The 235,505-nt window shown below is 54.7% G+C and overlaps 73 protein-coding genes across 73 annotated transcripts; 38 read left to right on the top strand and 35 right to left on the bottom strand.

Moving 5' to 3' along the window:
• Positions 1-1,487: 1,487 nt before the first annotated feature.
• On the bottom strand, positions 1,488-1,799 carry PG997_001871 (uncharacterized protein; the record flags this gene model as incomplete). Its single annotated transcript, XM_066806186.1, has 1 exon — positions 1,488-1,799. The coding sequence occupies one exon, from the start codon at positions 1,797-1,799 to the stop codon at positions 1,488-1,490; it is 312 nt and encodes a 103-aa protein (XP_066673482.1).
• A 1,379-nt stretch (positions 1,800-3,178) lies between these two features.
• Positions 3,179-3,394, bottom strand: PG997_001870 (uncharacterized protein; the record flags this gene model as incomplete). Its single annotated transcript, XM_066806185.1, has 1 exon — positions 3,179-3,394. One exon carries the CDS (start codon positions 3,392-3,394, stop codon positions 3,179-3,181), a length of 216 nt encoding a protein of 71 aa, XP_066673481.1.
• Positions 3,374-3,640, top strand: PG997_001869 (uncharacterized protein; the record flags this gene model as incomplete). Its single annotated transcript, XM_066806184.1, has 1 exon — positions 3,374-3,640. One exon carries the CDS (start codon positions 3,374-3,376, stop codon positions 3,638-3,640), a length of 267 nt encoding a protein of 88 aa, XP_066673480.1.
• A 6,877-nt stretch (positions 3,641-10,517) lies between these two features.
• PG997_001868 (uncharacterized protein) lies at positions 10,518-11,858 on the top strand (the record flags this gene model as incomplete). The annotated part of the gene is made up of 3 exons (XM_066806183.1): positions 10,518-10,794; positions 10,997-11,004; positions 11,052-11,858. 3 exons carry the CDS (start codon positions 10,518-10,520, stop codon positions 11,856-11,858), a joined length of 1,092 nt encoding a protein of 363 aa, XP_066673479.1.
• Positions 11,859-13,439: 1,581 nt separating this feature from the next.
• Positions 13,440-17,056, bottom strand: PG997_001867 (P-loop containing nucleoside triphosphate hydrolase protein; the record flags this gene model as incomplete). The annotated part of the gene is made up of 3 exons (XM_066806182.1): positions 13,440-15,205; positions 15,277-16,801; positions 16,928-17,056. 3 exons carry the CDS (start codon positions 17,054-17,056, stop codon positions 13,440-13,442), a joined length of 3,420 nt encoding a protein of 1,139 aa, XP_066673478.1.
• Positions 17,057-19,706: 2,650 nt separating this feature from the next.
• On the bottom strand, positions 19,707-21,275 carry PG997_001866 (PhoD-like phosphatase-domain-containing protein; the record flags this gene model as incomplete). Its single annotated transcript, XM_066806181.1, has 3 exons — positions 19,707-20,051; positions 20,135-20,758; positions 20,811-21,275. 3 exons carry the CDS (start codon positions 21,273-21,275, stop codon positions 19,707-19,709), a joined length of 1,434 nt encoding a protein of 477 aa, XP_066673477.1.
• A 1,128-nt stretch (positions 21,276-22,403) lies between these two features.
• Positions 22,404-24,155, top strand: PG997_001865 (glycerophosphoinositol permease 1; the record flags this gene model as incomplete). Its single annotated transcript, XM_066806180.1, has 4 exons — positions 22,404-22,878; positions 23,001-23,218; positions 23,276-23,959; positions 24,027-24,155. The coding sequence occupies 4 exons, from the start codon at positions 22,404-22,406 to the stop codon at positions 24,153-24,155; spliced, it is 1,506 nt and encodes a 501-aa protein (XP_066673476.1).
• Positions 24,156-24,315: 160 nt separating this feature from the next.
• Positions 24,316-25,795, bottom strand: PG997_001864 (uncharacterized protein; the record flags this gene model as incomplete). The annotated part of the gene is made up of 2 exons (XM_066806179.1): positions 24,316-25,469; positions 25,534-25,795. The coding sequence occupies 2 exons, from the start codon at positions 25,793-25,795 to the stop codon at positions 24,316-24,318; spliced, it is 1,416 nt and encodes a 471-aa protein (XP_066673475.1).
• An 830-nt stretch (positions 25,796-26,625) lies between these two features.
• PG997_001863 (ATPase) lies at positions 26,626-33,950 on the top strand (the record flags this gene model as incomplete). The annotated part of the gene is made up of 8 exons (XM_066806178.1): positions 26,626-27,874; positions 27,930-28,109; positions 28,190-29,629; positions 29,787-30,123; positions 30,182-30,848; positions 30,903-31,878; positions 31,943-33,716; positions 33,785-33,950. The coding sequence occupies 8 exons, from the start codon at positions 26,626-26,628 to the stop codon at positions 33,948-33,950; spliced, it is 6,789 nt and encodes a 2,262-aa protein (XP_066673474.1).
• Positions 33,951-34,130: 180 nt separating this feature from the next.
• Positions 34,131-34,982, bottom strand: PG997_001862 (uncharacterized protein; the record flags this gene model as incomplete). Its single annotated transcript, XM_066806177.1, has 2 exons — positions 34,131-34,594; positions 34,652-34,982. 2 exons carry the CDS (start codon positions 34,980-34,982, stop codon positions 34,131-34,133), a joined length of 795 nt encoding a protein of 264 aa, XP_066673473.1.
• A 1,023-nt stretch (positions 34,983-36,005) lies between these two features.
• PG997_001861 (uncharacterized protein) lies at positions 36,006-36,344 on the top strand (the record flags this gene model as incomplete). The annotated part of the gene is made up of 1 exon (XM_066806176.1): positions 36,006-36,344. The coding sequence occupies one exon, from the start codon at positions 36,006-36,008 to the stop codon at positions 36,342-36,344; it is 339 nt and encodes a 112-aa protein (XP_066673472.1).
• Positions 36,345-36,802: 458 nt separating this feature from the next.
• PG997_001860 (uncharacterized protein) lies at positions 36,803-37,008 on the bottom strand (the record flags this gene model as incomplete). Its single annotated transcript, XM_066806175.1, is given in 2 exon segments — positions 36,803-36,985; positions 36,997-37,008. The coding sequence occupies 2 exon segments, from the start codon at positions 37,006-37,008 to the stop codon at positions 36,803-36,805; spliced, it is 195 nt and encodes a 64-aa protein (XP_066673471.1).
• A 2,202-nt stretch (positions 37,009-39,210) lies between these two features.
• Positions 39,211-41,025, top strand: PG997_001859 (uncharacterized protein; the record flags this gene model as incomplete). Its single annotated transcript, XM_066806174.1, has 4 exons — positions 39,211-39,450; positions 39,569-40,459; positions 40,520-40,608; positions 40,671-41,025. The coding sequence occupies 4 exons, from the start codon at positions 39,211-39,213 to the stop codon at positions 41,023-41,025; spliced, it is 1,575 nt and encodes a 524-aa protein (XP_066673470.1).
• Positions 41,026-41,644: 619 nt separating this feature from the next.
• Positions 41,645-44,059, bottom strand: PG997_001858 (uncharacterized protein; the record flags this gene model as incomplete). Its single annotated transcript, XM_066806173.1, has 1 exon — positions 41,645-44,059. The coding sequence occupies one exon, from the start codon at positions 44,057-44,059 to the stop codon at positions 41,645-41,647; it is 2,415 nt and encodes an 804-aa protein (XP_066673469.1).
• A 373-nt stretch (positions 44,060-44,432) lies between these two features.
• PG997_001857 (uncharacterized protein) lies at positions 44,433-45,071 on the bottom strand (the record flags this gene model as incomplete). The annotated part of the gene is made up of 2 exons (XM_066806172.1): positions 44,433-44,745; positions 44,812-45,071. The coding sequence occupies 2 exons, from the start codon at positions 45,069-45,071 to the stop codon at positions 44,433-44,435; spliced, it is 573 nt and encodes a 190-aa protein (XP_066673468.1).
• Positions 45,072-45,636: 565 nt separating this feature from the next.
• Positions 45,637-47,148, bottom strand: PG997_001856 (uncharacterized protein; the record flags this gene model as incomplete). The annotated part of the gene is made up of 5 exons (XM_066806171.1): positions 45,637-46,106; positions 46,160-46,281; positions 46,358-46,746; positions 46,888-46,907; positions 46,974-47,148. The coding sequence occupies 5 exons, from the start codon at positions 47,146-47,148 to the stop codon at positions 45,637-45,639; spliced, it is 1,176 nt and encodes a 391-aa protein (XP_066673467.1).
• Positions 47,149-49,668: 2,520 nt separating this feature from the next.
• Positions 49,669-51,145, bottom strand: PG997_001855 (uncharacterized protein; the record flags this gene model as incomplete). Its single annotated transcript, XM_066806170.1, has 2 exons — positions 49,669-49,743; positions 49,883-51,145. The coding sequence occupies 2 exons, from the start codon at positions 51,143-51,145 to the stop codon at positions 49,669-49,671; spliced, it is 1,338 nt and encodes a 445-aa protein (XP_066673466.1).
• A 3,080-nt stretch (positions 51,146-54,225) lies between these two features.
• On the bottom strand, positions 54,226-55,694 carry PG997_001854 (uncharacterized protein; the record flags this gene model as incomplete). The annotated part of the gene is made up of 3 exons (XM_066806169.1): positions 54,226-54,977; positions 55,041-55,521; positions 55,590-55,694. 3 exons carry the CDS (start codon positions 55,692-55,694, stop codon positions 54,226-54,228), a joined length of 1,338 nt encoding a protein of 445 aa, XP_066673465.1.
• Positions 55,695-56,295: 601 nt separating this feature from the next.
• On the bottom strand, positions 56,296-57,440 carry PG997_001853 (amidohydrolase 2; the record flags this gene model as incomplete). The annotated part of the gene is made up of 2 exons (XM_066806168.1): positions 56,296-57,057; positions 57,114-57,440. The coding sequence occupies 2 exons, from the start codon at positions 57,438-57,440 to the stop codon at positions 56,296-56,298; spliced, it is 1,089 nt and encodes a 362-aa protein (XP_066673464.1).
• Positions 57,441-58,075: 635 nt separating this feature from the next.
• Positions 58,076-58,436, bottom strand: PG997_001852 (uncharacterized protein; the record flags this gene model as incomplete). Its single annotated transcript, XM_066806167.1, has 2 exons — positions 58,076-58,208; positions 58,327-58,436. 2 exons carry the CDS (start codon positions 58,434-58,436, stop codon positions 58,076-58,078), a joined length of 243 nt encoding a protein of 80 aa, XP_066673463.1.
• A 1,259-nt stretch (positions 58,437-59,695) lies between these two features.
• Positions 59,696-60,487, top strand: PG997_001851 (uncharacterized protein; the record flags this gene model as incomplete). Its single annotated transcript, XM_066806166.1, has 1 exon — positions 59,696-60,487. The coding sequence occupies one exon, from the start codon at positions 59,696-59,698 to the stop codon at positions 60,485-60,487; it is 792 nt and encodes a 263-aa protein (XP_066673462.1).
• Positions 60,488-61,237: 750 nt separating this feature from the next.
• PG997_001850 (carbohydrate esterase family 3 protein) lies at positions 61,238-62,397 on the bottom strand (the record flags this gene model as incomplete). Its single annotated transcript, XM_066806165.1, has 3 exons — positions 61,238-61,276; positions 61,564-61,824; positions 61,954-62,397. 3 exons carry the CDS (start codon positions 62,395-62,397, stop codon positions 61,238-61,240), a joined length of 744 nt encoding a protein of 247 aa, XP_066673461.1.
• A 1,073-nt stretch (positions 62,398-63,470) lies between these two features.
• Positions 63,471-64,889, bottom strand: PG997_001849 (uncharacterized protein; the record flags this gene model as incomplete). Its single annotated transcript, XM_066806164.1, has 2 exons — positions 63,471-64,634; positions 64,764-64,889. The coding sequence occupies 2 exons, from the start codon at positions 64,887-64,889 to the stop codon at positions 63,471-63,473; spliced, it is 1,290 nt and encodes a 429-aa protein (XP_066673460.1).
• Positions 64,890-66,695: 1,806 nt separating this feature from the next.
• PG997_001848 (uncharacterized protein) lies at positions 66,696-69,383 on the top strand (the record flags this gene model as incomplete). Its single annotated transcript, XM_066806163.1, has 6 exons — positions 66,696-66,964; positions 67,034-67,190; positions 67,274-67,616; positions 67,896-68,016; positions 68,120-69,131; positions 69,231-69,383. The coding sequence occupies 6 exons, from the start codon at positions 66,696-66,698 to the stop codon at positions 69,381-69,383; spliced, it is 2,055 nt and encodes a 684-aa protein (XP_066673459.1).
• Positions 69,384-72,580: 3,197 nt separating this feature from the next.
• On the bottom strand, positions 72,581-74,187 carry PG997_001847 (uncharacterized protein; the record flags this gene model as incomplete). The annotated part of the gene is made up of 4 exons (XM_066806162.1): positions 72,581-72,844; positions 72,950-73,501; positions 73,580-73,742; positions 73,865-74,187. 4 exons carry the CDS (start codon positions 74,185-74,187, stop codon positions 72,581-72,583), a joined length of 1,302 nt encoding a protein of 433 aa, XP_066673458.1.
• Positions 74,188-76,579: 2,392 nt separating this feature from the next.
• PG997_001846 (uncharacterized protein) lies at positions 76,580-78,254 on the top strand (the record flags this gene model as incomplete). The annotated part of the gene is made up of 4 exons (XM_066806161.1): positions 76,580-76,607; positions 77,151-77,519; positions 77,580-77,697; positions 77,759-78,254. 4 exons carry the CDS (start codon positions 76,580-76,582, stop codon positions 78,252-78,254), a joined length of 1,011 nt encoding a protein of 336 aa, XP_066673457.1.
• A 1,057-nt stretch (positions 78,255-79,311) lies between these two features.
• On the bottom strand, positions 79,312-81,789 carry PG997_001845 (E3 ubiquitin-protein ligase hel2; the record flags this gene model as incomplete). Its single annotated transcript, XM_066806160.1, has 1 exon — positions 79,312-81,789. One exon carries the CDS (start codon positions 81,787-81,789, stop codon positions 79,312-79,314), a length of 2,478 nt encoding a protein of 825 aa, XP_066673456.1.
• A 1,626-nt stretch (positions 81,790-83,415) lies between these two features.
• PG997_001844 (uncharacterized protein) lies at positions 83,416-84,573 on the bottom strand (the record flags this gene model as incomplete). The annotated part of the gene is made up of 5 exons (XM_066806159.1): positions 83,416-83,604; positions 83,684-84,082; positions 84,130-84,192; positions 84,341-84,480; positions 84,561-84,573. 5 exons carry the CDS (start codon positions 84,571-84,573, stop codon positions 83,416-83,418), a joined length of 804 nt encoding a protein of 267 aa, XP_066673455.1.
• A 5,307-nt stretch (positions 84,574-89,880) lies between these two features.
• Positions 89,881-93,697, top strand: PG997_001843 (uncharacterized protein; the record flags this gene model as incomplete). Its single annotated transcript, XM_066806158.1, has 4 exons — positions 89,881-90,044; positions 90,161-92,510; positions 92,561-93,258; positions 93,335-93,697. Exons 1-4 carry the CDS (start codon positions 89,922-89,924, stop codon positions 93,695-93,697), a joined length of 3,534 nt encoding a protein of 1,177 aa, XP_066673454.1. The 5' UTR covers positions 89,881-89,921.
• A 1,334-nt stretch (positions 93,698-95,031) lies between these two features.
• Positions 95,032-96,776, bottom strand: PG997_001842 (uncharacterized protein; the record flags this gene model as incomplete). The annotated part of the gene is made up of 3 exons (XM_066806157.1): positions 95,032-95,091; positions 95,157-96,686; positions 96,774-96,776. The coding sequence occupies 3 exons, from the start codon at positions 96,774-96,776 to the stop codon at positions 95,032-95,034; spliced, it is 1,593 nt and encodes a 530-aa protein (XP_066673453.1).
• An 876-nt stretch (positions 96,777-97,652) lies between these two features.
• PG997_001841 (eukaryotic translation initiation factor eIF2A-domain-containing protein) lies at positions 97,653-99,878 on the top strand (the record flags this gene model as incomplete). The annotated part of the gene is made up of 3 exons (XM_066806156.1): positions 97,653-97,988; positions 98,045-99,233; positions 99,295-99,878. 3 exons carry the CDS (start codon positions 97,653-97,655, stop codon positions 99,876-99,878), a joined length of 2,109 nt encoding a protein of 702 aa, XP_066673452.1.
• Positions 99,879-100,342: 464 nt separating this feature from the next.
• PG997_001840 (uncharacterized protein) lies at positions 100,343-101,622 on the top strand (the record flags this gene model as incomplete). Its single annotated transcript, XM_066806155.1, has 3 exons — positions 100,343-100,360; positions 100,746-101,315; positions 101,395-101,622. The coding sequence occupies 3 exons, from the start codon at positions 100,343-100,345 to the stop codon at positions 101,620-101,622; spliced, it is 816 nt and encodes a 271-aa protein (XP_066673451.1).
• A 1,041-nt stretch (positions 101,623-102,663) lies between these two features.
• Positions 102,664-104,410, top strand: PG997_001839 (uncharacterized protein; the record flags this gene model as incomplete). Its single annotated transcript, XM_066806154.1, has 3 exons — positions 102,664-102,697; positions 102,769-103,595; positions 103,709-104,410. The coding sequence occupies 3 exons, from the start codon at positions 102,664-102,666 to the stop codon at positions 104,408-104,410; spliced, it is 1,563 nt and encodes a 520-aa protein (XP_066673450.1).
• A 3,423-nt stretch (positions 104,411-107,833) lies between these two features.
• Positions 107,834-110,136, top strand: PG997_001838 (tbc1 domain family member 12; the record flags this gene model as incomplete). The annotated part of the gene is made up of 2 exons (XM_066806153.1): positions 107,834-109,588; positions 109,654-110,136. The coding sequence occupies 2 exons, from the start codon at positions 107,834-107,836 to the stop codon at positions 110,134-110,136; spliced, it is 2,238 nt and encodes a 745-aa protein (XP_066673449.1).
• A 1,023-nt stretch (positions 110,137-111,159) lies between these two features.
• On the top strand, positions 111,160-111,499 carry PG997_001837 (uncharacterized protein; the record flags this gene model as incomplete). The annotated part of the gene is made up of 2 exons (XM_066806152.1): positions 111,160-111,247; positions 111,279-111,499. The coding sequence occupies 2 exons, from the start codon at positions 111,160-111,162 to the stop codon at positions 111,497-111,499; spliced, it is 309 nt and encodes a 102-aa protein (XP_066673448.1).
• A 512-nt stretch (positions 111,500-112,011) lies between these two features.
• Positions 112,012-112,760, top strand: PG997_001836 (uncharacterized protein; the record flags this gene model as incomplete). The annotated part of the gene is made up of 2 exons (XM_066806151.1): positions 112,012-112,201; positions 112,396-112,760. 2 exons carry the CDS (start codon positions 112,012-112,014, stop codon positions 112,758-112,760), a joined length of 555 nt encoding a protein of 184 aa, XP_066673447.1.
• Positions 112,761-114,577: 1,817 nt separating this feature from the next.
• On the top strand, positions 114,578-114,778 carry PG997_001835 (uncharacterized protein; the record flags this gene model as incomplete). The annotated part of the gene is made up of 1 exon (XM_066806150.1): positions 114,578-114,778. The coding sequence occupies one exon, from the start codon at positions 114,578-114,580 to the stop codon at positions 114,776-114,778; it is 201 nt and encodes a 66-aa protein (XP_066673446.1).
• A 2,403-nt stretch (positions 114,779-117,181) lies between these two features.
• Positions 117,182-117,871, bottom strand: PG997_001834 (uncharacterized protein; the record flags this gene model as incomplete). Its single annotated transcript, XM_066806149.1, has 3 exons — positions 117,182-117,408; positions 117,447-117,731; positions 117,781-117,871. The coding sequence occupies 3 exons, from the start codon at positions 117,869-117,871 to the stop codon at positions 117,182-117,184; spliced, it is 603 nt and encodes a 200-aa protein (XP_066673445.1).
• A 5,080-nt stretch (positions 117,872-122,951) lies between these two features.
• PG997_001833 (uncharacterized protein) lies at positions 122,952-124,404 on the top strand (the record flags this gene model as incomplete). Its single annotated transcript, XM_066806148.1, has 2 exons — positions 122,952-123,488; positions 123,529-124,404. The coding sequence occupies 2 exons, from the start codon at positions 122,952-122,954 to the stop codon at positions 124,402-124,404; spliced, it is 1,413 nt and encodes a 470-aa protein (XP_066673444.1).
• A 2,058-nt stretch (positions 124,405-126,462) lies between these two features.
• Positions 126,463-130,888, bottom strand: PG997_001832 (uncharacterized protein; the record flags this gene model as incomplete). The annotated part of the gene is made up of 5 exons (XM_066806147.1): positions 126,463-128,618; positions 128,675-129,163; positions 129,223-129,405; positions 129,516-130,164; positions 130,220-130,888. The coding sequence occupies 5 exons, from the start codon at positions 130,886-130,888 to the stop codon at positions 126,463-126,465; spliced, it is 4,146 nt and encodes a 1,381-aa protein (XP_066673443.1).
• A 6,470-nt stretch (positions 130,889-137,358) lies between these two features.
• Positions 137,359-138,584, top strand: PG997_001831 (uncharacterized protein; the record flags this gene model as incomplete). The annotated part of the gene is made up of 2 exons (XM_066806146.1): positions 137,359-138,366; positions 138,390-138,584. 2 exons carry the CDS (start codon positions 137,359-137,361, stop codon positions 138,582-138,584), a joined length of 1,203 nt encoding a protein of 400 aa, XP_066673442.1.
• A 2,415-nt stretch (positions 138,585-140,999) lies between these two features.
• On the top strand, positions 141,000-142,019 carry PG997_001830 (uncharacterized protein; the record flags this gene model as incomplete). The annotated part of the gene is made up of 3 exons (XM_066806145.1): positions 141,000-141,231; positions 141,303-141,440; positions 141,529-142,019. 3 exons carry the CDS (start codon positions 141,000-141,002, stop codon positions 142,017-142,019), a joined length of 861 nt encoding a protein of 286 aa, XP_066673441.1.
• Positions 142,020-145,029: 3,010 nt separating this feature from the next.
• Positions 145,030-148,047, top strand: PG997_001829 (OPT oligopeptide transporter protein-domain-containing protein; the record flags this gene model as incomplete). Its single annotated transcript, XM_066806144.1, has 7 exons — positions 145,030-145,110; positions 145,191-145,246; positions 145,324-145,484; positions 145,569-145,907; positions 146,006-146,234; positions 146,320-147,341; positions 147,395-148,047. 7 exons carry the CDS (start codon positions 145,030-145,032, stop codon positions 148,045-148,047), a joined length of 2,541 nt encoding a protein of 846 aa, XP_066673440.1.
• A 1,948-nt stretch (positions 148,048-149,995) lies between these two features.
• Positions 149,996-150,841, top strand: PG997_001828 (Beta-1-2-xylosyltransferase 1; the record flags this gene model as incomplete). Its single annotated transcript, XM_066806143.1, has 4 exons — positions 149,996-150,036; positions 150,211-150,269; positions 150,361-150,563; positions 150,743-150,841. The coding sequence occupies 4 exons, from the start codon at positions 149,996-149,998 to the stop codon at positions 150,839-150,841; spliced, it is 402 nt and encodes a 133-aa protein (XP_066673439.1).
• A 177-nt stretch (positions 150,842-151,018) lies between these two features.
• Positions 151,019-153,243, top strand: PG997_001827 (uncharacterized protein; the record flags this gene model as incomplete). The annotated part of the gene is made up of 2 exons (XM_066806142.1): positions 151,019-152,722; positions 152,785-153,243. The coding sequence occupies 2 exons, from the start codon at positions 151,019-151,021 to the stop codon at positions 153,241-153,243; spliced, it is 2,163 nt and encodes a 720-aa protein (XP_066673438.1).
• A 1,040-nt stretch (positions 153,244-154,283) lies between these two features.
• On the top strand, positions 154,284-154,656 carry PG997_001826 (uncharacterized protein; the record flags this gene model as incomplete). Its single annotated transcript, XM_066806141.1, has 2 exons — positions 154,284-154,449; positions 154,550-154,656. The coding sequence occupies 2 exons, from the start codon at positions 154,284-154,286 to the stop codon at positions 154,654-154,656; spliced, it is 273 nt and encodes a 90-aa protein (XP_066673437.1).
• Positions 154,657-155,498: 842 nt separating this feature from the next.
• Positions 155,499-156,891, bottom strand: PG997_001825 (uncharacterized protein; the record flags this gene model as incomplete). The annotated part of the gene is made up of 2 exons (XM_066806140.1): positions 155,499-156,213; positions 156,263-156,891. 2 exons carry the CDS (start codon positions 156,889-156,891, stop codon positions 155,499-155,501), a joined length of 1,344 nt encoding a protein of 447 aa, XP_066673436.1.
• A 2,454-nt stretch (positions 156,892-159,345) lies between these two features.
• PG997_001824 (uncharacterized protein) lies at positions 159,346-160,428 on the top strand (the record flags this gene model as incomplete). The annotated part of the gene is made up of 1 exon (XM_066806139.1): positions 159,346-160,428. The coding sequence occupies one exon, from the start codon at positions 159,346-159,348 to the stop codon at positions 160,426-160,428; it is 1,083 nt and encodes a 360-aa protein (XP_066673435.1).
• A 648-nt stretch (positions 160,429-161,076) lies between these two features.
• PG997_001823 (glycoside hydrolase superfamily) lies at positions 161,077-163,686 on the top strand (the record flags this gene model as incomplete). The annotated part of the gene is made up of 1 exon (XM_066806138.1): positions 161,077-163,686. The coding sequence occupies one exon, from the start codon at positions 161,077-161,079 to the stop codon at positions 163,684-163,686; it is 2,610 nt and encodes an 869-aa protein (XP_066673434.1).
• Positions 163,687-164,234: 548 nt separating this feature from the next.
• PG997_001822 (uncharacterized protein) lies at positions 164,235-166,191 on the top strand (the record flags this gene model as incomplete). The annotated part of the gene is made up of 2 exons (XM_066806137.1): positions 164,235-164,309; positions 164,413-166,191. The coding sequence occupies 2 exons, from the start codon at positions 164,235-164,237 to the stop codon at positions 166,189-166,191; spliced, it is 1,854 nt and encodes a 617-aa protein (XP_066673433.1).
• Positions 166,192-166,899: 708 nt separating this feature from the next.
• On the top strand, positions 166,900-168,231 carry PG997_001821 (uncharacterized protein; the record flags this gene model as incomplete). Its single annotated transcript, XM_066806136.1, has 1 exon — positions 166,900-168,231. One exon carries the CDS (start codon positions 166,900-166,902, stop codon positions 168,229-168,231), a length of 1,332 nt encoding a protein of 443 aa, XP_066673432.1.
• Positions 168,232-171,170: 2,939 nt separating this feature from the next.
• On the top strand, positions 171,171-172,960 carry PG997_001820 (glycosyltransferase family 31 protein; the record flags this gene model as incomplete). Its single annotated transcript, XM_066806135.1, has 2 exons — positions 171,171-171,368; positions 171,449-172,960. 2 exons carry the CDS (start codon positions 171,171-171,173, stop codon positions 172,958-172,960), a joined length of 1,710 nt encoding a protein of 569 aa, XP_066673431.1.
• A 1,948-nt stretch (positions 172,961-174,908) lies between these two features.
• On the top strand, positions 174,909-175,966 carry PG997_001819 (uncharacterized protein; the record flags this gene model as incomplete). The annotated part of the gene is made up of 3 exons (XM_066806134.1): positions 174,909-175,229; positions 175,293-175,365; positions 175,437-175,966. The coding sequence occupies 3 exons, from the start codon at positions 174,909-174,911 to the stop codon at positions 175,964-175,966; spliced, it is 924 nt and encodes a 307-aa protein (XP_066673430.1).
• Positions 175,967-176,466: 500 nt separating this feature from the next.
• PG997_001818 (uncharacterized protein) lies at positions 176,467-177,111 on the top strand (the record flags this gene model as incomplete). Its single annotated transcript, XM_066806133.1, has 2 exons — positions 176,467-176,560; positions 176,750-177,111. 2 exons carry the CDS (start codon positions 176,467-176,469, stop codon positions 177,109-177,111), a joined length of 456 nt encoding a protein of 151 aa, XP_066673429.1.
• Positions 177,112-178,030: 919 nt separating this feature from the next.
• On the bottom strand, positions 178,031-179,230 carry PG997_001817 (GroES-like protein; the record flags this gene model as incomplete). The annotated part of the gene is made up of 4 exons (XM_066806132.1): positions 178,031-178,591; positions 178,657-178,809; positions 178,844-178,945; positions 179,114-179,230. 4 exons carry the CDS (start codon positions 179,228-179,230, stop codon positions 178,031-178,033), a joined length of 933 nt encoding a protein of 310 aa, XP_066673428.1.
• Positions 179,231-180,464: 1,234 nt separating this feature from the next.
• On the bottom strand, positions 180,465-180,865 carry PG997_001816 (uncharacterized protein; the record flags this gene model as incomplete). Its single annotated transcript, XM_066806131.1, has 2 exons — positions 180,465-180,534; positions 180,585-180,865. 2 exons carry the CDS (start codon positions 180,863-180,865, stop codon positions 180,465-180,467), a joined length of 351 nt encoding a protein of 116 aa, XP_066673427.1.
• A 1,502-nt stretch (positions 180,866-182,367) lies between these two features.
• On the top strand, positions 182,368-184,411 carry PG997_001815 (uncharacterized protein; the record flags this gene model as incomplete). The annotated part of the gene is made up of 5 exons (XM_066806130.1): positions 182,368-182,606; positions 182,665-182,961; positions 183,003-183,263; positions 183,326-184,222; positions 184,282-184,411. The coding sequence occupies 5 exons, from the start codon at positions 182,368-182,370 to the stop codon at positions 184,409-184,411; spliced, it is 1,824 nt and encodes a 607-aa protein (XP_066673426.1).
• A 3,105-nt stretch (positions 184,412-187,516) lies between these two features.
• PG997_001814 (uncharacterized protein) lies at positions 187,517-188,590 on the top strand (the record flags this gene model as incomplete). The annotated part of the gene is made up of 1 exon (XM_066806129.1): positions 187,517-188,590. One exon carries the CDS (start codon positions 187,517-187,519, stop codon positions 188,588-188,590), a length of 1,074 nt encoding a protein of 357 aa, XP_066673425.1.
• A 1,620-nt stretch (positions 188,591-190,210) lies between these two features.
• PG997_001813 (uncharacterized protein) lies at positions 190,211-196,259 on the bottom strand (the record flags this gene model as incomplete). The annotated part of the gene is made up of 18 exons (XM_066806128.1): positions 190,211-190,609; positions 191,042-191,138; positions 191,183-191,368; positions 191,484-191,675; positions 191,743-191,771; positions 191,853-192,062; positions 192,158-193,329; positions 193,377-194,292; positions 194,339-194,440; positions 194,510-194,635; positions 194,703-194,782; positions 194,863-194,922; positions 194,999-195,105; positions 195,156-195,366; positions 195,448-195,485; positions 195,544-195,644; positions 195,726-195,879; positions 196,036-196,259. 18 exons carry the CDS (start codon positions 196,257-196,259, stop codon positions 190,211-190,213), a joined length of 4,404 nt encoding a protein of 1,467 aa, XP_066673424.1.
• Positions 196,260-197,159: 900 nt separating this feature from the next.
• PG997_001812 (uncharacterized protein) lies at positions 197,160-197,948 on the top strand (the record flags this gene model as incomplete). Its single annotated transcript, XM_066806127.1, has 1 exon — positions 197,160-197,948. The coding sequence occupies one exon, from the start codon at positions 197,160-197,162 to the stop codon at positions 197,946-197,948; it is 789 nt and encodes a 262-aa protein (XP_066673423.1).
• A 1,708-nt stretch (positions 197,949-199,656) lies between these two features.
• On the top strand, positions 199,657-200,577 carry PG997_001811 (uncharacterized protein; the record flags this gene model as incomplete). The annotated part of the gene is made up of 1 exon (XM_066806126.1): positions 199,657-200,577. The coding sequence occupies one exon, from the start codon at positions 199,657-199,659 to the stop codon at positions 200,575-200,577; it is 921 nt and encodes a 306-aa protein (XP_066673422.1).
• Positions 200,578-200,796: 219 nt separating this feature from the next.
• On the bottom strand, positions 200,797-203,072 carry PG997_001810 (uncharacterized protein; the record flags this gene model as incomplete). The annotated part of the gene is made up of 7 exons (XM_066806125.1): positions 200,797-200,950; positions 201,148-201,250; positions 201,338-201,806; positions 201,854-202,247; positions 202,314-202,485; positions 202,539-202,618; positions 202,678-203,072. The coding sequence occupies 7 exons, from the start codon at positions 203,070-203,072 to the stop codon at positions 200,797-200,799; spliced, it is 1,767 nt and encodes a 588-aa protein (XP_066673421.1).
• A 978-nt stretch (positions 203,073-204,050) lies between these two features.
• On the top strand, positions 204,051-205,564 carry PG997_001809 (LysM domain-containing protein; the record flags this gene model as incomplete). The annotated part of the gene is made up of 6 exons (XM_066806124.1): positions 204,051-204,251; positions 204,315-204,384; positions 204,452-204,696; positions 204,753-205,202; positions 205,283-205,352; positions 205,425-205,564. 6 exons carry the CDS (start codon positions 204,051-204,053, stop codon positions 205,562-205,564), a joined length of 1,176 nt encoding a protein of 391 aa, XP_066673420.1.
• A 363-nt stretch (positions 205,565-205,927) lies between these two features.
• Positions 205,928-207,714, bottom strand: PG997_001808 (cytochrome P450; the record flags this gene model as incomplete). Its single annotated transcript, XM_066806123.1, is given in 4 exon segments — positions 205,928-206,357; positions 206,375-206,944; positions 207,033-207,517; positions 207,598-207,714. 4 exon segments carry the CDS (start codon positions 207,712-207,714, stop codon positions 205,928-205,930), a joined length of 1,602 nt encoding a protein of 533 aa, XP_066673419.1.
• Positions 207,715-208,683: 969 nt separating this feature from the next.
• On the bottom strand, positions 208,684-209,723 carry PG997_001807 (uncharacterized protein; the record flags this gene model as incomplete). Its single annotated transcript, XM_066806122.1, has 4 exons — positions 208,684-209,081; positions 209,159-209,331; positions 209,484-209,523; positions 209,672-209,723. 4 exons carry the CDS (start codon positions 209,721-209,723, stop codon positions 208,684-208,686), a joined length of 663 nt encoding a protein of 220 aa, XP_066673418.1.
• A 797-nt stretch (positions 209,724-210,520) lies between these two features.
• Positions 210,521-214,768, bottom strand: PG997_001806 (uncharacterized protein; the record flags this gene model as incomplete). The annotated part of the gene is made up of 3 exons (XM_066806121.1): positions 210,521-210,589; positions 210,669-213,833; positions 213,983-214,768. The coding sequence occupies 3 exons, from the start codon at positions 214,766-214,768 to the stop codon at positions 210,521-210,523; spliced, it is 4,020 nt and encodes a 1,339-aa protein (XP_066673417.1).
• Positions 214,769-217,481: 2,713 nt separating this feature from the next.
• On the top strand, positions 217,482-218,964 carry PG997_001805 (uncharacterized protein; the record flags this gene model as incomplete). Its single annotated transcript, XM_066806120.1, has 3 exons — positions 217,482-217,783; positions 217,843-218,334; positions 218,370-218,964. 3 exons carry the CDS (start codon positions 217,482-217,484, stop codon positions 218,962-218,964), a joined length of 1,389 nt encoding a protein of 462 aa, XP_066673416.1.
• A 226-nt stretch (positions 218,965-219,190) lies between these two features.
• Positions 219,191-220,252, bottom strand: PG997_001804 (Rta1 domain-containing protein; the record flags this gene model as incomplete). Its single annotated transcript, XM_066806119.1, has 3 exons — positions 219,191-219,654; positions 219,758-220,009; positions 220,093-220,252. 3 exons carry the CDS (start codon positions 220,250-220,252, stop codon positions 219,191-219,193), a joined length of 876 nt encoding a protein of 291 aa, XP_066673415.1.
• Positions 220,253-220,926: 674 nt separating this feature from the next.
• Positions 220,927-222,636, top strand: PG997_001803 (uncharacterized protein; the record flags this gene model as incomplete). The annotated part of the gene is made up of 4 exons (XM_066806118.1): positions 220,927-220,992; positions 221,109-221,495; positions 221,603-222,473; positions 222,611-222,636. 4 exons carry the CDS (start codon positions 220,927-220,929, stop codon positions 222,634-222,636), a joined length of 1,350 nt encoding a protein of 449 aa, XP_066673414.1.
• A 708-nt stretch (positions 222,637-223,344) lies between these two features.
• On the bottom strand, positions 223,345-224,729 carry PG997_001802 (uncharacterized protein; the record flags this gene model as incomplete). The annotated part of the gene is made up of 2 exons (XM_066806117.1): positions 223,345-223,531; positions 223,711-224,729. 2 exons carry the CDS (start codon positions 224,727-224,729, stop codon positions 223,345-223,347), a joined length of 1,206 nt encoding a protein of 401 aa, XP_066673413.1.
• A 3,788-nt stretch (positions 224,730-228,517) lies between these two features.
• Positions 228,518-229,959, bottom strand: PG997_001801 (uncharacterized protein; the record flags this gene model as incomplete). The annotated part of the gene is made up of 2 exons (XM_066806116.1): positions 228,518-229,309; positions 229,393-229,959. 2 exons carry the CDS (start codon positions 229,957-229,959, stop codon positions 228,518-228,520), a joined length of 1,359 nt encoding a protein of 452 aa, XP_066673412.1.
• A 1,465-nt stretch (positions 229,960-231,424) lies between these two features.
• Positions 231,425-232,403, bottom strand: PG997_001800 (eukaryotic translation initiation factor 3 subunit; the record flags this gene model as incomplete). Its single annotated transcript, XM_066806115.1, has 3 exons — positions 231,425-231,820; positions 231,913-231,964; positions 232,240-232,403. 3 exons carry the CDS (start codon positions 232,401-232,403, stop codon positions 231,425-231,427), a joined length of 612 nt encoding a protein of 203 aa, XP_066673411.1.
• A 673-nt stretch (positions 232,404-233,076) lies between these two features.
• Positions 233,077-234,655, bottom strand: PG997_001799 (putative phosphoglyceromutase; the record flags this gene model as incomplete). The annotated part of the gene is made up of 2 exons (XM_066806114.1): positions 233,077-234,510; positions 234,533-234,655. 2 exons carry the CDS (start codon positions 234,653-234,655, stop codon positions 233,077-233,079), a joined length of 1,557 nt encoding a protein of 518 aa, XP_066673410.1.
• Positions 234,656-235,505: the final 850 nt, after the last annotated feature.

The following is a 235,505-nucleotide window of genomic DNA, read 5'->3' as shown; positions in this document are numbered from 1 at the left end:
ACTTAGCAATGCTCTCATTGAATCCATGATATATTCTATGCAATTTCAACAACCGGTGGTAAACTTGGACAGGGATTAGACGGGTGAGCCTCATACCTTCACCCTTGCACCTACTGGGAAGCACGTCGCAACCAACGACCGCTCTGATACGGGACCTGCCAGTTTGCAAATTACCAAGTCGTATTAACTCGGGTCTAGCTTTACCTCGTATCTTCTGAGTTCTCTTGGAGTTTCCAATAACACCCCCGCGGGATGGACAAGGCTTCATGCAGGGGTGACGTCTGATCTAACCTGAGTACCTGTTGCACACAGTAGGCTATGATACCGTATTTTCGAAGCCGGTAATTTGAAAACGTGGTCCCAGCTTATTCCCGAAAGCCGCATCTTAGGTCCGACTGGAATCTCTTTTTGATCTGACACGGATCTATCTGCTGTTTCTAGACGAAATGAGATGACATGGTCATCTGGCCCCCAGGAATGCTACGCTATAGGCGCTACATATGAGTAAGCAAGATGCCAACTGACAAGGATGACAAGGATCTAAGGTCCACCGCCAAGCTCCCACATACCCGGGATCGCACATGGGTCGTGGTCGAGACCAGGGCCAGGGCCCTTGCTACTTCTCTTGGCAACTAATCCTATGGTCTCTCCCCCATCTGATTTCTGTCATCAGCCGCAATCGCATGCTGCTGACAAGACACTTGAAAGCCTCCCACGCGCCCACGCTTCCCACGGTGTGAGACTGCCAAGAACTATACAAAGGCAGTGCCGTGCGGGCATGCGGCGCTGTCCTATTCGTAAACTCCCATACACCGAACCCTGCCACAGCTAAGTAGCCAATCAGGAATGACAATTGGCCATCTTGGCCATCAAGACGAATTATGTCATGAGCACTAGAGTCTAAAGAATTCTGCTGCCTGACTATAATAAGATCTCTAATTCCCGCGTCGGGGACCCAATCTTATTCATCCCATTATTCTATCTGTCTATCTGCTTACTTGGTTTCGCGCCCGCCCGGAAGATTCACCCCTGCATCATTCTAGACCCTGCCTGAAGAAGCCGCTATCTATCTATCCCCTGCATGGTCCCATCGGCTCATTGTTGGTCTCGGCCTGGGCTCGAAATAACGAGTCGGACACCATATTGCACGTACGTTAACTTGTTGCCTGAATCCATCCCTTTTTGGCGCATGACATAGTCCATGGATCTCACAAGAATGGAAAGTTCGAAGAATGTATTCCGATATATCATGGATTATGTAACAACTTAACTAAAATGACCTAGGACGTAGTGGCTTCGAGGCGCAAAACGCTTCAAATAAACAAATAAACAAAACTAACATGACTAACCTAGCCTATCAGCGAAGAGGACGTGTTCTTATTCCTGGAGGAGTTCCCACGAGCGGTTAGAAATTATCAGACGTTCTCAGAATCTTTGTGGCTTCAGAGGCTACCGGGGCCACCGCCCCAAGGTCTCACGAGACAGACTCACCCCATGATGACTAGATCCCATGCCAAAGCCACCACAATGGCGGCGGCAGTGACCGACTCCAATAGCGCGAGGCTCAGATGCCCGATTTGAGCGACGCCCGCGCTGGTGCTCCTCGTCCCATTCTTACATCCTGTCACAGGCGTTTCCTCGTTGTTGTAGTGCTTGGCGCTGAGGACGGGGATGGTGATGAGGGCGCCCAGGACGCCGGCGAGGGCGAAGACGAGGAAGAGGGAAAATGCAAGGGGGGCAATCGTTTCGGGGAACTTCAACAAGTCGCGGCAGCGGGTGAGGATACTTGAGAACCACATCTTGACTGTGTTGCTTCGTTCGCGAGGAATATATGAGATGGGATGGGATCGGTTCTGTTGGGAAACGTATGTAATGAGCACCCGCTGGCGAGATAGGAGAGCCTTGTAGTTGTGCAAGAGTAGTCAGCAAATACCTTCTAGGAGAGAACGCGACCTGAAATACTTAGATGCCGGCAGGGATGAGGAGAAAGCGATCGTAACATTCTCCTTTGATCTGTTCATGTGACCAGCACCAATACTTTGTTTTCCAATGAACCGCAACCCTTTGAAAGCGACAATATGCTTTGTTCCTCAAAGCCATTGTGTCGCAAGATGGCGCACCTGCCGACAAGGCTCACCAAGAATAGACGGTGGTGCAAACTGTGGCTTTCTTCCTGGATGGCGTAGATTTAACTTACCAAAAGCATGTGGGTGGAAAGGACGCGAATGAGATGCCAGCAAACCTGTAGGTTGGTAGCCAGTCAGCAACACATTTACCCAGTCAAGAACATGAATGACTTTGAGGCTGGACCTGCGTAGCTGTTGATCTTGGTGGAAGAAGGTCTGTTACTCAGTTGACCTTCTGAATGAGCTGTCGACTCACAGCCAAGCTCCGACTCTTTCTGGGATTTACAGCACGCAAGGCCAAAATGTTTCTGGATTACCCAGTCTGCCAGATGTGACGCGAGGTAGAAGCAATTCCTCCATTCCAAGGAACTGGACAGTTGTAACGATCGTTTTCTTCATATATATTAACTGTCGCGTTCCCGGCCGATAAGAATATCTCCCTGATTTATGTGATGACTGACCCAATAGAGCATGCTTGAGAGCGTCCTACCTGCCGGAGTAAGTGTATGAGATCAACCCCTATTGATATTACCATCTATAGATACGAGAACTATGTTGTCGCCGACAGCTCCTTGCTCCTTCCACCCCTTCGCCGACCTCCCCCTGAACTCCGCCTTGATATCTGGCACCTCGCCGCCGACCAATCTGGCAGCACAGGTCCCCAAGTCCTGCCCCTGGTGCTCGTGCACGAACCGTACTGGGAGACCCTGCGCTCCTACATCCACATCCCGCGCTGCTAGCAGGCCCTGTACCTGCAGCCCCGACAGCGCGCCCGCTTGGCGCTGCTGCACAGTTGCCGCGAGGCGCGGGCCGAGCTGCTCCAAGCGTCGTCCTCGTCGTCGACACCCTCTTCCACGTCCACGTCTACATCCCTATCTTCCCCTTCTTCGACAAGGAGCCCCTCCCCTTCTCTGACAACACCCCGACCTTCCTACAACATCGCCAACGCCTCCCAACTCGGCCTCTGCGACCTCGCACACCGATACGCCCTCCCCGTACCACGACATCCCCTCCTCCCTCTCCTCCACCGCGAACCCCCTCATCGAGCACCTCTACCCCCGCTCGACACCACCCGCGACCTCGCCATCAACCGGAGCCGCGACATCCTCCTCGACCTCGAGGCCGGCGCGGCCGTCTGGCGGTGACGGGACCCGCACGGCCTGCCGAAGCTGCTGGGCCGCGCCGCGTATGTGTTTGTGGTTCACGATCATCTGCGCGGCGGCGTGACGGGGCCGCATCCTGGATGGATGCACCGGGTCGTGAGGCATTTTGGGCCGCGGCTGCGGGGGCTGTGGTTCATGGAGCGGCTGGTTTGGAGGGAGGTGGAGCGGGCTTTGCTGCGTATACCATGGCGGAACAGAGACAAACACGGCGGTGGTGGCGGCCGTGACGGGGGCGAGGCGTCGGCCTTGGAAGGGATTGATCCCTGGGACATCTTGGTCGGGGAGGACAGGGAGGTCTCTCGGGATCTGGTGGCGAGCGGACAGGTCCGCATGAGCGACCTGCCGATTTAGCTGGGGTTGACTACACAAGCCGTCGACGGCTGGTCCACTCCAGTGAGAGTTGGCACGATAACCGGGGCCGTATAAGTAGGTACCTATATTGAAAACCTTTTAAACTCGTTATATAGTGATTTTTCTTGTTTCTTATACTTATAATATTCGGATAGTTTAAGCCTCACCGGCTTTATATTTATTACGCCTCTCGTATTTTAATTAATTATCTCTTATTTAATATCTTAAAAACTATATAATATTATCGTAATAAAATAAAGATAAAGGTTTACCTTTTAACGTAATTAACGCGCTACGTTAAATATTTCATTTATATATTTATTAATACCGTAGTATTATTTTTTTATATTATTCCCCTTTTTTTAATTAGTATTTTATATATTATTTAACACTTTCTATTAACGTACTCTATAAGCGAATTAAATACTTTCTAAAACTTTATACCACGAAATAAATATTAACTCTATTATAACGTATATAATTTATTGAAACTAATCGGAATTTTTATTTTTAAATACTTTTATATTATTTTGACAAGTTCGCGCATTATGGCCTGGCTCTCTGTAAATCCTACAGCGGCGTCGGCGCGTCTCGGCCCTCTTAGCACGACCACTGCTCCGGCGCGATTCGTCCTGTAACTGCCTATCGATATCCCTTTAAAACTGTAGGTCTTCTCCAGCTTATATACGAAGTGATCCTCTATCCTGTAGCCGTTTAAGCATTTTATTTACCTTTCGAAGTGAACGTTTTTACCCTTTAAAAAAGCGAGCCGGTATATAACCTGCGTTATACTTTTCGTAATTTAGTTAAGCTTAATAAAAATTAATATAGAAGAGTTACTTTAATGTCACGCGATTTAATTTTTTACGTATTTAATTTATAATTAGGTTTTTATTAAATTATTTAACGTCTTAGATTTTTAAGGTATAAATAAACTAGAAAAGGTCGCCGGAGGCGTCGGCGTACGTAGCTTTATATTTAATTATAAAATAATAAATTCCGAGTCGTACGGTATAAATCCTGCCCCTCGAAAACCTCCCTAGATATTAAAAACGGTAAAAGTCGCCTGGAACGCTTTTAAGAACGCTGGTAAAAAGTCCTCCTTAGAGATGTGAGTAATATGCGCCCGTATAAGACCCTCTATTTCTTTCCCGTACGCCCTTTTTAATGTACGAAAACAGCCGACGTTAAGAGGCTAAAGCTTATACGATAAATAAATAGGTATATAGAGTATAATAATCGAGTTTTTTTTATAATAAAGCTTAAAAGCTGTTAAATAGTAACTTTTATAGCCGTTAAAAACTAATAAGCGATAAACACCTTTCGTACGAGACTTAGTGTGCTCATCGAAGTGTTAAATCCAGTCCTCGCCTTTTTTATTCGTGGTCTAGCCATTTTTAGTAACTGCGATTACCTAATCTTTCGGTAATGGGCTGTTTTCGTACCAGGAGGAGAGGTGGGTTTTCCCGGTAAAGATAATGTACGGAGGGATGGCGTAGCCGTACGATCCGACGCCCTGAATAACGGTAACCTATTCCCGATTCCCTTATTAAACTACTTTAGGCTTCCCGCGTCGATCAGAGGTTATTACGACTATTTCGGACGAGATTTAACCTATAAAAAACCCGGTTTTGTTGAAATTATAAATATCCCTTTTTTAAATTTTATACTTATAAATTATATTCCGTACGAAAATAAACTATACGTAATACGCGTCGGGATTTTCGTAAAGGACTTTTTAATAATTAATTTTTCGATTAAAATGCGTTTAAAGGTTTAATTATCGTCGTACGAAATTCGAAGCCTAATTAACGCCGACGCGTTGCGTGTTACGCGCGTCGAGTAATCGATTTACTATATTTTTTATACTATTTAATCGAGGAGGAAATAATTATAAATTTAGCTATATTATATATTAAATAATTAATTACTTTTTAAAATTAGTAAGCTTTCGAGAATTCGTAGAGATTTCGCGTTTTATAAAGCGACCGAGCCGTCGGTTACAAAAGGTTATATAAAAAACTTTAACGTGGTTTACCACTACGCGACGCATATCACTTAGCGACGCACCTTTTCCACTTTTCGACCTTTTTTATATAAATTAATTTAACCATAACGCTTAAAATTAATTAAAACTACTCGCTATCCGATTCTTCGCTTGATTTTATATCCTTTTTATATGTTCGCGTATTGTGACTTATCTCGCCGCAAACACCACAGCGCTTTCCACCGGTCGCCCTCCGCTTCGACGAACCCCCATTTTCACCTTTATCGGGCGCTGAACGCTTCCCTTTTACTTTTTCGTCCTATAGCTATTAAGATTCCTTAATAGTAAAGGCTCCTCTAAGCTGGACTCGCGATTTTTTAGCTCTCCGGCGCTTAAAAAGTGCCAAATTAGCCTCCTCCAGTATATGCATCCTATCGCGTATAAGGGTTATTTTATAAGCTATTTTAGTTATACTTTTCGCTATCTGGTTTACCGTATTTAAAATCGGCGTCGGAGAGCTTTTTTAATAGGTAAATACCTTTTTTTAATATAAGTAAAGTGTTTAGTTATTTATTAGGGGTTAAACAGCGTCTAAAGGTCGTAAATACTGGCCGTCCCCGGACGGGATAGGTTAAGTATAAACGTTCGGAGACGTATATCCAGCTTACTAATTACCTCGTCGGGATTATAAGGGACTAAACTAGAAGCGTTAAATCTAAATTTAATGTTATTTTCCATAAAAACAGCGAAATGCACGGCCTTAAAGGCGATAAAAAACTCGAGCTTCGTAATATAGTTTATCGAGGCCTTAATAAACAGCTCGATTTCCTTTAAATAAACACGCTTTAAAGCCGAATAAAGTGCTATATCGAATAACTAAAGCAGGTGAAATAAATAAAGAGGTATATTAAGTGTAATAATATTATTATTTTAGTAGTATACTTCGAATTCGGCCGAAATATAGCTTTCGTGGCTGTCGATAATTAAGAGGCGGTGGGAACCTTTCGTCTACGCTTTAGTATATTTATCGAAGTGCTTAATCTAGTCTAAGCCTATTTTATTATTAGTCCAGCCATTGAAAGTCGGTTTAATTACTCAGTCGCCCGGTAAATCGGTTTCGCAGGACCAGTTCGCGAGGTGATATTAATTTTAAACGATTAAGAACGGCGGAATGCATTAGCCTTGCGAATTAATGCATTTAATCGCCGTTACCCATTCCCGATTACTAGGCTGGACCGATTTCGTTTTTCTACGCCGCTCGGCGCGTATTACGACGAGTATTGACCCGATTATACTTATTATAAAGCCGGTCTCGTCGAAATTCTAGATATTTTCGTCGACGATCCCGTATTTCGCCTTTATATTCGCGACTAGCGTAAACTAACCGGAAATAACTTTAAAATCCTCGCAAAGAGCCTTTTAATAATCGTACCGACGATTTATTTTAATCTTTAAGTCCGGGTTACGGTCAATAAAGCGCCTAACCTAGTGTTTACCGACGCGGTCGCCGCCGCGCGACGCGGTAAAGAAATTAGCCATATCTTTTACACCAGCGAGATCGGGAGGCATCCTTCGGATATTTAAATTAATTATATGCTTACGAAATACCTCCTTTTTAATTAAATTTAGTTTACGTCGTTTCGGTCGGATTTCGCGTTTTAAAGTTCGGCCGTAGATTTAATAACGTAAAGTTAATTCGAGTATATTATAAGCTTTTACTACTACTCTTTAGCTTATTTAATTCGGTCCGTTTCGTGTCGCTTAAATTATTAAAACTATCCGATCTTTTTAAAATTAATTAAGCATTATAATTATAAAAGTATTACGCGTTAAAGTTTAATTATATTAAAATTAAATTTAAATACGTCGCTAAGTAATATACGTCGCGTAGTGATAAACCACGTTATACGTTTTAACTATTTTTCGAGTACTTAATCCTAAGTCGTTTTAAAGCGTTTAAAAGGTTAAAAGTATTTATTTCTTTTTTTAAGTACCGATTATAATGTATTATAGTAGAAATAAAGTATAATAGGAGACGGCTTGCCCGCCTTCGGAAATGGCGGCCCTCGCCTGCCATTTTGGGAACCTTCCACGTCGGGAAATTCTCGGCTGTGGAACCTCTTGCTGCTTTTCGCGCGCCCATAAATTGGCCCCATCCGCCATGTACCTTCCAAGTCGCCCATTGTACCTCTGGCTCTCTTTGTTCATTTTCAAAATCTATCAACACACTGCGCAATTCGGTCACGTGCCGCCATCCCAGACCTCGACCTATAACATCGCCCAACACTCGTCCATCAATGCGCTCCCATCATATTTGCAGTGTGCAAGCAGCCCATCGCTATTTTCTAACTATTTTCAACGCATGGGTTTGCTGGCTCCAGCAATTGCACTCTGGCTCACTTGTCGGCCGCTCCTCTCGGTACGTAAACCGTTATTTTCCCCATTGCTGCGCAACATAAAGTCTTACTGTGACCAGCTATTGCCCTGAGTGGCTGGCTGACCCCTGGCACCTACCGAGTCTGGTAATTTGAGGCTTCAAGTCATGCATGTCATGATCTGGCCGTGACTCGTGCCACATTACGACTGTCGACGACCAACACGGAGTGCACCCCCTGACCGACCACCTCCTCGTAACGCCCGAAGTCAGGGTTCTCATCAGGTACTCATCTACGTCGTGGCGAAGATTGGAACCAGCCGGGAGACGTCCAAAAGGTTCATCGGCTGTCCTGAAATCGCAGTATGCATGGCGCAATGAGGGAGTGGAGTGGAAGGCAGCCGTCGTCTAGCCGGGGCATATCCGTTGGGACGATTTCCTATCCTATTCTCAATATCGGCATGGATTCCCTGCGCTAGAGCTATACGACACATCAGCTGATGATCCCGACGGCGTCAATGCCAACGGAACTGCCTCTTTGGGGGACTTCGCGTCGATCCTGGCTCCTCGCCTACAAGAAAGGCTGTGACGTCGAGGAAGGGTTTGCATATACGAGGTGGCGTGCGTCTGGCAATGCCTTCATGTGGCAGGGTCTTGCTATGGTGTGACTTGGACTGCCTGGGACTTGCTCAGGACAGCCTATCGAAGGAAGCCAGCTCTGCCGAGGGTAAATGGGCTGGTAGGATCTACTGGGTACAACCTGGCATCCCTTCGCGTCATTCTCTTCGACCTTGGCAGAGGCAATATCACCTCGAGCGAGAATGAAGCCAGCGTCTTGAGGCAGCGGTCAGCCGGTCAGAGAAGACACCAATCCTTGACTCATTGTGGCATGCGTCTCGTATATCCCCCTCTATCCTGTCAGGGGTAGTGGTAATCTGGTGAACAAATGAGCGTTCTGCGCCAAGTGCCTGCCATTTGGACACGGTTATCCGCTAGTACAGCCTAGAGTCTGCAGCCATTACTACGATGGGCAGGCGGGATCGGCTCTGATTTGCGAAATTCCCGCATTGAGAAACCTCCCAGTCCTGAGCGGAGCTATTGGACTTGGCCGGACGTGACAAACGTCGCGGACAATCACTGGGACAGGCGTGGGTATTTACAGGACGAATCCTAACCACTGGCCTCGGCCTCCCCGATAGTCTCCTGGGAATTGGGATGGTTTAGTGGTGCATTGTTTGTTAGCGATGACGACCTCTTCAGCCCAAAGTTACCTCTTTGGGAAATTCTCGTCTCGGCCTTGCCGTCATACGCATCTGCATGCGACGAGCTGGTCCGTTAGGGCCATGTATGTACGGGGTAGAGTGCACCAGGCCACATATACGTGAGCCAAGGGCCCGACCGCCGTGGATAGAGTGCCTTAAACCTACTGCACCACTCGTGAGCGGGTTCCCCCTAAGATCCTGCTAAATGGGGTTCGCCTTAATATGGGCACTCGTCATACGCCTTAGGCCTATTACTCTTGTGGCAAGGCAGGTCTCATCGGCATGGCAGGCAACCCCTTTTTCGACTTGACTCAAGGCACAGGTCAACAGGCTATAGGAGCCCTGACGGGGCTTCCGATTCGTCCTGGCATCACTCTCCACCCCTTCCACCATGTCAGAGGCAGCGATGAGCCGGCTGGTGAGCCGGCGAGCGGATCAGTGCTTCTGCTTCGCGCTTGCTACTCTGACATGCCTGTCTGTTACAACAAATCCTAAACACCTGCTGCAACGGGCAGATGGGATCCGATCTTGGCTTGGAAAATTTCCGCATTGGGAAAGTTTCGGGTGTGAACAGGATCACGGACTCGACTCGATTAACGAAAGCCAGATATGGTATCCGTGCATCGGTCGCTTGTCGGTCTTGCTGTTATCCGCGCCTGCCTACGATACGCTGAACTACACTCCAAGGTTGCTATGTGCCCGAGGTGGAACATCAGGCCATTCATGCATGTGCCAAGTTTGGACCAGGTCTCAGCGTTGAGAGGGCAGGGGCAGACTGAATGGCGCGTGACCCCTTTCCGCGCCGCTAGAGGCCACCATATTGGCTTACCGAACCCCGGCGTTGCTTCCGGTTTTCTCTAGCCAGAACCCCCCGATAGGGGGTGAGTCCTAGCGTCGATCACCTTCGACTCGATTACTAGGCTCCTAGCCAGCTATTAGGTAGACAATGGTGGAGTGGAGCACTTCTGTGCAAATGGTGGTTCTCTTCGCTGCCAACAGTGCGACGTAGGTGGTTTCCGGACTTGGCATAAGGTAGGATTTGGGGTGCTGCGGGTTGGACAAATATGGTGGCGGTGACAAGTACGGGCGTTTTAGCACGAGGGGGTGTACTCAAGATTGGACTTGAGCTACAGGTGCAACTTGAACTGGAGTGGCCGAGTCATAGATCTGACGCCTACATAAAGCCCGCGGTTCGCTGACGATACGATGTTAATACCATCATTGCCCTTTCCTTCTTCAGCTATCACTTTCAAAATGCCTCCAGCAAAGTTTCAACAAACGGACAGCATCGATTCCATAAAGAAGCGCTACGAGGACAAAGAAGAAAGACGGGTACAGAGGGCACTTGAACGCCAGCGACGCGAACAGCTTCCAGAGTTATGTAATAGCGTCGGCATAGATGGTTCATGTGCTGGCTTTGGAGTCCTTCTCGAAGAAGTTGGGCAGCAAAGCCAAGGATGTGAGCCAATGACCTACAGCTTGGAGACACCGGTATCGGAACTTGAGATTGGCGACAGCATAGATTCAATGGGTCAGCAGCTCTACCCCTAACTTGAGACCAAGGGCACAGAGTCTAGCCCTTTCTACACCAGCCGGGCCAGTTTGGAACCTCTATCTACATATGTTTCCCCTAGAGAGTTGATACCTTTAGAATCTCAGCCGCCGGTCTATAACTTGGCGACAGCTTCTATGGTACGGTTAAGTCCAATAAATGAGGATGGTACAAGCTGCAGTAACACGGGTAAGTACGAGAGATGCGAATAAGGAGCTCTTTACTAATATTGAGAGCGTGAAGCAGAAGTCGAAGACGATCAGAGTGCCGGGAATTGCACCGATAGCGACAGAGAAATACCAGTTCCGCGCCCAGAAAACACCGCCGACGATAGCGCGGACAGTAATGTGGCGTCTATCCTCTCCAAACCCGATAGCACGGCCTCTGCAGTCCTTACTGCTGTTGTCGAGGAGCCAGTCGCTGCCATCCTCAGCGCAGATACCAACCAGGCAGGTAACCTTGATCGCTCATGCCCAGCTTCAGGCCCGAAGGACACACTGGCGCATGCTAGTCAGACGACAGCTGGTCGGGGAAAGCGCAGTCGCGAAGGAGTCGAGGGTGCCAACGGGACCGATGGACCCCGGCCTGCGAAACGGACCAGGCAAGAAGACACCACAACAAGGACTTTACGTTCGTTACCATCTCGTGCTCGATCAGTACCGCGCAATGGCCGATCACCGGGTCCGCGCCAGACACAATCCACTCGGGCTTCCAAACTTCGTCGGGTAGCACCAAGCAGCCCGAAACCCTTCACATCCCACTCGAATCGCCTGTCGCATAAAGGGAATCACCTTGGGCGGAACTCGATTCCACTTCTTAACCCCCTTAACCCCTTACCAGTTCCCAAACTCGGTCTTCGATCTCGCCCGAGTCAACGGTCGCTCCGAACTCTACCCTCAACGGACGGAATGTCCAAGATATTAAAAGCCTTGCCGCAGGCTCAAACCACCATCCTCCACTACGGAAGCTTAGCCACTCGGCAGGCATGTCGACAACGATATGTCACGCTTATGGCCTTAATCCAGAATATCTCCTTCAGCTAACGAACGGCGTGGAAAAATTACTCACCACTCGAACCACCTTATCGGACGGCGAAACAACCAAGGTACTGCTCCAGCTCTTTATCGGATCTATTCGAAATTTGGTCTATGACTCCTGTCAAGGAAGGGCTACTGTACAAGGCAGTGTACAGGGCAGTGCCTCAGTCAAATTAGACTACACCCACAACAAGGGTACCACTATCCAGCCAAGGGGTAAAAGGGAAACTTTATCAAATAATGAAAATACTAACAGTGCGAATAATAGTAACAGTCAAAGTAATGGTGACGAGTCGAACGCCACGGGCTGTTCTATTCTAGAGGAAAACCAACAAGCCAAGCGCCGCCGATAGTCCGATTTAGAAGAGTACCGGCTAAATGCGTAGGTAAAGAAGGGCAAAGACTAGCATTGGATTGCCGAGAAGCTACACCGAAGCGAGGCGGCGGTGTCACAACATTAGACAATTATGTCGCAGAAAACCGGCAGGGGCAAGAAGACTTAGTCGGGTTGATGTTTTACTACAAGTTTTGCTATGTAATAGTTTGGGCTGATCTGTTACAACGCTATAATGAATAGTAATTAGGTGTTGGTTATGATGCACCACTTAGCACTGGGCGCGCACATGCAGCCTTGGCTAGCCTCGTTATCCTGTCCCGACCATTCCTTGCGAGTTCAAAAAAGCAGATCCTGGGGCTTGGATAGTTTGGCAAAATGATAACAATACGGCCTTCCAACTTCTGACGGTCGATGCCCTGGGGTTCGAGGGAGTGACAATTGCTGCAGACGCCGCCGTGGAAGCCGTCGATGGGTATGGCGGGGTGTCGCTAGGGCCGGAGCTAGCGTCCCTCGAGGCGGGGCGGCAGCGATCGCAGCGAGAGCGCATCCAGTCGGAGCTGATCTGGTACGCCAGCAGAAGGAAGCCCTGCATCCGCTGGTCGCTTTGCAAAATCTAGTTGCGAATGCCTTTGAGGTCTCGGAAATGGGCAAGGAACGCGACGCTGATTGCCGGGGCGCTGGGGCGCTGGGGCGCAGGCCGGTGAGGATGAGATGCCTCTCCAGCTCGCGGATAGACGGCTGCGAGCGGTTAGTGTGAGACAAAATGATATCTGGGCGGCGGCCGGGACGGGGAGGGGTGGACGTACCTCTTGGTGGAAGCGCTCGCGGATCGCGGTCAGGATCGAGCCGGCCTATGAACTCCCATGGAGAGTCACAGCCGTGAAGGCCCTTGATCATATTATCAAGATAAAGACGGTAAAGGCCGTCGTCAGCGCACATGCACAGCATCGTCACGCAATATTTATCCGACTCACTAATAATGCAGTTCGCTATAATCAATAGACAACCACTAAGTTATAAGTATAATGAAGGAGTATTGAGGCGGTATATAGTCTGTGGTATCGCCGAGTTCCAAGGTAAGCTTCGTCGATTGATTGAAGCTATTGCTGATAGTTTACGATAGTTTACACTACTTAACGTACAATTCAGACGTGATCCCTAATACAAAAGCGAATATATCGAGCAAAAATCCATATCGTTACCCCTTTCCACCAATACTCTATTAACCACTGTTCGGCAAAACCTAATATCTAGTTCTTGCTACAAGACAGCGTTTTGCGCGTCCTCTTGCGGTCGCCAATTACCTCCTCTACTCTGGCACCAGTAGCCTTGAGAACGTAGGCTTCGATCGGCATCGTCTGGGCTGGGCGGTTCACCCGGCCGATCGCTTGGTCCTCGTCTCTCTGCATAAGGGTGAGGTCAACAAAAATTACGTAAGAGCCTCGAGTCATATCGATGCCACTCCCGCCAAGCCGGGGAGTACAGATGTGTATCACTGGCCTTTCGTTATCCCACGCGCGGAAAGCATCGATCATTTCTAAGCGGTCAGCGTGCGTCACTTGACGATGTACCAGGTTCAGATCGAACTGGTGGGACCGACGGCGCAACAGGTACAAATACACGAGGAATGTATTGGCCGGGACCTCGGCGAATATCAATATATTCTTAGGCACGGCGCGAGCCTTCTGTGGATGCTCTCGGCGGTCCTCGAGGACGTGATCGAGGATGGCATCTAGTTCTTTTATTTTCGTCGAATTGCCGGCGATGTCAAGGATGTGCTTGTAAAAGGGAGAACGTTTCGCTGCCTCGGGGTTCGACGACCGCACAACGAGCATATGTTCGTCCACAGCCTCGGGTCTGACAGGTGGAAGGTCGGGCAGGCGCCCTTCGTCGTACAGCCGTAGCAGTGAAGGAAACACGGCATAAATCCGTTGGTCCCGTAGCCGGGTAAGGCTTGACCGGAGAACTCCTTCACGGGTGGGTTTGTCTTGGGGCCGAGAGCCTTGATCGCGCCACACTCTTATCCTAGCCCCGAGCGTCTCCTCGACGTACTGCTCAAACTCCGCCTCTAACGGTCGGAAGAGAGTGAGGAAGCTCGGGTCTACCGGGCAGTCTTTCGTAATGGGTACCACCCGCTGTAGTTTGCACACCGGCTTGTCTAGGAATGTGCTGTCCAAACGGCGCCGCATTAGGAATGTGCTGTAAATTGGCGCTTGTTGATTATGGTAATGTTTACGTTTTGCGAGGTACTCCTGTCGCGCCTCCGTGTCTGCGCCAGGTGCCATGAGTACGTATGCTGCCTTATGAAGTTTATGGAGCCCTTCAAGCTGGCGAACCGTAGCCTGGTACTGGTTCATCCCGGGCCACGTCTTCAATGCAACATCTTCTAGGTAATGCACTTGCGCCGCCAGATCCATGGGACCTCTCTCATTAGGGGTCCCGGACATCCCTAGCCAAAAAGGCGCATGACCATGCTTCCAAATACTTCGAATAACCTCGATAAGCTTAGGAGGCGCCGACTTCTGCCCCTTGTATTCGTGAACCTCGTCCGCCACGACGAATCCGAGGCAGATCTGAAATACCGAAGCAATAAACTCTTGGGATCTTGGCCGTCTGATCTCAAACTCGAAGAAGTTGAACAATCCTGCCGGGTAGCTACTGTTCACGACAACGATCTGACGCGCTTGTCCCTTGCAAGGCGAAATGCGCAGGTCTGGAGCGGTCCATTTCCTCTGCCCCTGTACCGCACGTTGCTTTTGGTTTTCGGGTTGGTGTCCTTCCATGTCTGCCTGTAGGATGCTTGATTCGGTCTTGGTTAGACGGTAGGTCTCGAGCTTTGCCGAAGATTTGGATTGCGGGAGAGTCACGTGGAGTCGAAACTCGCCCTCTCCGGTCAGATCTCCTAGGGTCTGTTCCAGCTTATCAACCCAGTCTTGGACAATAGACTTGGGGGTGAAAATGGCCTGTGGGCCCACGCTGACGTAGTCAAGGGCCAGTTGTCTAGTCTCCCCCCTCTCTCACACGGGCACCTGATCCCATAGGCGTAAGGATCCGAGCATGGCCGTGTACCGTCCTGGCTCGCGTGACGCTTGGGATGAGTCTTAAAATCTTCCATGGCATCAAGCAGCCGAGATCGGGTCACGATTAGCCCAATGGCGACGAAGGACTTGCCCAAGCCCATCTCATCTGCCAGGACGGCACCGGCTACTTGTCGCAACGGCTGCGTTAGAATCCAATACACCGCGTATAGCTGGTAGGGATGCAGTGATAATCTGGTACCACGGAAGTGATATCTGTGTCCTTCCGCAATGCCAGTGTTTCCGATCTCGTGCCTAAAGAGACGACAGCAGCGCCCCCAGGAGCTCTGGTCGACCTGGTCTATCGCGGCGTGCATAGTGTGGACGTCTTCATCCTCAATCTCTTCCCGTTCATGCTGCTGCTCTTCACCTGGCTGTACTGCATCATCTCCGGTCAGGTCAATAACGCACGAAGCCGAACCGGAACCCGACCCTGCGAGAGGAGGCGGCGATTCGCCAGTCTCGCCATCATGATGTTCCGGTTCCGAGTTCTCGGTTAGGTCGATAACACACAGGGCAGAGCCTTTCTTCGAGCTAGGGCCGGCGGAGGCTTTATCGGACTCACTGTTTAAGTCTTCCTCACTATCGATATCCTCTTGGACATCCTCGAAACTGAACCCCGAGTCGCTATCCAGATCCTCGCTGTCGACATTACGCTGGGCTGGCCGTGAAGCCTTGGGCTTGCGGCGCCGACTTAGCGATGGGCGCTCGGGCGGACTGACCTGGACGGCTAGGCGCATCTTCCAAAGGAGGAAGGCCCGATCTTCTGCCGAAGGCTTGATAGCGGCGGCAGCCTCGACCAGTTCGACGGCCGTGCGCCATTCGTTGGGAGGAGAAAGAAGCTGGTGGCGCAGGCGGTCAATTCGTTGATTAAGCTCTGCCAGCCGTTGTTTGAGATTGCGGGTGGTCTCGGCGCTGGTACGAGTATGCAGTTCCTCCCAGATGCGAGGCGCGTCGTATGCCAGTTGCCGGGCCTTGCGCCGAGCCCAGTCGTTTCCGAACCGCTCTACCGCCTGGGAAAGCTCATCTCGCGCCTGGTCGGTAGTGAGATACTGTCGAACACCGTCGTGCTGGCTTTGCGCCCCATCGTTAACCATGTCCTCTTGCAACTCGGCCCACGTCTCCGAGTCATATTCGTCATCGGATTCGCCAGGTGGAGGGAGGACTGGATCGTGCAGCGGGTGGTTTGGTGGTGCTAGCTGGTCGGGTTTGAGCTTGGATCGGCGAGGTTCGCCTGCGGTGGACAAGAAAGATCGTGTGAGAAGGCGGCTGGCTTGACGCTGATGCCCCCTGTAGCTGGGCCCGTAGGTTCGGATATTGATGCGGCGATCACCACCGTCGGCAGCGGGATCTGAGTCGGGACCCAAAATGTCGATGGCTTGCAGGCCGTCCTTTTTAAACCACAGGCCAGAAGGCGTAGATTGGGGAAGTAGGGGGTCGGCTAGCTGGGAGGAGACGGTCGTAGGCTGAATTCGGCGCCGCTTCGTACCGGGAGTTAGGGGGAAGTCTTGATTGCGCTTGGGTCTCGTGGCAAGCTGTTGGGAGGATTCCGCATGCGAGGCACGCAGCTTGTCGAGAAAATCGAGCAGAATCAATTTCGAAGGGAACTGCTAGATCCCAAGAGTCTCGAAGAGCATGTTCTGTCGTTGCTGGTCCGTGACTGGAAGGAGAGAGAGGCCAGTAATTTCATGCCGGCAAATGGCGTTCTCGACGTCGTCCGGCATTTCGGGCCACACTTCGCGAAACGCCGCCACGACGTGGTCGGGGCCCCATAGTGCCGGGTCGTTCATGGATGCGTATATCGACTGCGAGGCCGGCGCAGCAGACTAGGTGCGGATGAATAGCAGGCAGGATGGAAGATAGTGTTGCCGGACGCGTTTGCAGATAAAAAGAAGTTGGACAATCGGAAGACAGACCGCCAAAATGAAGTCGAACGTTGCGCAATGCAAACGATGGCAGTCTCGAGCTGGTAACGAAGTTAGAGTGAACGAGTGGTGAGGTAGGCTACCTTAGTAGGTAAAAATGTTGCGAAAACAATCAGGCCAAGGCAACAACAATATTATTTAAGGTTGAAAAAAAAAAGAAAAAACACTTACAGTACCGCTCACATTGCACTCACCTATTGTCAGAAGTACATAATAATGGAAGGGTTGTTAGTTAAAGGGATATTGTTGGAGGGGCAGCTGTTAGAGGGGTAGCTGTTGCTAGCTCGGTTACGGATAGCGGGGTTGTAGGTACCGAAACACCCCGGGCGCAAGGTGGCCCCACAAGATCCACCGATACAACAACCAATCTCGAATTATTACCGCTCCGTTTTACAAACTTCGGCGGCTTTCTAGTCAGCAATCGGTACTGCTTCTCCAGGCTGTGAACGCGCCGGCCGTGGTCTTCATTCTGTTCTTCGAGGTCTTATAATTATTTCCATCTTTCACCTTCTGGTGAATCTGGCTCTTCCGCCAGCTGAGAGATACGAGCTGGCCTTGACGATCGTGTTGTGGAGGGGGTTTCTGGAGCCCTTTCTTCGCTAGCTTGTCGGCTATCTCCTTGTCCCAGATCCCAGAGTGCGCAGGACACCAATGGAGTTGGACAGGATGCTGGAGGGTTTCCGCCAGGTTGTCAGCTCCCTGGCCAGGTAGCTAGTTCTTTGCGTCTAACGGAGCGCGATCTGGCTGTCGGTAAAGATGTAGCAGGGGGCGTTCCAAGATCGGGCAATTTACAGGGCTTTCTTCGACGATTAGAAGGCCTGAGCCTAGGTTCCACAAGTAGCATTTGGCTGCTCTCGTGTACGGAGCGAAGGAGCAGAGGCCCGCCGCAGCCCTCGTCGTCCCCCTCGGGCATTCCGTTCACCTTCCCTAGCTGCCTCAGACAGAGACTGCCATCATCTGCCGCCCGTCCGGCCATGCCCTGCGAATGCGTAACGACGACAAGTAGCTATGATGCGGCGTTACCCAGACCGTGCCGCTGCTGCCGTCTTCTGCCGCGACGCCTATTACCTGATAAGTGATATGTACAGGCAATCTTCGAATCCCCCCTCGATACCACGAGGGGGCCAGATAGGGAAACGTCTCGGCACTACATACCATGTACGAACGCCTAATCAACTCGGCATTAGTAACTAGCTGTACATATAGCTTGCTGCTGACAAGAGGCGTATCTTTCTTCTCGGAATGCACTGTGGACACCGTTGGCCTGGATGACCTTGGACTCCACTGGCCTATCGTCTGCAGAGTGCAATCATGAAGAAAGGGGGAAGCGACAAGTGTCGTAGCGCTGTCGCTGATGAGGGCTGGAACGCACTAGACCTATTAAGGCAGGCGTATAACTGTACGCCTGCTCCACTGGCTCACTCTGCGCGCTTTCAGGATCCATGACAAACATAACTCGCAAGTATGCACTGTATTCTCGATGGCAAGGATCGGGCATATGTAGCTGAAATCTGCACGTGCAAGTATTGACGTGAAAGCAAGGTAGTGGTCAAGGAAAGATCGAGCGGTCCCGAGGCGTGCGAGATCGCTGTCTCTTTCGTTTCTGCGGTCGCGCCATGGAAGGTCGGAATATGCAGGAAGCCGCTGACAGCGTTCCAGTGCGCTGGAATGTGACTCATGCGATAACGACATTGACTTGAACAAGTCACCGAATTGGTCGCTTTTGCTCCGGAACATGAACGGCTAGGAGCGCGAGGACGCACCTTCCGGTAGAGTCCCGGTAAATACAGTCGCTAGCGAAACCTGCGTCCTCTCTACACTCTCTTATAGTTCCCGTTTTGAGCCCACTCTGCAGGGGTAGCTGCCGACACCATGTACCCCACCATGCTCGCAAGTACAGAACCAAATTCTGCCATTACTTATCCTTACTTTTATTTTATAAGTTATTAATTTATAATACACTTATTTTATTTACGAAGTGAATTAACTTATATAATAAATTAATTAAAAAGTATATTATAATAATAAAAAATAAGGGTTCGCCTTTTAACGCGATTAACGCGCTACGTTAAATATTTTATTTATATATTTATTAATACCGTAGTATTTTTCTTTTTTATCTTTTTCTTTCTTTCTTTTAATTAACACTTTATATATTATTTAACGCTCTTTGCTGTTCAATAAATATTTAATATCCTATGATTTGGAACTGCAGCCTTTTCAGTGTTGGACACGCCCTTTCCATCATCGTGAAAGGACGTCTGCAGGACTGTAACTATGCGCAGGTAGCGCGGGCCCACGCCTTCAGTGTCGACAAGAAGCGCGGCGACGACCTGACGCGGTTACCGATCGAACGGGCGCGTTTCGACCTCGTCTGGCCTCTGCTATATACAATATCCGGAAGTAAATGAATTAGGATGCCTAGGAATCAAGGATGTATGTGGCCCTAATAGCCATACCCGCTCCTTACGTCCGCTGTCCCAAGTAAGAGACTGTCCCATTGTAACAAATCTCATCACTTCTTCCAAAACCCCCTCGAAGCCGGCTCCGGCTCCGGCTCACGGCCCAACGCCGCCCTCTCGTACACCCACTCGTAATCCCAGACCTTCTCTCCGTCGACAATCAGGTCGAACTGTACCGCCCAGCGCCCCGGCTCCGTCGTGTCAAACGAGATGGACGCGAACTTGGAGTTGCCGCGCCAGTGGTTGTACACCGCCTCGTCTCCGCCCTGGACCGGGACGTGGAACCGGTCAAAGGGCTCGTAGAACTGGTTCAGGGCCGACGTCGAGAACTCGATGAGCGTTTTGCCTTCTTGCCCCGACGGGGGAGGGAACAAGGTCGTGGTGTGTTCGTGGCGGTCCTGTTATGCTTGTTTAGCTTCATGAAACATTCCAAGGCTTGTAGAGTATTAAGGGGGAAGGTAGACGACCGGAGTAAACTTACGCCGCTTAGCAGAACCACTCCATCCGTTTCCCTCATCCACTTGAATATCATTTCCCGCTCGTGCAGATAGCCGGCCCACCGATCACTCTGATCCGGGCTGACCCAAGTCTGGGTCCAGGGCACACTGCTCACGACCACCTTCCACCGCGGCTCGTCCCGGAGCCAGTTTCGGAGATGTTCCAACTGCGCCGGCCCCAGCATGGTCTTTCCCGGACCGTCGGTCATCTCCGCGGGCGACCGGTACCGACGCGTATCGAGCACGAAGAACGCGACGTCGCCGCGCGCGAACGTGTAGTACGTCGCCCCTGCGCCAAACTCGCTGGGTGACGACGGGTTCGCGTGGCCCTGGTAGTGCCAGTACGGCGCCACCGCGTCTCGGTAAAGCCCCGTCTCGTTGCCGGACCAGTCGTTGACGAACTCGTGGTCGTCGTAGACGTGCAGCCAGGGTAGGTCCCGCAGCGCCGGCGTCCAGCTGGGCGATGCGTATGTCTGCCGGTAGAGGTCGGTGTAGTGCTCCCGGGTCCAGCCGAGCGGGTAGGGCAGGTCGATGTAGATGAAGTCACCGAGGAAGAGCATGAACTCGGTGGTGTGATTGCTCAGGTACCGGCCGAGGTACTTGAGGCCCTTGATGCGGAGGGGGTGGTCTAAGGGGGTTGTACGGGTAGAAAGGCTTGACGCAGCTAGTCTGGATCATGGTCCATTTCTTTGGGTGCTCCGCGGCCGTTTTGAAGGTTCCGGAGTGGCTGGCGTTGGTGGAGTAGGTGTATGTGGTTTCGGGCAAAAGTCCGTCCAGCGTCATTGTTCCGGCCCAGTCCGTCTCTTCCGAGAGGTCGCGGACGATTACGGATATCCAGTCCTCGGCAGGCGGTTCGGAGTAGTCGGGTCTCGCGTGCAACTCCACTACCGACGCTTGAGGGGCTCGGACCACGATCCGGGCAGACGTGGTGTCGACGTAGCCCATGCGGGAGAAGGACAACTCATGGCTTGGGTGGAAATACTGACCCCGGTAGACAAAGTCGACTGCAGAGAGTACGCAGAGGACATTAACCAGGGCAGTCAACGAAGAGAGTAGTGGCCGAGTCACGTCGAGCCAGCCCAATAGGGCAATCAAGACGGGGTTGCGGCGCCCCCTTACGTGCATTCCGGCGGGTCAGATGCAGCTGCAGTAGGGCTGATAGGGCGTATGCAGCGGCATTTGCATACACCCGGGGTAGGTACCGGGCGATCGGATACTGTCCAGTGTGAGTTGGAGGGGCCGTAGCACGTAGCAAGGGGCGAAAGGGAGGGTGGCACTTACGAACCGCACGAACAAGACGGACGAGTAGCGCAAGGTAAGTGTAGTTGCTGCGATGACCGCATCCAGCATCGGGATGATAAACATGATGACGGGCAAGCAGGGCTGCGCGGCTGTCTAGAAGGAAGCAGCTGTGACAGGAAGTTGAGTAATTGTCTGGCACAGTTGTTTCCGGAGTTATTCGTTGAATATGGTATTCAATGCCGACATCCGTACCATGGCATGTTCCGCGCAAATGTCCGCCGACACATGTCTTAACCCGAATGCGCACGTGGGCGACTTGGTGGCCGCGGTAACAGTCAACTCAGTTGAAGTCGGAGGCAGTCCGACACCTATGAGAGGCTAACGAGATCGATTCCGGAAAGCGACCGAGTCTCACGGCGACAAATCCAAATGGAAATCAAAACTTGCCAATACTAGCAGAAAAAACCAGAATGAAAAATTGATGAATGAGTTCAATGTAACTATGGGAACTCCGACGCGACGGCCCGATCGTGTCAACGACCACGTGCTTCAAACCACTGGCTTGGATGGCTTCTCGTCGTGATGGCAGGCCCCGCAAACGGTGGGGGGCGCCGTATCCGTTTTCCGACGTCCCCTGTAAATACCCCCGATGCACCCTGATCCCGGGGCTACGTGCCGCGGAAAAAATCAAGATTGCCAATTCATCTTCCCAGACCATCGGTATGCAGAAACGAAAATTTTCCACTCAAATTATGTTCCTGTCTGGCTCCTGGTGGGAATTTCTTGTCATTTGCTCTGCTCGCACGCGTTCGCTTACACGTGGGAGCCAGGGGTCGGTTCCGTCGGAGCAACCCGAAAAAGCAACCGCTCTAGAATAAGGACTATCCGTGTCAGGATCAACCGTGCATGATATAAGGGACAAACACATCCGCTTTCCGAAAGGCTCCCGCGTGAAGCCAATTACGTTGGAAAACATCCATTTCTCACCTCAGCAACTTGCCTCTGGCCAACATGATGACGGGAGCAGAGGAAGCACCCAAGGCGGTTGCTGTCCTGAACAGTTCCGAGACGACCAACTCGTCGTCCTCGGAAGATGTCGTGACTCCGGCTGATGCTGCTGTTACTGCCCCAGCACAACGGCCCGCCGGCAAGATCGACGTCCTGATCCAGGGCGTGGCACTCTTCTCCGATGGCTACAACATCCAGATCATCGGCTACATGAACACGGTGCTGGCCAAGCTGTACCCCAAACAGATGACCGCGGAAGTCAAGACACGGCTGTCTAACTCCATCTTGATCGGCGACGTCTTCGGCATGCTGTTCTTCGGTCTTTGCATCGACCGCTTCGGCCGCCGCGTCGGCATCATCCTGACCACCTTGTTCCTCGTCTTCGGAATCATTCTTGCTACGGCCTCGCATGGCACGACTGTTGAGGGCATGTTCTGGATGATGGTCATTGGTCGGGGTGTGGCTGGTGTGGGTGCGGGTGAGTCCTCCCTTTTCCCTATCGACAGACTCTAGAGTCCGGTCCTTTTGATCCCCACCATGACGCGCTTCAAAGACCACTTTAGAGATCTGAGGTTACTAACTGTGGTACTCATTCTATAGGCGGTGAGTATACTGTATGCACCAGTCAGGCCTTGGAGTGTGCCGACAGTACCCCGGAGATGCGCAAGCGACGCGGCATGCTCGTGGCCGTTTCTACCAACGCCGCCATCATCTCGGGATTTGTTGCATCCAGTATCGTATCCCTCATCGTCATCGCTGCCTACGGCGGCGAACCAAGCGACGGCATCTGGCGCATCTGCTTCGGCATCGGCATCGTCGTAAGCAGCCCCTGCACGGTTCCTCTTTTTGCCTATTTTACTGAGCCCTCCGTTTAGTTGCCTCTATCCATTTTCTTCTTCCGCATGCGTCTGTCCGACTCGGAACAATACCAGAAACACGCTATCCAGCGCAAAGTACCCTACTGGCTTGCCGTAAAGTTCTACTGGAAAGCCCTCCTCGGCTGCTGCTCCGCCTGGTTCCTCTACGACTTCGTCGTCTACCCCTTCAACCTTCTGGCCCCCACGCTCGTGGCGGGCTTCTCCAAGAACCAGTCCATGATCGAGAGCATCGGCTGGAGCGCCCTGATCAACTTCTTCGCGCTGCCCGGCTCGTTTATCGGCGCCCTGCTCATGGACCGCATCGGGCGCCGCCAGACCTATGCCTTGGGTTGGTCCATTGTTTGCGTCTTCGGGTTTGTTATTGGTGGCGCTATGGTCCCGCTGCAGCACGTATTCCCGCTGTTTGTCGTCTTTTACGCACTCTTCCAGACCTTCCTGTCCGTGGGACCGGGTGACTGCAACTTCTTGGTCTCGTCCGAGTCCTTCCCGACGCCTCTTCGCGGTCACTTTCTTGGCTTCGCCGCCGCAGTGGGTAAGGCTGGTGCTGCCATCGGTACCACGGCCCTGAGCGAGGCCCTGGCCTCTTTCGACGATAAGGTTAAGGGCCAGCAGGTCATATTCCTGATCGGCAGTGCCATCTCCGTCGTCGGAACGCTTTGCGTGTGGTTCCTCATCCCGGATGTAAGTTTGGACTTCCCCTGAGAAGCTTCTCCGGCTTAGTTCCACCCAAAAAGGAAAAACGGCAAAGCTGACTGACCCAATTCTGCAGGCTCCTAAGAATCTTGAGGATGAGGATGTTCGCTTCCGGAACTACCTGGAGGAGAATGGTTATGATACTAGCGACATGGGCCTGCAAGCTCCGAAGGTGGAGAACTAAAGGTTTCCACTCCGACGACAAGCGTAGCTGATTCCCAAAGACAGGGCGTTCTATAGAAGTCATTGATTTAGACGGTGTAGTAACTACTATAATCAGAGCTTGCATTGCTTGCTATAATTTCAAATATGACTGATAATCGCGAAGACCCCGTGTGGTGACATCAAGCCTTATCGCCCAAAGCACAATGACCGCAGTATCCACAGACATCCGAGCAAGCCGTAAAGTCCTCCTCCCCGTCATTGGCACCGAAACTGATCCCGCTGTCCGAGTCCGTGTCGGAACCCCCTGGAGATCTACCGGCCTTCTCCCCATGCTCGCTCGCAGCCAGCCATTGAGTCTTGACTTCTTCCAACAACGCATCGCCCGCGTCAGCAAGCTGTTGTCGAACTTGAAGAGTGCCTGGTCTCTCCGCAACGTGACAGATTTCGAGCCTGTGCGCCGGACTGTCCTGGACTAGCTCCCGAATGTGGTGAAGCAGCGCCGCGAGCCGCGCCAAGACCGGGAGTTGCAGCTTCTCCCAGGTGGACACCTCGGCCCGCACGTTGTGGACCCGGATATCGTCGAAGACGCCGTTGGTGTGGTAGGCCAGGACGAAGTTGGGAATCTGCGAGACCCAGAGCCGAGGCATCTCGTCGCTGAGGGTGTCCTGGTTGACCTTGCGCCGGAAGCTGCGGGTTTTGAGGTCAAAGACCTGGCTTTGGTCTACCTTGGCACCGGCGGTTTTGATATTGAGCCCGCCGGTAGAGGTGACTGTCTCGCCTGTGGTGGATCCGAGTGAGGTCAGCAGGTCGTCAAGATTGGCTGGGTCCTTGGCCTTGGCAGTTGCATTCTTCTTGCTCGGGGCATTGGCCGCCGGCAGATATCCATCTGCCTCGAAGCGGACGAAGCAGCGCATGCCACCGAAGCTGTAGCTGAGAAGGCGCTGGTGGGAAGTGGAGGTCTTGACAGACTCATCCCAGGTGGTGTAGTGCTCGGGGAAGGTGTGACCGAAACCTCGAACATCCGGGATCTTCTCCGTAGGCGACTTCTCGCGGCGGATGAAGAACATGGTGTCTCCGATCTCTTCGACGAGAATTCGGAACGGCTTCTGCTCGCCCCGGAGGAAACGGAGGAGGTTGCCCATTGTGCTGCTGCAGGCGACGAGGTCGATTGCTGCGCTGCGACACTGGTTGGGCGCTTCGGTCAACGCGGCGACCACGGCTGGTTCCATGGGATGAGACGGATATCGGGCAGCGTTCCGGTCTCGAAAGTACTCCCCGCTGTCTTCGGGTAGCTTGATGGGCTCTTTGAGTGGGCTCCAGCGAGGTGGCATACCTTTACATATTCTAATCAATACCCCTGATCGGAAGTTGGACTTAGTGAAGGAGGAAACACTTACCCGGCATCAACATGGTCGGAGAGGGGCTGCTTGTCCAATTGTAGGATGCTACTAGCTGGCAGTCCGTGATAGTTGCATGTTGCTCGTGTTCCGCGGCTTTCTCAGCAAGGTCCGCCGATTGCAGCTCTTTGACCAAAGTCCCAAGAGGATGTCCAGGAGCATCTGTGGTGACGGGTCTTAAGTGGCGAGGGGGATATTTGCCGCCACGCGAGCGACCGCCGCCTCTCCAATAGGAGCTACCGCGGGAATGATTGGTGTACATTTCAGATGTTGCTAACGGTTTAAAGAGATGCCATAAGGAGCGAAGATGAGAGGTTGTTCATTTGAGACATATGGGAGGCACAATGGAGTTGATATAGCGAAGACATTAGATGTTGGGTCAAAGGGGGATGGGCTCAGCCAGGTGCTGCCTGGCATTTTCAAAAGAGGCCCACCGCTTTCATCATCGGATGCCGGTGCGCGTCTACCCTGGGTTCAATTTGGGCCTCGAGTTGCACAGAAGCTTCGAGCCGTTTCGTGGCCGAATCTGCCTTGGGTTTATGCGTTGGCCTCATTTCTCGGCCGGCTGATGCGGCCTGGTTGGGAGGCGGTGCTGTCAACTCTGTTGGCGCCCGCATCGGTACCATAAAAAGGTTGGAGTTTGCCTTGCTGCCTTGCCTACCCCGACTCCCGACATGATGGGCCTCCCGCAGCGTGCAGCAGCGCAGGGAAGTTTCATGCACGCGGCAACCTACCATAGCTGCCTTAGAGACCGATAAGCCTCTGTCAAACGGATGGACGACATCGTCGCTCCGACCATGTACAAACGGGTGTCTGTCACTCAAGGTCAGCCATATGCCCAGCAAGACTAGGTAGACGTTGGTGCTCTCTCTCTCTCTCTTACATTCCACAAGTCACTGGAGCAGTCCGCTGCTTACGGTAGCCTTTATTGCATCACCAGAAACTCACTTTTGTCCTAGCTTGCTGCCTATCAATATCCTGCAACGTCTCTTTACTCTATTACCGCCTCGTTCACCCTACTATCGTTGCATTTACTCTGCTGCCAACTCAGGTACCCCAACCGGCCTTGGTCACATACCTCATCTCCAAGTCATGGCTATCATTCAGACTCCCGCCCCGGGACAGGATGCCACCTCAAGCCGAGCTCTCAAACTTGGCCGGTTGTTCAAGGCTGCCATCCTTGGAAAGCGGCCTATCAACAGTGCAAGCGATGCGAAGCTCTTTCTTGAATCCGCCGAGAATGTTGGATCTCCTGACCAGGCCGTCGAGAACATCGTGGCCAGTAGTCACGGACTGGACTGTGTGCGAGCGAGTGTACGCGCCGATGTATCACCCGGATTCATCAAGACCTCCACTCTCAGCTTTGCCCGCTACATTTCAGCTCCCACAGTCAAGGCATTGACAGACGGGCGCCTCCTGTGGCAGACCATCCTTGTCATGATCGACCCTCCTACTATGTGGCAAGGACTGGTCAAGTCCCTTGATGACCTTGATGATGAGCACCTGCTTCCCTTCGCCTGGCTCTTGCACGAGATTGTCTCTTCGACAGACGAAGCCGCATCACCCTTCCTGTCTGACATCAAAGCAGCCATGGCTCGTGGAAAACTGCAGAAGTCAGGTTCGCACGAAGTCAGAGCAATGACATACAAGATACAGAAGGTCATCGACCTGAAGACGGTGCACACGAGTTCCGACTCAAGCTATTCCCCGGGTGGTCGACACGACAATGACTTTGCCGACTATCGAAGCATTTCACTTTGGCCAACCACCGATGAGTTTCTTGCTTCCGCGAAGCCATTCCTTCGCCGAGCTCGAGACATAGACGGAGCAGAGCCTTCAGCACGTGCAAGCATGCACCTCGACAACCAATTCAGACTGCTCAGAGAAGACATGCTAGAGGAGCTCCGCGAGGATTACCAAGTCATCGTGGGTAAGAAGAAGCCTCGTCGTCCGGCACAGATCCTCAGTGATCTCGGTCTTGTCGGCCTAGACGCCGGAGATGAGAAGAGAGGCAAGAAGTGCTCGATCACGGTGGAGTGCCGCCAAGGCCTGGGCCAGTTGAAAAGCATGAACCCAGCACAGTGCAAGCGCTTTCTTGAGGACAACAAGAACTACTTGAAGCATCAGTCGTTCGGTGCCCTGGTCTGTGGCAAGGACATTTACGGGTTCGCCTTCATCGACCGGAACGTTGATCTGCTCTGCATGCAGCCTCCGGTGGTCTGTCTTCAGTTCACCGACAGCAAGGCTCTTGGTCGAGCACTGCTAGCCCTCCGGACACAGCGGTGCTGCCAGTTCGTCCTGGTGGAGACTCCGGTCTTTGCATACGAGCCCGTATTGAAAGGTCTGCAGAACATGACGGACCTCCCCCCTTCATGAGCTACTCCTGGATCTGCCAGAGCCCAACGATCTCGACGCTCCTCTGAGAAGCGTAGCACGGACTAGCCTCATAAACGAGTACAAATATGTTCCGGACGGTGGTATTGATGTGACTATCGGAAATGTGAAGCGACGGGTCGACGCGTCCCAGGTCGAGGCTTTCATGGCTGCTTTGGCGAATCCGGTGGCTCTTATACAGGGTCCCCCAGGCAAGTAATCCCTATACTCTCAAGATGTCAAAACGTCCACTTGAGCAAATGCTAACTTACTGGGCGTGCAGGAACTGGCAAGTCATTGGTTGGCTCGTGGATCGTGAAGTCACTGTATGACAGTTCCAAAGATCGGATTCTGGTCATAAGCTACACCAACCACGCCCTGGACCAATTCCTCGAGGAACTGATGGATGCCAATATCCCGGCGGATCAGATGGTCAGGCTCGGATCCAAGTGCACAGACCGCACACTGGGACTGCTGTTATCGAAGCAAACATCGACCTACAGACGAAAGGCCGATGCTTGGGCTCTCATTGACAAGCTGAAAGAGGAATGGTCGGAGCTTCATACCCAGCTCCAGTCTCGGTTCTCGGCCCTTGTCAACTCTACGGTCTCCTTCACCGCCATCATGGAGCACCTCGAGTTCTCCGACGACGACAGCGACTTCCACCAAGCCTTTACCATCCCGTCCTCTGACCATGATTGGAGACGAGTGGACAAGAAGGGCAAAGGCATCCAGGAAGACTATCTGTTCCGCCGTTGGTTCAATGGTGAAAACCCAGGCATCTTCACCCAAAATGTCCCGCCGAACTGCAATAAAGTATGGAACATGAACCGGAACAAGCGCACCGAGTACTACCACAAATGGTACAAAGCCATCAACATCGAACAGATTGAGACCATCGAGGAGGTAGCCCGGCAAATGGACAGTGTACATGAACGCGTCCAGGAGCAGCTCAAAGAGCGCGATATCGACACACTGCGTTCCAAACGTATCATTGGCTGCACGACGACGGCCGCGGCGATGTACACGAATGTCATCCGCGCCGCTAGCCCCGAAATTGTGATTGTCGAGGAGGCTGGCGAGATCCAAGAGGCACACATCCTGACGGCTTTGGCGCCTTCCGTCAAACAACTGATCCTGATCGGAGACCACAAGCAGCTACGCCCGAAGATCAACAATTACAATCTATCGGTCGAGAAGGGCGATGGCTACAATCTCAACATGTCGATGTTCGAAAGGCTGATTGTGCACGAGCACTCCTTCCAGACCCTCATGAAGCAGCACCGCATGCACCCCAGCATCTCCCTCTTCCCGCGGGCCTTGACATATCCCGGACTGCTTGACGGCCCACAGACGGCAGATCGCCCATCTATCCTGGGCTTGCAAGACAGGGTCGTCTTTTTCAACCATGAGCAACCCGAGACCACCAACAGCTCCGTAGCCGATAAACGGGACCCGACTGTCAAGGCCAGCAAGGAGAACCAGTTTGAGGCCCAGATGGTCGTCGGCATCGTGAGGTACTTGGCACAGCAGGGCTACGGCACCCGGGACATGGTGATACTCACGCCCTATCTCGGACAGCTGCGCCTTCTCCGAGAGGCTCTGAAGAACGAAAATGACCCGGTTCTGAACGATCTTGATTCGGGTGAGCTCCTGCGGGCAGGTCTTATTACACAGGCTGCCTCGAAGGTCGGGAAGAAACAGATTCGACTATCCACCATCGGTGAGTGCAATATCTGACATAACCCTTTGTTTTTCTTTTCCTATTTCCTCGCTCTTCTTTTTCACTCTTTTTCCCCCCTCGGGCCTTACCCCGTTCACGTCACACTACCCCACCGGGTGCAAGACATAGGTGCATGGTATACTGACATCAACTACAGACAACTACCAAGGCGAGGAGTCCGACATCGTCATCGCATCACTGACACGCGGCAATGAGCAAGGTGATATTGGCTTCATGTCGTCCCCAGAGCGGCTCAACGTCCTGATCTCGCGGGCGCGGAATTGCCTCATCATGATGGGCAACATGGACACCTTCACCAAGAGCAAGAAGGGTGCCTCGCTCTGGACTACGTTCTTCGGTCTCCTCAAGGAGAACAACAACCTCTACGATGGAATCCCCGTCAAGTGCGAGCAACATCCCGAGACCAAAGCACTGATCCGCCACCCGGCTGACTACGCCAAGTTTTGTCCCGATGGGGGCTGTGCAGAGTCCTGGTAAGTTGAACATCGACAGAACATACCTAAAGAACACCGACTGACTAACAATTTCAAGTGGAGTGCAACTGAACTGCGGTCAGCATGTTTGCCAGCGTCGTTGCCACCGAGAGCGATCCCACAAGCAAGTCGAATGCACTACAAGGGTTGACCTAGTTTGTGACCGACAACACAAGCGGAAGGTAGCCTGTTCCAAGCGAAAGGACCGCTGCGACAAGTGCATCAAGGAAGACGAAGAGCAGGAGCGGCGGATCAAGCGAGACCTCGAGCTGGAGCGGAAGCGGCTCGAGAGACAGAAAGCGTACGCCCGGGAGCTACAAGAGATCCAGGATGAGCTCGACCACGAGAAGCGCAGGATCAAATACATGGCCGAAGAAGAGGACGAGAAGTCTTCCTTGGCCAAACAGCGAGAAGAGCTCAAGGCGACGAAGGAGTCCAGGACGAAGTACGAGGAGGTGAAGAAAATGCAGAAGGAGAGGGCGGAAGCTGCAGCTGCCAAGAAAGCCGCGGCGTCTTCCAAGGATACATCTCAAGGCAAGCCCAACCCGTCGAGCGGCAGTGGTTCCAGCGTTCCAGGTGTCCCCGAGAACGCGCAGGAGGAGTGGGGACACTTAAAGCAGACCGAAGGAGTCAAAAATGCTCCATTAGATGAGTTGATGAGCATGATTGGGTTGGAAGACTTGAAGACCCAGTTCTTGGAGATCAAGAGCGAAGTTGACACAAAGGTATGCTATATATTACTGCTACACTTTTGAGAGCATTATACTGACAGGCTTTAGGTCCGACAAGGCGTCGACTTCAGCAAGCAACGGTTTGGATCCCAGCTACTCGGCAATCCCGGAACAGGAAAGACCACCGTGGCACAAATCTACGCCCGATTCCTCACATCCTTGGGAGTCCTCCCCGGATCAAAATTCCAAGAGACGACCGGGGCCAAACTTGCCAACATCGGAGTTGGCGGGTGTCAGAAGCTGGTCGACAACATGCTCAACAATGGCGGCGGCGTCTTCTTCATCGACGAGGCCTACCAGCTGACCTCCGGCAACAGCCCGGGCGGTGGGGCGGTGCTTGACTACCTCCTCGCCGAGGTGGAAAACCTCACGGGCAAGATTGTCTTCCTGCTGGCGGGCTACGACAGACAGATGGAGAGCTTCCTCGCCCACAACCCGGGCCTGCCCAGCCGGTTCCCCACGCAGATGAAGTTTGCAGACTACACGGACAAGGAGCTACTGGACATCCTGAAGCTTAAGATTGACAATCACTACAATAAGCAAATGAAATGCGAAGATGGACCGACGGGCCTGTACTGCCGCATCGTAGCCAGGCGGATCGGCCGCGGTCGAGGCAAGGAGGGCTTCGGCAACGCGCGAACGGTGGAGAACGTCCTGGCCCGGATCTCCAGGGCGCAAGCATCGCGACTCCGTAGAGAGCGCCAGAAGAAGAACAAACGAGCTCCGGATGATTTCTTGTTCACCAAGCTCGACCTCATCGGACCGAGACCCGCTGATGCGTTGGCCAAGTCCGAAGGGTGGACGGCGCTGAACAAACTGATCGGACTGGACGCCGTCAAGCAGAATGTCAAGTCTTTGGTCGACAGCGCTACGGAGAACTACGACCGGGAGCTCGCGGAAGAGGCTCTCGTGGAGTACTCGTTGAACAAGGTCTTCCTCGGAAATCCCGGGACGGGCAAGACGACTGTGGGCAAGATCTATGGTCAGATTTTGGTGGATCTCGGGCTGCTATCAAAGGGCGAAGGTAAGGACACATACAAGATTACATTCACGGACTCTGAATATGGGGAAATGCTGACAGTATGTAGTCGTGGTCAAGCAACCGGCGGACTTTATCGACGCAGTAATAGGCGGATCCGAGAAGAAGGCAAAGGGCATCCTAGCCTCCACCGTGGGCAAGGTCTTGCTAATCGACGAAGCCTACGGCCTGTATAGCCATACCGGCTCCAACCAAGACCCCTTTAAGACCGCCGTCATCGACACCATCGTGGCCGAGGTCCAGTTCGTCCCCGGCGACGACCGCTGCGTCTTGCTTCTCGGGTACAAGGAGCAAATGCAGACGATGCTCGAAAGCCCGCACACCAACCCCGGCCTTGCGCGTCGGTTCCCGATCGCCTCCGCCTTCAACTTCGAGGACTTCAACGACCAGCAGCTCCTACAGATCCTGAACCTCAAGCTGAAGCAGCAGAGCTACGACGCCACGGGCGAGGCCAAGAACGTCGCGATGGAGATGCTCAACCGCGCCCGAAACCGTCCCAACTTCGGCAACGCGGGCGAGATCGACATCATCCTCGACGCGACCAAGGCGCGCCACCAGGCCCGGCTCAGCAAGGGCGAAGCGGCCTCGCGGACCGTGCTGGAAGCGCGCGACTTTGACGAGAACTTTGACCGGGCCGAGAGGTCCGAGACCAACGTCAAGAAGCTGTTTGAGGGCACCATCGGCACCGAGGACACGGTGGCACTGCTCGAGGGCTACCAGGAGACCGTCCGGGCGATGAAGGTGCTGGATATGGACCCCAAGGAAAGCATCCCTTTTAATTTCTTGTTCAAGGGCCCGCCGGGCACGGGCAAGACGACGACGGCCCGGAAGATGGGCAAGGTCTTCTACGATATGGGTTTCCTAGCGACGGCCGAGGTAGTGGAGGCTTCGTCCAGCGACCTCGTGGCTCAGTACCTAGGGCAGACGGGGCCCAAGGTGCGAACACTATTCGAGCGCGCGCTCGGAAAGGTCCTGTTTGTGGACGAGGCCTACCGGTTGGCCGAGGGCCATTTCGCGCAGGAGGCGATCGATGAAATCGTCGACTGTGTAACGAAAGAGCGCTATTATAAGAAGATGATCATCATCCTTGCCGGCTACGAAAAAGACATTGACCGGCTCACCTCGGTCAATGAGGGTCTCTCTTCCCGGTTCCCCGAGGCGGTCATGTTCCGGAGCCTCAACCCGAAGGAGTGTATCAAGTTGATGGTCCACGTGCTCGAGTCCAAGACTCGGGACGTGGAAGCCAAGAACAAGCACAAGAGCAAGGGCAAGGCTGTCTCGTTTGACATGAGCCAGCTCGTCACGCCCCGAAAGCAGTTTTCCGCTGTCGTCGAGAAGGTGTTCTTACACCTATCGCACCAATCCGGCTGGGCCAACGCTCGCGACGTCAAGACACTGGCCGAGTCCATCTTCAGCAAGACGATCAAGTCTAGGGAAGGCGCCAAGACCAGGAAGTTCGTCGTCGACGAGGACGCGGTACTGATAGTGCTGCGGTCCATGATCCAGGAACGGGAATCGCGGAGTAATTCCGGAAAGTCCAAGTCGGCCGTTGGTAAGACGCCCCAAGTGGCGCCGGCATCAGACCGCTCCACCGCACCACGAACCGATACCGGAACGAACGCGAATACCAATCCCGACGATGCCCAAAGTTCCAGTGATGAAGACGAAGAGCAGACTCCACCATCAACCCCTGAGCCGAAGTCACCAAAGCGGAGCAACAATGGACCGGGATCCGATGATGTGAAACGCGACGCCGGCGTCAGCGATGCGGTCTGGGAGCAGCTGCAGCGCGATAAGCGAGCTGAACAGCAACGGGAGGACGAGTACCAGCGCCTGCTGGAGGAGAAGAAAAAGCTGCGTCAGACGCCGACCGGGAGAAGATCGTGCGGAGACTGCTGGAGGAGGACCGGAAGCGCAAGGAGGAAGAGGCATCCAAGAAGAAGCTGAAGCTGAAGGGCTTGTGTCCAATGGGTTACGATTGGATTAAGCAGCCCGCAGGGTACAGGTGCGCGGGCGGGTCGCACTTCGTTTCCGAGGATGCTCTGAAGGGGTTTTGAGATATTTGGGGGCCTGAGCAAGTTGGTATGATCAGAGATGTTTTAGGATGATTATGTTTTGCATTGATATTCATGGTACTACTTCGGTGTGCATATTGGCTGGATTTGGTGGTTTACTTCGGAAATGGAAAATTGGTTGCTTTAAGACTGTACTATAGTTTCCTTATTCAAGTGTATCTCTCACTCCACGTTTCCTTGGTCATCCAGACTGATCTCGCCCCTGAGAACCTGGAGTAGAGTCGCCTCCATCTCCGAGCTAGCGGCCTGCTGCACCCCCTGCCTAAAACCCAGGCGCTGAAGCGAAAGCACGACATCTTTGATATCGTATCCCATGGCCACGTAGCGCGCCACTTGTCCCGGGCGGAACTTGTCACGGTATTCCGCCTCCCATGAATCCGGCCAGGTCGTCTCCGCGTCCGCGTTCTTCTTCATGTCGGATGGGCTGGCATAGGGCACCGTGTCGGAGAGTCGGAACGGGGTCGGGAGGCGTTCCACCAGGGCCATCGCGGACGAGGGCACGGTGGGGAGTTGCGCGCGGTTGGCCTGAATCCGTTGGGTGAGGGTCATGACGAAGTGTTGGCAGTTCTGCTCCCAGACCTTGTAGCCCCCATTACGGTCGTAATGGGCCTCCCAGGTGGAGATGCCTGGTACGCCCGTATGCAGTCAGCGAGGAAGAAAGACCGAGCATAAAAGCTCCTTACTTATCCATTGAATAGTGAGATCATTGAAAAACGTAACGCCAATCGGGGTCTTGATGCCCGTTCCCGGGGCCAAGTTATGTAGAGTCTCCCACTGGGCAGCGGGGACCGGATCATAGAAAAGGGTGCCGTCATTGTCGTCCGTGCTGTTCTTGGTGGACACATCGTAGACATAACGTCGGATCTGCAATGCCCAGTGCTGGAAGCGAGGCGCCTTTACTAAAGACGCCATCGACTTTCCCGAAGCCCCGTCACTGCGGGCGATGGGCGTAATCCGGAGATAGATATAATCCCAGGGCCGGACGGCAGCAGCGCTGGTATTTGTGGTGGCCATCGTTGCGGTCTCTAGAGACAATGGGGGAGGAGAATAAGGATACCGGAGAATGATTGTAGGACGCGGGAAGGGAAGAAAAAGAACAAGAAGAAATAAATACCTATCCTGGAGCCCATAAGTCAGCCGGCAGTACAAAGCGGGGAAGGGCTGCCCGAGGCTTGGATTTATTCAAGTCAGCTGAATCTGACAGCCAGAGGAGGCCTTGGGCAGGATTGATGCAAAAGTCGACGCCCGAGGCTGGCAGCCTGCATGGCTTCAAGGGCCAATTGGATTACAGAGCCACCACTGATTGGCGATAAATCGCGAAAAAGAAAGGCGAAGTAAAACGCCACATACATGGTAACCAGAAGGGGTATCATAAAATGTCAGCTGCGCTGGAAACCAGCCTGATCACTGACAGTTGGCTCCTGTAAAATACTTATTGATTCCCCGCATTGTGATCTGGGTTTTATTCAATACTTCATTCAGGCAAATTCTAAGATCCAGCTGATTGAAATCCAGGATGGTTGCGGCGAAAACTCGACTGCTCTCGTCAATATGGCCAATGGTCACCAATATCATGTTATGGGCGGTCTCATGGCCATACTACTGGACATTGAACCATTTCACCATCATCCCTATCAAAAGAATGGCGAGAGCTCAGCATGATGATACCCGGTTCCAGAGAGAAGCAAACCTGTTTCTGCGTGGGAAGAGCCACGAGCTCAAATTCGTGACCCTGGCTGTATGTTTTCGTAAATATGGCGCATCCACTTCCGCATCATATGGCATATTTGACTGATGTGAGAACCCCCACAGAGCACACTTGCAGCCGCAGCGAATGTCGGTGCGCTATCGTGGGACTCGACCGATGGGTCGACATGGGTCGTATTTGCCACATGGTACCTTAGTCTGGTGTTGTCGATCTTGAGCTTGATCACCGCGGGCCAGCATTCCGCGGTGCTGTATACACTGCTTGGACCAGGGAGCGAGATGAGCAGCCAAAATATTCGCCGCCAAACACTTCTCCGGCTAACAGCAACCATGACTACGAGCAAGGGAAGTGACGGCAACAACGAGAACATATTACCAAGTCTCCGGATGATGTACATCTTCCAAACCCCCGTCATGAAGATGGCCTGGTCGGTTGTCATGTTCAACCTCGGCCTCGTCCTTCATGTCACCTCGCCGCTTCGTCAGGACTCACCGGGTGCCCGAGACCCCCGGACGGGGATCTTCGTTCTGGTGGCTGGGGGCGTTGCAACCGTTAACTTCGGCTGCTGTAGCTTTTGGTTATACCGCGCAGCCAAGTATCGAGATGATGACCTGGAGCAGACGAGCTCAAGCGAGGTAGTAACGGAAAGGACGGGGCCGGGGGTATAGCAAGCAAGAAAAGAGGGGGGATATGGAGGAGAAGGGGGATGAAAGAGTAGGGGGGGGGTTGCTTATGTAAACAATATCGACTCCGACTGTGTAATCAACGGCGTCTTGGTCATTGAATAAGTTGTTGCTGATATATGTTGCTGTTGTTGCTACCATGACTACTACAGCGGCATTTTGGTACTACTACTTAACTATACCCTTTCTATAACGAGTGATTGCTTATACCAAATGTACGGTTTAACTATATGGACAATATAGACTAGATATGCCTCTGATAGTGAATACTTACAGTTTACCCTGATCGCGGACTGCCGATTAAATTGAGAAGCCGCTCCTTCGCGCCACCTCTCAGCATTTTCCATATATCATTGCCTTGCAACGAATGTATGCATGCACAAACACAGACACACATCATGGTAGATAGAGAGTGTGAGAGAGAAGCAGACATGTACAAAGGTTCAAAAGTCTGGGGACTTTCGCTGCGTCGATGGCATTGTCGTTGTCGCCGGCTTCTTCTTCTTCGTCTTCTTCCCCTCCTCCTTCTCCTCCTCCTCCTTCTTCTCCTGGTCCGGTCGGGGAGCAGACTCGAAGCAGTGGGCAAAGTCCTGGCTTTTCAACTTCTTCTCCAGCCATACGTGATGCTGGCTTTAACCGTATGGCACATTTCGCTGAAATGCAAGCGCTGAAAACAGGCCTTTTGAACTTCGCTAGGCCACTCTTGATAGAACTTATATGGGCACCGGGGTTTGTCTAATCTTGCCTTTTCATCCCCGTACTCCTCCTCGACGTTTACGCTGCTGATGATGATGTCACAAAAATGTAGACAACACAGAGGAACAGATAGACCAAGTCATCGGGGTCCGTTCTTGCCCTAGCGAGCAATTATCCGGTCTTACGTGCGAATCTTGGGGTTGACGCCGGTTTTCCTGGATACAACGCGGAGGCTGTCGTTGGACGGACCCAGGCAAAACCATGGAGTATAGTGGCAGTGGATAACTAATCTTAACAATGTTCGCGCAGAGATCGCGGACAGATTAAGGATTTGGAAATACGATTATGTCCAAAACTATGTTTACTTCTATTTCATTGGCGGGCATTGAATTACTAAACCTCTCGAGGGCACATTCCGACGCTCCAGGCATCAAATGAACTCACAAATTTTATGCTTCTCTGTGACTCTTGCAGTTGTCCATCCCCTGACAGTACAGCGCTGTCAGGTTGAAAATGAGGCGTTCCAGTTCGGGGAATCGAGGACGCACGGCGGCGAGATTCATCAGCGTCCTCTAGTGCACATTGACCCCGGATCTCAAGAGGGAACATTCCCGGAGGCGGACCAAAATGCTTTCCAGGCTTGCCGATGTGCTGTGACAGTTGGGCTATTGCAACAGTTTGGGGTTCTCAACGTGACCATGAACTGGACTGCCGGCTCTAGCCAGGGGCTTGCTTCCCTGGCAATTAAGAGCGCAAGACTCAGTTGCTCAAAGAAACGCCAGCTTATGTGTCAAAATTGGCTGACCATGTTGACGACCTCGGAGTATGATTTTCTGATATGCCCGTAACCGTCAACATAGACAGAGCAGCTTGGCACTGACTAATTAGACATTCCTTTTCGAAGCGCGCAAGATGTGGTAGTTCATCACGTATCATTTGGCAAGTGGGCAATGATGCTGCTACCTGTTTGCGTGTGAAGTCGGAGTAACGTTGATTCCCAGTTTGGTCCTGCTGCCGCAGCCTAGAAGCAACGGTCACTTTAGGGGGCTCGTTAGGGGTAACATGGGCCCACTCTATTCGGCTAGCGGCATCGCCCGTCTGTTGATGCGAAAACAAAGTGGACATTTGATGACGGCCCATGCTCTCAGCAGGCTGTCATGACTTTTTTAATCGATGTCTCGTTATTGGGAAGACAGCGCTACATCTGCCATTATAAACAACAGATCATTCCAAAGTTGCTGCAATAGAAACGTGGATGTGTTTGTAGGCAGCTTGGTGTTACAGGCATGCCGAGTGTGGTAGTGCAGCAACTTTGATGTGCGACCCTTGAGCTCCCATCAATTGAAAACAAGCGGCAGTTCTTGAGCTGAAAGGTCACCCGAAAGTCATTTTTCTGCCCACTTGCACCAGGGAAGAACTTGATTTGTACGCGTCAATAGTCCTGCCAAGTCCCCTAGCTCGTCCAAAAGAAGATTGAAGACATTGAAGAAATCCAGCTTGGATTTGAATGACAGCTGCCGATTGCCGACCAGATGGAACCGCGATGGTCTGCCACCCAATGAGATTCCTCACAGGACGATGCCGGCGCCAGATCGCCAAGCTTTTCCAAGAAGGAGGTCACCATCGCTTCATTTCAAACTGGACAACTCAGGAGACGAGACAGGATGAGAGTTTCTGTCGCACATGCGACATGCGGGCGCACGCATCTTGATCCAGGCGTGGCTAGGCTCGCTGCACAATGTGGTCTAGCCGCCCGCTAGAGGCTAGAGTTAGGTTCGTCGCAGGTGGGCGTGCAATCAAACTTCCCGCATTCCCACCTGGCCAGACCTTAAAAATGCATAACAATGAAATCAATAGTGCCTGCTGCTGCACAGCGAGGGTGAGAGAGAGGCCTCTTCGCAGTTGTCTGGTCTGTTTGCTGCTATGACGACGACGGCGCACTGCAGGCTTGTGGTCATCGTCATTTCTCGTCCACCACACCCACCCTGCGACTACTACTTCCCGACTTCCATACCATCAGCATTTTCCCCATCGCATCGCGAAAACAGCAGCAAGTAATTGAATTGGTCTGATCTATTTCGTTGTATCTTTTCGATCGGTTCTTCGTGTCGTGCGCGAAAGTGCAATTGACTTCTGAACGGACGCGACGCCCAACATGTCGTACAACCCGTCCGGGGCGGCGAATGGTTATTATAACCAGCAGCAACCTCAGCAGGGCGGCTACTACCAACAACAACCCCAGCAGCCTTATGGCCAACCGCCGCCGCAGCAAGGATACGGAGGTCCGCCACCGCAGCAGCAGGCATATGCCACCGATGGCCATGAGAAGACGACTTTTGACCAGACCTTTAAGGTCGAGAAGCCCAAATACAACGACCTCTGGGCTGGCATCCTGGTCCGTGCTTCCTCGTCCTTTTCAAGTTCTATCACTTCTCATCATCTTGATTCTCATTCTCAACTTCATCTTATGTCGCAAGTAATGTCGTGGATCAATTGCTAACACTGACCCAAAGTTCTTGCTCGTCTGCGCCGGCTTCGTCGTCGTCTCGGCCTTTTCGCTACAGGGCTACAGCGCCGCCAAGCGCTTCAATGGCGGCGGCATCTACGACGGCGCCCAGGCCGTCGGCCTCAACACCAACACCATCGTCCTGTTCCTCTTCGTCCTCTGCGTCGCCCTGGTCTTTAGTTATGCCTACGTCTGGTGCGCCCGCCTCTTCCCCAAGCAGTTCATCTGGATCACGGGCATCCTCAATATCGTCTTCGGTCTCGTGACCGCCATCTACATGCTGGCGCGCCACTACTACTCGGGCGGCATCGTCTTCCTGATCTTTGTGGCGTTCCTCATCTTCGCTTTCATCACGTGGATACCGCGCATCCCGTTCAGTGCGCTCATGCTCAAGACGTCCGTCGACGTCTCCAAGAGCTACGGCCATGTCTACCTCATCAGCTTCCTCGGCGGTCTGCTCGCTACCGCATTGGCCGCCTGGTACAGCATCACCTTCGTCGCCGTCTACGCGAAGTACCAGCCCGGTCAGAATCCGGCCTGCCGTGAAGGTGTTGGTGGATGCAGCTCCGGAAAGGTCACTGGCCTGCTGGTCTTCGTCACCTTCGCCATGTACTGGATCTCCGAGTGGCTCAAGAACACGATCCACACCTCCATCTCGGGCGTCTACGGGTCGTGGTACTTCCATCCCCATGCCCCGCCGTCCGGTGCAACTAGGGGAGCCTTGAAGCGATCCTTGACCTACAGTTTCGGCAGTATCAGTCTTGGCAGCTTGGTCGTGGCCATCATCAACTTCCTTCGCCAGGTTTGCTCCATGGCACAGAGGCAAGAAGCTGCCGATGGTAACATTCTAGGCACCATCATGTTCTGTATCCTGGGTTGCTTCATTGGCCTTCTTGATGTAAGTTACAAAATCTCGTGAATCATTCCTTTGATTATCGTATGCTAACCTTTCGTGTAGTGGGCCGTCCAGTTCCTGAACCGATATGCCTTCTCCTACATCGCACTCTACGGGAAGGCCTACATCCCTGCCGCCAAGGATACCTGGAAGTTCGTATTGTACTCTAACCGCGCCTCGTGAGAATGAAACATGCTGACCTATGTCCGTACAGTATGATCAAGCAGCGTGGCATTGACGCCCTGGTTAACGAGTGCCTGATCGGCCCCGTGCTCAGCATGGGTGCCACGTTTGTCGCTTATGCCTGTGCCCTGATGGCCTATCTGTACATGGTCTTCACTCACCCGGCCTACAACGCGGACGGCACCTACACGCCCGTGGTGGTGGCCATCTCTTTCGTGATCGGTCTGCAGATCTGCAACATCTTCACCACCCCCATCAGCAGCGGCATTGACACCATCTTCGTTGCGGCGGCGTGGCAGCCCGAGGTCCTGTACCGCGAGCACCCCGAGCTGTACCAGGCCATGGTCCAGGTGTACCCGCAAGTTCAGCAGGCTATCCATCCTTAAAATTTCGGCATGGAGCCAGGCTCATGAGGAAACTGAGATGGCGGCAGGGAAAATTGTTATCAACGCGGCGATGATTCAAGTCATCGGTTCGGAGTACCCGTTCCTGTCGCGATTCCCATTCAACATTCGGTCCCTAGAAAAATAGTATAATACGGAATTTAGTTTCAATCACCCATCCTACAATAATAGCTAATCATGTGGGAGTCGTCTTCGTCATTTGGCAAGATTGACTTAAATTAACATGCAAGCAGGTCACGTACCCAACGGGTCAGCACTTTAATCAATAATATATCGCAGTAGTAACATCTTTTGGTTATTGGTTCCAGTGGTTTCCTAAACGCATAAACAGATGAAACAGGTGAAACAAGAGCTCGCTCGATGATGACAGTTGACGAACACCAACTGGCAACAACAGGAAACAAACAAAACAAGAAAACAATGAGCATCAGCGGAACAGCCAACAACAACCAGAAAGTGTGTGCGCCATGCTGAGATGGCCTCACTTGAGCGTGGCGGTTGAAGAGGGAGGTTGAAGAGGGAGAACAGGCAGACAGGGGGAGATTGGAGGAAAGGCCCCATGCCATATGGTAGTCGATGCCGTGCCGGTCAACTGCTGAATTTACCAGCTGGGGAAGTTGTCAATCAAGACGCCACCCAGCCAAAAGCACGCAAGGAGAAGGGAAAAAACAGCGAGGATGATTTGGCCGAAGACGCCCGTCATGCGCCACGTCTTGATGACCCACGCGGCGAGCCACTCGTCGCTGCCGAAGCGCGCGGCCGTCTCCTGGATCCAGGCGCCCTGGGCGGCCAGGTCTGTCTGCTGCAGGGTCTGCGTGGCCTCGAGGACGCCCGTTCTCGCGGCCTGCTGGGCCTCGAGTTGGGCCATGCGCGTTTCCACGTTGCCGACGGGGGGTTGTTCCAGGGCTCCTACTCTTCCCTCTAGGGCGGTTCTACGGGTCTGCTCCGCGTCGAGCAGCCCCCGGACCTGCTCGATGCCGGGGTTCTGTTCTAGGGCCCTCACTCTGTTGTCGAGGTTGGCGGCGTTAAAGGCGTTGGCGTCGGTTCTCAGGTCCACGATTCGGTCTTCGTGGGTCTGCACCTGCGCACCCAGCGTGGTGTTCTCCCCCTGCAACCCAGTGATTAGGTCGAGGTGGGTCCGGGCCGAACCGTCCAGGCCTTCCAGACGATCGTCGTGCACCCGGATCCGTTCGTTCATGACGCGGATGTCGTTGTCGTGGTTCCCGGACGTGCGCGCGAGGTCGTCCAGGCGTTGGGCGTCCGCCCGGATCCGTCGGTCCGCCTCGGCGAGGTCGGTGGTGTGGTTCGCGACACTTGATCTGAGGGCCTCCAGGTGGGCTCCTTGCTCTCTGTCGATAGTTCTCAGGTTGACGAGGTCGTCGAAGTGGCGTCTGCCCTGGTTTTCGAGGTCTCTGCCCTGGTCTTCGAGGGCTTGCAGGCGCCTGGCTTCGTGGCACCGCTGTTGGTCACACGCGGTTCCATTGCCGTTCCTGTTGCCTTCCCCAGCGCTTTCCCTATTGCCTTCCCCGTTCTCGTTCTCGCTCTCGGTCTCGCTCTCGGTCTCGCTGTCCGTACCCCTGTCCTTGCCCTTGCCCTTGCCCTTGCCCTTGCCCTTGTCCTTGCCATAGCCGTCATCGTCACCGCTACCGCTACCGCCACTGCCACCGCCGCCGCCGCCGGATGTTTGTCCGGTGCTAGAGCCAGTGGGGTCGTTGTTGTTACCGGCTCCGCCACCGCCAGTATTATCAGACTTTTTGCCGCGATCCTTCTTATCACGCTTGCCCCTTCTTCCGACGTTTTTGATTCCCTTGTAGAGCTTTGTGAATCCTCTACTCACTTCGTTCAAGTCCCCGACGATGCTCTCGGACGTGACGGCCTCGGTGCCGGCAGTGGCGGCGGTGTCCTCGATGCTCTTGGCGTCCAGCCCGGCGAGGGCGTGCAGGTCGCGGGACAGAGCCTCCAGCTTCTCGAGGACGGTCCGCTCGTCCGGCTCGCCTTCTTGGCTGAGATCAATGGGGCCTTTGCCGCGCTCCCTCTGCAGCTTCCTCAGTCGTTCCATGTTCGTCATGAAGCCGCCGAAGTTGCCGTTGGGGCTCCCCAGCGACGGTTCGCCTTTGAATGCAGTCTTACCCGTGATTGGGTCAACGTGACCAAAGGCGCCCGGAAGGTTGGACGTGTTGAAGTGGACCGGGACCTCCGTACCAAACCCGGGCACCGGCCAGCCGTAGCCCAGGCCGCTCAACGGTTTCCTCCCGGTGCTGTTGCCGGGGCCGGCGCCGTTACTGCCAAAGAGTGTGCTGCCGCCGTAGCTGGTACTTCTGGAGCCAGTGCCGATGCCGGTGCTGCCGCCGAGTGTGCTGGAGGCGGAGGGGAGGCGATACGCCGTGCTCGGGCCGCTGCCGAACCCTTTGGTTTTGCTGTAGGCGAACATGTCTGTCGAGTCTCGGCTGCGCGGTAGGGGTGGCATCTTGTACCCCTCATCCGCGAAAACGGCGGCCATCGCCGCCCTCTTGCGGGATCCGGACGTCGTCCCCTTGGGCGCCGCTCCGCCCCGCGAGCCGACCGGCAGCTCGAGGTCCTCGTCGCCGCCACTGCGGTAGCCGGTGTTGAAAACTGCGCCGCCTTCTTCCTCGCTGCTGTCCACTTCGACGTAAATGTCCTCCTCTTTCTCCTCCTCCGACGACGACTCCGGGTTCAAATACAGCGCCCCTCGCGCCCGGGCCTCCCGCTTATCTTTCTTTGCCACCTTCTCACGGTGCCTCTTCCTTGCGTTCAACTCCGCCGGGGTCACGAAGTACTTGGATACTCCGTTGTACTCCATCATCTTCGCATTGAACTCGTCTTCGTCGGTGGGCTCGGAGCTGTCATCGGCCGGGTCCGGGTTGGTCTCATCGTTGGTCTTCTCGCTGCCTTCGGTGCCAGTGTCTTTTGGACTGTCATCTCCGGGGCTGGGATCCTGGGTCTCGTCGTCGAGGCCATTTTCCGAAGTCTCTGGTGTGCCGAGTTCGACTTGCATGTTGAATGTGAATGCAGTCAGAGGTCTTCTTTTTCCGCCGGCGTGGGATATTGGCCTGTTCACAGACTGCCTAGGTTTGCAAAACGACTGCTGGTGCTCTTTGCAATGGTCATGGCTGCAACGCAATCAGAGTTTGCCGCCCTTATTATATCTATTATTTGTTTTTCATTGACTGCTGCGTTTGGTATGCTCGCATAATGAGGTATTTGTGCCTCGCGTCTTTGTGCGAAACGCCGTTCTTTGTCCGGGGTTTTCATCCACGTCCACAGACCACATCACCCCAAAGAAACCATTGCGACCTTGGTGTCGGAGGTCAAAGGAGGCAATAAATGGTGCCCCTTCACCCATGTCCTCGTCGTCTTCTACCATCTAATTATGACTGGTTCTCCATACAAGCCCCGTCGTGCAACACCACATGCTCCGGGATGACGTTGCCCTCAAAGGGCGCCTGCACCAGCACCGTCTGCTCGTTGCTGGGGAACTCGGTAAAGTGCCCGCGGAGCGTGCTCGTGTTCTGCATGTCGGCCGCGATGATGACCGACGACGCCAGCGTGCCGGGCATCATGTAGGCCACGTTCACCTGCGGGCAGGTCGGCAGCTTGTTGCCCAGGAAGTCGATGCAGTTGGGGTCGATGGACGGGGCGGGCGCGGTGATGCGGATGAGGCCGTTCATGACCATGGTTAACCTGTGCTTTTGATTAGGGCATAATACGTTCCTAGTCTTGGGGGACTGCAGGATGATAAATGCTCACTGTATCGCCGGTGCCCAGGCTTCGCCGGGTGTCGTGTTGGGCTCGATTATGGACCAGGTAGCGCTTGTGGTGTTCCCGATGAAGTAATTCATGGCCGACATTGCCTTGGTGGGTACGGATGCATTGAGTTGCCAGCATTCCAACACCGAGACCTGGTTGCGCGACGCCAGCGCCGTGATGTTGAGGGGCATGAAGCTGCCCGCTCTCGGCTTGATGGGAGCAAGCGAGAGAGCGACGGCTATGCGCTTGAGGAGATACATTATGAGGCGAGCACTCAGCTCAGTAGGTAAAATCACAACAAGGGTTATAGCGAAGCGAGGGTCAGATCATAATAGCAACCAGAAGAACTGAGAGGAGAGCAGGTCGGCTCGCATGGGCGGATGCGATATAAGACATCCGGTCGGTGTGGGTGCGTGCATGCCACAAGCTGGAACGCCACGGGCATCGAAATAATGACGGACATCCGACATAACACACGGGATGCAGCATCCAAGCACGCCCAAAATGCATCATGGCACGCTAATGTCAGCCACAATGGAAGGAAATGTCTTACCACGGGAAAAAGGAACGACTCTAGTGTCACTGCGCTGCCGCTCCTTTCAATCCTTTTCTTTACTTTACAAGGCGCGGCAGGTCTCTGCCATCTGAAAATGACATGATGATGATAAATGCTTATGTTCAATTCGTAAAGAAGTACACACTATATACGGGCGGCACACACCACTCCGGGATTTTTCGGCTCTTTGTCCACCAGGGATTCTCTTTCTCATTCTTTCGTACAAAGCTCGTGCAAACGCTCGGGTTCATCCCAATCAACTAACCAAACTAATCCTCCACCTCCATCCTGAACTCAGTCTTCCGAACGATCCGGTTTCCCTGAATGATGATGGCCTCCTTGCTATCATTGCTCGACGGCATCGGGGGCTCAACCGAGTCGGTGGACCCCTGCCTCTTGCCGCTGCCACCACCACTGCTGTGGCTCAGGTACGTCTTGGGCCCCGTGTAGGGCCGGCTGCCGGAGCCGCCCATGTGGGCGTACTTGGAGCTGCGGCCGCCGCCGCCGCCGTTTTGCTGCTGGTAGTCGGGCGTGTGGTGCAGCGAGGAGCCGAAGAGGCGCGGCCACCAGCTCTTGAGCAGGACCTTGAGGGCGGGCGCGGAGCCGCAGAAGATGGCGACGTAGATCTCGAGCTCGCACCAGTTGAGAGAGTCGGCCAGCAGGAAGTACATGTCCGTCTCGTTGGAGAGCTTGCGGACGTAGCCGAACCTGACGCAGCCGGCTGTTGCGCGAGGGGAGTCTTGGTTAGCCGGATGTGCTTAAAATTGAATCATGGAAGGTCGGTCAACTTACCGGCAACGGAGAAGAAGCCGAGGCTGAAGACGCCCAGTAGGGCTACCTTTTGGCGCATGGGGATCTGGATGTTCCACAGCATGGGCATCGGGGCGACGTAGATGGCGATATCGGTGATGATACTGGATGGTCAACCCGTCAGCATATCGTTTCCTGCATAATTCGTGATGCATAATGAAAGAAAAAAAGGAAACTTACTTCAAATACCCATTAGCGTCGTAAAATGCCTGCTGCGCCCCGGGCGCCATGCACTCCCCATCGACGACGCCCTCGATGTCCCAGAAGAGGGCGGGCGGGAAGCACGAGATGGCGAGGACGACGCCGCTCGCGATGTTGAGGGCGGCGACGACGAACATGAGGCCGTAGACGGTCCAGCGCATGACGCGGCGGTGGTCGAGGCGCAGGTAAAAGACGAGCAGGGACTGCTTGACGAAGAACATGGCGACGCAGTACAGCAGCCGCGTCGAGTAGATGGACTGGAGCATGGGGACCATGTCGGTGGGCGGGATGTCGGCGACTGTACGAGGGGGCGGTATTGTTAGCTTCGGGGAGTTGGGACGGACGGACAGGGTGAGCTTGAACTCGGGCTGGGGTATACTTACTATGTTTACCGACGCCATAGTACGCGGCTAGCATCGATGCGACGGAGAGCCCAAAGGTGAAGATCTGATATCGCTCTTGTTAGTTACCTGGACAGATCAAGGCCACGAAATTCTGGAATGCCTTACAGTGCCGACCAACATGAAAACTAAAACAATCTCACGGTTAGCTTACTCCAAAGTATGTAACAGATGGATATGTGTGTGTCACTTACTGTCGTCCACCCCGACCGCCTTGATCATGAACATCCGGACGTACATCCGAACCGATATGAGCATCGCGATGACGATGATGAAGCTGATTCCGACGCCAAACACCGAAGCCTGTCGAGATCCCTCCTGGAGCCCGGCTCGAGCGTCGAGCTCATGGTATTGGGGGTGTGGCGCCATGTTGTCTCAAGTATACTCGTGTGTAGTCTCGCAATGGGATCAGAGGAGAGGTTATTGTCTTGGTACCGTTGCCGCCGTTACTGCTGACTGGGACAAGGGGGTCTTCCGTCTGATGGCAGATTTAAAAGCACAGCCAGCCGAAAGAGGACGGCCAAGGGGTTTCGCCTTTATAACGGCATTTGGGGGTCGAGGGTATAGAGCGGGGGTGATGGCGTATATGCCCGCCCTCTTTTCTTTATTCTCCTTCCGAGAATAAGAAGCGCGATGCGCGCATCAGGGTCGTATGGAAGCCGTTTGCCTCTTTTTTGCTTGTTTTACATTCTGTATCGGTCGATTGCAACTGCAGAAATCAACCAAAAAAAGGCGAGGCGAGTTGCCGCCGGAGGGGACTAGACCCGAAGAGCACATCCACCCTCGCTCGCTTAACGTTGTTCCCCGGTTTCCTTGCATACATATTGGGGGAATGGATGACTTGCAGAGAGGGAGGGACCAGATACGGCAGGTGGGCTTGGCTGCCTATTCGCCTGTCGCCCTTCTACTTTCAGGGGCCGGCGGGTAACTCATCATTTCTCAGATTGCCGATGTCACTCTGTCGATGCAGAGAGTAATATGTGCCTCGGTCCTAAGCCTCTGGACAACGGCAACACAGGCGCCCGATTGGGTGTGACGACGTCTCTTCGGACGTTTTATAAAATGGGATCAGCGGCCAGTCACATTTGTCAAGAGCCCAGGTGCCCTAATAGCGGGCGCTCCCGGGGGCCGGCGGCCGGTCAAGGAAAAGGTGGGTTGGGCGAAGAGTCGCGAGTCCCACCCCCAGAGGAGGAGCCAAGGAGCGTTTGATATTGTACCTAATCCTTGGCATTCCTTGCAGTGGTGCCGTTGGTAGCGCAATTCCTAGTGGAAACGGTCGTGGAGTCTTTGTTTTTTTCCCAGGTGGCAACAGAAGGACGTCCAGCTCGGCCCAGGTGTGACAGCCTACGTCTCCAAAGAATAAAGTAAAACCTGCATCCCATTATGCGCACAGCAGTCAGCTCGCGTTGCGACAGGCTGGCACCCAACTGGCCGGTTGGCCGTACATATGCAGGCAATCAACTGTCGGCGCTGGAACACGAAGTTGTTTGCTTTTTCGCTGTTTCTTTTGTTCGTTGAGTGCTTCCTTCTACAATCGAACGATATCTTCCGCCAACCAGTCTCCGGAGCAAACCACCACCGAAGTCTGCTGTTCGCAACTGTGCCGTCCAACCAGGCATTTCGCCGAGATAACGAAACCAAAGACGGCAGTCGAATGTGTGTCCTGTACGAGAATGCGTTGGCTCTAGCCTCTCATAGGGCAAGATGCGCAGATGGGCAATGTAGAGTCTAATTAGGTAAACGTATGCTTCAGGTTTGGTGCGTGTCCAGAAACCGACCGAGTCCCAAAAGAGAAAAAGGGCTCCATCCTGGCAGCGGGCCGCACGACCCAGGATGCGCCCATGAACATGTGATTGGTCACCTCGGGTCGTCCCTGGGTCCTGGCTCTCTCGTTACTTTGTCTCTATTCCGGGATTAACGTTGTTCATAGGGCCAGAGGGGCCCCGATGGGGAACGAATAAATATACTAAGGTAAGGATCGGTTGTTGAGGTCGTAGTACTAGTCACTCTCCAGTTTTGTTGACAGAATTGACCTGTCAATGGACAGTGCGGGCGTCCGGAAGCGTGGCCCGAGGCGATCATATTGGTGGGTTTTGGTTACATCGGAGCTGAAGGTAAAATCCTGGCTCGCCCTATAATATGCCGGCTATGGATATTTCGTGGTCTACGCGCGGAGAGACTGGCTGACTGGCAGAGCAGGCATGATGATGCCAGGCTGACCTCACCCCAGAAGCAATACCACATCCGGGCCTATGCTCCAACTACACCAGCTAAGCAAGAGCCAGTATTTTCGAGGGACAATATGCTAAAACTTCAAGAGGTTATTATCGTCAGTTTAACCAACGGTCGCTCTCACTGTGCCTCTTTCTGATAATCTTTCGGAAGTTGCTGCTGGCATCTCCACCTTCGCCCGCCTCACGGACAGGGGAGGAGCCCCAGAATAAGGGGCCACTGAAAACGATCCACCGTCCCTCCAACGACTCATTCGGCGCAAAAGGAAACAGCAAAGCTGGCAAGAGGGGACTCTCCCACAATTACTACTGATGGAGCTGTTCCTTGCAGTGGTGTCGTGTTTGAATGAGTGTTTTGTCCACGAGTTCGCGCCATAAGCGCGTCAAGACAGCCGGATCAACGCAACCGCATCAATACACCATCACGGGATGAGTAAGGTATATCACACGGTGTTTACGCATCCATCCATCGGAGATCCGTTGGAACCTCTTGGCTGCCTGGCTGATGCTTACATGGCTGCTTCCTATCTCAATCACGCAACTCCTGTCCATATTGCTCAGAGAGCGCAATGTCATTCATTCGTCATAAAGTGTTGCATTGGGATAGAAGAGCTGAAAAGCTATGCCAATTGAGAAGGAATAATAAGAGACTCGTTAATTACAGTAATGCTACAAAACGACGACGACCAATGGTCGTCCGCAGAACGCTGATGCCACTCCACTCGCCCACGATCTATACATATAATCCCAGTAAACGCCGCCCTGATTGGCCCGGCGGAATACCCGGTCCACCAATTCTGTTGGGGCCTTTCAGTAAACCAGCCCCCTGACAACTCATCGGAACGTGCTCCCCGATCACCATTACCACACACGTTGTTCAAGGTCAAGCAAGTCGCTCGCTCAAACGTGCACCGCAGCGGAGCCGACCCCCCTCCCCCCTCCAGATGCGGCAACATCTCCTTCTCGGCAATGCAGCTGTCAATCGTCACCGTCCGCTTGCCCGCGACGACATGGCGCAGCTCGTCGACAAAGTCCTGCGCCCACGCCTCGGCCGCGTGCACCGGCGCCCACCCCAGCCGCTCGCGCGCCACCGTGCCTTTCGTCGCCCTGTGCCCGGCCCACCCGACCTCGGCAACGACGACGTTGCCCGCCGTCGTCGTCGCGGCCTCTTGCAGGTCGACCTGCCGGATGTACTTGCGCAGCGGCGTCATGACGCCGTCGCCGCCCCTGGGTAGGACGCCCGCGGCAAAGGCGGCGTCGAGGCAGCCCTGCGCGATGTCGCGCATGTAGACCCGGCCCGCGGTCGGGAAGACGATCCCCCGCGCACCGCTGGGGAGGTTCTGTGCCGCGTTCTCGACAATGTCGCGCACGCAGCGCACGTAGAGGTCCGCGAGGTCCGCGACGTGCACGTAGTCGATGACGCCGGTGCCGTCGCCCAGCTGGAAGCCGTAGCCCTTCTCGACGACGTACCGCATCATGATGGGCACCATCAGCCCCGCGCGCTGGAAGAGACCCTCGCCCTCGCCGAAGATGCAGGGGGCTTGGATGCTGACGGCGCCGACCTCTGGCGAGGGGCCGGAGACGGCCGGGTGGCCGAGCACGGCGAGCTCGGAGGCGCGTTGGGGGTACCACTCCCGCTCGTTCTCGGCCTTTTCAAAGTCGTACACGGTCGTGCCGTCCGCGTCGTGCAGCTCGCGGTCCGGGAAGGCCTCGCCGGTCAGGGGCCGGTCCGACACGTTGGAGCAGCCGCTCGTGTGCAGCATCCAGGGTTTGGCCGTGGTGTTTCGCTGTTGTTGCCGGCTGCGCTGGCGGAGCCCGCGCACCATGGCCTCGGCGCTGGCCGGGTGGAAGCCGGAGCCGGCGTTGATGACGATGTCGTGCTGGCTGGCGAGCATCTCGATCAGCTCCGTCTCGTCGTAGTTGCGGAAGAGGATGGGCAGGACGCGGTCCCGGCCGTAGGTCCGCAGCAGCTCGTCGACGCGCTCCTCGCCGCGCACGAGCACCGACACCTTGGGCAGGGCCCGGATCGAGGCCTCCGGGCTCGTCAGGAGGCGGTGCAGGACCGTGCCGCCGACGTAGCCGGTCGCGCCGGTGAGTAATATCTTGGGGTAGGAGGAGGAGGACGACGACGACATGGTTTCTGTGTCTGGATGGGGAAGGAGGAGATGCGGAAGAAGAAGACAAGAGTGATCTGCTGCGGGAAAAAGCAATGCAGATCGGTCGGTGTGAGAGAAGCGAGGGTATGTCTTGGGGCACAGCAGAGAGTGCAGATGTAGAGTGAGCCAGGGAGGGATATTATACAATAAGCAAGTGTAAGTTGGATCTGCGTAACCGATGGGAGAGTGGGAGCTGCAGGCGAGAGGTCATTTGTAGTAAAGTGCCTGCTGCACCTCCCCTTCGAGATAAGAGACCTGTCGGATTTGGGCATGATGTCCGATATCTCATGTTACGTGGCATTCCAAGTCCCTACTGTACACAGTCCCTACACACCCCCATTCTCTGCCCCAAACTCCCCTGGCCGGGTCTGGTCTGGTCTGACGTTCAGGCCATGCACCATGAGAGAGCTGAATCCTGGGATGAAGCAATGGTCGCATGCTACGCATGGCTGCATCAGAAGGGTGCTGCTGCATGGCTTTGCATGGGTGTATACAGTAGGTTAACCCCTTCGAGGTGCGTTGGTGGATGGTTGGATGGATGGCTGGATGGGGCCCCCTCCCAATAGTCAGGGCCCCATTCCCCTTATTTCCGGTACCCTTGGCCCGGTCGCCGCGGGTGGTCCACCTTCCATCTCTTGGCATACCATGCGGGCTGGGAAACAGGGCACAGGTTGAACCCAGGTCTGTCTGGGCCCTTTTCCCTGGAAAGTCCCTTCCTCCCGATGCCGTCCGCGAAAACCAAGGTTCTTGCAAAACGTGTTCTTGCGCCATGTTGCATAGGTATTTGCTGCGGATACGGCGGGGAATTCGTCGACGGTCGCAATCGGACCAATCCATGGCTAGAGCTCTAAGGCCCCTCATGGCACCTGCGACGTTCATCTTACGAGCAGAGATGTGCATCTGAGTATACTGAGTCCGCATTGGTCGATAGCCACTTTCGGCCTCTTACAGTGTCTTTTTTCGTAAACGAACAGCACCTTGAGGGAAGCAATCTCGATATGGCACGATGGCCTCGCTTCGGCAGTTGGAAACGAGGGTGCATGATTCATTGCTGTATTGCATATCTGTTGATCTTGCGTCGAGATCCAATGATGGCAATCCTTCCTAGGGTTGGTTCTGGCTAGGACTATGCATCTCTCTACTAGTACTTTACCACACGTGGGCTACCGTCCCATCCAACGGTGGAACAATTTCTCCGGTTGTTTCAGCTGACAACATCTGTCGTGTTCGGACAAAGGGTGTTCCTTTTGGGTATACCTTTGCACACTCGTGATAGGCTTACTCAGCTTCTACTGACGGCCCTTGATAGATCCTGAAACCAGACTCTCAATGCCGCTGGCAGTCGTCCTGATGTTATGCACTTGTGTCTAAGAAGCCGTCTTGGCCGTGGACAACAGATTGGTCGGAAACGTCCAGTTTGGGCTCATGAGGTTTACTCGGCAGCCTCCGAATTCGTTGGCTGTGACATGTATTGCGAGAATGGCCTGTGAGGGATGCCCATGTCCGAGTTGCCCGTCAGCACAAAGGTCGTGGTGGCGTTGTTTGTAAGCTGCGTGGAAGAGGTACCCGATAATATGAAACCCAAAAGGAAGTTATAGTGCTCACTACCGGACTTGAACCGGTATCCGTTTTCCTACTATTTATCTCGAGTAAACGTGCTTTCCCATTAAGCCAAGTGAGCCTCGTCATTCGTGTATTGGCAGGAGGTACTCGACGACGAGCCTATTGCCTTTCATAACCTTCAACTGAGCCCCAGGCTGTAAAGCACGCAAAAAATCCAAAAGGGAAGTTATAACGCTCACTACCGGACTCGAACCGGTATCCGCCTTGCTACTTGGTAGCCTGAGCAAGTCGTGCTTTACCATTAAGCCAAGTGAGCCTCGTCATTTGTATACTGGCAGAAGGCACTCGGCGATCAGCTTATTGCCGCTTATAACCTTAACCGAGTCTAGATTATGCGGCGGCTTGTATTCACTCGGCGACGTGAAACACGCAAAAAGGAAATATTCAATGTTTGCCCTTGGTTTTGTGGTGGTAGTTACCAAGACCATGCAAAAAGTAAGTATCAACGCTCACTACCGGAGTCGAACCGGTATCCGCTTTGCTACTGAGTGAGTATTCACAGGGAGTAAACGTGCTTTGCCATTAAGCTAAGTGAACCTGCTGCCGTATCTCTGTCATTTGTGTCTACTCGGCGATCAAACTATTGCTCTACATAACTCCAACTGGGTCTTGTTGGGCAACACTCCCAACTTCTCGAACCAACTATTAGCCGTTCCTTGACCCCGACCTGTCGGTTGCGCAAGACCGCCCACGCCTCTCGTGAGGTCGACTCCCTTGCCATATTATAACGCCATATTATGAGATACTCTGCAAGCACATGTATGACACCACCATGACGGACTTGGAGATGTAATGGCGGAGGTCCGGTGGGCACCCCCTTACGCAATGCCGCCAAGCCCATACAAGGCATGCTATTCGCCTCCTGGCATCCTAGCCGTCGATGGCTTGTGCCCGCCTCGGCCTACCGCTTACTAGGCATAACGGCCATTCATATAATCATCTACCTGCCGTCCCCCACCCCGGATCGACGTGAAACTGAAAAAGGCTTGGCTTATCCCTTGGGCCGTTACAACACCAAGTGCCTGACTACATGCTTAATGGGTTGACATAACAATGCCGTTTGGTAGATGTCTGGGCTGCGTTGGCCCAGCTTTGTATCCCACTTGGCAAAAGTGCCACTCCATGAGAAGGTTTCCTCCATCGTTCGTTCTCATGTTAGGTCCAGTCTTTTGTTCCATGAAGACAACGCGGTAAGTGATATCGCTGCAGCTCGCGAAACCTGCGGTCATCCCCACACTCCCTGTCAGCTCACCAACCAAGTAGATAGCATAGGCATACCTCACTGTGGTTGCCTTGGTATCTTTCATGCTAGTATACTTGGAGCTGATTCCGTAAACTTTAGACAATTCTACTTGTATAACACGGTCCTATTAATCTTGTTCTATTATATTATACAGTATTCTTTATAGTTCATCTACAGTCCCCGTCTAGTAATCCTAGTAGCCCGTCCTGACTACCCTCTCGTCCTCGAAATGCTTCTCCGACATATGATCCGGGTGCGCCCCGTACCCCGCCACATCCGGGCTCGACGGATACCTCGCCATATCCGGGTTGTTGTTCTTCACCCCGTACTTCTCCCGCTTCCGCGTCCTCTGCTCCGCGTCCGCATCCTTGAGCTGCTCGTTGAGCACCACCCGAATCATCAGGATCAACACAAACGAAGCCCACGACATCGCGACCAAACCAGACCCGCCGCCAATGCGGATGTGCACGGCCTGCGTCATGATGTCGACGAGCCCCGTGATCAGGCTCACGGCCGAGACGATGACGGACGCGATCAGCAGCGCGTACAGGGCTATGGCCGGGACCAGCTTGAAGAACGTCGCGAACCCGAACACGTTCTCGGCCAGCGTGCGTTTGCCGTCGGGGTATTTGCGGCCCAACGTGAAGCCGTAGACGATCTCGCCCACCAGCCCCAACAGCAGGAGCCAGGCGCAGCCGCAGGCCACCGCGTAGACGATCATGGTGGGGCCGAAGGTGAAGAGCATGACGCCGCGCTTGAGCGAGTTGCTCGCGTTGACGAGCTCGCGCTGGACGGTGTTGCAGCCCTTGTCGATGGGCTCGCGGAGCTTCTGCTGGACGTCTTTGGGCATGAGGAAGATGCTCGTCACGTTGGCGATGAGGTCGCCGGGGGAGAAGCTGAAGATTTTGCCGCCGTTGGCGACGGGATCGAAGGTGGTGTTTTGGCCTGGATAGGGTCAGTAACGTAGAAACAGGGGGAACGGGAAGGATGACTCGGGGTTTCACTTACCTTCCCCGAATAGAGAAGTGCAATTCTGCGGCGCCGTCGAAAATTTGGTCGTGCTGTTCGTATACTCCACCGAGCGCGGGACCTTGCACCACGTCGTCGTATGCAACGAGTACCTCTGCGAGATGCCCAGCTCATTCAGCTTCCGCACGACGCGCAGCCCCCACTCGTTGAGCTGGTTCTCGATCTTGGCCAGGACCTTCATGACGAGCTTCTCGACAATGTCCTTGATGTCGCCGATGTTGTCGCCGACCTCGTCGACAAGGTCTTTCGCCTTGTTGGCGATCTGGGAGGTGGCGTTCTTGACCTTGTCCTCGGCGCCGTTGACGACGGTGCCGACTTGGCCCGAGGCTTTGTTGATGCCGTCGCCGACTTTGTTGGTTACGGAGCTTATGTCGATTCTGCGCACGAGTTGGCGCGTTTGCGGTTTGTCGACGAAGGCGATTTTGGTCCAGTTGAATTCGGCGAAGTCGCCCATGTCGATCTATAAGCGCCTGTGTTAGCGGATGAAAAAGTTTCTTATCTAGAATCTTCCCGGGAGTTCTCCCTTACCGATATGACGGCCAGTGTACTCGGCATCTCCGCATCACCCCGTCCGACGCCGAAGGCTAGTGTCGTCATGATGCTGACGGCGAGTATAGGCAGCAGGAGGGCCATGGCTGTTTTGTTGGGAATACCAGGGAACTTTCGCCTGACCTGTTTCGTAACAGGATTATGTATGATCCAGGAAAACATCTTTGCTGGTAATAGTAAAATTAATGTGGCTAAAAATTAGAAGTGAATAAAAAATAGTATGGTAGCGAATAGGATTTAGAGTGAGTGTGTCAGTTTACATTTTGCGAGTAGGCAAGCAGCAGACTCTAATATCTCTTGCCATGACTTTTCTTTATCCCATTGACTTCTAGTGGGTGAAGGGATAACCCCGACCGGTCCCTTTATCCAAGAAGGTCACTACGACAGTCCGAGTCCCAATCATCTGCTATTGCCTTTGTCGGCCAGTTTCATTGTTTCGTCCCGATTTGTTTCTGGAAGCCCCAAAAGAAGGCCGCCTAACTAAGAAGCGACAAGAAAAGAAACGTTGCCCCGATCAGACTGCCGATCATACATGCTGGGTTGCTGTCATCCCATCCTCCCCAAGGCCCACCAACCAAGTTTCTTTATGGGGGAGGCTAGGTAGGCTAAAGAGACAAAACTCGGCTGCCCTAGTCAATTGGCAATGGCCGAAACAACCTTAAATGGACGACGGGCGATCAATCAATCAAGTAGTTTTAATTTTCAAGAGTTGAGCGGCGTTCTGATACGCGACCTGGGAGAACTCTGCCTGCGATACCAAGCCGCTGCTCCGCAACGACGCCATGAACGCCGCGCCGTCCTCGTTGCTGGCAAAGGGGTAGTCCACGCTGTACAGGATGCGGGTCCGGTTCGTGTTGCGCACGAGCGTGGCGACGGGGTCGAGACTGAAAATGCCGCTCGTGGTGACGTAGGCGTTGCCCGCGTACACCTGGTCCAGGGTCCGGCTCAGGCCCGGGCTCAGGAACAGGTCGGAACGCCACAGGTAGTACGGCACCAGCTCGCCCATGTGGCCGAGGATGACCTGCAGCTCGGGGAACCGCTCGAAGACGCCGCCGAGGTACATCCGCAGGAACCCGAAGCCGGTGCGCTCGTGCCAGCCCCACGCCACGGTGCCCAGGGCGGCCGCCTGGCCGGCGCTCCACTCGCCCGCGACCGAGGGCGCGTACAGGCCCGTGCCGGCGTCGACCACGTCGGCGAGCGACGGGTACGTCGGGTGCAGGTAGATGGGCACCCCGAGCCCCACGGCCGCGGCCCAGAGCGAGTCGTACGCGGCGCCGTCGTAGTAGCTCGCGTTGGCGAGGTGCGCGTCCACGAGCGCGCCGACGAACCCGTGCGCGGCCACGCACCGGCGCAGCTCCGCCGCGGCGGCCCCGGGCGCCGCCATGGGCAGGATGCAGAAGCCGCGGAAGCGCGCCGGGGCCGGGGACGCGGCGATGGCGGCCGCGAGCTCGTCGTTGGCGGTCGCGCACGCGGGGGCGACGAGAGGACCTCCGGGACGGGGACGTGGGAGATGACCTGGATTTGGATGTTGTTGGCGTCCATGGACGCGAGCCGCTGCGCCCCGATCTCGCGGAGCTTGGGCAGCGTGCCCCCGCCGGGGCTGCCGCCGCCGCCGATCAGCGCATTGAGCGGGTTGGCCAGGAACTGCTGGAATAGTGAGGGGGAGAGCCAGTGCTCTTCCAGCGTGTAGTAGGGAGGGAGAGTGCAGTTTCCACTTGTGGCCGGCTTGCCGTACTTGCCATATGCTCCAATTGAAGCGGCGGGCAGGGCCGACGTTAGTGACGGAAGCAGCGGGAACAGGAGAAGACCTGCCCGGATAAACGAGTGCATGCTGTCGGAGCTTTAATGAAAGTGGTAGGAGGAAAACTGGCGAACGAGCAAAAGGCGACGCTCTGCTTCTCGGCGCTTCTTTACGTCTTCTTATGGTGCTTCGGGAACTCGCACTTCGACTTGCATACGATGTCGTCGCGGGAGGTGGGATGTCTTGGGGTTTGAGTTCACGTTACGTATCCGCGTCGAGGGCCTGCCCGCCCGCCCACAGAGTATGTTGATTTTGGCGAGCCATTGCGTCAGTAGATGCAGACATCCGCGAACTCGCCTTTGAAAATTGATCATGCGTTTAAACCTCCCAATTGCGGCAGCCTTGGCCAAGTCCGGTCTCGACTTTGGAACCAGACCCCTCGTCTTGGGACATACCGCAGGCATGAGAGTTCAGAAAGTAACGTGAATTTGTCTGTGTGATGGCTTCATATTACCGCCGTACTTGACATGAACCAGAAAGCTCGCAATTGTCGCGTGAATCAAGGGCATATCGCACTATGACCCGGTACTTCCATGAACGTAGATCCGAGTCCGGAATACCCCAACGTCAATGTGGTGTCTTGCCTCTGCCTCGCACACTCAAACCCGCCCTGCCGCTCCTTCAAGTTTCTCCGTCGCTGTATGAGGTCCGCTGTCGACATTTCTCAGCCACACGTGGCTCCGAACCGGCTCCCGATCTCGTCAGTTCGCTGTTCATCCTTGCACACCTTTGTGCCTGTGCAGGTCTCCTTGACGGACAGTTTCCCGGCGTTGCACTGGAAGGAGATCTTGTTGTTCCTACATGCGTAGAATATAATTATGTGTTAGTGAGTTCGTTATATTCATTCAATGGCATTTTGGGAATTCAAAGTTCGAAATGGATGGCGGCCGTTGAGATAGCTGGGGGCTGACTGACCCGCAGAACACATCGCCGTCTTGGTGTTTGTCGCCACTGCACTCGCCGGCACCGGCGTGCGCCATGACCACGCATAGCGCGATGAAGAGAAGGATCGCGATGGACCGCATTTTGATAGCCGAGAACAGATAGACCAATCCCACGATGGCGTTAGAGCTGAATCAGGTTTCCTCGCCTGTGGAGAACTACCAGGAAGTTGCAAAAGAAGAGAAAAGGAAATGAGAAAACGTCCGTAAGGCTGGCTTATCTTACGCTGCCCGACTTGGTGACACCCCGCCGGGGGCTGAGCGGCCCCCATGTTGCAGTATTGGATATGCAGGTCTTCCCACCCGGTCACTTTAACCGAACCAATGTAACGTTCGCGCAGGCAGAACATCTCACCTCAGCATCGGGTTGCTGCAGAATATGTCGATCATGAGCATTTAATGGGAAGGGCATGTCAAATTCCGATATCATGCTTAATTCAAGGCTGGTCGATTCACCTTCACATTTTCGGTATCGTAAGGCGCGTTGAAGTCTTACAATCGATGTTCTTATCTCAGTCCCCAGGGCGATTTGGTCAAGTAGGACTCGTGGGTTTTACAGGCCAAGAACTTATAGTATAGCTGTACAGATACGAGCAAGTCCCATGTGTGTCTTGGTATCTGGTTACTCAGTCTCGATATGGATCTATCAGAAGACAGGAGTGGCTTCAGATAATGAATAGGGGCTTGGCGCTATCTACCGGAGGCACAAATACCTATTTCTGATGTTCAACAAATATTGTTTCATCCTGTACTTATCCAACTGTATCGGATTAAGCAATGTATTTAAAGCTCAAAAATTGGCATCCCGAGACGAAGAGCAACGGACCCATGCCTTATGCACATGATAGGTCCTTCTGGGTCTTTACGGCTTTACATAGAAAGGGGGAATCGGGATAAGAGTGCCCATACGATGACCATCAAGCCACATTGATAGCAAGGTACATACGCTGCATCCACGCTAAAGGTTGACAGGTCAGTAAATCGATGAATTTTAATACAATTGTATGTCGTTTGTGCTGGGATATCAGAATGGCTAATCTGCATGAGAAGCCAGAGTACCAATTGAAGTCCATGGCTTTAGGGGTCTTTGTGGTGTACCAACCAATACCCTACCGCTAAAAATGTGCCCCCACTTTGGCCAGTGCCGATGGCTCGATTTGGTGGGCTGATTTTTCCACGGGCGCAAATACAAACCATCACCTCACTCACTCAGCAACGTTTTGGGCAAAATTGGAAGAAAAGAAAGGGAAGAAGAGAAGGGAGGGGAAATAGAGGTTTAGAGAAGGAATTCAAAGTGAAGAAATCCCGACAATAAGTGGTGAAGAGAGAGGGCCTTGTTCAGAATGGAGGAGCTACCGATGGAGCCCCGCGGCCTCTTCTACCAGGAGAACTTCGTCGATCCCGCGCACGAGGCCGAGCTGGTGCGCCTCTTCCGCGAGGAGCTGGACTGGCCCGTCCGCCCGCCCGGCACCCGCCTCAGCCTGCACTACGGCTACACCTTCGACTACAAGACGTTCGGCGTCGACCCGGACATCCCCTTCAAGCCGTTCCCGGACTGGCTGCGGCCCCTGATCCCCCAGACGGTGAGGGGAGGCCTCCCGCCCGCACAGGTCTGTCTGCAGTACTACCCGCCCGGCGCGGGGATCCCGCCGCACGTCGATACGCACTCGGCTTACGACGAGCTGTACTCCCTCTCGCTGGGGAGCGCCGTCATGATGCAGTTCCGCCGTCCCCCGTCCATTGCTGCTGTTGCTACTCCTTCTGGTGAAGCCACGGGAGACGCCGGAGAGGAGGAAGAAGATAAACGCGCGGAGCTGGACCTGGTCCCCCGCAGCCTCCTCGAGATGCGCGGCGACTCGCGCCTGCACTGGACCCACGGCATCAAGAAGCGCAAGACGGACACCCTGCCGGACGGCACCGTGCGCCCCCGGCAGGACCGCTGGAGCATCACGTACCGCTGGCTGCGGGAGCGCGCCGTCGACGAGGACACGCCCGCCGAGTGCGAGTGCGGCAACGCGCGGCTGTGCGACACGGCGCAGCGGCGGGTGGGGATCGAGCGGGAGTACCGGTGGAAGCAGCAGGAGCAGGAGAAGAAGCAAGAGGACACAGGCACACTGCGAGAAGCGGCGAGTTGAAAGGAATGGACGTCAAATCAATCGATCTTATTGGTGACCGGAAGTGTACGCGATGCGACAGCCCACATGTCGCACATCATTTGCAAGCGTGCCGTTATCGCCTGGGACGATGCTGCCTACCTACCTAACATCCTACAACCGGAACATCCTTCCCGCCCAATCAAGCAACCGGTCGAAATTGCCTATCTGCCCAATTCCCCAACTCTAGGAACGCGTCGACAAGCGCGTTCGGCATCCATGGCAATATCGCCCACATGGATGCAAATATGGGTCCAGGGTACAGAGGCGAGGGCTTATCCCCTGAATAACGCTCTCAGGTGGGCGGGCATGGCTCGTACCTTGAGTAGCAAGGCAGCTTTAAAGCCCCCTTCTTGCTCTTGGGTCTTATGGGCTCCGGGTCGTCACCGTCGATGGCCTTGGCGCCTCCATGGGTGTCGGCCCCGTGAGTCAAAGTAAGCGCACGCACACGCACATACACACACGGAAGGGGTCGTCCGCGCTGATCCCCGAGTCGACTTAGACTTAGCTCAATCATACTTTATAACGTCATACGCCATATTTTCTCTCTATGCGCATCTGAAACGCAGGATACCTAGCTGGTAGCTGCCGAGCCGTCTACGAACAAACCAACCCTGTAAGCCTCGCGATCAAGTGGGCAAAGTCGTGCCGCTTGTTGGTCATTCAACGTACTTTCTACATGATACGGCAACCCAAGGAGAACCTAGTTCAAAATCCAAGGTCCGTCAAAAATTACGAAAAGCAACTGCTGATATCGACTTCGGAAACATTCTATCGATCCGGGATGCGTTAAGAAAATGCAGTAGTATTCTCGACCTATATATACGGCACGTTCATTACCCCTGAACACCACCTAAAGCAGACCTTAAGTCGCAAACCCAAGCCTAGGCACATTGCGAGTACCACTCATTCGAGACCTTGCAAGTCCCCTGCGCACAGCACGTCGCGCCCGCCCACCCGTTCCCGCCGCACTGCGCATACATGGCCGCGCAGTTCCCCGTCGGGGCCGGCGCACCACTACCTGCCGTCGTGCTGGTCCTCATAGTCGTAGTCGCGACCGGTGCGCTGCCGCCTTGGGCCGCCTTGATGGCGGCGATGAGCTTGGGCCCGACCTGCTGCGCGATGAACTGGTCGCCCAGGTCGTTGGGGTGCACGCCGTCCTGCTGCAGCATGGCGTTGGTGAAGCCCGCGGCGCGCGAGCAGTCGGCGACGGTGATGGGGGACGCGGACGTGCTGTGCTGCGAGGCCCAGGCCGGGATGGCGCTGTTGACGGACTCGATGGTGGCGTCGCTCCAGCTCGTGGGGATCAGCTTGTCGATCTATGTTCAGGTGGCGTATGTTATTAGCATGTGGTTTTAGATGGGCTTGACAGTTGGCTGGCCCCGTCCCCCCTAGTCACCCCAATGTGCCTGTCACGCCACGCCACGAAGAAAAGGGAAAGAACCTACAATGACCTTAACATTCGGATTCGCCCCCCTCGTAGTCGTAAGGATAGTCGTGTACGCATCCAGTATAGCCTGGACATTCCGCTTCCCGATATTGACATCGTTGGTCCCCAGCATGAACTGAAGGACGTCGGGCTTCGTGCTCTGGACCCAGCCCGCAATGTTGTTGCGCGCGATATCGTACGCCTGCCAGCCCGAGTGGCCCTCGTGGTCCGGGTCGAACCCCGCGGGCGGGGAGCCGCACTTGGACTCGAGCCCGCGCGTGCTGCCGACGAAGTCGACGCTGTTGGATAACCCGGCCGAGGCGAGCTGCGTCCAGACTTTGGGGCGCCAGCAGGTGATTTGGGTGATGGAGTCGCCTAGCAGCATCATTTTGACTTTGCTTTGCGCGGAGGCGGTGCTGGCGGCGAGCGCCAGGACGGCGAGGCTGGAGAGGGAGAACTGCATCTTCACGCCAGGGTGGGGGAAGACCTTTCGTTGTCGTGGTGAGAGTGGCCTAGGAGGAACGCGGTAGGCGATCCGGAAGGACTTTCAGAAGCAGGTTTCAGAAGCAGATGGCAGGCTCTTGCAGCTGACTGAAGTGTGTTTGCTCGCCCAAGGGCAACGGGAAAACACACGAGAGCCCTACCATCTCCTATTATATATATGCAGTAACCAGGTAGCTATTCCGTCATCGCCGAATCATCCCACCACTAACCTATTAAAGCCACAAGCAAGCATTCGTACCGGTGCCATTGTGAGTAGGCCCGCGGACGGCGGTGCTGTAGGGGGTTAGAGGGTACCGAGCGGCATCCTCGCTCCGGACATGCCAGATTCGGCAGCGTTCCCTTCCATGACCACACTCGGACGCAGAAGAAGGCCTAGCTCAACCGCACGTCGACAGCTAGCTCCATAGCAGAGCATGCCAAGACGGTCGCTTGCCGGCCATTGCGGGGGAGCAGTTGCAAGGGCACAGGCGGTTTTGGACCGCCAACCCATGTGGTGATTGGTGGAAATCGGTATCTCCAATGAATTTCCTCCCGGGGACCCGTCAATAGGATGATTCTCGATCCACATCTGGATCGTTCGGAATCTGGCCAGCTGCTTTGGAACACTCATCTCTCGAATAAATTAGCAAGGTCTTGTAAAAAAAAACGTTCATTTGGTATGCCAGTGGTAAAAGAGCCATGGAAACCCTGCTTGGAGACGATGTTGTGATCATATTGTAGTTCGTCACCCATCAGCTGGACTATGCTAGAGTGTCTGATCGTTACATATAGCTTCGTGGAACATAGGAGTCAGAAGTCAGACACATACTATTGGATGTGACAAATGCGTGCGAACTCTTTAGGTGTATTGTTGGAATTTCATAGATAGAATACTACGAATAGGCAATACAGTAGCGCTCCCTACAGTGGGTATTGACTACACGATATGCCCAGGTTGCTTGCCCCCAGCTTTTGACCGCCTCCCGTCCCCTTTTGCTCCGTAGTATATGCTAGTCGTTCATTCATTGAATAGGTATTTATCCTTCCTCGTCATCATCGTCGCATCGTCAACTCCTCCCACTGCACACCCGCCCACTCCTCCAAGTAACCCGCCTCGCCCTCACCGACCCCACGGGCCTGGCAATCCGAGTCGCACACCCCGACGATGATGGTGCCCCAATCCATGCCCTCCAGGCCCATCTCCTCGGCCTCGAGCTCGGCGATGGCATTGGGCGTCATCTGGACCTCAAACGTCCGGGCGCTGCCGCAGTTGCCGCACCGCGGCATGCTCCGCCCCGTGCTCAGGTTCTGCCCGACCGGGTCCGTCTTGGAGTAGAGCAGCGGCTGCCCGCGGAACTCGTAGCGGATCACCTGCTCCGGGTTCTGCGCCAGGCGGTCGGCGAACTTCTGGAAGTCGGCGTCCATAGTCGACTCGAACACGTCCTTTTCCTCCTTGCCGCCGCCGCTGCCGCCCGCCGCCGAGGGGTCGTCGACGTCCATTTGTACGGCTTGGGGTACAGGGGCCGGGGTGGGATCTAGGGTCTCGTAGTCGGCGTCGGCTAGGTATGACACGGGGTAGGGCGCGGGCAGGTCCTTCTCGGCGGGCCAGGGCTCCGCAGGCTCGGGCTTGTCGGACTTGGCCTGGGGGTTGTTGAGGTTGAGCGTCTCGGCGAATGTTTGGGGTAACGAGCTGACAGCCTCCGCGACCTTCTCCGTAACTGTAGCTTCTTCTTTAGGCTCGGCGTCTGCTGGTTTTGGTTCTTCGGCAGCCGGCGCAGCAGGCTTGCTGAAGGGGTTCGCGGAGGAGGCAAAGGGATTGCTCGGGGCCGCGGCGGACGATTTGCCAGTCGCGAACGGGTTGGCCGAGCCCGTAGAGGATCCAATCGGCTTGGCGCCGAATAGGGACTCTCCTAGACCGGTGGCGATCGGCTTGGGTTCAGCTTTGGCTGCGGGTGCCGGCTTCTTCTCCTCCTTTTCCTCCTTCGCCGCGACGACTTTGGAGCCTGGCGCAATCCGTACGCCGCGAACTGCGCGTATGCTTCCGTCTTTCCGCCTGCAGGTCTTCTTTCTGCATGCGAATACGTAGATCCGTCGTTCGTGGCCGGGGAATTGTTCGGGCAGTTCGCCGTTGAGTTGGAGGATGACGACCATCATGTCCTTGCAGACCTTGCACCTGGCGAGCGCGGCCGACGGGGGCGATGAAGGGTCTAGCCATTCCTAAATGTTTGAAGCAAATACGTATCAGATTCTGTTTCCCGTACACGAATCAAAGGACGGCACAGTGAGAATCGAGTCACCCCCGCGATCGTAGCTCCCGGAGTGTGGTTGGGATGGAGTAGCACTTACAGGGCGCCCTCCCAGGCGGCTGATGGTGTCATCGTCGGCGTCTTTGGAAGCGTAGCCCAGCAAGACGTTGGTCTCGGTGTACTCCTCTTCTTCGCCTCCAGAAGAGTCACTGTCGTAAGGCGCCATGGTTTCTGTGTAGTTATGACTGGATCGCTGGTTGCCAAGTAACACCAGCTTCTTTGCGACGATGACCTCGAATGCGAATGCGGGACAGGACCAGTAATTTTTTGTTCTTATCGTAAATGGCGGGGGAGGGGTACAGCGAAAGCTGCTTATCGGGTTGGGCACTTGTGCCTGAACTTGCCCCACCTAAACCTATGGCCCAAGGTGGAAGGAAGTAGGGATCCATTGCTTCCCAATCTTCCTTCCAATCTTCCTTCCTCTCACTGTGTTTGCCCGAGGTCCTTGAGTCCCGATCAAACATTGGCGGTGATACATAGTACAAATGAAAGCCCGGTTGCTCCGTCAATAAGTTTGCATCAGGAAGACCATATCTTACTGCGTTGTGTCGAGATATGGGCACCAGTGGGCAGCCGAGGTCCTCAAGTGCTGAAGGCGCTGTAAGTGTAACAGACAACTTACATGAGGCAAGCGCCACCCAAACATCTGGGCAGTTGCATTCAAGTAGCATCGCCGAAATAAACAGCCCAACAGCCTGCAGTTCTGATTGCCCATCTGTCTTACATGTATTCATACAACTTGAAAACCCCCGAGACCTTGCCTTATATTTTACACCAATACAGCTCCTTAGTACTGCACCCTCGTCGCCATGGATGGGCTACCAACTCCATGCATTACCCATCCGACGTTTCTAATGTTACTTGATACCGGCTATTGAGTGCTTTATAGGGCTCGAACGCCACCTATGCAAGACGAATGCAGCAGAAAGCAGGTTATCTTCCGTGCTGTGCCTTCAACCCTTCGTCTTGATCATGACAACACCTTTTAGACCTTGTACTATCAATTCTGGACCCTGACCCCAGTTGTTATAGCTGGGTGACTGGAACATAGATGTTGGTAGTCACATAACAGGGTTGGTGCATTCTGCCGAGTCGTCGTGGCTTGATGGGGAGAGGATATGAGCTATCAACAAGAAAGTCAACGCAAACTCCAGGTTCCTTTCCCGACATTCTCTGCAGTACCCAAGCAACGAGATGAAACCAATCTTATGACCGAACTCAGGTCAGGACGTACCAGACATTCACTCAAGGGATCCCACGGGAGAAGTGAGATCAAGCTTCCTGCCCAGGAATATCGCCGTCTAGTGAAAGCTTGGTAGTCCTCTGAGGAACCAATGCGACCAATCGAGAACTGAGAAGCGACCCGGCCGTCGAGCCTGCGGGGCCGGCTATGGACCAGGATTCAGGGGTGTTAGACGAGCAACGATGGCGATCTATCAATACACACGATTGCTCGCGCCATTTCCTGATAGGCTAGTCCGTATGAGGGAGCTCGCGTCGCTCACACTTTCGCTCGCCATGTCGGTTGCGCATCGAGCCGTCAAGCCGTGCATTGGCGCGTCGTCTCTGACCTGACTGCATGGTTCTAATCACGTACTAGGTTGCGGCATTAGCAGCGATGAGGAAGGTGCGATAACCGCCCCCCGGACTGGACATGGCAATGATAGGCTCCCCTACCGTTGCTCTCGCTTGTTGCGGCTTTCGATGACCGCTGCAATCTGCGCGGGATATGGCATATCCTGCTCTGTTTCCGATGGATTGTTCAGCAAACAAAGAGATACACACTTCGCTTGCATGACCAAGTCACGACCAGATCGCCTAGAGCAGATGCAATTGCAGATGCAGGTGCCGAATATCTCCTTTATAAAGGCCGCCATGGCCCTTGAGGGTCAACAAGTTAGGCCCAACTTGCCTCTTCTCCTTACTCCTCCCCTCTACTTGTCTACCCGGCCTTTATTGACCATTAGTCGTCATGCTCATCCAATCCCTGGTGACTGCCCTCACCACCGGTCTCGTACTAGAGGCCGTTGCCAACCCCGTGGCCGTGCCGCAGCGTAGGAGCTCATCGTGGCTGAAGAAGCGCGAGGTTCCTGCTACGCACAACATCCACGAGTGTCACGTTCCTCGGCTGGGACAGCAATGGACCAAGAGAGCCAAGGTCCATTCTCGCACCATTCTGCCCATGAGGATCGGGTTGAAGCAGAGCAACCTGGACGCCGGACATGATAGGCTGATGGATATGTGAGCAAAGGTTCCACCCACCCAGTCCAATCAATCACAACTAACACAAGCAAACCCCTCGCCAAAAAGCTCGAATCCCCAATCCATCAACTACGGGAAACACATGAGCTCTGAGGAGGTCATCGACTTCTTCGCCCCGCAGCAGTCGAGCGCCGACGCTGTGATCGACTGGGTGGTCGCCTCGGGCATCTCCCGGGACCGAGTGGCCCAGTCTGTCAACAAGCAGGTACGTGGCTAGCTTACCGAGTCAGCTATCCTTTTCGTTGCCGCCCTTTGCTCACTCATCACGCCCGTGTGCCATGTTTGTAGTGGATCCAGTTTGATGCCACGGCAGCCGAGGCGGAGAGCCTGCTGTACGCAGAGTTCCACGTCTGGCAGCACAACACGGACGGCACGCGTGACATCTCGACCGAGTCGTACCATGTGCCCTCGCACGTCCAAGAACACGTCGACTACGTGACGCCCGGCACCCGGTTGCGGAAGCGCTCGGCGGCGACGAGAGGTGGCAAGGATAGCAGCAGCCAGAGGAAGGAGAAGAGGGGAGGCCTCAAGAACGGTAACGTCGTTCGTCCGGCGATCACGCAGCTCCCTGTTTTCCCGAATCCCAATGCTACTACCTGCGACCTCTATGTCACGGCGGAATGCACAAGAGGTGAGTTCATTTCTAGCTCATTCCACCACGTTGGCCTCTGTAAAGCAGGCAGGCAGGATGGGGTTCAACGCCACGAACCAGGGGTAAAGCCAATAAACGTGTCTGTGTGACCGACCACCTGTCAAAGGTTCAATGTGGAACAGCGTACATCCGGGTGTTTGTTCGTCGTTGAACTTTCCGACAGGTGGCTGTTCAACGCAAACGGCAGAACAACCGTCGATTTGAGTCCAGCCAGCCTTTTGCCAATCACGGTCGTGCCAGTGCTTACCGAGTGTGTAGTCCAATACAACTTGCCCAACGGGACAACATCCCATCCCGGAAACGAGCTTGGCATATTCGAGAGCATCGACGACCATTACAGCCGGGCTGACCTGGACGTTTTCTTTGCCACGCTTTACCCGTACGCTTGCGCAACTATCCATTATGAGACTGATCCCCTGCTCTTATTTGGCTAACACGTCTCGGTAGGCACATGAGCATACCCAATGGCACTTACCCCGAAGAGAGACTCATCAACGGCGCGGTGGGTGCCTTCGAGGAACAGTCCCCGACCTCCCCATCCTCGCGCCCGGGTCCGAGTCTGCCCTGGACTTCGACGCCTCCTGGCCGCTCATCTGGCCGCAGAAGACGGTGCTGTACCAGGTCGACGACGAATACTACGAGAGCTCGGGCAACTTCTCGGGCTTCTGGAACACCTTCCTCGACGCCATCGACGGCAGCTACTGCACCTACAGCGCCTACGGCGAGACGGGCGACTGCACCGAGGAGCGGTGCCGCGACCCGTCCTACCCAGATCCCAACCCTGGCGGGTACAAGGGCCAGCTGCAGTGCGGCGTGTACAAGCCGACCAACGTCGTTTCCATCTCGTACGGCGGCAGCGAGTACAGCTGGCCCGACTACTACATGCAGCGCCAGTGCAAGGAGTGGATGAAGCTCGCGCTCCAGGGCACCACCGTCGTCATCTCCTCGGGCGACGACGGCGTCGGCTCCGTCGCGGCCTGCCCCCGCGGCGGCCCGGACAACGCGACCATGATCTTCGGCCCGGACTTCGCGTCGACCTGCCCCTACGTCCTCTCCGTCGGCAGCACCGAGTGGGACCGGCACCGCGACGCGACGGCGCCCCAGCCGGGCGAGCGGCTGCGCGAGGTCGCCACGGCGCGGTTCGCGAGCGGCGGCGGGTTTAGCAACATCTTTGCGACGCCCGCGTGGCAGAAGAGCCATGTGAGCCACTACGTCGAGAAAGTTGGCCCGACCTTGCCGTTCGCGCCCTACGGCGAGTTCCCTAAGGACGGCGATTTTGTTAACGTCACCCACGGCGTCTACAACAGCCTCGGCCGCGCCTATCCGGACGTCGCCGCCGTGGGCGACCGCCAGGTCGTCTACACCAACGGGAGCTGGTACCTCATCGGCGGCACGTCGCTGTCGGCGCCCGTGTGGGGTGCGATCCTCACGCTGATCAACGAGGAGCGGCTCAAGGCCGGGAAGAGCACGGTGGGCTTCATTAACCCTATCCTGGTAAGTTGTCCATGAGAATCCTTCTCTTTGATGATGCTCGAGAGCGTCTTTATGGTTGGAGAAAGGAAGAGACCGAGGGAAGCTAACCAAAAGATCCAGTACTCCCACCCCGAAGTCTTCTTCGATGTCACGGCGGGCAGCAACCCCGGGTGCGGTACGTCGGGCTTTACGGCGGCGAAGGGATGGGATCCTGTCACGGGGCTTGGGTCGCCCAACTTCCCCAAGCTTCTGGATCTACTGATGAGCTTCTGAGCAATGGTGAAATCGAGATGACGGTATGAGTGTATAACGCATCTTGCATCATGGTACGGGATGGATAGATAGATAGCTGAATTACAAGAAGCAAGCGTGGGTGCTTGAGGGCCTCCGTTGTGGGATAGCGAATTACAATGTTCCCCTTAATAAAAGCTACTTGATGCTGTTATTAAGCAAGCAGGGAAGAATCAAGTGGCTGATAGATCTCAATGGCCGGCATTGATAACTGTTATGTATCGCAAGCCTGCTCTAGTCTATTCCGGTCTCCCCAGTCTCGATGATATTGGGGTTTCATGAAGTAGATTGTATTGACTGCAATAAGCCCCCCACTCGCGTGACGCTCGGCAATGAAAAAAATAAAACGGGCGCATCTGTTTCCCCAAGGTTGCCTGTGTAATAAAATGGTAAATAAGGTTGGATTTCAATCGAATGCAGTTGCTCGGTACTTTATCCATACCGCACGCAATGCATCGCAGATATATGTATGCGACAAATTGGACATAGGAAGTGGTCCATCCGGATAGGGGAGACGCAGATGGTCAAAAAGAAGAGAACCCCTTCAGAAAATCACTAAAAACGTTGCGCATACTACGTAGGTATGCGCCGGACAATTCCTAACACCAACACCCTCAGCTTCCTGCGTTCCTTTTCGTCGGGTCTAATACGGACATTTCTTTCAACTTTATGGCAAGATTACTTTTTTCGCATTTTCTTTCTTGGCGTGGGCCATGGGGCGCTATTTCGGCAGCCCTTCCTGGTCACCATGTCTCTCTGTTGATTCTTTTCGAGTCTCGCACTCTTCCAACCGGACCAGTCCGCCTCGGGCACCAGTGCCAGGGATTGTAATAACTAGGTGTCAGTGCTATGGTGGCTTATATCCTGGGCATTTGGAATGGTCTCGTCGCCCGAAGAATAGCCGGTCGTTTCAGCTCTTGTCATGGGCGTGTCGAGAAGCACGGAGGTTGCGAGAGTGCGATGGAACGAAGAAAAAGCAAAGAAAGCATCAGTCTGCATCTTCGATATATCACGACCAAAGAGCAAGTGGACTGTCAGCACGAAGGTTGGAGTTGGATGACAGAAGTGATGGGGCAGCCTGCAGCTTTTTACTCCTCTGGCGTCTTGAAGCCCACTGAGACGGTGGATACTCGCTCCAGCGAAGGGTAGATAGCCCTATCATCTCCATAGGTACTTACCTACTTGGAGGGCAAATAATGAGTATATCTTTATTTTGACTACGGGCGTATACTTCAACCGGTAATCGGAAGGCTTTGGGAGGCGGGTAAAGAACAGGCTGTGATTTGGCGCTGCCAGCCAGCATGAAGCCGATGAACGAAAGGCTGTTCCAGTAGCGACCGCCGCAGCATCCATCCACTGAACCAACGACCAGGCCGTTCAATATAACCTCGGAAACGTGAGAATGGGGTCAGTGGCGGATGTTAGAAAATCTTCATTACGTGGTTCATAGAGAGTATGCAGAGAAGTCGTTTGGCTCGCAACCTGTCCCAGTGGAACAAGTAAGGAGGGTACAGAGGTTGAAAAGTGGCATCGCTGAAGTTGTCAATTGTCCCTCGTCGGCGGGGAGAGCGGACCCAGCCAACCAAGCTAATGAATGCACCTGCATATGACATGCTTACTTTCCCCGTAAATATAGCCAGCAGATAGCTCACGATAATTGTATTTGATATAAAAGACCAAAAGAAGGAAACAGACTTCACAGTAGATGATATTATAGAAAGAAGGGCATAGAAAAAACGACAAAAAATTTGCGCGCGCTGTGAAATTCGAATTCAACGCCCTCTGCCTCAAGTTCACTTGGAGCACCCAGTCTCTTTTGTCAAGGGAACTGCTGTGAGTTCAATGGTTCAGGTGCATGTGCGGTAACATGGCTTGGTTCAGTAGCGCTCGGCGTGTGCGACGCTTGGAGTAGTCAACGGTCCGGCTGTGGGACGTGTCTGTATGGTATGTACGTATCTGCCTGTCAGGACGAAGATAGAGGTAATGGTTTGGATTCAACGAGGCGAGTAGACTCAGAATATTCCAACTGGACCATCGGTGTCAGGCGTTGAGCTCCGAATTTAATTGGGAGAGGTAAAGCTATGACAGCTTATATCCCTGTGCTCATGGCTCTTTCAGAGTGTCCTGGGCCGGAGTGTAACCGGGTGAGTGTGTGTTTTAAACCTTGGGAAGTTTTGGCCGTCGAGTGGCAGAAGAGCTGGGGTCTCGAAGAGAAACAGAAAGTGAAGCCGGGCAGGAGAGTGCTTTTGCACATCTCATGTACGGAACTGGAGTTTACTACTAATACAGAAGAATGGAAAACAGTTTTGTTACTGGTGTGATGGACCTGCAGCTGCGGAAGTTTCTGTTAGTGAGGCCCCGCTGACAGTGTGCATGGTTCCCCTCTTTCAGCGACCAGGTCAGAATTGCCCTATTCAGCCAATTGGTCCGCTTGTTCTAGGGCCTAGAGCGAGCGCGGGACGAGAAGATAGACTTGAGTAAGTGCTCCCTTTTGGCCAATAACGCTGCAAGAGGTAAATATGTATTAGTCCATCTCACTGCAGTTGGTGGTAGGTATAATAATTTGATCGGTACACAGTAACTACGAGTTCAGGTTACAGCGCCGACGCAGTGAGTAAACCCAGTTTGAACCAGCATTTCCATTCCATGTGCGCTCCAGCGGATCACTAGAATCAAGGCAAGAGTCACTCTTCCGTGCCAACGCATGCCCCCCGCCGGCCGTCAAGCCCTCAAAAAACAATGTGAGGATTTCAGATCGACAGCTGGAATCAGGTCAGGTCAGATCGGTCAGATCGGTCAGTCTACCAGCTACGTCACTGTAGATACGAATTCCTTGCTTATGAAATGAATTAACAGCATCTAGCCAGTTTCTATCTAGGTACTCTATGGACAGGGTATCATGCCAAAATCAGGCTATATGCAAAGAAGAAGGAGAAGAAGAAGCAAAAGAAGAGGAGAAAGAAGAGAAATCGTTTGCGTCGAAGGTGGTACAGCGGCTCGAGGTTGGTGGCCCGTGACGACGCGTTCAATGGCTGCTGAGTCGGAGCCGGAGCCTCTATACGCATGGGCGAACAAGAAACAGGTCATTAGAATAATAATGATTACGAAGATAAAGGTAGTTAAGAGGGGGCAAGAAGCACAACCAAGATGGATGGGGAGGAAAAGGTAACGGGTTCCCCTTACAGAGAGTAGGTGTAGCAGAACGGCCCGTCGTGGATGCTGGTCAGCTCGCGCATGGCAACGGGCCCGCCGCCGGCGTAGAACAGGTCGATGACGGTGTCGAGCGTCGTGTTGGCCGAGGGCGGCTGGTTCAGGAACGTGTTGGTGCCGGCCACCTGGTTCTGCCGGCCCGGGACGTCCATCATCTGCCACACCCACCACACCAGGTCGATCATGCCATGGTGCAGATAGAAAACTGGGTCCCCTGGCGAAGTAAAAGTGTCCTGATTGACCAGGAATGTCAGTATGTCTGTCGTTCGATTATATGGAAGGACTTTTGGGAATAGGGGCTTGGTTGGGCTGAGTGGGTTGGGGTGAGGAAGACTTACGCCGGCTGGGTCACCACCAATGGTGTAATGACCACCTCCATGCACACCGATGCTGCCAGAGCCTGGGACACCCTGCATGACCAGCTGGAAGTCGGCGACATTATTGTTGTTACCAATGAGCTGCATAATAGACGTGGCATTGGCAAACGCCTTATTAACCCCCGCCGAGATATCGCGCTTCAGGCAGCGCGGGTTATAGTTGAGCCCCGTCCCCTGAATAACAGTCCCATTATTCAAAGGCAGCGCGACGGGGCCTAGGTTAACTACCATATCCTTGAAGGGTCCCGTCTTGACGCAGCCGCCGCCGTTGCCGGGCGGCAGGACGACGGGCGCGAAGTTGCCGAGCAGCAGCGTGATGGGCCCCTTGTTGGCGACGGCCTCGCCGTCGCCCGACATGCTGAAGGCGCTGCCGTCGAAGATGGGCGACGAGACCGGGTCGTCGGCGTACAGGGCCCAGTTCCAGTACGGCTGCGCGCCCGTGTAGCCGCACTCGTTCTTCAGGGCCTGCTCGAACTGGAAGGTGAACCAGCGGTGCCAGGCCATGAAGGTGCCCTGTGCCACAGACGAAGGTTAGTGAGTGGTCTGCTGCTACTTGGACATGGGAGATTGTGTGTGAGGATCATGTCTTACCGTGTAGTGGATGGTCTGGGTCTGGTTGATATGGGATGCCAAGAAGTCGTCAAATCGTGTCCTCGCACCGGGCACCAGACTCGTCGGCGTCCGGGCCGGCAGCTTTTGCAGGCACAGAACGGCATCGGAGTATGCCTTGCGCTCCGTCGTGCTCAGCGAGCCCCTAGTGCATGATAAGGATTAGCCTCCGGCGACGTCCCTTGAACAAGAGAGCCTGGTGCCAAAAAGAGAGCGACCACCACGGCGGCGAGGAGGAGAGGAGGATCATGATGCGGGACTGCTTACCAAGGCTTACGAACGGTCAGCTTCTCCTTGGTGCATTTCCCCCATTTTGAAGGAGGTGCCGTCGAGTTGCCAGCGGGGGTCTTAGGTCCTGCCTGAGGGGGCGGCGGCGGCGTCGGTAATCCAGAAGGAGGAGGAGGAGGCGGCGGCGGCGGTGGTGGTGGTGCCCGTTTCGCTTTCGCATCCAAGATGGCGGCCTGGCTTGCTTGAGCCTGGGTGACGAGAATCTTGAACTGCGCTAGGGCGTCGCCGTTCTTGAGATTCGGCGTGAAGACTGCCAGAGCCGTCCCGATCAGGAAGGCCGCCGAGGCCAGCGAGATATGCATAGTGACGAAGGGAGGGGGATCTCCTGGTATAGGTAGCAAGCAAAACTTTGCTTGGGATCGAGGGTTTCAGAAACGACAGGAAGAGGAAAGGAGTTGCGAGACTATTGGATCAGGTAGGGAGATGAACCGGTGTATGTACTACTATTCAAATTAATGAACGCAGCTGCTCTCAGGCAGACAGGTGATCAATGGAACGAACGGGAGTCTGGGCGACCGAAGAGCTAGCAGACGAATCAACGGGGGGTCCTTGGATTATAACAATGAGCATTACCGAGCACGCGGCGATGGTTGGTCTCTTCCACATACACTATCACCGACCAAGCTCGCTCTTCACCTCGCCATATCCTAGAAAACCGTCGCATCATGCTTAAGAGGCATTGGCATCCTCCTCCTCCTCTAATACTTACCTACATACATCCACCGCTAAGAGCTAACAGCCCGTCCTTCCCATTCCGTCCGTCGGCCGTTGGGTTGTTGTGGATTTCCCCCACCTCCGGGGACATTGAAACCAGGGCCCAAATCGCTAGGTCTAGAACTTTACCTAAGAGATGCAGCTTCCGGTGGATCTTACACCCCCTCCCTGGCCTGGGCCATCTTGGTTTGGTCTGGTCTCATCGCGACGACCCAGTCAGATCCAATCTCTCATCCGTCCAGGGTCCTGGGGCTGGGAAGCTGTTAGTGCTGCCACTCTCCCGCCATCCCGGGATTTCTTGGCCGTTGGGTGGTGCGGTGGTTACTCATGAGCACGGCCTCTAGCCCTCTTCTTCAACTTCACGTACCCGGCTGTCGGCTTCGGAACCATGGTCGCAAAGGAGTATAGCGGCGTCTGGGATGGGTGCATTAGGCTATACGCACCATGCATACTTATATACGACACATACATTCATCTGCTGTAAATGCTTACCGAGGTGGCTGACCTTTTTCAAGAATTGAAAAGGCTTTCGGGTCCCGTGAGTCCTTTCCCGGCCGCCGGTCCTCCCTCCAAAAGTAACGACACCCTTGACCTGGCGAGTGCCGATTGTCCTGAAACCGCGCAACGAAAAGCTTCGCGGGGTGTTCCTGGCTAGCCTGATGGAAGAAAATCGATTTTTCTTTTTTCCCGATCTATGTTCCCTACTGCAGATTAACGCGATGGGCGATCGGGGCCATTAAGGCTGTTCCCTCCCTAAAGTAAATGTGCCGATTGCCCGCTGCCCGTTGGATCTTACATATGAACTTGGTCAGGGTGGTATCAGGGGAGAGATCGAGTATGTAGCATCGCCTAAGCCCCGGTTCGTCTCTTTTCTGTAATGGTTCCATTTGGCCTTGGTGACACTGGCAACAACGGCTGGTGATGCCAAAACAAACATCAGGCGTTTTGCAACCGACTCAGATATTTCCAAATAACTGATAAATGCTGATTGATAGGACGAAGCATGCACTTATGTACGTAATGTCGCCATCTCTCGAGCCCTCCAACGAGATGCCACAGGACAGGGATATCGACGCAGTAGAGCCCAAACGTGACCACCGGGCCAAAGTGCCGAGAATTAGGCGGCGCTTTTCAGGAGGTAAAATATACACCGAGTAGATGGTTGGATAGGAAGAAGCATTACTAACCAGTAAGCTTGATTACTAGTGACTCGTGAGGGACTTTTTCCTTGCCGACACGTTCAGACGAGTCAAGCAAGTGGACGGCATTTGCCACTTCGCGGCAAGTTATGGGGTTACTCTTCTTCCGCGTCAAGCCCGACCAAGCTAGGCGGTGATTCTAGTTCCAGCCTGGCCTGACGACGTTGTCGCACCTGGATGCCCCTTAGTATCACCGTCGTTCATGCTAAGGTAGCATCTCGTTTGCTAAGAGCGACCTGAATATTCACCTGATATTTGGGACGAATTATAAGTACACCATGTAACCTGTATCGATATTACCTAATACAGCAGCTCGTTCCTGAGCGAGGAGCGAGGTGATGGGCGAAATAGAACGCTCCAGTCGGTTGCATTGCGAACCCCCTTGTTTCGTAACCGAGGTGGAGGGTATGGCATATTGTATACCAAGGCGTCAGCCGGGTATTGGCACATGCAGCCCTGACAGGGACTACCCCCCTCCCATTGTTCGTCGTCGAAATGCAAAACACGAAACATGGGGGGTCGCCGTGTCGGTACCGTTTTATGGGAAGCCCACACCAGCAAGGAGAGAGAGAGAGAGATGAGAAATGCCTGCCTACTGGAAACAAACCATGTGAGGTTTAGCCTGCAGGCAGGAGAGGGAGAAACCAAGGTCTTGGAAGGCTGCCGGGGTTCAGGCACGAGGAAAGAGTGCCAAGACGGTGGGGACGATCGAGAAGGCTAGGAGGAAGCTGGAAGGGAAGGATGCAGAGATATACAAATCATATAATCCCCGACGAGACCCATGGCCACACCCTCGTTCCCGTCCGTGTGTAAGTGTGTGTAAGGGTGTGTGTGCCGTGCCCACTATCCTCTGCCGTCACCTCCCCTTTACTACTCCCTATCAACAATGAGTGACGTGAGGATCTGCAGCACCAGATCGACCACCACCCCATCCCGCGCCTAGAAAATCTTAAACCAGACGGCGAGGACGGCGAGAACGACGACTTGGATTGCACGCCCACAATCACATCGCGGCTTGCAAGATCGGATCCAATGTCTGCGGACTCACCACCACCGCTCCCGGGGCTGGACTCCCCAACGAGTATAGGGGCCATGAGATCCTCGGCGCGGTCATCGCCACGACGTCGATGGCGCTCATAACCGTCTGTGCCCGTCTCTGGGTACGCCTGACCATGGTACATAAGATGGGATCTGATGTAAGTCTAACCAACAAGACTCTTCGATCATAGCTCTGATCTAACAAGAACCTCCAGGATTATGCCATGATCATAGCGATGGTAAGTTCTTCTGCTCTTACACGGGACCTACAAATCCTTATACTGTATTCGCTAACAGCAAACCCCCCATCGCAGACCCTCTCCCTGGCTGGCCTGGGAGTAGTCGTCCCCAAGTCGTCTACGGCGCGGGCCGGCACATCGTGTACCTGCCGCCCGCCGTGGCGACGACGGGGCTCAAGATCAACTTCGTCGGGCAGGTCATCTACCTGTGGGCGATCCCGGCCGTCAAGATGTCCATCGGCCTGTTCCTGCTGCGCATCGCGCCCAACAAGCATTACCGGCGCACCCTCCAGGGCGCCATGGTGTTTACCATGCTCTACACCCTGTTCTGCTTCGTCACGCTGCTGGTGCAGTGCACCAACATCGCCATCCTTTGGGACCCCACGGTCCAGGCGACGTGCTGGTCTAAAGAAACGCTGCAGATGCTTAGTTATGCCAACTCTAGTGAGTCTTTGCCAAGGTTCGTGGGGGGAACTGATACATGTTGCTGACAATCGGGATAAGTCATCAATATCCTCACAGACATGTTCTTCGCCGTTCTCCCTGCGCCGATGCTGTGGAATGTGCAAATCAACATGCGCACCAAAGCCTCCTTAATATGCATCATGGGACTGGGCGTATTGTAAGTGACTCCCCCCATCTCCTTCCACCTGTCATCCAACTAACCCGACCCTGTGTTCCAGCGCCGTCGCCGCCGCCATCGTCAAGTCCTTCTACATCTCCAACTACGGCAAGACGGGCGACTTCCTCTGGGACTCGACCGACCTGACCATCTGGATCTCGGCCGAGTGCAACACGGGCATCATCGCGGCCTGCCTGCCCACCCTGAAACCCCTGTTCAAGCGCATCCTCGAGACCACGACGCAGCGCTACGGCAAGTCGTCGCAGAACCGGACGGACCGGTCGTACAAGATGAAGCCGTACGGCCAGAACAGCAACAGCACTAGTGCTAGTAGTAAGGCCGGCGCCCGGCACTTCCAGTCGCAGAACCAGGCCAAGGTCGGACGGGGCAGTCGGGCGATGAGTAATGGCAAGGGGGGCGCGAACGAGGACGAGCTGGCGCTGACGCGGCAGGGGTCGCCGACCGCCATCACCAAGGTCACGACCGTCACGATCGACACGTCGCACCCCATCGACTCGTCGTGGTGGTCGCCCACCAGTCCCCGGATGCGGGTGTGACTAGCGGGTACCGTACCTACCTAGCGGATGATGATGAGTGTGTGTGGGCGGGCCGGGCTTGTTCGTTTACTTCTTACGATATACCCATTTTGCCAATATTCTTTATTTTCTTTATAATATCTCCATGTATATACCGGGTCACATTCTTTGGACAAATATTTATACATATTCGGAGGGACATGATTTCCAACGCGCTTGGAAGAGGGCATCTAGCAATCAATACACCATATATCTTACTAGTATCTTATTACTTTCCTTCAAGTAACGGATTTCACTCCCGCCCTCGTCCTCCTACTACCAAAGGCATTAAGAAGCCAATGGTTGAGGAAGCCGCATATCCAATTTCCTGAAACCTCGACCAGCCCTCGTCAAATAAAAGTTGGAAGTAATCATCTCGAAACCTAGGTCTGGACCGCCACTGACACACCTCTGACCAGTCCCTGCCAAGGATTGCCAAGCCAGCAGAAAGCTTAAAGCCCCAGGAACATCAAGGGCTGAGATAAATACGTAGATTAAACTACCTCGTCATAATCCTCTATTCTGGGACGCGGATCGAAACCCGGGATAACCCACTTACATGAATCGACGGCGAACCCGGAAACAGAAATAGTTACACATACCGGCATCACCCATGAAGCGGATGAACCTGCTGTCCAACGACTTCCGCGGAATGACCGACAGCTCCAACGTTTCTAGATCATTCGAGAGAGAGATGGCTGTGTAGATATCACACCGAAGCAGATAACTGGCAGCAGACCAAGTTGGTGGCTTCGAGGAAACGTTCAGCAAGATGGCAAATGTCATACACTGGACCGGCACTGATTTCGATATGCGCTTCTAATGAAGCGGAAAATAATGAGCTGATCAGCCATTGGATTCATGTAGATACAGACTACCTGATTGTACGTGACCACCCCAAGTGTACACGACCAGGCAAACGAAGGATCATCCGTTGTGTTTCTATGATTCATCTCTTTTACCTTCCTGTCGTTAACAGCCCTTCATCGATCTGCTTTCCCTTTTTTGTTTCTTCTTCTCTTTCTCTCTTGTCACATACCTAACCCCACTGCACCAACACCTTCTTCTGCTTCTTCTTCTTCCCCTTTGCATCGGTGGCATCCGCCTCCTCGACCTCTGCATCGGCCCCCGCCGCATCCCCACCAGAGCGTCCGTTCCAGTTGAAGCCCGTATCCCGCGACCCGCCCACATCGCGGCGCACGGCGCCCCGGCCGTACCCGAAGATCGTCGTCAAGGGTTTCGGCGCCGCCGGCAGGGCGGGGAATTCGGGTCCACTGGCTGCCGGCTTCGGGGCCCTGTGAATGGTGTTGTTGTTGTTGCTACTTGACGACGGCTGGCTGTGGCTGCTGGGTCCCCATAGCGAGGCCGATGTCGCTGCAGAAGATGAGGACGATGCGGGCGTAGGTTTGGGTCCCTTTGAGCCCTTGGGGGTGGAAGTGCGAGCCGGGGGTAGAGAAGGGAACGAAACGGTAGGGGGCGGCCGCGAGGCGGTCGACCCGGCCGATGCGGCCCAGCTGTTGGACTGCTGCGAGTTTGACCTCTGCGACTGCTGCGTCATGTTCTTGAGCTTGAGCACGCGTGTAGTATGACGCCCAGTAGGCATGTTGGACGCAGCAGCAGTGGCAGAACTCGATGCAGCCGCGGCCCAGCCACTGCTTTGCGTCGTAGCACCATGCATTCCCGACAGGTTGGGAAGTGTTGGGTAATCTTCATTGATAGCGCGCCAGTCATTCCATGCATTGCGCAGTCTTTGCGCTTTGTCCTTGTCTTCAAACAGGTCCGCAACCTCGCGGACAAGTGTACCGAGCGCCGTGGACGAGGTCTCAGAAAATAAGGTAAAGAAAGACTCAACAAGTGCCGTTGGCGTTATTGAGCCTTGGCGATAGGCAGAGATCTTAGCTCTGAAAGTCGCCATCTTGCTCGCGTCGTTTTGTAGAAGATTCGAGGCACGCTCGACAACTGATGCATGGCGCACAAGGCGAGCGCGCTCCTCGGGTGTCAGATTGGGGTCGGTCACACTAAGACCTTCCATACCAGCAGTCGGAACGGCCTCTGCAGCTGGCGCGGCGTTGTTGGATGTCGAGGCGCCATTGCGCTGTCCCGCCGGTGCATTGCGGGAGGACGTGGTAGATGGACCTGCGGTACTGGAGGACAGCTGTCCGCCAAATGTGCGGGTAGATACCGACTGCGATGAGTGGATAGCCATTTGACGTTGGAAAGCCAGCTCGTCGCGGCGCAACGGCTGCGCAGAGCTTGCTGGTATCGGTTCGGCATTGGGGTCACGACCTCTCCTGCCCCTGCCACCCCGGCCGCCCTCCCTATCACCCCCTCTGTCGCCCCCTCCACGGCGTTCCTGCTGGTAGGGTTGTCGGAAGTCAAAGCCAGCCATATCGACAAGTCTTGCGTCGCGTCGCACATCCTTGGACAATGTGCTTCCATGCTCACTCAGCTGGTGGGCCTTCAGGTCCAGCTCAGACGCAAAGACCACGAATTTCTTCTCTTGACATTCGCGATCGGAGCAGAGGTAGTGATCCTTCTGGAAATGCTTTTCCAGAGCAGGGTAATCCATGTAGTAGTGAGGTTGTCTCGGATCCTGTCGGTCGCACAGGAAACACCGCTCGTGTTTGTTGCGACAGTGTTCGTAGAGCTTGTCATCGTCGTAGAAGCGCGAACCGCAGAAAGCGCAGAGGGGATGGCCCCGGAAGCCTGTCTGATCAATCGCACCTGGCCGATCGTCTCCGTTTCGCATGTGCTTTTCCAGCTCCTTATCTGTGAAGAGATCGTGTTCGTGGGTGAACACCTTCTTGTTGCGGGTACACAAGTCGCACATCTTCTTGTTGTGGGCGCTTCGGACGTGGCGATGAAGGTCGGGCCAGCCTAAGCCAGCAAAGTCGCAGTCGACATCTGGGCAATTGTACCTAAGCAGTAGAACGGTATCCCCGACGATGTCCTCCTTGGCATAGCGGATACCAATGTTGTCGTCGACACTTGTGATATCGGGCGCATCGGCTGAGTAGTCCTCGTAGCGCTTCGTGGCGTCGTCGGTGAAGATGACGTATTGGGAGGCAGTGCGGCAGTGAGCGCACTCCTTGTTCTTGTAGAGGGCCCTCATGCGCAAGGAACAGATGTGACATGTCCGGTGGTTGCAAGGCGCCACAGATTGGTGGACCACAGGGCTGGCGCAGATAAAGCAGACCTCGGCCTCAACGTCGTCGCCATCAGCGTCTCCTGAGGGGGCGGCCGCGCCGATGACCTTCTTCGCTTGCGCAGGTGCTGCCGAGGAATCGTCGCCTGCACCTTTGGCTGCCGACTGCTGCTGGGCAGCTCCTCCTTGGCCCCCTTGGCCCCCTTGGCCGCCGCGTCCTCTGCCTCTCTGGGATCTGCCACCTCTTCCGCCCGCCTGGTTCTGGTTGCCGCGTCCGCGACCTCTGCCTCGTTCTCTGCCCTGGCCGTCGCCTCTAGGACGTGCGGGCGCAGAGGACGGGCCGTTGGTGTCGGCAGCCCCTCCGGAAGACATGACTTGGGAGAATTCTTGTGGTTCGGTAGGGCTGGTGTTTGCCGATCGAGAGTGGGTTGGTTGGAGTAATGGTGGCACCAGGTAGAAATTACCAGCAGATAAGGCTTGGGAGAGCTTCAGTGCGATCGGTGACGTAAAGGCCAATTGGCGGGGCGAGGTGAGCAGTTGCTGTTGCTGTTGCTGGCTTGGCCCAGCAAGAAGAGTTGAAGGACGATATGGTGTCGAAAGTTGTGCCAGTGAGGAAGAGATCGGCCGTCGTTAATTAGTAACAGCAAGGTCAAAATGGTGGAAAGGCAGTGTCTGTCGACTCTCCCGTTGCTGGTGGAGCTTGGCCAGGAAGCAGGTGGTAAGGTGGGCTTGGTGGGGGAGGCGAGGACGGTGGTGACCGAGAATACAATAGCTTGGACTGGGACGGGAAGCACTTTTCCAGAATGACACACGCCGAAAATCAATCCTGGCCAAAAAAGCGTGGTGACTGTATCTACAGGAGGGACTGCCGGATTACCTAAGCTGACCAGCTTGCCAAACCGCAGGGTTCGAAAAATGAATCATAATGATTGACTTGAAAACCCCAATACCAATCTCGTAGAAATCTCAGCCTTCTACCCAGACAAATGCCCTCCTCCCAAGATCCGGCGTGGTTGATTTGATTTGATAGCAGCGATGCGGGGCACTCTCCTATACCTCAGACGACCCCGCCTCCGGTCTTGCATATTAGATCAAATGCGCCGTCGCTCTACTTTGCTCGGTGATCTGGGGTTGCGGGATACCTCTGACTAACCTGCTCTCCCGAAACAATGGGCAAGTGCAGGTAGCAAGCTGTTTATTGATGTGGCTTTACCAGGGCGATAGCTCATGAGCGAACTTTTGCGTCTAATATAACTCCATGAGGCGAAGAATATCTTCAACCCCTTACCCATATCACCACTGAGGATTGTTGCCATTGGGTTGTATCACTCCAAGAATAACTGTCATGTATTCACTCAAGCTGCGTGACGAACACAGCTGCTGCTCCGGGGTAAATCCATTTCGCCTGCTCAGAAAGATCCGCTGCCATATCATAGGTGTAATTTCATGTAACTGCTAAGAAGTACTGCATAAGATAGGGCAGACCGCTTCGCCTTGCAGCCCGGAAAAAGGCCCCATGTGGTACGTAAGAGTACTTTAGTAGAGAGATAGATGGCTACATAATAATAATGTATCTATCCCCTCAGTAGACGCGCTCTCTCTCACTCTTTCTCTTGCTAGGTAAGATCATAACAATAATAATCTAGCCAACCACCGTCTGCTGCAGCGCCCAGATGTGCCCAACCCAGGGCGGGCAGAGTGGCGGCCAAATGGGGGCCAAGGTGGGCGTGCAGTATGCAGAGAGAATAACGAGAAAAAACCACCACGATATCCTATCGCCGCTGCGGCGCCAATGCCCACAACCGCCACCGAAGAGTCAAAGAGCAGTCCACTTGCCCCAGGGAACCCAAGACGCCAATACGCACTGAATACCGAGCCGTTCGTTCAAATTCCACGAAGAAACAACCCCAGCCCGTGCCGTGCCATAATCGTAGAAACACACCCATGCAATATGACGACGCGTCCGCCTTCTCACCATCTACGCCGGGAAAGCCGAAGTTACTCTTCTTCCACGGGGTACAGATGGTTGCCCACGAGCTTGTTCATCTGGAACATGTCCACCTTGGCTTGCTTAAAGACGGCGTACATCTTTTCGTCGCAGAGGATCTGGCGCTTGTCGCTGGGGTCCTGGAGTTCGTTGGCCTTGATGTGCTCCCATAGTTTCTTGACCACCTGAGGTCGCGGCAACTGTGACAACCAGAAAAGATCAGCATACGTTCAACAAGAAAGGGAGAACGCGGCCATGTAGGATTGGGGCTCTTCTTACCCTTGCCTCGCCACCACAAACCTCGGCCAGAGGTGCACTCAAGTTAAAAGGCTTCTGGAAGCCGCCTCCCGCCTTGCGGGGCTTGTTCGTCGATTCCTCACTACCGTCGACGTCACTGTCGTCCTCGCGTCGGACCTTGTTAGAGCTCTTCTTGCGCGGCTTCTTCTTGATCGGCTTGGCCTTGGAGCCGCCGCCGCGCGTGGCCCGCCCGCTCATCTGGTTCTCCTGCGCCTGCAGTATCGCGGCCAGCTTGGCGTCCGAGTCCTCCGTATCCTCGCTCTTCTCGGCCTTGCGCTGCTTCTTCTTAGGCGGCTGTGTGGAGACCTCGATCTCGCCGCCGTTGGCGTCTCCATCCTCGTCCTCGTCGCCGTATCCGTTCGCCTGGCGCTTCGGGGTCGGCTGGGGGAGGCCGAGTCCGTCGCGGCCGGGTCTTCTTCGTCTTTGACGTCGACCGGTTCCGAGGACGTGAGGGCGTCGAATCGGGCCTCGATGAGATTTTTTATGGCCGCCTAGTTGTGCGACAGAGACTAGTAAGCGCGTGTGTTCGGAGAGGAGCAAGAAGAAAAAAAATGCGCGCCACAAAACGCGCCTTCAGGGAAAGCAGGTGCTTGCTGGGGTTTACTGGCGCGCCTGCCTGCTTCTTTTATATGTGCTTACCTTCTGGCTGCTGAGGTCCTTCCCACCCAGCTTGTCTTCCAACTCGGCCCGGATCTTCTTGCGAGTGACCGTCTCCAGGTCCACGCTGTGAAGGATCTCATCGATGTACCTGGTGTACAGTGTCTCCTCCGAGGAGGATACTGCAAGCAAAGCAAAAGAGCACTAGTCAGTAAGAGCACAATATGACGATCCAAAAATCAACCCCCGGAGGTAAACATACAAGGTGCCGACATTGTTGTCACCCGCAGCCAAGCCCCAGTAAGTCCGATGGCGTAGGAAGGTACAGGCACTATCGGATTGGCGCGATGCAACTCAAGAGTTCCAATTGCACGCAAACGGCGCGAAAGATGAAACCGTCTGGCGGGAGGATGGACTTTGGGATGTTGACGTGACTGGGGGAAAGCTTGGGAGGGTCGCCAGTTGCGCGCAAGGTGGGTATCGACGTAGCTTGGAGCTGCTGCTGCGGTTGCTGCTGCTGCTGCTTCGGCTTTGTCTGTGATGTAGATGGGCTACTACTAAGAAATTGTTTGTTTTTGTGTCGCAATTCGGTATCAAAGCATGGCGGCGGCAGCGAGGCGGAAGATAGGAAAGATAAAAAATAAAAATAAAAGGCACAAGGCAAATGTTTCTCTGGTGGGACTGTCGATAGGCGGTGACAATTCTTGTTGTTGCTCTTGTTCTTGGCCCTCACAGGCAGCGGATTGTTGGTTGTTGTCGCGTGTAGTCAATGCCCTCCCCCGAAAAGCAGCGCCGTTGAAGATGATTCGTTACCCAGCTAAGTAAAGTATGATTGTTTGGTCTCGGGAGGTCCGCCGTCCTACTTGCTAGCTCACGAAGCCGCGAATTGTGGATAATGGGATGGCCTATCGTTCAAACCAATTCCTCAACTAACTGCCTAGCAACTAGTCGTCCGTCGTCCCCAAACTCTTGTCAAACAGAGAGTGGTAGGTTGATGGTCCGGAATCGTTGGCGGCGTGGAGTCAGTCAGTCTCGGGAGGAGTCTTCTGGTGGCAGGGCAGGAGAGGTCTAGAGGTTGACCGTTGACTTTGCTTGCTTGCTTGCTAAACAAATCGGCCATCACCTGGTTAATGGGTTTGATGGCATGGTATGATTTGATGGCACTGGGGAGGGTATGTGGAGGCGGGCAACGGTACGTAATGACACCGCAATGTAACGCACCGCAACGCAACTGCGATGGTGTGCTTAGCTAAAATAAAATAAAATAAAATAAAAAAACACGGGTGGCCGGGCAGTACCACCTTGCCGACGGGCTTCGACTGCAATTGATTGAATGCTTCAGGTATATGTAGATAGATGCACGCCTACCTGTCGATACCTCCATATACTGATGCACGCAAGCAGGGTGGTGTGATATCGGTCAGGTGGATTGTCATACAGGGCGAGGAGAGGGAAAATGACAGCCCCGAAAAGAGAACAATGGGCGAACGGTTGGCTGCGCCGGTCAGGTACTAGAGTCAGGTCACGACTCGTGGGCCACAATGAAACTGTGCTATATCCAAAACATAGGCGCCCGCTTCTGCCTGCCAGCAGCCCACGATGTCACAGAAGTTCAGGAATGTTGGCATTCCTGAGTGGCAGATAAAGCCATGATAACAAAGCGGCTGCATCGGTAGGTACTTACGTGGCCAATGGCCATGGCAGTTGGGTGCTTGTTCCAGGGGGGCTTGCATGTCCACCCGGTTTCTATGTGCCGGATAAATGTATCCAGCCGCAAATCATATGACAGCTGCTTCCGGTGCGCCACGAGCCACGAGGACAGTATAGAGGCAGAAGGCCTGGCCAGTTCATCCCATATGGCCAAGACTGATTGACTCCGGAGTGGGTGCAAATGCCAAATGCGAGCTGGCGGTTACAGGTCGTCAATTGATGGAAGGGTTTTCTGGGTATATCGAACATAGAACTGGGCCCGGGGCCTGTCACTGACCGAGGCCTGCCAGCTTACCCACCAGAGCGGATGCGCCTAAAATTAATAATCCTCCGCTGCAAGTCGACTAAAGCAACCTTAATTCTGCGTCGTTGGAACTTGGGGCGGCTCCCTATCCGCCTGCCATTGCCTCATTTTTATTTAGACCTGATTCTTGAAGCAATAAAACTTCTAAAATGGCCTGGGTGCGACACGATGTATTCTCTTCTGGTCCCATATTCTTCAGTCTGCAGCACTTTTCAGTATCTGTTTATCAACCACATATCGATTCGTAATCGACCATTTTGCCGCCTTTGAGCTAGCCATGAGACATGCCCTCGAGGTCTCTTTTGACCATCTACCTTGTCAAGTACACAGCGAAGTAGTGGATGCAGATTAACAAGATAACCTCTTTCAGGACAATATCGATAGGTAACTATGAGGTAGTAGTGATTGACCACCATATGGCTTAATAAATGCAAGAGTTCTGTCGTCTGCAAGTACGTTGAATCTAAATTTCATGTCATATTGCTATGTCTACGATGTTCTGGCTCTTTCGAAGGCTAATATACCCACGGCTTAACACCACTCACACTCCAACGGCTTTCTGCTTAACCAAGCGCCGCTTCGTGAATTTCCCAGTACACACGAAATGTGTCCTCCGTCTTCGGTTCAGGACCTAGATGGGGAGCGACCATTCAACTTACAATTCCAGGCCCCCCCGGCACTGCTGTCACAGGACGAGAGAATACCAGCCGGCATACACACGATCCATTCCCTGAAATAGAACATTAGTCCTCGACAGTTATTCCATCAATTCGCGCGGTAAACTCTTCAGTCACAGGCTCCTTCCAACAATGGATATCGGATATGGCACAACCTCAGGGCAAGGATCGCCGATATTGTGGCACGTCGATGTGTGCCATATACTGAGAAACCGGCTGTGTTCTTTCTAGGTGGCGATATATCTATATCAAAGAGGCACCTCATATCAAGCCAGAACACAGAAAAGTGAAGGAAATGAGGATAGCGCTGAAGTTCGGGTAGCGGCGAACACGATATCCAGCACTATCAGGGTTGCCTAGGAAGGCTTGGAAAGGCATACTCACACCCTCAGGCATTTGATTCTACGGGCAAGCGCACTATATTGCGCACGTGGGCGGAACGGGTCTTCGGCCCCAGGAGATCGAGGTTCATGTGAACGGTGGCGGCGGAGCGGGTCAAGCAGGGGAGCCCGGGCAGCGCTCTAGACGAGAACACTATCCGCTCGTTCGGCGGTGGCGCTGGTCTAGCGGCCAGGTTCGGTCAGCATGGGGTAGGACGACAGATTCCGAGATCTCCACACGCAGCACAGCAAGTCCCCTGTTTGCGATCCAGGAAGTCAGAGCCTTACGCCGTCGTGATGTGTCGCGCGAGGCTTCGGATCTAGTGGAGACCCCTTGACGATCTGCACCGACAGCTGGACGCGTGCAAAGATCTACGGCGGTATAGTCAAGGGGCTATCAGCGGCACTGCGGGCAACGGTCTTAGGCTATCCAAAGCTGGGGTCATGTGGTTATCTGGCGCGCTACTTTGCTGCTTACGTGGATGGCGATGCTTCGCGGGGTCCTTCACGGGGCTGATTCATCAGTCACATCACGAAATTATGTATCGCCGTTTTCGCTGTTGAAACATGATTCAAATATAATATTGCTGCCTTGGAAGGGGGACCAAGCTTTGCGCTCCAAGTATTGTCGCGATGAGAGAGATGTTTTGCGTATGCACTTAGATAGGCTGGAGTCTAGAATACTGGGACCTAGAGCTAGGCATCCGTCAACCTTATTCGAAGCGAGGCTTTCTGAAATGCGCCATGCGATCTATCTCGAGGTTGTCGTAGGTGTCAATTGGCTTGCATGAATTCGGCACGAGCTTATCAACGTGGATTTGGTAAAATCATGGTATGGGTAGGAAGCAACTACAAGCCAGCGGCAGAAAGGCACAGGAGGGTTTGCCCTACCTGCCACACCTCGATCATAGGCTGGCTGATTGGTGTCTCATATGAGAGTGACTTGGGCTTCCGTACGTCAGGTAGCCTGGCTGCTACTACTTTATATGGAAGAAGTACCTGGGGGGCAGTTACAGAATCTGGCTGGCCCTTGGCTGCGCATGTGTTTTAGCCAACCCTACAAGTACAGGCCCTCCAAGTCTGCTACTGGCCTACCAACCCCGACCCCGACTGGAATTTGAGTGGGTTTCTTCCCGAAAACCGGCCCCCTCCCCAGACTGTCCCAAGCACGACAGGCCCCCCCAAATCGGAACAGCCCGCAGCTACCAGTGCAGTCGACCCATTTCTGGCGCCTTTTCATTGCTGGTTGCTGGATCCTCCGGGCGCTGGTTCAATCCAGCAGATCAACCGGTCGCCCCCTTCTAGCGACATTGCTTGATGCTCATCACTCATCACTCATCGAAACCAAGACCAAGAGCAGCCAGACCTGAACCAGACCAGCAGCTAGCTAGGGTGGTGTGAGACATGCAAGAGGGCGGTAGCACACCAGGAAATCCTTCCTAATACATGCGCTCGATCGGAAAATGCTGGGCGTGACAAGCTGACAAGTGACGGAATCTGACATGCAGCCACCGGGAGGAATTGTACAATAATCCCATCCATGGCAACACCACCACAGGGCTCAATTCCAGCAAATATACCCGTGCTCTCCGGTTGATTGATCAGCCCCCTTGCCTTTGAATACAGCAGCCTGCTCTCCAGGTGAACACAACAGCAGCACAGCCTGTTCCTGTTTTCTACCAACACCATCATCAACCTTTTATTCTGGTCATCGTCATTCCCTCTCTCCGTGTCAACCATCCATCCATCTCTCATCAGCGTAACACTGTCGGGTCTCTTTTCGACAAACAATTGCCGCCCCCTTTCGGCTTGTCGAGCTTGGGCCCTGCTTGAGCCCGCGACATTCTAGCAGTCCTAGCGCGCCAACTGTTTTACCTTAGCCCGAACTTCCAGACTTGGATCGGCCGCCCGCACACTTCGACTAGGGAAAAATATAGCTGCCTGCTTTTTCCCGAATTGCGTCGCCCTCTGCCAACGCCTGCGACTTCGCTGCATCGACTCTTTCCCACGACCTACCGGGTATCGACACCACTGCATCCGTCCTGGTAGATATATACTCGCTCATATATAAATATATACCCACCTGCACCGCCATTTCCACGGGCTTCTGGACCACACGGCACAAGTGGAACGCGTAAGACGCCGAAACAATTGGGGTCTGGTTTTCAATGAGTCGGGCGCCTTCGATCGAGCTCCCCTCCGTCAAAAGCAACGCCAGTCCAGCTATCAGCGTCTCACCCGCTCCCTCGCTTCCATCCCTCTCCTCGAGCCTTTCTCTTATCGACTTGAGCACTTGACGGCTGAGCTTTTTCTCCGTTGCTCATCCATCGACATCGGCCATATCGCGATAGCCCAGATCCACCGCACGCGTCGAAACCCCTCTTCAGACCGAAAACTTACTCCTTCAGCCGCGATACCTTCGCCCGCCCGCACCCCCAGCTGAATGAATAGCCGCCGATAAATCGTCTCCCAGCTTCCTCTTTCCTAGGGCTGGGCAAGTCGAAGGCTCCGAGTAGCCCTTTCTCAACCACATCAGTATTGACGGTTCCAACATGTGGCGACGGCCTCCTGGCGAAGGACGGCTTGTCGCTGAACAGCGCAAGGCCAAGGTCTTCTTCGCTCTGGCCGTCTTTGTGCTTCCGTGGCTTACGCTCGTTGATGCTCAGCAGCAGCAAGTAAGTCATAGCTCCGGCTTTTGTCAACTTTTCTACTTTCCTGATGGAGAGGCTATGCCGTCATGGTTCAGCAACCCAAACTAGTCCAACGCAATACTAACGTAACCGTTGCTTAGAAACAGCAATCATTGCAATACCAACAGCCCCCAGTGGCCAACATCCTCCGGGGAGATGCCGCCTCTCGTCAGCACCAGCCTCGCGTCGCTCGTCAAGCCGAGTACGACGGTCAGGAGAATGACGTGAACGTCGCTCAATCGAGCCGCGTGAAGAAGCCAACTCGAAACCAGAGCAAACAACCCCCGACGCCAAATGACTATCCTGGCAACAAAAACAACAACCCCTCTTACGATGCGAGCGCCCTCGCTACTGTGGCTCCGGATACCCCCGTTCGAGCCTCCAATTCTCCAAGACAGCTTTCCAGCGTCCTTGCCGGCGCCGGCTTGTCCTCGCTGCATTATGCGCGGAGTCTGGGGAGATGGGAAGTGGAAGACTATGTTCTTCTGGCGACCGTCGATGGACATTTATATGCCGTTAATAAAGAAAGTGGCGACGAACGCTGGCACCTCGAAGTCGAGCAGCCGGCCGTAGAAACGATTCATCATCGCCCCAACAACACCCTCCTCGAGGACTACAGCTACCATCCTCTCGATGACCATGTGTGGGCCGTGGAACCCACCCAACATGGCCCCGTCTACCTGTGGCAGCCTTCCGGACCGAACTCCGGGCTAAACCCCACAGGTTTCACGATGAAGCAGCTGGTGGATGACTTGGGGCCTTATGCTGTCCCCGATCCCCCAGTTGTCTACACCGGTGATAAGAAGACGACCATGGTGAGTGTGGATGCAGCCACAGGACGTGTGTTGAAATGGTTCGGCCAAAGCGGTTCTCAGGTCGACCAGGGCGCTACCTGCTTCCGCCCTAATGGCTTAGTCGACTCCAGCTCCGAGGCATGCACCAGTACCGGTATTATCACGCTGAGCCGCACCGAGTACACGGTCAGCATCCATCGCCAGGACGATGGCCGAGCGTTGGCTACCTTGCGATATACCGAATGGGGACCCAACTCCTATGACCAGGATCTTCATCGGCAGTATACCACAACCCAGAACGGTCGCTACATCACCACTGGGCATAATGGCAAACTCTTCACATATGATGGAAATGGTGCAGAGCCAACCATGTCTCTCCAACTTTCCGTACCTGTTGGGCGTGTGTTTGATGTGGCCCGTCCGGGTGACGCTCCTCAGGGCAGCAATCCTGAGCTCGTCCTCTTGCCCCAGCCCATTCCTCCCACTCGCAATGACGAGGATGCCTTGGCCCGAGCTTCTAGCATCTTCCTCAACCGAACCGAGTCTGGCGGGTGGTATGCCCTGTCAGGGGCTGCATACCCCCTTGTTCTCAACGCTCCAGTGGCCGAAGTCCAGTCGAAGGATTGGGCCGATTCCGATAATACCTGGAGCTTCGACGATGCCTTTGTTAACGAGGCCCTTGTAGGGAAACATCAACTTGGCCGCATTCACGGCGCCCAGGGGACTGGCCGGATGTCCTGGCCACAGCCTCTGCCTGCTCTCCCTCAGGAACCCGAGTTCCCGGACGACGATGGTTCGAACAATGCTTCTCTTGCCACGGTTCCGGATGACGGATCTGATCTGGCCACCATTGTTGAAAAAGTGAAGACTCTGCCAGAGTATGCATATGCCAGAGTCCGCGACTTCTTCACCAACCCCATTCTCTTCCTCTTGGTCATGTCTGCTGCGATTTGGTATCTCAAGGGTAGCCACGTCATTCGGAACAGCCCGAAATATGAGGCCCCCACCATCACCCCATCCGTCAAGTCTGACAAGGTCATCACCGAGGGAGCCGCGCAGTTGCCCAACATGGATGCACCAACTCAGGCCGTGGCCGGCGAGGCGCAAGCTGTCAACAATGAGAACAACCCAGCTGATGCGGCCGTCGGCGCAGAGGAAGCAGCTGTTGCTGCCCCGAATGGCGGTCTGGAGAACCCTCTACAGGCAGGCGCTGATCCACAGCAGCCTGTAGCGGCACCCGAGTCGCCCGAGAAGAAGAAGAGGAAGACTCACCGTGGCACGAGGGGCGGGGCTAAGCACAAGAAGAAGAAGCAAGACCAAGCACAGGGCCAAGATGACAAATCTCAACATTCCGACCATGGCCCGACTCAGGAAGACATCAACCAGATCAAGCATATCCCGCAAGAAACTCATCTGCAGCCCAATGTCAAGTCAGTTGTTGACGATCCTCGCGATATCAGCGCTACAGGTTTCGAGACAACCAATGGTCTCCGTGTCAATCTGGACGATCAGCTTGGCATGGGCAGCAATGGTACCGTTGTCTACTCGGGAACCTTTCACATGCGAGAGGTTGCTGTCAAGCGGATGCTTGCGGTCTTCTATGATATTGCCTACCAAGAAACACAGCTTCTACTTGAAAGTGACAATCATCCAAATGGTAAGTTTGACGCGGCTTGTTGCCTCACTTGATCGCTAATATATGTCTAGTCATTCAATACTACGCTTTCCACCAGGAGAACGCTTTCCTTTACATCGCTTTGGAGCGTTGCCATGCATCTCTTGCTGATATTGTGGACAAACCGCATATGCATAGAGATCTCGCCCGAGCCGGTGAAATGGACATACCCAATGTTCTTCTCCAGATTGCCAATGGTTTGAGTCATCTGCATAATCTGCGCATTGTTCATCGCGATCTGAAGCCGCAAAACATTTTGGTTACAATGACGAAGGACGGACGCCCGAGGCTTGTTGTTTCCGACTTTGGTCTCTGCAAGAAGCTTGATGGTGCTCAGTCATCGTTTGGTGCTACCACCGCCCACGCTGCTGGAACTTCAGGCTGGCGAGCTCCTGAGCTGTTGCTGGATGACGATGCCAGAGAAGGCTCAGCATCCATGTCAAGCTCCCACAGCGAGTCCAGTCAGCTCGTTAGCTCTGGTCTCATGCCGAACCGCCGTGCCACAAGAGCTATTGATATCTTCAGCCTGGGTCTCGTCTTCTTCTATGTCCTCACCAAGGGTTGTCATCCGTTCGATTGTGGTGACCGCTACATGCGCGAGGTCAATATCCGCAAGGGGCAGCTGAACCTCCAGCCTCTGGATATCCTTGGCGACTTCGCCTATGAGGCCAAGGATTTGATCAGAATCATGCTGCTTCCGGAACCCCGGGACCGCCCCAATATCCGCGAGGTCATGGCGCACCCTTTCTTCTGGGACGCCAAGAAGCGCCTGGCTTTTCCTCTGCGACGTGTCGGACCACTTCGAGAAGGAGGTGCGCGACCCGCCGTCGGATGCCCTGCAGACGCTGGAGCACTACGCGCCACGGATTTGCCGGGGCGATTTCCTGAAGCTGCTGACCAAGGACTTTGTCGAGAGCCTGGGCAAGCAGCGCAAGTACACGGGAACGCGCATGTTGGATTTGTTGCGGGCGCTGCGGAACAAGTGGAACCACCGCGAGGACATGTCGGAGGCGCTCAAGAAGTCGGTCGGGACCAGCCATGAGGAATACCTCGGGTACTGGAGCCGGCGGTTCCCGGATCTGTTGGCGACGTGCTACGAGGTTATTTGGGTGCTGGATCTGCAGGAGGCGGTACGGTTTAAGGAGTATTTCGAGCCGATGAAGCCGTAAGAAGCAGATGAGAAGGAAAGGAATAAAACGGTGGTTCTAGCGGTGGGTTTTCTATGTAGTTGGATACAGAAAAGGAATGGCGTTCTCTACTCTCTTCAACCTCATGTCTTGACAATTGATGCTGTCAAATGTGTGCTACAACTGCATATACTGGTGACTATTACTCGTTCCCTTTGAAAGGTCATACTTGGCTTTACCCCGAGTTGTTGACCTGGACGCCTCAAATAGATGATGCCCTGGAAACTTGGCTACTGTCGTGACGTGTCAGTTAAGTCAGGTCGGTGCCACTGTTCCTTACCTGAGAGTACGGTACTGAAATATGTTGGCATGGTCTTCTCGACCGGGGAATTGCTGGTTGGTCTTTCCCCCGCCCCCCTCCCCCTTCTTCTTCTTCTTCCAGGATACGGTTTATATTGTCTACAGCATTGTCGATTGATCCTCGCCGATAGGTAACACTTTACCTTCTTTCATGGACCGTATCGTGGTGACGAATGTAGCAGCCATGGATCCTCGATTTCTCTGAACCGCTGGATGCATTTTTTTTTACTCTGGGGTCCTGACAGAAGCACAGAATACTTAGGTAGGTTATGTAGGTGCTAGTTGCAACACCATACCTTTCTTCAGCTGCAACGTCTTTTCCCTTCCTCGTGACTTTGTCACGATGTAGGATTTCATTCTTCGGGTAGACCGGGTTATTGTGTATGCATGAGATGGTGTAGATAGGTATGTAGCTAGCTACCTAGGTAGATAGTGGAACCAGTGCTTGCTGTGATAGATAAATCAGATTGCCTACTCAACGTAGGATACTGGCTAGGGTCGTTTGCATCACCAGATGTCAGTGATACAAGGTACATAAGTAGGGAAAGATGATATCGTAATCAGGTTGGCTGTGACGGTTGGCATTAGGCATTATCATCAGCCTACCACCACCACCACCCATGCTTCTTTTTATTAGGACGGCAGTGGATAGGTTTGCCACGAAGACGTCCCCGTTACACCAGGAGAAACGTATCGCCCCAGCTGTGAGGAATGTTGCAATCAGGCAAATAGGGGCGCCAGAATGAAAAAGGTTTTGATGATCATGGTTCTCATGGGATTAGTTGCCGAAGAAGACATATACGAAAAGGCACCATGCAATCAATCATTCACATCAGTATCTTGGGACCTGGAGAATGACATTGATGTTTCAATATAATGTTGAGAGGCTTTTCATACGGCACCCATATTGTTACAGGCACACTCTCTATTCATGATCATTACATGGGTATAACAAATCATCAACGTGTTACATCCATTCTAACTAATGTATGCCAGCCTCCTTTTCAACTTTATATTTACATCCGATCGCGCCTCCGCGGTGCGGCCCGAATAATATCGTCCACACGCAGCAGCAGCTAGAGAAAAACCAAGTTAGTTCATGCTTTCAAATTGGGGGTGTAGAAGGGAGGGGGAAACTTACCTCGGCAGCTTCGCTTGCTGACGAAACAACGGCCTTCTTCAGCTTGTAGCTCTCAATTACACCGAGATCCCGCATGTCGGTAATACCACCACCAGGCGTCATCAGGTCCAGACCGTACGTGGACATACCATCGTAGATGGCCTTTCGGAGTCTGGCGACCAGGTCACTCGAGTCCAGACCGGCGTTGTCGGCCAGAATGGTAGGCAGCTGTCGCAGAGCTGTGGCGAACGAGGCAACAGCCATCTGCTTCTTACCCTCGACCCGGGTAGCGGCACCCTCAACGGCCTTGGCCATCACCATCTCAGCGCAGCCACCGCCGAGGGTAGTACGGGGCTCCCTGACGGTCTGCGAGAGCACGGCCAGGGCATCGTGAAGGGAGCGGTCGGCTTCGTCGAGCAGCTGGTCAGTGGCACCACGCAGAACGATTGTGCAAGCTTCGCCAGCCGCAGCACCGGAGAATCGGATCAGAGTATCCTCGCCAATGATAACCTCCTCAATCACGTCGCAGTGGCCGAGCTTGATACCTTCGGGGCTATCGAAAGTAGATGTGATTTCACCACCCGTAACCAGAGCCAACCGCTCAATACCATCGAAGTCTGCGTGCTCTATCGACATGATGCCGGCGTCGGTGAACAGCTGCTCGGGCCAGTTGTAGATGAGCTGTCTGTTGATGAAGCAGTTGATGCCGTGGGCCTTGATCTTCTCGACCTTGGCCTTCATCTTGTCCTTCTCAGCCTTCTCGATCTCGGCCAGCTTGCTTGTGGAGCCGACCTTGACGCGTGCGCCAAAGATCTTGACCTTGTCTGTGTCCATGGTGGTGTTGGCGACCAGAATCTTGGCCTTCTCGAGGCGCTTGGGCTGGTTGACACCAATCTTCTTGTCGAGAATGAAACCCTCGTCCAAGTATGAGTCGCTCAGCTTGCCGCCGGGCTTCTTGATGATCTGGATGTGGCTGAGGTCGGCGGAGCCCTTGAGGCGCAGGACGGCGTCGACGGCCAGCTTGGCGAACAGGTCGCGGTCCTGGGCGAGGACCTTGGAGCTGAGGGTGGTGCGGGCAATGGCGAGGAGGTCCTTCTTGAAGGCCTCGGGGTTCTTGCTGTGGTCGACGGAGGACTGCTCGAGGGCCTGGAGGGCGGCTTGGCTGGCTATCCGGTAGCCCTCGATGATGGTCTGGGGGTGGATCTTCTTGTTGACGAGCTGCTCGGCCTCGCGCAGCAGCTCGGCGGCGAGGACGGTGACGGAGGTGGTGCCGTCGCCGACCTCGTCGTCCTGGACCTTGGAGATGTTGACGAGGACCTTGGCGGCGGCGTTGTCGAGGGCGATGGCCTTGAGGATGGTGGCGCCGTCGTTGGTCACCATGATCTCGGCGGTGGAGGCGGACTGCAGGATCTTGTCCATGCCCTTGGGGCCGAGTGTGCTCTTGACCAGGTCGCCGACGGCAATGGCGCCGACGAAGGCGGAGAGACGGGCATTCTCACCCTTCTCCTCGGTGGTGCCCTCCTCGAAGATCTGGGTTGGGCTGAAGGACGACTACGTAAACAGACACGATAAGTCAGCAGATGCGTGCATGCAGGGCAGGGCCAGGAGGAAAGGAAGAAAGGCAATGGGTTTGCTTACCATTCTCGCGGCTACTTTGAAGTCAAAGGAACAAGACGGTAGCAGCAAGTTCACACGTAGTCAAGAGGTGTCGGTGGGATGGCTATGTCAACTTGGATGTTGTTCGATCACCAACAATAGCTTCCTTTGCTACCCACTTGCCAACCCAGAACTTTTTTGCTTGGCGGGGGACCAAGTGCGGGACAATTTATTGGTCGCCTACAGGAATGAGGTAGGCACCTAAAGGGGGGTAGGCTATCTGCTATCAGAGTGACAGCTAGCCCGTAAACCCGGCCATACCGCCTGTACCTCCAGCTGGCGGGTGCTTGGGTAGAGGAGGTACCCGCCTAGAAGCCCGGCAGTAGGGGGCAGGCTACGGTGAGCTTCCATCCATTGCTCTCGGTGAGCACAGGCAGTAAAACGGTACCTAGCGGGAGATGTCACTGAGTCACTTCCACGCTCACACTCACTCGCGGGGCTCGGGTCACGGGGTTTCAATTTGGCCGCCACACAATTGCTCGCCTCTCCACCTGATAATTTCTAAGGTACAGCGCAAAAACGGGCCATCGCGAACCTGAAGCAGAGTACGACGCCGACAGCAGCAGCATTCGCCTACTGTACTTTTAATAGCGATAATATCTTGTAAGTTCACGTTGTTGGTCTGGCGCTGTGAAGGAAGCCAGAAACCTTGGTCCAGCTGAAACTTTTTCTAACTTTTCCCGTGTCTTTTTTTTACAGTACCTTCTTGTCTTGGTATCGATTACTGGCGCGGGGCAAATCTGCTACTTCCCTCACCCCCACAAGGAAACAGCAAAAATCCAACTTTTACACCCAATTCGCCTGCACATCCCAAACAGCCAAATCGGATCTCAAGCCAGCACTTGAGCCAAACCACCCAACATGGCGCCCTCATTTGATCATCTGCGCGATGCAGATGTCGACGAAGACGATTACGATGAGAACGAGATTGATCTCTCCGACCTGAGAGAGAAGTATGAGGTCCAGCTCGAGCAGGGTTTCGACACCTTTGTGGTCATCGATGGCCTCCCCGAAGTCACCGAGGAGCAGAAGCCCAAGCTCGTCAAGTTCTTGCTGAAGAAGCTGAAGTCGGTCGGCAACACCAAGGAGGAGAGCATCTTCATGCCCATGGGCGACGATGGCAAGTCTATGCGCTTTGCCTTCGTCGAGTACTCCACAGCCGCCGAGGCCGCCGCCGCCGTCCGCCAGCTTGACCTGGTTCCCCTCGATAAGAAGCACACACTGCGCGTCAACAAGATGACCGACATTGAGAGGTTCGGCCGCGAGGGCCGTGTCGAGGAGGAGTACCAACCCCCGTCATTGAGGAGTTCAAGGAGAAGGAACACATGCGCTCTTGGTTGGCCGATCCCTCCGGCCGTGGCCGTGATCAGTTCGCCATGTACCGTGGAGAGACCGTCGGTGTCTTCTGGAACAACGAGAAGGATACCCCCGAGAACGTCGTCGACCGCCAACACTGGACTGAGAGCTTCATTCAATGGTCGCCGCTCGGTACTTTCCTGACTTCGGTCCATCAGCAAGGTGTTCAGCTCTGGGGCGGTCCCTCTTGGACGCGCCAGAGGCGATTCGCCCACCCCTTCGTTAACATGCTCGACTTCTCCCCCGGCGAGAAATACGTCGTGACCTGGTCCAACCGTCCCATCTCTATTCCCGACGAGGGCCACCCTCAACTGGCTGCTGACGACGATGGCAAGAACTACGTCATCTGGGAAGTCGAGACCGGCAAGCCCCTGCGTTCCTTCGCCAACCTCGACCTTCCTACTACCGGTCCCGATGGTCAGCCCCTCAAGGCTCCCCCTAAGTTCCCCTGGCCTGCCTTCAAGTGGTCTGCCGACGACAAGTACGTTGCCAGACTCACCCAAGGCCAGTCCATCTCCGTCTACGAGCTCCCCCGCATGACTCTGCTTGACAAGACCACGATCAAGATCGAGGGTGTTATGGACTTCGAGTGGGCCCCTGCCACCGTTCAAAGAGATGGCAACAAGTCATACGAGCAGCTTTTCTGCTACTGGACACCGGAACTGGGCAGCAACCCCGCCAAGGTCGGCTTGATGAGCATCCCCTCCAAGGAGGTTGTCCGTTCCCTCAACCTCTTCAGTGTCAGCGATGCTAAGCTGCACTGGCAATCCGACGGAACCTACCTGGCCGTCAAGGTCGATCGTCACTCCAAGTCCAAGAAGTCGCAAGCCACAACGCTTGAGATCTTCCGCGTCAGGGAGAAGGGTGTCCCGGTCGAAGTGGTCGACACTATCAAGGATACTGTCATCAACTTCGCTTGGGAACCCAAGGGCGATCGCTTCGTCATCATCACTACTACCGAGCCCGTCGGCCAGACTGCCGTTCCCCCCAAGACCTCTGTCGCGTTCTTCTGCCCCGAGAAGGTCAAGGGCAACGTTGTGGGCAACTTCAAGCATCTCCGCACCCTGGAGAAGAAGAACAGCAACAGTATCTACTGGTCTCCCCCGTGGTCGTTTCGTGGTCGTTGCCACCATTGCCAACCAGCAAGGCTCGGATCTTGAGTTCTACGATATGGACTTTGAAGGCGAGAAGCCCGAGAGCGACAAGGACCTGACTGCCAACCTGCAGCTCATGAACATTTCCGACCACTACGGTGTCACAGATGTGCAGTGGGACCCCTCTGGTCGCTTTGTGACATCTTGGGCATCGGCTTGGAAGCACGCTATGGAGAACGGATACCACATCTACGACTTCAAGGGAGAGCAGCTGCGGGAAGAGCCCCTGGAGAAGTTCAAGCAGTGGGCCTGGCGACCTCGCCCCGCTACCCTGCTTACCAAGGAGGAGCAGAAGCAGATCCGCAAGAACCTCCGCGAGTACTCCAAGACCTTCGAGCAGGAAGACGCCGAGCGTGTGGCCGGAGCTGACCAGGCTGTTGTCGAGGAACGCCGCCGCATGCTGGATGAGTGGTACGCATGGCGCCAGAGCGTCGAGGAGGAGCTCGAGTGGGAGCGCGAAGAGCTTGGCCTGTCCAAGCCTGCCGAGGCTGCCGCCAAGGGCGAGGATGCCGAGGGTGAGGTTATCGAGGAGATTGTTGAGGAGGTCCTCGAGGAGACGGAAGAGATCGTGCAGTAGTGGATTTGACCATCTTCGGAGAGGAATGTGCTTCAGCGATATGATGAGGAACGGTGTCCCATGTACCACACGCGGAGGGAGAGCGCAATGGCAGCATGAGGCGTTTGTGTATGGGCATATAATGATTTTCACCGGACGTACAAAAATGACACGAGAGCTACACAGCAATACCTCCATCTTCTCTATCTCGTGCCTTCAGTGATTACTCCCAATTGATTCGACCTTTTTCTAGCCGCCATCGTATCTCCTTTCTCTGGTTCAAAGTATAGAATCTCTTCTCTAGGAGTTACTGGCGTGTTATTGGAATGTGTGTAGGTAAGTTCCAGTCTCAGGTGACTTGTGTTATTCAGATTGGCAGATTTATCATCGTCTTGCTCTTCCTTACCCTTCGAACTGGTTCATGAGTGTGGGAGATGTTGGTTATTTGCGGTAACACGTATCGGTAGATGCCTAAAGCTCAATTAATGGCCTATGGGTTGATGGTATGCTGTTGATAGATCTTCTTTGTCTCCCTACCCTCCCTCTCTGCTTCGTCAGAGCCAGACTCAAATAGAAACCACAACGATGCTTTCTTTCTTTGTCCGAATGCATACACCGTGCGGCGTGGCCATTATTTACATATTCGCATGTACTTAATGGTCATTGTCATAGCAGCGCATCCCTAGCTTCCAGTCAAATTGCATTCTGCATCTAGTACTTGGGAGCCATCAGTATTGCTTTTATCACTGTTGCCGAAGTAATGATCAATCAACACAACGGAGCGCTCTGAGGAGGACAAGGACGAAAGTACGGCAACACATACATACGTACACCCTTCTATACACACACGTACACACATTGCCTGATTCCCTACTACCTTCCGAATAGAAAAGGGCCTTTTCTTTCCGGGGAGAGACGAAACGGGGGGAGAATGGACTACCAAGACGGAGAAGTAGAAAAGGCACCAACTCCACCTCCACCTCCGCCAGCATCGCCAACAGCATCCGAACACGACCCGACCGAGGAGGAGGAGGGAGCTCGAGCTCCCTCTACACCGAGGCCGGCCTCCGGCATCTCATAAGGGACCGGCTCCCGACGGCGGAGAGCCCGCCCAACTACGTCCGGCTCTGGCTGGGCGGGTACTTTACGTACCGCGGCGTCGACCCGGGGCGCGCGGACCGGTTCCTGTGGTCGGGGGCGGAGTTTATGGATTTGGCGCTCGAGGAGCTGGTGGAGGGGTTCAGGGCGAAGTTGGGGTCGGGGAGGGATAGGGATGCTTCTTCGGCGGGGAGGGGAGGGGATAAGGATGGGAAGAGGAAGGGTGGTGGTGGTGGTGAGGATGGGGGTGAGAAGGAGAAGGAGACGGAGACGACGGCGGCTACGGGGGCGCGGTATACGAGAATGGTCACCGAGACGGAGGTGGAGATGTTGGCGTTGGATGTGTTTAATTTCATACAGGTTGGTTTTCTCTATTCATCTATCTACCTATCCCCCAATCACTTACATGATACTTACTTACACACGTCCTGTGCTACAGAGCGGAAAGCCGTCGTTCTGGAAACGACAACTGGCCCGCGCCGGACGGCTGGTGTCCCGCCAGGCCACCATGGGACAGCGGCTGGATGCATTCCTGAGCCTAGTCGCGTATCTGGGGTTGCTGTTCTTGGTGCTGGCCGGCTTGTCAGGTATCTGGACTTATAACGGCTTTGGCAAGGTTGTGGGGAGAAGGCGCAGAGATATGGGATTTGGATGGGACAGCGCATAGAGAAGTGGCTGGGCCCGCCGGATTCATTGAGGAGGCTATTGCCGCCTTTACATGCGTATGTTTGATGGTTACCTAAGCATAATCGGACTGCGGTTAAGTTAGGGACAGAGCGGGACATTGGCGCTGGTTTGCTTGTATCCCCTTAATGGCGACAACGCTGCCCTTGGCATGATACCTAGGTAGTATAATTTCTTATCTTTACAATAAGCAATTGACTGGCTTAATTATTTATTATCCGTATTACCTAATAATAATAATTATTATATTCCTAATTAAATAAACATTATACCACGGTATTGGTTATTCCCTAGTCTATACAGGATGACACGATATGGTGGGGGCAGCGTTGTCGCCATCAACGGGATATCTCGTAACATTTGAGGGCGTGTGTATATCTCTAGAGCAAGCCAATGGATCAACGATGATTATACACACGCTAGTACCGGAGAGCTTGACTGCAAGCGAGCTCTTGCATATTCTATTTTTACCTGGTCGAGGCAAGTAGCCTCACTTCAGTATGGAATTTTTTATTTTGATCCGAGGCCTCCGAGACCTGCCTCGATTTGTACAGTAGTGCTTCTCGTATGGTTCTGCACTAAGACGCCCGCTCATTTCGCTAATGTGCCGTCGGCATCCTTCTTCCCAGTCCGCCGGGGACCGGGGTCGTTATCGATACGTTGGCTGAATACATTTGATATACCGCATCGTTCGGGATCGGGCTCGGGAACACGGACAATCGTAGGTCGCCAGGGAGGTATGTCCTAATTCTGGTAAGTAGAAAACGATCGTCAACATATCTGGTCACATTTAACTTAGTAAGTGTCTGTAGGGTGTACATAATCAATTAAAGGTGTCCGTCCTCAAGCTGTCCTTAGCAACACCACTCATCCATGCATACCAATCTAGCAAGCAACTTACTAAATCTGGAATCAAACGCGAACATGTAAGTAGGGGATCCCCCGTGAGCTTTCTCGTGTGACTTTGCGATATCAAGCTAACTGAGCAGCCCAGATTCCCGTGCTATTGGATAAGTAGACAAACATGAGTCAGGAGGAATTGTTCCTGCGCTATGCAAGTAAGTTCATTTCCAGACACTCTACGCTAGTTACCTTGGGACATGCTGATCACCTAACCACAACAACCCAGGCCCTAGCGAGCGACGCATGATCTCGCGAGAAGACCTCGGCTTCTACAACAACATCGTCGTAGGCGCAATCTACGAGTTCGGAGAAGGCGCCGAGGAGGTCGATGTCCAATCCCTCCAGACTTTCGCGGGCCCGCTCAGGCACTGCGTCGACAAGTTCCCGTACCTCAAGATCGTGACCCGCGATGCGGCGACGGAGAAGCCCTTCTTCGAGCGCGTCACGAGCCTGGATCTCGAGAACCATTTGAGTGTTGTCGATTGCCCCACCGCCAGATCGGGCGATGGCGACGATCAACAATGGATGGAGCAGATCCTCGAGTCCCTGGTGGACAGGCCGAACTCCATCGCGTCGATCCCGCCCTGGAGGGTCGTGGTGTATCCGATTGCGCCGGGCCGCTGCTTCGTCGCGTTCGTGTACTCGCATATCATCGGGGATGGGCCGGCGGCTCTTGCGTTCCACCGTGCGTTTCTTGATGGTCTGCGGCGGCAACGAAAGACGGCCAAGGTAGAGACAGTACTTACCGTGCCCGAGTTCACGTTGCCGGATCCGTTCGACGTACCCGGGCGTCTTCCCATTTCCTGGTCGTTCCTGCTGGGGCCGTTGCTGGCCGTGTTGCTGCCTAAGTTTGTGGCGGGCTGGCTGGGGCTACAGGCGAATGCTGCCAAGGTCGATGAAGGCACCTGGACGGGCAGTGATGTCTTCTTCGAGCCCGGTGCGCATCGTAGTCGCGTCAAGATGTTTGCTATCAAAGATGCCCAGGTAGCTGCTGCTATCCGGGTTTCTCGGGCTCACGATACTAAGCTCACTGGCACTATTCACCAGTTGATTGTAAGTCACACCTTCACATCCAGTCCTACCCAGCTAAAGCCTGAATTAAAGGCAGTCGCTGGGAACGAGCCCAAAATCAGTTAGTTCACCTGCTCATGTTGATATTTCTTCAGGTCCGCGCCCTGAGCAAGCACATCACAAACGCCAAGGCCACCAACTTTGTGTCGCAGACCGCCATCAGCATGCGGGCTGCCATCGGTCACCCGAGCGAGGAATGGGGCAACTACGCGTCCGGCTGCTACGGGACTCATCCGGTCGTCGTCGAGGAGACAGAAGAAGGAGCCACAACGGGGCTCCCGGCCCATTCGTGGGAAAACGCCTCGTCGCTGTCGAGAGCCATCGCGGAGAGCGCCGCGCAGCTGCGGGACCAGCCCCTGGGCCTGCTGCGGTACGCCCCGAGCATCCGGAAATGGATCCAAAGCAAGCTAGGCGGCCGGCGGGACTGCTCGTACGAGGTAAGCAACCTGACGATCTTTTCTTCTAGCGGCGAAGACGAAGACGAAGACAATATCGAAGCGAGCAGCAACAGCTCGTACAGGCAGGACAATAAGATGAAACAGGAGACCAATAGCTGCGGCAGTTGCTGCTGCCAGATCACGCAGATGGTCTTCGCGCAGCCCGGCGGCGTCGTCAGTGCCCCGTTGGCGTTCAACCTGGTCAGCGTCCGCGGCGGGCCGCTGCTGGGCACCATCACGTGGGGTCAGGGCGCGCTGGGCGTGCCTGTCGAGGCGGAGGACGCGCTGGTCGAGGGGATCCGGAGGACGTTCGTGGAGGACTTTGCTGGTATTGGCAGCAGCAGCAGCAGCCAGGTCTAAAAAAAGGACGCGAAGAGACGATATTCATGACTTCAAAATTGCCAGGAGCATATAGACTGCCAGCATAAAAGCGTAATGTCTAATCGATGCCACATCTACCCGCAACTAGGATCCTTGCGACAAGTGGCTGGTTTCTATATCTTCGCATTCGGGTTGCATCGTGGGTTCAGAATTGCATGCGTTCTGCTGCTTACCCGCAGCAAGCCACTAAAAGGGGGAGGGAAGCAATCTAGAATTGGAAGCACCGGCCAGCTATATTCCAATGTTACCTGTAATTATCTCGGATCTTATTTTCTTATGTGAAATTGCGTTCCTGCGAGGGAAACAAGCTTTTTCTGCGGTTTGAGAACCCCATTGAAAGCTTCGCTTGCTCTGCTCGAGCCAACGGTGCCTGGGTGCGGTGCCATCCCATAATTCCCACCCGGCTTCGACTCTGACAGTTCTTGGGCTTCCACCCTTCTTCGAAAAGGAAGAATAGCAGAGAAGAGGTGTGTGTTGTGTGTGTGTGTGTGCACCCACAGGCACACAGTGTGACCGGGCGCGCTCTGATTGGATGAGCAAGAATATTCCTTGGGCTGGCCAAGCGAAAAAGGAGAAGCTGATTGTTAATTTCCGGTCGGTTAGCTTTGCTGGACTTTGGCCTCGCCATCTCGATTGGCTGCGTGCCTGGCATGATCTTGGCCCGGGATGATGGTGGAGATGGCGGTTCGCCGGATGCGGTTAGCTGCTCACGCGGTTTAGGGGGGATTGCTTTAGGATGCCAGTTCGCGGCCACTTGGATGGTGGGAATAAGATGGAGTCGCTGCCCACCCTGCTCATCTCCATCAAATCAAATCAAATGAAGGAAAGGGAAAAAACACAGGCAGCAGTGCAGTGGCCGCTGGGCAGCTGGGGAAGAGACGAGGAGCAAGCAAGGAGCAGGGAGTTCGGTTCGTTCTCCTTTTGTCGACGTGCGCAGGCCAAGAAATGGAGTTAGCCGCCTAGTGCCCACTGCCTAGGAGAAGTCCGTCAGCAAGCACTGCGCACTGCAGAAGCAGAAGTCGCACAGAATGATTCTGCGCAGAAGCCAGGCCAGAAGCCCAAAGCCAGACCCCCAGGCCCCAGAAGCCAGGCCCCGGCTGAGCACGCGCAGGAGGCAGACAGATTGACAGGGCCGGGGAGGGGGCAGTGTAACAACGGTTCCTGGGTAGAGCATGCAGTAGTAATGTTGTAGTCGCAAGCACAGGCTGCGAAGTCGACTCCAAGTGGACGCTCTCCAACTCCGCGCCCTCACACGCTCGCTCACGCTCGATTGATTTTCCTTGGAAATGATTGCGGTAAGCAAGCCACGGCCCATTGGTCTCCTGGGAAAAAACAAACTAATAGCCAACTTTCCCGTCGCATAGCATCATCGTCTCCGACCTTCGACCTTCGACCTTGAACTTTCTCACCTCTCTTCCACTCTTCAAGCCTGTCCAAGCCTTGCCGTCCCCGCTTGGCTTGCTTTCCCTCGGTCGTTGATTCAGTCACTCTTTACTGCAATATCGTCATTCGTTTTTCATAACACACCACACCACACTCGCTAAACAACACTATCATCAAACTCACCAGTCTCTCACCGACTCGTCGACTCACTCTCGCTTACTATAAGAATACTTGAACAAGTACTTGTACCTATTCACACTCGCTTTTTGAACAATCACCTGCAAACCCTGCATACCCTCTTCGTCGCTTCTTGGATCCTCCTGTCAAGCCTCCTTTCCGTTTCAGAAAACACCACTCCCCCAGGAAAGAGGAGCCGGTCCAGTTGCACTGCCCGTACTTGCTACTACCACAAGCCTCTAATATCTCACCCAACTCCACCCCACGCCAACTACCGTCTGCTATTTTTCGTTCGCTTCGAAAAAAAAAACCAAGCCGCAGTAAGGGGAGCAGAAGGAGAGAATAGTTGCTAGTTCTCTACACACGGAGTATCTATTCGATCTAAACTTGGGACCATTCGTTACATCCTTACGCCTTCGCCCGCCCATAACAATACTTAATTACTACTGTCGACGCTGCGCTGCCACCATTGCCCGAAGCGCCGCCCACACCACCGACGACTACGCCGCCTGCAAAAACTCCGCCAACTCTCGCTCTCCAGTCGCTTACCGAGACAGGCCCGGCAGACTGTACTGTAATGTTTTGATTGTTAAACGATATTTTTCACCTTGAATTGCCCCGACGGCCGCTTCCTTATCTCTACGTCCTGGGGATTTAGAGTTGACTTGGCGACTTGGAAAAGACCCCTTCTTTCATCTGAACTTTCGGCACCATATCCTTCTGAAACAACAAGGCTGCACATCACCAGCACCAGCTGCACCGCCAGACCCAGCTCTCAGTCCGCCCTCGAACTCAAACCACAATATTGGAAATCTGGAACTCTGCTGTGCCAGGCCTTCTCGAAGTCCCGAACTCTCAAGCCCAGGACTGCCCGCCAAGTTGTGTCATCCAAGCTACCTACCGCTACTGCTTTCCCGCAAGAGCCAGAGCCAGAGCTAAGCATCCCCAAAACCAAGGGTCCCCGCCGGTCCGTTGCATCACCGACCCGACCCAAAATAGTTCCCTCCCTTGCATAACCGCCCGCCTGGACAGCATTGATTGATTGATTCCGCATTCTTTCGGACATTTGCTCAATCAATCAACCGTCCAAGTTCAAGCCAGCAACGCGGGCGCGCTGTCTCGAGACACGAGGACAATCGGATTGATCGGAACCTTGCCTGTCTGATCTCCATCCTCTTTTCTACTCTTCCCGAGTATTACCATCGTATTGTTATTTGTTGTTACCCGCTGGTTGCGGTGTAGCATCCATTGCCAGGGCAATCCCGCTGTGCATTGAGGTCTCGGTCCAGGATCTTGAGACACTTCCCGCGCCTCACTCGCCCAGCACTTCAGGGGACCGGGTTTCCTCTTGCAAATCCCGCCCTTCACCTACTCCAGGCCCAGCTGCATCTTTCGGCACTCGGTCCAAACGTTGCATCGCATCAACTTCCTGTGATTCGTTCTCTTTTACCTTCACCAAGGTTGAAACATCGCAGGCCCGGTTGCACCGAATCCAACTCAACCCACCCGCGTCGGTCTCTCTGTGCTTGGGAAACCCCAACGTCAGAGGCACTTACACACGTCGACCTTGTTCTGTTCTACTCAACAACCAAGTCGACTTTGCTGGGCATTCGACAACTCGTTCTCTATTTGCTTAGGAGACGACGAGGACAAACCAATACACTACTAAATCACATACTTAATCACCAGATACGTCACGATAAAACCATCTAATACACCGAGCAAGGTACACCGAATATCAATATCTGCGCTATCACAGCAACACGACGACAGGAACATATCCATACCCTCATTAATTTTTTGGCAGTGCCTTTCCGCGGAAGGCCAGCAAATGCAATAATAATGAATTACGAGACCGACAACACCGTTTCCGGAGCGATTGATTTGTGCGTACCCAGTCCTGGCTCCCCGCCCGGTATGATCTCGTCCAAGACGTCCAGAGCGTCCTCTTTGCGGTCTTCCATTGGTTCAGACGACGACAACCACCAGGTGGTCGATGTCGGCAACTTTGAAGAAATCGGCCTCGAAGATGATACCGTCACCGTCGACGCCGCCCACTCGCGTGACCTCACCCAAAGCAAGAACAGCCCCAACCCGTACAGCGCATCCTATGCCGCCGACCTTCGTTCCCGCTCAACGAAACATGTCGGAACCACAGGCACCACAGTACGCCAGCAGCCGGCTCAGCCCAACCCGGCCCGCCCCCAGCGTGACATCACCTCCGCGGGCAAGGGTCGCCCCCCTTTCCTGAACTTCCGCGGCCAACAGTTCAGGGATACCAGCACACACAACCTGTCCGGTCTAGGCGCGCAACCTCATTCCGGCCCGGCCCCTATCCGCGGGCTTCTCGTGCGATCCAGCTCCACAGCCAGCGCCAGCCGCCGTCAGCAACGAAGTCCCAGCCCCAACCTGTCTCTGCGCACAACGAACCCGCGCAACCCCAGTGTCGGTCCTCTTCCGCGCCGGAGAAGCTGGCAGTCCGCTCATGCTCAGGAGCCCAAGAAGACGTCCTTAGAGCTGGAAAGGGAGTTTGACGAACAAGATGACGACGATCATGTGCCGGAAGGCTTCATTCTCGATAACGTCCCCATTTCTCCCCGGCCCATGGAAGACCGCACCCCCAGTCGCCCGGTCTCGACCTCCACATCCCCCGAAAGATCCAAGTCGCGCGTCCGTAGTGTTGGTAACGGCACACCCCTGGTTCCCGCTGAGCAAGGATCTCTCCGGTCGCCTTCGTGGCGGTCCGACGCCTCCTCGGCCGAGTCGATCAAGAGCCCCGGCTCCTGCCCGTCTCCGCTGAAGGGCAGAGCCAAGAGTTGGAACGCGGCACTGTCGGAGCTGAGTGCCGAGGCCAGGTCTCTGACGGAGAAGCTTGAGGAGCACGCCGCCGAGCTCGACAAGCACGGTGTCAACTCTGTCGCGCGGCCGGCGCCGAAACCCCGTGTCAAGTCGGCATTGGCCGAGCTCCCACCCTTACGCAGGACGAACATCATGATCGATCCCCTTCCCATTTCAAAAGAGAAAGAGGCTGTGCTCTCACGCACGCGCCCTTCTTGGTTACCGCCGAAGGATCCTGCTGAGGAGAAGAAGCATATCAAGGAGTACCAAAGGATGATGGTCAAGAGCATCGAAGCCGACAAGCGCCGCACTGCCGCCAAGCTGGAAAAGGAAAAGAACAAGGACGACATGTCCGGCAACACTCTTCGCATCTGGGAGGAGGATGTGCTACCGCGGTGGAAGGAGGCTCTCCGTGAGCGCCGGACGCGCGAGCTGTGGTGGAAAGGAGTGGCGCCGCGGAGTCGCGGAGCCGTCTGGACCCGGGCCATCGGCAACGAGCTGGGCCTGACCGAGACCAGCTTCCATGCGGCCTTGGCACGAGCTCACGAGATGGAGCAGCGTATCGCCGAAGGCAAGGCGACCACCGAGGACGAGAGGCGCAACAGCTGGTTCAGCAAGGTCCGCCGGGATGTCAAGGACAACACCTGGGTTGATCTCAAGATCTTCCAAGCCGGCGGTCCTCTGCATGACTCGCTTGTTGATGTTCTGAAGGCATATGCCATGTACCGAAGTGACATTGGCTATGTCTCGGGCATGAACGTAAGTTTTCTATTCCTACCTTCCCATGATTGATATCGTCAGTACACTAACATACATGACTCTAGACCATTGCCGCCACTCTCCTGCTCAACCTGCCCTCGGCCACGGCCAGCTTCATCGCCTTGGCCAACATGTTGAACCGTCCTTTGCCCCTGTCGTTCATCGCTTGTGACAACGGGGCCAAGCACAGCGCATATAATCTATTGTTGGATACTCTCTCCAAGAAGAGCTCCCGCCTCCACGCGCACCTGACCAGCGAAGAGCTGTCGCTCGACCCCGAGTTGTACCTCGCCGAGCTCTTCTCCGCCATGTTCACCCAGCACCTGTCCCTCGACGACTGCAGCCGCCTGTGGGATGTGTATGTATTCGAAGGCGACTCCGCGCTCGTCCGCGCGGGCGTTGCGCTTCTCCTCGAGAACGAGGGCCGTCTGCTTGCTGCCAAGACCCAGAAGGAGGTCTTGGCGGTGTGCTCGGCAGGCCACGCCAAGACATTACAAGGTCGCGGAGACGACTGGATGTTGCGCGTTCGCAGTGCCGGCAAGGCATAAAGCGAAACAGGGAACAAAGAGAAATGAACTAAAGGGGGAAAAGGAAAGAGGAATGAAAGAGTTAGAACCAAGCTCGTTGGAAGGAAAGGCAACTTTTTACCCTTCGTCGTACAAGAAAAAACAACAGCAAAAAATCCAACGAACGACACTTTGCATATTGTGTTATAGCAAGCAAGCGAGCCACGAAATGTCACCTTAAACTCTAATGGATTTAATGGAATTATACTTCTATCTTGGGATAGGGATGCACATCATTGGTTGATGTCTTGCTACTGATTGCTTATTTACTGTGACTGGTTGATGTGATCTCTCTCGGTGTTCTTTACTATATATACGTGGAGGCCCATGACAGCCTCGATGACGTCGCCTTGCCCGTGGTTTGGTATCCCGGGTCTAGCCATCATACTTGTCTTGTTGATGTCTTAAACCAGAAACGTGAGACCGCCTGCCCCCTTACGTTTCGCGGTTTCTCGCCCTGCCGGTGCTCCGCTGTCTCGTATGCAAGTGCCCTGCCACCAGGCTTGACTTCCTACAGCCGGCGGTTCAGACACCAATGGATGGTCGGTTGGTTGCCTGCATATAGCGCCCCGGCTTGGCACTCGCTGTGTGACCTGATAGGATTATTTGCGCGCGCGCAAATGGACCAATGTACATGCATTGATTACCTAGTGAAGGGGATCTTGTTCGCACCCGTGATGAATGGATGGATGGATGGATGGATGTGCGCCACGGGTAGTCACGGCAGGCCACAACGAGAACGGGTTGTCATACACTTATTCAATATGCGGCTTTGAGCTCAGCCTACGCACACCACTGAACTTATTTCCCGGCGGCATTTTGTATATGAAAAGGCTACTGCATCATTACAAGCACCTACTATCTCTGTCCGTGAAAGGGTTTGGAACACTAGAAGAGATGGAAGTCGACTAGGTTTCTTCTTCCTCGCCCCAAGCGGGCGGTGAAGCCTCCGCTAAAGCTCTCGCCAACCCGGAGCTGCTCGAGGCCGTCCTCCGGCACGTCGACATGGCCGGCCTGCTCGCCCCGGCCCAGCGTGTGAACACGACGTGGCGCGACGCCGTCGCGCAGGATCGCCGGCGCTACAGCAGGCCCTGTTCTTCCGCGGCAATCCCCACCCCGGAAAGCTCGGGCGAAGGGGGTGGTGGGAGAGGGCGCCCCCCTGTTGAACCCGCTGCTCCTGGCCAGGTTCTCGCCCTGCTTCTTCGACTTCGACGATGAGACGTGGGCCCGCTGGCGAAGGGCGGGCTCGGTTTACACGATGCCCTGGACGGGGACGGGGACGGTGGCGGGGCGGCCGCGCGTGGAGGAGCTGCGGTTCATGCAGCGGACGGGATGCATGCCGTAACATGGGCTCCGGGTTGGCCCACCGCTGTCCGACGCGGTAGAGGCAAGGCGGGTGCGGGAGGAGCAGGAGGTGGAGCAGAGAGACGAAGAGGAACAGGAGGATAGACGAAGGTTCACCCGCAAAGGCGCGAGTTGGCGGCGGATGCTGGTGGCGCAGCCGCCGCCGCGTCGGTTGGGGTATGTTTTTCCCTTCGTCGCCCCTGAATGAGCCGGAGATCGTGATGGCGACGAAGGCGTTTGTGATGCCTGTGCCTTCTTCCAATGCTGTCCTCTTCGTCACATCAGCAACAACAGCACCCACACAGTCTGGGGGACGACGGTGTGCGCAATGGGCCTGCTCTACGATTTCGTCCAGCACCGCGCCGGCCACCACATGTTCCACTCGCTCTGATTCCGGCTCTACTGGCGGGCGGTACCGGGGGCGACCACGTACGACGCCGCGGCCTGCGAGGATCTATTGCACGGCGGTAGGGGCAGCGGCAGGGGCACGATACGACGTGCGTGGTCCTCGAGATGGCGGACGTCGACGATAAGCTGTTTGGCAGGTACTACCTGGCACCGTTCGACGCCGAGTTCCGCTGCGAGGAGCTCGCGGATGTTGTGCTCAAAGCGATTGAGTACATAGTGGAGGAGGGAGGAGGAGGGAGGAGGAGGGAGGAGAGGTGGGAACAGTCGCGGTGGTGCCGTATGTTGCGCGTCGCAAGTTTGCCGAGGACTGCATGCTCTTTCTACTCGGCGAGAGGACGATCTCGGATCTCAAGAGGGATGGATATTGACCCTCGCTGGCCGGAATCCGACAAGCAGACCCCCATATCGAATGCTTTCTGTTCAACAAGAGAAACAAGTGCGGCAAAGGAGACGAAGAAGAATGCACTATGGACAAGAGGCCCGGCTGAGGCGGCGGGGACGGACGGGGAGCCGGGGAACGTCGGTGCCCCTTCGTCATCGCTTATTCTTTCGCCGCGAATAACAGTAGCAGCAACTGTAACAGTAGCGGGTTATTCGCGATCACGAGCCCCGAGGAGCTGCAGGTGCTCACGGGCTTGTCCGCGGTGCCCGAAGCGATGGAAGTCCAGGAGACGGACGGCGGCAGACGGGAGTTCCGGATCTGTCACGTTGGTTTGCAGGAGGAGAAGAGGATCAGGGATTGGGCCGAGGAGTACGAATGGATCTGCGTCTTGTTCAAGGGAATCAGAAGGACGGCTGTTTTGGTGACGGCTCTGAAAGAGGAGGCTGACACTGACACCTCCTCATCGGAGTAATCATGCGGATTATACCAAATGCGAATAGCCTGTACGAAAAACGACTAAATTCGTAAGAAAGAAAAGTGTTGAGGGAGGACACGCAGATCCATGTGCCATTCAGGGCTTTCCAAGGACAGGCATGGTCTATGGCAGGGAGTTGGCGATGTGACGGGTCACTGAAAGCTAGTCCATCCAAAAGCAAAACTCGTCCGGGCAACTCAATCGAAACCTGCGGCCAGCCCTATGCTAAGGGACGATTCGGCAGTAAGTAAGCGGGGGAACGGTCCATCTAGATCGTGTCTCTGTGCAGTATACATATTTACGCTATCTATCTTCTGATGGCAGTTGGAAGTCCTTTGTGTTCTGTATGGCATTTCACCTTTCGACAGAATATTCTCAAATATAACTATGTAGCCAAACGACTCGAGACTGGATTCGGAATCGAAATCGTCGTTGTTTGCTACCCAGGTCGCGCTTGGCAACTTGGGTTGCAGCAGATGGTAGATGAGGCGCCTGGTCCCATGTAACGGCAAACGGGGGGTTCCTGGATCTCGGCCCTTGGGATGGCGTCAGGGATGATGGATAGATCGCGCCGACCTGGGGAATGATCAGATCAGGCTTGGCCACCACCCAAATTCCCATAATGGCGTCTTGCAGCGGATCGAGACGTGGTCAACGGGAAGTCGAACCATTTATTTCCATATATCCTGTCATATCTTGACAGGAGATTCCCAAGGACTGTGAATTTGTTTTACCGGTTGGTTCTGCCGTGGTGGGTGGGATGATTCCGAGCCCCGAAGACCCTGGACGTTGGCTGTCAGGGAGGCGAAAAAAAAGCAATCATGGCTCTGTCAGGCCTGCCAGGATTTCCGGATAGCTAACCGGCGGTTTTTCTTGGGGTACGAACGCCGGCAGCCGCAAAACAAAGTCAGAAAAGCGAAAGGAAAAACTGGATGGCTGGTCCTCGTCGGCCACGCTGCATATTCTCATACACAATTATATTGTCTCGATATTTCGCTTATGGCCGAGGTCGCAGAGCTAGCCCCTTCTCGTGGCAGACAGCCACGACGCACTGGCGAGCCTTTGAACCGTGATGGCCCAGGGATCTACCACAAGCCCATTCCAGTCACACCGGACTGGTGCAGCTACCCTGGAGCTAACCAGAGATTGAAAGGAGAGAAAAAGCAATCAAGCAACCCAGGTCCTCTTGATCAAAACCCAATGAGACGAACAGGAACATGGCGCCCGCGGAGAGAGGGGAGGGAGAGGAATTCTCCTCCTCTCCGGGGGGCAACGCGTTTATCAGTCGCGTGCCCTCCCTGCCACCCTGCCTCCCTCCCTCTTGTCCACCCACGTTCAACGCGTCCTTCGTATTGCATGCCATCTGGGGAAAAGGGAAATGTTCCAGGGTAGCTAGGTTTGAGCCCTCGCGTATCTGTGCTGAAAGCCATGTTTCCCTGCCCCAGGGGTCTATCTGTTCCTGATACACATTTTGCTCTCCGCTGCAACTCGTCGTAGAAATCTGTTCTCACCTGGCTGGTTTGTGCATTCTCTGATTCTCTCAACTTCAAGTTGCCAATGACAAGTCTATCGTGCTGTGAACATAGTCAAGTCCAGACAACTACACTCGCCATCGTCACAGAGACAGATCCAGTTGACTGCCAGAGCCAGTGCTCTCCAGATCATCGCCATCTCCTCGGGCTGGAAAGTCTCGTTGCAGGGTAATTCACAGGGTAACCCCCATTCTCTTCGTCCATACGCTCTTGCAGCACTTTTGATCAGTCTTCACCCATCCTTCCAGAGGCAGTCCTGGCCACAAGGGCTGGCGTGCAAGCATGTCCAAGCTACCGAATGAAGAGGAGAGGACCAGGTTCCTTCAACTGTGCTTGCAAAACAAGAGGAAATGGCTCGAGTCGCCCGTGGACGCGAAGAAGAACAGCGCGTTTTGGGACTTCATAGCCGAGACCTTCAAGACGACGGAGGGACATGCAGTCTTCACCAAGCCTTCCCAAGTAAGCATCTCCTCGCTCTGCTAGTTCAACGGACCCCTACATTTCCATCAAGACGAGACTGCAGCGAGAGAAACCTTGTTGTCGCACCCATGGCTGGCCCTGGCTTTCGTTTTCCACGTTGTCTCTTGCCCCTATCGAGTCTTCCTACCATTGAGGCTGACCAAGACGGCCCCTGCTGGGCGACGCTGGCATACAGGCTAGAAAGGAGATGAACATACTATGCCGAGACAGGCGGAAGAACCGCCTCGTCAACAGCAACGGGCCCAACAGAACGAGGCTGCAGGTGGCTAAGGATGACACCGTTGCCGTTTGGATGGCCAGCGACCTGATCCAGAGGATTGCCGACTTTAGGAACCAGTTGACTGAGAGTCTGGGGGATCTTGCAGTCCGGGCAATCCAGGTGCAAGTAGGAAATGCCGCCCCTGCCGCCGTTGCTGTCCATCGCGACGGACACGAGAGAGGCGAAGCTGCCGACGGCGAGGTGTTCGAGCAGAACATCCTGTCGCTCTTTGCGCCGCAGGTAGTCGGGGCGATGGAGCGGTACATTGCTTCGCTCAAGACGGCTCCGCCTAGAGCGCGGCAGGAGACCGTCAGTGATGATGATGAGGAGAGTGAGGACGATGATGTCCCAATCCCGTCAATTGAGCTGCAGGAGGTAGAAGAGACGGACGATACAGATGGGGAAGAAGGGGACAACAACTCCAGCTCCTCTCAGGAGAGCCTTGTACGCAAGACTATACCACCGCCGGCGCAATGCCACCCCATCCGGAGGGCAAAGCGCAAGGACCCGTCCTACTCTCCTATAGTCACTCGCGGGAGGGCGGACCTGCTTTCGCTCGAAGAACAGTTTCGTCGTGAAAAACAGACGCGGAAGCAGCCACGGAGTAGCCTGGACCAAACTGCCCAGCTGCCCACGCCGCCTACTTCTTCCCAGCCTGCTGCTCCTAACGCCAGCCCCGAAGACCATCAGCGAATCGAGGAAGAGGACGAGGAAGCAGAACAGCAACAACAACAACAAGAAGAAGAGATCCCAGAGGCCAGCGAGTCCTTGCCGCGTCATGCGGGCCAGGTCCCAGACGTGGCATCAAGCCCTCCGCCGCGAGAGGACATCATGAACATTAGATTTTCCGAGTTTATGGATGAGTCTGATCCGGACTTGCCACAGCCCGGCCCGTCATCGTCGGGCCTACCCCAACTACCATCCAGGCCACCAAATGCTCGAGACTCTCGCCCGCCCACCCCGATGGCCATCTCAAGACCACCCTCCCCCAGCCGTGCTAATCGAAGCCCAACCTACTCCCCCCCTTTACATATCCGTTCAAGTCCCCGGGGCCACCCGCCCTCAACCATCCCAGGTTCTCGTTCCTCGATGCCTGAGCAAACTCCACGCCCAGACTTTCAGCATACTGCTGCTACCCCTGCGCGGTCCGAGTCTGGGCTGTTCGTTCCTCAAATTATTACTCCAGTGCCGGCGCCGCGGCCGTGGGATTTTCAAGAGCAAGCGAAACGGGAGGAAACCATTCCCCCCTCTTTCCGGAATCGCGTCGCGAGGGAACTCTGCCAAGAAGAATGCCACGATGAAACCGCCGCGCCAGCCCGCGGCGGCAGAGAGGCGAAAGAGCAGCGACGTTGCATCAGAGCCAAGGCCTTCGCGGTCTTCGAGTGGGGTCGCCGAGACGATCCTTGTGTTGTCCGGAGGGTCCTCGGCCTCTGAAAATGGCCCTCACAGGGCCACTAGAAGGCACGAACGGCGACGCGAGCCACACTTGACGCCGAGTCAGTCTAAGCAGCCTAAAGACCATGACGCCGCGAATGCGAAGCAGCAGCGGCGGAAACAGATGCTCGGCCGGCTGTGAAGAAGTCGAAGAAGGCCGTGGAGAAAAAGGGAAACGGCAAAAAGCAGAAGGGGAAAGAAAAGGGGAAGGGGAAGGAGGCAGAAAAGGAGGCAGACGTAGTAGGAAACAGAACGGAACCGGCTACTGTAGCCACAAGGTCCGGATACGCCCTGCCACAACGGTTTGCCAACTCGGTGAAGCCCCGGAGCGCCAAGTACATCGGCGCGCCCTCGCTCGGTCGGTCGGTGGATGATCTGCGACGGCGGCAGGTGACGTCCATTGTTCCGCCACCAAACCCAGTTCTCCAACGTCCGGTACCTGCTGCTGCGGCTGCTACTACTGCTACTACTGCTACTACTACTTCGAATACTGCACCGGGCGCCAAGGGTTGCTATCGTGGTCAAGATAGGCCCGCGATCCCTTCCTCCCAGGGCAGGGCGTCGCGATTTCCTGTTAGAGCAGCTCATGACAAGCCCAAACATGATGTATACGACATAGAAGCCTACACGCCGCCGCCGGATGCGCACACGCGAAAGCAGCAGCGAAAGGCTCGACAGCCCTCGGCAAGCCTTCCCTTTTCGGGCACGCATATTCATTTTGGCGAAGACGGAGATGTCGTGGAGATAGGATCGTCCACGGTCGTGGCAGCGGGGTCGGGCTCGCAAGCCTCGTCAACTACACTGTCGGCGCAGTCAGCAGCATCGCGGCAAACAGCGGAGAACGATGAGCCTTCCAGCAGCCGCCCGGGTTCGTCATCGACGCAGCGCAAAAGACGACATAGCACGGCGACTCGCTGCGACTCGGCCATGCGGCCGTCATCTGCGGCTGCTTCATTATCAAGCTGCGAGCCAGCTCACGAGGGATGGCACGAGGGTTCTTCTTCACCCGCCAAAAGGCGAAAAGGACATCACGGCAAGAACAACCCTCGGAGTTCTGCGGCTGCGCCGTCGTCACCCGCTGCCTCCCGCTGCCCTTCCCAGGAACGTCAAGAGGAATCCTCGCGGGGTGGAGATCGACGGAAACAGCGCCACAGCACTGGGAGTCGTCGAGACTCTGCCATGCGACTACCCTCATCCACTCCGCGGTCGTCGGACCGCTTACTGACTCCTGTTGAATGGAACCGGGAACCGTCGCCTGTGAACCTACCGAGAAGGTACCGCAGCATGATGGCGATTTCGCGTACGTACTCACCTGTGCCGTCGTTTGTTTCGTCGCCGAACCGCGACCTGCCGCCCCGGAACCAGGATAGGCCAACCTCGGGCTTGGCGAGGCAATCATCCATGTCAACATTAGCATCAGCATCGTATCCTCCTCCTTCCTCTTCTGCCCCTTCTTCGTCTCATACCTTATCGTCTTCCACGGCGACACCAACAGCGACGCCGAGAGACGAGCCGCGATCAACCAGACATGCATCATCGGCAATGTCTGCTACAAAAGAAAGCAAAGGGACGTCGTCGCGACGCCAAAGAATAAGCAGGCGACAGGTCAGGGGCGCGTGGCTGCCGAGTCACCGCACCACGCAAGAACGCAAGCACAGGCTGCAGCGGAGAACGGCACCGACAAAAGCCAGGAAGCGGCCGGGAGGGCGCCGTCATCCTCTACTACGGCCGTGAGGGAGGAATTGCTGGCCGATCTGGAAAGAGTCAAGCAGGAGATCATGAGTGCCTATCCGCCAACACCGCGGAGAAACTAGCAGTAGTCATCACATGGCATCACCACCATTGTGTGGGTACCATCTTCCGCTTCTCCTTTTCCCAACGACACCGAAACAGGATCTACGGCGAAACGCGGAAGAGCAGTATCGTGTCGTTGAACAGTCGTTTTCATTGTCCCAGAGGAGAAAAGGGGATGCCGAACTCGAAGACGAGGACGAAGAAGAAATCGAAAACGAAAGGCATGGCTCCAGACTTGTTTCAAAAGGGAGGCGCATGCTAAGCCCTCCCACGGTGGGATACGCATATGTATGAGAGATGCTATAAGAGTGCACTGCCACCCTCCAATATCAGCCCGGGGGCAGAGCAAGGGTGGCAGAAGTGGCGTATGAGGCTTGGGTATTACAGGTGCTACAACAGGTGGAGAGCCTGGAGAATCAGAGGGGTCGGAAACGATGATGATTTGGCCGTGTCATTTTCTTATGAAGCACCTTTTGGGGCTTTTTGTACATTGATGGCTGACTGTTGGTGAGGTGTTATGTTCTTTGGGGTTGGTTGGTTGGTACGTCTCGACCTACCTGACGGTATGTAGCCCTTTACGATTGCGACAGATAGGTAAAACAAATTTCCAAAGTCGGCACACTTCCCCTCTTGATTCGCATCAGTTATGCCATTGTGCATCTAGAACGGTGCAACGGTAATCGCCGAGTCATGCAGTTGGCGGAATTGCATGTGATGCCAAGCTGGTAGCAAATAGGATATGTTTGCATGAATCTCACAATGATGCCGGGGAAACGTTGGTGTTTGGAGAGCCGAGTGGTGAGAGAAAAACGGACTGGCCTTGCGACATCGCTTGGTGTGTGCCTGTCCCATTGGCCTGGCTTGCGAATAAGCCCAATGCGAAATTCTTGTTTCTTTGAGTTTGGCATTGTGGTGTTGGCATACATTACACGCATTGCCGGCATATATCTTCAATACATAGGTAATCATCATGGTGTAATCAATGCATCTGACATGACCGAAAACTCTTCCTGTTGATGAGCAGTGCATTCTACGGGTGTTGTTGAATTGGAGGTATGCGGCTGACACGTGCAACCACGATGCACTGAATAAGTCGAATCCATCAATTGAATATATCCCCTAGTGCTCGGTATTCAAGAATACATCAGATTCATTGATCAATTATTCATTCGCAGTAGCCTCGGGCCATAGTCCGGGATGCCGTGCAGAAGGGGGTACCCTGTCGTTGCTTTGGAGGCCCTGGAGGCCCTGGTTGGCTCGCCCTCAGCTCTCAACAATTATCTGTTTCGGGCAAGAGGGGCTGGACCTTGCATCTGATCGGCTTCCCCAACAGAAAAAATAATTGTTCCGCACAGGGCCCTGGTAGAAGAAGCCATTGGCAGAAAAAAAGAATTGAGTGAGAATTGCAGGAAGGCGGGGACCAGCGAGAGAGAAACCCCACTCCTTCCTTTTTTCCCTGGCACTGGGTTCCATTTCATCCCATAAATCCATCTCCAAAAGCAGCACATCAGGACCCTGCATCTTCCAGTCCTTAATCCTTATCGGGCATCCCAGATCCAGCTTCCATGAGCACCAAGCAATAGCAGACCAACCCCTGGCTTAAATACCCCAAGGTCGAGTTCAGGCGCAATGCCCGTACCTGTGTCTGCTTGCTTTCCACATCTCGGAATAGCCTCGTCTGCCGTGACGATGGAGCACTGACTGCAAGATGCCCACCTCTACAAAGGGTACTTGCTGCCCGTATCGGACGGACATGGAGATCTGCAGTAGCGCTGGGCGGGTAAAAGCCCCATTCCGGTCCCTCCTTTCCCCCCACGTCCCACGTTGTATCCATTCCCCAAAGTTCAACATCACAGAACTTGCACACTGCACACTGCCAGCAAACGCCGAGAAACAGCAGGCCCCAAGGCCCTTCTCCAGATCTGGCAGCGTGGCAACCTAACCGCCCTTCAGCAATGCTTAGTCCATACTTTTCCTCGCCTCCCATCTCATAAGATCATTTCACCATCGTGCTATATCAGATCATTTCGTGCCAGCCCGCCTTGTCGATCACTCCCTTCACCTCGACCCGAAGGATCGATAGCCTTGTGTGCTACTGCAGAGGGCTGAGCAGGCTAGAGAACTACATATCTGCACCCGTGGGACCTGGAGGGGCCTTGACACTTGTCTGACTGACTGACTGACTGACTTGCTTGCAACACTGTCGCCCTCTCTCGTTTTCACATGCCAGGTAGCCCAGTAGGTAGTACATAGACCCGCCAGACAAAGATCGAAGTGCCAACTGAACGCCACGCGGGCCCAGAAACCCCCTCTAACCAGCTAGCCCTTCCGCGGCAGCACGGCTTGAGTTCGTTCGAGGGCGGTGAGGGAACCACACAGTGACACGTCAATGCTTTTTCCTGTCCATGTCTCGGTCACGCATGTCTTACCTGTGTGTGGTTTTCGGGATGCGCAATGGGCGGCTCATCCTCATCTCTTGTTTGTCCGTTTGATTTGCAAGCCAGATTTGATTTACGGTTTGGATCATCCCTCATTATCCCGACATGTCGTGCAGCGCTGGAAAAGCCAATGTCGGTCGGGATGGATGTACAGATCAGAAGGGCCACCGAAGATGGTAACGACCGGCCAGGCTGACCTCTGCTCGATGTATGCCACGCTGATGCTGGCAAGAGAGAGCTACGAGAATTACCGATTGACACATGGGAATTGTGAAAATGAAAATGTTCTGTTTGCCGAACTATTGCCTAGTTATCTCCTTGGTGCGACTGTCTGCTGTGCTTTTTTTCCAACGGCTGTCGGGGTTGAACCAGACTTGCGGAACTGGACCGAACCCAACAACCGTCGTTTTCTGGAGACGGGCAGGGGACCCAAGACCTTGAACCAGGATACTTGATAGGCATTGACAGATCGGCCCCTGTCTGCCTGTCTCTGTATCTCGGGTTCCACGTTCGTGATACCGTCGTACCGTATGTACGATACTGTATTTGCTGCTGTGCTCACTTGGTTTTTGCCCCAGAGGCTCCAGGCTGGCAACTGGGTGCTGGCCATGCGAGCATGCTGGTTCACCCCCGCCCAGCCCAAACCTGCACCTGCACCTGCAATCCTCGACGGGAAAAAGTCTCGACTTCTTCGATAAGCCATGCCAGCCCCCAAGCCCCCTGTGATCGGCGGCGAGATGCTTCTTCGTTCCGTTACTGGGCATGCTGTTGTGACTTGTGGGCGCCCTAAAACACGACCGTCGGGAGGACCGCTGCACTCGAGACTCCTGTATTCGCCCCCCTTCTGGCTCTGGGTGGTCTGTCCATTCCAGCTAAAAGTTGCCCAGATCAGTCTAACCACTTCGTTTTTTTTGTTTTTTTAAAAAAAAAAAAACTTCCAACTCCCTTTCTCCCCGTGCACGGTCTAGGTATGCATCCTGTAGGGATGGTGAGCATTAAGGAGAGGTGGCGGCGGGTCATTTCCTCTGTAGCGTAGCGTTCGCTATGATTGATTGATAAAGTATACCGACCGATACATGGCACATGGATCAATGGACGGACACATGGCCAAGAGGACTGACCAGTATACGAGGCTTGGAAGCAATTAAGCGTTCCACGTTCTCTACTTCAGCGCCAGGAAGGAATAGCGAGAGAGAAAGAGAAAGCATTGAAGCATAAACGAACGCAAAGTTCAGCAAGCACAGCGAGGCTTGCGCTGATAGATGGATCTTTAATTTTTTCTGCACATTACCATTTCTGAGGTCCGTTTTACGCAGCGCTTCCTGGCCTTTGTTCGCGGTCCAGTCCCAGGACGGTGGATTTGCTCGAGCCGCGGTTGGTGCATGTACATTCCATCCCAAACTCTGTCCCGATATTTTTCTCTGGTTCAGTTCGGAAGTTATTTGCTTGCACCTGGAGGTACCTGAATCAATACATCGGCCAATTGGTTATTTCTTACCTGGAGATTGTACCCTCGTACAGTTATTGATTAACTCTGCAGTCTGCACTGCAATTCGAAGATTACCTACATCCAGTACCTACCTACATCAATACCTCAGCCGGAAGCCGTTGGCACGAAAATAAAGGAAGCGACAAGTGCGTGTGTGTGAGAAACAAGACTGATCAAAGAAAAAAAAGAGTCCATCCCACTTCCGTCCCAAACCCGCCAGTTCCCCCAACAAATTGGCTCACAAGGGAAAAGAAACCGACCAGCCTTGGCTCGCCTGCTACTCAATCCCCCGGCTACCGCTGCCACTACCACTACCACTCTTGGTACTGTACCACTCACTTACAGGAGATACCTACCTACCTGCTGCAGTGGCCACTCACCAGACCCTCTTTCTCCATTCACTGTTTCGTCGTTTCTTTTTATTGGTGCCGTTTGCCCTCCCCTTCTGTCCTCGAAAAGTCCGATTCTGCAGTTATACAGTCCCTCACTGGTTGCACTACTACTACAAGTACTTCCTTCGAGTCGTCTGTTTGTCCTTTAAGACACTCCTTCCCCCCTGTCTCATTCTTGGTCTGAAGTCAGGAACTTATTAGACCTTCTGGACACCCTTCAGCCAACAGGGTCCCAAAAACCAAACCACCTTTCGCTTCAAGAAGGAAGGATCTTGGGGAAAACACCATCGACTAATACCAACAACACTTCTTTCTTTCCCTCTTTCATTAGACAAAGAAGAAAAACACATACTCACACACAAACCACACCATGGCTTCCACGACAGGAAGGGCCACGCGCCAGAACCCTGCGCTTCGTCGTACCATGACCTCGACCACCACCGAGTCGGACATGTCGTCGCCCTCGACTCGCATTGGTTCGCCCATCGACTCCCCTAGAGCTTCGGCCTCGTCCACTTCTCTCTCCTCCATGTCGTCGCTCGACGAGAAGGACGTCAAGACGTCCCACGGCAAGCTCATCGACACCTACGGCAATGAGTTCCAGATCCCCGACTACACCATCAAGGACATCCATGACGCTATCCCCAAGCACTGCTTCAACCGCTCCGCCGTCACCGGTCTGTACTATGTCTTCCGCGACATTGCTCTCGTCTCGGCCAACTTCTACCTCGCCAACAAGTACGTGACGCCTGAGATCATCCCCAGCATGCCCGCTCGCGTCGTCCTTTGGGGTCTGTACGCCTTCATGCAGGGTCTCTTCTGCACCGGCCTCTGGGTCCTGGCCCACGAGTGCGGCCACCAGGCCTTCAGCAACTCCAAGATCCTCAACGACACCGTCGGCTGGATCGTCCACTCGGCCCCTCCTGGTTCCCTACTTCTCCTGGAAGATCTCCCACGGCAAGCACCACAAGGCCACCGGCCACATGGAGCGCGATATGGTCTTCCTGCCCCGCACCCGCGAGCAGCAGGCCACTAGAATGGGCAAGCTGGTCCACGAGCTCACCGAGCTTGGCGAGGAGACCCCCATTGTTACTCTGCTCCACCTGATCGGCCAGCAGCTCATCGGCTGGCCCAACTACCTGATGACCAACGTCACCGGCCACAACTTCCACGAGCGCCAGCGCGAGGGCCGCGGCAAGGGCAAGCACAACGGTTTCGGCGGCGGCGTCAACCACTTCAGCCCCAACAGCCCCCTGTACGAGGCCAAGGATGCTAAGCTTATCCTGCTGAGCGACATCGGCATCGCCATCACCGCTACCGTTCTCTTCTTCCTCTGCAAGACCTTCGGCACCTCTAACATGATGGTCTGGTACTTCCTGCCTTACCTCTGGGTCAACCACTGGCTGGTCGCCATCACCTTCCTCCAGCACACCGACCCCTCGCTTCCCCACTACGCCGCCGAGTCCTGGACCTACGTTCGTGGCGCCGCCGCCACCATCGACCGCGAGTTCGGCTTCATTGGCCGCAACCTGCTGCACGGCATCATCGAGACCCACGTGCTGCACCACTACGTCTCGACGATCCCCTTCTACAACGCCGACGAGGCCAGCGACGCCATCAAGAAGGTCATGGGCCGCCACTACCGCTCCGACGTCAAGGACGGCTCCATTGGCTTCCTCAAGGCCATGTGGCGCAGCGCCCGCATGTGCCAGTGGGTCGAGCCCAGCGAGGGCGCCCAGGGCGAGGGCAAGGGTGTCCTGTTCTTCCGCAACCGCAACAACATTGGCACTCAGGCTACCAAGATGGCCGCTCCTGCGTCATGATGCTGTCCAACTGAGCGGATGAGAAAAACGAGATAACAAGCAAAGCAAAAACGTCTTGATCTCGATCGTTATGTGTGTGGCACCTCGACCTGTCTCTTCCAATGCACGGAAGCCGCGTGAAAACCAAGCAGCTGGCGGACTTTGCTTGGAAAAAGGAGTAATGACAAGCAGGGAACGAACACGATGTGTGGATGGGACCTGAAGATCAACCGTGGTTTTAAATGGGATGTTTCGCGATGTGTCGGCGATTCTGCGTCTGGAGTTTTGGAGTTGCAAACTGCAATGTTTTCTGGTCATGCGGCTGCGAATTCTTGATTAACCTACCCAACGATGATGCGATTTTCCTTTACTACACCCTGAAAATAGACACCACCACTACCAACCGCTACCACCATGACGACGAAGGAACAAGTCGGAGAAAAGAAAAGACAAAGACGAAAAGACTGGTGATCTTAGAAATAGACCTAGTATAGCATGCTAGAATTGAGGGTTACATTTGACTACCGAACTTGGTTCTTGGACTTGGTGATTTGTGATGATTTGCTTGCCTTGCTTGAACGTGCGTATCAGATATGAACTCGACTTTGCCTTCGTGTGGGCAGGGCTGTCGAGATATGTTCTAGAGAGATGGATGCACTGATGCCTGATTGAAACCCCTGGATTTTCGGGACGCTCCATTTGCGCCACGGATCGATCTTGGAACCGACGACTTCGTGGAACGTCAAGGGATTCTTGGTCTTGGTGGGTGGTGATGTTCTGATGCTGGTGCGGGGAAAACAGTGCAGCTACTGACAGACAAGATATGGCACGAGGGCGCCTGAACCGAACCATCCATCCACCCCGCAAATGGCATGGTGCAATTCAATTGCCTCACGGGAGAAAAGGGGGATCGACATCGCTTTCATTGAGCCAGCTAAGCTAGGTAAGTATGTATATAGAACTAACGACACGACGATTTCGAATTGGGCATATCATTTGTTTTGGTTTATTTTTGAATGTTGGGAAGTTTATGCTGATTGACTGAATGATCGGGTTGGGATGTGTTCGCATGATTGAGCAGATCTTCCTGGCAGTCCACACCTACCCACCCTGTGTATTGGGAGAGAAAATGGAGGAGGGAAGATGGATGGCTGATATCGTAGGTACGTGGAGGACGAAAGAGAACACGTATTTGGACGAGAGAAGACATTCAGGGCAATGGTAGACATGGCGTGGCATTGCTGTTGCTATTGCGTATCGTTGATCTGAAGTATGAGGGCAACGGCACACGTAGCAAAGGGAGATGAAGGTGGGAGAAAGTGACTCTTGTGATCTTTGCAATTCATCACCAGGACTGAGTTGTCTATCTACCTCATCTATCTAATGGAACTGACTCCCCGACGGCATCCGTCAGTCAGGTAGAAAGAAAGATGCAACCGCAAAAATTCCAAAGTCCACTGGCAGATTGTGCTCGAAGAACAGGCAGAGAGAGTAGAAATTCCAAAGATCTCTCAACTCCTTTTCCATTTCCATTTCCATTCCATATGTGTGCCAGTATCTTTCGGCTCTCGTTGTAATAATGTACACTCAAACATCGCTGTCTTTTTCTCTCTTTCCCCATCTACCCTTTTCCTTTTCCGTCTCGAAACTCCGTCCGTTTCCGGTTCCCCCCTCGATATACATATACACACCCTCTCTGTTGCTCTGCTCGTTTCTCCTCTATCTTCTCTATTCTCTGTGTTGGTGGTACAGGTCGAATCAAAGAGAATGAGACCGAGGAAGAAGAGAGAGGGAAATCAACTCGTACACGAAAGGCAAGGTAAGGAGGGCGTTCGTTGGTTGACGGGTATCATCATTTCCAGGCGGAGGGAATCCTGAAGGCGAACAAAAAGTGAAAAGGGCGGCCCTTCAAAAACAAGAAAGAGAAAACGCCCCATCGCCTTGGTCTCTCATACTCGTACACACATTCGTTCGGTTCTTCTTTCTCGTCGTCATCAACTCGAGGAGGGTCTGATTCATGGACCATTCACCGCCGTGGAGTCATGAATTTCCCCTGCTTGTTTGCTTGATTGGTTGCCCTCATGTGCCTACCGACGGCGAAGTAGCAGAGACACTGTCAGTCTTACTGAGCCCCTGCTTTCTACGTCGATAGCTCACGCGATTCTTCTTGTTCTTCTGCTTGCGGTTTCGCCGCGGTAGTGGTAGTGAGTTCGGCTCCGTCGCGGGCGACTTGGGCCGCTTGTGTTCTTCGTTCTTCTGATCGACAATGCGAGGTGTCATCGGTGCCGAGCCAGGCTTGTTGGTCATGGCCTGCTGCGGCGGCGCTGTTGTTGGAATCGGTGCATATGTGGTATTCGCTGCAGCAGTTGTGGGGGCACACGCATCACCGTGGTTATGCTTGCGCTTCTTGCGTGAGGGAGCATCTTCGGCATCGAGCGACTTGCGGTGCTTCTTGCTGGACTTGGGTTTCTTGTGGGATGAGTCATCCTCTTCAACCTCTTCAACCTTGACCTTGACCGACATGCGCGGTGGTATTGAGTCGTCCAGAGATTTGCGGTGCTTGTACTTCTTCTTGTACTTATTTTTGGCATCAAGCTTCAAGCCAGAGACGACAGACTCGGCATCGCCAAAATGGGTGGCTTTTGTCTCTCCACCATCACCATGGCTGTGCTGATCCTGCTGCTGCTGCTGCTGGTCTTCATGGCGAGACTTCCGCGCCGACTTGTTCTTCTTGTGGTGCTTCGACTTGTGCTTTTCCTTGCGGGACGACGATTCCTCCACTGGCACTTCGCTGTGTCTGCTTTCGCTATCTCGGCGTCGGCGCTTCTTGGCAGAAGACTTCGAACTTGCTGCCTCCGAAGCAGCAGGGCTCGAAAGGATCGAGTTCCAGAGGTTGTCGCATTTCTTCTGAGGTGTTTCGAGCCCATCAGGAACCTCGGGCTGCTTCTGCACCGCATCACTAGTACTCTTCTGCGACGAGAACGAGTTGTCCACTGACGGCTTGCAGTGTGCAGGTGTTGCTCGAGGGTACGCTGGTAGTGAAGGCGGTGGCACGGGCGTGAAGGATCTGAAAACGGGGGCTGTTGTTTGCGTGGCAGACTTGGGCGGCGCGGGCGTGAAGGATCTGAAGATCGGGGCTGTCGCTGGTGTAGCAGACCTGGGCGGTTCGGATGCCAATCGCTTTCTCTCCGAGCCGAAGCTGTTATTGAGCTTGCGATCCTCAACCGCTGGCGGACTTGGCGTCGTGGCTCTGAAAGTCGGAATGACGGGTGGAGGAATCGGCGTGTAGGATCTAAATCTCGGGGGCGCAGAACACGACGGAGACTCAGATTTCTGTCGTTGCCTACTGGGTGAGGAAGATGCGCCCGAACTCTGCCCAATGCCCTTCCAGCTTCCCTGGGCTTGACTAGTCGTGGTGAGGTTGTTCAGCCAGCGTGGTGATTCCTTCAGCACATAGTCCAATGCCGAAACCCTCGAGGCTTGAGATTCCTCCTTCCCATCCTCATTATCAGAAGCCTCCTCCCCTGCGATCTCCGCCAGCGGTTTGGGTGCTAAGATGGTCTCATCACGCTCCTCCACGTCATCCTCGGAGTTCTCAGAAGTTTCAGCATTCACTTCCGCCAGTGGCTTGGGTCTTGGTGTGGTCTCATCATCGTCCTCCCCTTTCACCTCGTCGGAGAACGTGACCTTCTTGATCGTAGCCTTCCTGCCCTCCGACAACCCTGAGTTATTAACCACAAGCTTGGAGATGGGCTTCGGCGTGTCTTCATCATCATCTGACTGGTCGGGGGAGTCATCGTATCTGCTCGCCGACGCCGATCGGGTGGGCGCTACCTTGGACCGAGCGGTGGGTGTTCTGGAGGATGGACTGGAGGACATGAGCATTCCAAGCTGCTGGTTAGAAGGAGGGCATTCCGCTTCCAGCTGCCTTCTGATCATGACTGAAGACGCTTCAGAGTCGGCAGAGCGAAGGTCCGACTCGTCCGAGACCTTAGCATCTTGCGCAGTCTGCCTTCGACTTGTGGGAGTCGTACTGTTCGGAGTCGCAAGTTTCAGACTGCATGGCGGAAGCTGAACTTGTTCTGCGTCATCTTCTTCGTCGCCAGCTTCGCTCTCCTCCAAGTCGTTTGGTTTGACTTCGGGCTCGGCGTTCTTCTCTTCTTCGTCGTCGTCACCATCGCTCTCTTCCAGGTTGCTTAGTTGGCTTCGAGGCTCGGCGTTCCTCTCTTCTTCGGCTATTTGTGCATTCGAGGGGGTTCGCAGCCAAAGACGTATTTGCCGCGGTGCCGACCGTTGAGGATGAGGCCTTCCCAAGGTCCGTCCCCGACATATGTGTAGCCACGGTCTCCCAAGCTGACGAACGACGTCTTGTACTTCCATGAGTACTCCTTGTAAGCTTTCGGGAGTCCGTCTGCCTCATCCAGCACTTCGCCACGCCAGAACTTCTCCTCTTCGCTGCCAACTGACGCCTCGTCGTCTTCGTCCGATTGCTCCGCATCTGAGAACCGGTCTCGGAAATGTTTCGGGTAGTTCAACCCAAATGTCTTGCCTGTTGGAATAAAGTTGGTCTGTTCTCGCTGCTTGGGGTACAGTGTGTTGATGGGCGTGAAAGCCGTGGTCGGCGTAGTCTGCCTGCGTTTTACCTCGGGCCGGGGAGTTTCGTCTGCAGTTACAAACGACGACGATGATTGCGAAGGACCTTTGATGATATCGTCACCCAAGTGATCATCAGATAAATCGGTGTCTTCAAAGAAAGAATCAGGGATTTCTTCAATCATTGCTGTCGGTAATGGTTAGTAAGAAAAGACGATAGCAATGGCTGGTTGGTTGAAAACTTACACCTTGGTTCGACTTTGCGATTCGTCGTCTTCTTGATTTGGTCAATAGCGTCACGGCTTGAAACACGCTTGTTGCGAGCCTCAGCTTCTGCCTTCTCCTTCTTTGCTGCCTCTTCTGCCGCGGCCTCTTCCTCAAGTCGCTTCTTCGTGGCTCTGCTATGCTCTCCTAGCCGCTCGATCAGGTCTGTGGATTTGCAAGTTGAGGGTCTCGCACATGGCGACGACCCGGGGAAAGCAGCCCCCGAGCTTGAAGGGGGTTTGTAGCCTCTCGCTGGGAGCTGCTTCCCTTCCTACGGGCTACAGAATGCGTCCCTCGCGTGTTCTTCACCGTGTAAGAGTCTGGCGTTTTGGCAATGATGCGCACGTCTTCATCTGATTCCTCCGACACAGAATCTTGGCTATCCTTAATAGTAATGACCTTGGCCTTGGGAGTTGGCGGTGGCTTGCGAGATGACGCAGTCTGCTCTTTGATACCCTTCTGTGGCAGCAGCGAGGATGGGACTACATCGTCCTGCAAAGCTCGGATCCGGGCGCGGAGATCAGTATCTTGCTGTGGTGTAATGAATTCACCATCGTCGGTGTCGGAAGGAACATCATATACATCTTTCTGCTGGTTCCGAGACCTGGAAGAGGAAGAGGTTGATGCTCGGGATGGAGCAGGCTGGAATTTAGGCGTCTTCGACTCGGTCTTCGCTTTCGCTGGCGATGCATGTGCTAGAACTGATGGGGCAGTTTGCAAACTTGATGAGGGTCGGCGTTGCTTCTGACTGGAAGGAGTACATTTGGGCGACTTGGACGAGTTCGGCGGCAGGGACGTTTCCGGCTCCTTTGACGCCTGTGGTTGTACAGGGTGCTCGTGACCAGGGGTGATCTTCTTGGCCGCTGGGACAGGAGTTCGGTTGTTTGGCAACGAAGAAGAGACCTTCCGGTTTATCGATCCATCCTGTTATACGTTGTCAGCCAAGTTCTGGTGCTTCGAGCAGGACGGTACAATTTACCCTAGTTGGTGTTTGCGATCCTTTGCTTCCAGCTTTGGGCGTAGGAGCCGTCTTCTGAGTGCCGTCAGGAGTCTGGCCCATGAAGATGCAATCTGTGTCTTCGCTACTCGAGCGGCTCAAGTTACTCGAGTCGCTTGAGATCTCGATTTGAGGTGTCGGCGCTGCCGCTGTTTCTTTCGATTTCGGGCTTGGCCGCAGCGCGGAACCAGAAGCTGGAGTCTGGCGATTCGGGTTTGACGGAGTGCCCTTGGCAGATTTGGCATGGTTTGGCGTGGCAGGTCCCTTCTGGCTCTGAGGAGACTTGGTCTTGTTCTTGGTGGATGGGGTCTTGGGCGTCTCCTGAGATAGGGTAGATGACGGCTCCGTCAGGAAAATGTGCAGGGGCTCGCCGTCCTGCAGCGTCTCGAGGGTCTCATCCAGTCCGAACTTGTAGTACTCCTTGTCCATGATGATGTCCACCTTGACCCGTCGACCTTGTTCGGGGTGCTCCTGACGAAACCTCTGTAGGGCCTTGAGCCCAGCATCGGCGAAAGTGTCGTTCTCCATCATGTTCATCCGGTAGCGACCAAGCGTTTCTGCGTGTTCTGGCTCATTCCGCTTGCTGTGGTCGTGCATGAAGACACGCACAGCGCGAGGCGCCACCTTGGTTTCTTCCTTGTCGCGAGGCATGGCGAAGAAGATCGATGCGAAGAAGACAGGTTCAAACAGTTGTCAAGTGTGCGATGCGATGCGACGCGAATCTTGTATGCGCAAAGAAGTCGCGAAGGCTTTGCGACGAGATCTGGCGATCGCAGCGAACAAGTCGGGTCGTATCACGGGTATTGGCTGAAATATGAAGATTCGAAAGATCTAGAACGAATCTCCAATATGAGAAACACCAAAGATATATCACAATCAGCAGGCGCGCATCGCAAAGTTGCGAAGTGCTAGATGCGCCAGAGTTGGGTATGTTTCGAAGGAAGTTGCCAGATGGGCTGGTCGTCGGCAACGTTGACCCGAACCGACCACCAAGATGACCAAATCAAAAAGAGGACGATCAAGAAGAAGGTCGCTATCACAAGTCTGAGGCTTCACATCCACCTCACTCCCCTAACTCCTGCAGCGATTGTGTCTGGCGTCTTTGAATCGAAGTCATCTAGAGGTGGCAGGCGAGCTAAGTGGGGGGATTGCTGCTTGCTCTCTTGGGTCAGTCAGAATGCAGCTGGTATGCAACAGGCCTGTTCGATGCACGTCACAAATACGACTTGCTGAGTAACGGAAAACGAATGAGAGGGATTGAAGCACAAGGCGATTGTTCGTCGTTTAATTGAAACAGCCAAGTCAATTGAGAGAGAGAAAGTGGGTGGTGAAGATTCGCTGGTGTTGAAGAAACGGGCGCCTCCCCGCGCGTTCCCGACACGCGAAACTCGACGTGAATCTTCAGCACTACCTAACCTAGCGCGTTTTTGCTTCTGGCAATTAACTTTAATTGATTTCCCAGCCACCGCGACTTCCCGCTCAACCGCAATTGATGGAACTTGCCTATCTCGAGCAAGTACAGGCTTATCGATGTTGCTTGAAGCCCTGCCGGGAGAATGATATCTATCACATATCATATATGAGTGACCAGCTCGTTGGGGCTGATAGAATAGATTGACCTAGATCAGAGTAATACATATTTGTCGCCGTAGAAACTGCGCAACTGCGAAATACCTATCTGCCAACCTCCCTCAAACTCAACTGTTGGCTTGCGTTTGCTTCCCGTCTCAGCGACAGGCCAAACGCATGGGTCAATTGGCCGGTGGGCAGGATGACACTCGTCAACCACCTACCCACAGACTCCGTATGCAGAGTATATACCTGGCTTGGCTTCTTGCTTTCGAGTTGAATAGTGTGTATAAACATACAGCATGCCTCTTGCGACTGAGCGGTAGAATAGATGAGAACTCACATACGCCTAGTATGCCCTTTGGCGTTCTGCGACATAGTGAAGACTGGAAGCTTCGTCGCTTTTGATGTATTCTGGGAGACCCCAATGACGCAGTGGGCCGGAGCAGCCAACGTCGGCCAACGGTCAAGTTGCGTCTGGTGTCAACAGGTCGTCCCCGTTCATCTTGATCATGTCGCAAAGGAAGTATCGATGAAGTATCGTGCCCCGGGTTCATCACCGAAGGCGACATCCGCTTCAGCACAACCCACATGCACCGCCCGCCACTCAATCTGGCAGCAACATCAAATCTGTAGATCCTGTACTTTCAGGTACACGGCACATCTTCACATGCTGCTACCTCGACCGGTTCGAATGACGCATCGTATGCGCAATGCGAAGAGGGGAAGGAGAAGACCTTTTTTTCGCAAGTGGTCCTCACCACTCACTCATCCAGCTGCTGTCCAAGCAAGCAAGGTCTGGAAGCAGCCATCCATAATGACCTCAGAGCCGCCGGAACTGGCAATGTCCCTCCGCGTGCGTGGCGGTCGACCGACTGCGGTGAGTCACACTCGCTGGGTCCCGCCTACCGAGCCCTCCTCCACCTGCCCGCCATACTCCACGCAGCTCCGAAGGCCTCCCGAGGCCAGAAAAAAAGAGGCCGCTCGTTCGTCGAAGCTTGGAGCTTGGGGAGCGGTGGCGAGCGAGCGGGAGATCCCCCGGAGAGGGGGACGGGATCCGCAGTTTGCAAAAAACGCGAAAACGAAAACTGGGAAAGCTTGTCCGCCCTATGGGGGTGGCCCATCCCTCCAGAAGAAGCCTGGCGCCCGCCGCGTAACCCAAGCCGGAAGTTGGCGCGCGGAAGCAGAGGGGGGCCAAGGGCTATCTTCGGGAGAGGGGCTCTCAGGGCTCTCTCAGAGGTAACCAGCCAGGGCCTGGCAGAAGAAGAGGCTGAATTCGCCTCCCCGAGGAGGGGAAAGCCCTATGAGGCCTCTCATGATGGAGTCATGGAGCATGGCGCACGCGGGGGGCGCTCATGCGAACGAGCCAGCAAGCCGACAAGGCACACTGGGCTGAGTGTGCCCTGGAGGGTGCACCTATTTTCGGACGGGAAGATAGGTGGATTCGGCGATGCTTGGTTTTTCGTCGAACCTCGCCGCCTGGAGAAAACGGCATGAATTAGGGTAGGTAGGGTAGGATAGCGTGAGTGCAACTGAGGAGCATTGACGGCGCTGAACTGAGGAAGGTGGTGTGTGCCTTGGTCTCGACCCCGTCGACCCCCGTACAATTTACGTAGGGCAACACACAAGCACACGGGTGACGGCACCGGACACCGTACTCGCGAAGCGAACGGTGGGCGAGACGCGGGACCATGACCATGTGCGTGCCTCTTTTGCGACCCTTTTGCCACAGACGATACGATGTCAAGCAGTCAAGATTTCGCTCATGCCTGTTCTTTTGCTGCCTGAAGTCGCATTGGGACCGGGTCCGTCCTTGGATCATGCAACGCTCAAATCGAGACACAGCCTCCGCACTCCATGTGGCACAGATGCTTGGAAGACGGAGTTCGACCAGGCCATGTCCCTTCAATTTTCGCCCCATAACTTTCCAAATGCTGTCTGTCCCTGACTAGCCCTGAGCGCCTCCACTGAGAGAGACGACTGCTGCGCACGCAAGCCACGGATCATCCGAATTCCATTTCCTTTCCCTACCCAGTAATAAGGTTCCCTGACTCCTGCGTCCCCTTCTTCAGCAGAGATGTCGGGAAATACATGATTCACGTGATTGGGTATGCGATGCGATGACAAGGGAGGCTTGCCCAAGACCGTTGAAGAAAGCTTACTGTGTACGTAATGCGGCGGGTTCGGTGCCCTGGGCCCTGGCACTACCCACCACGGGAAGGGCATCCGAGAAAATGAAAGGATACAAACCCAATGTCGTGGGGTCTGGCGCGCCTACGTAGTACGGCCCTCTGCATCTGGCCACCACTGCGGCACTTTTTTTTGGATTAACGAATATGCGACCGGCGGGAACTATTCGGGGATCCGACACTATGTACCTGACAGGTCGGTCTGCAAGTGGTGCCGTCGTAGCGCAGGCGATGGATAATATGGATGAAGCAGTCGCTGGTTTGCTCCTTTTGCCCTCTTTAAGGGGTTTCAGAAGGGGGCCAGTCACACGGCAGCTTGGTCTAGCTGGCGTTGGCCTCGGCGACAAAATCTCTTATATCGTAGGGGAAATAACGGTAATATGTCGTCGCAGCTAATTGTGACAATTTCCATCCAGGGGCGGCTGTTTTCTCATCCAGATTCAATGGGAGCCACCCATCAGGCCCCCTTCAGGCCCCTTCAGATGCCGTCCCATGCAATGCTTAGCCAAGCTGCCAAGGTCGTGGGTGGGTAACGTTGCGTCGCCCTGTGCAGGGGTCGGGCTTGCCAGCCGCTCACGAGCCAAAGAAAGCCACGGCCGGCGGTTGAGATCGTGCAGCTTAGGCGAGCTAGCAGGCATGCCGGGGTCTCCTGTTTTTTTTGTTTGTTTTTTTGGTTCCTTCTCTCTCTTTCTGTCTCCTGTGATCTTCCTCAGACTTCCAGACGAACATTCGCAAAAACGGCATTGATCAACAGGAGTTTCCACCTGCAATCATGAATGCCACATGCGAGATCTGAGAAGTTTGCTAGTTTGTCAAGACCTTGCATGGGTTTTCTGGTTTTTTGTGGTCTCTCTCGTTTTTTGGCGAATACGTACATACGTAAGCCCGTTTCCATCCCCTCGGCCGCGTGAGCAATGATTGGCTCCGGGACAACGACGTGCGTGAAACATTATCCCAAAGGCCGCCGCCATCGGATATCAATCACGTACATTGGACTACTGTACCCTAGAGTGCTGCTTCACCTGACTACGGTCTACCACGTCCCAACGTCGGTCGCTATGTTAGGCAGTGACGACAGCTTGCTGCGTAATTGCCCCTCCGGTGGCCCTCGTTAGTGTTGAAGCCGGAGTCCATGCTGCGAGACCTGATATGCAAGACCTGAATCGCGACGTGCGAGACAGTCTCAGACAGCATCGTAGACAGCGACGACAGCTGTCTAGATCTAGACATTTGCATGCACACGCGTGACCAGACACGAGGAGGCCAGACCAATCACCAAGCCAAGCATCGATTTGGAATGGGAGGCCACCCGGGTTTAGTCTGGTAGTGCCTCTCTAGTAGTACCTGCCAGCAGACGCCAGGCCGTTTAGCGAGTTACCATCCGGGCCCAGTTAGTAGAAAACTAACAGGAAAATCATCCGAACGTCAGATGCGACGGAAGAGCTTGTTGCTTGATGGGCAAAGATGGGTGGCCCTGGTTCCTCAGGGCCGGTAACTGAATGAGTAAGGTGAGTCAAGGTGTGAGGTGTGCTTGCATTAACCTCTCCCCCTGAACGTTTACCTTGGCTGTGCGCTGGTTGATCGTCGAAACGCATGAATTGGCAGCGGGTACATCGGCAATCTTCAAGGGCTAATTTCGCCGAACCACCGCTGCAGCGCCCTCAAACTTCATTTCTATTTTTCTTTTGTGCTTCCTATTTTCAGATGAATGGTGATCAACCAGAAACGTCGCGCTTACTGCCCTTCCGTAGTAGTAGTACACTTTGGACCTTGATAATTGAATTGTAGGCGACGATCGCTCGGACAATAGCATGGAATCCCTACGCCTTACTACTTCAGACCAGAGGTGCAGTGCGTGCAGTGTGTGGTGGTAATGAAGACTTTTTGGAAACAAGGAAGTGTGCACATGAAACGGCGGCTCTGCTCGTCTGTCCTCGTCCTCTGGCAAATGGGAGGCTCTGCTGAGGCGCTTTCTGAAGGCCGCCGCCCAAAAGCAGGGACAGGGGGCTGCTGGGATTTAGCAGCAGCAGCAGAGGGACAGCAGCTAAGCTTGAAGATTGGCTACCGATGGACGCAGCAGCAGGCAGGGGAGACGCAGGAACAGCGCGATTGCCAGCCTACCAGCGTGCAAGCTTGGAGCCATGATGGTGCTTAGGTGCTTAGGTGCTTAGCCATGCTCCCTCCCAGCGTATTCCCGGCACCTGAACCCCACTAAACTAGCCCTCGTCCCGCCGGCCCCGCATGCCCTTTTGGGAGGCTCTTAGGGAGGCAGGCGAGGCAGGGGCCAATTCAACCTCTAGCTTCGTTCCATATCCTCAGGGTCCCGAGCAGACTGAGGCCGTTGATTGGCGGGCGGCCCTCGTTCTCCAGACTCCACCCCCCTTTTGCACTCGAGACCTTCAACTCACACACAGCGCACCCTCGACTCTCGAGTAAGTAGGCATTTCGTCTCATTGCCTGTCCGCCACTCGCTGGGCTGGTGCCGGGCTGGCGTACGACTGTGCAGGTGGATTTGTTTGCCTTTACCGCGTACCCAACTCGCCTCCCTCAATGCTCATGCGGCCACCGAGTGCCATTCGTAGCGTGCTGCCCATGCTCTCCGGAAACGAGAGGCAATCTGGACGACACTTGCAGGGGGTGTGCCAGATAGAATTGTTAGGATTGTTAGGATGGTAGCTCATGGGACTGGGGACAATGGACACCCCTAGGCACCTAGACACCCCCCACCAGGCCTGGTAACCAATGATGCCGTGCCGATCCAAAAGCACAATGGCCTGCCCGGACGTGATATGCGCGGGTGGGGATCTCTTTTCTTTGTTCTGCCATTGTCCCATTGTCCCATGGCCCAAGTGGGTAAACACGAATGGCTGAGCCTGCGTCTGAGCGAGAGAGCAGGCGGTACCGATGGAGCCTGTCTCTACCCGTACCGCCGTACCTCGCCTGTGCTGTTTGTAGGCGGCCTGTTGCATTCACTCCATAGTAGAACAATCCGGCAAAAGCGCAGATACGGGGTCTGGCATCTCATGGATATTTAGGAACCTCGATTCCGGCCCTCTTGTCCAGACTTTTGTTTCGATCCATCTTCACTATCATTTTCACTTCTTCTTTCCACAAGCCAAACATTCCTTCCATCCAGACGCAACAACGCAAAGTCGTTTCAGCCTGGGGCTTGCATTACTTCATTCATTCCTTCTGCCATTCAGTGAACATCTTACACGAAAAGCCTCAAACCGCCCGTTTCAGCAACACCATAGCCCGGCGCTCCATTCAGTCCTTCAGACAAAACTCGCGGTAACCTGCTTTTCGGCCACCGAACAAACAACAACAACACACTCACCAAACAACCAACCACACACATCCAAAATGGGTCGATTCACCAGCTACGCCGCCACTCTGGCCGCTACCCTCGCCGCCACCGCCAGCGGTCACATCATCATGAAGTCGCCCGCCCCCATCGGCAACCCGGACAACTCGCCTCTCAGCTCCGACGGCTCCAACTTCCCCTGCAAGGTCACCGGCGATCCCGCCACTTTCTACGCCAAGGGCGAGACCACCAAGGTCAAGGCCGGCGAGAAGCAGACGCTGTCCTTCACCGGCAGCGCCGTCCACGGCGGTGGCTCGTGCCAGCTCGCCATCACCACCGACAAGGCCCCTACCGCCTCCACCCAGTGGTCCGTCATCCAGAGCATCGAGGGCGGCTGCCCCTCCAAGGACGGCAGCGGCCCCAGCGAGTACGAGTTCGAGATCCCCGACAGCGTCCCCAGCGGCGACTACGTCTTCGCCTGGACCTGGATCTCCAAGATGTCCGGTGCCCCCGAGTACTACATGAACTGCGCCAAGCTCCAGGTCGAGGGCGGCGGCAACAAGCGCTCCGTTGGCGCCCGCGCCGAGGAGATGCCCAACCTCTTCGTCGCTAACCTTGCCAGCGTCAACACCTGCAAGTCTCGCGACGGCGGCTCCAGCGTCGATGTCCTCTTCCCCAACCCCGGCCCCAACGTGGTCAAGCCCGGTTCCAGCAACACCTTCTCCAAGGCCATTGGCGACCAGTGCTTCCCCAAGGGCGGCACCGCTCAGGGTGTTCTGGCTGGCGCTGGTGGCTCGTCCGGCGGCGGTGACTCTGCTCCTGCCCCGGCCCCTAGCGCCCCTGCCGTCACCTCTTCCGCCGCTGCCTCCAAGCCTACTGCCTCTGCTCCCGGCGGTGTCTTCGTGACCATGCCCCAGAACGGTGGTGGTGCCGCTGCCCCTACCTCGGCCCCTGCTGCCCCCAAGCCCAGCACCACTGCTGCCGCGCCCGCCGCTCCCGCCGCTCCCAGTGCTCCCGCCGCTGCCCCGCTGCTCCCAAGCCTTCTGCTCCCAGCACTCCTGGTGCCGGTGCCGGCTCCGGCAGCTCCCAGGGCGCTCAGAGCGGCAAGTGCACCGAGGAGGGCCAGTTCAACTGCGTCGGCCAGCAGTTCCAGCAGTGCGCTTCCGGTGCTTGGACCCCTCTCCAGGCCATGGCCGCTGGCACCAAGTGCGCCCAGGGCTTCTCTGCCTCTCTCTGGGTTCCCTCTCGCCGCCTCCGCCGCGGAACCCGCGCCGCTGCTCTGTAAATTATCCAACGAGACAGACAGACCCGATGACTTCAAAGTCACTTTCTTCTTCTCAGATCCTGTAAATATATCGAATATGCCTTCAGCAAATACCGAAAAACTTCGAGCAGGACTCAACACAAAATTCTATCAACATTCTTCTTCTTCTTTCATCCTTCACTCGCTTTTAAGGATACCCGACCCGACTTTTTTCGACTTGTACAAAGCTTGAAAAAAAGGAGGGCAACCTTTTCTCTTTTTTTTCACATTCTTCACGTTTTTCGGTATTTTGGCGTTCTCTTCACGAAGGGGCATACATACAGGGCACAGGGCAGGGGGTTGGATTCTTCATGACGACTGCATCTTTCACGACAAGGGACGAGAAAAGGGAAATACCCAATTCAGAGATTTGCGAATAGATCCAGCTAGTGGATGACACAATACACACCAGCTGTTGAAAACATTACTACTTCTACCATTATGATGATTTGTGACTTGAACACTGTGACCTTATTCATTTGCGATGACTATTACTTGACGTGACTTGTTCATGATGTTCACTCAAAGTTAGGTTACTGGCGATCAACTACCAGCATCCTGGGAAGCATTGATGCAGAACAGCATCCCTGGTCCCGCCACGGATTTCATTCCCGGCTCGAACCTTATCGCCGAACAGTGTAACACACATAAGACAAGGACGATGCGGTAGAATGTTTTCAGTTTCGTCCACGGGGTCGTCCACCAGACGAACCTCTTTCGGATCAAGCATTTTCTGTACCGTTTAGCCAAGCCTGATTACACAAGGATGAGGTGCGCATCGCTCGCTTATCTGGGCCGATGCCCATTGCATCATGAGTGGAAGCAAACATGGCGAGTGAGAGCATGGATTTACGTATGGACTGTCGTGTACCAAAATGAGTGAATTGATAAGAATGAAGCCACATGCGATATACGGCAAAAAAAAGAAAGAAAAAAAAGTGCGAATCGTGCCCTGCTCTATAGGAGAGCGTGATTTTCTCCTGTCTGAGTTTCCCAGGTATGTGAGTAAGTAGGTAAGTAGGCTTCCAGCGAAAAATGCTGGCTGGCTAGCCGCGGAAATGGAAGCTGCTCTGCTGCTGGCTGACCGGCCGGGCAGCCGGTGAGCTGGTTTGTCACGTCGCACAACATGCAGGATTGAGATCGGCCATCCCACAGCAGCAAGCAATCAATTCCACGATCCTCGGACAACATAACATAGCTGTACAAGCCACTTGGGTACCTTTCCAAAATGTCTTATTTTCCGACTGTGCCACAAGCAGGCTTGTGTTAGGGAGACAACAAACGACCGAGGTAAGTTGATCTCGAAGATCTGCGACTGAGCTGAGATTCGCGGGTGCCTGCCTTCGCGTGGTCGATGAGACGAGCGAATCGCAACGCCCCATTGGCTTATAGGATGGCTGGTCGGAGAAGACTGTCTAGATGGTATTATGTGGCAATGAATGCACGCAGCACACCTGTATGACGGAACAACCGTCCACGGCGAGCGTGGGCGAAAGGAAGGAGCAAACGCGGCGATAAAGCACGAGAGGGAGCAAACATCTGTCTTGGTGACTACGACCAGGAGTTGTACAGGTGGAAAACAGAAATGGCACGCTCGCTTGCCCAACGCAATCAGTCAGTTTGCGCCTTTCGAGTAGAAAGAGCCCCGCGCCAGCAGCAAACCAGCCCTGTTGGAATTTTGAACCCCTACATCAGCCGAGGCTCCGGCAATGGGCTTGAGCGACGCGAAACCAAAGAGAAAGCATGAAGTATTTACCCTTCCACTGAACACACTCTACCATGGTCTTCGGTCTGCTCGGTTGCCCCGGTGGTAGACTTGATGCATCTCTGCTTCGTGATGAAGCTGAAGATGAACAACCGTACGATGAACAGAAGGGACTCTTCCCAATCTATCACTCGCATCGCAACTCGGTCCTCAGCGCCCAGTGCTCATCCAGGTGCTTCTGATAGTTGATCCCACACGTGGGATGCATTCGTCATCTCGAAAACATGCCCACGTCCATGTCCGGTTCTGACAGGAGGACGAGGTAACCGTGCATTGCGGTTTCCCCTTCCAGCGCACCTGTGCGAGTTTGGTGCCGCTGGGTGCTGTTCAACCCTGTGAGTAGGAGGAAACCACAGATTCTTAGGGGCCATCCGACATGTGGAAGTGAGAGCATTGATTAATGTGGTAGAGGAGGAAATCGTTATCGTCCATGTCGCTTATGTTCGCCCAGTCATCTGTCTATCAACGCATCGCCAACTTCTTTATCCGCAATGCGACAAGATGATATAAACCAAGCACCGCTTGCATCAGGAGTGACCTCACACTTGCCCCCGAGCTTCCTTCTCTGTTCTGGAGTAAGTACGACAACTTCAAAGACGACGGATCAGTTAGCATCATATCATCGTGTCGAAATGCGGCTTGCAAGATCTGTGATGGTCATCTTCTACTTGATCATCACAGCTGCTGCACTGCCACCGAAGAACAACGGCACTACATCATCCACAAGGCGCCATGTCCATGATCCGCGCCACCAGCATCGTCTGGGAGGTGAACCAGATAGTGCCCGCAGCCAAGTCGTAGGCAATGTCACTGGCCACACCCAAATATTCTGCCACAACGAGACGCAGCCTCCGATTTACTTCAGTAACTACCAATACTAACATTTCTTGACATACCCACTCGAGACATGTTCTCTGACTTTGTTACGTTCAAAGCTAGTCAGCCCGACAACGGAGGCCCCGGCGTATATATACTGAACGCTGATCCCGTACCCCACGGCGCAGTGAACGGGACCATGTTTCTTTTCTACGAGAACGACCACGACTTTGTGCCTTACCTGTGGACTGTCGTATGTTTCTTCTACTTTCTTCTTCTTCCGTCCATTATGATCCTCTTACTTCCCCTGAGTTTTATGAGTTTACTGACGCGGAAGTTCCCCAGATCCCCCAGGCGGCGCCGTCTTCGTAACCCCCTGCCCAACCTTCGAAGGCCGAATCGTGCGCGGCGACGTCTCCAACTTCGAAGGCCGAATCGTGCGCGGCGACGTCTCCAACTTCGACGGCCGTAAGCACCTGCTGGGCACCTGGGCCGAGCTGAGCTGGAGCACGAACGGCACGGCGTGGGGCGACGTCTCGCTGCTGGAAGGCAACGACGGCCCCGTGCTCGTCCAGGCGCTCGACGCTGCCAACAAGTACAAGGGCTTCTCGATCGACGTCCTCAGCAACGCGCCCGCGGGCGCGTGGGCGCAGAAGCTGGGCACGGGTTCGTGGTGTCTGGACAAGATCACCAGCGAGGGCGGAAACAGTGTCACGCGGGCGTGGGAGACGCAGTTTCTGGACCCGAATAGTGTGTATCTTGAGGATAACATCAATCCGGTCATCAATTCGATCAATGGCAGGTTTGCGGTTACGTTCTATGCGGGCGTAGTTTAGCTTTTCTTCGGCTACTACGGGTAGTTGGTGTCTGGTTGAGACGAAGGAGTCAACAATGAAGAATGATAGAAGAAACCAATTTCATTTCCAACTTGCTTGACATGCTTGTGGTTTTCCTCTCAACGAACGAAACGAAACCTAGGACCTCTCAGATATGGTGAGCAAGTGACGAAGGGCGGAAAGAAGTTATCATGGGATGAAACGTTTTGCACAACTATCAGAATTCAGACGAGGACCAGGCGGTGCAAGAACTTCGGTACCAAACGAAGCCTCACGCTTTGATGGGAGGTGGGATTTGAGTGCTTACGCTACGCCACCTGAATCCCTTGCATCTACCTGGCTGGCTGATGGAACCCGGTTTGCGGGGGATTACACACCACCATATGATATCAAGATGAAAGAGCTTCTTGGCATGTCACACTGCAGATCCCCAAGCACTTCCAGAAGCATTTGAACATGGAATTGAGCTTCACTTTGACAGGCAATCTCCCGAGATTCCGGTGCTTGTTATGTAGGTACTGTAGCTTTGTCACCCGACATATCCCATCATTGATGCCCATCCGCGCAGGGCCATGGTCGGCTGGACGGCAGCCAAGTCTAATAAGATCGGCATCGCTCGCTCACACCTCCTCTTCCATCCAACACCTACTTACCTGCTTTTCAGAAGCATGGCTTGACAAGTCACGGGGTGAAAAGAACGTATACGCTTTTGCAACGCCACATTTACCAACAATCGTCCTCTGTGAGCTCGGCCCTCGGCGATTATGTAGAGTGACCACTGACCACCGCCCGCATAGCCTGTAATCCCGCCGTATGCGACCTTTTACACAATACCTTCCTAGTTAGGTTATTAGGATGCGTGTACATACTTGAGCGCAATGAACTCGCATTGACTTCACCTAGGAGCTTTTATTTTCTTTCAAACCTCCCCTGCTCGCAATTCCTGGCTTGGGGGTTCCCGACCAGGCTTGTGATCGGCCCTGTTTATTGTGGTATTGAATTTGCGGTTGGCTGCAGTTGTCATATGTGACATACCCAATATCTCAAGCAGGTTATCCATGAATATGGAAACATCACACCACTCCGGATGTTTTCTCCCTTTTGTTTTCAGTCTCGAGGTGTAACCCGTCTCTCACCTCAACATAGATGCTGGAGAAGGTCTCTGGGTTCGTACCAGTAGTTAAGCATACTACCACCCGCGAGAGTTCATATGAAATTTTGCCACCAGTACAAAGTCGGTCTCATCTAGTCGCATCATAAACAAATGTTGGGCGCGGGAATTCAACATATGTATGCATGTTATGTAGCAGCACCACTACTACGCTACGTCGTATCTTGCAATGCTACTAGAGCCGGCTACAACAAGCTTCCGGGCACTGAGTCGGTCTGGGGCTTAGTTGCCGCATGTCCCAAGTTACTTGACCTATCAGGCCTCGAGACTGGAGCCAGTTAAAAAAGTACACTGCTGCCGAGTTGGAAAGTATCGCACTTCCTCCTACCACCTGAAGTAGTGGATCGGATGGGACGGCAGACACCTGCTAGTCCGTCCTCGAATACCCGCATGCTAGTTATGCCTCTGTACCACTAGATAGCGCGGAGGTTGCTCGGCATCGGCAGTCAAAATAAATGAGCCTCTCAAGCAAGAAGTCTCTCGTTTCGATCCGAAGCTGGTAAACGTATCTCATCATTATGTACGGACGGTGTTTGGTCTATTGCGCCCAGATGCTGAAAACGCGGCTGAGTTGCATGCTATTAAACAACGTGAGCCTTATCAAATGACCTTTAGACAAATAGCATATTCAAGAAGACAGACAGCTATAGAGGGGAGAGTAGCATGGTATTTGTTATTCTAGATCCCTTCCTGCAATGAGAGTGATGACAGCTTGGCACCCCTTTTAGCTGTTCATTCGCAGCATGAGCTAACGTGAACCTTGAGCGGCTTCTGGGTTTGGGAACGCAATTTAGAATGCATATGTCGCCCTTCCGTTCAATTGCGAAAAGTAGAGAGATAATGAGAAGATAACCAGGGAAGTTGCTGGCTGATGGACATTGGCAAGCCGAAACACCGCCACGGTGGCCACCGCTCATTTGGACTGCCGGCTGTCGCTCGAGTCAGCAAAGATAAGACGACGAACTTCCAGGTGAGGGGGAGGAGGGAGGGAAGTGAGATCATGCGGTCGGCCATGTTGGAGAGGCTCGATTCTGCCTTGGAGGGGATCACTCATCAAAACTGTCCTGAAGGTGCGTCGGTCTAGGCCATCAAAGTTACAGCGTTCACCCTGGTGGTAGGTTATGGCGATAGCGCCCTCATTCGAACTCACCCTCTCCCTGCGACTGCCTGTTTTAGTGTCATGTCCGCCGACATGGCCAACCAGGTTGCTCTGACAGAGTATCAATACTCGGAGAGCTGTCTAGAACACTCGGAATGAGGAGCGGCTCTAATTAAGCTTACATGCTCGGCAACTCTGCGCGCGGTATCATGAGGTCAACGATTCCAGCAGAGCTCACCAGGGCAAAGACCCGTCGTATTGTCTAAAATACCTTACCCAGCTGGCATATCGGCTCTTCCCTTGGTCTTTTTCATCCGGAACTTCACAGGGCTTCTCCCGACGATATGCAAGTAACCGCGGAGAGCCAGGGATTGTTGGTTTGCTGTATAGTACGGGCCACGATACCTCGGGGGCTGCATTACCCGTCCTCTATCGGCTATACCTAGCCTCCGGGGTGGATCTCACGAGCCGGGACCAGCCAGCTCTCCATTATCCCAGGGGGTTGCTCATGATCTCCCTCGCTCTTCCACCCCCTCATCCGACATTGTGGGCGAGACCTGAGAGAATAGGAGGTAGGGACGGAGAGAGGCGACTCAGTGATATGCATGCAGGTCGGCCTATATCACACCGTACCGCCGCTCGGAGAAATCACTCATCCATTATCCCCCACCTCTCTCGTCCTCACCAGTCGGGCAGCTTATCCTTCCCTTGGAAGCTATCCCCTGATCTGACAATCAGCCATGGCTTCCGTGATCGAGAAGGCAGAACCCGCGATGCCGCCAGCGTCCAGTGACGGCGGCTCCCTCAACAGAGAGATATCCGTACGTATAACGAACACCTCATTTTCTGCTCTGCTTATACGTCTCGCCTCGCGTGCGCTGAGCTGACAATACCGGCCCAGGACGAGAAGAAGCGCGGGGACTCTATCAATAAATCTCTGGATGTCGCGATCGAGCAGTAAGCGCGCCACAAGTTCCCCAATCCGGGGACGTCTGAAATATGAAATGAAATGATGACCACTAACCCGGAACCAGTGAGTTCGCCATCACCGACGAAGATTATGCGCAGGCCAAGGCTGTGGCGGACCAAATGTCCCTCTCGGAGGTCAAGGCTCTCATGGAGAACGTGATCAAGATGCACGATCGGGACCCCAACTTCCCCATGACCGTTATCGAGAAGATCCGCCAATTCCTCAGTTCGTTCTTCTGCCTTTACCTACCACGCACAGGATTTCGCCATGTTTACGTATAGTATGCTAATACCAATGTCCACCTCCCAGGAAACGACGCCATCTTCCAGCACCCGGAGCAGCACGAGGAGCTCGTGTACGAGATGAAGCTGGAGGCGGCACTCATCACCAATAACAGCCCGTACGCCGAGGTGCGCTCCGTCGTCTCGAACCGCGACGACCCGGAGATGCCGTGCGGCACCATCCGGGCCTGGGTCATCGGCCTCTGCTTCGCCGCCGTCCTGGGGTTCATCAACCAGTTCTTCTCGGTCCGCCAGCCCGCCATCCAGCTCATGGCCAACGTCGCCCAGCTCCTGTCCTTCCCGCTCGGCAAGGCGTGGGAGCGGTTCATGCCCCATGCTACTGTCTTTGGGCTGCCGCTCAATCCTGGTAAGTAGACCCATAGCCTACCTAGTACTGAGTTCTCGAGGTTGAAGGGCTTCTCCTATTGGTAGAACAGCATGACTCTAACCTGACGGGGTAAACAGGTCATTTCTCCAAGAAAGAGCATATGCTCATCACCATCATGGCAAACGTTGGCTACCAAGCCCCCTATACCGCCAACATCATCTGGGTCCAGAAGCTGCCGGGCTACTACAACCAAGCTTGGGCCGGTAACTTTGGTTACCAGATCCTGCTCGCACTCGGCACCAACTTCATCGGCTATGGCATGGCCGGAATCGCTCGCCGTTTCCTAGTTTACCCGTCGTACTGCGTGTAAGTCATCCTCGCCGCAACACGATTGCATGTTAAATCCTCGAGTTTAATGGGAAAAGAGTACTGATTAAGTTGATGGAAACAGTTGGCCTGCCTCCTTAGTCACGATTGCCTTGAACCAGTCCTTCCATACCGAAGGAAACAGCGCCGTCAAAGGATGGTTCAACAAAGTGTACACCATGTCGCGGTACAAGTACTTCCTGCTGGCGTTCGGCGGCATGTTCCTGTACTACTGGTTCCCCTACTACATCTTCCAGGCCCTCAGCATCTTCAGCTGGATGACGTGGATCGCGCCCGACAACGTGAGCCTGGCGGCCATCACCGGGTGGAACAACGGGCTGGGCCTGAACCCGGTCTCGACGTTCGACTGGAACACGCTGACGGCGTACGACGGGACGGACCCGCTCATGGTGCCCTTCTTCTCGACCTGCAACAAGGTCGTCGGCTCGCTGCTGGCCGTGCCCGTCGTCGCGGCCATCTGGTACTCGAACGCGTGGAACACGGGGTATTTGCCCATTAATAGTAATCGCGTCTACGACAACACGGGCGCCCGCTACAACGTCTCGGCCATCACCGACAGCCACGGCATGCTCGACGTCGAAAAGTACCGCGCCTACTCGCCCGCGTACATGGCCGCGGGCAACCTGGTCATCTATATCGCCTTCTTCGCCATCTACACGGCGAGCCTGACGTACATTGCCCTCAACCACTGGTTCGAGGTCAAGATGGGGTTCAAGAACTTGTTCAACTCGTTCCGCCGCACCAAGAACCAGCAGGGCGGCGAGGCCGGCGGCGAGTACACCGACGTCCACAACCGCCTCATGCGGCGCTACCCCGAGGTGCCCGAGTGGTGGTACGCCGTCTGCCTGGTCATAGCTATCGCGTTCGGCGTCGCGGGCGTGGCGGCGTACCCGACCGAAACCACCCCGGGCGTCGTGTTCTACGGTCTGGTCCTGTGCCTCATCTTCATTATTCCGGTGGGCATCATCAAGTCCATGACGGGCATCGAGGTGACGCTCAACGTCCTGGCCGAGTTTATAGGGGGCGCCTTCGTCCCCGGCAACGCGACCTCGCTCAACTTCTTCAAGTCGTTCGGCTACGTGACCTGTGCGCACGCCGTCTGGTTCGCCAACGACCTCAAGCTGGCGCACTACATCAAGATCCCGCCGCGACAAACCTTCTGGGCGCAGATGTGCGCGACGCTCGTGTCGACGTTCGTGTGCACCGCGATCCTCAACTTCCAGATGTCCCTGCCCGACGTCTGCACGCCCGACGCGCCCTTCCGCTTCACCTGCCCGGGCATCAACACTTTTTTACCGCGTCGGTGCTCTGGGGCACCATCGGCCCCCACCGCGTCTTCGGGGCCGGCGGGACGTACATGGCGACGCTGGTCGGGTGGCCGCTCGGCATCGTGCTGGCGCTGGCCATGTACGGCCTGCAGCGCCTCTTTCCCCGGAGCTCGTTCCTCCGGCAGATGCACCCCGTCGCCCTGCTGTACGGCGCCATGTTCCTCGCGCCGTACAACGTGGGCTACCTGCTGCCGTGCCTGCCGATCGCGTACTTCTCGTGGGTGTACACCAAGAAGCGGTACCTGGCGTTCTGGTCCAAGTACAACTTTGTCACGTCCGCGGCCTTTAGTGTGGGCGTCGCGCTCACGGGGCTCGTGTGCTTCTTTAGTCTGCAGTACACCGGCGTCGAGCTCAAGTGGTGGGGCAACGAGGTCATTTACCAGGGCTGCGAGGAGACGGCGTGTACGCTGTACCAGGTGCCCGAGGGCGGGCACTTTGGGCCTGGCGTCGGGCAGTTCTTTTAGATGCAGGAAAAGGAGGAACGTGGAAGTGATGTTATAGACCTAGAACACGCCACCTGGGAACCCCGAAAACACCCTTTTCTTTTGTAATGGTTGCATCTGGCGGCGTTTGGGTTTGGGTTTGGAATACTGGGAATAATGTATATACGCGCTTATGATATATCTAATATTTACGATTCTAATACTCTATGCGAATAATGAAAACAGATACTCTCGCTAATTTCATGCGACCAGTGGCTGCACACATATTAGTTGCGTGACAACAGTGGCATTTACGCCTCGCCGGAGAGTTGTGCATGTGAGCAAGCAGACAGAGATCCTCCGTCCTCGCGAAATGGGAATTACCTGCCCCCAAAAGTGTATTTTTATCATCTTGGCCCGAGTACCTTTGCCCAACTGCGGCAAGTCAACGAATGGCTCTGTCGTTGGTTGTAAGCCTCGGGAGTCTAGCGTGCGGCACAGGATCCCCCACGGAGGAATATAAATAAATAACAAAACGTACGACGCTATCGTCATATGGAACCGCACAACGTCTTTAAACCGGGGAAGATAGCCTCAGAAACCCACACGCGGCTACCAGGTGTTTGAACTGAAGGAAGCGATAACGCAAGCAGTCAATTGAAACATGTAGCGGATATCGGTAGGCAATGATGGACATGGCCAAGACCTACCAATCCATCCAGAACGGCCAAGATGAACCTTCGGCATGGGTGCATGGCGCAATGTAAGATGCACTTACCGTGTCGCTCTTGGCTTTTTTTCTTATCTTGGGCCTCGACTGCAGCCGGTGGACAGAACCGTGGGCCTGGAACCTGCCCTCCCACCAACCGTCCCCGTGGGCAATACCTTGGCGTTCAAAGAGTGCATGTATATGCTCGTGGCAATCAGCATGGCGTACGCGTGTTTGGCAAGCCTCCAATTTACGGCTAATCAATCGGGTTCACGAGAAAAAGAAGAAATGAACATTGAAGCAATGGCGATGGACATGAATACTGGAGTAGTGGTGAAATAAACGCAGCGGATGCTGGGTTAAGCCCAGCCTCGGACGGGGCATTAATTGGACCTGCCGAAAACCTGCTTACTACAGCCTCCAAGCATGTCGTAATGTTCTCCAGTGGCAGCCCCATGCGGCCGTTTGACAACATCGAAGATCTCAGTTGATCTGCATGTTTGGTGTCTGTCAGTGCAAGGAGGATGCTGGACGCTTGACTGCAGCGAGACCTCGAAATGCAGGTGATTTCAGAAGTGATTTGTCTTGACTCTCGAGACAAGTTACATTGAGAGATTGACTGACGACGACGACACGACTTTGATGGTCTGTTACCTTGTGTGCCTCTTGTGCCTCTTGTGCCTCTCGTGCCGCCCCCTCTCGCTTAGGTACTGCCTTTGCTGCTGCCTATCGCGTATGCGCCCCTCGCTTGCTCACCTCCCATTTCTGATGTTAGCGCCGGCTCCCTAATTCTTTTGTGCCGCCGCGGTGCCCAGCCCAAATTCGACGATGCCCGTCCGTCCCTTCCCCAGCCGCCGCCATGGCTGTTTCTGCCGGAGAGTGGAAACAAATTGCTGACATCCATGCATGTGCCTCACAGAAGTAGCTGCGGCACACATGCGAACATGGCACTCGGAAGAGGCATTTGAACCTACCATCAAGGCCCCCCCATCTCCATCTCCATCTCCATCTTTTCTGAAGCCTATGCCCGTTAAAAATATGGCTCCCCCGGGTTGGCGAAGAACCACATCATGGCTGCCCACTCGCCCACTGTACCACCAAACCACGTAGTACCCGCTAAAGCCCAGAGGCCTGCACCACCAATGACCCGGCCAAATCTCCTCGTGCCTTGGTCCAGTTCCCTCCTGCTTTCCTCGCTCTGTCGATGATAGCTGGCCCTCAACCTTCTTCTCATGATTCGAGGCCCGTCCCTAAGGTATTCATAGTCGATTTTCTTCGGCCATGTGGCAGCAGCATTCCCGGCCGGCGGTGGCCGCCTTTGCGTGAGTGTTTTGCTTTTGCCTACCTCTCCCAACTTACATCATTTTGGCCTGTCTTAGCCCTTTTCCCCATCTGTGCTGCAACTTTGCGCTGCCTTTCCGCGAGTCAAATGCGTCAAAAAATGCCAGAAAGTAAGACAGCCAGGCCTGGTCGCTAACCAAATGCGCCCATCATAGCACTCTCGCCCTCTCCACCGCATTTCTCACTTCTCGATACCAGAAGAGCGCCGCCTTTGGTATGTTTTCCCACCTCCCCCGACAAAACAATTGGGACGAACGAACGCCTTGGTCCGGATCGACACATGGACTGACTTGCATTGTTACCAGAGCGGCCATTTCACTTCTCCGTCCTAGTATCGCTCCTCCTCGGCCTCGCCGCCCGCCTGTACTCGACCTTTGTCGCACCGCGCCATGCCGGCCGATATGAACCTCTGCGCCCTTCCGACCTGCTCGACCGAGGCGCAAAGGGCCACAGGCTGCTGTCTGTGGCCGCGCTGCGCAACGCCCCCGCCGCTCTGCTGAGAATACTAGTCGCCTCCCCGAGACCACACCCTCCTTGTCGTTGGCATAGTCGCAAGAACCGTGCTGTTTTGGAGGATAATCAGGACTATACATTGCTCATATGATGGGCTGCATGTCGGTGTCCCCCTCCTTCTTCTGTCCAAAGCAACAGATAGACCGAAGGATTTGGTTACTGACACTGGTCTAGGCCTTCCTCCCATGCTACATGTTCGCATTGAACGCCTTCGATGCGCGAAAGTACGCCTCTCTGCCATGGAATACGGGCGAAGCTCCCCAAGTCGGTTAAAGAGCGCCTCGCCAGCACCACGCCCTGGCTAGTCGTCGCGCTGGCCTGGGGGAATCGCCTCGACCGATCTGCTACGATCGACTGAGCAAGTGACCACCGTCATATGCCCCCGCTGGCCTATGGGAACGGTTAATTCCGCTGGCTCAAGTGGTCCTCATAGGATGCGATGCTACCATCATGGCCCACGTCGGACGCTTGCGGCAGCACCAGGAGAAGAAACATGACGCCTGGTCAGTCATCGGGTCCTCATCACTGATTTCGGCCGGCTTGTTGGTCTTCATGGCTGTCTGGTCGTGCATAGATCGCGGCAACCTGCGGTGGAATGTTCTTCTCACCTCGACAGCTGTCCGCGATCTTGTGGTGGATAGTTGCGCTGTTGTGATCGGCATGGTGGCAGCCATTTATTTGATGGCCGCGTACCAGCCCCTGACGGTCATTCTCACTTTCGTGGCGTCGATGTTGATGGTTCGGATCGAAACCGCGGTATACGATGGAACCATGGGCGCCTTCTTGCCGACTTTGCGGGGTCTTGGTGTAACAGCGATTGTGTTCTTGGGCACGGGGGCTCTGTTCCAGTATGCCTCCATCCCCCTTTCTGCTGCGCAACCGTCGGGCAAGGGTCCTATGCACAGGAACAAACACATCGGACTTGCGTCGCTGGCATTGCTCGCCGTAGCCGTCCAGACCCTTGTAGGGATCAGCGCGCAAGATCATTCAGGTGACATTAGCCGTGTCATAACCAATGCGAGAGCGGAATCTGACAGATGGCTGGCTGGCGCAAAGAAGAGCAATACCCTGGCCGAGGCGGTTGCCGAGTATAAGGAGCGACATGGCATACCCCCGCCACCGAACTTCGACAAGTGGTACGAATATGCTACTTCTGTCGATTCGCCCATCATTGACACCTTTGGGCAAATCCAGGCCGATTTGCTTCCATTCTGGGGCGTGCGCCCTGCTTCACTTCGCCAGCGGACAATTCACTTACTAGAGCGTCCGAATCTTAGTGTGGGCGGTCTGATTATTCAGAATGGCCAGGTGACCATAGCACCGCTCATACATGGAACTCACCGGTGGATGATGGAGGTAATGCAGAACATGGTTGAGCCGTTTGCCCAGTGGCTACCTGACATGCAGATAGCCTTCAATCTGGACGACGAGTGCCGAGTTTCTGTGCCATTCGATAAAATGGAAGCTCACTACACCGATGGGACTGCGTCCCGCTCTCGCTTGGCCGCCCGAACCGATGTCCAGGGCTTCAGTCCTTCGTATGAACCACCGTGGCCGCGACACTACCTGGAGGACACGGAGGAAAGCCAGAAGCTGTGGGGACAAAACTCACCCTGGTTCGAAGTGTGGTCTAAATCGCCCATCTTCTATAATTGGATCTCATCTACCTGCTCGCCCTCGGCGCCGGCCAACAACCTGCACTGGTGGAACAGGAAGGCGACTTGCCAAAGCTGCGCCGCGCCTCATATGACGGATGGAGTCGTCTCGAGCTGGACCATGTCGGGTGACCTCTGCCACCAACCGGATCTCGCCTACCAACACGGTTTTCTCTACGCCCCTTCAGCCTTCGCGGCCACCCACGAACTGGTGCCCATTTTCAGCCAGAGCCGCATGCACAACTTTGCCGATATCCTGTACCCGAGCCCCTGGAACTTTGGAGACAAGGTGGTCTACGATGAAGGCCAAGGCATCTCTTGGAAGGACAAACTCAACAGCCTTTATTGGCGTGGCCGTGCCTCGGATGGTTATGCCACCAACGGCGCGTGGCAAGTTTTCCTCCGTGCTCGCCTGGTCCACCTGGCCGCCTCTATCCGCGACTCGCTCCGGCCTATTGCGTTGTTGAGCTACATTGCATCGGAGCGACGTGACGATGATGTGCCACCCCCATCATGGTCAACGTGTCATTCGTGGGCGATTTCAACGACCGCTGTGATCAGCGCGACTGCCGCCAGCAGCAGGCGACGTTCTACGGCAGCCCCACGGCCGAGCCCGCCCCGTCGCAGGATTTCACGGAACACTGGCACCACCGGCACCTGGTGGACCTGGACGGCGCGGCTTTCAGCGGCCGATTCTTGCCGTTCCTCGCCAGTCGGTCGCTGCCGTACCGCGCAGCGCTGTTCCGCACGTGGTGGGAGGAGCGCGTGCACGCGTGGCGCCACTTTGTGCCCCTTGACGTGCGGCTCAGGGAGCTCGGCAGTATCTTGGGGTACTTGGGCGGCACCGCGTCCGGGAACACGGACGCGGAGCGCATCGCGAGCGAGGGCCGGGCGTGGGCCGAGAAGGCGATGCGCAAGGAGGACATGTCGGTGTACATGTTCCGGCTGCTGCTGGAGTGGGGGCGGCTCCTGGACGATCGGAGGGAGGAGATCGGGTTCGTGATGCCGCAGGGGCAATGATCATGATTACAAAGCATAGCGTTTTATTTTCATTACTGTGTATGCTTTCCCCGCTGGTGGTGGGAATATTTTTGTTTATTTGACTACTTCCTATGGGCGAATATAACCCATAGGTAAACTGCGGAGTTCTGTGTATAACGTCTGGTTGATGGACGGGGGATTATTCCTGGTTGAAAAGGGAAGCGAGAGAGCGATCTACTGATGGCTGCTTCACATGTTACGAGATATTGCATGATACCAATGAAACTTCAATTATTTCAATAGTCGTTCTTCTGATTTAAGGGCGAGACTGGCAGGCCATCAAGCAGGTATGCTGAATATCAACATGGTTGATGCGCTATTCCATTTCATGTTGGCCATGAAGAGCAAGACGAATTCCTCATTTGCTTTCCGGAGCGTGTTCTCCGGCAGACATGCATCTCATCGGGTGTGGTCGCAAACTGCCTGCTTAGCCACACCTGACGTCATTTTGCGCCCAGTCGCGCGTCACCTTTTTCCCCTTCAGCACGCCCAAGAACAGAAGGCACGCGATCATGATGGTGGGATTCGATCCGGACGGACAATGAGACTGAACAGACCAATCAAAGCAGACCTTTCCCGTTCAGGAATTCCCCATATCCTGCTTTCCCCTTCTTTGACGATATGTGCTGTACTTGTGTCACACAAAGAGCCCCTGACGTAGCGCGGTATGTTTTCAGCCAGCAGCGAGTTGCTTCCAGACACATTTCTCCTTAGGTATGTACGTGTAGGTAGGATGTAAGATAGGTACCTAGGCAGCAATTAGGTAGGCAGGCAGGAGGAGCCTAGTAGCCTTATTACCCTAGGTATGATGTAGCCATTGCAAGTCTGATCCTGATCAAAGAAACTCGCTGGAGTGATATATATGTATTGCCCGTCTCGCCTGTTTCTGTTCATTCTAACATATTCACACTTACAATCCACCACCACTACCACCAGGACTCACCTCATAATCCATCTCCACGAAGACCAAACAAACACACCCACCACCCAAATCTACATAACCCCCTAACTCAGCAACCATGGGCATCGCCGCCGGCATCACCCACTTCTTCGCCTCCATCCTCGAGGTGATCCAGGGCATCTTCGCCGCCATCCTGCACGCCTTCCAGTTCGTGCTGCAGTGCTTCGTGGACCTGGGCAAGGGCGCCGCCAACTTCGTCGAGGGCACGCTCGGCTTCGCCATCCGTAAGTTTTTCTTCTTCTTCTTTTTCTGGCTGTCCTTACTCGCATGCCGCAATATCGTGCACGCTATGGTCAATTTACTGATAACGTACACTTGTTACAGACAACTTCTTCATCCTCGGAACCATCGCCGCCGCCGTGTTCGGCTACTTGCTCTACGTGCAGAGACAGGGCTCCACGCCCGTGTCGCGCACGATGAAGAACAAATAAGCCGGACATGAGGAGATATTTTGGGATATGATGTGATTGACATGGGTCCCAAAGGGAGGAGGAGGAGAAGAGTGAGAGAAGCAGAGACTCTGTTTGGCTTATTAATGAGCAACACTACACGAGGAGTGAGAGGCACAACTAGTCCTCTGCTACTGATGATTCTTGATGAATATAAGATACCCCATCGTTTCACACCCAGCTGTCGAGTTCCGCTGCAAGTTCTTTTCCATCTTTTGATTTGAATGTTTCGCTGCTCTTATGTGGTTCCGGCCAGCGTCAAGATGTGTGATAAGGAGTGTGTGATTACCCAGTACCGATTCCAAAGCTCGGTCTTTACCTTGAAGGATAGTCGAGCAGAGGCCAGATCAGGATACCAGAAAGATGCGGATGCGTCGGGGCCTTGGTCTCGAGGGTCGTGACGTGTGGGAAGGAGCTTGGCTGTTGTAGGGTGAACCGGACCAAGATGTAACTTATTGGTTAGTCACTTCAGCATTACGAATTCCCAGAGAGGCCAGTTGATGTGGTAGTTCTCGCTATTCTCGCAGTGTCAAGCGCTCCGGTATGATTTTATCTAGCTAACAATATTCAGTTGTCGACTTAGTTTCACAACTCCCGACGGCTTGATACTCTTCCCACAGCATGCCAGCCGTGAAGACTGTCTCAAGCAACAAGATGAGCCATTATATCTACATGAGTCGCATCTAAACAGCGAATTAGTGTGAGCCTCATTCCGACCCGTCATGGCACCAAGAACGGCCCAAAACCATGGCTACTCCGGTTGGCTCGTTTTCCAATATAATCTGCTCGCAAACGCTTTTGTAAGCACCACCAAATCCCCGTGGCTATCGTGAAATGCGGTCGAACACAATCTCCTCCAAGGCCGGAAGTCGAGTAGCTTTCATGGCCTGGAAGTCGTGAAATAAGATCTTGAGAGCGTCACCGTGGTGAGGGGCTGTTCCGTTCGAATACAGTACCAAATGGGTGACTGAGGCTGGGACCAAGTCGCTTAGTTTTACCTCGAGAGATTCCATGTCCCCATAGCTCAAGTCCTCCAAAGTTTTGTTGATACGAGTTGCGATGTATGAAATCATACACGCGAAAAGCTCGACCGGCAGCTGGAGCTCTCGCAGACACTGAAAGCCGCGCATGGACATGTGGCCAGGCACAATTGCATGACCAGCAGTTGCAAGGCAAATAGCGAGCCCCTCGAGGCGAGTTTCAGCCTCGCCCTCAATCAGGCGCAGGAACCGGCAGATATCCCAATGTGCGTAATACACTCCGCCAGTGTGGTATGTCAAGGTCTTCAGGCGCCCAGTCGAACACAGGAAGGCGGCCAAATCGACCTCCTCGTGAGGTTTGCTCCAAATCCTCGCACTCTCGAGCTTTTCACCCAAGGGTAGTTGCTTGTGCGAGACACCCCCAGGGGTTTTGCTTACAGCCTGGGGGTTGGGGCCGTTGTAAGATCGTAATTCGGGCAGAGCCAAGAAGGGGGATAACCTGAGGACTTCAGGAGGGATAGCCGAACTCAAATAAGTCCGCGAGTCAAACCCTAACGACCTGGGCCAGACTGGAGCTGTGCTGCTGCACGTGTTGCGTGGAAGCTGACTGCCTGGCTCTTTCCACGACGGTGTTGACGAGCTTGTGAGATAGGTCCGTCGGAACCCAAAGCTGGGGTAGTTTGAGATACTGAGCATTGGGTAAGAGGGTCAAGACAAAGGCAGCAGCGTGCTGTGAGTATCGACCTAGCAAGTGTACTTTGTTGTAATCGTCAGCGATGTGCTTGTGGTATTCTCTCCAATCCAGACCTGCTTGTTTCAGGCAAGGAGAATTGGCGAATAAGGCGGCAACAGGCCCATTGCGATCTATGCCGGATTGAATTCGACCAGGAGGATGGATTAGGTTGCGGCTGTCCCGGCCGAGGTCGGCATGTTGGATGTAGCGTGCCACTATGGGCTCTCTAGCAATACGCTCAATAAGATCGTACGCGTGATAGATAGGTGTCCGCAAAGGATCCTGACCAGAGTCAGGAAAAGGAGAATACTGAAACTTTCTGAATTGCGCGCGCCTGAGGTTGTGTTGCTTGATGAAGGGCGTGCACAGCTGGTACACGGCTTTGCAGCTCAAGGCCAGGCTTTCGAACCCTTCCGGCAAGGTCTCAGATATGATCTGAAGTAGCAGTTCGGGAGGCAGGTCCACGAGGCTGGCCGTGTCCGAAGGAGATTGAGGAGCCGCCATCGGATCGGCTGGAAGCGGACATGAAGGTTGATCAGTGTGTCTTGCAGAAGTTTGATTATCTCAAGTTGTCTGGAACATGTTCATTAGTATTGCTGACGCTGGACGTTTCGACGTTGCCCGCTGTCATCATCATCACCCAAGATAAGCAGCTCGTCTCCCGCTGTGCGTGTCATTCAATCAATCCTCGGTCAGTTCGGCTGGATCAAAGGCCAGAACCTCGCGAGATGGGCCGCTGGCAAATTGGCGATTCGTAGACGATTCATTCGAGTGCTTCCGAATGGCCTCCCACCTGTTCCACTTACCGTAGCACGGAAACACAAGTAGAGCGTGTTGTACTGCAAATAATTGCTGCCAATAATTGCTGCCAAGCAAATAAAGTCGTCCGCTTGATACGATTGATGCAAATGCCTTGGCAGTCCAGTGGGCAGACACCCTGAATTTGGAGCTTCAAGTGTACGGGCGGGTTGGCGGATTAGTGGGGTGTTTGGGTGTTTGTATCTGGTGGTGGAGCTGCAGCCTCATTAATGGAATTGGATCCCAGCTACAAATTCAGACGTGCTCTATGCTTGTCGATGGTTCTTGCCCTGAATGAAAGGAAATAAGCCATTTTCGGGTAACATCGAAATTGGCAACTGCCTAAGAATCAATGCATTGAAGATCAATGTTGTAGAGTGGCATGGCTCTACAATGTCCTCGCCGCATGCCTGCACCGTAGAGTAAATGCATCTACGCTTAAGTCCAAGCAGGCGTATATTGATCAAGCCAGCAGCAATGAGAGGGGCTTACGACACTCCATAAGTAGAAGGCTTTAGTTCTTCCTGCAGGAACAGGCAAGTAAGGAACTGCTGCTAGATGATACATGTACCTACCTGGTAAGCTAATTACATGTGCTTTACTGGGCTGCAGCGCAAATCAAGACCAAGGTATGAAAACATCAATCATCAGAACCGAATGCCTTCTAGCATGGTTGTATATGAAGATGACCAGTGATCCCATCAGATGGAAGGTGTTCGGAACATTCTTGATATCGCCGATGCCTGGCCATCGAACCCCCGCGTTTTTGGGGAGGGACCCTGTGATCGGCAGGTTTTAGCAGTTGGGAACTTGGGGGGCTTGGGGGCAGCGGTACGTCAGGCGGTTGAGAGCCCCACCACTTATCAATCTGGGTCGGAGGTGCTGCTGGAATCAATCAGGGCGCCCCTCCATTTACCTTCGAGAAAGCTCTCCTGCATATGACGAATGACGGTTGCTTCCGATCGAAATGCCCGTACAAACGAGCTCAAATACAGGTTTCCCAGAGTTGATAGGTCTGTAATAACCTCAGGTACGCCTGCATGGAGGACATCAGGTCCATTAGATTAGGTACGGTGATCGCATTGGGCAAAACATGCAATTCCGACATCCTATTCGGAGGCAGAAAAACAGGGCTGACAGAGTGGGCGGTGCTGCGTTGCATCCCCGGGGGCCAGTGGTGGATGGGCTCTCGGTGGTGGGTGGGTATGTCTGACATTTAGTGCCCCCAGCTGGGCTGTTGTGCCGCCTGCAGTAGTGCTGCCAGCATGAGCATATTCCGACGAAACATCAAACATCACACAAACAACAAGTACCGACCACAACCTCATCCCATTCAACGTACCGTGATCAACAACACCCTACCAATACCAATACCATACCATACCATACCATACCATACGTATTTCGTTATTATTGAGATCCCATAGCCGGTTGAACATTGAATCTTTTGTCTCGAGAAATCCCCTTTGTGTGACTTGCGACTCGACTCAACAACGCACTGAGCCTCTCCGAGAAGAGAACATTAGCAAGCGGCTGAAACCGAGACCAACCAACCTCACTTGACTGAACTTGACCGGACTGGACTCCAAGCCCCCGACGGGACGTCATTTCCTTAAGCTTCCTCTACTTTGCACTTGATGTAATTGGAAGGCCCGCCGATCCCCCAGACTCAGACACCCAAAATCGCGACCCATCCCAGACACCACCAGAAACACATGCTCAATACAATCCAATCCCAGTCCCGATACCACAACCAACAACTTTCCCAGCCCAACCCAAATCAAAGCGCATTACGTATAGCCATCCAGCTCATCCCGTAACATTTGACTCTCGAGCACACGTCCTCTTCCAGTCGCATCATTGAAAGACGAACGAACCATCCATCCGTACCTCATCTCTTTGCCGCCGTGAGCCATTCACTGCACCGCACCAAGCAGCCATGTCGCAACAAACCGGCCCAATGTTGATCAACCTGCCCACCCCCTCTTCCCAACCGGATACCCCCAATGACATGCCGTAAGTAATCTGTGACGATGCTGCATCAGTGCGACACCATCTAACCACCCGTTCTTTCCTCCAGCGGCACCCCCACCAGTACAACGACCTCGCTGTCTGCGCTCTCCACCACCGCCATCAAGGACGGCCATCGCGGCCACACCCATGGGTTTCCTGCCCTTGGCGGCCCCCCGCGGTCACCAGCACCAGTCGTCGACCAACAGCCTCGAGGCCGAGCGAGCCGACCGCATCTCCCGCCTGGCCGGCCTAGAACGAGTCTCCACCCTGCGCACTCCCTCCCAACAGCAGCAGCCCGGCCAGCACGCGCAGTCGCTGTCGCCCCAGCAGACCACCCCGACCTCCACCACCTTCCCCAACAACCAGCTGCAGCAGAACCAGATCGGCAATCTGCCCGTCGCCCCGGCCTACTTTGACTCCAATGGCCAGCCGACCGCCGCGACCAAGATGAGCACTGTGGGGTCTGCATCTGCGACGGGTAGTGTCGGCGCGCGCACCACCACCGAGGCGGGCGAGCAGTTCGATGACCAGACCGAGGTCGACGAGGATGTCCTGAGCATGGACACCAACTACCGCACCATGGACGTCGATTCTACCTCGGGCGCCGACGCCATGGATGAAGAGATGGCCAGCCGCTCCGTCGGTGGATTTGAAGATCGCATGAGCGACGACGGAACCGCCAGCCTCGTCGGTTTTGGCGAGGGCGCCAACTCCACGGTGAGCGGTCCCATCTACCACCGCCGACCGCTACCGGGTGCCGCGGGTGCTGCCGGGGTCTGGGGTCTGGAAAGAAGCAGCTCTGGCCTCAGCGAAAGTGCCATGTTGCGGTCGCAGCAGATGCGAGAAGCCGCCAACATGACAGCAAGCGGCGATGTCAACGCCAGCGCGTCCGCCCAAGCCGAGCGACGGGATGCGCGCATGATGGACGGCGTCTCGGTAGATGGCGGAGGTCACGTGGGCACGTCGGACGATGATGTCTTCGTTGACACAACAACGCGGGGTCCCGTGCCAATGCAGGGAGGCCACCAGCACGGCGCATCTGGCTCGACATCGCGAGAAGCGGCCGAGCGCATCTTGCGAGAGAGGCTTGACAGAGGCGAGACTCGTGTCGGGGCCACATCCTCGACTCTCGGCAACACCAGTGGTGCCAGTGGTGGGGCGAAGCACTTGGCCGGTTTTATTTCGAAGAGAAGAAGTGATGTTTCCTTCGCGCTATCTGGCTTGGCTTAGGAGGGATTATGTCAAGGCGTTAGGAGTTATGTTGATGACCGAAAGAATGGTGTGTAACGAGAGTCAACCTGACTGTACGCGGAGGCCGTTGAAGCCTCGTACGAAAATATCTATCGGCGGTTGAGACTCATGATTACTTATGGTTATGGCAAGGGACGCAACTGGAAAGAAACTGTTTGCGAGAGATTTTGTATTAGTACTGCTATTGCAAGAGGTACTTGTTGTCAATGTTGAATACGTATGCTTCATGCCCCCCCCCTTTGGCCGATATTCTCCCTACCAAATGGATGGTACATCACACATCGTGGGCCCACCTATCGTGCATTGATGATGCCAACCAACGGCGACGCAACCTGTTATTTTCCCGCCAACACTCCTGTATTCCCAACCAAGCAACAACAGCTTCACGTGCCTGTTTTATGTGCTACTAGATACCCCCATGTCGAGAATTTACGTTGGTTTTCCTTAACATGACATTCCGCTAACTCTGACGCCGGGAGTTGAGAGATAATAAAGCACGTGCCACACTATAACGGCCAAATCGACCGACCCAAATCCCAAGTGCCAAAGGTCGGACGAGGTATCCAGAACCTGTCTCATACCAAAAGTATAAACCCCACTCACAAGAAATTGAAGGCCGACGACAAGATGGACGAGACATACGCGGCCCACGACCTCTCGGAAAAGGCACTGGGCGGAAGCCCGATCCACGTCCAGGATGGCCACTTCGTCGACGGCTACGGCCGGACCCTGTCGCTGCGGGGCCTCAACGTCTCGGGCGCCAGCAAGCTGCCCACGACACCCAATGGGCTGTCGCACCTGACCGAGGGGTTCTACGAGGAGCACCGGACCGTCACCTTTACGGGCCGGCCGTTCCCGCTTGCGGAGGCGCCGCTGCATTTTCGGAGGCTGCGGGCGTGGGGGCTGCCGCTGGTCAGGCTGCTGGTGACGTGGGAGTCGATCGGGCACGCGGGGCCGAACCCGGAGACGGACCTGGATGGGGACTACATTGCGTACCTACGCGATCTTATCGCGATGATGCCGGAGCACGGGATCAAGTGCTTTATCTGCGGGCACCAGGATGTTTGGAGCCGGTTCAGTGGCGGTAGCGGCGCGCCGGGATGGACGTTTGAGGCGGCGGGGTTGGATATTGCGGCGTTTACGGATACGGGTGCTGCGTACGTCCATGGCCAGGATGAGGAGAGGCGGCGGAACCTGGAGACGGTCGACCCGCGCGAGCCCAGTGGGCCGTTTGTGTGGCCCTCGGGATATCAGAAGCTCGCGGCGTCGACCATGGCAACGCTGTTCTGGGCCGGTGACGCGCTGGCGCCGAAGCTGACGTGCCGTCGATCGCCCATAGCTGCTCCTGGCTCATCATCAAGCAGCAATGGCGAGGGAGAAGTGGTTTCGGTGCAGACGTTCCTGCAAGAAGCCTTCATCGAGGCCTTCGGGCGTCTCGCCGATGCCGTCGGTCACCTCGAGGCCTGCATCGGTTTCGACCCCATGAACGAACCGCACCGCGGTTTAGTCAACCTGCATGGCTTCCACAAATGGGACTACAATACCGACCTGCACATCGGTCACTGCCCGTCGCTGGCGCAGTCGCTGGCCTTGGGCAGCGGGTATGCCCAGGAGGTGCCCTTCTACGTCAAGTCATGGCCGCACCCGACGCGAAAGAACCACGACTCGCTCGTCGATCCCAAGGGCGCTCGGTTTGGCTATCCACAGAGGAGGAGAAGGAGGCGGTGGACAGGCCGAGGGGGATGGGCAAGTGCGTCTGGCTCAGCCACGGCGTCTGGAGCTGGGACGAGCAGAAGAAGAAAGCCATCGTTCATCAAGACGACTACTTCGAGCGCGACCACCGCCCCGGCCGCGAGGGCGAGACGCTCGAGTGGTATCGCGACTGCTGGTCGCCCTTCCTGCTCAAGTTCTCGGAGCGCGTGTCGCGCGGGAACCCGCAGCACCTGTCGCTTCTCGAACCCATCCCCAATGAGTTCATGCCGCCGTGGGAGGGCCAGGGAGGATGTGTTGGTGGAGCAGAAGAACGCGATCATGCAGACCTACGCGACCAAGACCGTCATCACGACCAAGCGGCCACAGAACCTGGTCTACGCCCCGCACTTTTATGATTTGAACGTCCTCTTCTCCAAGGCGCACGGGCTGATGAGCGTCAACGTCCAAGGGTTGTCAAGGGGCATGTTCGTGCTCAAGGCGCTCTACTTTGGGGAAGCCGGGCTCCGCGCCAACTACAGAAAACAAATCGGCAACATCCTCGAGTACGGCCGGCGGTCCCTGGGTAAAGCGGTGCCGGCCCTGATCGGCGAGGTTGGGATCTCGTTCGACATCAACGAGCGCCACGCCTTCGCGACGGGCGATTACGACGTGCAGCGCCAGCTGATGCACGGGCTGGTCTCGGCCATGGAAGACTGCCACGTCGCGTTCACGCTGTGGAACTACAACCCGGACAACCGGGTCGAGTACGGCGACGGCTGGAATAAGGAGGACTTTTCGGTGGTGAACGGTGATCACCACGACGAGGACGGTATACCGCCGCCGCCGGATTATAGAAACCAGAGTCATGAGAAGGATGAGCTGTACCGCGGCGGGCGCGTGCTGGATGTGATTATTCGGCCCTATGCGGCCAAGGTCGCGGGCACGCCGGTGCAGTCGGAGTGGGATCATCGCACGCTGCGGTATTCGATGGTGTGGCGGACTTCTGCCTCTACTTCTACCTCTACTGCTACTCCTATTACTACGGTTAAGGACAACGACAGCAAGAAAGCCCGCCTGACGGAAATCTTCCTGCCCGAGTACCACTACGCTGCCCACGAGCTCGACGTCGCGACCAGCCACGGGCTCGAGTGGACGCTGGACCGGGCGCGGCAGACGCTGTATGTCCAGTCGACGCACAAGGATACCGAGGCGTATGTCGCGGCGGGGCTGCACTGGGTCCTTGTTGAGATCCGGGACGTGCCAGGGCGGTTGCGGGAGCGGGTGCTGGAGAGGCGGCGCGCGGGGTTCTCGGGGAATATGATGCAACAGCTGCCGTTGGAGCTGGAGATCTGGCTCGAAGAGACGATGTCGTTCGGGCAGGGGGGCGGGAATGGTGTTGTTGTTGGCGGGGGTGCTGGGGGCGTTGGTGGCTTGGTTGTTGGGGATGGTGTAAGGGGAAAAGCAAGCGGGAAAGGGGTGAGTGGAAAGGTGAAGAAGGATTTCTGCATGGTAGCTCATGAAAGAGCAAAGGCTCATGAGAGCTAGAAGAGATTATAGAAGTCCGATGACTGGGTCAGAATATTGCATTCACGAATATCAGGCTGGAGTGAAACTCGGTTTCCAACATCGGCTGGCCCGCCTCGTATGCGTTCTCCAAGTAACTTCAAGCAAGTGACCAGAGGCGACCCAGATATGTATCTTCTCAGTAACGGCTGACTGTGAAAGCCGGCCTCGTCTTGAAAGAACAGAAAGAGACAAGTGTCTTGAAGGTCCAGGCTTAAGCCTACCATGATTCACTTGGTACAAAGAGAGAGGATCTGTGGTGTGGTATGCTATGGTAAGGAGGAACATGTTAGAAGCATCAAGAACACAGCAGTCTCTTAGTACTTCTATACATCTATGTGAGCGGAATGCAATTCTACTTCAAAGAACAGGGAAACAAATAAGATCCCACTGCATCATACAATCATCTGCGATACGAAAAGGACTTAGCCTCCCATATCACCACCACTACTTGAAACAAATAAAACTGCCTGCGTCCAACCTACGATTCAGAATTAAGTATTGGCGTGACATATACCCCCGTGGGAGTCATGCCTCCTCGCAAAAGTCTAGCAGCCACAGCCGGGCAAGTCAACGACATCAAACTCGTACGGACCAGCGTCCTGGTAAGCAAAGAGCCCCTGTTCTCCAAGTGAACACCACGTCCTCCGAGATCAAATATTATCTGGTACGGACTCGCTAACCTCAGTCGTATGTGCGAAACCGCAGTGCAATGGCGACCTCGCGACCTACCCGCCGCCCGCCCGCCGCCACAACAGCGTCCCCTTCGTCGGCAAAACCCACATCCCCGGCGCCGGCAGGATCGACCATCGCCAAAACTACACCCACCGCCTGCCCGACGACCTGAGCGCCAAGATCGAGGACGAACTGTACGCGCTGAATCTCCTGCAGCTCACGCGCGACTACCCGCTGAGTCCGTACTGCCTCAAGTACCCGCTCGATTTCCTGCTCGAGAGTCTGCCGGACGAGGTGCGAGGTCGGGTTGTGGTGTTGCTGGACCCGAGCACGTACACCGAGATGGAGGGGAAGTTGTTTGGGGAGGATGAGGGGGAGTTCAGGGAGGCGTTGGAGGATTTGGAGATGCAGCCACCACGGCAGCGTACGCCGAAACGACAGCGGCAGGTACGATTCCTCGACGGCGATGGCGATGATGATACAGAGGAAGAAAACGACGATGACGAAGATAACGAAAGAGATGAAGAAGAGGAGGAGGAGGAGGAGGAGGAGGAGGAGGAGGAGGAAGAATACGAACAGTACCCCGCCTTCTTCCACGAAATCCGCGACCACGGCGAATACGTCTTCTGGCCCGTCGACACGGGTGGTAACCAGTGGCTCCTCTGCGTGTTACATTTGAAACGCAGCCCGGAGACGTGGTTCCGAGGCGCGGTTTACGACCAGGTCACCGACTTCGCCGTCGTGGATCCCGAATGGAGCAGCGACGCTAATGGCAGTAGTGTTAGTGCCGAGAGCAAGGAGCGCGTGCGGCGCGTGACGGAGCGGCTCGTCAAGATCTTCGAGGTGGGCGGGATCGAGATCGTGCCAGCGAAGATGCGGCGGGAGATCTGGGTGGCGCCATCTACTGTACTTCCACCAGCAGCAGCAGCAGAAGCAGCAGCAGGGCTGCCTGGTGTCAATCAGCAACCGCCATCCTCGCCGCGCTGGGAGTCTGGCGTCCGCTGCTTCCACCTCGTGCGCGAACTGCTACAGCGAGCAACTGACTACGCCTGCCCCGGCGCCGCCGGGTACGAGGACGAGCGCTTCTTCGAGACCGGCTCAGGTTGGGTGGATGTCGACGCGGTGCGGCACGAGATGGTGGGGATGGCGCTGCAGCGGTGCAATGCGGCGCTGGGGTATACTTGTCGGTACTACTTGGCGCCCATCGATACGTTGTTACTGGTAGGCGATGGGGATGGTGATGGAGACGGAGATAATGAAGGAAGGATCGTGCAGCCGGATGCGTTGCGGCCTTCGCGGGTGGGGAAGAGGATGCATGGGCCCGAGTCATTTGACGTGCTCAATGATGGGGGGTTTGACGACCAGGACACTGGTGGCGGACGAAGAAGGCGAGCACGGGGAGGAGTAGGAGGAGGTGTACTGAGAGCGATCGGCGACAACGTCGGCAGCATACTACTGGGTGGACGAAGCAGTAGCAGCGCTGTCGGCGGAGGCGGCGGTGGGGCAGTAGGAGGAAGTGCTGTTGCTGCTGCTTCTTCATCATCCTCGGCGGCGGCGGCGGCGGGCATGCATCCACCCCCGCGACAAAGGCTACCCCAGACACCGATACGCGATAACGTGCACAGCCTGAACTCGTTCGCGTTGAACCGCCGGCCCTCGAAGCGGACGGCTGCGGCTGCAGGCATTGATGCTGGTGACGACAATGATGGAGGAGGAGGAGGAGGAGGAGCAGGAGGAGTGGGAGTTGGCAACTCTAGTCCTACGCGCCAGACCAAGCGCGCGAGGACTTCGAGCGGCGACAATGGTGTTTGAAAGGGGCGAAGGCGATGCGGCGCGTTGGGTAGGAAACATTTTACCCGAGACCGACATGATGAACGGTTGACTATGTTTTTCGTTGCTATGGATGCCTTCCTGAAAGCTGGGAGTGAAGGATGCTCTAGGGAGAAGAGATGTGTATTATGATATGGAACTGCAGCTCGTTTAACAGAAACAATATGCCCATGCTGGCATACAGGATGGATGGCTAGAACTCTCGACGATGAACTCCTTACTTGTTGAACTTGTTGGCCTACCACTGCTGACTTGCCGGAAGACGAATACGAATATAGGAATTTACATTGATGCGAAAGATCCGACGAGGACAGAGTCGAAACAGCATGCTGCTGCGTTTCGTGGTAGGTATGCTCCCATAGAGAGGGAAGGGGACTGGCCAAGTGCATTGGTGCTGCAACGCGTTTCTTGACTCGAAAGACCTACCCGCAGCTGGCACGCGTTCAATCCGATGAGATATCCAAAAGGGTTGGATCAGAAGCGAAACACGCCCACTGGACGGCCAGCGCGACTGCAACTGATACGAGTGTTTGTAGTCTTGTAGCTTCCCAGCAACCGCCCTCCCATCTCCCTTCACTTTTCTCAAGAAACCTTCCACCACCTAACCACTACACTTTCCCCTTCACCACAATCCCCAATACGACTCTCAACACAGCATAGTTTTCGGGACAGCAACCACCCTTATCCATCATGGACAGTGTCACTCCAGGTCCCGAGGTCTATCGCGCCATAGACTACGCGAGAGTCAAACTCGAAGACGAGTTCGAGAAGCTCAACATGAGAGAAGCCATCTTCCACGGACATGCGACGAAGACATACACGCCAATCAAGGAAGAGCGCCGCGCGAAGATGTGGGCGAACATGGACATTAAGGGGCTCACCCTCGAAGAGGCTATTGCCAAGGCGCTGGACCTGGTCTTCGAGTACTGGAAGAAGACCAATAGAAGCCTCATCAGCGAAGCCAGGATGCCGGGGAGAAAGGACATCACGGCAGAAGCGCAGATGAAGGTGCTCAAGGTCAAGATCATAGTGCTTGGGGAGTTGAAGAAGAACCCTGAGCTGTTCCAGGAGGGCGAAAGGCAGGTAACGCCTGCCCTAGGCGATGGAACCGATCGTCAGGACGCCGAGGAGTCCCCGTCAAGACGTCCTCGTCAGCAGCAACATCAACAGGAGATGCCCGACAACCGAGGAGAGCAGGCCGTTCCCAACACGTACTTATCCCGCAACTTACGACCTCGTCCTGGAAACGCGGCAAGAGATCAGGCCCAGAATGATGCAGCACCGAGGCTTCCCGATCTGCAGCATCAACTGCAGACAGGCGTCCAGGAACAGCATCGAGGTGGCCAAACCGGTGCAGGACTCCAAGAAGGGAGACCACGGGGCCGAGGAAGAGGAGGCCAGAACCAACCACGACCTCACACACGAAACTACCACGATCAGCGCAGCGGAGTTGAACCTGTCCAGATGCCTGCCGATGCATCTCGAGCCCAGCAGGTCGACAGATTCTTGGACAGCATCATGGTGCGAACCGATCCGAGTCCCGTATCTGAGGCGCCCAGATCAGACCCTTACCGACCTGGCCCACGAGGACAAGACACCCAAGCAGCACACCGAGCACAGCCTGCACATCCCACAACCCCCACGAACGAAGGTCCCCGCCGCAACCCTCGCCGTGGTGCAAACAGACGGGGGCTCGAACCGGCCAACAACAATGCTAATACCAGCCCCGAACGTCCTCCTCCCCGTCGCACGGCAAGACCACGAAAAGGAGGACCAGCCAGAAACAACCCCTCGTCAACGGCACCGCCGACGCAGCAGAACAGAGCGACCCCGCATCTGCTGGACAAGATCGACAGGCAATCGGAGGACATCAAGCAGCGGCTGGAGAAGCTGGAGGCCAACATCCGGTCGCAGGAGCGGGCGATCCGGGGGCTGGAGCGCGAGTGCAATGATGCCCGGCGCGTCGCGGCGGATATGCGGCGGGCGCTTTCGGCGCTGGACGAGGTTGCTCCCCGGCCGTGAAAATGGGGAATTGATATGGGCCCCAACTGACATCGGACCTGGATGCTATCTCAACTCATCTCATGGCGGTATGATTAGGGGCAGGCGGTGTATGCTGTGTGGGTTCATCCTTAAACTGGCTCTGACTGGATACGTGTTTTTGGATGGCGGCTCTGACTGGGTACTTACCTACGTTTTTTCGATGGCGGCTGATGAGGAGATGGATATCTACGTGTATCTGTTTGGCAGGTTATATGCTGCATGGTAGTACAGCGTAGGAAATTATGCCACCCCTCGTGTACTAATTGAAGCAATGGGTTCAATGATAAGTAACATTAAACAAAACCTTTAATGGTGAGACAGGAGTGACGTGCATATGTCATTTCTGCCAAAGACATGTCATGTCGCCCAAGGAGAACGCGAACGGGCGATCAGGCGATCGGCTAAAAGCCCGGCTGTGCAGCATCATCACATCTTGCATTGGCCGGGGCCAGATCCTGCCATTGGATGTCGGGCAACCCAGCTAACAAACGCGACTTTCTCCATCGGGCAGGATTCCCGGCAGGGTTCCGAGCGGGTAAGGGAGGAAAAGGAGGGAAGGGAAGGAAAAGGAAGAGGCAAAAACCTAGGGTATCCCATCCTAGGTGCGCCTGTTCCTCCTATTGGTACAGCACGCAAGGGATCTTCCCGAGTCAATTACCAGATGGGTTTGTTTCAATGTTGCTAACCCAAGGATGCCGCGCGGCGTGGTGGCATGTCGCAAGTATGTGAGGCCAACGCCTGGTCTTGAGTGGTGGAAATGGTTTCCCAGATCTGGCCTCTACTCAGTATCCAAATTGATCTATCTCATAATTGGCATAATATTATGGTTCAGCATGATAGGCTCCCTTTGAAAAGAGTCTCGATTCTAGAATTTTCCCATTAACCACTGATATACCAATAGACGGCTGCTTGAAGGGATCATTGCCCATCTGTCCCGAAGCCGACGTAGCCGCTAGACCCCCAGTGGGTAAGGCTTGGCCCAGGGCTTGGGATGGGCTTGGCGGGTTTGTCGGGCATGGCGGGCAGACATTTGGCATTCTAGACGGGTCAGACATTTTCTTTGACAGGCAAAAGGGCAAAATGTCAACTAAACTTTATCCCCATACTTGGGGCGCAGATCAGGGCGGGTTCCAGCGGTCCCTCAACCATGGTTCACGTCCCCCGAGCCGTTAACCCGTGCTGCCGTGTCCGTTACATCAATGGCCTGTCCTGTTGAATTCTACCGCTTCTTCTACTTCCCATCACCGCATACGTGTGAATGAAGAACCAGCAAAAAGAAAAGTGCATCGTGTCAAATAAAAGGTCCAGCCTTGCGCGGGCCGCCACTGCGAGATGAATGGCATGATGCGAGCAGCAGTAGCACAGCAGCCAGCGCGCTCGTACCCTAAATTCGCAGCGAGCCAGCTCTCAGCGAGTGCCCCACTAAGCGCCCCCTAGCCCTCTAGCCCCTGGATCCTAAGACCCAAACCCGTTAATGAATATTCAGCTTGCTGGGTCTGCAAGTCTGGCAGAGGCAGCTAGCCCCCAATTAGCCTGCTGTACCTGGCTGCTAAGGGTCCCTTATCGCGGGACAAGGACAACCAGCTCGAGGACGATTTCTGGACGATGCTACACGCCAATCTAGATCATGATGGGCAGATGGGCGAGTCAGAAATAAGCCCGAGAACAGGAGATTAACTGAGTGCAAGGGCGGACGATAGGCGGAACATCAAACGGTTGAGAGGAAAAGTAGAAGGGAAGCACGATGACAATTGTGTGACGGCAGGTCACAGGTGGCACTTGGGATCTTCACTTCGTAATGTCGGTCGTACACGTAAGTCTGTGTCTATCGCAGACGGAGATCAACATGTACACACAAAGTTACAAACACCGCAACGCAACGCATACCACGCAACGCAGCAGCCAGGCTGGTTAGGAGTTTGTCTGTCCGTGCTGATATCGTATCGCACTGATTGATTGATTGATGTGCTGATGCGCCATCATGTACCTACCTACACAGCGGGCGGCGGGAGCTGAACAGTGGAGGAGCACGAAGGATGCATGTAGGATGATAGCACCAAGGCCCATTCGATCAATCTTAATAAATGAAAAAGAAGGAATAGACCCTTTTCCCAGACGGATTCCAGCTGCAACTCTTTCGCCTCCTTATTAAACTACGGCTGTACCTTCCAGTAACCATCGACCTTAGCTGGCGTTTAAGGTCTTGGCAACATCTGCAAACTGCAAACTGCACACTGCAAACTATCAGAAGCCATTCCCTACAAGGCAACCGAACATTTCCAGGGCCCCCCCAAAACTTCCACGCCCAAGGGCGCCGTTTGATCTCGCGTCTCCTCCCTCCTCCAGACTCCAGTCCCATCCATCACCACCCGTCATCTTTAATGCCAGCAGCCGCATCCGATCGTGCGGGAGCCCCGACTTGATCTTTGCCATCTCTTCAACCTTTTATTTTTGGCCATTGCCCAGCCCAGCCCAGCCCGAGGCCCCTCCTCTGTTTCTTCTGTCTCTTCTCTCTCGAGCTCGTATTCTGTTCTGTGCTACCCAACTGCGACGCTTGCTCGCTCATCCGCACAATACGACATCCTTGAACGTCGGGCCTAATTTCTGTCCACCCACCCGACCGGCGCGCAATTGACAGTTGACACCGTCCTCACCATCGTCACCACCGCCGCCACCACCACCTCAAGTACTTTACCCACCTGCCAACCAACCTTACCTTTCTTCCTCTCTTTTTTTCTTCCACCACTCCGTCAGTCAGAACAGTAGCAGCCACACGAGACGAAGCTTTCCGACTTCCGACTCCGACTCGCGCGCTCGCTTTTCCCCCACCGGCGCCGCCCGTGCCGCATCGAGGGCCACCCGACTCGAACCTGTTTAATTGGCGATGCTGTCTCCACTCCCACGTTGAGCCGTCCTCCATGTTTCCCAGCAAAGTTCCCCGCGTCGTCCTCTTGACGGGGCTGGTCTTGCTGTTCCTCGTCATTGGCACAAACTACTACCTCTACGACGATGACCCATTCCGCCCACCGCCCAACAGCCTGCAACAGCAGCCTAGCAGTCCCAAACCGCCGACCCCGGTCGTCCCTCCCGTCGCCGGCTCCAAAAATGAGGCTTCCGTAGGCAAAATCGAACAGCAGCCGCCCCCGCGGCTCCGGCTGCTCACGACGATCGCCCTGTCGCCGACACCGACGACAAGAAACCCCATGGCGCTCCTCAGGCAGATGCTGGGCAAAAGCCTCCAGCAGCCTCAGAAAACGAAGCACTGCCACCGCCTCCGCCGCCGCCACCAGCAGCGAAGCCTTCGGGCCAACCAGGCGCAGAAGAGCACAAGACGGCGGCGACGCCGGCCTCACCTGCTGAATCTCCCAAGTTCGACCATGGCGACGAACACCCACCTCCGCCGCCAAACAACTGCCCGACCGAGCTCGACTTCCTGGGCAAGACCGGCAAAGAACTGAAACTAAGTAGTCACGTCAAGTACAGCCGTCGCTGTATCACGCCCGTCTTCTCGGCCGATGTCAACAGAAACGAGGTCGTCAACATCTCGACCCCTCTCACGGGAGAGGGAGAGACCACCATTGACATGAAGAACTGCGCTGCGAACAAGCTTCCCCAGTGTATCCCCATCAAGCTCGACGTCCCGAAACCATATCCCAAAGAGAAGTTTAACAACATGATCTTCGGCATTTCGACCGGCTACGATCGTCTCAACGACGCGAGCTCGGTGGACACATTCGCGCATTGGATGGCGGACACCGACGCGCGGCTGATCGCCCTGGTCACCGACATGCCGGAGCGAACGGCAGCCGAGCTAAAGGCTCTCAACAAACGGTTTGCCGATGCGCACATAAATGTCACCCTTGTGAGGGCCCTGGACGACTCCTTCACCACGAGTCAGTCGCATTTCACCGTGCTGGTCCATATGCTCAACCATAGCACACCCGAGACCCAATGGTACGGGCTCTTGGACGACGATACCTTCTTCCCCAATCTGAAGCCGCTCTCGGATGCGCTGGCCAAGTTCGACCACCAGAAGGACTACTACATCGGCACCCTCTCGGAGGACTTTGCGGCTGTGCGCAACTTTGGCTACATGGCCTTTGGAGGCGCCGGTGCATATCTCTCATCTGCGCTCGCACAGAAGCTTGGCGACAATGCGCTCAAGTGCATCGAGGAGGCCACCGCCCCCGAGGGTGACATCATCATTCGAGACTGCGTGTACCGGCACTCCAAGGCCAAACTGACCATCCTCGACGAGCTGTGGCAGCAGGATCTGATGGGCGACCCCAGCGGTTTCTTCGAGTCGGGCGTGCGGCCGATCAACCTCCACCACTGGAAGAGTTGGTTCCACCTGCGCCCCGAGAAGATGTCTCTGGCGTCGAATCTCTGCGGAGACTGCTTCTTGCAAAGGTGGCGGTTCGGCACGGACGAGGTCCTGTCCAATGGTTATTCGATCGCCAAGTACCGCGACGGGCTGGAGGAGCTGGACCTCAATTTCATGGAGAAGACGGCGTCGAATCTCAACAACGGCTTTGATTTCAGCATCGGACCCTTCCGGCCGCTCATCCACCCAGACGCCAAGAAGAGCTTTCTGTTTGAGGATGCCAGCATCGACGACAAGGGCGTCCTGAGGCAACTCTACGTCTGGCGAGGCAATGCCGAAATAGGCGAGATGGACGAAGTCGTCGAGCTGGTCTGGAAAAAATAAAACCAGAAAAGAAAGCTCAAATCAAAAACTGGGTTGGTTGGGGGGGCGCAAAGGGGGAGATACCACTTGAGAGACATAATGAGCAAAACCTACTCTAGATGCAGGCTTGTCTTGAAACGATTGGTTGGTGTTTTTTTATTATATTTTCTCTCTTTATCGGGGGCCGAGAGAGAATTTTTGGACATTTCTTCTCCCCGTACCCGTACTACTACTTTTTTTTCTGTACATTAACGCCTGACGAAGACTCAGCGAAAAAGCATATTAAACGGCGGCGGACAAATTCGCATATGCTTGTTTTGAACTGCTTTTAACTCCTTCTATAGCTGAAGAAAGAAGATGATGATGAAAGATGAAACACGCAAGCTGGCCTTCGATGATGATGTCTGTCTGTGGCTATTGATGCCTTGACGTATTCTGGTTTTTCCCCCTTCGCATGTAAAAGCTCATAGCGTATCTATGGTGATGCCCGTCTGACTTTGTGGCTGCGCTTGCGATGCGATTGACTTTTGTCACCCGTGTGGCCGGCCCTCGAGAGGGAGGTCAGAACCTTATCGTGACAAGTGGCCTACATGTACGTATCGCGCAGACAGCTGCTGATTGATTGATGCCACTGCCCACGGTGGTGGCGCCATCAATAACGGACCGCGAGAGCTCTTTCCGGCAGCAGCGCCATTCCCTTCTAGACATAGTACGGCGAAAACGTGTTTCTGCTTCGGACATTACCTCTTTTGGTCTCGGCTTGGTGGCGTCAAAGTTTTTTCTTTCCCCCATCCATCGAGACAGCGTCTCTCGCGCAACGTCATTTGCAAATTGGAGGGAGATCGATCGTGGGGGTCGGTTGGGATTTGCGTAGTGTTCGACATGGCGGCTCTTTCTATACTGATGGCGGAGCTCGGGAAGTGGTCGGGGAGGTAGGCGTTGAATGGAATGGATAGACCGTGGTCGAGATTCGCGATAGGGGGCTTTGTCCGTGACACCGGGAGTCCGGGTCCACTCTGGTGAACGTCCAACAATCGCCCTGGGGGCAGGAGATCATGGACCATGGCAGGGGATGGCTCTCGTTCACTATCTTGGGAGGAACGTATGGAATCGGTCTTGAGATGATGGCCTTTTTGGGTAATATGGTCGCGCATAAGCATAAATCAGATAGGGTTGGTGGCGGCGGCGACAGTTCCGTGGGCGTTTGGCTGCCCAGGTACACCAGGCGGGCGAGGTCTGTCCCGTTCATCGGCGGAGCAATCTTGCGCATTCCGATGTACACGGTTTTCTCGGGCCCTTGAACACTTTGTCTTAGAGCACACATCGGAACCTCTGCCAACAGCCCACTTCCGGTTCTTTCGGGTCTCGGTCGGAGGCGCGGGAATAGGGTTGGGATGGGAGGAGGGGGTTACCGTGTTGTAAAGGTCTCGCAAATCAGCAGTGGCCTTTTCGACTCCAGCTTCCGTGCGGCATGTTTCTCATCTGGCGATAGCTAAGTTTAGTGGTGGGTGCAGGCATCATTCGTTGTCTTCAATGTTGGATCTCAAGACTACAAGTCTTGGGTGAAGAAGTTGTTTACCTTCAGGGATTGAAGAATTGCGGAATAATATCGAACCATTAACATTTGCATCGATTCCAGCCTGGTCGTAGCCAATACTAGGGGTTTTCTGCCCCTATAAGGCTTTGCCCCCAAGTCACCGTCATGTCCCACCTTGCGAGACTGCAGTAAGCACCACATAACTCCATTTGTTCGTGGTTCCCTCAGATATTATTGATTACTTGCATCAGCCCCCAAAGTGGCATATCGAACCATCGGCTCCGATTGCCGATCTATCCCCTTTCCGTCGAGTCAGTAAGCGAAGCACAACATTTGGGGATAAATATATTTCTGTTCACATATCTTACAAGCGCTCAAATTCAGCAAATATCTATCATCCGCTCTCTCAGTCTTGAGTACCAGTAAGAAAATATGCACCCCCTGGAAGCCCACAGTCTCGCTAGCACCAACGATGAGGCATCGCAGAATGAAACAAGATACAGAAGCTCAACATCTCTGATATCGCTGCAAGGCTCTCAACGAACCCCACCCAATGAACCACAGCCTTCTGGATACGAGATGGCTCCTGTCAACGAAAGAAGGTCTAAGATACCTTCGCAGCAGCCACCGGGTTTTTGGAGCCAATGGTGGATGGAGATTCTGAACTGCTTTCTCATGATAGCAACTCTTTGCGCCATCATTGGCGTTCTTTACCCTAATAGTCGCAAGCCTGTACCAGACTTTCCATATCAGGTATCTGCTTTTCCGATCCATACCAAGCCAGAGTAACAGACAGGTGGCTAATACAAAACCCAGGTATCTATCAACACCATCGTCTTCATCCTCAGTACAGCATTGAAAGCAAGCATTGCTCTGGTCCTCGCAGAGGGTATTAGCCACTTGAAATGGGATTGGTTCCGGGATTACAGATTTTTAATCGATCTAGATGTTTTCCACCAGGCCAGCCGTGGACCCTTGGGTTGCCTGCAGCTGCTCGTTGCCCTTGCCCAGCGAGGGGGCAATTCACCCCAATACTTGCAGCGGCTTTGACTATCCTCACACTTGCATTGGACCCTATTACGCAGCAACTTGTTCGTTATTACAATTGCAAGCACGTCAGCATGGATCACCGAGCCACACTTCCCAGAGCGAATATGTATGACGAGGGTAACCTATATTCCGTCGTCCCAACCCCAGTTCTGGGCTTTATTGACCAGGGGCTCTACAACCCCGGCACCGGTACGACACCGTTTTCCTGCGCGAGCGGTAATTGCACATTTGATCGTCCGTTCTCGACACTTGGGTTCTGCTCGAGCTGTGAAGATATGAGCAGCCAGCTTGTATTTTCTGTTGAAAAGTCGGTGCCATACACCACCAGATCTTTTAACTCTACCACCTTTGAATATGATACTGTCATTGAAGAGGGTCTACGGGTTAACACGACGCTCCCATCTGGTACTTTCGCTTCATATGGCCCATCAAATGGTTAGGCTTCATGGTTCGTAATGAACTCGACCTACGACTCCCCGTGGGTTGATATCCTTCAAGCATCTTTGGCAGTCCCGGGAGAATCGGAGCAGAAGGACTTCCACAATACATCTGGTTGCAAAACCACATTTTACAACGAAACATGGGCTTGTAGTGGTTTTGGAGGCTCGGGAGCGGCTCGGTGCCGGATCAGGCCTTGCGTCAAGACGTACAAAGCGACAGTCGACCAAGGACAGGTAAAGGAAAATCTAATGAAGTCACACTTGAACATGAATCATGGCTATGAAAACAAGTTTGACGAGCAGATTAATGTGACCGTTGCCGTGGACTCTTTTGTCGGCAGCTGATCTAAGATGTGCTGGTTCTCGGGTGGTGGACCGATTGCAAAACGAGGGCCTCCGCATCAGTGGCGCCGAAGAAATCATACCTTGGAACGTGGTGGTCAACACGAGGTCAGCTACACCCTCCCCTTTGTGAAGAACATTACTAAAGAGCAAAAGGAATGGAAAAGCCTCGATATGGACAAGCGCATCCGACTATAATACTAATCTTCTCGTTGAAAATACTAGCCTTCCGCTGGACATCATACCCTCGGAGTGTCTACACTCCATGGCTCACTCAGCTTGGCTGCCGATCCATTTGTATTTCGCTAGCTACTTCAGCGGCGCTGTGAGCCCTGGGGGGCGGACCAGCACAAATTCGGACCTTCTTCAACGACTCGCGCGCCAATTTCGCGAATATAAACCGGACTTTTGCCAATATAGCCGAAGCCCTTACCCTGCGAGTCCGACTGTACGGGGAGCCAAAAGCATCAGAGATCGCGCGACAGATAATAAATAAACCGGCGTTAGGGGTGGTGTGGGAGCAGAAAACGTGTGTCGAAGTGAGGTGGCCATTCCTGGCTTTCCCAACTACCTTGGTAGCTTTAACGACAATGTTTCTCGTCGTCATTATCGTCCAATCAGCGAGAGACACGGGGACAACTAATAGTTGGAAGTCTTCGCTTTTGCCCATGGTGTTCCATGGGTTCTCAATGAACGGTCATTACTGGGGAGATGTCGATGGGGATGTCGGGCTTGGCAATCTACGGGACATGGAGAGGGTTGCAAAGAAGACGACGGCGAAGCTGCATCTGGTGAGAAATTAGGACGCCAGTTGCGTGAATTGCTATGATGGCAATTCATAGGGAACCCGTCTCAAAATTATTGATCCCGTTTGCACTGCTCGGTCTCATGATCAATTGCTGTCAATGTTGTGATCCTCTGAAGGCCATCTCCAGTCAGCAGTACGCATGACTGAGTGCATTTGTCTGTATGCTCGACATGCTTTGAACGGCGCCTGAAACAGTAAGAAGGAAGTTTTTATCTGTTTGATCGTGAACTAAGGTGCACTAGGCGCCCCCTTTTACGATATATCTTGTTGACAGCTTGCTGCGACTCTTGTCAAATACCACAAAGGTATGCGAGCCCATGCGAGGCATACGAATGCTATCTGGTTATATCAAAAGGTATCCCGCTTCGCTTGAAATGTTTGGCTACTGTGACTAAGCCTTTGCACTATTGATTTCTTCTTTTGAACCTTCACCCTCAAATATGCAAGGAGGCTCTTGACGATACAGGGATACGATGCGAGCGAGTTGCGGTACCGTGAAACCGAGGGAAAGAGATAAGGCATTTGCGGGATCCCAGGAGCAGGACGGCACCCAGGTACTGCTTTTATCCCTCTCCGAATATGTTATCATTCTGACGAGGTTGCTGGCCTAGTAGTCCAGAGCATTAGAAAACGCTATAGAAACTAACAGGAGACACGTGAAATAACCTGACACTGACTATTGCCTCGCGTGTCTACCTGATAGAGTCTCAGTGGAACCCAGTAATTGAGGAACAAGCATCGGCAGACTGAAAATGGCGATAGTGCGATAGGAGGTTTGTGATGATAAAGATTACCGTCTAAGAAATCTAATATAAATGCCCGCCGAAAGATTCCGATGCACTTCCCCGACAACTCCCTGATTTTGAATCCATACCCCATTTCTCTGTCTGAACGTACAAATGAAAGGCCGTGTCTTAGTTAATAAGGACAGCCCGGTAATGGACATCGCCCTTCTCCAGCTTGTCCAGAGCCGTCTTGATGCCCTCCTCATTCATAGGGAACTTCTCCACGATGGGCTCGATCCGGTGGCGAGCAGCAAAGTCCAGCATCTCCCGGTGCAGGTGTCGGGGCGCCACAAGACTGCCCTGAACGTTGATCCCATGCTCAATCAGAGGCATGTAGGGAATTTCAAAGTTCCCCGACGAGACGGACAGCGGGTAGATGGCACTGCGGGGCGCCATGACGGGCAGGATGAGGTCCCACTGCGGCTGCGCCGACGTCGTGACTAGGAGCCGGTTGACGGGGCGCGAGACGGACAGCGAGGTAGCTCCTTTGGTGGCCACGAACTCGTCCGCGCCCAGAGCGAGGGCCTGCGCCTTCTTGGCCTCGGAACCCGAGAAGACGACGACGCGGCAGCCCATGCGGGCGGCGAATTGGATGGCGAGGTGGCCCAGGCCGCCGACGCCCATGATGCCGACGGTGTCGGTGGACTTGATGCCCTGGAGGGCGGTGAAGGTGGTGGCGCCGCCGCATTGCTGTCGTCGCGATAGCGTTAGCTTCATCTTCAAAACGACACAAGGGAACGGGCGATGCTACTTACCAAGGGGGCGGCGACCTCGTCGCTCATGTCGTCGGGGATCCGGTGCAAGAAGGCCTCGCGCCAGACCGCGTTGGTGGCAAAGCTGCCCTGGTCGGGGTTGGAGCTGCCGTACAGCGCGGCCTCGGCGCAGTAGGTCTCGTGTCCGGTGAGACACTCGATGCAGTGGCCGCAGCTGTTGCTCTCGTACCCCCCACCCGACGCGGTCGCCGGCTTTGAGGTACTTGACGTCGGGACCGGTGGACTCGACCACGCCGATGCCCTCGTGGCCAAGGACCATATCTTGTCCTTTCTGTGATCCTACTAGTCAGTCGTGCATGTCCCAAAAGGGGTGTGGGTGGTGGGGTTATATAGCAGGGGGGGGCCACTAACGTAGTGGAGATCTGGGTGGACATTGTTAGATTTATGCAAGATCCAATGCTTATTGGGTGGAGTAGGTTGACTTGCCGGTTCCGCATACCCCGGATGCTGTGATTCTCACGTAGACGTTGTCGCTGGTGAGTTCATCGGGCTTGGTGGTGGTGCTCTGGCGGGGAATGCCGTCCTTCTGACCCTTGAAGACAGTGAAGCTAGGCATGGTGATTGGTTGGGGGTTTCTGACCAATGAGGAATGCTATATCAATCAGGATCGGGTGACTTGTTGGACTGGTTGTCTTTGCTAAATGCGTTGGTGTTGGGGCTGCACTCGTTGTTGCTGATGCTCATCTTCATCTTTCTGTTCAGTCTGGGGTTTCGGCTTCCTTTTATCGTCGCCATTACACGTCGAAACAAGACGAACATCTGAATAATACGTCGGCGTGTAGGACATATCGTATCAATCGTCTGGATTATCTAAAGCCGGGCGTTCATACAGCCGGGGCCAATGCTGAGCTTCGTCGTGGCTATCCCCGAGACGCCAGTTAGTCAGCCCCCAAGAGTTTCCCCCTTGTGCTACCAGAGGGACTTGATTGTCCCGCCCGGCTTAGGTCAGGCAAAGCTGCTGGCACAAATCTCGACCGCCGAGTTCCCCCGACTCTGGGGGTGCTTCGTTGGGGTAGCGGCCTTGGCTGTGTAACCACCCTTTCCCACACAGCGAATCCCCATGTTTGGTTCTCTGCCGGGTGAATTATGATTAATCCCCCATGGGGGAAAAGACGGAGGGAGATTCTTGGGCAATCAGAAATCCGGAATCAAGGTATGTCAAGAAAACAAATGCGGGTTTGGTCCATCGGCGATAACATGAAAATTCCTTCTAATATGTCTAGGAGATCATGGGTGCTTAGGTACGTCATCGCCTCTTATCCACCATGGCCAATTAATCATGTATTTGAATGCCTCAATACTCGTTAGATCCTCTCTATTGTCATAATGGTTCAGGCGCATACCACTTGGGATAGAGCGTCTTGACACCATCACCAGATGCGCCTGTCTCGCAGACGTCTCCAACAACCTATGGCTCGTGGCTCAACATGGCTAAGCTCCTTCTCCTTGGACTACTGGAATTTACTTAACGCTTCCTGCTGTTTTGTTTCCCGCAATTGTGCAATGGTACATGTGCCCCGGGATTTGTATACCCTTGATGGTGATAGCACTGCCCATACTACGCATCCGTCCTGTATATATTGGGGAATATTTCATGTTGTAGGATAATGTTTGTTCTACCGGACGTGATGTTTATTTTACTGGATATAATGACTGATTACACAAGTAAACCTATCGAGTATTTGCCGAAGGTGCCTATTAGACTAAAGGCAGCGGTTTCGCCATGAAAGGGATACGTGGCTTGCGGCGCGCGGACGGCTATCTGGCTCCCAGTAACCATGGCAATATCCTTAGTTGGTATACACAGATACCACGCCGTTTCCTCCACCTAATACGATATGGTTAGTATTCTCCTCGTATCTGGTTATCGTGGGCAGCGATGATTCAACTCACACTTTTGCGGCGCGTACCCGGGACAGGGGGTGTCGCACAGGCCATCGTCAACCTTGGTGTCCGCAGCGGGAATATCGGCCACCTGGCCGCAGGCGCAGTCCGTGCCGTTGGTGAGTCCAAAGACGGGGAAGCCGGCCGCCTGGCACTGGTCGTTGCACAGGCCGACGGACTGGAATGTGGATGGGCCGAGATCGACGAAGCCCTTGACGGACGGGAAGCAGCCGACGGGCTTTTCGGCCTGGGCGAGGGCGGCGGAGCCGAGGACGGCGAGGGCGAGGATGGCTTGGTTCTTGAACATCGTGATGTCGGTCTGGTTGCACGTTTATTGATGAAATGGAATGAATGGGTTGAGAGATGTCACAGTTGGACTGCAGTGCTGCCTATTTAATAGTATCCGTATAATTGTGCCAACTATTACTACTGGCTGACGTGACGTCAAGTGGATTGCAGTTTTGACTGCTTTTTCAATTGCTTACTGTGGAAATGGTTAGGTGTCGCCGATGTAGCCGTCGAATACGATCCAAGCGTAGCCGTTCGAGCCGTTCCAATGGTCATCGCCATCTCTCCAGCACTCGAGAGTATTCGCGATGCGATGTTTTGTCCGGGAACAAACAAGGACTCCAGCTGTTGGAGACACAGCCTCATGTTTTTTCACAATTGAGTTACCACCGAGTGTGACAAGCACTGCGGAAGCTGAAGTTGCATGGGGGCAGCGCGTGGTGATCGGGACGGATCGATGCTCAGTAAGCCCAGGCACCAGGTCCTGGTTATTTTTAGGCCGCAGTAGCTGCCGCCCCCTGAACCGACTATCCCTAGAATCGCCTAGCATCAGAAAAAGCGCCCGAAAACCGTCTGAAACCGAAAGCCCGAGCCTCCACCCCAAACTGCAGGAAACAATTGCACAAACATCCAACACCTGCTCAGCCATCCTGCCATCCCATCCTTCACCCCCAAAAAGGCGTACAATAGTTGTCAAGCCCTGCCCCCGCCTCACATCAATGGGCTGACTTTTATCTGAAGCTGAATGTGATTCTCGGTTTGAGTGACAGTGATAAGGCTGCAGGATTGCGTGAACGCCCAACTAACTCGCTTGCCAATCTGCATGTTTCACTACAGTTGGTGCAGGTCAGAGGTTGTAAAACGCCGCCCATCTCCAACACCACACTCTGACTCGCATGCCCGGCTTCAGTGCCTCGAAAACGTATCTTCAAAACAGCACAACGTCCAACCGAGCCTGATTGGGTTTCAGTGGCTTTTCGATAAGATAGTGATGGGCCTCGGGACATTGCGCACAATGCCCACCCGTTTGCAATGTCGCATACTTGAGCCTTGGGGTATTTGCCGACAAGAGACGATGAAGGATGATGGAGAACTTAAGAACCTAGCCCCTCCCCCAACTGTTTGCTGCACCCCTTACCGAGACAACCCCCAAAGCCCCCTGCTCGGGCCGGGATCGTCCTCAAGGTTGCGTCTTGGGGGCGGCGACGTGCGTGCATCAGCCATGCAAGCAAGCACCGAAGTGCAACATGAACAAGGCTGTTGGATGGGCAGGTGCAGATTCTCGGGATCCCCTCGAAATACAAATATGCAGAGAATCCCGCCCTCCTTGGGTTACATCTCAAGCAACCCATATCTGCCTTTCAGTTGTACTGCGCACGAATAGTGTTCCAAGCTGGGCATAGAGCCATGAGCTGTAAGAGGCCACGACACCCCTTCAGTATACACTTCTTGTTTTCTCACGGGATTATTATCACCTCATTTTAGAGAATTGCACTCGATTGGCTTACCAGCACGCCCAAGATGTTGTTGACCCAGGTTACCAGTTGCCTGATCTGGGCTACAGGCGTCACCCTAGTATCCGCTGTTGCTCCGTCCGATGTCACCATTAGCACCCGCGATCCACCTGGGGCGTCTTCGGCAGACACTCTTCGGGCCTTCCAGAGGGCCGTCGTCGAGATCAGTCGACGCGAAGTCAACCCGGTATTTAAAAACAGCACGTCACTCGAAAAGAGCTGGGACGGAGCCACATTGTTCAGCTAGTAAGTAAACCTGAAGTTTGGGGGCCACATGTGTGCATTTACCAACAAACAATTCAAGCCACGAGAAAGCTCGGAAGGGCAACATCTCCGTGACCGCCGGCGTCGACATAATATGTACATCATGCTACCTCAAAGCCAAAGCCACGGCCGAGCTGAGCATCGACAAGTCCTTCAACGCCAGCAAGGCCCTCCACAACCTGACCGAGCAGGTCTCCGCCGAGGTCAAGAACGCCACCGACACCGCCGTCGACTGGGTGGGCAGCTACATCAAGAGCACCATCCACAACTTCAAGGACGGCATCGACCTGGACGACTTCGAGCCCCCCCGCCCCACGGGCCCGACGTCGAGTTCAACGTCGTCATCCCGCGCATGCCCGAGTGCCGGCTCAAGTTCAGCTTTGATGATCTCGAGCTCTACATGATGATGGACACGCAGCTCTCGGCGGGCGCCACGTACAACCTGAACTTGTACTCCTCCAACACGCCGATCGGCTTCTCCTTGGGCAAGGATTTGGAGCTTGGCGTCGTCTTCTCGGTGGATCTTATACTCACGGCAGATGCCCATGTTGATATCAGGAGCGGCTTCCACATCAAGATAGACGACGGGGCGTCCTTTAGTCTGGCTATGTTTGCTGACAACCTTACTGACACGACGTTGTAAGTGTACTCCCGAAACGTATTCACAGGAACTATGGGAAAGACAGCTAACAGTAAGACAGCAAGGGCGGAAAGTTCGAGTTCTTACCAGTAACAGTCCAGTCCTCCGGAGGAATTCTGAAAGCGGTCCTGCGCCTAGGCGCCCACGCCGGGATTAAAATTGAGACCCCCGACACGGGCATCCCGGGCCTCGAAGCCAGCGCCGGCATCGAAGTCGGCGTATTTGCCCACGTGGCCGAGTTCGTGACCAACATCACGGGCCCCAGTACCATCCCGAATCGCCGCAATGAGCACCACCACGATGACAAGGACTGCGTCCTGCGGGTCGAGGAGTCCTACCAGCTGGCCATCGGCGCCGCCGCCGGCGCGACCGTCGCCATCGCGGGGGAGAAATGGGGTCCGGTGCCGCAAACGATCGTGCCCATCTTCTACACAACCCTAGCAGATGCGTGCGCGACGTCGCAGCCCGCCACCATCACGACGTCCGTGCCCGCGATAGCGCCCCGCCAGACTGGTGCTGAGAGCGGTGAGCTCAAGACCACGACGATAACGACGAAAGACGTCTTCACCGGCGTGGCCTGCCAGTCGCCCGAGCTCGTCAACTGCCCGGCCTCGCTGCAGAAGACGACCAAGACGACCAGCACGCGCACGCTGGTCACGGCGGTGCCGTCTGGGATCAAGGCCACATTCCCGCCCACAACGCACAACTCGGTCGCTACGACCGTGGACTTTGGCAGCCGGGCCAAGAAGCTGTACGAGACGTCGGGTACACCGACCTCGTTCAACCCGGACGAGCCGACGTCGGCCGTCGGGAAGGCGATCGATGCCGTAAACGGCGTGGATAAGCGGGTCATCATCGGGGTCAGCGTCGGGGTTGGGTCGTTTGTCATCATCGCTATTGCGATGGGTTGCTGGTACGTTACCCCCTGTCTTCCGTTCATCCCCATTTCCCCCTTTTCGTACGCCACGGGGCATACAAAGCTGACCCCCTTATCAACAGGCTCTGTACCAAGCGTAGGAAGGCAAAATACCAACCCGTCAGTCGCATTTCTCAGGTCAATATGTCATCGCCGGACGAGTATCCTCCGAGCACTTACGATCCGCACAAGGCTCATTACGTGACGACGGTCGAGCGGGATAGGCGTTGAAGAAGAATGGCAGCGTTCAATATTTACAGGATAGGGGCAAGGGAAATACGAATTTCTAGAATATACACAATTCGATTAATGAACTTATGATTTTAAAGATGAGCCGTATTTTGCCTCGGGTGTAATTAAGACTCATTGCACTACTTGTATACACTTGTGTTTACACAGACATCAATTATTCTCGGTACATATCATTGGATATACAGTTGACAACTCACACCAGAGTTAGCTCTCGCTTATCCCATTTTTTGAACCATTGAATTCCAGAACACTCAAGAGTCATAGCCCCCACTCTTTTATACACATTGCTGACCGTGCCTGAGACAGGTTGCAGGATTAAGCATTTTGCTTCCACTGACACCGATAAAACCCTTCCATTCGATATGGGGGGTATGAAAAGTTGCAAAGAGGAGGAGTACCGTGTAGTGTTCAAGGCAACAGCAGTCAGAGTCGAAGAACCACGTGCACTCTTGTCTTTTCTGGCACCCCCCTCCGTGCCCCTTCTCACTTGTGCAATCGACCACAATACAGTCATTCGTCTTGCCGGTGTGGATCTCGGTATATGTCATGAAATCTGATGGTTTCATCATTGCCACCAAAAAATGTCGTTGCCGCTGATCTCATCAAACGCCAAGGTGCCGAAAAGATAACGGAAGTTGCTCGGGAGTGAACGTACAGCTCCAGTGTGACGTACCATCGCTTTAGTCAAGCCTCTAACCTCGAGGTACCCAGATGCAACCTCCCCGTAGGGATTACTTGGGTCTCGAAGTATGATGTTGTTGTCAAGAAACTCTACATGTAATTTAGGCATCTTCCCGAGTGGATGAAGATCAAAATAAATAGGCTCGTTCGTGACAGCCCATGATCAGGAGGGTGCTCGATACTCTGTGGCATGTTTTGCCGTACCCCTTGATGAAAACATGGGCCGCCACCACAAGCCCTTGTGCAAATCGGACTTCCAAAGGCCTGCTAAATAATCGCCACCAACCTTCAAGTGCACCAACTTGGAAATAGCTGAGATCGCTGGCAGTTTGTCCGAGTCTTTTGTTAGGTTCCTTCGGGAGTACGTCTGAATCAGGTTGTAATATTCCTCGAGGGTTTTCTCTCTGTCCGGATGGCTGGTTGGTCGGAGAGAACATGCTTCTGAGAATATGACGTCTGATATCATCGAATAGTCATCATCAGGAAACCACCCTAGAGCCTTGTACATACAATCGTCCAGATCCAGACGACTGTCTGCGCTCTTATAGCCGTAGGGACACCTCCAGTACAGTTGTTTCTTCCCATAGTACAAATGCCGGGGTGATAAGACTGACTCCTGAAGCGTCCAGGCCCTCCTTGACAATGGGCTGGATGTGTGAAGCTGTTGAAGATTCTCAGGTAGCTGACCTGGATATTCCACCCGAACTTTGACAACTCTGGAATCGCTTGATACGAATTCGAGGATCGGGGCAGCAGGACATGATGTTGTACCACGGTTGAGAATACCCTGTGTACTTTTGCTAGACGCCATACCAAAGATTGTCAAAGTTGAGTCCTTGTACACACGACTCATCGTTTGAGATTCTTTCTCCCAGTCTTCTTTAGAGTCTTGAACTATACAAAGAGAATCTATCCAAATATACCGGAACCCCAGCTTGCTTGTGATTCTTATAGCATCCTGAAAATTGGCAGGCAGATAGCGGTAAGCCAGGTGGTTTTTGTACGCTGCCAAATTGGCGTATTAGCCACATCTGCAGATTGAGGTGCGCAATTGCGATGGCCACCCCTACACGCCTGAAGCCACTCCTTTGCCATAGAAAAATTGTCTTCTGATCCAAGATCGGGATCTAGATGAACTTTGCCTATACGAAACTCATCAATGTATGCATCTTGACCTGACGTTAACAGTCAGCGGATAACTCAGATATAGTTGATGACGAGGTGCGGATAGGGATAAAGCACAAACCACGGCAAACAGTTAAAGGAAGCGTCACAGGTGTACTTTACACTTCGTCAAGCTCAAGCCTACTAGGTGTGCTGTCTGGCGCGAGCCAAACCGACAAACTGTCAAGCACGGAGATCTTGTCAATCGTCACGCTGAGTTTGAAGAAGATTTCGCTGCCAATGGAGATCCGGATAAACGATCCCGAGCCCATGCGCATGCGCATCGTGGCTGCCTCATAGACGGTATCACCAATACTGGGAGGCACTGGATCATCGAACAACCCGTAGACACGAGTAGTTTTTAAACCGTGTAGAATAAGCCGACAAAGATCACATCCGGTCTTTGCTGCCGCTTCGAGGTCGTCGATTGAGCGATGATGCCGATAGTAAGCCTGGAGTGGAGGCATTCCCGGTTCGAATTCAGCCCTAGCTAGATCGACGAGCGAACGGAGCGATAGGCCGGCGCAATACTGACAACGTTGGGGCATCTTTGGCAGGTGATAAGAATATCCTGACGAGAAACCCTAGAGAAACTCAAATCACGTAGGCCTAGCTGTGGCGGCATACGATACATGTATTTAACACAGTTGAGGAAATGAGATTGGTGACTTTTGTAGACCAATCCGCGATATGCCGCGACGCAAACTGGGAATACTACGAGAGAAAATATGCAGGTATTTAGGCTGCAGTGTTAGCTGACCACCACCCACCTCGAAGCCCCAGCAGCCCGCCCAAAGTCATGAAATGCAACAGCCTCGCATTTGCAACCTTCAAGTGTTACTACATAATGCCTAGGGCGGTCTGTCAGGGGCCTGGAGCGTTCTACATGAACAGAAATGCCCACCCCTAGGAGCCGGCCTTTTAATCGACTCACCAACGAACGGGCCCGAAGGCATTGGCTGCCGTGATCGTGGTTACAGAGACGACGACCATAAATAAACCGGGTCAGATAGGATGGATGACACCTATGGTGTGCCGCCGAGGTAAGGGATGCAACAAAACACCGACATGCTTCCGTGCAGATCTCTCACACCCAACATCCCGGACATCCCGAACTCCACCATCATCCCTTGCCTCATAACGAAGCCCAACAAACATTAAGGCCGGCTAGATGTCGCTATTTTTACCCACCCTACTCCCTGTAAGTCCCAACTACTGCTACACCATCCCCAGGTCACGATGAAGCCTGCTGGAGTGCTCATGGTTGGCAGCGTCCCTGGAGGATCGCCGCAGGAGGTCTTCACGCGCCTCGCGACTGCTCTTCCTGGCCGCTTGTCGGCCATACCAGACGGCGAGACGGGTGAGCGGTGGAACTATATCGGATGGCAGTTGCAACGATTCCCCACAGTAGCCCGGCGAAACGAACTGGGAGGGACCCCGCTTCCCGAATCTGGACTCGGATCTGTCCTGTCAGCCTTCACGCTTGACGACATCAAACCGACAGCATATGATGAGGCAGCTTTGTCGTCATATGCCGAATTTAAACACCTCCGTCAGCGAGGTATCATTCCGTCCAATGTTCGGTTCCAGATTGGCCTGCCGTCTCCCTACAGTGTCCTGGCAGGCCATATCAAACCGGAAGTGGCCAATGCGATCGAACCATTATACGAACAACGTTTCGCGGAAACCATCGATCGTATCTTTGCCGAAATCCCCACCGAGGAGGTGGTGATCCAATGGGACCTATGCTTCGAGATGACGGCGCTCGAGTTTGAATTGGGACGGCTCCCGGACAAACGGCACCAATCATATTTCTCATCGCCCGGGGGCGTGCAACAAGGGCTCGTCGACCGCGTTGCTCGATTGTGCGAGAGGATTCCCAAAGACGGAAAGCTCGCCTTCCACCTGTGCTACGGCGATCTTCGGCACAAGCACTTCGTCGAGCCCCAGGATACTTCGCTTCTGGTCGACCTCGCCAACGCCCTGCTTGAGCGGGAAACCATTGGCCCGCGAACTGAATGGGTTCACCTTCCGGTGCCAAAAGAGCGAACGGATCCCGGTTACTTCGCGCCTTTGGTCCGTCTCCGGCTTGACGCCCCTGGATTGAAACCACCTCGCTTATATCTCGGGGTGGTGCACGCCAACGACGAGGTAGGCACGAAGAAGCGTGTGGAAACTGCACAAGCTGTTGTCCCATTCCCTTTCGGAGTGGCTACGGAATGCGGGCTAGGACGAACCCCGCCTGGAGAGGTTGACAGTATTTTACGGATCTGCAAGGAGATCACTCAGGACCCCATTCGAGAGAATCTATGAGCACAATGCAAAGGCATGGCGGAGACATCCTTATAGTATGCAGACACCTCGTTTTAATAAAGCCTGGTCCAACGTATCGGTAACTAATACCACGCGGCAAGCACATACGATAGGCATGCGTCTCAGCCGAAAGGAACCCAAACAGTACGGAGGTAATGCATGCTTGGCAGCCAGCAGGGCATTAGATTTACATGCATAGCACACTATCCGAGACATTTGAGCCAATACAGCTGTGTTGGCCACTGACCCACGCGGGAGCTGAGTTTGATGTCTCAAAGCCTAAAATGTCTCGTGTTTTGATTCATAAATGAATGCATCTTCTCTATCCAGCGCAACGTGGTAGACGGTTCATATAGTACACCCAATTTCCATTACGAAGACTCATTCGAGAAGGATTCGCCTGGTCGGAACCATGCTTACACCTGGCGATGGTGTCAGCACCAAATATGGTGGTTTGATGAACCAATTTGTAGTCTCAGCAGATTCGGAGTATTGCTTTTGCCCTTGATCGCTGCGCCCGTGAGAAACATTGCCCTCGCAGATCGTCAGACAGCCCCGTAGACATGCTCGCGTTCTAATACACATTAATTTCAGCGTCAGACCGGCATCTAAACTGACACACGGATGGCTGAGTACAATATCTGTCCTCTTGTATTACGACTGTCGTGGGTGGTGTCTACCAACCGCTCTTCACCCCTCAGGCTGTATCCACCTGCATGACGTTTCGTTTACTTGGAAATTTGTTAATCGTCCGCGTCTTCGTAATCATTCGTTCACTTCCGTGGCCCTTGACGGCTCAGCCGTTCACTCTTGGCCGTTTATCCTTTAAACACTGCAAAGACGATGTTAAATCCTCTCCTTGTTTTTGGAAGATGTTGGATTGCAATCAGTCATTTTCAACCATGGCACCCTCGTCGCATACGTTATATTCCCCCGTGGAAATCGGCTCGGAAGGCGAGTCCGACCACTTTCTAGAAAAGCCTTCTTCCCCAGAGGCGAGGCAGAAGAACAGGGTTCGAAAGGCGGTGCTCTTACTGCCATGGGCTCTCACCATCATATTCGCCAGCTTGACGCTATTCCTCTTGATCGATCGCAACGCCACCAAGAAAGGAGCCGCCGCATGGGGTACCTACGAACAGGGGTTTAGTACCGACCCCAGTAAGTGAAGCGTCTCGTCTTACACCACAACTGGGGGAACAAAAAGACCCCGATCAAGGCCGGATCATTGACGACAGAGGACCTTCTGGTTCTGCTATGTAGTCACCGACTTCGAGATTCCTCTTGAGCTTGTCACCTTTCGTCGGAGCCCGCATTTCAACATGAACGGGTCTGGCTATCTCGACCCCGTCGACAAGGAGGCTCCGTGGCCCGAGAACATGGTCCTCTTTGGCGAGCCCAGCGACGAAATCGACGACAACTGGGACCGGCTCATCGAAGACCGGTACTTCTCCATCACCGAGGAGGAGGCCACCCGCGCATGGGGCGACAAGCGCCACGAGTACGTCGACGAAGGGGAGGGCGGGTACACTGCCGGGTAAGCCAAACCGCTTTTTTGTTTTCTTCCCCCCTCCGGCCGTTTGACAAACGACGCCTGAATGAAGAACCTGAATGAAGAACTGATCACGTCCCAGTCTCGACGTCTTCCACACTCTGCACTGCGTCAACGCCCTCCGCAAGGCGCTGCACCCGGACTACTACGGCACGCACAGCCACCGCAGCCAGTTCCACGTGGAGCACTGCCTCGACATCCTGCGACAGGCGGTGCAGTGCTACGGCAGCACGACGCTGATCCCGACGCGCTTCTTCGAAGGGCGCGAGCACAACTACATCGACTCGGACCAGACGCACGTCTGCCGCTCCTTCAGCCACCTGCGCGCCCTCTCCACCGCCCGCATGGAGGAGGGCGAGCTCTACAAGCCCCGCGACATGGGGCTCGTGGATGCGCGGAAGCACGCGATTGCGGTGGCGTGGGAGGCAAGGTACGAGGGGAAGGAGAGCCACAATGCCTAAGTTGAGTTTCTAAAGGAGAAAAAGCCTCTGCTTTGCATCCACGGTGGCTATGTACCTGTATGGCTTGGTCGCCCTGACATGGTTCTGGCGGACAGCAGGTCATGAGCTGCATGATATACTCACTTCATGTACTGTATAAAATCAAATCATGAGTATCCATCGTTCTAGGTTGAAGCCAAGACTGTTCATAGTTGGACGAATAAAGCCTCAACGGCGTCGTTTATTCTTACACTATAAAATCTATTGGTACATGGCAAGCCACTCTCTTGCTTTAACCAACACCCCCGTCGTCCACGTGGTCGTCTTGCCTCCTCGGCTAGCAGTCAGCACATTGGCTTGGCTGGAAGTCCGCCAACGTATAGCACTTTTCCGGGATGATATCAATCTGAGTAGCGCCACGTTAGTGTGCGATAGCTGACAGTTTCGATTGACCATACGTACCTTGCTCTGATAAAAGCTCCAGCGCCGGTTCGGATTCACACCAAATAGTGTACTGTTAGAGACACCAAAAGTTAGCCGAGAACTTCCCTTAAGTGCACTACGGCAATTGTAGTGGTAGTAGGGCAAAGAGTATCTACTCACGGTGCAGTAACTTGCGCGAAGAGCTCGCACCCGGCGAGGGCGCCGTAGCAGAAGTTGGCGTCGGTGGTGGACCCGACCGCGGCGGTGCCGTAGAGGGTCGCGTAGGAGTTGAGCTGGAGCGCAATCTTGGTGTCCTGGACTCGCCACTTACGGTTCCAGATGATGCCCAACTCGACGATGGGGGAACTAATAAGCGGGAAAGGGGCGCTTGGTCAGCAATGCAGTTCTCTGTTGGAGAGCGGCCAATGTATGTCTCGCTCACGGCGCAAGCCCGGGGAAGGCGTTAGGTACGAAGACTCACATGGTCACGGTCAAGTCCCCGCGTGCTGCCACGTCCCACGTGAAGGCGCTCCTCTTGTTATCGTCAAGCCCGGCGCCGCCGACCGCCTTCTCCATGTTGTTGAGACTCAGGCCGGACTCGACGTCGTTGTTGTCGTTGGGGTACCGCTGGGCGTAGTCCCAGTTCACCACGTCGAGCTGGTAGTGAGCGTCACTGCGTAAGGGGTTGGTTTTCAGTCCCATTCTGAATGACAAGTAAACCTTGCTAGGACATTACTTACGTGTGGATGCTAAGAACGCCTTTGAGTTCCTAAACGGTTGCCAAAAAGTCAAAGTCAGAGATCTGTGGTCATAGTATCTTATCCTCAAGAGAGCTTGGCTTGTATCTTACCCCTAGTACCCGGAAGTTGGGCCCCACGGTGATGATGCCTGGGGCGTTGAAGGGCGAAGCAAAGTTTTCCATGCCGAAGAGCTCGATCTGTCCCGTCGAGAACGAGAGCTTCGCCTGCGCCTCCAAGTGCAAGCCGGCCTGGATCGATCCTTCGTTACGGAAGAGGATGCCGGTCTTCTTTTGGAAGCTGGACGGGTCGCTGAGTTTGCCCTATGTCGTGAGTCAGTTAAGATGTTTATAGCGAAGAGCCAAAGTTACGTTCTCCGTGAACGAGCATGCCCGGGAAGCACTTCCTCTAGACTTACGATGACTGTGAGAATGGCCGAGGTCTTGATATCGACCGAGAGGTCGGCCCAAACGGCGAAATATGCGGTGTAGGGGATATTCGCGAGCTTGCAGCTGAGGTGCTCATTGAAGATCCAAAAGGGGAAAGTCTCCTGAATATGGCGGCTCGCCACCGGCGTCTCAAACTTGATATCGTCGATGGCCGAAAGCACGTCCCAGTCGTCCTCGGCGGGGAACCACCGCTTGTGGAAGGCGTGGTGCCTTTCTTCATGATCGTCCCGTTTCTGAATCCGGGCCTGGGCGAGCTCTCGCTTCTCCGCGCGGAAGCTGTGATGCGCATACCGCTTCCACGAGCCCCCATGTTCCGTTTCGACGATGCGCTCCGTCTCCTCGCGCCGCCTGCGCAGGTTGCTGAGCGGGTCCCTTTGCGGGTCGTTGTTGACGATGGCCTTCCAGTAGCCCGGCTCGTCCGAGTAGTCGATGCGGACCTGGACGTCCGAGTCGGCCCGGCCGTGCAGGACCGAAAAGTCGTAATCGAACGTGAAGTTGTAGACGTGTGGCGTGCTCCGCAGATTGATGGTCTCACCCCGCTTCGCGAGCTTGCGGTGCAGCCGCGCGGGCAGGCGCTGGTCCGTCGCGGACTCCATGCTGACGGCCATGGCGTGGCGGCCGATGCCGCAGTCTGGCGGCATCTCGACGACGGTGCCCGCGATCTCGCGGCCCAGGAAGAGGTCGCCGCAGTTGCTGTCGGGCGAGTCGTCGACGCAGACGGCGCGGACGGTGACGCGGTCGTCCTCGACCAGGGTCTCGCGGCCGGGGCAGTCGAATAGCTCCCAGTGCGAGCCGTCGCGGCGGTCGAGCGACGTGAGCTGGTCCTCGGGCCCCGTCATGATGACCCAGCCGAAGCCGTTGTCGTTGGGGTCCTCGTCGGCGAAGGCGTCGGCCTGGATGTCGAGGTCGTAGCTGATGTCGGCGTCCTCGGGCACCGGGTCCGGGAACAGCCAGGCTAGCGGCACCGGCGACCGCTTCTTGTAGATGACCTGCGCGTCGCCGCCGCAGCACAGCGCCCGCGGCTTCGCGGTCGGCCCGCTCAGGCCGTAGCCCGGGGTCCAGTACGAGTACTGGCAGTCCTTGCCAGCGCCCTTTTGTAAACGCCCAGGTTTACTTGGTTCCGGGGGCACCGGGCCGCCCGCTCGCAGCCGTCGTCGTCGTTGGCGGTGAGCGGCGTCTGCCACGCACACACGGAGCTGTCAAAGACCTCGTCGCAGCACCAGACCTTGCCGGAGCCACTTTGGCAGGTGTCCTGCGCGTACGTCATGAACTTCTTGCCGGCGCGCGCGCACGGGTCACCCTTGTCGGGCTTCCCGTCGCCGCCAATAGAATAACACTCGTCCTTGAGCATGCTGCACGCCGTCTGCACCGTCTCGCTCGTGTCGCAGCAGTAGCGCGCGTAGCCGCTCAGGCAGCGCTTCTGCTCCCCGTCGTCCTCGGTGTACCACTTGCTCTCCGCGATGGCGACCTGGTCGCCCTGGCAGTCCAGGACGCAGTCGGCCTGCAGCGCGCCGCCCAGGCTCGACTGGAAGGACGAGACCCAGGAGCAGGTGGAAGCGGCGGGCGCGTTGTCGCGTGGGCAGCAGACCCAGCGCTGCTGCATGCCGGCGCCGGCCTCCTCGTCGCAATTGATGGCGAGGCCGACGCTCTTGTAGGCGCCGTCGCAGGTCGGGAAGGCGTCGCACTCGCTGAGGTAGCAGGCGCCGGTGGCCGGTTGCCAGTCGGTCAAGTCCTCTGGGCCCACGCCGTTTTGTTCCCGGAACGATCCGAGACCGCCTCGGTCATTCAGAACGGCATTCAGGAGCTCGGCATCGTCCGTGTCGAGGTCCAGGGACCAGATGAACAGGCCCAACAGACCCTGTTCGTTAGCGAACTGGACCTTGTCCCGGATGGTCTGGACGTTGTCGTAGGACACCCACTGGGGAGGGTCCGAGCCCCAAGCGAAATACATGACGGCGGCTTCCTCGTCGTGGTGCAAGTCGACATGGTAGGTCTCGTAGATGGCGTTGATCTCGTCATAGCTGAGGATCCCGGACTCTCCAGTGCAAGCCCCGGCGTCGCCGCCCGAACTGAAGGGACAGCCGGGCTCGGGAGCAATTGGCGCCTACCAGAGAGTAGCTTCGGCCATAGAAGCCCAGGCCGAGATTCACTTTGTTGGCCGGGACGTTGTTGCGCCATAGAAGATTCAGTGCATCCTTGATCTCGGTGAGATTCGTGTGAGCGTACACGAAGGAACCAATTTGGTCCTCGGGCTGAGTTTTGGAGGGGGTTGTCAGTAGAATGTCTCAACTCGCGTGGAAATTGAAGTGCGGGCGACGTACCGAGTCCCAGCTGCCGTGAAGATCATAAGTCATGAGATTGATCCAGTCCACGTGCTTTACCAACTGCTCAACGTCGAACCAGCGCATGTACCAATACGAGGTCGGGATAGTTAGGGATAATCCCCACTGGATTGGTGATGATAGTCAGCGAAGATCGGCCACATGATGCGGAAGAGATAAGATGAAGACTCACGCCGTTGCTCTGTGCCGTGAACCATTCTCGGATGTCACGTATGAGAGATGTAAAGTTATCAACGTCGCGGTCTTGGCCTCCTGTAGCACCGCGGTGGGTCAGTCATCAAAGGGAATCCTTAAAGGTTTCAATCTCTACATGACAATACACCAATACATACCTCTGTCTGGAGCTCCAGGGTACTCCCAGTCGAGATCAACTCCATCAAAGCCGAAATTCGCTTTCACGGTTGCACGTCAGTGAATGTATTTGAAATGATTATTCGGAAGGCGACCAACGCGACGGAATTCACTTACACATGAAATTGACAAGTTGATTAATGAACTTTTGGCGCTCTTGGGGGGCTGCTTGCCAACGCTCCCCACACGGCCTGTGTGTCGCTGATGAATCGGCGTCAGTGATACTCCATGGTAGTAGGCTAAGGAAAATCATGCAATCGGCAGCGTTACTCACGTTCCGTTGTCAGAAAAGGTCCATCCTCCAATCGACGCATAGACCTTCAGGCCAGGCGCGTTTCGCTTGATGTCCACGATATCTCTGAAGATGTCCTCTCCAGTACCCTCCATGGGATACACCTCGTATGTGTCCGGTTTGATGTAGGCGAAGGCCACATAAAGATGCGTGATGGAGTCTGCGCGGATCCAATTTGGCTTCCTTTGAGGGCCTTCATGTGGTTAATGCTACGTTAATATAGGCCATCTTTGATCTGCGATACAAAAAGGTTCAATGGTGAGTTTTTACTTACATGCGCCGCGCCGGTACGATGCCCATGATTCGTAGTACCTTGACCAAATTAGCACAAAGACACCATACCTACATCCTAGGCCTGTGAATTGCTCACCCAATCACGATATTTGTGATGTTACCGGTATTGAGTCCCGTAGAGGGGGGTTGGGCGCAATTGTTCTTACAAGGAGGATCCTTTTCCGTCGAGCAGAAGTCCTAAAGCACGCATAATAGCGTATGTATCAGTCGGAAAATACAATACTAAAACGGATCGTGGTTATATATAGAATCTCGTACATACCCCCTTTGAGCCGCAATACCCCCAACCTCCGCAACACACGTTGAGGGGGCAAAATTCGTGGCCCGGTTCGGCATAATCACCGCATTCCGGTTTGGCATCGCAATTGGAAGAACAAACTGCTGGATCACAGTGGTCTTTGTCTCGGCCGCACTAGTTCCATGAGACGGTTAGATTGAAGATCAAAGGGAAGGGCTACGATTTCCAGTGAGGACCGTATAGAGCAAACTCACGTAACCCCTTTTCAGTAACGACACAAGTCAGCATGGTATACATTGAGCATAGGAAAGGGCAGTGAGTTGGACTTACGAATCCTTATTACAGCATGATTTATCTGCACAGGGTGTGTTCTCGTCGCATCTGCCATCTTCGAGACGACGGAATAGGGAAAACTCCATTGGCTCGGCAAGTGGTAAAGATGCATTTCCCTCTTGGTTCCATGCTTGCTCGGCAGTGGAAAGTCGAAGTAAGAGACATAACAGGAGGAAAGTGAAGATGTGATGTCTCCCCTTGACAGTCTCTTGGGAGCCCATTTTGATGAGGAGGTGTCGTCTCGATTTCATCATCGCAGACTATGCCATGCGCAAAGCCTCGATCATGAATTCGTTGGCGTTTGGCGTATTGGAAAGTCCGATTGTAGCTCGGCCAGTGAAGTGTAGAGGGAAATAGCTGCAATACCTGGAAAGGCTTAGGGAGAGCTCTCCTTCTATGATTTGCTTACCAATAATAGGGGTCAGTCTACTTTGCCAGCCGTCGTCCTAGGTTGGCCTTGTCAATGCTGACCTTGAGCACCTACCTAATCGGGCTCGAGAGGTTCGCATCTATCAACGTGATGGTGGTATAACTTATTTCGAAGTGCGTGTTGTTTTTGCCCATCTTGAGTAGTAGCTCCGGCCGTCATCGTCTAGCCCCTTATTGAACACGCTCAATCACGGCGCCGATGGTCTGGACTTGCTGACCGGAGGAACTGCAACCAACATCACATGGGAGATATGAAGACCGAGCAGATTGATGTCAGCCCTTGTTCCTCCGCGGATCAATATCGCTCGGCGCCACATGGCTATCGACATTGTGCACTGTGTGGCAATAGACACTGTGATCTGATGATCTATTGAAATCTCCGGTGATGCAACCCAACCGCAGTTGTTCCGGAATCTCGCTTGATATCTTTCAATCATACGTTGCACACCCAAATCCTGCCCCGGATGTGCATGAATGGGAGACCCCCCCAAATATGCATTACAACGCCTAATTCAATGATCGTAGTTCTCTTGGACATATGCGCTTTTTGTAAGTCTTCTTCTAGGGTGACTGAAGATGTAATTGACAGAACAAGGAGAATGCTTTTGGTTGCGAAGTACGAAGTCAGCCTCCTGAAACCGGCTCTTCCCACATCAACTTACAGTAATTAGACCTTCTTCACCTGAAGCCAAATGTTGTCTCGGACCATTTGTGCGGTGCTGTTCTTTGCCCTTTCGGCTTTGGTCGTTGGGAAGAACTTTGGCCCGCCGCCATTGATTAGAGACGAAGTCACCAAACCCGCAGCCAGCGGAAGGAGCGCGGAGAACAACAGGGCCCCGGGTGTTCGCATGACTGGCCACATGAGCCATCATGCTCCAGCAGGTCACCGGCGCGACAACGAGGGAACCTCCAACGACTTAACTGATCGAGACATGTTATCGCACGTCCCGGAGACTCACATCTTCTATCGCAATTTCCAGATCAACTACTCCTGGACGGACGAGAGGCTTCTGCAGGCACTTGGGGCGCGGCCGAAAAGGGGGGAGGAGGCTGCCTCTTCCAAGCTACTCTTGGATAAGCGTGGCAGCGGCGGCCATGCTCTTGGGAAGCGCAGTCCGCCTGGAGGGAGCCCAGGGAACCCGATCTTCAAGGTTTCGGCGTGTCTGGGGTGCTTACAGGCGCAGCAGGGCGTGGTAACAAGCCTAGACGACCTATCGACCGAGTACCTCGAACAGCAGATTCTGCTCACCGACCAACAGATGCTGGACAGATGCGTCTTCTACACTTCTGTGCCGTCGTGGGAAGAGGATAGAAAGGAACGATTGAAACGGCGGGAATTGGGTGGCGAGGGGCAGCATACTGGCCTCTCCAAAATAGCGACGGACTGGGCTTGCCGAAATAACAAAGTCACGATCTGGGTGAGTAGTCCAATCCATTGCCAGGGGGATGGACTAACGGACCGGTTGCCGACAACACACTGACTCGCAACTCATGGACTAGAATCTCTATCCGGGAAAGAATGACGTTCGACCCGGTACTGACAATCCACGAACCCGTAACTTCTGGGAGGTGTTCACGGAGGGTAGCTGGCTCAACTTCCTCACGGAAGACAGGATGTATTTCACCTACTTTGAGAACATGTCCCGAGCCATGGCTAGGCACTGTGGTGGCACTGTCTGTGAGTCTCCCCCGCTGACTGGTGGTGCTGTATATATCAGGTATATGCGCATGGCCTGGTCCGAACCACGTTGCGGGAGATTTCAGTTGCTAATCGACCATATCCACTACTCTTACTTTAGATGTGATGACTCTGAGGCCAGACAAACTTTTCAAGTACGGGTGGATATGGGGCAAGCACGAGTATCCCACTCTAGTTTCAAGATATAAAGCAGGATTACAGGCAAGTCCAGTCCACCCAACGGAGCAGGTCTTCTACCTTTAGGCCAATCGCTAACGTTGTAATAACGCGCACAGAATGCGCCAAAAACACTCATCTCCGTCGACGCAGCAAATCCCAATAAGCAGTATCGAATCAATTGGGATACTCAGGAGATACTTACGGACGCACCGCTAGACAGGGATGATCCCGATTTCCTGAGATGGGACACAGGGCTGGCCAAGAGAGACTCTTGCAGCCTCAACGTCGATTATGAACCTCCGGATCAGGATTGGTTTGGCTAGGGTTGAAATGCAGGTTAGATAGAGGTTACTGAAGTGCCCCGATCGAGAGGGACGGCTATTAAGTGTAATTGTTGTATTGGTGGTGGTCGAGGTTTTGGTTAGCTACTTTCATATCACAACTATTCAATTGGAAGGTCTACAGATTGTCCCTCTTTCGAGGCGATTTCGGGCCTTCATTTTTACTCGCAATCTATTGGCGCATTCTCTTGATTTTTCTTTTTTTTTTTTCTTTTTTTCTTTTCTTCTTTTTTTTTTTTTTTTCTTTTGTCAAGTGCGCATGTTGCTGGTTATTCGCCCAACGAGATATGCATATGCTTGGATATTGTAGTCAATGAGGCATACACAAAATAGCCCCCACGGCACAGATGACAGGGGCTTATCTCTTTCCAGGACACACGCCATGTAACCACCACACCACCCTGCCCTCCAATACCCTTCTTCCTCTTGTTGTGACCCCACTTCATGGAATCCGTCTCGTTGCTCGACCGAGGTTGGGCACATCATCTTTTCTTTCTCCCTACTCACTCACACACTCACCCAAGCGGCGCAAGACCAACATCACATTCCTATCGACGTAAGCTTTCAAATCTTATTATCCTGCTCGTCACGGGGTTTCTTGTAAGATGTCGGTAACCGGCTGTTTCCCTAGACACAGTCGCCGAGGCCACCCGAGGCAGAGTCACCCAGGACGAGTTCCTTGATCGCTGCCTACAGCACTTCGGTCCGGATGGAGTGATGCACGAAAGGGATGACGAGCCAATCGCCGCGGCCCAGAAGTGCATCACCAAAGGCCGCTGGGGCTGGCTGGCTGCTGTTTTCGCTCTTTGTCTTACCGACCCTACTGCGAAGTCCATTGAAGGTCAGTGCCCCCCATCTCCCCATTCTCATATTCTCTCTCGCCTCTGTCTCTTTCTCTCTGCTGCTCCATAGATACTACGCCTAAACTTCCCGTACCCTGTACAACTTTGGCTTACTAATGTTCCGCCCGAGGCTTTAGTCGAGAATCTGATGCCCATTTTCCTCACTGTGACCGGTGACCGAACTTCTGCGCCACAGGACAGCAGCACTTTGACGCTGCAAGAGATGGTGAAGCAGCCGCGGTTCGCCGTGGTGATCCAATCCGCCTTGTTCCTGCAGGCGCTGGTGGTGACGGCCATCTTCTGCCAACAGTCGGCGATGGCGGCAACCCTTCTCAAGGAAGGATCAGCAGCAGGCACTCCGCCGCCGCCCCGAGACTGCAACCTCTTCCTCATAAGGAGCTCGCCTCTTTTCAATAACACCAGAGACGTCTCGCTGGTCGCCTGGGCCGCGCTCATCCGGTCCAAGTGGGCGGGCCCGCCGTCCAAGGCCATGGTCACCGCCGCCGCCAGCAGTCGCGACGCCTCCGCCGGCATCGCCTTCTTCGAAGCCTGCGCGGCCGCCAAGCTGACGGATGTGGCCTCGGACGCGGCGAACCGGCTCACGCTGCCGGCGCTGGCACTGAAAAAGGGCGAGTCGCCCGCGCTGTTCCGGTACCTGTGCAACATGCTGTCGGTGCCCGCGACGGTGCCCAACGACATGCTGGTACTGACGCTCGAGGACCGCGCCGAGGGCGGCGTCGAGATGCTGCGCTGGATGCTGGACGAGAAGCGCCTCGACGTGAACTGGGTCGTGGACTTCGGGTACCCCGCGGCCGAGGCGGCGCGGATGCCGTCGCGGGACCGCGCCGAGTGGGAGATGTCGCTGTCCAACTGCGAGTACGAGCGCCGCGCGACGGCGCTGCACGTTGCGGCCATGTATGGCAACGTCGAGGCGGTGCGGTTCCTGCTGAGCCGCGGCGCGGATGCGGAGGCGGTGACGGGGGCCGGGGCCTCGGCGCTGCGGCTTGCGAGGCGGGGACGGCATGCGGAGGTTATGCAGGTGCTGGAACAGCATGGGGCTTCACTGTGATGAGAAGAAGAAGGATAAGTTCAGTATATTATCGCTGACGCAATGTCCACCACAGTCGGCAATATTGCAATATGGTAGTCAATGACAAAAAATGTTCCTCTTTTTCATGCCTCCGCCTTTCTCTGTTCATCCGAATCAACACCATTGTTTAAACTAGAAACCATGCTCCGTCTTTCAACAAGTTCCAGCATCGTCAGTCACTCGGGCAACTTTGGCCGCCTACACATCCTGTGACACTGGACTCGCCGTAGCTGTTACAGAGCTTGCTCCATTTGTAGAGCCAGAGAAGGATGAAGCCCACGACGTGATGCTGGGGCTAGATCCAGTCACCGAGGTGCCAAGGAGCGCCGCACTGGCTTGGCGTGCCGTCGTGCTAGTGTATGTAGGTCTATAGTTGGGAATAGAGACGCAATAGTCGTATCCTAGGTATAATCCCGTGCCTAAAGATGAAACATCGCCTCATATTAGTACCCGCCGTGGAACAGTCTGATGGTGGTGGTTGGGCGGGGGGAGGGAGCGTTAGTCATCGACGTACAATTGTCCAATACGGCTGGGTTCCAGGCCACGAACCGCGCATGGCTGAGTCCGAACTTAGTCTCGATGATCTGGCATGGGAGATTGACCCAGTCGGTTTCGTTCGCAGCGGCGAACTGATTACAATTGGGAGCAATGCCTAAGTAGGTGCATCGGGTTATGTGAGCATAATTACAACACAAAACATAGCCCTACTCTGGGAGAAAAGAGTGTACTCGGAACATACCTGGCTGTTGGAAATGCAGAACCGAAATGCAGTACTGTTTCCCCACGGTGAAGTTCTGGCACCCCGGCCCGACGTCGGGGTTCCAGACCGCGAACTGGTCCGAGTCAACGCCCCAGTCCGCGGTGAACTTGTAGCAGTCGTAGCCCGGCGGCGCAGTCTCGGTCTGGACGCAGGAGTCCGTCATGCCCTGCGAGAAGCGCGCGTACGACTGGACGCAGTACTGGGTGTTGTTGGCCATGGTACATGGGTCAGAAGAGTTCAGTGACGGGTTCCACGTCAAGAAGTCGTCCAGGGCGATGCCGTACTGGTCCGCGACGTCGGCGCAGGCGAGCGACGTGGTGCCGTTGCCGGTGTAGTTGGTCAGCATGGGTGCGGTCACGTAGGTGGCGCAGTCCATGCGCGTGCCGTTGGCGTAGGGGGCCGCTTCGGTGAAGGGCACGTAGGTGGCCGAGGGCCAGGCCTCCATCGGCTTCAGGGTGGTCGTCCAGAGAGGGGGCTCGTGGAGATGGAGGTCACGGTGCTCTGGCCGGGCTCCGGGTTGACCCAGTCCCCGCCGGGGTTGGAGACGCAGAGCACGTAGCCCACGTACGCGGCGAGATTGTTGCACTTGCGCCCGATGGACGGGTTCCACGATGTAAGTTGGGCGTAGGTTATGCCAAAATGTTTCCGAAGAGAGGTACATGTGTCATTCTGCGTCAGCTTGTACGGCTGGCATTTGCGGGCGTCCGGGAGACAGAGTGATGTTCCGGCATTGGGGAACCTGTAACACATGGATGGTATGTGGTTGTAAGAGGCCAGGTCATCTGTGCTGATGCCCTGCGCGAGGGAGATACCCACGCATGTATCAGACGAGGCGACTGTGTACATCGTCCCATTGCAGCCTGGCGGCTCGGGTGTTGTAGAAGGGGCCCTAGGTAACTGGTCAGCAACCTTAAGTTGGGCTTCGTTGTTCAATTCGGACCTTCATCGTACTCACCGGACTGTGAACGTGGTAGCTGTTGGTGTTGGTGCAATCGTCCAGCCAGACGACGAACAGGACGAAGTCAACCCACTAAACATATCGGCCAACAGAGAGGTTGATGCTAGCGGCATTGCAAGTTGTGTAGATACCATGGATAAGAAGCACCCATCGCAGTATACCTGAGGCGCTGCTTCCATGTCAGTATGAAGGGCGTGTGTCCACTATTTAGAAAAGTCTCACTAGGAGTCGCAGTAGCGTGCTGGTTTACCGGATCGATGCCCAGCAGGTCCCCCATGACGGTATTGCAGACATGGCTGTCCCTGTTGATTTATTCCTTCGTTAGAGCGTATACGCGCTTTCCAGAGAGCATACCACTTACGAGTTCTTCAAGCAGACTGTGTCGTATATCTCGATGTACTTGTGGGCATACGATGCGAGTGCATGCTTTCCCCCGTCGGCCTGGTCGTATAGCGTGTCACCACATGCCCGGGCAATTCGAACCTCCCACCTCAGCAGCAAGGTCCTGCAATCTGCCGTGCAAAGCGCATCTAGCCGATCCGGGGTCAAGAACAGAGGCGTGCCAAACACATTTCCTGGAGTCGCGTCTCCCAGGGACGCTAGCACCGCGTCACAGTTCACCGGCTGGTTGATGACGGCAACACATGTCTCAGAGACGTCGGGAGTAAGGGTGAGGTTGTACAGCTGCACTTGGGCCTGCACCAAGCCAGCGAGGAGGCTCGCAAGGAAGAGAAACGATCCAGTTCTCAGCAACATTCTGGATCTGTCACGGTTTGTCGTTGACTTCGTCGCCAAAAGGACAGGAATGCGGTTCTCTGTGTGCTGATGAGTGATCTCATCTCTTGCCATTGCTCATCGCCCGGCGCCTTGGTATCGGGTGGCATTTCCAAGATGCAAATAAACCTCTGCGGCGCAGTAGACGACATTGCTTCGGTTACACACACAGAGACATCCACAGCCGCGCCTCACCTCGCCTACATCTGACCTTCCCGATCCGGCAGCTTAGTCGGTCCCCCAAATGTTCAGGTCGCACAGTCCCTCTCTGCACGATAATACAGTGTAACATCGACATGCTTGTTTGCAGACAAGCATTGAGTTGTGCCGATTGGTCGATCCTGCATATCGACTAATTGCTGACATTCGGAAAAGACGTAGAAAATATATTAATTGTCACGAGGAGTAAGCAGCTTGCGGGTCATCCGACCCCTTTTCTGTTGGTCTGGAGATGGAGGAGGAGCTGAAGGATGAACTCAATTTTGTTATGCGTCCCTTCTCGGTTATCCGACGATGAAGCGATTATTGCAGCGACCTCGAACACCCACATACGCATAACCGTTGCTGCCTGTTGATTGCCTGTTAGTCTCCTGTCCGATAGATTGGCTGTTGGTCTTCGCGCCGCCAATATCAATATTCCCAACTAAGATTAGACAGTAAGCAGTTGCAATCTCAAGTTTCGCCGAGCTACGTGTGACCAGAAAGGGAATACCATGGGCCAGCTTAACATCGTCCCACATGTCTGAAGGTATGGGGAGAACGTTTGAATGCGTCCATCCTCGGCCGTATCGCCTATTACGGGAATAGGTTCATAGGTACAATGTCTTTCTATAAGTAGCAGTTTGAACACTTGTATCGCCTGGTAGTAGTCCCGGTGAAACCGTGTCCAGGCTCTAGCATCCCAGCCATTCCCATCCTTTACTGTTGTCGACGTCATACGGCGTGTAAGGTATTTCCAAGATGCCAGCAACTACAAGCTTCACGGTGTTGGCGACCCTGATAGGGGCAGCCCTCGTTTCCGCCTACACTGTTGACCCTCCCACGACGGCGCCTGCAGACACAATCCAGGACTGCACAAACTGGGCTGTGGCCACCAGCTCGGATACTTGTGAGAGTCTGGCAGAGTATGGCTTCATCACGTTGGACGATGTCTACAGATATGTAAGTCTTCAATCCCGTGTGCCTTAGATCATTTATAGTCACCTGGTCTGACAGACAGAGTAGAACCCGTCGTTGAAGGCCAGCGGATGCCCTATCATTATAGGCAACTCTTACTGTATCGAACAGAACTTCGGTACGTTCTCAAAGCTCGTTACACCTCCTTGGCCTTGAGAGAAGTCTTGGACACTGAACTCTGTCAGGACTTCCGATCCCCACCTCGACGTCCGCGCCACCTACTTCTTCTCCCACGTCCACTGGTATCACTACCCCAACCCCGACACAATCCGGGATGATCTCCAGCTGCAATGCCTTCTACAAGGTCCAATCCGGCGATACCTGTAATGCTATAGCGTCCAGCTACGGTATCTCCGTCTCGGAGTTTTACGCCTGGAACCCCGCCGTCAAGACCGACTGCTCCCTCCTGTTCTTGGATTTCTATGTGTGCGTCGGAATTACCGGGCGCACAACGGCCACCGCCACGTCCACCTCACCCCCTTCCAGCACCACTACCGGAAACGGCATCAGCACACCCACCCCGACGCAGACCGGCATGGCCGCCAACTGCAACAAGTTCCGCCAAGTGGCCTCGGGGACACCTGCGGCGCCATCGCCTCGGACGCGGGCATCAGCATCGACGACTTCTACGCGTGGAACCCCGCGGTGAAGACGGACTGCTCCCTGCTCTTCCTGGACTTCTACGTCTGCATCGGCACCACCACGTCTACGCCCACCAACACCGGAACTTCGATGGCCACCACTACTACCACCACGGCCGGCAACGGCATCTCGACCCCCACGCCGACGCAGGCGGGCATGGCCGGGAACTGCGACGCGTTTTACCTGGTGCAGAGCGGGGACAACTGCGCCGCCATCGCGTCGTCCCACGGCATCAGTCTCCCCGACTTGTACGCGTGGAACCCGGCCATCGGGTCGGGCTGCGAGGCGCTGTGGGTGAGCTACTACGTGTGTGCCACCTCATCGGCGGGCCTACCGGCACGCCAACCACCATGACCACATCAACAACGACCCAGGGCAACGGGGTCGCGACGCCGACGCCGACGCAGGCGGGCATGACGGACAACTGCAGGGCGTTTCATTTAGGTACGTTGTCGAGAGTTCCGGATACTTACTTATCAGGGGCGAGCGGTTGAGCTAATGAATACCTCTTCTTAGTGGCCTCTGGAGACAACTGTGGAGATATCGCGTCAGCGGCGCATGTATCGCTCTCGGACTTTTACGCTTGGAACCCGTCCGTCGGTTCGGATTGCGCGTCGCTGTGGCTTGGATATTATGTTTGCATTGGCCTCCTTTGAACGGGCCATAAGGAAGGTTCTGTGATAACATGCCGTGAGGGTCTATTAGATATGTGGGGAGAGAACATTAATCGTTAATTTACAGTTAGATAATTACTATAGCTGGAGATTAAGTGGTAATATATAATAGATGCATGCTGACGAATATATCTACTTACTCGCCATCCACTAGATCCTCATTCTTTTCGACGGTGTTGTAGGTATCCTCACTCACACCGCAGACTTTCACAGAGAACCGGATCTGTATGGCTTGAAAGACAAGGGCCTCGTGTTGTTTCAGTACTGCTTGGATCATGGGCACCGAGAATATTCGAATCCGGCTCATTCACTGAGAACGCTCTCCGTTATTTCTCAACGTTACCCTCACAGGGAATCCATCGACCGGATGTGCCCCGCCCCACCCATCTCTGCCTGGTAGACCCTATTCCCCTCGACAGACATAACGCCACCACGCCCCTTTTTAGGGTGCATCGCATCCCACTCCTCATAGGCCGGGGCAATGTCGAACATGCGCAGCGTCATTACCAGCGCCACCTTGAGCTCCAGCTGCGCGAGCGTCTGTCCGATGCAAGCCCGGGAGCCCCATTCGAAGGGGCGCCACGACCCCTTGGCGGGATGCAGCGCGTCGTCGGGCCCCACCAGCCAGCGGCTTGGAAGGAACTCCTGAGCCCTCACAAAGACTTGTTCGCGGTGGTGCATGGCCAGGGTCAGTGTCCAAATCTGACAGTCTTCTGTCGGGTACTGGCCCCCGTTCTCATCTGTCAGAACGAGCCCTGGGCGGCCGGCTCGTAGGCTGCCCGCTGGGGGAACAATCGGAGCACTTCTTTGATTACCGCCAGCGTGTATGGTATCTGGTTCAGGAGGGCCGGGTCTTCCGCAATGATCTCGTAGAGGTGCTCGTGGGAAATGTTGGTGCCGAATACCTTATCATGCTCAGTACGAACCTTTTTCAGCTCTTCAGGGTGGGTAGACAGCAGGTAATAACAGTATAACAGCGTACTGCTGGTTGTGTCGTGGCCGGCGTACAAGAACATCCGGAGCTGCGGTATAACCAGTCTTTTGAAGGTTGCTTTAAACAGCTGCTCTGTTTCACCGGCTTCTGCTAGGTACTGGTCCATGGCCAGCGAGATGACTGAGCGCGACTGCGATTTTACGTCTTTCGCATCTCGGCGTGAATCGGCCAGCTCCTCGAACCGCTCGTCGACCTGCTTACTGAGATAGCGATCGATGCAGTAGCTGTTGTACCACTGGACCAGAGGGCGGGGGCTAAGATAGCGGCGGACCGGGTTGAAGGATGTGCCATAAGGAGTCCAGTAGACCAGTCGCCGCAGCCCGTCTGCCAAGATACTTCCCTGGGTCTGATAATGTATACGGGCACCACTGTCGATAAAAAGACAAGAAAGTTAGTACCAGCGAGGCATGGTTGATACTGCCCGGAATGGAACTCGGATGGCATGGCGATACTCACAATGATATCCGACTAATCACGTCGAATGTGAGCTTCAGCGTGTACTCTTCCAACTGAAAGACCTTGCCCTGATCTGCACGTTCACGTAGCAACTGGCAGAGTACTGCGACCTCCTCCACGATGGACGGGGCAAACCCTGCCATGTAGGCTGGCGCGAAGCCCGGATTGAAAAGGGCACGCCACTTCTTCCAGGTTTCGCCGTGCATGGTCATCAGCGAGGGCCCGCCGTTGATGACCTCCATGGTCTTGCACATCGGGGCCGGCTTGTCGAGGAACGCGGCCTCCACCTGGGCCGCGGCGACGGGGCTTGCGTTGACCAGCAGGGTCTTACTGAAGGGCCAGAGGTTGAGGTAGAAAATGCCGCTGGGGAAGCTTCTGGCCATCTTTTGCACCATGACGTGCATCGTAACGTCTAGCGGTAGTCCTTGCATCGCCTTCTTCACCGCGATAAAGTGGCCAAAGACGGGGTGGAAGGGTGGCATAGGCTGGCGGAGGCCAAAGAGTCTCAGCCCGCTTTACTGATACAAACACGCATCTAAAGAGATAATGAAAGGACTAGGCTCACCACCTGGGCAGCCTGTAGCTTGCGCACATGTTGTCGGTTGGATACGAATTTGGTGATGAATACTGTCATCAGAGCTGTCACGGCCGCGATGGCGACAGCAACACTTAACTGGGCCATGGCTTGACGTGAGGCGACGGATCTTCTCTTTTGAATGCCGTGGCGTAACTCAAGTTCTGAATTCAATAGGGTGCTGCTTATGGAGAAGATGGTCCTTGAGACTCGACTGGAACGAGGGCGGAGTACAGGCTATCGAGGTCAGGTAGACAGGTAGGTAGGTGGGATGCATTGTAAAACAGGCTTGCTCAAACATGCAACAACCAACCCAGTACCAGCCTACTTATTGGTAAGTACTTGCGACCCCTGTATGCTGGGTCGCACGCCCCTTCTAATTGCATATGCGTACCCGAACGCACACGACCAAGCGAAAGCGCGGGCTGGGCTGTGAGCGGGGTTGCTACGCCGCCGACACCCCTGGGGAAGAAAAGGTTGGTGGTCCAATACACACTAATCCAATCGTTTGGTTGATTGTGCATTTCAGAAACCCCTGAATTGCTCTCGTGGGCCCCTCTTGTCTGGCAAAGCTGAATAGGGCCTTGTATGGACTTCGAGAATCGCCACTGCTCTGGAAGAAGGAGTTGACACAAACGCTCCCTGGGCTTGGTTTCGTTCAGATCCCTCATGATCTCCGATGCTACTCCCGAGGGAGGGTGCTAATCTTCTTCCATATGGACGATATCGTTATAGCATTAAACGACCGAGATAGACGAACTGTTGATCAAATCATCACGCTCCTGAATGGGCACCATCAGCCTTCGGGCGGAAATGAGTTACGAATGCTAATCATGATTAGTCCGGTGGCCTCGTGGCGTCAACACGTCTTCAAGTCCTAGACCATCATTTGCATAACACCAGACGCTTGAATAACAGTTATGTCAGGCGTAGCATCGCGACATCATATCAGCCTTTTTCTAGCGGAAACAACATGCAGTGTTCAGACACCGTCTGTGCCGACGCCTACTACAAAGACCATCATTAAATTTCAGCCAAATCTTGGGTGGTTATGCGTGTCCAGTCAGGCAGACCATCTCAAGGTTTCCTGCCCACGACAGCGTACTTCGTAGTCGCCAAGTACGCCCCCTTCTTCGTCTCCGCGACGGCCAGGGGAATCAGCCTCTTCAGCTCGGCCGCCATCGCCTCGTTCTGTGTCTTGCGTGCGATGAGCTCGTGCATGATGAGGCCGCACTCGTGCTCCAGGTACGCCCAGTGCGGCGGCGTCGTGTGGATATCAACGTCCACGTCCGCGAGACCCGAGGCCCGGAAGATTTCGGGCAGGTCGGGGACCCACGTGGGGTTGAGCCGCGGGTCTTGGGACTGGAGGAGCCGCATCAGGGACTCGATGGACTCTTTGCTGTTCTCGGGCCGGAGTAGTTCGCCGTGCACTGTTTGGTTGTCGGGCTCGACCCATTGGAGGTGGCCGCCGGGCTCTGTGTGGATTGAGGGAAATGATCAGTAACATATTGCATATACGAATAAGAATAGAGATTCCATGGTTCAAACTCACTGAGCATCTGCATCAGCTTGCCCACTGTTGCCGAAACATCGTCCTTCCGAACAACGAAGATCATGAAGCGGACGTTGATAATATCGAAGGCGCCGAGCAAGTCATCAGGGATAGGCGTATTTATATCCCACTCCCAAAGCTTGATGTTGGGGGTAGTGCTTCGCGAGGTGGCGCTGCAGCCTGCGATATATCAAGGCCGACGAGCTGCGTTGACTCATGGAGCCGGTCACCCGCATCCAGCAGCCACATTCTTCAGGGGGGTGGGTAAGGGATATGGTTAGATGTTTTGGTTCCACCCGCTTTTCAAAAGAAGCAGACGACTCACCCTGTGCCCGAGCCGATGTCTGCTACTTTGAGATTCTCCCCTGGGTGGGAATGCTGGGGTGGATGAGATATCCAAAGTCCTTCACCCAATGGTGATGCATCAGATTGAGTCTACTCTTTTATCAGTACATACTTCTGAGGATACATATTAGAGTGATGGAAATGGAAGAAAGCGACCAACGAACCGACTGTTGTCGAGAAGATCTCGAGTGAAGACGTAGTCATCGTGCTGAGAGGCCATGGCTATTGGCGAAGCGGTAGAATTGGTATCACGGTGTAGATGAGGCAGATGAAGACAGAGGGTAAAAATCTCTTTTGGCTGTTGGGCGAGAGCGATGTAGTTGGGAGGTAACGAATAACTCTTTATTGCATGACCAACAGATAAAAGGTAAGGAGGATGGGAATAGGTTGCATTTACATCATTAGAGCAGCCAATTGTTACACACCAATATGCACGTCAGACTTGGGTCGCCCAGCAGATCGGTTGGTGGGCAGGTGGCACAGTTGGTTGAGTCTGGCAACTTGCAGTGTGTACAGCGGGCCGATGTTTCTGTGTTGGTGGAGATGGAAATAAGGGAGGGACTTTGACTCCAACGGCTGCCCAATACTGCAACACGCCGTTTATGCTGTTGGAAATATATGTTTTGATCATGTTAGATCCCACAAAAGAAGATCGTCGGCCTCTATGACTGATCACACCAGAGGCAGTTGGCGCTGCGGGACGCAGCAGAGTGCGCCAGCGAAAAGTGCATATCATCAGTCATAGCAAAGCAACATTATTTCATTATTATTTAATTCCTCTTCTCGCAAGTATGCTATGTAGTGTGTTTCTCGTGTGCGCGTACTGGATCTTGCCCCTAAAACCCCTAAGTACAAGAGCTGTGGCCCATCCTTGATAATGCAACGGTTCATGATGCCAACCAACACTTCGTTCCCAAATATCAAACATTAATTCATGATCCAATGCATGGGTATCTTTAGTTTCATTATATTTCCATTTCCATTTCCCTTTACCTTTTCCAAGCACATGACGATGGACTACTGGTTCGCCGGAGGCATCAATGCCTCGAGGAACGAGCGCACCAAGTCCGAGACAGCGCCGACCAACTATTACCATACTATCATTAGCACTCATCAAATCGATAGATAGATGAAGATTGAATGGGTAAACGAAAAGAAAACATACCGGCGTAGCATCCCCAATCAGCTCCGTCGTCTGCGACACAAACGCCGCCGACAACAAGCTCTGCGCGTTGCCGAGCAGCCCGACGACGGCATTGACCGACTCGGGCGTCACGAGCGGTGCGACCTCGTCCACGATGCCCTGGATGTCGATCTGGTTCAGCGCGCCCAACAACGGCTTCGCGGCGCGCGCCAGACCCTCCAGATCGACGTCGCCGAGCGCGCTGAGCAGCGGGCTCAGCTGCTTGACCAGGGCGGGCACGTCGACCTCGCCCAGCGCCGACACGAGCGGGACGGCGCCGCCGATGACGGTCTGGGTGTCGTCTACGAAGCGCTTGGTCAGCAGGCCCTCCGCGTTGTCGACCAGGCCCACCAAGCCGTCGACCGAGTCCCGCGTCAGCAGCGGCGAGACGGCTTCGATGATACCCGCGAGGTCCAGCTGGCCTACGGACTGCAGGATCGGCTCCACCTGGTCGATCAGCTTGGACAGGTCCACCTTGCCCACGGCGTTCAGGATGGGCTGCAGCTGTCGCACCAGGCCGACCAGGTCGATCTGGTTGAGCGAGGTCAGGAGCGGGCCGACTTGCCCGACGAGGCCGGTGATGTCCACCTTGCTGATGGCGTTCAGGAGCGGCTGGACTTGGTTGAGGAGGCCGACGAGGTCGATCTTTCCGACCGTGTTTAGGATCGGTTCGACCTGATCAATCAGGCCCGAGATATCCACCTTGCTCACGGCATTGAGCAGCGGCTGGAGCTGGTTCACCAAGCCGACCAGATCAATCTTGTTAAGCGAGTTGAGCAGCGGCTCGACTTGATCGATCAGACCAGTAATATCGACTTTGCTCACCGCATTGAGGAGCGGTTGCACTTGGTTGACCAGACCGACCAGGTCGATCTTGTTCAAGGAGTTGAGAAGGGGTTCGACCTGGTCAATCAGGCCCGTGATGTCGACCTTGCTGACCGCATTCAGCAGTGGCTTGACCTGGTTCACCAGCCCGAGCAGATCAATCTGCGAGAGCGAACTCAGCAGAGGCTGCACCTGATCGATCAAGCCGACCAGGTCGACCTTGCTAAGAGAATTGAGCAGGGGCTGCACCTGTCCGATGAGCCCGCTGATGTCGACCTTGCTGATCTCGTTGAGCAGGGGCTTGACCTGGTTGACCAGGCCAATGAGATCAATTTCGCTCAGCGAACTCAGCAGAGGCTGGACCTGGTCCACCAGGCCCGCGATGTCGACTTTGCTGAGCGAATTGAGCAGGGGCTCTACTTGGTTGATGAGTCCTTGCAGGTCGATATCTCCGAGGGCCGCGATCAACGGCACGGCGCCGCCGATCAGCGTCTTGGTCTGGTCCACGAACTGGCTTGTAAGTAGATTCTCTGCGTTGCCCAAAAGCCCGACGATTCCTTCGATTGACTGCGGTGATAGTAGCGGCTGGACGGCGTCAAAGAGACCTTGAAGATCGAGTTTACCGAGGTTGTCCAGCAGAGGCCCGACTTGATCGATGAGCGACTTCAAGTCTAGATCCTTCAGGCCCGCCAATAAGGGGCCAGCTCCGCCAATCAGATCCTTGGTCTGGTCCACGAACTGGGGCGTCAGCAGGCTTTCTGCGTTGCCCAGAAGTCCGACGATGCCTTCAATAGACTGCGGAGATAACAAAGGCTGCACGGCGTCAAAGAGAGCTTGCAGATCGAGCTTGCCAAGGTTGTCCAGTAAGGGCCCGACTTGATCAATAAGAGATTTGAGATCCAGGTCCTTCAAGCCTGCCAGTAACGGACCGGCTCCGCCAATCAGGTCCTTGGTCTGATCGACAAAGTCCCGCGTCAACAGCGTTTCGGCGTTGCCAAGGAGACCGACGATGCCCTTGATACTATCAGGCGATAATAATGGCTGGATCGCGTTGAAGAGCCCTTGCAGGTCGATCTTCCCGAGACTATCCAAGATTGGTCCGACCTGGTCAATCAGCGACTTGAGATCCAAGTCCTTCAGGCCCGCAAGCAAGGGGCCCGCGCCCCCAATCAAATCCTTCGTCTGCTCGACAAACTCGCGCGTCAACAGCGTCTCAGCGTTGCCGAGCAGGCCGGCAATGCCCTTGACGGACTCGGGCGAGAGTAAGGGGCTGATGGCCTCGAACAGGCCCTTCAGGTCGAGCTGGCCCAGCTCGTTGAGGATGGGGCCGATCTGGTCCACGAGTGATTTCAGGTCCACCTCCTTCAAGCCGGCGAGCAAGGGGCCGGCACCGCCGATCAGGTCCTTCGTCTGGTCGACGAAGTCGGCCGTGAGGAGGTTTTCGGCGTTGCCGAGGAGTCCGGCGATGCCGCGGACGGCTTCCGGAGAAAGGAGCGGACTGATGGCGTCAAAGAGCCCCTTGAGGTCGAGTTGTCCTAGTTCGTTGAGGATGGGGCTGATTTGATCCACTAAGGATTTCAAGTCGACGTCTTTCAGGCTGGCCAATAACGGACCGGCCCCCGCAATAAGATCCTTCGTCTGGGTCACGAAGTCACCAGTGAGGAGGTTTTCCGCGTTACCGAGCAGACCCGCAATCCCCTTAACCGAGTCCGGAGACAGTAGCGGGCTGAGGGCGTCGAACAGGCCCTTGAGGTCCAGCTGCCCCAGCTCGTTCAGGATGGGCGCGATTTGGTCAACCAGGGACTTGAGATCGACGTCCTTGAGGCTGGCCAGGAGCGGGCCGGCGCCCGCGATGAGGTCGCGGGTCTGGGTCACGAAGTCACCAGTAAGAAGGTTCTCGGCGTTCATCAGCAGGCCGGCGATGCCCTTGACCGAGTCGGGGGTCAGCAGGGGGCTAATGGCATCGAATAGGCCCTTCAGGTCAAGCTGGCCCAGCTCGTTTAGGAGCGGACCGACTTGGTCGACGAGGCCTTTGATATCGACGCCGGCGAGCCCTTCAAGGAGTGGTCCGGCCCCTGCGATGAGACCCTGGGTTTGGTTCACGAAGGCCGGAGTGAGCAGGTTTTCCGCATTGCCCAGGAGACCCACGAGACCCTTCACCGAGTCGGGTGATAGCAGGGGACTAACGGCATCCAGCAAGCCCTTCAGATCCAACTGACCCAATTCATTCAGAAGCGGACCAATCTGGTCGACGAGACCTTTGATATCGACATCTGCCAGTCCCTCCAGTAACGGGCCAGCCCCCGCGATGAGACCCTGGGTCTGGTTGACAAAAGTAGGGGTAAGCAAGTCCTCCGCGTTGCCCAGGAGCCCCGCGATGCCCTTGACGGATCCTGGCGTCAGCAGGGGGCGATGGCGTCAAAGATGCCCTTGATGTCCAATCCCGCGACCTCGTCGAGGATGGGGCTGACCTTGTCGAGCAGGCCGACGACGGTCTTGATAAGGGCGCCGATGTCGACGCCCTCGATCTCGTTGATGATGCTCTCGAGGTCGAGCTTGGCGACCAGGTCCACGACCGGGTTGAGCTTGGTCAGGAGGTTCCGCGCGATGCTCGGAATGGGCGGCTGCAGGGTCTGGGCCAGGTAGGTCAGGGAGTCGTGGACGGCCAGCAGGAAGTCGTCGTTGAGCAGTTTCTGGAGCGCGTTGAGGAAGCCGGCGATGTCGGTCAGCTGCAGGACCAACTTGCCGAGACTGTCGAGGATGTCGCCCAGGTCCCCCAGACCTGGGAGGTCGAGGAGACCGCCGCCAGAATTAGAGCCGGAGCCGGAGCCGCTGCCACCACGGCCGCCTCCAGAACCTGACCCGGAGCCGGAGCCAGGCCCTGTGCTGTTTTGCCGGGGGTACAGGACATGTCCCAGGCGCTCGTCCCTCTCCCGCCGCTTGAGTAAGGTGGTGAGCTCCGTCAGCGCCTCGGTGAGCTCTGACCGGGGGACCAATGCCAGGTTGTGCTTGGCGAGGTACGCATCGAGCTCAAGCTCGGCCGGGGCAGCAGCGCCGGCGACGAGGCCGAGCGGCGCCAACGCCAGCACGAAAAAGATTGGAGAACCGCATGGCGAGGACGATGGGGAGGACGTGTGGCCTGTGTTGATTTTACACAAACACTTGCGCACGCACAAGAGCGTCGTCCTGTGGGGGTTTGACGGTGAGAGGACGGACGGAGTGGTGAAGGAGGAAGGAGGGGAAGAGGAAACGCCCATGGGCAGGAAGTGTTTCCTAAAAGGAAATATTGTTTCCGGTATGGATCTCAATCTGGGGAGATAGATATCTCTCTCCCCCCCCTACCTCTCGATCTCACTCACACGCTCCGTCGCGAGTTTTGCCCTCCCAGGCACACTTACAAGACTTGCCCCAAGTCGGCGACTGGCAGCTTGATGCGGAGATGCCTCGATCTCACTTCGCTCACGCTGAACGCACGCGATCTCCCCTGTTCCTGTCCCCACCCCTACCCTACCCTACCCTACCCTACCAAGCTATGCATGCTCTACAGCGCATCGCATTCTTGCCGAGGGCTGTACTGGCTGCATAGCACCGGGTTCCCTTGCGTGCGTTCTTTCTTCCTCGCCCTCGTATGTCCCGGCCGGATGGCTCTCTGATGGGTGGGATGGGGATGCGCTGGGCTGGGCCAGATGGGCTGGCTGGCATACCCATGCCCAGCAGAATGAGTTTTCGAATGTCACATGGGGCAACAACGGTGTTGTCGATGAATGCGATATGCCTGATCGGCGCGCTCGTTCCCACCCTTGCGCCGGAGCTTCTCGAGCTACTCAAGCTACTCGAGCTTCTTACCCCAGATTGTTTCCAGTCACCTTTCCCAAAGCGAACAGACGCCCGAACCGGGAATCCAATCAGAGCTCGCCGACCCTGGCTTCGATGCTCGGACGTGGTGGGTAGGACAGAGCACGCCGGTGCTATGGTCCATATATGCTTTTCGCTGTTAGATGCTACGCTGACCAGCTACTGGCCTAGGAGCTGGTCACTGGCCACTGTACGTAGTTAGCAGCGTGCAGATTTCTGGGTAACACATGCAAGGCTATCACGAAGTTCCTCCTCACTTCCCCTCTTCTTGAGGCACCCCAGTCACCGCCGGATTGAACTTGGCTGCTTGGGTTATTGTGTCCGACCTTCTTTCTGCCTGTATGTTTATTAATGTTGTAACCCGCCGTACCGAGACCCCACAAACAGGGCGCAATGGCACGACGGACGGCCGTCGGGAAAACACGTCATTGGCATACAAGGAAGGGGAGAGGAAGTGGGCATCCATCTATCGGTCCTTATGTTGTAGAGAGGGACGAACGCATCAAGGAAAACGAGTGAACAAAGTCAAGTAACCCTCCCAGCCAGAAGAATGTCTGTCTTCACGGGGGACCTCGGTATCTGTGAGTAGAGCAGTCTTGTTGTTCTGCTAGTAAAAAACGACAAGTGAGATACAGCCACACAGAGGAGAAATGAATCAATCAATTACATGAAAAGAAGCCTTTCTCGCAACATCCACCCCCGCATCTTGGCGAATGGGGCGACGGGAAACAACCGTAGCGGCAGCCCCGCCCCCTAAAAGAAAGCCGTTTATTGACAGGGTCAAGGGTGCGATGAGGGATGTGAACGGTTCCTCAGCCCACCGACGCCCACTCCAATGGATGTTGCTCACATCTCCAACCTCTCAAATAACCAGCTGCCTGATCGGGAAAGAAGTGATGGGAGCTAGAAAAGGCGCTCAATCTAATAAACAGGCCCGAACAGGGGATTGTGACATCATCTCCACCACAGAGCAGAGGACTGAGAGGTAGCGATCGCCCAGAAATCGATAGTGCTGATGGTAAGGATCCTGCATTGGCTGCATTGGGACAGGCGGACTTACTTGACTGCTATTACTCCGACGAACGAACGCCTACCGCGGCCCCGCCAACTCTTTCTTCACCAACGCAGCCAACAACAGCAATGCTGCCCAGTACTACTAATGCCATCAGTCAGCAGGTGGGCTGATGAACTGCGTGGCTAGCTGTCAGGAACAAGGTGGACTAATAGGAAACAGGCTCTGCAAGCTCTGGTCGGAGCTTCTCTGCCAGCCTAACCCTTCCGGTCCGAGTATTGATTATGATGTGCATCCTCTAGACCGGGGTCCGTATGCAGGCCTGCAGGCTCGCAGCCCATTCTCGCTGACCTACACTCGAGATTCGCTCCCTCCCTTACGAAGAAGGGAATAGTCTACATGTGCAGAATGCAGAATATGGTCACATGCATGCGGAAGAGGAAGAGAAGTGGTGTATACTTACCTTATTGGGGTTGCAGTCTGGCAGACAGCGAAAGGTACTCTACGGGATGCGGGGAAATAGACAGCACAGGGCGAGAGTGTGTGTATGTAAGTAAAAAAGCACATTCGAGCCGAGCTCCTTACCGCATCGAGACCATCGTTGCGAACGCTACGAGAGAAGATCTCCCAAAGAGATATGCTTGCAAGTCACGCGAGGGAGTAGAATGTGAAATGGCTTGGTGAATCCGGACATTCACATGTTCTCAGCTCTCTCGCACATCTCTAGCTGGCGCTGATCTCTGTGGGCGGCCTGGTCTGTCTCTACTTCCCAGAGTAATAGAGTGATAGTGTGTGTGTGTGTGTGCCCCTCAGAACTGGCCTTGATGCTGGATACGATCCAGCCGCGGCTGCCTTCATCACACTCCTACCCCCGCTCTCTCTCTCTCTCTCTCCGCACCGCCTCCGCTTATTGCTGAGTGTGTAAGTGTGGTTCGCCGTCTTGTGTGTTGTATGTGATACTGCACTTCTCGTCGTCGTCGTCGGGCATCTCGTGAAGTGGTTCCCATCATTCCCCCACTCCCACTTCGCCATCAAGTGTGATTGCGCTTGATGTCGCTGTGAGAAGGATACTCTTAGAGTGAGCCATCGTCTTCATCTCCATCATGACCTCTGCTTTCAAAGAAGATGTTCACAGTGGGCCGAGCGCGCCGCCTTCGGTCCATGGCGCAAGGGGAGCAGCGACTACCAGTGCCAATGGGGAGCAGCAGCAGGAGCAACAGGCAGGCACGTCGTTCCTCGACGGCCCTGGGCGAGACGATTCGTCGACAGACGATCACGTCCAGGACAAGGCGCCGCCTGCTGCCGTCCTCACCAAGAAGCAGAAGTTCAAGCGCCACTGCGGGAGGTTCAAGTGGTGGTATGTCGCAGGAACCATCATCTTCCTTGCGATATTATTGCCAATCTTGTAAGTGAAAAGCCGAAGAGACCAGGCCAAAAGGATATTGCTGATTCACGAAATCCCAGATTCCTGGTGATCCTGCCCGCCATCGTGCAGCGCATCGTCGACGACCAGGGCCTGCCCATCAAGGGCGGCGCCTTCCTGTGCCTGTCGCCGACGCAGATGATGATCTCCCTCGAGACGTCGCTCAAGACGCCGCTGGCCGCCCGGATCGACCCCCTGACCATGTTCCTGTACAACAAGGAAACGCCCGAGTTCTCCCCGTTTCTGAACCTGACCCTGCCCGAGCAGAAGCTTGACGGCGAGACCGCCATCGTCGTCACGAACCGCACCGTTACCATCACTGACGAGAAGGAGCTCATCACCTGGTTCGACTCGGTCTGGGACAAGCCCCAAACGGAACTGTCGGTGCGCGGGGACTCGACGGTGCACCTGGGCGCGCTGCACTCGAAAGTCCACCTCGAGAAGACGGTCGAGGTCAACTCGCTCAACCAGCTGAGCGGGTTCGGCATCGAGGACCTCTCCTCATCCTCCCGCCCCTCGACGACGGCCGCAACGTCCGGGGCACCCTGAACCTGCCCAACTGGGGCAGCCTGACCCTGGGGCTCGGCAACGTCTCGCTCAATCTCATGGCGGGCGACGTGCGCATCGGTCTGATCACGATCTACGACGTCATGATCCCGCCCGGCAACAACACGCGCGAGTTCGACGGCCGGCTCTTCCTAGACCAGGTCGCGGCCAACCTGGGCACCGTGCTCGCGAGCCAGGGCGAGGCCCTGAACCAGGGCATGATCCAGATCGACGCGACGGGCAACGCGACCGTCGTCAACGGCAAGCACATCCCCTTCGTCGAGGCCATCCTCAACAAGAAGCGCGTCACCTCCAAGATCGGCGTCTTCACGCTGCTCGGCGACGTCATCGACAGCCTGACCAACAGCCAACAAGCGGCGGGCAACGGTACAGCGACCAGTGGTAATGGCGGCTCGCTGGTGGATTTGGTGGGGGATACTTTTGGTAATAGCACGTTGCTGTCGCAGGCGTTGCAGCACTGGAAGAACGCGACGGCGCAGCAGCAGGGTGGAGGCGGCATCGAGAGCAGAGCTACGGCCACGCCGTGGTGGACGAGAGGGCCCTCGTCGCTTCACCTGTTGAGGCTGGGCATGAAGATGAGGATGGGCAAGCTTTAGCCAGATTGGCACGAGAGATATATAAGATGAAGTAATGATTAATGTTTCGAATGGTTTAATACTATTGGTTCGGGTCAGAACAGAACAGCATGACGGCGGCACTGGGTCAATCATGATTATGGGCCATTCAATGACACCAAGTCAACGGACGAAGTGGCGTCCACGAAGGAAATAGTTTCGGTAAGATAATACACCAAGTGTATAAATGTGCTGAATCTGAAATGAATCACTCCTTCGCAAGTGCATGCACATGTACATGACCCGCGCCTTCCTCCATGAGATGACCAGTTGCCCCGACGACCTCTCCACGTCCACCAACCACACAGCTCGGGTGCATCCAATTGAACAGCACCGACACAGCAAGCATGGGCACCGAGTCAAGTATATACAGCCAGTACTCGTGGCCCTGCAGGGCGCCCCCTTGCCCCTGGACGTACTCGGCGACGCGGTACAGCGACCGGACCATGATGAGCAGGCTCGCGGCATACAAGACATACACCAGGAGTGTCCAAGGCGCTGTGACCGCGTAGGATTTGCTGGTCGGCTCGCGGCGGATGCGCAGGTGGAAGAGGGCGGTCACGACGCAGAAGCCGCCAAAGAAGAGGATCTGGATGCCCAGGCCGCCAAGGATGATGTTCTCGCCGCGCTGAACGTCGTTTTGCGTCTTGGCCGTCGTCAGCATGCCGCCTCCTATTGAGTTTGTCAGCATCTTTTCATTTCACTGATCATGAGGAGATGTGGCGGGTATGCTTGAGCAGTTAAAAGAACAGATAAATAATAAGGCATTGCTTACCACCACCTTGAGCAAAAAAGGAAAGTACATCCCCCAGGACAAAGACCTTGGTCAGCCAGCGAGGAGGGATCAGGGAGTACGCGTCGGCGTCCAGCAGGCGTATGAGCCGGCCCAGGATCATGTAGATGGACGCGGCAAAGAGGGTCGGGCCCAGGAGGAGCAGGACGGACTGGATGATGTACGGGTTCTTGGTGAAGTCGGGAAAGGACTCGGAAGAAGACATGGCGCGGCCGATGTATCCAACAGTCTCAACTATATGTGGTCCTTGTTGTCAGTAATCTGAACCCTGGAGACTTTCCGGGAATGAATGGCTTGGTCTGGAGAGGACGACTTACACAGGCAGCCGACCGTGAAAGGGATGAAGTACCACGTCCGGCTCTGGATCATCTGCTTGATATGCCATAGAGACGAGAGACCGAAGAGAACGGCCAATATGACTGTGCCGGCCATGGAGGGCAGGTAGGCATAGAAAACGAACTTGTTGGGTGGCGCCATGTTGAGGATGGAGATATGTTGTCAATTTGCTCCTTCCGATCGTCGACATAGGCGTGGCCGTGTTTGAGAAAGCAGTACCAAGGTGTGTCTGGAATTGGTTATGGAGAATGTTTGAGGATACATTCTGGAGATACGGCTGGTTTATATAGCCAGTCTACGACTTGGAACAATGAGCTATACTTGATGCCTAGATGAGAAAACCTCTGCTTCATTCAAGCCCATGGGTAGGATATCCGCGTATTCTGTACGCGGATAGAGCTATACGCGTATCGAACAGCCCCTTGCCCTAGTGTGTTGCTAGCCTCCAGGGCACTCACTAAGTGTAGCTTAAGCCCCAAAGCGCCGTCCTTGTCGCCAAAGCTAGCAGCGTGCATGCAGCAAGCACCGCTCTAATGAATGGTTTAACAGGTTGGAATCTACTGGATTCGGGTGGCTACTTAGCATGCTTTTCCGTCGTCGTTCTGCGGCCCGAGAGAGTGAATGCCGAGCTGAATAAGATACGAGCTTGCGAGCTAGGCTGCTGCTCAGCTAGAACCCGGCCCCAACTGACATCGAATACGCGTATTGCCATAATACCTTTCACCCTGAACTTCCTCGTATATCAGAATTGAAGCAGTTACACGCCAAAAAAGAAGAGATTCCCATTTGGTATCGCGATTTGCATTAAGTATTCAATGAAGCGACGCGGCCACCGAAAGTCCCGCCATGGCTGCCAAGAATGCAAGAGGCGGCACATCAAGGTAGGAAGGGTACCTAAGAAGATCACATTACCTTCCCTGTCTCGGTTCTTCGAGTTATGTCATCACATAATCTTTACTTGCGGCCAATTCTTACGATTCTATGTACTGCCAAATAGTGTGATGAAGGACGGCCCCAGTGTGCCAACTGCACCATTACGAGCCGTCACTGCGACTTCGGAGGCCGACGCAGCAACACCCGGCATGGCTCTGCTGCTGCCGCTGCCGCTTCTCCTCAACCACGGCTGAGAGCGCCGGTCCTTGTGGAAGGAGAGGAAGAAGAGCAAGAAGAAGGACCGCCTGTTCCTGTACCGCAAGAAGATGGGCAAGAAGAAGGACCGCCTGTTGTTTTACCACAAAGAAATGATAACACCCAACAGCAGCCATCTCCGGAGGCAGAGGGCGTGGTGAATCTACAGCACATGGAGCTCATGGCCCATTACACCTTCGCCGTATCTAACCCGGAGATCGACCCGGACCTCGACCGCGCGGCTACTAAGATGGTGGTCCAGACGGCGCTGGACTTCCCTGGCTCCTCCACGAGGTCCTCGCCATCTCGTCGCGGCACCTCGCCTTCGCCCGGCCCGGGCGCGCCGCCTTCTACCGGGCCCAGGCGTCGCAGATGCAGACACAGGCGCTCCACCTCTTCAACCGCCGCGGCGTAGGCGATGGCAAAGGCCTCGATATTGACGAGACCAACTGCGCGGCCGCGGTGCTCTTCTCGTCCACCTTGGGTCGTCACCTGCTCGCGGACACGCTGGAGGATCTGCATCAGGGGCGGCAGGAGAATTCCGACGACTCCGAGGCCGCGTTGGACCGGTATTGTTGTTACCTCCAAGTGCACCACGGCCTGCGCGCCGTCGCCTCGAGCTCGTGGTCGCACTTGATGGAGTCGGACCTCTGGCCGCTGATCGCGCTGGCGGGGCGCGTCCACGCGTCCAGGTCGTCGGTCCGGGGCACGGAGCTGCGGGATCTGTCGCGCTGGGTCGAGGAAGAGGCCTTTAGGCAAAAGACGAAGAAAACGACAGCAGAAGAAGCAATGGGGCAAGACACCAACGACGATGACGAAGAACAAGAAGATGCAAAAGAAGTGCAGCAACGTAAGACATGTTTGGAAGCCATGGATCTCCTGCAGATCGGCCTCGACGAGTCTGCCGGCACGGCATCGACAGTGTCACCCTCATCTAGTTCGCGTTCATCGCAACAGCAGCAGCACCAAATGACCTTCACCTGGCCCGTCCGCTGCCCCGCCCAGTTCGGCGAGCTCGTCCGGCAGCGCTCGCCGCCGGCCCTGGTCATCCTGGCGCACTACGCCGTGCTGCTCCATCTGAGCCGGGACCTGTGGCAGATCGGGCCCGCGGCGCCGCGTTTCTTGCAGGTCATCTCGGATGTCTTGGGGCCGGGGTACGAGGCCCGGCTGGCGTGGCCGCGGGGTGTTGTGTTGGGAGGAGGAGGGGGCGGCATTTGTGATCATCTAGGCAAAGGTAGGATTTAAGGAAGTATCTAAGCGCCATCATTCGGCCCCAGACAAGCCAGTAGCAATCAAATCATATCAAGATGCATTTGCGATTCCATAAGTTGGAATTAGGTCATGTACTGGATGTACACTACTTACGGATAGCTGCAACTATGATGCGTTCTGGCTAACATCCCAAGGCAACATAAAGAGTATCTCGCCAACTGTCTACAAAATCCCGTGTTGGGACTGGTCGACAGTCTTTCAAATGAAGCACTGCGCATAGATGTGACGAGGATTGCGCAATGGCATGCACGGAGAGGCATGCCCGGCTACGAAGCAAAAATGCGCATTGTCCAAAATGGCTACTTCTTTTTCTTGAGCTATTGCCGGCAGCAGCGGCGTTGCCCGAAGAAATGGGCAAGATCAAGATGTAGTGTCGAACTGCGGGTGCGGGGTAGCTGGCGAGAACCTCGAATTGTCAGGCTGGGGAGATGAGGCCAAAGCAAGTGCCAGCGGGAACATGGTCACAAGGACTTCTAGCTGGGACTTTTTGAAGGTTACCATTGGCAGGAGATGGATTTGATTTCATCATCCCCATGTCTAGTTCATTCGTCTGTCTAAGTAGGTAGTCTAATGCAATGCCATGATGATCATCTCTATGATGTGCCCAAAAATCAACGAAGGAAGTGAGTGGCCTTTTTCTCTTCTTCTTTTCTCCTTCTCCTTCTCTCCCAAAGACCTCGCGACGCCGATACCATGCTGAGTGGTGGTTTCATCGGAAACACCAAGGTGCAGACTCTAAAAATCTATAACATGATTCTAACAGCAGAGCGGAATGGCAAGAAGCATAAAAGCAGGAAAATTCATGAAGATAGTCTCTTCTTCTTCTTCTTCCTCTAGGCAGTGCGGGGCTTGTTCCACTTCATGACACCGGGCATGGCCGGGTCGTTCTCGACGAACTTGCAGTGGTTGAAAGTGGTCCACAGGTCGCCGTAGAAGGAGCCCTTCTCCTGGTGGTACAGGTCGCCGAGCATGGGCTTGATGGCCTCGGTGGCGTCTTCGGCGTAGTAGAAGGGGATGCGACTATTCGAAGAGGGTTAGTACGGCTGTTTCCGAATGAAGGAATGGGTGGACCGTGGATATAGCAGGAATGGAATGCTCCGAAATGACAGGATCACGTGATGTGGAAAGAGACAACATCTCCAATCACTCAGAGCTTGGGGACAGGGCTGTAGGACAAGGTTTTGGGGACAACAACTTACGCGAACAGGTGGTGGACGACGTGGGTGCCGATGATGCCGTGGAAGAGGTGACGGTCGATCCAGCCAAAGTCACGGTCGACGGTGGCCAGGGCGCCCTTGACGAACGTCCAGCCGTTCTCGTCGTAGTGCTTGACGTCGGGGTGGTTGTGGTGCAGGTAGGTGATGGCGATCAGCCAGTGGTGGACCCAGAACCACGGGATGCCCCAGAGCAGGAAGACGGTGGTGGCATCGAGCTGCTGCGCGGCGAGGTACAAACCAAAGCCGACAAGGCCCAGGCCAATGTCGGACAGCAGGATGAAGATGGCCTCGTTGGGGCGGAAGACGGCGCTGAAGGGGTCGAAGTGGCTGACGCGGTACCAGGCCGTGTTCTTGTTGGGCTGCAGGCTGCGGGGGCCGGACGAGACGTTGAAGAGCAGGTACGTGGGCCAGGCGAAGAGCTGGTGGCCGAGCAGCTTGAGCAGCACGAAGGCGGGCGCGTCCTCGAGCAGGTCCGAGTGCCACCACTGCGTGGCCCGCTTGCGCTCGTGGTCCTCGCGGGTGGCGGGCACGAAGGCCATGTCCTTGTGCATGTGGCCGGTGAACTGGTGGTGGCGGGCGTGGCTGAACTTCCAGGAGAAGTAGGGGACGCCGAGGAGGGAGTGCAGGGCCCAGCCGACGGTGTCGTTGACGCCGCGGTGCAGGGAGAAGGCGCCGTGGCCGCACTCGTGGGCCAGGATCCAGAGGCCGGTGCCGACGAGGCCCTGGGCGAAGGTGTAGGCGGCCCAGGCGGCGGCGCGGGCCCACGGGTTGGACAGCTGGGGAATGAAGGTTAGGGCGCCGTAGACGAGGGCGCCGGCGAGGGCCAGGTCGCGGACCACGTAGGACATGGAGCGGGCGACGGTCGGCTGGAAGCAGTAGGCCGGGATGGCCTTGCGGATGGTGTTGACGTCGGGGAACTGCGGCTCCGTCGACTCGACGGCGGCCTTCTTGTTCAGGCTAATGACCCCGGCCGTCGTCGTGGTGGCCGACGTCGAGGACATGGTGGTGGTAGCTGTGGTAGCCATGGTGTCGATTACGGGGGACAGTGTTGCCTCGCAGAGGTCAACTTTCCTGTCTCTTGGGGGTATCGAGAATGGGAGTGAGAGTGAAAAAAAATGAATGGCGCCCGGGACACACTCAGGCGATTGAGCAAGAATGAGGGAGAGGGAGGAAGAACAAGAAGGAGGCCGAGGGCAGAAGCGACCGAGGGGGAACGGTCACTTTTGTTCTAGGGGAGGAGAAAATACTCTTCTTGCCCTCTCTCCTTATCGGCAGCTGGCTTTTTATTTTTTCTATTTGTATTTTTTCCGCTGGCCGGCCGGCAGACTGACTGGCACATGTGAACAGATCTTTACCCACGCACATGGGTTCTAGATCTAGGGGTCTTGTAAGGTTAGGCGGAACTACGAAACTAGGGTCCCTTTCAACGGTTCCAATGCATCTGCAATGCTGGATCCCGGCCCACATGGCTGATTGGCAGGAAAAAGCACAGAGGCACCCTTTCTCCTGTCTATCAAGGACCAGCTCGGCCCTGGTTGGCACTCTAGGCTGTTAGGGACACTCTACTAGGCAAGTAGGCGCCGGTTACGGGGTACGAGAGGGCAAGGAGGGCTCGGGAGACCAGGACCAGAGGCTATGCTGCCAGGTCTGGCAGTGCGAGCGAGTCGTCGTATCGACAATGGAGAGCGACTAGTAGGAGAGCGACTCACCACCACGACTACGGACTACGGCCCCCCATGTGGTGGCGCTGCGTTGACAAGACTCAAGTCTCGCCCCGACTTTTTCCATTCTCCCGTCCGGTCAACTTGTCAAGTCATGAGCGAGAGATGTACCTATGTATGTGTGTGGCTGATGACGAATAAGGGCAATAATTCCCTTAGGTAGTGTTTCTAGTCAATGTCGGAGACTGAGACCGAGAGATGTCAGCCAAAGGTACATAGTGTCCTGCTCTCAGAAGTTGTACCTGGCTGCATGCATTCAATACGCGATCAAATGTATTCAACACTGTTGCATGTATTCACGGTTGTTGGTTTGCACGCAGGCAGGACAACACATATCCGTACCTACATACACCAAACACCCATACGCGCACGCGAACATACGCACTTATTGCCACCCCGCCTGAACACCCCCCATGCTCCTCAACGCTTTACCTGGTCGCAGATCGCTGGTAGGGTCTTTCTGGAGTACAATGCGGGCTTTTTTTTTCTACTTCTATTCTGGATGGAGTCGGATTTTTTCGTTGAGAGGTACGCTAGGCCGCGTTCTGACTTTTCCCCCTTGGATTGTCGAATTTCTAGGTGGCTGGTGGAGTCTTCTGGGGGCATTGGGGGGCCTTTTGGGGCATTCGGGGCCTTGGGGGGGCCCCCCTCCCAGTCTTTTCGGTTTCATGGCGTTTGGGAAAAACTCGTCTCGTCTAATTTGATTTTCCAGTACGAGCACTGAGACGAAAACGTGAAAATCCAGTGGCTAGGCAGGGCCTTCAACCAGGCACGGGTTCGCCTCCTATCCTTAATCGCTAGCGCTGCCGAGAATCGACTTGACACTTCCATTGGTCAATGGCCGCTAACAAATTCAATCTCAGATAAACTGCGGCTCAATCTCAGGTCATCGTGCTTGCAAACCAAGAACGAGGGCAGAGAAAAACTGACAGATGCTAATTTTATTCTTGAATCTAATTATGGGCTCTGTCTGCCTGTTTGTCTGGTTCGTTCCCTTCCCGGTTCCATTCCTGGGTGCAAGCAAGACATACTTAAAGTATCTTGGCTGTCATCCCGTAGACCCTTTTCCCTTTTATCCATCCACCTCCCTCACCGTATTTGCATTTCCCTTCCCGATCACGGACCACCCACAGTATCTGACTTGGAAAGTTACGAGTCGTCTAGCTCAACAAGCCAGCCTTGGCTCAGTCAGTCAAGTTACAGTGTGCGCAAGCGAGCAAACGACAGGGATCAGCGGGGGACAGCGCGAGGGGTCGCCATTCTTTCTCTGGTCTCTCAATTCCATCCCCTGTCTGCCTGCCCCCTGGAGACAAAAAGCTAGGGGATCCGTCCCGTCGGTTGTCGACTCCCGGCCCCCCTAGGCGGTATCAATTCTTCCAACCCACGGGCCTCCATAGGTACATCCATCCTGGCAGGCAAGGCTTTTGCAGGCTGGCATTGGCTTCGAGGCGGTCTGTCCTGCAAACTAGCATAGTAGCAAAATGGGGTTCCTTCTTTGTCAGAAACATATGTTCTCTCTCCTCTCAAAGAACTTGGAACTAGGAGGTGGCCGAAAAGATTATTTCGATGCCCTATGATTCGACACACAAAGCCGGTGGAAACGGCCGAATTCGATTGCTTCCGGTGGAATATCGATCGGCACTCCTCATTGGACATTCACGGCACTAGGCACGTTCATCTATGTGTTGTACATACGTGTATGGCGAGCCTTAGGTAGGCAAGGTAGGTGGTTAGATGCCATTAGTCCTTCTTTTCTCTTGGCGCAAATGCAACCCTGAAGCTCACACAGTGTGGCCATATAGAGCCACAAGCAAGGTGAGCAAGCTATAAGGGAAAGCCAAGAAGTGCTTCTCTATTTGTTGCTTCAGACGGCGGATACCGAGGTCGAGCCTGTTCTGTCATGAAAGCAGCTGATAGTAGGTATGTGACTTCTTGGTAGGGCATGTAGGGCATGTCCTAGCAATTGTCCCCCCGGGAGAACACACCCGTATCGAGTGCATTGGAATGCAGAGCTGATTGCCCAGTCCTTCTGACTCGCAGTAGATGCTTATTACTCGCCTCAGAGAATGCGTTTGATCTTACCGGATGCGATAGAATTACAGATGGGTATCATAACTGTTTGGTATGCCATTGCAAGGTAACCCATTTCCTATTTTGGGGGTTATGGGATTTGTTATCAGATAAGATAAGATTTGAGAAGATAAGATAAGCGAATACTGATAACCCTCCCTTTGGCCATGGAGAGAAGGGGAGAAGGGGAGAAGGGGACCTGGGGGGCCCCCGCATCACCCTGTGATAATATGCCCTTCTGTATAAGTAGACAAGCTCTTGGGAGTTGCAGTTTTACAATAAGATTCGTGCAAGTCAAACTGACGTCTTTCTCCGTGATCGGTATATCGAAGATCCATGAACTCGACCGAAAGATACTGCGTCCAAACTATCCCACGAGTCGCAGTTCCAGGGGCATCAATACGAATTTACTTCAGGGCCATGGAAAGCTTACTATTCTCCATCCCAAGGGTACTACCGAGGATATGGTAACTTTAGCCACAGCCCCAGGAAACTTACGTTCATCATCAAAGGAATACAATTGTAAATACTTGAATAAAAACAATTCTGACGCATTTGCCGCTCATAATCAAGCCGGATCTGCCCGTCCGTGTTCGGCTTGGAGTTTCGGTATGTCAAGACGGATCGAGTCAATATGCTCACGTAGATGGCGCAGCTGCGTATCCGTGTTTGGTGCGGAGAAAAACCATTGCCTGTTCAGGTCTCGAGAGACTTTCACGGAGAAACTTGGTCAAACCGAGTCGAGGCAAAGAAGGCCGAGTAGGTAGGGAGGAACGAAGGGATTTCAGGAGTGGACGTTGGCCAACTCCTGGTCTCGGTTCTCGTGGAGTTTGGACTGGTCGTCGATATGTTCACGTATTCCCTCATCTGGTCGAAAGAGGTGCTTTCCCCTTGCAATACTGCCTTGACCTGTAACAAGTTCTGCTAATAATTCGTCTTCATCTATCCTATGTGCACCTGAGAACCCCCATCGTATCCTCACCCCCTTCCTTTACCGCTTAAGCAGCAGCCACTCCCTGCTGCTGATACACCTGCGCCGCCCCAACCCCATCGAAAAACGTCTCATCCAACAGCGAAAACAGCACCCGCTGCCCCGCCCACATCTCCTCTGCGGCGGGCCGGATCTGCTCGGGCGGCAGCACGAACCCGAACCGCCCCGTGTCGCGCAGCTCAATGGTGAAAGACCACTCGGCCCGCCCGACGCTGTAGACGTGGTCGGGCGCCGATCCGCTCGTCGCGTAGAGCGTCGCGCCGCTGCCGCCGAACGTGTAGGTTGTTGCCGCGTCCGAGGAGTCCCGAATCGTCTCGCTGATCATGCTCGCGGCCTTGGTCCACTTGCCCAGCTCGGGCGCGTACAGCGTCTCGGCGTAGCCGAAGGGGAACAGTAAGTATTGGCCGTAGCTGTGCCAGTCGATGTACAGCTTGATGCCCTGCCGGTCGCGGACCTGGCGCACAAAGGCGTCCAGGCCCGCGTTCTCGGGGCTGTCGCCGGGGGCGGCACCGCGGTAGGTCTGGGAGCAGGGGTTCGTCGACGAGCCGCGCGGGTTGGAGTCCCAGCCGTGCTCCCAGTTGCGGTTGATGTCGCGGCCCAGGCAGGTGGCATTGGCAGCGTCGGAGGGGGGCGGCTGTCGATTCTTGCGCCAGAGGCGGTCGGTGGTTTGGGTGTAGACGAACCCGTCCGGGTTTACAAAGGGGAAGATGTAGTAGTCGTACCGGTCCAGGAAGGACTTGGTCTGGTTGTTGCCAGCGTTGTAGCCGTTGATCAGCTGCAGCGTGATGTATTCAACCACCTATGTTGTAGACCGCGTTGACTGTCAGCCTGTTCTCTCTAACAGGAGCGTGGGTATGTTCTATCAGATATTCCATGGCTTACCGGTGCAGTGATCCATTCTCGGGCGTGGACGGTCCCGTGGTACAGCACCGCCGGCTTCCCCGGGCCCCCCGGCCCCCACAGGTGAATGCCGAAGATGTCTCGGCCCTGGTACGACTTGCCCGACGACACCATCTCCGAGTTATTGGGAAAGGCGTCATGGAGGTCGCGGAAGTACTGGATGTGGTCCTCGTAGTTGTGGTAGGTTTCGAACCACGCCAGAGGGTCGTCTTGCCTCTTCTTCTTGTTGGCGACGGGCGACTCGGCGGAGATGGAGGTGCCCAAGTCCTGGTGCATGACGCGGTAATCCAGCCCGAGGCCCTCGAACGCGGCTGCCTCGTCGGGCGCGATGAGGACGTCTAGGTGCCCGGCGTCTTGATGCCACTGCTCATAGGACGACAGAGCGGACAGCTTGTCTTGAACCTCGGGCGTCCTCCCGAGCGTGTTGATGCGGTATACCTTGAATCCGCTGTACGACACCGTCGCCTCCTCGTCCTGCCTGCTGGGCAGGGCAGCGACGCCGGTAAGGAGCGGCGCCGCCAACAACGAAGCCAGGAGCAGGAGCCTCATGGTGTGATGGGGGAATAAGGACTAAACACACGAGTTAAGAATGCGGTGGCTGTCGGAGACGAGACCTGGATTTGGATCGCCATAGCCCCTTCTTATACCTATCTACTTGGTTGCTACTACATACCTTACCCCGAAATAGTCATGATTCGTCCTGGCTTGTTCGCCATCCGAGCTTCGTCAATAACAAATACCCCTCCTCTCTATTTTCCCGCGCAAGCATGCATTGCAGAGTGACATCGCAGGCCTTGTCCATGAGAACCTCCTTCCTCATCCAGCTTTACCATCAAGCGAGCTTCGAGCTTCTATCACATTTCGACCAGGTGCCTGGATGCGCCACCGTAGAAATCGTGATGATAATGATGCTTGCCGTCTATCAATTTGGCCTTGGCCCGCAGCCCGACCTTCCGTTTTTCAACATGGCGTCACCCTTGGCAGCAACTCTGGGGGTGTGATTGCGCCTCTTGATTGCTAAAAAATCCAGCACGATAATGATTCGCGATACCCCGCCAGGAAGACGTCAAAGTTGGAGGCCAAGAAAGTGAGGGGAAACTACTGATCTGTCTGATCTCGGAGTGCCAAGAGGTTTACCACTACCCTCTGTGCATACTTATACTTTGCCGATGTCTTTACTACATCAAGATGTCTCGAGTTACGGCGTAGGGCCTTAGATGGTCGGTCTTCGTCAGGACCATCTCCGTCTTCTTTGGACATGCTTGGATACCACAGAACTCGAGATTGCCGGCCCCAGAATCCATGATGCAATCATCAAGTCGACAGTGAAATATATCACTCCATATGCTCCAATCACACTGATATCTGGTCGGATACATACAAACCATACATATCGCATCTATCCCCTTGATGGCGACAACGCTGCCTTTCGTATCATAGGTTAGGCACTCTCCGGAGATGATCGACTAATCTATTAATCTAATTATGTATTATATTTAATAGGATAAGCATTACGTACAGTGGGATAAACATTATACCACGGCATTTAAACTAATGTATACAGGACGGTATGGTGAGGGCATCGCTATCGCCATTACGGGGTATTTGGCTTCAGCCAGATGCAGGTCGAGCATGTCCAATATGGCACCACCATATCCCCTTTTCATGGCTGTTCAAAACAGACACATAAACACAATTCGTCGAACATCACAGTCAAGATATAGCCAGGCAAAAGTTTTTTGTACTTCATCAGGGAATTTCATGATTCTCATAGCCCGTCATGCAACGGAGGGTAATAGTAGCATGATGTAAAAAGTGACGTTCATCACAGCCTCCCCGAACCCAAGACTGCGGGTTCAATGCACAGTCCCAAATAACGCAAAACCCTCGAACGCCGTGATTTTTGATGTGTCATGTCGCCAGATGCTGCTGCTACAATCAAACTGGCTCTCCTTCGTTTCCGTCTTCCTTCTTCTTGTCTCAGAAAACCGAACATCAAAACAATGCTTGCTGCTTATGCGGTCTCCTCCCACGCTCTCCGCACCACCCGGGAGAACATGTCGACGTTGACGTCCTCGCGCACCTCGGCCTTCTTGGCCTCGTTCTCGGCGTTGCGGGGCACCTGGACCTTGTCGCCCTCGACCTTCCAGCCGACCGTCTCCTGGACGAACTTGCGGGCGGCGCCCTCCTCGAGGCCCAGCCACTCGGCCAGGACGGCCATGTCGACCTCGCGGAAGGCGTGGCTGACGAGGGTGGCGATGCGGATGCGGACCATGTCCTCGAAGCCGTCAATGTCGGCGACCAGGTCGGCGCACAGGTCGTCGCCCTCGATGTTGCGCCAGAAGCGGCTGTACTGGGCGCCCTGCAGCTGGGTGTTGAGCTCGCGCAGCTTGGCGAGGGCCTCGGGCAGCTCGGCGCGCGAGTTGGGGGCCAGCGTGGAGGGGGGATCAGGTGGAGGGCGAGGGAGAACTGTGGGGAGGGGAAGCAGGTCATGGCCTTGACGAGGACGTTGGTGACGACCTCATCCTTCATGCGGTCGGGGTTCAGCTGGTACCTGTTGGTTGGGGGAGGTCAGTCAAGTGCTTCGAGGCCAGCATCACACAAAGCAGGCAAGGCAAGAAGACAACAAGTTGGGTTGGTCAGATAGAGCTAATAACTAGACATCAGAGCGACGCGACGGGTTCAGACGTCACGCCATGTCAGGTAATAGGAAACGTTTACGTTATTGGTCATCATCCCCAGAGTAGACACGTCGTGTCGAGACAGCAAGTCAAGACAGACACGATACATGAAAGCAAAGACAACATGAAGAGAGAGAGATCAACTCACAGCTTGAGGAGTGTGCGGTTGGCATTGCAGTCGCAGTAGCGCTGCTCGCACTGCTGGCGCAAGTAGTCCTCGAGCAGGCCGACGGCCTCGGGGTTGTAGCGCTCGAGACCATTGATGATGGCGGTGATGGCCTCGGGCCTCTCTTGAGTGTCTTCGCACTCCATCTTGGCAGGGTGTGGGAGGTGAGGGTGAGGGGTGGGAAAAAAACAGAGTCGTGGGAGAGGCGGGAGGGCTGCTGCAAAATGTTCGGTTTGTTCGAACCACGGTTGGCAGGGCGGGCAGCTGGTGGGCTTGGGTTTGGTGGTTTGGTGGGGTTGCTGCTCTTTTTCGTTGCGATTTGTGCTGTGGGGCGTGTTCCTCCTGGAAAGTGCCTGATTGGCCGCAGGTGGTCGGCGAAATTGCTGGCTTAGTTCCGACCGAGCAATTCATGGCCCCTCCAATGTACCTGCGTACCTCCTGGCCTGACGCCTGAAGTAGGTACACCTCATGGTCAGCCAGCTTGATGCTTGATGACATGGATGCAGTGGCTCACCACCACCTGCAACCAGCAACGCCATGCCTGAATACTTACGTACTAACTTACAGGCGTATGTTAATGAGAAACTGATCGACTCTGAGCATAATGATAGAACCTGACGTTGCAACACGAAGCTCACTACACTAGAGGACACATGCAGTAATGTAAAGTCGGCAGTAGGTAGTTGTTTGTTCCCAGAGGGGAAGCTCAAAATTCCACATTCGCTAATTCTATGTTCGTTATCTAACCATTTATGTCATGTCATGCCTCTTTCTTTCGTTCTTTCTATTTTTATACCAGCCCAGCCTTGAAGCCTCTTCCTACGACTTCACCAGCAGGCTCTTGCCGGACATCTCCTCGGGCTGGGGCAGACCCATGGCCGCCAGCACGGTAGGGGCAACGTCACCCAGCACGCCCTCGTCGCCCTTCTTGAGGCTCCAGCCCGCAGGGGCGTTGGCCATGATGAACGGCACCTTGTTGGTCGTGTGCGACGTCTTGGGCTTGCCGTCGGGGAACTTCATCTCCTCGGCGTTGCCGTGATCCGACGTGATGAACAGAACGTAGCCCTCCTTCTTGCACGCGTCCAGGATCTTGCCAATGGCCTTGTCCGTGGCCTCGACACCGACCAGCGCGGCCTCGTACACACCAGTGTGGCCCACCATGTCGGGGGGCGCGAAGTTGTTCATGACGAAGGGGAACTGCTGCTCGCCCAGGCGCTTGGCCACCTGGTTGGCGACGCCGTCGGCGCTCATCTCGGGCGCCAGGTCGTAGGTGGCCACGCTCTTGTTGGAGGGCACCAGATCCTGGGACTCGTCACGAGCCTCGAGCTTGAAGACCTTCTCGACACCGCCGTTGAAGAAGAAGGTGACGTGGGCGTACTTCTCCGTCTCGGCAATGTGCACCTGCTCGACGTCCTGGGCGCCCAGCCACTCGGCGAGGACGTTGTCCATGGTCTGGGGCTTGAAGGCGATCTCGAAGGGGTAGCCGCCCTTGTACTGCGTCATGGTCACGTAGTTGGCCTTGGGGTAGGCAAAGTCGGGCAGGGGCGAGCGGTCGACGTCGCCAAGCAGCTGGGTGATCTGGCGGACACGGTCGGATCGGTAGTTGAAGAAGAAGACCTCGTCGCCGTCCTGGATGCGGCTCTCCTTGCCGCCGACGATGATGGGCTTGAGGAACTCGTCGTTCTCGCCCTTCTCGTAGCGCTCCTTGACCGTCTTGACGGGGTCGGTGCTCTCCTCGCCCTCACCGAGGATCAGGCCCTTGAGGGCGAGCTCGACACGCTCCCAGCGCTTGTCGCGGTCCATGGCGTAGTAACGGCCAACAACAGTAGCGATCTGGCCGACGCCGAGCTCCTTGGTCTTGGCCAGCAGCTCCTCCATGTAGCCAGCACCGGACTTGGGGTCGGTGTCGCGTCCGTCGCCGAAGAAGTGGATGAAGACCTTGGGGACGCCGACGGCCTTGGCGGCCTCGAGCAGGGCGTAGAGGTGCATCTGCTTGGCGTGGACGCCGCCGTGGGAGACGAGGCCGCAGAGGTGCAGTCTGCCGCTGCCGTTCTTGGCGGCCTCGAACTGCTTCTTGATGACCTGGTTCTGGAGGAGCTCGCCCTTCTTGATGGTCTGGTCGATGCGGACGACGTCCTGCCAGACGACGCGGCCGGCGCCGATGTTGAGATGGCCGACTTCGGAGTTGCCCATCAGGCCCTCGGGCAGGCCGACGGCGAGGGAGGAGGCCTCAAGCTCGGTGAAGCCGGGGCCCTTGTAGAGCCTCGTCCATGACGGGGGTCTTGGCGTTGGTGATGGCATCGCCGTTCTTGGGGCTGTCAGCGCCCGGGACACCCCAACCGTCAATGACGATGAGGCATGCCTTCTGGTCGGTCTTCTTGTGGGTGGTGTTGGACATGGTTGCGGATGTGGTTTGGATGGAGAAAAGAAACGAGAGAGAGAGAGAGAGAGACAGTCGGAAGGGAAGGGGAGGGAGGGTACTTTATGACTGGCTGGCTGGGATTGGGAAAACGCACGACAATCAGGAGCAGTGGCTGGGATCCCGTCAACTAGACAGATCAACGATTGCGATGTTTTTCTGGGATGGTGTGGTATTCGCGCAGTCGTAGCGGGCAGGCGGACAGGCGGGCAAGAGACAAGCAGCACTGGACAAGGTGGGATGGAGGGGTCGGACGGAGGGTCGGGCCTACTATTGCGTCGATGCTACCCTATCGGGTTAAACGTTTCAAGCACGGGTGGCAGGCAGGAGGGGCATTTCGTTTTGGAGCTGGCTGGAACATGTTGTTTCTATTGAAGTGTATGGCCTCAAACATCATGTGCATCAATTGACTTTATTGGGAGTATGGCCCTTCGAACACACATTTATTTTTGTCTTCTCCAAAACATCAGGGTTCAAAGTGCATGTAGACAATACGGTAAGCGTCCAAATATGTACTCTGCAAGCGTGACTGTGCAGGTTGAGTGCTGCGTGGGATCACTGCAGTCAAGCCAAGCAGGCCCGTCTTCTTCTCTGCTCGCTCGCTTTCTACCTGTAAGTACGTAGATTAGCTGTTTTAGTAAGACAGCCGGGTGCTCCAGGCATGACCCTCGAGTGCATCGAGGCTTGCAATGGCTAGCAGTCTTGCAGTGCAGCAGCCCTTTGCCAGCCTGCCAGCTAACATTGAACTAAAGTTGCATGATGGATTCGATGGCTGCTCCAGAATAACCAGCAGATCTGAACCGACAATCAGGCGACTCGACAACAACAG

Source organism: Apiospora hydei (assembly GCF_038363865.1).
Source record: "Apiospora hydei strain CBS 114990 chromosome Unknown utg000003l_segment0_segment0, whole genome shotgun sequence".
Classification (NCBI taxonomy): Eukaryota; Fungi; Ascomycota; class Sordariomycetes; order Amphisphaeriales; family Apiosporaceae; genus Apiospora; species Apiospora hydei.
The sequence above is the reverse complement of the archived record's forward strand: the minus strand, read 5'-3'. Positions and strand labels throughout refer to the sequence as shown.